The sequence below is a fragment of the Nomascus leucogenys genome, chromosome 17 (genome assembly GCF_006542625.1).
Source record: "Nomascus leucogenys isolate Asia chromosome 17, Asia_NLE_v1, whole genome shotgun sequence".
Classification (NCBI taxonomy): domain Eukaryota; kingdom Metazoa; phylum Chordata; class Mammalia; order Primates; family Hylobatidae; genus Nomascus; species Nomascus leucogenys.
Genome location: NC_044397.1, coordinates 17,889,069 through 18,177,426, shown reverse-complemented (window position 1 = coordinate 18,177,426; position 288,358 = coordinate 17,889,069). Strand labels below are relative to the sequence as shown.

The 288,358-nt window shown below is 38.9% G+C and overlaps 2 protein-coding genes and 1 long non-coding RNA gene across 8 annotated transcripts in view; 1 reads left to right on the top strand and 2 right to left on the bottom strand.

Moving 5' to 3' along the window:
* Nucleotides 1-47,835: 47,835 nt before the first annotated feature.
* Nucleotides 47,836-103,474, top strand: MARCHF7 (membrane associated ring-CH-type finger 7). 3 transcript variants are annotated; one of them, XM_003266151.4, is made up of 10 exons: nucleotides 47,836-47,984; nucleotides 64,343-64,509; nucleotides 78,447-78,639; nucleotides 80,818-80,985; nucleotides 82,856-83,951; nucleotides 87,443-87,612; nucleotides 94,219-94,328; nucleotides 97,871-97,984; nucleotides 99,552-99,600; nucleotides 102,191-103,464. In XM_003266151.4, exons 2-10 carry the CDS (start codon nucleotides 64,357-64,359, stop codon nucleotides 102,247-102,249), a joined length of 2,112 nt encoding a protein of 703 aa, XP_003266199.1. In that variant the 5' UTR covers nucleotides 47,836-47,984; nucleotides 64,343-64,356; the 3' UTR covers nucleotides 102,250-103,464. The 3 variants fall into 3 exon arrangements, with proteins under 3 accessions (XP_003266199.1, XP_012351955.1, XP_030652458.1); XM_012496501.2 differs by having other exon boundaries at nucleotides 47,869-48,039; nucleotides 102,191-103,474; XM_030796598.1 differs by having other exon boundaries at nucleotides 47,869-48,015.
* Nucleotides 103,475-106,977: 3,503 nt separating this feature from the next.
* Nucleotides 106,978-253,574, bottom strand: LOC100598121 (CD302 antigen). Of its 4 annotated transcripts, XM_012496559.2 has the most exons (39): nucleotides 253,413-253,560; nucleotides 247,602-247,973; nucleotides 242,825-242,995; nucleotides 239,114-239,278; nucleotides 235,359-235,469; nucleotides 234,087-234,227; nucleotides 231,249-231,440; nucleotides 230,211-230,368; nucleotides 228,389-228,499; nucleotides 227,761-227,849; nucleotides 227,452-227,621; nucleotides 224,613-224,812; nucleotides 222,700-222,842; nucleotides 215,109-215,190; nucleotides 211,522-211,590; nucleotides 209,063-209,177; nucleotides 205,594-205,629; nucleotides 205,035-205,210; nucleotides 204,306-204,373; nucleotides 203,949-204,028; nucleotides 202,888-203,027; nucleotides 200,991-201,096; nucleotides 200,609-200,769; nucleotides 191,321-191,450; nucleotides 189,795-190,021; nucleotides 184,524-184,689; nucleotides 183,090-183,257; nucleotides 180,740-180,856; nucleotides 168,871-169,065; nucleotides 165,942-166,168; nucleotides 164,243-164,411; nucleotides 159,394-159,543; nucleotides 156,972-157,094; nucleotides 155,487-155,654; nucleotides 125,288-125,398; nucleotides 122,574-122,690; nucleotides 115,557-115,730; nucleotides 113,525-113,551; nucleotides 106,978-107,359 (listed from the first exon to the last, which is right to left on the bottom strand). In XM_012496559.2, the coding sequence occupies exons 1-39, from the start codon at nucleotides 253,504-253,506 to the stop codon at nucleotides 107,157-107,159; spliced, it is 5,622 nt and encodes a 1,873-aa protein (XP_012352013.2). In that variant the 5' UTR covers nucleotides 253,507-253,560; the 3' UTR covers nucleotides 106,978-107,156. The 4 variants fall into 4 exon arrangements, with proteins under 4 accessions (XP_012352013.2, XP_030652454.1, XP_030652457.1 ...); XM_030796594.1 differs by lacking the exon at nucleotides 155,487-155,654; XM_030796595.1 differs by lacking the exons at nucleotides 106,978-107,359; nucleotides 113,525-113,551; nucleotides 115,557-115,730; nucleotides 122,574-122,690; nucleotides 125,288-125,398 and adding an exon at nucleotides 151,853-153,737 and having other exon boundaries at nucleotides 253,413-253,574.
* Nucleotides 253,575-286,397: 32,823 nt separating this feature from the next.
* The window catches only part of LOC115830912, a 9,342-nt gene continuing 7,381 nt past the window's right edge, over nucleotides 286,398-288,358 (bottom strand). The window contains exon 2 of the long non-coding RNA XR_004026458.1: nucleotides 286,398-288,015. This is a non-coding gene — a long non-coding RNA (uncharacterized LOC115830912). The remainder of the gene's footprint in view (nucleotides 288,016-288,358) is intronic.

Genomic DNA, 288,358 nt, shown 5'->3' with positions numbered 1-288,358 from the left:
TTTTTTATGGCTGCACAGTATTCCATGGTGCAGTTTTACATTTAGGTCTATCCATGCTTAATTAATTTTTCTGGAAGCTGTAAGGCCTATGTTTAGATTCATTTTTTTGCATGTAGATGTCCAGTTCCAGCACCATTTATTGAAAGTACTATCCTTCCTATATTAAATTGCCTTTGCTCTTTTGTCAAAGATCCATTGACTATTCTTTGTGTAGGTCTATTTCTGTGTTCTGTATCAATTTGTCCTCTCTTTTATCAGTACCACACTGTTGATTACTGTAGCTTTACAGTAAGCCATGAAATTGAGGAGTGTCAGTCCTCTAACCTTGTTCTTCAATATCGTCTTGGCTATTCTGCATCTTTTGTCTTTATGTATAAACTTCAGAATCAGCTTGTTGATGTCCCCAAAATAATTGGCAATGACTTTGATTGAGATTCTGTTAAATCTATAAATCAAGTTGGAAAGTACTGACATCTTGACATAATAGACTCTTCCTATCCATGTACGTGGAATATCTCACAATTTACTTAGATCTTTGATTTCTTTTGTCAGAGTTTTATAATTTTCCTCATATAGTTCTGGTACATACTTTGTCAGATTTATATCTAAGTACTTCTAGGGTTTGGTGGTAATGTAAAAGGTATTGTTTCTTTAATGTCAAATTCAAATTGTTTATTGCTGGAATATAAGAAGGCAACTGGATTTTATATATTCACTTCGTATCGGGAAGCTTTGATACAAGTATTTATTAGTTCCAGATTTTTTGGTTGATTCTTTAAATCTGCAAACAAAGATAGTTTCATTTCTTCTTTCCCAATCTGCAGGCATTTTGTTTCTTTTTCTTGTCTTATTGAATTAAATAGGCACTTCAGTATGACGTCGAATGGGAGCGGTGAAAGTGGACATCTCTGCCCTGTTTCTGATCTTAGTGGGAAAGCATCTATTCTCTCACTATTAAGTATTTTAGAGGTAGTTTCTCTGTTGATGTCTTTTATCAACTTGAGGGAGTTCCCTTCTATTCTCAGTTTGAAAAAGATTTTTGTCATAAATGGGTGTTGGACTTTGTCAAATTGTTTTATGCATCTATTGATAGGATCATATGATTTCTTTAGCCAGTTGATGTCATGAATTTCATTAGTTGATCTTTGCTAAACCAACCTTGCATAACTGGAATAAATACCAGTTGGTCATGGTATATAATTGTTTTTGTGCATTGTGGGATTTGATTTGCTAACACTTAGTTGAAAAAAAATATTTTTCCTACGACTGGGTCTCGCTCTGTCACCCAGACTGGAGTGCAGTGGCACAGTCATGGTTCACTGTAACCTTGATCTCCTGAGTTCAACAGATCCTCTCACCTAGGCCTCATGAGTATGTAGAACCACAAGCGTGTACCACCATGCCCAGCTAAATTTTATTTTTATTTTATTTATTTATACTTTTTTGGAGACATCAAATCTTGCTCTGTTGCCCAGGATAGAGTGGAGTGGCGTGATCTCAGCTCATTGCAACCTCTGCCTCCCAGGTTCAAGCGATTCCTGTGCCTCAGCCTCCCGAGTAGCTGAGACTACAGGCACGCACCACTGAAGTCCGGATAATTCTTTGTATTTTAGTAGAGGTGGAGTTTTACCATGTTGCCCAGGCTGGTCTTGAACTCCTGAGCTTAGGCAATGCACCCACTTTGGCCTCCCAAAGTGGTCTGATTACAGGTGTGAGCCACTGCACCCAGCTAAATGTTATTTGTATTGAACAGGTGGGGGTCTCCCTATGTCGCCTGGGCTGGTCTTGAACTCCTGGGATCAAGCAATCCTCCCGCCTCAACCTCCCAAAGTGCTGGGGTTACAGGTATTAGCCATTGTGGCTGGCCTTAGCTGTAGATTTTTGCACCTATACTTATGAGAGATTTTGATCTGTACTTTCCCTTTCTTGTAATGTCTTTGTCTAGCCTAGTTTGGGTACTGGAATAATTCCAGCTTGACATAATGTGTTAGGAAGCATTCCCTTTGTTTCTATTTTCTGGAAGAGATTGTAGAGAATTTGTATAATTTCTTCTGTGAATGTTTCTGTTCCGTTTCTTTATTCCTACTATTATTTTGTAATCTGGCTTCCTAGAAGTCGCCCGTTTCAACATTACTCAGTGGTCAGCCAACGGTTGTGGCTCAATCAGCCTCAAGGTTGTGCTCAAATATCTTGAGCCAATAAGATTTCTACCACTTGCCAATTATCTGTGTGTGGGTTGCAGAACCTACTAAAAGTTTGAGCCAAATATTTAGTGTCCTTTGTCTTTTTACTTTTTGCCAGATGCTCTTGGGTATTCTTTGAACATGTGTAGTTTGCTAGTTAGCAAGGGATGTGTGGAGAGCCCCTATACAGATCTCATTTCCAGGTCTCCCAAGTGGAACTAACTTTTGGTTAACAAAACTAGGGGTTTTCCCCACCACTTTAAAACTAATTTGACAATTTTAGTTGGCAAAGACACAAATTTTTATTCTCCACTTCTGAGTATTCCTCTGACATCAAATGTCATAGTATCCATGACCAGTCAAAAGCTGGTAAAACTACCATTCTTGTCCACTAAGTTCCCTGGAGTAGGGGTATAGGAACAGCTCCAGACAAGAAGGCCACAGACTCTCACTATTCATACCCAAAACTGCAACAGTTTTTCAAGAATTAATGTTTCTCAACGTGTTGTCTGCCTTGGGTTGATCTCCAGTGCGTGGAAGTTGTTTCTGACAAATTTATCCACTTTTATACTTATTTTTTTGTGAAGAGGAATCATCAACTATTTCCATTTACCGTAACTGGAAGTCCTCTATTCATTACAGTATCGTAATTTCATGTATTACTTTTTCATTGAGGTAAAATAAATATAACATCAATTTACTATTTTAACCATTTTGAAGTGTACAATTCAGTGGAATTAAGCACATTCATAATTTTGTGCAACCACCATAATTTTCCATTTCCAGAACTTTTTCATCATGCCAAACCAAAACTCTATACCCATTAAACAATAACTCCCCATTCCTTTCTCCCCATAGTATTTGGTAAGCTCTATTCTACTTCGTCTCTATTAATTTGCCTCTATGAGGTATCATATATATCACAAATAAGTGAAATTATACATCTGCCCTTTCATTTTTGGCTTATTTCACTTAGCATAATGTTTTGGAGAGTCAGCCGTCTTGTACCATGAATCAGTACTTCATTCCTTTTTATGGATAAATAATATTCCACTGTATAGATATATAACATTTTGTTTATCCTTTCTTCATTTAATAGAATTTGGGTTGTTTCCATCTTTTGGCCATTATGATGCTGCATGAACATTAATCTGTGACTTCTTCGTGGACGTATGTTTTCATTTCTCTTGAGCATATACCTAGTTGTAGAAGTGATGGATTTAATGGTAACTCTATGTTTAACTTTTTAAGGAACTGCCAAACTGTGAAAAGCAACTACACATTTTTCTCTCCCATAAGCAGTGTACAAGGGTTCCAGTTACTCCACATCCTCATCAATATATATATATTTTTTGAGACACAGTCTCACTCTGTTGCCCAGGCTGGCACAATTTCAGCTCACTGCAACCTCCACCTTCCATGTTCAAACAATTCTCCTGCCTCAGCCTCCTGAGTAGCTGGGATTACAGTCGTGTACCTCCATGCCCAGCTAATTTTTATATTTTTAGCAGACATGGGGTTTTATCATGTTGGTCAAGCTGGTCTTGAATTCCTGACCTCAAGTGATCCATCCGCCTTGGCCTCCCAAAGTGCTAGGATTACAGGCGTGAGCCACTGAGCCTGGCCACCAATATTTTTATTTTAAAAATAGAATTATTAAAGTATAATTGATATACAAAATACACATATGTACAGTGTACAATTTGATAAATTTTGACTTATGAATATACTTGTGAAACAGTACCATAATCAAGATAGTGAATATATCCATCACTCCAAAAAGTTTTTTCATCCCTTTTGTAATCCTTTCTCCCTCCCTACTCCCCTTCTTCCTGTCCCCAGGCAACTAACAATCTATTTCTTGCCACTAGAGATTTGTCTATTTTGTTTAGAATTTTGTATAAATGAAATCATATAGTGTGTGTTCCCTTTTTGTGTGGGTTACTTCACTCAGAAAAATTACTTTGAGCTTCAGCCATACTGTAATGTGTGAATAGTTCATCTTTCTATATGGCTGAGTAGTATTCCATTGTATGGATATACTATGGTTTCTTTATTCATTAACCTGTTGGTGGACATTTCAGATGTTTCCAATTTGGGGGCTATTACAAATAAAGCTGTTAGGTATATTCTAGTTCAAGAGTCTGTACGGCCATATCCTCTTTTTTTCTTAGGCAAATTCCCAAGAAAAGAGTGAATGAATCATGTGGTTGGTTTTTGTTTAGCTTTTTAAGCTTTTTAAAGCCAAACTGTTTTCCTAAGTAGTTTTACAATTTTATATTCCCACACATAGGGTTCTAATTCCTCTATAACCATGTCAAAACCCAGTGCAGTCAGTTTTAAAAGTTTTATTCCATCTATTTGATGTGTAGTGATATCTCAATGTGTGAGTGTATGTTTGTATGTGTGTTTTATTGTGTAAATTCCCATAATATAAAATTAACCATTTTAAAAGGAACAATTCAGTGGCATTTAGTACATTCACAATGTTGTAAAACCATCATCATTTTTTTTTTAATTGAGATAGGTCTCAGTATATTGCTAAGGTTGGTCTTGAACTCTTGGGCTCAAGCGATACTCCTGTCTCCATCTCCCAAAGTGCTAGGACTACAGGAGTAAGCCACCATGCCTGGCCAACAATCTTATCTAATTGCAAAACATTTTCATTACTCCCTGACCACCCCCTACCCAAAATAACCCATGCCTATGAAACAGGTATTCCCTTATTTCCTCTTTCCCCTGGCCACTGGCAACCACCAATCTACTGTCTGTCTCTGGATTCACCTATTCTGGATATTGCATACAAATGGAATCATACAACATGTGGCCTTGTGTATTTGGTTGCTTTCACTTGGCATGTTATCAAGGCTCATCTGCACTGTAGCATGCACCACTATTCCTTTTTGTTGGCCAAAAGTAATATTCCATTGGATAGATTATACCACAATTTGCTTATTGATCTGTTGATGGATATTTAGTTCTTTCCACCTTTTGGCAATTGTATATAGTACTACTATAAACATTCATGCACAAGTATTTGTTTGGGTATCTGTTTTTAATTATTTAAGGTATATACCTAAATGTAGAATTGTTTGGTTATATGGTATTTCTATGTTTAACTTTTTCATGTACTGCCAAACTGTTTTCCACACAGTGGCTGAACCACTTTACATACCTGCCAGCACCATATGAGAGGTTCCAATATTTCCACATTCTCACTGATTCTTGTTTCTTACTTTTGTTTGTTTTGTTTTGTTTTTGAGATGAAGTCTTGCTGTCACCCAGGCTGGAGTGCAATGGCGTGATATCTGCTCACTGCAACCTCTGCTTCCCGGGCTCAAGGGATTCTCCTGCCTCAGCCTCCCGAGTAGCTGAGATTACAGGTGCCCACCACCATGCCCGGCTAATTTTTTTTTTTTTGTATTTTTAGTAGACATGGGGTTTCACCATGTTGGCCAGGCTGGCTTCGAACTCCTGACCTCAAATGATTCACCTGCCTCAGCCTCCCAAAGTGCTGGGATTACAGGAGTGAGCCACTGCGCCCAGCCCTTACTTTTGGTTTTTAAACAGCCGTCCTAGTGGTTGTGAATTAGTATCTTATTATCATTTTGATTTTCATTTCCCTGATGGTAATGATGTTGAACATCATTTCATGTGCTTATAAACCATTTATATACCTTCTTTAGATAAATGTGTATTTTGATTCTTTGTCCATTTTTAAAAACGAGCTTTTTATTGAATTGTAAGTGGTATTTATATATTCAAGATACAAGTTTCTTATTAAATATATGATTTGCAAATATTTCTCCCATTCTCTTGGTGGTCTTTTACCTTTTTGATGGTGTCACTAGAAGCACAAAAGTTTTAACACTGGCAAAGTCTAATTTATCTAATTTTCTTTTGTTTTTTTGTTTGTTTGTTTTGTTTTGTTTTTTACTCTGTCGGCCAGGCTGGAGTGCAGTGGCATGATCTCAGCTCACTGCAACCTCTGCCTCCCAGGCTTAAGCAATTCTCCTGCCTCAGCCTCCCAAGTAGCTGGGATTACAGGCGTGTGCCACCACACCCAGCTAATTTTTTGTGTTTTTAGTAGAGATGCAGTTTCACTATGTTGGTCAGGCTGGTCTCGAACTCCTGACCTCAGGTGATCCTCCTGCCTTGGCCTCCCAAAGTGCTGTGATTACAGGCGTAAGCCACCATGCACAGCCTGTTGCTAATGTGTTTTTTTTTGTTTTTTTTTTTTTTTTGAGATGGAATCACACTCTGTCACCCAGGCTGGAATGCAATGGCATGGTCTGGTTTCGGCTCACTGCAACCTCTGCCTCCTGGGTTCAAGCAATTCTCCTGCCTCAGCCTCTCGAGCAGCTGGTATTACAGGCACATGGCACCACATCGGCTAATTTTTGTATTTTTGGTAGAGACGGGGTTTCACTATGTTGGCCGGGCTGGTCTCGAACTCCTGACCTCGTGATCTGCCTTGGCCTCCAAAAATGCTGGGATTACAGGCGTGAGCCACTGCGCCCAGCTGCCTGTTGCTAACTTTTAAGAAACTGTCAAACCATTTTCTAAGATGGATTACCATTACCTAACGTATAATTAAAAAAAAATAAAACTAAGAATAATTTTCCCATTTCTAGATTGCAAAGATTTTTCTCCTGTTTTTTTTTTTCTCAGCGATTTACAGTGTGAGACTTTAGATTTAAGTTTATAGTTAATTTTGAGGTTTTTTCTTCAATATAAGATAGGATTAATAATTTCTCCCCCATTTTGGCAGTCAATTATATCAACATTTTATTGAAAGGACTCTCCAGCCAGGCATGGTGGCTAACACCCATAATCCCAGCACTTTGGAAGGCCAAGGCAGGTGGATCACTTGAGGCCAAGAGTTTGAGACCAGCCTGGCCAACATGGTGAAACCTCGTCTCTACTAAATATGCAAAAATTAGCCAGGCATGGTAGCACGTGCCTGTAATCCAAGCTACTCAGGAGTCTGAGACACAAGAATTGCTTGAACCCAGGAGGTGGAGGTTGCAGTGAGGTAAGATTGTGCCACTGCACTGCAGCCTGGGTGACAGAGTGTGACTCTGTCTCAAAAATAAATAAATAAATAAAAGACTCTCCATTCCCTCACTAAATTATCTTGGCATCCTTGGTGAAAATCAGTTAATTATATATGTGTGTCCCAGGCCTATTTTAAGATTTGATTCTGTTCCATTGGTCCACAGGCTTTTCATTTTGCCAATAACAAATAGTTATGATTATAACTTGAAGTCTTGAAATCTGGATAGGTTCTCCAATTTTATCATTTTAAAAACTGCATTGTCTATTATTGCTTGTTTGTTTTTACGCATTTTCACATTGATTTTTACCATCAGCTTTTCATGTTCTCTCAAAATGGTCTACTGAAATTTTAATTGAAATTATATTAGTTTTTATTAATCAATTTCATTAGAAGCAACATGTCAAAGTTGAGTGTTGTAATTCATGAACATGGTATATCTATTAAATTCAGTCATTTAAAAATTCTGTCATCAGTATTTTATAGTTTAACGGGTAGAGATTGTAGATGTATTTTGTTATATTTATTCCTAAGTATTATTCTTTTGATGAAATTTTTAAAAAATACCAATTGTTTGTTACTAGTATATAAAATATTCAACTCATTTTATATTAACATTATATTCTTTAACATTGTTAATTCATTCATTTGTTCTAGTAGTTGCTTTTGCAGACGGACAGTTTACTTTGTCCTTTAGGATCTTTATACACATTATTGCTGTTATTCTTTTGCCCTAATGCAATGTCTAGAGCATTTGTTACAATGTTAAATATAAATGGTGAAAGAGGTCATTCTTTCCATGTTTCTAATCCTTGGGGGTAATATATTCCATCTTTCACTGCTATGTATGATGTTAATTGGGGGTTTTCCAGTATATACTCCTTTTCAGGTTAAGAAGTTCTCTGTCACTCCTGGTTTACTGAGTTTATATCATGAATGCATGTTTAATTTTGTCTACTGCTTTCTCTTTTATCTCAATCATTTAAGTAGGTACATGTTTATTTTGTTTTTCTTTTCAAATAATCAGATACTGGTTTTGTCAGTTTTCTCTCATCTGTTTTTTGGGTGGTGGATTTCTGTTCTTATCTTTATTCCTTCTTCCTTCTACTTAGTTTAGGTTCAATTTGCTTTTCCTAGTTTAGCTTCTTAAAATCTCAGGTCATTAATTTTAGAGCTTTGTTTTCTAATTTAAGAAACTGAAATGGGCTCACGCCTGTAATCCCAGCACTTTGGGAGGCCGAGGCAGGCTGATCACTTGAGATCAGGAATTTGAGACCAGCCTGGACACCATGGCGAAACCCCATCTCCACTAAAATACAAAAATTAGCCGGGCATGGTGGTGCATGCCTGTGATTCAGGCTACTCGGGAGGCCGAGGCAGGAGAATTGCTTGAACCTGGGAGGCAGAGGTTGCAGTGAGCTGAGATCGTGCCACTTCATTCCAATCTGGGCGACAGAGCAAGAGACTCCGTCTCAAAAAAAAAAAAAGGAAAGAAATTGAAGTTATGTCACCCTGTAAGCACTGCTTTATCTACATTCCTCAAGTTTTGATCTGTGTATTTTCATTATCATTCCCTTCAAAGTATTTTCTAATTTCCTTTTTGATTTCTTCTTTGTCCTATTTTTTATTTAGGGGGGTGTTAAGTTTCAATATATTTGGTATTTTCCTATCTTATTGTCATTGAATTTTAATTCTGTTGTGGTAAGAGAACAAACTGCATAATTTCATTCCTTTTAAATTTGTTGTTTTGTTTTATTGTCTATCACATGGTCTCTCTTTGAGAATATACCATGTGAACATAAAAAAATATGTATTTGGCAGCTATTTAGGTACAGTATTCCAAATGTATCCATTAGATCAAGTCGGTTCAAATCTTCTATGTCTTTACAGATTTTTTTTTTTGTTAGTTGTTCTATCAATTACTGAGATGGGGGGTGTTAAAATCTTCTACCATGATCTCAATTTTTGCTTCATGTATGTTTAAGTTGCTGTTACACAGGCATTTGTGATTATGTGTTCTCAGATTGTGTCTTTTATCATTATGAAATATCACTCTTTACCTCTGATAATACCCTCAGTCTTAAAAGTGATTTCATCTGATGTTAATATAGCTGTTTCTTCTTTTTATGCTGTTTACCTGGTATAGTTTTGTCTATTCATTTACTTTCAACATATTTGTATTTTTAGGCCTAAGATAAATCTCTTGCAGGAAGTATAGTTTGTTCTTTCTTTTATATCTGCTCTAACAACCTACCTTTAAATTTTAGTATTTAGACATTTAATATTTAATGTGATTATTGTTATCACTGAGTTTCATTTAATAATTTTATTACTTGGCTCTATTATCTCTATGTGTTGTTGCAGTAGTTCCTGTTGTTCTTTCTTTCCTCTTTTTTTTCTTGAGATCGAGTCTTGCTCTGTCGCCCAGGCTGGAGTGCAGTGGTGTGACCTCGGCTCACTGTAACCTCTGCTTCCTGGGTTCAAGTGATTCTCCTGCCTCAGCCTCCCAAGTAGCTGTGATTACAAGCATGCACCACCATGCCTGGCTAATTTTTGTATATTTACTAGAGATGGGGTTTTACCGTGTTGGCCAGGCTGGTCTCAAACTCCTGACCTCAAGTGATCCACCCGCCTCGGTCTTCCAAAGTGCTGGAATTACAGGCGTGAGCTACTATGCCCAGCCTCTTTTCTACTTTTTAGAAAGATAATTTAAATACTCTTTAGTACTGCATTTTAACAATTCTATTGGCTCATGAACTGTACCTCTTTGTTTTTTATTTTTAGCGATTTCTGTAAGGATCACAATATACATCTCTGATTTTTCAGAGCTCAAGCAGAACACTATATCTCTTCTCTTCATGTAAAATACATACACCTTGCAAGCATATAGGTCCCTTTAATCAACTTCCCCCTTGCCACATACCATACATTGTTATAGTTTTATCTATTTTATAGTAGTTGTATAAATTACTTATTGTACATTAACAATGTAAATATGTATTACATCTGCATACATTGAAAACTCCAAAACTCCAACGTTATAATTTTGTTTTAAATACCCAAAGGTCATTTTAAAGGACTTAAGAGGATAATAGTCTTTTATTTTTATCCAGATATTTACCATTTCTGATGTTCTTCATTTGCTCCTGAAGATCCAAGTTTTCTGCTAATATCATTTCTTGCTCAGTTGAAGAACTTCCATTATCATTTCTTGTAGAATAGGTCTGCTGGAGACAAATTTCTCTTAGTTTCCCATTTGTAAAATTGTCTTAATTTTGCCATCATTTCTGAAGGATACTTCCCCTGGACACAGAATTCTGGACTGACTGATTAATTGTTTCAGGTTTTAAGATGACGTTATACTGTCTTCTGGCCTCTATGTTTCCTGACAAAAAAATGTTGGCCTTCAAATTATTGTTCTTTGGTATGTAAAGCAAACTTTTCTCTGCTTTCATAATTTTTTTTTTATCTTAGGTTTCAGATTATAAATGTGTCTAGGCCTGCTTTTCCAAGAATAGTACTTATGGTTCTAAACTGCACCTCAATATGCCTCATCCCTTGATTTTGTCAGGTCAAATATATTGATCCTTTAAATCTGGTCCTCCCTTACTGCCTACTATCTTCATTCATAAGCTGTCAAGGTTGATGTTCAGAACTGCTGACTTACTGGTTAATGTTTTATAATTCATTTGGGTCACTGGAGCTCCTTACAATACTTTCGTTCTCCCAAAGAACCATTTCAAATAAAAAAAAATGCATGCAAGGGTGATACACATTAAGACAGAAAATAATTGGTAGCTATACAGGACATAAATAATTCTTTCTAGAAGGTACTACCTCAAATACTTTTAAAAGTGAACCCAGAGAGGCAATGTTTTTAAAATGAGTTCAAATATAAATATCTCAATTTTAAAAATAAGAGAACATATCAGGTACAACAGTTATTTATTGGGACGATTTCACCAATTAGACAAAAAATAATAATTGCCCTGTCCTGCTGAACTTTTCAGAGGCCTGGTCAGTCAATGAAAATGAACTCTTTCTGCTCAGGAATACTCAGTATATTAGTCAAACTAGCAGAAATAGTTTATGTATTCTTAGTAGATAATCTGATATATTTATATAATGAAGACCAAACACTAGAGATGCTTAAGCTAATGGCCTTTCAGATTTAGATAGCACGTTGTTTTTCCCTCTAATGGCCACTTCTCATGGATATATAATTTTTGATCGTATCAACAAAGTCCTTTATAAAACAACTAACCCTAACTGTATGTAATATTGTTCCACAATTCTTAGAATAGTTCTCTTGGGAGCCGCTCAAGAATACAATCATGTTGTCAGACTTTAGCGTGACTTGAAAATTCTTCACCTCATTTTCATCCCAAAAACATTTTGCTTCTTTTTTCCTTTGTGTACATATTGTTATGTTATATTAGGCATTATTATTTCATTTTCCATATAAACATTCTAAACTTCTGTATAAAGTTTATATGAGGCATCACTATTTCATTTTCCATATAAACATTCTAAACTTTTGTATAAGATGTAAGAATAGTTTTCTAGTTGCAACAAAATAATAATTTTGCTTTAGAATATAAGCCTGCTTATAATCAATTGAGACAATTAGGATTTATGGTACACATTTCAAAAATGTTGAAGAGGAAGCGGTGTTAACAACCGTGAATGTACTTAAGGATTTTATTTTAGCTGATTTACACCAGTCAATCACATAAACACGCAAATTGCAAAGTTTTAATTGTTAAATCCAAGGGATCTCACCCACATAAACAATGTTCAACAATGGCCAATATTGTCTTTTTCTTTCCCATAAATCTCCCAAGTTGGAAAGATAAAAAGAAGAAGATAAAACTATGCAATTTTCATTAAAATAGAAAGTAAACAAACCACATCCTGTACAGAATCCTGGGGCCTTAGAATCCTCATGGAAATACAGTTGCCAGTGATGCTAACCAGAGTGAAGGTTTTTCCAGGTATAAGCAGCATCTACTTTATTCTTTTGGAGAGAGGGAGGTGTTATGGCTTCCTGACTCCTCCCCCTGAATAGACAGAAGACCAGTGAAGAAGAATAAGATTCTAAAAACTGACAAGTATAGATTTAGAAATTTAGTATGCAATAAAGGGGTTATCTCAGAAGACTAGAGGAAAAATGCACTTTTTAATAAATAATGTTGAGATAACTAGATAGCTATCTGGAAAATGATATATCTGGATCAATTCTGCACACCAAACATATGCATACACCCCAAGTAGACCTAAGTTCTAAATGTAAAGTATGAAATGATACAAAGAGTGAAAGAAAACATACATTAATTTTTTTATAACTTAGGTATTGAGAAAGACTTTATATATATGACTCAAACTCCAGACTCATTAAAAGAAAATATTGACAAATCTGTTACATAAAAATGAAAAACTTCTGCATGGCAAAAAACATCATAAGTAAAGTCCAAAGACAAATGATAAGCAGGGAGGAAATACTTGCAACATAAACTACAGGTATTAGGCTAATATTCCTAATATATAAAGAACTCTTAGACAACCAATTAAAAACTCTAAAATCCCAATAGAAAAATAGGCAAAGAAATTTAAACAGATGATTAAGAAAAATAATATGAAATGGCTTTTAAACATATGAAAATACATTTAGCTTCACTTTCACGAGGCAAATGCAAATTAAAACTACACTAAGATATCATTTCTCACCTTTAGACCAGTAAAAACTCTGAAGTTTGACAATTACTCTATTGGTGAGGCTGTGAGGAAATAGGAACTTAACCATTGCTGGTCGGATATAAAATGCTATAATCTCTATAGGGAAGAATTTGGCAATGTCAAACAAAACTACAAAGGTGTTTATCCTTTGATTTAACAATTCCATTTCTGGAATTTACCCTGAATATACAGCTCTAAATGCATAAAAATATGTATGTACAAGGTGATGAATTGCAGCATTATTTGTAATTGCAAAACACAGGAAAAACACATAAATGTTCTTACATTAGTAGGTTAAACTATGGACACCCACAGACTGTACATCACAAATTATGTAGCTATAAAAAAAATGATATCTATGAACTGATAAAAATATATCCAGGATATATTAGCCAAAAATCAAACAAATCAAAACTATAAAAAAGTACGTAGAGTAGCTATCTTTTCTGAAAGAAATAAGAATATATAATTACATATGAAGATATATATATTTTCACACACACAGAGAATGAAAACCAAAAAGCAAAACAAACAAACAAACAAACAAACCCTCTAGAGGAATGATAACCAGAAATGAAAAAAACTAGTTATCTAAAGAAGGTGAGTGAAAGAGTAGAAGGGACAGAAGAGGGAATGACATTGCATTGATTATATATTTTTGTGTAGTTTTTATTTAAGAACATTTAAGAGTAAATGATATAATTAATTTTTTTTTAATTTAAAAGAACAGGGATGTCAGATGCAGTGGCTGATACTTGTAATCCCAAGCACTTTGCAAGGCCGAGGTGGGCAGATTGCTTGAGCCAAGGACTTCAAGACCAGCCTGGGCAACATAGTGCAACCTTGTCTCTACAAAAACTACCTGAGTGTGGTGGCATGTGCCTGTAGTCCCAGTTACTTGGGAGTCTGAGATGGGAGGATCACCTGAGCCCACTAAGTGAGGGCTGCAGTAAGCTGTGATCACACCATTGCACTCCAGCCTGGGAAACGAAGTGAGACCCCGTCTCAGACAAAAAAAAAAAAAAAAAGAAAGAAAGAAAAGAAAAGGAAAAGGAAAGGGAAGGGAAGGGAAGGGAAAGGAAGGGAAGAAAAGAAAAGAAAAGAAAAAAGAAAAGAAAAAAGAATGGAGGCTGGGCGTGGTGGCTCATGCCTGTATTCTCAGCACTTTGGGAGGTTGAGGTGGGCTGATCACTTCAGGTTATTAGTTGGAGACCAGCCTGGCCAACATGGTGAAACTGCATCTCTACTAAAAAATACAAAAATTAGCCGGGTGTGGTGGCATGCGTCTGTAATCCCAGCTACTTGGGAGGCTGAGGCAGGAGAATCACTTGAACCTGGGAGGCAGAGGTTGCAGTTAGCTGGATTGCACCATTGCAGTCTAGCCTGGGTGACAAGAGTGAAGCTCTGTCTTAAAAAAAAAAAAAAAAAAAAAAAAAAGAATGGAGAAAACCTAAAGTTGAATACCTGAAGAAACAAATAAATGTGAGGATTTTTGAATAAATAACATAGCCATATAGAACAAGGAAAATAACTAATCCAAATAATTTCTGAACACAGTATTTGAAGTATATACCTTTCACTGGAAAATAAAGAGAAATGCAAAAATTTCTTGAGCTCTACCTTAAAAGTCTATTGTTTGTAATAACATTGGAGCAGCATTTTTGTACGATTTTGTCTTTGTTGCAGCATTAACCAAATGAGTAAATATATAAAACGCTCTTGGGGAGCCAGAGTACCTCACTGGCAGAGAAGGAACACACAAATACGGAACTGGGGAGGACAAGACAGAATCCTCTCATTTTAGACTGGAATAAGACTTATTATAAGCTGGCACAGTGGCTCTTGCTCGTAATCCTAGCACTTTGGGAAGCCTAGGTGGGAGAACTACTTGAGGCCAGGAGTTTGAGACTGTCTCTATTATAATAAGTAAATTAAAGAGGCAATAAAATATTTAAAAATTTTTTAAAGTTATCAACACATCACACTTCTTCAGTTAAAAAAAAAAAGGCACAACAGAATACAATTTAACAAATGTTAAATGAGCCCATTAACTGTAAAAATCCTCTGATTCCTGAATCATAGATAGGAAAAATTTGTATACATTAGTGAAGTTATTCACTATTTCTGGTGAAGATAGGATATGAGAGAATAAGTTTAAGGTAAAAATGTGATAGCAATGTATGTAGAGCTTTATAAAGGGAACCTCTCCAGTTATAGAATTGTGAAACCAAAGAAAGACAATCTGAAGAAATACTAAAAAACAGATCAATTATTTTTTGGAGATAATTAAGGTATAATTTATCTAAAATAATGTACAGAAAATGATTCTCCAGATTTCCCCAACTGATTTCATAATTATCTACCTATTTTCATATTTCCCCATACATCATCTCTTTAGAGAATATAACGAAATCCCAGCTTTTCTATGTGAAAGGTTTCAATTACCTTTGTTTCTTTTTTTTTTTTGAGATCAGGTCTCACTGTCACCCAGGCTGGAGTGCAGTGCCGTGATACTAGCTCACTGCAACCTCCATCTCACAGGCTTCAGCTATCCTCCCATCTCAGGCTCCCAAGTGACTGGGAATACAGGTGCACCCCCTACGTTTGGCTTTTTTTTTTTTTTTTTTGGAGACGGAGTCTCACTGTCACCCAGGCTGGAGTGCAGTGGTGCGATCTTGGCTCACTGCAACCTCCGCCCCCCAGGTTCTGGTGACTCTCCTGCCTCAATCTCCCTAGTAGCTGGGATTACAGGCACCTACCACCGCACCCGGCTAATATTTGTATTTTAGTAGCGACGAGGTTTCACCATCTTGGCCAGGCTGGTCTTGAACTCCTGACCTCGTGCAGTCTCCCTAGTAGCTGGGATTACAGGCACCTACCACCGCACCCGGCTAATATTTGTATTTTAGTAGTGACGAGGTTTCACCATCTTGCCCAGGCTGGTCTTGAACTCCTGACCTCGTGATCCACCTGCCTCGGCCTCCCAAAGTGCTGGGATTACAGGCATGAGCCACCGCGCCTGGCCTAGGCTAATTTTTTTTTTTTTTTAGTACAGACGAGGTCTTGCTATGTTGCCCAGGCTGGTCTTGAACTCCTGAACTCCAGCAATCCTCCCGCCTTGGCCTCCCAAACTGCTAGGATTACAGGTATGATCCACCACGCCTGGCTTCAATTATCTTTTCTGAATAAGATAACTTGTAAACTTACTGATATTAGTGACTTGGTTCTTTGTGACACTTCACAGCTATCTGTATATATGCACACACCACTATTCATGGTATTATGTTTCTCCTAAATGACAATAGTAAACCTTTACCATATTAAATTTTCTCATTCAAGTGGAAAAATTAAAAATATGTACTCATTTTAAGCTGAGCACGTGATGGGTGCCTGTAGTCCCAGCTATTTGGGAGGCTGAGGTGAGACGACTGCTTGAGCCCAGGCATCCAAGTCCAGCCTGGGTAACACAGTGTTTTGTTTTATTGTCTATCACATGGTCTCTCTTTGAGAACATACCATGTGAACATAAAAAAATATGTATTTGGCAGCTATTTAGGTACAGTATTCTAAATGCACACACACATACACACACACACACACACGCACAGAGTTGTTTTAAAGTTGAGTAATTCAAGGCAAATTCATAAAGACAGAAAGTAGATTAGAAGTTACCAGAGACTGGGTGCAATAGAGAGTTATGGCTAAATGGTTACAGAGTTTCTATTTGTGGTGATAAAAAAGATTTGGAAACAGTGGATGGTTGCACATTAGTGTGAATATACTTAATGCCACTGAGTTGTAGGCTTTAAACGAGTAAAATGGTTAAATTTATGTTATATAAGTGTTATAATTTTTAAAAGTGGTTAAAATAGAAGTTTTGTTATATATATATATATTACAATTTTTAAAAATTGAGTTGTCAATTAAAATAAAATTGTCAGCCCTTATTGGATAGAAGTCCTGTATTGTGCCGAAAGGGAATCTGGATTTGGGAAAATTAAGCTTCTGAACTAAGAATGAAGTCCTCTATGCTCAAATAGCATATTGTGAAACCCAAATATGAATGACTTTAAATGACTGTCTTTGAATGACTCTCCATTGTTACAGTGTAACAGTTCCGAAATGATGATACAAAACCTACTGGTAGACTGGGGCAAGACTTGGGTAGAGGTAACCTCAAAATTGCTAGGGAGAGACTTCTGAGTATAGATCAAGAAGTAAAGGAGAAGGGGGGAAGAAAACTTCAAAATTTCCTTCTACTTAAAATGAAGCTGCTAATCTAAATTCTAATACTGTAAGTTTTACCATAAGAGAAATACCATATGTTTTACCATAAGAGAAAATCTTATGGTAAAACAGCTATCAAAATTAATAATTAGAACACTAGTTTACTATAAAAAATAATTTTACACAAATCTGACAGATTTTAAAAGTCAGTGTTTAAGATGTTCAAAGTAATAAAGAACTCAAATTCATCAAAAAAGGATAATAAATTATAAAACAAAATCAGGTAGAAATGACACAATACATACATATGAAAAAGAAACAAATCGACATCTTAGACAAGAAAAATATAGCCACTGAAATAAAAACCTTAACAGATCTGATAAATGCTAGATTGAAAGAGAGAATTATTATATTGAAGGATAGTTTTATCAGTTTGGGTAATATACAGTCAGGGTTCCAGCAATTAAACAGTTGTTACACCCAAATTAAGATTATTTCAGGCTGGGTGTGGTGGCTCACTCCTGTAATCCCAGCACTTTGGGAGGCCGAGGTGGGCTGATCACCTGAGGTCAGGAGACCAGCCTGACTAACATGGTAAAACCCCATCTCTACTAAAAATACAAAAATTAGCCAGGCGTAGTGGCTGGCGCCTGTAATCCCAGCTACTCGGGAGGCTGAGGCAGGAGAATCGCTTGAACCCAGGAGGCGGAGGTTGCAGTGAGCTGAGATCACACCACTGCACTCCAGCCTGGGCAACAGAGACTCCGTCTCAAAAATAAAAAATAAATTTAAAAAAAGATTATTTCAGAAGGATTTAATTAAAAAGCATGTTAAGGAAACCACAGAGAATAGTGCAGTATCTCAGGATTAGTATAAATGGGAGAGAACTGTGAAGAGAGGGCTGCCTTGAGAGGAGCTGTGACTTTCAGTAAAGGAACATAGTCAACCCATCAATGGCAATCCTATAGGACTGGGGCCAGGGGAATAAATATCCCCTCAGTCTCTTCCTTCCCTCCTGTTCTCTTTGCTTCCTGCTCAGGCTTTTTTTTTTTTTTTTTTTTTTTTTTTGAGACAGTCTCCCTCTCTCACTCAGGCTGGACTGCAGAGGCTCACTGTAGCCTCCATCTACGGGGGTCAAACAATCCTCCCACTTCAGCCTTCCCAGTGGCTGGCACTATGGGCATGCACCACCATGCCCAGCTAATTTTTGTATTTTTTGTAGACAGCATATCACTATATTGTCCAGGCTGGTCTTGAACTCCCAGGCTCAAGTGATCTTCCTGCCTGGGCTTCCCAAAGTGCTGATTACAGGTGTGAGCCACCACACCTGGCCTTCAGGCTCTTTCTATTGGCCAAAACGTTTGAAACTGGAAGGCAAGAGAGCCCACTAATATTGTTCAACGATCCAGAACAGAGTGCAGAATGGAGAGTGTTGAAGTAAATCTGGGGAGACAATAGAAGATACTGTGCACAGAAGCTCTTGGCTGTGCAAAATACCAGAGCCAACTATGTGGGGGCATTGCGTGGTGATGCAGGGGCAGAGAATGCTGATTATTTCATTTAACGAGAAGACAGAACAGTTCCAGGGTTGACTAATTCATCAACTCAATAATACAATACCAGCTCAACTTCTCTGCAATTGCCTCTGTTTTCTTCATGGCTGCAGGAGTTCCAAACACTACATTCTCTTGCAATTATTACAGAAGATGAAAAAAGCACCATTTCTTCTCAAGCATCTCTCTTTTAGAGATAACCCCTGCCCCCAACACGCACATACCTACCTTTCTAGGAGTCCTCCCAGCAGACTTTCTCTTACATCATCTTTTTTTTTTTCTTTTTAAATCTCTTTGTTATTTTTGGCTAACTGTATAAGAATTTGGAGTGCATTTCCCCCATGGAGCATTATTATTTATGCTCTATTTATTTATGCTCTATGTACTTGTATAGAGTTGCCATCTGTATTATACTTTCGACAAATGTATAGACTTTCCTTGGGCTGTCCAAGACACCAAGCAGCATGTCTAATGTCTAATTTTTTTTCTTTGGGAAACTACGTTCTGAACAAAACATTTTTTTAAAAGTCAGGTTTATTATAGTATAACTGACATAAAGTTCACACTATTTTTTTTAGAGAGGGGTTCTTGCTATGCTCTCCAGGCTGGTCTCAAACTCTCAGAATGGTCTCAAACCTCCTGGGCTCAAGCAATCCGTCCACCTCAGCCTCCTGAGAAACTGCGACTACAGGCATGCGCCACCATGCTTGGCTAAAATCACACTTTTTAGCATATTGTTCTATAAGTTATAACAAACACATAGAGTCATAACTACCACCACAACCAAAATATAGAACAGTTCCATCACTCCAACATATTCCCTTATGCCCCTTTGTAGTTAGGTTAGTTTTCTTGTTGCTGCTATAAAAAATTGCCATAAACTTGGTTCCTTAAAATAACACAAATATAGTTCCTCATGTCAGAAGCGTGAAATGAATTGTATGAGGCTAAAATCAAGGTGTTAACCGGGCTGGTTCCTTCTAGAAGCTTCAGGGAAGATATCTGATTCTTGTTCCTTTCAGCTTCCAGGGACTGCCAGTATTCCTTGGTTCCTGGCTACATTACTGCAATCTGTGCTATGTCTTCTCCCCTATTAACCCTTTTTTCTCTTTAAGTATCTTTGTGATTAAATTTAGAGCTTACTCAGATAATCCAAGACAACTGCCCCATCTCAAGATTTTCAGTCATATCTACAAAGTCTTTTTTGCTTTATAAGGTAACACTTTCAGGTTCTAGAAATTAGAATGTGGATATCTCTGGGAGGCCATTATTCAGCCTACACAGTAGGCAACTCCTCTGTCCTCCAGCTGCTGGCAACCACTGCTGTTAGTCCTGTCCTATTTTTACCTTTTCCAGAATGTCATATAAATGCAATCATTACAGTAAGGAGCCTTCTGAGTCTGGCTTCCGTCACTTAGCATAACACACACGAGATTTATCCATGTTGTATTTATCAGTAGCTTGTTCTTTTGTATTACTGAGTAATTCCACTGCATGGATGTACCACACTTTAACCATTCAAAAGCTGACGAATATTTGTGCTGTTTAGGGTTTTTGACAAGCATGAATAAAGCTGCTATGACAACTGATGAGCAGCGTTTTGTGAACATAAAATTTTCATTTCTCTTGAGTAAAACCTAAGAATGAGATTGCTGAGTTGTGTAGTAAGTGCACGTTTAGCTTTCTAAGAAACTGACAAACTAACCCTTGGTTACCCACTAAATAAAGAAAAAGTGGAAGAAGTAGTAATTAGTTGGACAATATTGTCTACACAACGATAGGATGAATTATCTCTTTTTCTCTTTGTAAAGGCTGGAGTGCAGTGGTGCAATCATGGTTCACTGCAGCCTCAAACTCCTGCGCTCAAGTGATCCTCCCACCTCAGTCTCCCGAGTAGCTGGGAAACAGGGATCAGACCATACACTGTAACTGTCTTTACTCATATTCCCCTTTACATTATTTGGTAATATACTCTTAAGTGTCATTAAAAGTTAAAGCATAGCTATACTTTTATTTGCACACACTCCTTATCCATTCTAATATTCTGGAAGAAATCATTTATTTTCTACAATGGCATTCTATGATACAGAATAAATTATTTGATTTAGTAGTAAACCTTCTTATACATGATAGATCAAAAAGGTATTTTTAAAACCTTCTGTAAGAATTGCTATATTTTCATACACAGAATTTCCTGCCAAACATGCCAAGCTGTCCTCATCATGCTTATTCACTAAAGTGGAATTTGTGGGTGGAGGTATCTTTGCATAAAAGAGTCATGGTAATGTCCAGAACTCCTTCCTTTATGCCTCTGCTATGCCTTTTTATGTATGCATATTAAACTAGACTGCTTACTGATTAGTTTTGTTATATAAAGTTTTATGGATTTAATCATAGGTCTCTATGCTTTTCATAAGAAGAACAAAACATGACAAGGTGTTTCCACCTTACGGAAAAAGTTACAAATAAAATATACAAAAATGTTGTACTGAGGTTGTAGTGTAATTTTATTAACAACTTCCAGATACCAAGTGAAGTATAAATATAATTTTTATTTAGAAAGAAGTATCTATAAATAAGGTAACATTTGGTAACTGAAGCTTAACTAAGGTAGAACACTAAAGAATTACAAATGGGATGTGCATCTTACAACATTCAGCTCTTAAAATTTGTTTTGCAATAATTTTACACTTAAAGAAAACATGGTACAAACTACCTAGTGCCAAGATCTTGGTTTCTAAATATCATTCTCTAATAAAAGGAACAAAGAACCCTTAAAGAAACAGCTGATTATAGGGCTGGAAGAGAGAAAATAGAAGAAAAGGCAAAAGCATCTTGTAGTACCAGAAAGCAAGGAAATGCTCAAAAAACAAAGGAATGGGGCCATGTTAAAGGGCCATAGAAGCCTACCACAGAGAACTCCCCATAGCCAATGCTGGAATAATTTGAGTGACAAAATAAATAATGGCATTATTACACTATACATAATGCCATATTACACTATAATGCAAAGAATAAACATAAGTCCATACTGTTATTAAGTACATGATAAATAATAAATAAGAGTGAAATCTTCCTTACAGGATATGTAAGATATATAGAAACTCTTCCCTCCAGGAGAAGCTTAACTGCACCCCCTGACCTCAACTCCTTCCTTTCAGGGTGGGCTGGAATTAGTGACTCCTTTCCAAAGAAAAGAACAAGAAAAATTGGAATTTAACAATAAAGAATAATAGAGACTGGCCCTGGTGGCCCCCACCTGTAATCCCAATGCTTTGGGAGGCTGAGGCAGGAGGATTGCTGAAGGCCAGGAGTTCAAGACCACCTTGGGCAACATAGAAGACCTTGTCTCTACAAAAAATTTAAAAATAGTTAGCTGAGTGTAGTGGCATGTGCCTGCAGTCCCAGCTACTCAGGAGGCTGAGGCAGGAGGAGCCCTTGCACCCAGGAGTTCAAGGCTACATTGAGCTATGATAGCATCACTACATTCCAGCTTGAGCTATAGAGCTACTTTAAAAAGAGAGAGAGAGAAAGAGAGAGAGAGAATGGCAGATTACTACCTTAACTAAGAAATCAAGGTTTACCTCACCAGAGAGATCAAGTTGATAGCATCTACCCTCTGATATGATGTAATGAAAGGGTACTTCACCTCTGTGGTATTATTTCCAAAAAACGAATATCCCCACTCCAATCATGAGAAATACATAAGGCAAACCAAAATGGAAAAACAGCCTACAAATGTCTCACCAATACTCCTCAAACTGTCAGAGTCATGAAAAACAACGCTAAGAAACTATCACAGACCAGAAGAGATTTGAGAGATACAGCAACTAAATGCAATGTAGTAACCTGAATTGGATCTTGAGCAGAAAAGGGATATTAAAATAATAATAAGTGAAATCTGAATGAAGTCTGGAGTTTAAAAAGACATTAATAGAAAAACAGGTGAAATCCAAATAGTCTGGGGTTTAGATAACAGTAATACGCTAATGTTGGTTTCTTAGTTTAAAAAAATGTACCACAGTAGGTCAGGCGTGGTGGCTCACACCTGTAATCCCAGCACTTTCGGAGGCCGAGGCAGGCAGATCACAAGGTCAGGAGATCGAGACCATCCTGGCTAACATGGTGGAACCCCGTCTCTACCAAAAATAGAAAAAATTACTTGGGCATGGTGGCGGGCGCCTACAGTCCCAGCTCCTCGGGAGGCTGAGGCAGGAGAATGGCGTGAATCTGGGAGGCGGAGCTTGCAGTGAGCCGAGATTGCGCCACTGCCCTCCAGCCTGGGTGACAGAGCGAGACTCCGTCTCAAAAAAAAAAAAAAAAAAAAGTACCATAGTAATTGAAAATATTAACATTAGAGGAAACTGAAACTGAGAAGGGTGTATTATATAATAACTTGCTGTACTATTTTTTTCTTTTTCAACTGTGAAAATATAGTATTTGGTTTTCGTCCCCAGTTCCTGGCACAAACTTTATAAAACTCTGGAAGCTTCTTGAGTAATAATGAGGTGGAGGAGAATGTTTTGCTATTCATAGCAAGCTCCTTTAAACCATACCTGAATTTATGCTACTAAGGTGAACAGCCTCAAGATAAAGGCTGGTTGCCAGGGCAACCAACCATGTGATCAGATGGTTCGAACGTTCAATCCTTCCCCCAGACCTCTGAGGGAGGGAAGAAAGGGTGGAGACTGTAGTCAATCACCAATGGACAATGATTTAATCAATCACATCTCTGTAATGGAATCTTCATGAAAACCTTAATCTAACAGGTTCAGAGAGCTTCCAGGTTGAATGCATTAACATGCCAGGAGGCAGAATGTGTCCAAAGCTCCATGGAGACAGAAGCTCCTGTACTCAAGACCCTTCCAGACCTCACCCTATATGCCTCTTTATCTATTTGCGCATTTGTATCCTTTATAATAAACCGGTAATAGTAAAGTGTGTCCCTGAGTTCTGTAAGCTATTATAATAAATTGCTGAACATGAGGCAGAGGTTATGGGAACTCCCAATTTGTAGTCAAGTTAGTCAGAAGTACTGGAGAACTGGGATTTTGATTGGTGTCTGAAGCTGGAATTGAGGCAGTCTTGTGGGACTAAGCCCTTACTTAGCCTGTGGGGTCTGATGCTAACTCTAGGTGGATACTATCAGAATAAAATTAAATTGCATTGGTGTCCACAATAAACTGGAGAATTGCTTGGTGTGGAAAATTGATACATTTGGTATCAGAAATGTTGTGAGTACAGGACAAATTTTTTCTTTTATCTACTTTTACATATCTTAAATTATTCTAAAGTAAATGTTTATTTTCTATTTTATTATTGTTTTTTAAGGCAGAGTCTTGACCTGTCACCCAGGCTGAAAGGCAGTGTGAGATCCTAGTTCATTGCCACCTTGATCTCCCTGACTCAAGCAATCCTCCTGCCTCAGCCTTCTGAGTAGCTGGGACTACAGGCATGTGTCACCATGCCCAGCTAGTTTTTTTAAATTTTTAGTAGAGATGAGGTCTTGTTATGTTGTCTAGGCTTGCCTTGAACTCCTAAGCTCAAGCAGCTTCCCAAAGTGCTGGGACTACAACATGAGACACCAGGTCCAGCCCAGACATTTATTTTTTAAAAAGTACAAGGAATTTCCATATACATGTTACTCAGATTCCCCAAACTTAACATTTTACCACATTTACCTTATCAGTCTCTGTCTGTTTCCTTTATAGAGATATTTTTCATCATTCCCTTTTACTCCTGAATATTTCAATGTATATTTCTGTTAAAAGTACATTTATCAAAATAAGGACATTAGCATTAATACAATACTATCCAAAACAGACCTTCACATTTCACCAATTGTTTCACTAATGTACTTTATAACAAAAATATGAAAAAAGAGTAATATAAAATAAAAATTGTTTCCATCCTAGCCCATGATCCAATCGAGGGTCATAAATTATTTTTGTCATACCTCTTTTGACTTCTTTGATCTGGAATGCATTCTTCAGTTTTTGTTTTTCATGACCTTGACATTTTTGAAAAGTACAAACCATTTATTTTGTGAAATGTCCCTCAATTTGGGCTTTACTGATGGTTCTTCATGTTTATGTTCAGGTTACGTATTTTTGCAGTAATATGGCAGAAGTGATGTGCTCTTCTTTGTGAATCCTGTCGAGATGCATGCTATTGGTCCCACTACTGTTAGTGTTAACTTTCACAACTTTGTAAAGGTAGTATATGTCATGTATGTCCATTGTATAGTTGCTATTTTTTTCCATTTTTGATTAGTATCTTGTGAGGAGATATTTTGAGTATGTAAAAACATCCTCCTTGTAATCAACTCTTCACAAAATACCATAAAATCCATTAATGATTTTTGCCTGAAACAATTCCTGACTACAATTCTATTCTACATCAACTTGTCTAGCTCCATAAAAGAGCATGTATTTTTCTCATCAACAGGAGCTTCAATCATTGTCTGCCATTTTTTGACCATAGGACACATTTTGTTACAAGTAAGATCCATGACATGGAAGTTGGGCAGTTTTTGCCCTGAACGTCTTCAGTAATCAGTTTGAATTTTTCTAAATGCAACTTCATCATTCTGCAAATCAGCAACACTCACTTCAAACACATGACCCTTGAGGCCATCAGATGCAGTTTTGGTTCCTTGGATCCTGGTGACTAGCGTCTTTCCAACATTTTTTATATTGAACATAGCAGATGCTTTCACATTATATCAATCTTTCTTAGAAAATGGATCAGCCACTTTCGTCTTGGCTCCCTTCTGCCACCTTTCATAAGGCGCTTGTTCTTGCCAACTGCCATGGTATTGCTCATAGAGCCAAAAGGCCATGTTGGTATTTTTATTGAGATTGTCTTTCACAAGTATTTTGAAGCTTTTCTCAAATAGCTTTTACATACTTCTGGTTACATTTATTCCTAAGTATTTTATCTTCTTGTTATTTAATTGGGGTTTCCCTTACCACTCTATTTTCTAACTGGTAGTTATTGATACATATATATATAAAATATTAATTTCTGAATGCTAATTTTATAGGCTACTACTGATTTTTTTTATTATTTGAGTTAGTTTTACCATTGATTTTCTAGTGCAGAAGTCCGCACAGTGTATCTTTTCAGTAAAAACACCAGACTGTAAATATTTCATTTTTGTATGCCAAAAAGCTCCTATCACAACTGTTCAACTCTGCTGGTGTAGTGCAAAAGATGACAGAGGCAATATAAAACCAAGTATATACGGCTAAATTTGGCTCTCAGTTTGCTAAACCCTGCTCTAGGGTTTTCCGGATATACTATCATATCATCTGCAAATAGAGATAGTTTTATTTCTTCTTTTCTGTTGTACTTCTACTGATTCCTCTTGTTTAACTGCATTGGCTAATATTCCCAGTAATATGATGAATAATAGCGTAATTACTAGATATCCTTGCCTTGCTCCTGATGGTACTAGTAAAAATGCCCTTGGTGTTTTCCATTATGATGATGACTTTAAGGTGTGTGTGTGTATATATACACACACCTATACATAAAAGGTGGGTATATATATTTATCATGTTAAGAAAATACCCATCAATTCCTATTTTCTTGAGTGCTTTTATCAGAAGATGTTGATTTTTGTTAAATGTCTTTGCAGCATCTACATAGATAATTATATGATTTATCCCTATATTTATTAATATGGTGTATTACTGGATTGCCTAATATTGAAACAATCTTGTGTTTTTGGAATACAGTTGACCCTTGAACAATGTGGGGGCAGGGGTGCTGACTCCTCACTCAGGTGAAAATCTGCACGTAACTTTTGACTCCCCAAAAACTTAACTACTAATTGCCTACTGTTGACCAGAAGCCTTACCTATAACATAGTCAATTAACACATATTTTTTATGTTACATACAATACTGTATTCTTACAATAAAGTAGGCTAGAGAAAAGGTTATTAAGAAAATCATAAGGGAGAGAAAATACATTTACAGTACTGTACTGTATTTACGGATACTGTAAGTTTATGTCATCTGTTTATAAGATTGTTTACAGAATTGCCTGTCTGAAATGGAAAAAAAGCATCTGCAGCTGCACACCTTAATCTATAGTACATCTCAAGCAATTCGACTTTTTATTGTAATGTCATGACTTCACTGCTTCTTGGTAGCAACTCCAGCATCACTAGTAGCACTTGGTATGGATCCTATAGTGTTACTCAAGGTTTACGGTATTACACTAAACAGGATAAAGAATACATGAGAACTGCAAAAGATCACTTTTTACTGTGATACGGTGCCATGTACTGAAGAGATGAACTGCTCATCTGGAGATGATAAGTATCATAAGGCCTTTTAAGCATATACTATGAACACTTGAGCTCACCACAATAGCAATAGGAAGCAGCTGCAAAATTACTACAGCGGTACAACGTGCTACAATTAACTTTATGCAGTTATTAATACTGCATCATTCTGCTTGCTTACATTTCTCTCCACTGTGAATGATGCCATGTATGATCTATGTTTACATGTGTAAGTTTTGATAAACTTTAACTTTTTGTATCAGATTTGTGAATATTTTATGGTAGTAAATGATAAAATAGATTAGTACCTACATATATTTCATGCATTCATGATATACCTAACTTTTTCTTAATTTTTTTTTTTCTTTTTGAGACGGAGTCTCACTCTGTTGCCCAGGCTAGAGTGCAGTGGCATAATCTCAGCTCACTGTAACCTCCGACTCCCAGGTTCAAGCGATTCTCCTGCTTCAGCCTCCTGAGTAGCTGGGAGTACAGGCATGCACAGTAACACGGCCAGCTAATTTTTTGTACTTTTAGTAGAGACAGGGTTTCACCAGGTTGGCCAGGCTGGTCTTGACTTCCTGACCTCAGGTGATCTGTCCATCTCAGCCTCCCAAAGCGCTGGGATTACATGGATGAGCCACCGTGCCTGGCTTAATTTTTTTCAATACTTCTAGGCTATGTGGTTCATCTGCAAGTTTTTTCAAATTGTCACGAATCTTCAGAAAATATTCCAATATATTTATTGAAACAAGTCTGCAGAATCTGGGCATGGTGGCACACGCCTGTAATCACAGTTACTCAGGAGGCTGAGGCTGGAGGATCACTTGAGGCCAGGAGTTCAAGATCAGTCTGGGCAACATAGTGAGGCCTGTCTCTTTAAAATAAAAAATAAAAAAATAAAAAAAACTACAAATAAATGGACCTGTGCAGTTCAAACTTGTTTTGCTCAAGGGTCAACTGTAAATCCCATATGGTCATAATATGTTATTTTATTTTAGAGACAGAGTTTCATTGTCACCAAGGCTGTAGTACAATGGTACTGCAGCTCAGTAGTACTAGAGTACAACAGCTCACAGCCTTGAACTCCTTGGCTCAAGCCATCCTCCTTTCTCAGCTTCCCAAGTAGCTAGGACTACAGGTACGTGCCACCATGCCAGTTAATTTTTAAATTTTTTTGTAGACACAGTGTCTCACCGGTCTTGAACTCCTGGCTTCAAGTGATCCTCCTGTGTCGACCTCCAAAAGCACTGGGTTTATAGGTGTAAGCCACCATGCCCAGCTTATTTTCCTAATACATGACATTGGAATTTGTTTGCTAATATTTTATTTAGTACTTGGTATCAACATATACAATTGATATTGGTTTGTAATTTTTTTGTGTGCTGTCTTTAGGAATTGGTATTATCCACGTTCAATGCTCAGCACCAGTTTATGGAGCATTGACAATTTCTTTGAGTGTTTCACAGATTATCTCTATAAAACCATCTGGGACTGGTGCTTTTTTATGAGGTGGATCCTTGATATTCTTTTCTATTTCTTCTACAGAAATTAAACTTTCTCAAATGTAGCCAATTTTGATGAAATATATTTGCCTTAAAAATAAACTTTTTTTTTTTGAGACAGGTCTCACTCTGCCTCCCAGGCTAAGTGCAATGGTGAGATCATGGCTCACTGCAGTCTCCACCTCCTAGGCTCCAGCAATCCTCCCGTCTGAGTCTCCCAAGTAGCTGGGACCATAGGCATGTGCCACCATAGCTGGCTAAGTTTTTATTTTTTGTAGTCGGGGTCTCACTATGTTGTCCAGGCTGGTCTCAAACTCCTAGATTCAAGGGATCCTCACACCTTGACCTCTCAAAGTGTGAGTCATTGCACCTGACCATCTTTTTTTTTTAAGAGATGGGGTCTCATTATGTTGCCCAGGCTGGAGTACCATGACTATTCACAGATGCAGCCTCAAACTCCTGGTCTCAAGCAATCCTCCTTCCTCAGCCTCTTGAGTAACTGGGACTTATAGGTGTGTACTACTGTCCCCGAATGAAAATTACTTTTTTCATTTAAGTTTTCAAACTTATTTGGAAAGAAAAGTAGGTTCTTATATTTTTCAAAATTGAGGTATAATTTACATATCATAAAATTCACCCCTAGGTTTTCAAGTGTTGTGTCTTCCCTCCCCAACTAAATTCATGTGTGGAAGTCCTAACACCTCTAGTACCTCAGAATGTGATTGAATTTGGAGATGGGACCTTTAAAGAGACAAGTAAGTTAAAATGTCACATATGTGGGCCCTAATTCAGTATGACTGGTGTCCTCATAAGAGGAGGTTAGGACACAGACAACACACAGACCAAGGGGTGACCATGTGAGGCCACAGGGAAGTTAGCCACCTACAAGCCAAAAAAGAGGCCTGAGAATGAAAACAACCCTTGAGATATTTTGACTTTGGACTTCTAGACTCCACACTGTGAGAAAATACATTTCTGTTGCTCCAGCCACCAGCCTGTAGTATTATTTGTTATGACAGTCCTAGCAAACAAATACATAAAATATACAATCCAGTAGCTTTTGGTAGATTCACAAGTTCATAAAACAAACACCACTATCTAGTTGCAGAACATTTTCATCATCTCAAAAAGAAACCCTATACTCGTTAGCAGTCACTCCTACCTCTTGCTTTTCCCAGTATCTGGGAACCACTTATCTGTTTTCTCTCTCTATGGATTTGCCTATTCTGGACATTTACATAAATGGAATAATACAATGTGACCTTTTATGTTTGGTTTCCATCTCTAATGATACTGTTTTCAAGGTTCATCCATGATGCAGCATACAGCAGAACTTCATTCCTTTTTAAGGATAAATAATATTCCACTGGATGGATATACCACATTTTGTTTATCCATTCATCCATTGTTGCACATTTGTGTATAGGGTTTTGTGTGATATGTGTTTTCAGTCCTCCTGAGTATATACTTAGTAATGATATTGCTGAGTCATATGGTAACTATAATTAAACTTTTGAGGACTGCTAAACTGCTTTCCCAAACAGCTGTACCATTTTATATTCCTACCAGCAATATATGAAGGTATCAACTTTCTACATCCTCATCAACATTTCTTACTGTCTAGGCTTTTTATTGTAGCCATACTAGTGTGTGTGAATAAATACTTCCCTTGTGGTTTTGACTTACATTTCCCTAATAACTGCTGAGGCTGAGCATACATTTATTGTCTATTTTTTATGCATTATTGACTATTTATATCTTCTTTAGAAAAATATCTATTTAAATCCTTTGCCAATTTTACAATAATGATTGTAACCTATTTTACAATTAGATTATTTGTGTTTTTATTGTTGAGTTTTAAGAGGTTCTTTATTCTGAATACAGATGCCTTGTCATATATAGGATTTACAACATTTTTCTCACATTCTACGTGTTGTCTTTTCACTTGCTTGATGGTATCCTTTGAAGCAAAAGGTTTTTGTTTGTTTTACTTTATGAGGTCCAGTTTATCTAGTTTTCTTTGGTTGCTTATACTTGAAGGTGTCATATCGAAAAAAAAAAACCACTAGTAAGTCAGAGGTCAAGAATACTTACGTGTAATATTCACATTACAATTTTTTCTACAAGTTGTATAGTTTTAGTACTTAAAGTTAGATCTTTAATCCATTTTTAAAATGAATTTTTGTGCATGGTGTGAGGTAGGGGTCCAACTTCATTCTCTGCATGTCAATTTCCATTTATCCCAGCATCATTTGTTAGAGAGGTTTTTCTTCCCCCATTGAATTATCTTGGCATTCTTGAAGAAAATGAATTGACCATAAATATAAGAGTCTAGTTATAAAGTCTCAGTTCTATTCCATTGATCTACATTTTTTTTTTTTTTTTGAGATGGAGTCTCACTCTGTTGCCCAGGCTGGAGTGCAATGGTGTGATCTTGGCTCACTGCAACCTCTGCCTCCTGGGTTCAAGTGATTCTCCTGCCACAGCCTCCTGAGTAGCTAGGAATACAGACACGCATGCCACCATGCCTGGCTCAGTCTTTTTGTTTGTTTTAGTAGAGACAGGGTTTCATCATGTTGGTCAGACTGGTCTTGAACTCTTGACCTCAAGTGCTCCCCCAGCCTTAGCCTCCCAAAGTGCTGGGATTACAAGTGTGAGCCACCACACCTGGTCTATATATCTATCTTTATGCCTGTGTTTCTTAGGAGGGGGTTATAGGTATTTTCATCAAATGAACCTCATTTCCTATTTTTTATTTTACCTTCATTTTCTATTTTCTTTCAAAATTGTTTATATATAGTTAAAGGTCCTGTCACTTCTTCTTTTCTGTGAACAGGACTGGCTGTTTGAAATAGTTTACAAGATTCCTAGTTCAAAAATGACTTCTGCTTTTGGTAAAGTATGGTTTCTTTATTAGTTGGATTTGGGGGCAAGGCAGTGTGAGATTTGTCCTCCAATTAAAAAAATATTTTTCTGTCTTGCAGGATCCTAAATTTTCCCTTTCTATATTTTTCTTAACTGTTTAGTTTTCAGAGGGCATTTATCCGTTCCTTTTTTACCCTCTTCTCCCCTAATGAGTGCCTTTCCAAAACTGCCTTTTTTGAGTCCCATATACACTTGTAAGTCCCTTCCCTGTAGTCTCCTCTGATCTATCAGTATTTCTTAGGAGGAAATTCTTCTGGAAATGTCTTTAGATCAATATCTTAAGCCTGTCACTAGCTTCTTTCTTCTCCTGTGCAGTTTTTCCCAGATCACCCTTGCTTTCCACCACAGCTTGCACAAAGGCATGAATAATAGCTGGCTAGGATTTAGTATGTATTTTTCTACTTACAGATAATTTGAAGTTGGAACATTCTCTGCATTCTAACATTAACATATGGTTATGTGCAGTGTTTTTTTGTTTTGTTTTGTTTTGTTTTTTTTTGAGACGGAGTCTTGCTCTGTCACCCAGGCTGGAGTGCAGTGGCACCATCTCGGCTCACTGCAACCTCCGCCTCCCGGGTTCAAGTGATTCTCCTGCCTCAGACTCCCAAGTAGCTGCGACTACAGGCGCGTGCCACCACACTCGGCTAATTGTTGTACTTTTGTAGAGACAGGATTTCACCATATTGGTCATGCTGGTCTTGAACTCCTGACTTCAGGTGATCCACTTGCCTTGGCCTCCCAAAGTGCTGGGATTACAGGTGTGAGTCACTGTGCCCAGCCTGGTTATGTGTAGTCTTATTTGTTCATCTTCATAGTTTTTTGGAGGATGTGTGAGGATTTTCAGAGTAATGCATTTGCCACTACTTTAGCTCCCCAATCTTTTAATAGTTTTGTAAATATTTTGTCTGCTTGTTTTTTCTGGATAAAGAATTGTCAGGTTTTTAATGGTCTGGGATATGTCTATTCTAGTATTGCAATGGTAATACTGTTTAAGGATAACATTGAAATTGGCTAATCTTAATTGACTCATTGGTTAATATATACCAAGATAAATTCTTCCAAAAGATACTATACTCCTACCATAACAAACATTTCATAATGTGATATCTAATCAGAAATTACAACAGAAAAAAACACTGTTCACTAAAATACAAAATAATGTAAAAGTCTTTTATGCAAAAGGAGCTACTTGCTTTTGTTTAGGGGCTCTCTCCATTAGGACAATCATTTTTATATTTAAACAGCCAAGTTCAATAAATAAGTAGTTTATCACCCTGGCTATATGAAAGAGTATTTGAATCACAGTCTATACCAATTTTGGCTTTTTCTGCACTTTGCTTACCAGAAGAGAGAATCTATGTAACTTAATGATCATGATATTAAAAACAAAATATTCAATGAAATTACTATCTTCTTAAATATAAATATCTTATATAAATATGTTTATACTTAGAGGATTTTACCTTGGAATACTCATTTTAATAAACACATTTCTTTAAACTGCCATGACAATATTTTTATTGTCAAGTTTATTCTTGGAGGTACAATAGTATTTCTTAGCATTACACTGATTTTATTTTATATGAGGGTTAGAGTTGAGTAACAGAAATTTGGAACTACTCAGGTTCCATCAGTTAAATACTATGTGGTCTTACGTAAGTAACTTTGCCTCCCTCAGCTTTTGTTTTTTCATATGAAATATGGAATTAATTTAATAATACCTATTATAAGAGAGATTTTGAAAGGTTTAGTGTTTGTAAAATACTTTGTATATCAGAATGAAAAGACTCCATTGCAAATTACTAACAATTATAAATTTGCCCAGTACATATTAGTATGCTAATCACCAATGCTGGAAGTTTCATTGCAGTACCTTAGAGTTTCAGAGTTTTCCAGAAATCTACTCTCTCTACTTAGCATAAAAATATTTTACTAGGCCAGGCATAGTGTGGCTCATGCCTGTAATCCCAACACTTCGGGATGCTGAGGTGGGAGGACTGCTTGAGTCCACTGAGTCTGAGACCAGCCGGGGCAATATAGCAAGACCCCATCTCTACAAAAAATAAAAAATTAGCTGGGCGTGGTAGCGTGCACCTATGGTCCCAGCTACTCAGATGACTTGAGCCCAGGAGCTTGAGGCTGCAGTGAGCTGTGACTGCACCATTGCACTCCAGCCTAGGCAACAGAGCAAGACCCTGTCCCCCACCTTCCCACAAAAAAAAAAAAAAAAAAAACCCAAAGAAAAAGAGAATGTTTAGCCCTTTCTAGTAAGTACTATATATTATATAGTATTGAAAACTGCCTACTTTTTCTCCTCAATATAAAAATATTCTAATATGGACTACTGCTACTTCATGGATTAAGAATGTTTAGCCCTTCTCATCACATTTTTATAAAACAGTGAGCTGACTTTAATAATCCCCTAAATCAATGCTTTCTTTCTCAATACTTCTTAGGAGTTAAAAATCTGACTATTCATTTTATAATTTTATCCAAAGCAATAATAATTTTAAAATTTCTAATAGTTATAAATATTTCTTACATAATTGAATAGTAACTTGAAGATTTTCTCTAGCAAGAAGACAATATTTATTCTGTCTAAAACATATTAGTACATATGCACTGCTACCAGATAATTACTACTCAACTTCTTTAAGCAATTTAAAACAAAAAACCACAGCAACGTGTCTGCTCATTACTTCAACATTTATTGAGTGCCTGTAGCTTGCAAGGATTGTCTTCTGGTAATCCTGGATACCAGAAGTAGCATGTGGTAACAGAGCAAGGAATATAGGGTGGTAGTAGACATACCCAGTATCCTCAGTGGGGCTGATAACATACAACCTCCCTTGTAAAACTGTGATACACTTTCATTGGAAGTTTTTGGATTGTATAGAAAATCAATATTTAGGTTGCTCCAAGCACATCAACACTATTATTAAAAAGCTCCAGGGTCAGGCACAGTGGCTCAAGCTTATAATCCCAACACTTAGCGAGGCCAAGATGAGAGGATTGCTTTAGGCTAGCAGTTTGGACAAGCCTGGGCAACACAGTGAGACCCCACCTTTTTAAAAAAAATGAGCTGAGTGTGGTGGTGCAGGCCTGTAGCCCTAGGTACTTGGGAAGCTGAGTCAGGAGGATTACTTGAGCCCAAGAGTTTGAGGTTGCAGTGAACTCTGATCACACCACTGCACTCCAGCCTAGGTGACAGAGCAAGACCCTGTCTCTTAGAGGACAAAAAAAAAAGAGCTGGGGTTAGAAACAACCTGAATTTTCAAAGTTTATTCTTCATAGAGCTTACAACAAATCAGCAGAAAAATGCTGTTTAACATTTTGCCTCAGCACTTTGATTAATCAGTCACTCCTAATGTTGCTTCTTACTTCTTTCTACCCATCTGAATCCTACCCTTTTCTGGGCCCAGTTGTAAAGCCACATCCACGAAACCTACAATATATTTTATTCACTCTTAATTACAATTAATTTTAACAACTCACAACTCCTAGAACTTTATCTATGCTGCTTATCTGCCATGTTCTGGAGTCTGGGAAGTCCAACATCAAGGTGCCATCTGGACTGGTATCTGGTGAGAGCTACTCTCTGCTTTCAAGATGGCACTTTGTTGCTGCTTCCTCTAGAGAGGAGGAATGTTGTCTCCTAACATGACAGAAAAGAAGACAGTGAACCCACTCCCCTCGAGCCCTTTTTCAAGGGCCCTAATCCCATCCATGAAGGCTCTGCCCTTACGACTTAATCACCTCACAAGTGCCCCAGCTCTTAACTATCACATTGGTACTATTATAATACTATTTATGAATTTTGGAGGACATTCAGACCATAGAACTCCACTAATAGCAGACTTAGAATTTACAAAACAATTACAGTTGTCCCTTATTATAGGGGGCAATTAGTTCCACGACCTCCAGTGGATATCAAAATCTATGAATGCTTAAGTGCCCTATATAGTGTACTATTTGCATATAATCTACATAATCCTTCTGTATACTTTAAATCATCTCGAGATTACTTATAATATCTAAAACAATGTAAATGCTATGTAAAAGTTGTTATACTGTTTCTTAATTTGTATTATATTTTATTATTGTAGTCTTTTGTTTGTTTGTTTTTGAGACAGAGTTTTGTCCCTATCGCGCAGGCAGGAGTGCAGTGGTGCGATCTCGGCTCACTGCAACCTCCGCCTCCCGAGTTCCAGTGATTCTTCTGCCTCAGCCTCTCAAGTAGCTGGGACTACAGGCGTGCACCACCATGCCTGGCTAATTTTTGTATTTTTTTGTAGGGACTGGGTTTCACCATATTGGCCAGGCTGGTCTCGAACTCCTGACCTCGTGATTTGCCTGCCTCAGCCTCCCAAAGTGTTGGGATTACAGGCGTGAGCCACCGCGTCCTGCCCTGTATTGTTGTTTCTTACTGTTTTTTTCCTTGAATATTTTTTGATATGTGGTTGGTTGAATCCAAGGATGTGGGACATGCAGATGAATTCTATGTAACTTAAGTTCCATTTAGCAGAATCTTTTTACACTAATGGGCAAGACAAATACTTTCTCAATTTCATGAAGTGATGTCTAATTTTTATTAGAGAAAGATGTTCAAGTAAAATTTATATTAAATTCCTAGTTGTTACACAGATTAAATATGTGATTTAATCATGCTTATTAACATTAGAGCAAATTTAATTGGCAAACACATTTTTCATTAACGAAAAATATTACAAAACTTCGTTTTACTGTACTAAATAGAAGAATGCTTGGTCTCTCATAAAAACTACAGAATAAAATTTATTTCTAATCAATGGAAATAAAAAAAGTTTTAATATATTCTATAAATGAAACCTCAATGTCTCTAGTGTCTGAGTCACAAACCACCAAGCTAAAAGACACATTTATTGTAAAATACAATTTATACATACAATTTCAAGTGAGAATTTTAAAACGAAGTTAATTTAGTTATAGACACAAACAGAATCTGTTCTTTTTTTATTTTTCTTCTTCTCATTAATTTCTGTAAATAATAATGAAGGCTATTCTAATGTATTTCTTGATTTTTAGTAGGAGTATATAGTCTCATTCTTAAGCATTGAGGATCTGTATCACTTCTTTTTTCTAAATAAGGTAACTTATTCATCTGTATGGATTGACGGATGCTAAATTCAAACTTTAAAAAAATTCAGGGAAAAGTTCTGTTACAACTAATTAAAAATGTACAATGCATTTTTTAATAGTTGTATTTGTAGTTTTAAAATTTGACTTCATATTTTATTCTTCTTAAATTATATATGTATATATAATACATATTTTTATAATACATATTTTATATTGTATGATATTATACTTTCATAATACAATATATTTTATAATATATATATATATTTTGAAACAGTCTCGTTCTGTCACCCAGGATGGAGTGCAGTGGCATGATCTTGGCTCACTGCAACCTCCACCTCCCAGGTTCCAGTGATTCTCCTGCCTTAGCCTCCTGAGCAGGTAGGACTACAGGCGCACACCACCACACCCAGCTAATTTTTGTATTTTTAGTAGAGAAAGGGTTTCCCCATGTTGGCTAGGCTGGTCTCGAACTCCTGACCTCAGGTGATTGCCTGTCTCAGCCTCCCAAAGTGCTGGGATTATAGACATGAGCCACTGCGCTGGGCCATTCTTAAATATATTTTATATCCACATCTACCTTAATTTTTGTAGATTTTTTTTTCACTATATATCTGTGCCAATTTTGTTCTGACAAAGTTTAAATTCTACATTTGGTTCTGCTAGCAAAAACCAAAAATCTTCTAAGCAAGATGTAAAAGCTTCTATTCAATGTCTAGGAGTTGTTTTTCTCCCATTTTGGTCGATTAAAAAGCAAAGTGTTATCATATTTTTAGTTATTTCTATACAGTTTTTCTTTTAATCAGAATTAATGCTAATCATGTCTATGTAGCTTTCTTCTAAGCACAGACAAGAGTAAACACTAGCAGTTTTTATTTCTGGATATTATCAAGAATTATTAAAATTTAACTTAAAAACTCTTTGCCCAGACTTTGTAAAGACAAATTTTCATCTGCCCAATTAATTTTTAATGCTACCATTTAATTAATGACTCATTCTTAATACATCCCATTAAAGTCTTGACATACAACTTTACAAAAAAATTTTTATTTTAGTAGTCCTCTAATTTGTATTATCAGTAATAACAAAATAGATGGATCTGGAAAGCATTTGGTTATTAACACAAGAAAGTGAAGCCTAATGCAAAACAGTCATATCATTATGTTTCTAAAACTGTTAAAGGGCTTACAAGGAAATCAAACATTCACTAAAATTGTTTTTCACATTTTCATTCCTATCTTAGGACCCCCAATATGCAAAAACATGTTTAAAACTTTCTTTTGGCCAGGTGCGGTGGCTCACACCTGTAATCACAGCACTTTGGGAGGCCAAGGCAGGCAGATCATGAGGTCAGGAGATCGAGACCATCCTGGCTAACACGGTGAAACCCGGTCTCTACTAAAAATACAAAAAATTAGCTGGGCATGGTGGCAGGCACCTGTAGTCCCAGCTACTCGGGAGAGAGGCTGAGGCAGGAGAATGGCATGAACCCGGGAGGTGGAGCTTGCAGTGAGCGGAGATTGTACCACTGCACTCCAGCCTGGGCAACAGAGCGAGACTCCGTCTCAAAACAAACAAACAAACAAACAAAAAAAAACTTTCTTTCTTTTTTTGAGATGGAGTCTCGCTCTGTTGCCCAGGCTGGAGTGCAGTGGTGCAATCTCTACTTACTACAACCTCCGCCTCCTGGATTCAAGCAATTCTCCCTGCCTCAGCTTTCCAAGTAGCTTTGATTATAGGCTCCTGCCACCACACCCAGCTAATTTTTTTTATTTTTTTTTAGTAGACAGAGGATTTCACCATGTTGCCCAGGCTGGTCTTGAACTCCTGACCTCAGGTAATCTGCCCACCTCAGCCTCCCAACGTGCTGGGATTATAGGCGTGAGCGACTGCGCCCAGCCAAAGCTTTCCATTTAAGTAACTATTTGTGATAAACATTAGCTTAAAAAATACCTTAAGAAGTGGACTTTAAAACAATGAAATAATCACTTCCACCCCTGCCCACCAAAAAAAAAGCTTTCCCACAAATGTAGGCAAAATTAATCCTATGGAAACAAACAAAAAAAGCGCTGAGTTAAATATCCTCTAAAAACTGAATTAAAATTCAATTTTGGGCCAGGTGTGGTGGGCTGCGCCTGTAATCCCAGCACTTTGGAAGGCTGAGGTGAGCAGATTGCTTGAGCCCAGGTCAAGACCAGCCTTGGCAACATAGCAAAACCCTGTCACTACAGAAAATACAAAAGTGGCCGGGCGCGGTGGCTCACGCTTGTAATCCCAGCACTTTGGGAGGCCGAGGCGGGCGGATCACCAGGTCAGGAGATCGAGACCACGGTGAAACCCCGTCTCTACTAAAAATACAAAAAAAAATTAGCCGGGCGTGGTGGCAGGTGCCTGTAGTCCCAGCTACTCGGAGAGGCTGAGGCAGGAGAATGGCGCGAACCCGGGAGGCGGAGCTTGCAGTGAGCCGAGATCGCGCCACTGCACTCCAGCCTGGGTGACAGAGCGAGACTCCGTCTCAAAAAAAAAAAAAGAAAATACAAAAGTTAGCCAGTAATCCCAGCTACTTGGAAGGCTGAGGTGATAGGATCTCTTGAGCCCAGGAGGTCAAGGCTAGAGTGGGCAGTGATTGTGCCACTGTACTCCAGCCTGGGCAACAGAACAAGACCCTGTCTCAAAAAAAAAAAAAAAAAAATTGAAAAGTACAGAGGTCTCAGCTTCAAAGATAACAATATTCAAACTAAAACAATCAACCACTTCCACCAACATGCTTATGTGCCATACTAAAGTTAAGACTTACATAAATATAAGATAAATATTTTAAGTGTGTTACCATTCCCATACCATTTTATGATGATGCAATAGAAAAATATGAAGGATTTCTTCTATACTGTCCTTGGTATAAATGGCATGCTTGCTGTCAAGAGCACTGAAGCTCCATGGTAAGAAACTTAGAATGGACTCTGGGATAAAAAATAGGGTTATCTGAGAAACTAGTTAAGCAGTACATATGTTGTATGTATATAATTTTTAAAGTACTATTATGATATACAAAAGTATGGATGAGGTGTTTTTAAATAACTGGAGTATATATATTCAATGGCTTTATCCAACTGCTAAGAAAGCGAAACAGGAATAGTGGAAAAAATAAGTTAACATCATTCCCAGGCATGTTGGTAGTATAACATGCACTGTATAATGCAAAATCAGTTAGGTGTATTGGGTGATTCTGGAGGACACAGAGTTACCATTTCCTTCCTTCCTCCCTCCCTCCCTCCCTCTCTCTCTTTTTCTTTTTCTTTTTTTTTTTTTTTTTTTTTTGAGACGGAGTTTCGCTCTTGTTGCCCAGGCTGGAGTGCAATGGTGCGATCTCAGCTCACTGCAACCTCCACCTCCCGGGTTCAAGTGATTCTCCTGCCTCAGCCTCCCGAGTAGCTGAGATTACAGGTGTGCACCACCACGCCCAGCTAATTTTTGTATTTTTGGTAGAGATGGGTTTCACTATGTTGGCCAGGCTGGTCTCAAACTCCTGAATTCAGGTGATCCACCCGCCTCAGCTTCCCAAAGTGTTAGGATTACAGGCGTGAGCCACCACATCTGGTTTTTTTTTGTTTTTTGAGTTCTCGCCATTCTCCTGCCTCAGCCTCCCAAGTAGCTGGGACTACAGGTGCCCACCACCACGCCCAGCTAATTTTTTGTATTTTTAATAGAGACGAGGTTTCACCATGTTAGCCAGGATGGTCTTGATCTCCTGACCTCGTGATCCGCCCGCCTCGGCCTCCCAAAGTGATGGGATTGCAAGCCACCACACCCAGCCTCGTCTGGCCTTTTTCGGTTTTTTTTTTTTTTTTTTTGGAGACAGGGTCTTGCTCTGTTGCCCAGGATGCCAGGCTGGAGTGCAGCGGCGCAATCTCAGCTCACAGAAACCTCTGCCTCCTCAGCTCAAGCAATTCTCCTGCCTAAGCCCCCTAAGTAGCTTTGACTACAGGTGTGCGCCATCACATCTGGCTAGTTTTTGTATTTTTTTGTAGAGATGGGGTCTCACTATGTTGCCCAGGCTGGTCTCAAACTCCGAGGTTCAAGTAGTCTGCCCACCTCAGCCTCCCAAAGTGCTGGGATTACAGGTGTGAACCACCACACCCAGCCTAGTTACCACTTCTTATAACTGAACAAGTAGGTGACAGAAAAACATAACAGTAATAATAAATGAGAAAGATTCAAAAGATAGGTAAGCAATATTTTGTTTTCTGAATAGTTTAACATTTATAGTTCTGAATAGTTTAGTTTTCAGAATAGAAAACCCAGAAATATATTCAGCATAAATTCAAAAATTCAATATATGACAAAGGTGGTCTTTCTAATTACAGAGAAAAGAATGGATTATTTAGGAATGCTACTGACACACCTGGCTATCTATTGAGAAGACAAAAAAATTAGATCCTATTATCTTATTCCATATACAAAAATGATAAATTTTTTAAGATGTAAGAGATCAATTGGGAATAATTAAGCACAATTTGGAAAATGTAGGATACTGCCTGATAATATCAAGGGATAAGTAAGATTTTTTTAAGCTAAACTGGAAACCTAGAACTTATTAAAGAAATCATTGACACATTTTACCATATAAACCTATCTATGGCAAAAAATACTACATGTAAAATCAATAGAAATGAAAAAAACACTGTGAAAGCAGCGGAGTGATAATATCTATTACAAACCAAAAGCAAAGGCTAAACAACTAAATATCAATAGGGATTTAGCGAAAAGGTACTATAGAATGAAAAAAGTTAGATGAAGATGCATGCTTAGATTTGATTTCATTTTATAAATTAAATGGTTAAAAAAACTCCATCAATACCAGTATTTCTGTAAACATACATAACACACACACACACACTCTTTTATGATCGTGTGACCACGCAGAAAATAAGGTGGGAGGATACACAGTAGTTGGTCAACATGAGCTGCAAAGGATGTTTGTGGAGTAGTAGACAGATGCAGAAGAGCCAAATTAAAAAGTAAAAGAAAAAGGCAAGGAAAAGGTGAAAAACAGAAAAGAGAAGGACTACACTAAAATAGTAGGTTTGATACAATCACATACGTAGCTTTTTATAAAATTGTACACATATGTGGACATGAAAAAAATTTAAGATAAAACAGGATGCTGCCTAACTTGGCAGAAGGAATGCTCAAGGAATTTATATCTGTATCCCCTTCTGCTTCCAATCTCAAAAAAATGTAGTCTGAAATGGTCATGGAGGCCAAGCATGGTCCTCGATTATTATAATTCTGAAGTTCATGTGTGCCTCCGTGTGTGTGTGTGTGTGCACGCACACGTGTGCATGTGCACACTTGGCTGAACTCTATTACAGGAACAATTATTATTAGTTCAATTTGGTTTTATGGTTTACTCCAGAGGTCAGCAAACTTTCTGTACTAAATATTTTAGGATTTCTAAGTCATACCATCTCTGTAACTACTAAACTGTTGTCATTGTAGGGTGAAAGCAGTTAAACTGTGATGGTTAATTTTATATGACAGCTTGGCAAGGCTGGAGTACCCAGTTACTTAAGTAGCACTAATCTGGGCTGCTGTGAAGGTATTTTGTAGAAGTGGTTAATATCTACAATCTGTTGACTTTAAAGAGATTACTCTTGATAATGTTGATGGGCCTCATCCAGTCAGCCTTAAGAGCAAAACTGAAGTTTCCTAGAAAAGAAATTCTGCCTTAAGAATGCACCATCAACTCTGGTCTTAGTTTCCAGCCCGTGAACCTGCCCTACAAATTTCAAACTTATCAGCCTCCACAATTACGCGAGCTAATTCCTTAAAATAAATATTCAGACAGATAATGTATTGTATACTATTGGTTCTGTTTCTCTGGAGAACCCTAATATATAATGCACAACAATAGACAATACACAATCTAAATTATGTATTTAAATTAAATACATAATTAAATACATAATTAAATCTAAATTATGTAAAATAACAGGTAGTGGGCTACATTTGGCCCATGTACCACAGTTTTCCAACTCCTAGTTTTATCAATTATAAAAAATAGGGCTGGGCATGGTGCATCACACCTGTAATCACAGCACTTTGGGAGGCCAAGGCAGGAGGGTCATGAGAGGCCAGGAGTTCAAGGCCACCCTGAGCAACATACTGAGAACTCATCTCTATTAAAAATAATAATAATAAAATACAGCTGTTGGCCTGGTGTGGTGGCTCACACCTGTAATCCCAGCACTTTGGGAGGCCAAGGTGGTAGGATCACCTTAGGTCAGGAGTTTGAGACCAGCCTGGCCAACATGGTGAAACCCTATCTCTACTAAAAATAGAAAAATTGGGGCTGGGCGTGGTGGCTCATGCCTGTAATCCCAGCACTTTGAGAGGCTGAGGCGGGTGGATCACGAGGTCAGGAGTTCAAGACTGGCCTGAATAACATGGTAAAACTCCGTCTCTACTAAAAATTACAAAAATTAGCCGGGCACTGTGGCACATGCCTGTAACCCCAGCTACTCAGGAGGCTGAGGAAGGAGAATCGCTTAAACCCGGGAGGCCGAGGTTGCAGTTAGCAGAGATCACACCATTGCCCTCCAGCCTGGGCGACAGAGCAAGACTCCATCTCAAAAAAAAAAAAAAAAAAATTAGCCAGGAGTGGTGGCAGGTGCCTGTAATCCGAGCTACTCGGGAGGCTGAGGCAGGAGAATAACTTGAACCTGGGAGGTGGAGGTTGCAGTGAGCCAAGATTGAGCCACTGCATTCCAGCCTGGGGGACAAGAGTGAGACTCTGTCTCCAAAATAAATAAATAAAAAAAATAAAATATAGCTGTTAACTGGATGTGATAGCTGATGCCTGTAATTCCAGCACTTGGGGAGGCCGGGGAGGGAGGATCACTTGAGGCTTGGAGTTTGGGACCAGCCTGGGCAGCAAAAAATTTAAAAACAACTAGCCCCACACTGTGGTGGCACACCTATAGTCACAGCCACTCGGGAGGCTGAGGCAGGAGGACAGCTTTAGCCTAGAAGCTTGAGGCTGCAGTGAGCTATGATGGTACCACCGTGTACTCCAGCCTGGGAGATGGAATGAGACCTCATGTACTTAAAAACATGAATAAAATGTATCTGCTTTTCTTAAGCATTCTATATATTTCAGGCAGTGTGCAAGGTTTGAATTCCAAGTGTTCCACAAATTGGGGATTATTCCTGGTGAGGCCAGATATTCTAAAGCAACTAAAAGCAGGAATGATCTTTCTAGAAGCAGTGAGATCTAGACTGTAAGCTTAGATGTAAGAGAGGTTTCTCAGAGAGGGTTTCAAGATGGTACTCTCTTTACGTGTTTTAATATCCTTTTATTTATTTATTTATTTATTTATTTTGAGACAGGGTCTGTCACCCAGGCCTGAATGCAGTGGCATGATCACCGCTCACTGCAAGCCTCAACCTCCTGGGCTCAAGCAATCCTCCTGCTTCAGCCTCCCAAGTAGCTGGGATTATAGACGTGCACCAATGCACAGGGCTAATTTTTAAAATATTTTTGTAGAGATAGGGTCTTGCTTTGTTGCCCACACTGGTCTCAAGCATCCTCCTGACTCAGCCTCTCAAAGTCCTGGGATTATAGGCTTGAGCCACTACATCTGGTTTCTATATCCTTTTAAATATTGGCTTGGGGAATTGAAAGTTTTTGATGCTAATCCAGCAGAAGTCAAACAACAGAATTTTTTGGATGTTCATTTACTAAATGTGGCAACTTTAAATAAAACTTGATGCGGGGAAAACAAAAATTTATGAAGTCACTAAATCGAGAGTTTATTATTTTTGTTATGAAAGGAATTCCTTACATCAAAGACTTAAAACAATGGACCTTTAAGTAATATATCTCTTAGAAGTAGGAGTCTCATGACATTTTAGGCTGGATAAACAAAGAAAAAAAAAAGAAGCAGGGATCCTTGGCCAGGCGCGGTGGCTAACACCTGTAATCCCAGCACACTTGGAGGCTGAGGCAGGCAGATCACCTGAAAAAGTTGTTCTCAATCAGGTAGACAGTAGAATGATAGTTACCAGAGGCTGGGAAGGGTATGTGTGTGGTGGGGGTGGGGACAAAAAGAGGATGGTTAATGGGTAGGAATATAAAGTTGGATAAAAGGAGTAAGTTCTAATGTTTGATAATAGAGTAGAGTGACTATAGTTAACATCATATTGCATTATTTCAAAATAGCTAGAAGGGAAGACTTGAAATACTACCAACACAGAAGTCATAAATGCTCTAGATGATGGTTATCCTAAATACCTTGACTTGATCATTACACGTTCTATGCATGTAACAAAATATCCCATGTACCCCATAAATATATACAAATATTATGTATCAATAATATTTGATTTGCAAAAAGCAAATGTAACCACATCTTTTCAATGTCCCACCATTTATGCAAAGTAAAGGATATCTCTACAACTGCCCTTGCCAAAGAGAAGCTTTTTAGAAGGTTAGGTTGTGGGATGAATAAAAGAGGGGAAAACAAGAACTTTGAAATTCAATATCTGAAAGAGCATTCTAAGCTATCAGGTGGAAGAAATACTCAAAACATAAGAGTAAAGCGCTGAATGACCATGGGTAAATAACAGACAAGTTTATAAAATAAAAGGGGAAAAATTAGTAATAGTCAATAAGATGCTAACTTAGAAAAGAAGCCAAGTTCAAAAATGAAAACTAAGGTGAGTGGTGAGGGCAAGTGGTGAACAAAGATATTTAGATACAGAAAGGTATGTCAGAGTCACCCATAAAGGATAAAAAGTTTAGCAAGGGAAGGTCAAGTGGGGGAACTCTGTGGATAAAAGGCAAGCACGGTGTCTACATTGTCTGGAACAGTTCTGACTTCAAACACTTGCCTGTCAAATCACTTTGTAATCATTTTTAGTTAAGAAACTATGGTCATTTTCCATGACCATGTTTTACCTATTCACATCCATAATTCCTAGCAAAATGTCTTTTTTTTTTTTTTTTTGAGATGGAGTTTCACTCTGTTGCCCAGGCTGGAGAGCAGTGGCATGATCTTGGCTCACTGCAACTTCCGCCTCCTGGGTTCAAGTGATTCTCCTGCCTCAGCCTCCCAAGTAGCGGGGACTACAGGCGCCTGCCACCAAGCCCGGCTAATTTTTTGTACTTTTAGTAGAGACAGGGTTTCACCATGTTAGCCATGATGGTCTCGATCTCCTGACCTCGTGATCCACCCACCTTGGCCTCCCAAAGTGCTGGGATTACAGGCGTGAGCCACTGTACCTGGCTGCAAAATGTCTGTAGCATAACAAAATCTCAATAATTATTTATCACTCACGATAATTACCTGAATACTAAAATCAGAGAGGGTACATTAAAAAGAAACACAATGAACCATTCTAAAATAATAAAAACATATTCATCAGTGGTCTTTATTTACTAGCACCAATAAAAAACTAGAAGCTCTGTTTAGCATAGGAAATTGGTGTCATACTCACTTCATAATATCATCACTGCTGGGTGGAGACAAAGCCATAATCTGCCAGAATCTGCACCATCCTTGCCAGGCTTGGGAGTTCTGTAGAGTAGTTACCACTGCCAGGTCTGACTGCCATAGCTCAGGAAAAGGGTGTAGTCATTTCTCTTAGCATAATCTTGAGAAGATGTCTAAGGGACCTATGTAATATTAAGTCACAGAAAGAGACAATATCATTGGTGGTTTAGACATGGAATGTAATAGCTAACAATTATGGAATGCTTATTGTGTTTCAGGAACTGATGCGTTATCTCATCTAAACGACGCTACAGGGCATGGGTACTGTTATTAACCCCGTTTTACAGGAAACCTAGGTTTAGCAAGGTTAAGGAATTACTTGAGATAACAAAGGTAGTAAGAGGCAGGGGTGGAATTTGAACCCATATAGTCTGGTTCTTCAGGGTGTATACATCCGTGTATCTATAACCACAATGCTGCAGGGGCACTCGAACAGGCTGGAAAAGAATTATTTTTCTTTAAAGGGCAAACTAATTTCCTCAAAAGTAATCTCTGTTCACTTTATCCCATACCAGATGCTTACTTTCATTTCATATCCTAAAAGTTAGATTGGCACTTACATGCCAACTTAAAATACTAAACTTTAAATCTTTAAAATTTATAGTATTTGAGAATTTATCATAGTGAAACATGTACAGTCTGTTAGTCCCTAATAAAATAAGGATGACAGTGACTGATACTCCATTCCCTTCCGATGTAATGACAAATACATAGAAACACTGTGTTTCACTTATTGGAATTATTGGGATCCAAAGGATTGCTTTTAATACCTTAACAAAATAGGTCATTAAAAAAAAAATCAAGTGCCTTTCAGTATTCTTCCAAGTTTCAATAACTGATCTTTTCCATTAAAGAACTTTTGATTCATTATTCCAAATCAACATATCATCTAAATATTTCCACACAGTTAGATGTAGCTTTTCCCTAACCTATTCCCTTTTATTAGTACTCATTTACATCTTAGTTTGCCACATTTACAGTTCTTTGAAAGTTTCATTTAATATTCACCAGACCATTCACCTCACAATTTTCCTCCCTCTTTCTAAATAGGTGAATTTGTTTACTGCAAAATCGATGGCTACGCTATTAAAGGTTACTATCACGATTTTAAAAGACATGATCACCATCATTTACCAAGATTTACTTACCACAAGAAAATTATCACAAGGTTGGACAAACAGGCTCCAACTCTTAAGGGAAAGGGCTTGCAGTTAGATCACACAGTGGGGGCAGGGAAGCAAGCGGGGAGGGGTAGGTCGGAAAAGGCAGTGCTTGATTCAATTCAACATTCACTGCGCCACTTACCAAGAGCCAGAAAAAGAAAAAAAAAAAAAAGCCAACCAGCTGGGCGTTATTTCGAGCACGGGGCCCTGCAGGTGGGCCTGTGAGCGGGGACCCGGCGCCCGGGAGGGAAGGGGCTCGCTCAGAGACTATAGCCGGGCGGGGACGGCCACCCCGGGCCGGGCCTCCAGAGCTCGGAGCCCGCACACTCGCCAGCCCAGCTGCCGGCACGCCGGCCAACCAGCCGCTGCCGCTTACCAGTGGCGCCTCGCTGACTCCCCGGGGGCAGCTCTTCAACGGTTCCCGCAGTCAGAGCACCACCCCGCGGTGGGGTACCTCCAGCCCGCCCGTAGCTCTCGGTCCCCGCCGCGCCGCCACTCTCGCGAGAAGCCAGGAAGTCCGCGAAGTGGGGGAGGAGGAGCAGGGAGGGGCACTTAACGGTGGCGGCTGGTTCTGCGCCGGATCCGGGAGAGGGGCGGGCGCCATTGTGCTTCGCTGCGGACTGCTTTTCCTCAGTCACGGGCCTAGAACTCCAAAGAGAAAGGCGGCGGTGCGTGTTGCTGCGAGTGGGACGCGCACTGGTCAGTGCCGGCTCAGGAGCTGGGGTAATGAGCTGCGGAGCTAGTTCTTCTCCGTCTCGGGATCTAGTTCGGGACCAGGCCGCGAGTGGGGGAGGGGAGGAAACGAAGAGGCCTGGGGACGCGGAGGCCGCTTCCTCTCAGGATGAGGTGGAGGAGCTTGGTCCGGGGCCACCGGTACCAAGAAGGCCACAGCGCAGGCCTCCCTTGCCAGGGGCCTTTTGTCGGGTGGTGGAGTTTGTGGCGGGTGAAGGGGACAGATTGTGTGTCTTCCTCAGGGACGTGTGGCGGGTGACGGGAAGAGGCCTGAGCCCTCCTTTGGCGCGGGGCGGCCTCCTCTTGGGCCGCGGGGCGGGGGGTCCTGGGAGCGCTGCGGGCCGCGGGTGTCGCGCGTGAGCTCGCCGGTGAGCGCGGGGCAAAGGCGGGCAGGGCTCCGGCTCGGCCAGCCCGGCCTGGATTCGAAGTGACTTCGGTAGCCCCTTGGATTCGGCCAAGATTGTCTTATTGGTAACGTCGGTTTTTGAATATCGTGAGGCCCTGAGAGTTATTTTTGTGTTGTGGTGAATTGTGCGTTCTGCAACTCGAAGTAGGTGATTGTATTAAAAATGGACCTGTTGGCCTGAGAAGTAAAAATATGGAAGGCGCCGGGAGTAGGAAACTCCCTCATTTTGGTGAAATTGCGTATTGAAGATGAATGTGTCCACCCCCTCACCCCAAAATGCTGCACTTAATACTTTTTCTCAAGTACCAAAGTAAATATACTGGGAAAGTCTCTATCTGGGTAATAAATTCGTCACGACTAATGTTGTTTGTTACTGTTAGTTAAATATGTGAAAACTGAATTTGGCGAGGTTTTTTCCCCCATTTTGTAGGATTGATTGGCTATTTTTCTGATTACATGTTATTTTAAATCTCCACGTTTCTTTCCAGAACCAAGATGTAGGATTAAAGATGAATTTTCGATTTAAAAATCCAATGGTATACAGTTATTAAGAAGGCACACATGTAGTGTAACTAGATCTTTTTCTTGAGGTAGCAAAAAGTTTGTTTGAGAAATGAGGTCAGTATAATATTTTTGTTTAACAGCTCTACAGCATTTCGGGAGACAGGACTGGTGCATGAGGCAATAGCACCAGACTCAGAAGACCTGGGTTTGAGTCTTGATTTTTGCCGTAGTTATTTAGGTTTACGAGATTGTCTCAGAAACATGGTAGTTAATTTCTAGAGAGGATTAAATTTGCTGAGGTGGTGTGTGAAGCAGTCACAGGGGACATAATACTAGTCTTGGTTTTTTTCCGGTTTCATGCTGGATCAGGTGTCTTGAATAAGAATTCCTACTTATTCAAGTACAAATGATTTTTTTTTTCTGCCACGTTGGAAGAGGGCTTATTTTCCCAGGTAAAGCACGAGGATGCCCAGGTTATGTTCTACATGAAGGTGTCAGATAACGAACTTGGACACAAAAGTCATCCATGACTCTCATGTAGCCAATTTTTAGTCCGCTCCATACCCACCTTACACAACTCTTTATCTGCTCTATGTTCAAGAATCGTCTACATTTTGACATTTAATTGTAGGAAAATAATTTTATAATGCAAAATCTGTCAAATATCTTAAAACTTTTTTGGATAATTTGTAATTTGTTTTAGTCAAATTACAAATTATGGAGAGCTTCACATTACAAGAAGGAGCTTGACATGGTATCTCCTCCACAACTCACTGTTTAGTCATCAGACTAATGTATAAACAACTATTATTATTTTAGTATGACTGTACAGTAGTTCTGTGGGAGCATAGGGGAGGGGTGCTTAATCTTGGAAATTTTACAGGATTTATTTATTTATTGCCTGAACTAAGATGTGAAGGATCACTAGGACTTTGATAAACTGCAAAGTCATAATATTATGGTTTGTTTTAGGAATTCATGATTTGTTCCTGTAGCTGAAACATACATTGAATGGTAAGTTAGAGTCTGATGTAAAAGACTTTCTGTACTGTACTAGAAAATTAGTGTCTGGGTGTGGTGGCTCACTCCTGTAATCCCGTCGCTTTAGGAGGCCAAGGTGGGAGGATCGCTTAAGGCTGAGAGTTCAAGACCAGCCAGGCCACAAAGACCCCATCTCTACGGGCATGGTGGTGCGGGTGTAGTGGTGCGCACTGCTACTACTAGCTACTTGGGCTGCTGAGGCAGGACGATCATTTGAGCTCATGAGTTGGAGAGACTGCGGTGAGGTATGATACAGCTCCACTGCACTCCAGCCTGCGCCACAGAGTGAGACCATGTCTCTAAAAAAATAAAAATAAAGTTAGTGCTCTATGCTGTGGAATGGAGAGCTATTGTGTTCCTTGACAAAATAAAAATAATTTTTAGCTTATCTTTGCTGATACATCCTTCTGTTACCACAGATAATTAAGTGCCAGTAATAAAGAACAGTGGGACATGCATGCATGAAATGCAGTGTTGCATTAGACTTTACTTTTAAACAACAAATTAACTAATGAAGCTTTTAACTGTTAAATAAGTGAATCAACTGATCACATTAGAATGATTACAATTTAAAAGGAATCGGATTTTAAGTTCCTACTAAGATTACTTGAATTCACCAAAGCAGAATTCAATTGCAGTCAAAAAATTTATCTTAATATACAGTATTTGCTAATCATAGGATGAGCCAAAAAGTGTGAGTTTGGGGAGGATGAAATTATAACTTGAGAGTTTAGGTGGGAGGGGTTAGTGTGTGTGTGTGTGTGTGTGTGTGTGTGAGAGACAGGGTCTCACTCTGTTTTCCAGGCTGCAGCCCCAGTCTCCCAGACTCAAGCAATTCTCCCACCTCAGCCTCCTGGGTAGCTGGGACTACAGGTGTGCGCCACCATGTCTGACTAATTTTTATATTTTTTTATAGAGACAGTTTCACCATGTTTCCCAGGCTGGTCTCCAACTCCTTAGCTCAAGGAATTCTCCCACCTCAGCCTCCCAAAGCGCTGTGATTACAGGCCTGAGTGTGAGTTACTGCATGCTGGGGTTTAATTTTCATTAATCTTAATTTTCAACTTTTCTGCCCTGGCGTGAACTTACATGGTCAGAGCTGGTTTTTCCTGCCCTCAAATATATTTCTCTGACTCTACCGGTTAGACTAGGTAAGTTGAACACCTGGTTTTAAAATCACCTGCTGCTCTACACCCATTTTTGTCAACAGCTTAAAAAGAAGGCAAGTTTTGAACCTTAAAAGTAGTTATCTTTCCATTATAATCATTGTTCATTAGTGTGATGTTTCACACTTTGTAGAAAGAACCCTAAAATGGTTTCCACTTAAGATTGAAACTTGATACTTAGAGATTAAATTCACTTCAAGGAGAACAGTTTGTCTTTTACAGTGGTGTAGTGTAGACTTAACATCATAGTCATATTTTCTCATGGGATGTTAAGTTTTTTCTAATTTTTTAAGATTTGGGCATATCATATTTTTGTGTTTTAAATATTTGTCAGCGAAAAGTTAGTTAAGGGAGACTTTTAAGTCCCAAAATGTTGTATACTTTCAAAGTGATTCCATCATTGACCCACCCTTAGTTTCCATGTCTCCATGTTTACTATGATTTCCCATTAAGGAAAAAAAAAATTTCCCCAGAAGCAGATTTTTTTTTTTAAGAAAAGCATATGCAAAGTATATGTAAATAATGAAATAATAGCTGTGCGTTTGTATTTCTGCAAGACTCTTGGAATATTGCATTGGGGCTGGGCATGGTGGCTCACTCCTGTAATCCCAGCACTTTGGGAGGCCGAGACAGGCAGATTGCTCGAGCTCAGGAGTTCAAGACCATCCTGGGCAACATGATGAAACTCCGTCTCTACTAAAAAAAAATACAAAAACCAGCTGGGTATGGTGGTGTGTGCCTGTAGTCCAGGCTACTCAGGAGGCTGAGGTGGGAGGATCACTTGAACCCAGGAGGTCGAGGCTGCAGTGATTGCACCACTGCACTGTGGCCTGGGCAGCAGAGTAAGACCCTGTCGCCAAAAAAAAAAAAAGATCGATTACATTGGTATCTTTTGTGATTGCTCTGGCCTTTGTGCCATGAGTTTATCATATAGTAGTAGTGTACTTTTAGTAATTCAGTACCTGTAATCTTCCCTGGATATTTAAGATAGTTCCCAGGTTAGACTCAGTTAAAATCAGAGTTTTCAGAGACTGCGGGCATAAGATAATCGTATGGTAACAGTAGAAAATAAGGATAAGTAATGAATCTTTGCTCTATGGCTGCATAACAAACCACCTCAGGACCTAGTGGATTAAAACAACTGTTTACTGTTTTTTACAATTCTAGGTGCCTGTTGAGCAGTTCTACTGATTTTGCCCGGGGCTTACTCCTCATGTACCATCATTCAGCTAGAGGATTTCCCAGGCTGGGAGATCTGAGATGGCATCACTCATGTTTGGCAGCTTGTGTTGGTGGACATATAGGCCTTACTCTTTGTGATCATTTATGACACAGGAGTCTTGGGACAGTATTCTAAGAGAAGCTTGTAAGATCTCTTACAACCTTGAAAATCTTACAGTGTCACAGTCCATTCTCTTAATCACACAAGACTGGGGTGAGGAAGTAAGGCTGCCTCATCCTAGGCGGAGCAGCAACGTTGCATTACAAAGGGGGCTAATACTAGTATGGGGGACATTTGTAGCCATATTTTGTAATTTACCATAGGTTCTTTAGACCACTATAAGAATAGATAGCCTCAAAAATGTCATGCTTGGGATTGCTTTAAAATAATAGAGTGGGTGGTAAAATAGGTTAGGGAGGTTAAATGTGGATAATAGTTGAAGACTTGATTGGTACATGGAAGCTCATTATTGGCTGTACCTTTGTGTATGTTTAAAATTTTTCATGATAAAAACTTGAAGTCATACTCAGGTAATCTGAACTTCATTTTGTGAAGTATTTTAACTTTATCTTTCACTTAGTCTTTACTAGGAGAGTATTACTTAGTATTTACTACTTTGTGGTATGTAGCTACTAAGGCTGTAAACCAGCAAGTTAGAAAGGGAATTATTCTCCTTAGGACTTCTGTAATACAAGTCATTTTAAAAATGTCTTTTCCTCTGGCAAATAATTGTTGCCCTCAGTTAACAAAGTACATTAAAGAAATTTTTTGGTAACTAAGTATAAAGAAGAAAAAACACATCAATAATGCCATCACCCGAGATAACAGTAAAATGATAAAAATGGCTCTTTCCAATTGTTTAATGCATATACTTAATATACATAATCTTGTATAGGTTTCTTTACCCTGAAGTGAATATCCTGTATGTAAATCTAAATGACTTTGAAAGATGTTTTGCTATGTGTTAAAGACAAATTTCAAATAATGAAAAAGCCAACAAAATTTCTACTGAGCTGTTTATATGAAAACCTTCACGCTGATGGTATTGGTTAATAATAGCTAGTATTTGCTGAACACATGCTGTGTGCCAGCAAACCTCACAATATACCTGTGAAGTTGATACTATCATTATCACCATTTTGTGGGTGAGAAAATTAAGCATTAGATTATACCTAGAGTCATACCCAAGCATACCAAGTGAGGGGCAGACTTTGAAGCTTGCACTCAGTTAGCGTATTTCTACAAATAGAAATTGGCTGATGTGCAAAAATTAGGCAAAGATTGACTTATTTCCTGCCTAGCCTAGCCTCAGTTTTCTATTTTGGAAAAAAATAGGAAATGAATTTTATTAATATATTAAATACATATTTATTAATACATTAACATACAGGAAAAGACTTTTAGGTGTGGGAGGTAGCATGTGTTAATAGGGCTGAGGTATTTTTGTTAGGCTGGTTATTTTATGACTACTGTGTGACTCAACAGATACCTGATCAAGGCCATTATTGTAATAATGGGACACAGTGATCTGTAGCATAATGGAAGGGGATACATAATACTTGAAAAAAACCTTCATAAGCAGAATCAGAGAAAAACTTTTGGACATTGTACTGCTTTTAGGAATTCACAGCTTTCCAAATTTGATAAACTAAAAATCCAAGCTGTACCTGGTAGGCAGCTTGTGGTTGTGGTCAGAGAAAGCTTTAATCATAAGTAGGGTAATTGGTAGAACTCCTTTCCTCCTAATGTTTTCTTAAACTGCCTGAAGTTTTTCAATTTACGTTTTCATAGTACCCCAAATTCTACTAGAGATAAGTTTGTGGGAAGAGTGCCAAATAGAAGGTACAGTACAAGTAGAAGGCAAGGAGGTAGCATATGTATCTGGAAAAAAGTAAATAAATCAATGTATGTAACTGAAAAATTTACTGTCAGCCACACTGCGCTCTTGTATTTTCAAAACTTTATTTCCAGCGTTCTCCTGGACCTTCTGGGCACTTCTGATTGCTTATTATTATTATTTTCAGAAAGTGTCTCACTCTGATGTAGTGGCGCGATCTCCACTCACCACAACCTTCACCTCCCCAGGCTCAAGCAATTCTCCTACCTCAGTTTCCGAGCAGCTGGGATTACAGGTGTGCACCACTACCGCCCGGCTAAATTTTTTTTGTATTTTTAGTAGAGATTGGGTTTCACCATGTTGGCCCGGCTGGTCTGCTTATTCTTTTTTTAAAATATTTTTTGTAGAGACGGGGTGTCAGTATGTTACCCAGGCTGGTCTTGAACTCCTAGCCTCGAACAATCCTGCCCTGGCCTCCCAAAGTGCTGGAAGCCACCACAACCGGCCAGACAGCTCATTTTTCAAAACCAACTAATCTTGGTGTGCTTCCTTGACCGCCCCCCCCCCACCCCACCCACTCCCAATCCCTGAAAGAAAAGCAATAAAATGTTTGTTCTTCATCAGTATTATAAATAATTGCCTCCCTTCATATTATAAATAATTGCCTTGCTTCCCCGTTATTAGGTAAATCCTTTCTGACTTGAAGTATGTATTGAATCTGACTTTTATCCATTTCCACGACTTTGGGTCCTCATCCTTGGAGCCATGTCTCTTCCCGTAATGATCCTAATACTAATTTAGTTTGAGGGGATTTTTTTCTAGCTTATTTCCTCCTTCCCCAGTTTTTCAATTTTACCTAGTCTACTGTTAAACCCATCCATTTGCTCGTTTGTTGACATTGGGGCCATGTCTTGGTCTGGTTCTGCCATTTTATCTCTTGGTAATGGGTTGATTTTTTTCCTTGCATTTTTATGCATCGTACAAGTTTTGACTAAATGCTTAAACTAAAAGCAGAACAGATTAGAGACTGAGATAAATAGTATTTATGCATTGATATGGGCATATTCTTCTTCTGTTGGGGCATTAGTATGGTGGGTTGACTTTGTTTTGTCTGTAGTTGAGATGGGTATGACCTTTATTATTGCTTTATTTACCTTCAGAGTATTCCAGTAGTGGACTGCTGCTGCCTAGTGCTTAGTATGAGGCCAAGAATGTTGGAGGAGTGTCCCCCTCTCCCCGCTTCAGCCCCAAGACGGAGTCTTGCTCTGTTGCCCAGGCTGGAGTGCAGTGGTGCGATTTCAGCTCACTGCAACCTCCGCCTCCTGGATTCAAGCGATTCTCCTGCCTCAGCCTCCCAGGGAGCTAGGATTACAGGCACGCAACACCATGCCCTGCTAATTTTTGTATTCTTAGTAGAGATGGAGTTTCACCATGTTGGCCAGCCTGGTCTTGAACTCATGACCTCGTGATACTCCAGCCTCGGCCTCCCAGAGTGCTGGGATTACAGGCGTGAGCCACTGCACCCAGCCATGGAGGATTTCTGAAGAGTCTAGGCCAATTATCTTACATAATGTCTTCCATTTTGGGTGTCTCATCCTCGTGGTGTTTATATTATGGCTATTGTATATTTGTTAAAAAGTGCTCTTTTTGCAGTTTCCTGTTCCTTGCCTGTATGTTTCAAGCTTCTCTTTATTTAAACATGCTAAGCATAGTTTTATAATTTGCCTAAAATGCTTGATTTGATGTTTTTGCTACTCTGTTTTTTTTCTCTCATCTTGTGTCTCAAAGACCTTGTTTGTGATATCTTATTTTGCTGTATACTTAGTTATCCCTTGTTTGTTATACTTGAAAAAATACTTGTAGAAATAATTTGAAAGTTAGCATGAAGGTATATTCCTCTAGCAAGATTTATGTTGGCTTCTGCCATGTTCCTGGTGGATTACTAAATTGGGACCACCTTAAACCAAATTCAGGATTTGAACTTCCATTTGCCAAGCAGGCAACATTAATCTGGGCTGCAAATCTGCACAAGAGCTGGTTTACTTCTATTAATAGCTTAACTCTTTCCCCAACCCCTCAAGACGGAGTCTCGCTCTGTTGCTCAGGCTGGGGTACAGTGGCATGATCTCGGCTCTCTGCAACCTCTGCTTCCCGGATTCAGGCAATTCTCTGGATTAGCAGGGGTGAACCACCACATACGGCTATTTTTTTTTTGTATTTTTAGTAGAGACGGTTTCGCCATGTTGGCCAGGCTGGTCTTGAACTCCTGACCTTGTGATCCGCCCTCCTCGGCTTTCCAGGGTGCTGGGCTTACAGGCATGAGCCACCACGCCACACCTAATAGCTTAACTCTTAATCTGAGGTTGTGATCTTTTGGAGTCCACCTTATTGTGAGGAGGTGGCCTGTTACGATTCCTTACCTTGTTTATGTCCTGGATCTCTCAGAGTTTCTTAGGATGCCCAGAGGAATGGAGTCACTCATTTAAAAAAGCAGTTCATTTTTTTCATAGCTAAAGCAAGCCCACAGGTTTGTGAGATATAGACAGACTACATAAATTGTTGAATTGGTGTGAATACAGGTTTTTTACTCTTGTTGCTGTGTCAGCCACTATTAAAATGCCTTAAGGTGAAGGCATACTTAACAGAGTAAAAGTATGTCTTATTAGGTAAACTAGCAGCTGCATTATCAGCTTCAGAGAATCTTCATCCAGAAACTTCATCTCAGAAGTCAAAAAGTTCAGTAAGTGAAAAATCTCAAATACTAATCATACGATTTTTTTGTGTGTGTGGCTTTGTAACTGATTACATTCCTTACACACTGAATACCAGTTCTGGAGAATAGAAAGTGTAGCCTCTTGTCAGTGCCTCCCCTTCCTCAGTCATAGACTTGTTGATGAGGAACATGAGGATAAAATTCTAGTGGATCTATCATGACTGGGACTCCAGTGAGGCATACTTCACTGTCCTATCTGACTCCGCTTATAAAACACAAATTCAAAGATAGAATTTCAGGATGTCAGTTGCAAAATTTTTAATGAAGCTCAGAGCTCACACCTACAAAATCAGCCCTGGTGATAAGTTTCTTATCACCAAACAGGAAGATAGCCTAACTGTCCAGCTCTGAAATGAAATCTGAATTTTAAAAAGCATGATATAGTGACAGAAGGAAAAGACCATTTCATTGACCATTGAGGAAAGATTGTACATGTGAACTTTTTTTGCACTATTTGTTTTTAAGTCTTGATTTAAAACATTAAGCTTCAAATGCCTCTTTCCAGTAGTCTGCTCTTGCTTATACCTTTTTCTTTTTTGTTGTTGTTTTTGAGAGTCTTTCTCTGTTGCCCAGGCTGGTGTGCAGTGGCCCGGTGTTAGCTCACTGCAACCTCCACCTCCCGGGCTTCAAGTGATTCTTGTGCCTCAGCCTCCTGAGTAGCTGGGATCACAGGCACGTGCTACCACACCTGGCTAATTTTTGTATTTATAGTAAAGACGGGGTTTCACTGTGTTGGCCAGGCTGGTCTCGAACTCCTGGCCTTAAGTGATCACCTCAGCCTCCCAAAGTGCAGAGATTACAGTTGTGAGCCACCATGCCCAACCTATACCTTTTCCTTTGTAGCACTTAGAACCATTGAAGTTATGTGATTATTTATGTAGTTTGTTCCATGTTAGGCTACAGTTTCTTTACAGGCACCGTCTCAGAACGTTTAGTGTTGTTCCCCTACCTCATTCGCTTGTTGAGTATTAATTACTGTGCTTAGTGCATGAGTATCCAAAAAACTTGGTTAAATGAATGAATGGACTTGAAAAGATGTCTCTTAGAACCTTCTAAGTGATTCGATAGAAGTTTCTCAAGGACTGCACATTTTTGTTTTTCACTATATTTTGTGCTTTTGACCTACAGCTTATGCAACCAAATTATATAAGTTTTCATGTAACACCTACATTGTCAAAATTCAATCAATTTATGTAGAGGAGTTGCCAAAAATAGTTTCATACAATATCAAATTATCTCTCTCAAAGGACTCTGCCTCTTTGCCTTCTCCCAAGGGGGTTTGTTTTAAGCAGATTTCCTACTAGGTTAGTTTAGTTCTGCAAGTAAGAACTGGGTATAAATGTAGTCAGAGTAAACTATAAGAGGTATTATTAGGAAGCATTATTGTTGTCATAGAACTTAATATTGATGCATGTCTTTTAAAAAGCATTTTGTTTCCCAAAAGTCCTCAGATTGCAAATATAGTCCCTTTAGTGTCTTCATAGCTGCCTTGATAAAATACCACATCTGCTACTTGTTAAATTGTTCATGGGCTTTTGCATTGTCAGTGTTTAACCATTAATATTCTTTCTTCTAATGAATGCCTTTAAAAAATTTCCAGTTCAGAATTTACCTCTTTTTAATGAAATATTTTGTATGGACTTACCAAATACGTATATAGTTTGTAAAAAGCCGATGGTAGAAAAGTTCTAAGTTAGGTGACCATATGCTTTATCATCCAAATGAGGCCACTTTTAAGAGACAGCGTAGACACTATTAATAATTATTCTGGGGTAATAAGCATAAATTAGAATTTTTCAGCACATAAACTGGGACTGTTCTGGGCAAATGGGGAAATATGGTCATCCTGCTTCTAAGGAAAAGAGCAGTCTTTTTCCTTACCCTTTACCCCATCTCTAGTGCCACTTTGCAAAGGCAGTGCCCCTCTGCTATTTAGCTATTTCTTTTAGGACTTACATACTTTCATTTTTCTAAACAGCGTGCTTATACTGTTATTTCATGGTTTTTCATTGTTTCCTACCATTCTTATTTCCACTGCCCACTTCCATCTCACAATATGTAGCAAATTGATTCAGTAGTCTATATTTACATTATTAAGACTATGTAAATATTAAAGAGCTCACCTAATGCAATCATGCTTTTCATGAACAGCTAAGTTTTTCCAAGTTAAAAAGTTAATTTTTAAAATTGCCTTTTCTTCTGTATACACACTGTTTTTTCAAGTTGTACCACCATCTCTACCACATGCCAATGAGATATAGTTTCCATGTGATGCTTTTTTTTTTTTCTTAGAACTTCTGCTACCTGAGGTCCTGCTCCAGTCTGAATTGTTTGCTTCCCATGCTTTCTGCATAGCATCCTCCTTAACTTCCCCTTTATCGCTGCTTCCTGGTTTCATATCTTGTTATTTCCTGCCTCACATTCCCATTTTTCTAGGACATGCTCTTCATTTAGCTTCCTCTGGTTGTGTTTTTGGTCATTTTGTTTTGTTGAGACCTTGCATGTCTGAAAACATGTTCTCTTCTCCACTTCAAATGTACTTGCTAGATTGGAATTCAAGGCGAAACATTTTTCTCAGTATTATAAGCATTATTTCATTGTCTTAAGACTTTATTGTTGCTGTTAAGCCATTCTGATTATGTTCTCTTTGTATGTGACCCATTTTTTCCACTCTAGTAACTTATAGTATCTTCCCATTACTTCTGGTTTTCTGCAGTTTCAAGATGATATATTGTGCTTAGTGTTGGTCTTTTTTCTTTGATGCTCTTATGTAGTCTTGAGCCCTTTGAATTTGGAGAGTTCTGTCCTTCGTTTCTAGAAAAGTTTATTTGGTAATTTTCTCTATATTTCCTTTTTCTGTAACCACAGTCAAATTATAACTCTCTGGATAATTATTTTCATGTTACATTTGCTATTTCTTTTGGTTCTGCTTTCCAGGAGGTTCCTGCAACTTACTCCCAATCCTTATGTTGAATTTATTTCAGTATATCTCATTTTAACAAGTATATGGCATTTTGAATTTCCATAAGCTCTTTATTATGCTGTCGTTGTATTCTCACACATCCTGTTCTTATTTTATGAATGAATTTTTTTTTATACTAAGTTCTAGGGTACATGTGCACAACGTGCAGGTTTGTTACATATGTATACATGTGCCATGTTGGTGTGCTGCACCCATTAACTCGTCATTTACAATAGGTATTTCTCTTAATGCTATCCTTTCCCCTCCTCCCACCCTAAAACAGGCCCCAGTGTGTGATGTTCCCTGCCCTGTGTCCAAGTGTTCTCATTGTTCACTTCCCACCCATGATTGAGAACATGCGGTGTTTGGTTTTCTGTCCTTGGCGATAGTTTGCTGAGAATGATGGTTTCCAGCTTCATCCATGTCCCTACAAAGGACATGAACTCATCCTTTTTTATGGCTGCATAGTATTCCATGGTGTATATGTGCCATGTTTGCCTTATCCAGTCTATCATTGATGGGCATTTGGGTTGATTCCAAGTCTTTGCTATTCTGAGTAGTGCCACAGTAAACATACTTGTGCATGTGTCTTTATAGTAGCATGATTTATAATCCTTTGGGTATATACCCAGTAATGGGATGGCTGGGTCAAATGGTATTTCTAGTTCTAGATCCTTGAGGAATTGCCACAGTGTCTTCCACAATGGTTAAACTAGTTTACAGTCCCACCAACAGTGTAAAAGTGTTCCTATTTCTCCACATCCTCTCCAGCCCCTGTTGTTTCCTGACTTTTTAATGATTGCCATTCTAACTGGTGTGAGATGGTATCTCATTGTGGTTTTGATTTGCATTTCTCTGATGACCAGTGATGATGAGCATTTTTTCATGTGTCTGTTGGCTGCATAAATGTCTTCTTCTGAGAAATGTCTGTTCATATCCTTTGCCCACATTTTTATGGGGTTGTTTGATTTTTTTCTTATGAATTTAAGTTCTTTGTAGGTTCTGGATATTAGCCCTTTGTCAGATGGGTAGATTGCAAAAATTTTCTCTCAGTGAATGAATGTTATTTGATCCCTGTGAGGATAGAAATAAGCCCCTTTCCCCCAAATTTTCCTCTCCCTGCAGCATCTTAAAGTTTTGTTTTTACTGTTGTTTACTTTGGTCCTTTCGTATTGGAGGCCTTCCTTGATTACACGGTACTCCTTGATGTTTGTCAGTTAGACAAACATCCTGATTTTTGTCTAACTCTAAAAATCCTGATGAGAAACTCCTGGTGACTAGCAGCCTTTGTTGTAGGATAGAATGGTTTAGTGGAAGGCTAGCCTTTAAAGTGGAAACATTTCAAATGACATTCAGAAATCTTATCACCGGTGTTTGGTGATCCAAGAGTAGAATCCCTTAGTCTCCTGACAGCATTGTAGAAACAGGACCATGAAAGAGTCTGTGAGTCTCAATTGAGTATATAAATTTTCTTTTATTCCTTATACTGACCCCATGCCTAAACTCCTGCGGAGATGATTGCATGTCGTGTGTGGGAGATGGGGGGGGTGGGGGGCACACAAGAGTGTTACCTAGGAAATCTTTGTTCTCCAGAAAATAAATATCATACCTTTAGGGGAATGGAAGCTCTACTGCTCCAGATACAGGTTTTTTTTTTTTTTTTTTTTTTTGATACGGAGTCTCGCTCTTTCACCCAGGCCGGAGTGCAGTGGCACGATCTCTGCTCACTGCAAGCTCCGCCTCCCAGGTTCATGCCATTCTCCTGCCTCAGCCCCCCAAGTAGCTGGGACTACAGGCGCCTGCCACCGCGCCTGGTTAATTTTTTGTATTTTTAGTAGAGACGGGGTTTCACTGTGTTAGCCAGGATGGTCTCAATCTCCTGACCTCCTGATCCGCCCGCCTCGGCCTCCCAAAGTGCTGGGCTTACGGGCGTGAACCACCGCGCCCGGCCAGATACAGGTTTTAATTTAACAACTTGCTTTCCAGCCACATGCACCATCCCCCCAACCTGTTGTTATTTTTTTGTGATAAAATACAGAGAACATAAAATTTTACCATCTGAACTATGTTTGTGTACAATTCAGTATTATTGGATATATTCATAATGTTGTGTAAACATCACTATCATCTATCTCCATTCTTTTCATCTTGTAAAACCAAAATTTCATACTCATTAAACAAGCCCCCATCCCCCGCCAACCACCAATCTTCTTTCTCTATGATTTGACTGTAATTATTTTTAATGTATCTTTTCTCTGTTTAGATATATAAATACTTACCATTGTATTACAATTGTCTACAGTATTCAGTACAGTAACATGCTGTACAGATTTGCTGCCTAGAAGCAATAGGTTATACCATATAATCCAGGTATTAGACTATACCATCTAGGTTTGTGTATGTACACTTTTATTTTTGCACAGTGACGAAATCACCTAAAGACGCATTTCTTAGAATATATTCCTGTTCTTGAGTGACGCATAACTATGCATACAATGCAATAATATTCAGCCATAAAAAGGAAATTCTGGCATGTGGTACAATATAGATGAACTTTGAGAACATTAGGGTAAGGGAAATAAGCCAATCACGAAAAGACAAATATTGTATGATTCCACTTATATGAGATACAGTCAGAGGCCTTGTAAATCCTTGCCTCAGAATATTTTAAAAGCTTTTTAAGGCCGGGCACGGTGGCTCATGCCTGTAATCCCAGCACTGTGGGAGGCCGAGGCGGGCAGATCACAAAGTCAGGAGATAGAGACCATCCTGGTTAACACGGTGAAACCCCGTCTCTACTAAAAATACAAAAAAATTAGCCGGGCGTGGTGGCAGGTGCCTCTAGTCCCAGCTCCTTGGGAGGCTGAGGCGGGACAGTGGCGTGAACCCAGGAGGTGGAGCTTCCAGTGAGCCCAGATTGTGCCACTTCACTCTAGCCTGGGCTACAGAGCAAGACTCCGTCTCAGAAAAAAAAAAAGCTTTTTAAATTATAGTAGTAATGTCCTTATAGTAGCACTATTACAACTCTGAAATGGAAACAATCTAGTGTACATTCATGGTAGAATGCGAAAATAAATTGTGTGCCATATGGTGGAATGCTATGTAAAGAAATTAGAGTGAACTTAAAACTGCATGCAACAACACAGATGAATCTCACAAATATAATGTTGAGCAAATGAAGCTGGACACAAAAGAGTACTTATCGTATGATTCCATTTATATGTATTTAATAGGCATAGGTAATCATTACTTTTGTCATGGGTTTAGAAATGTTTAATGAGGAAAACTTGGAAATTATTAATCTGTAAAGTGGAAAGCACTCAGTTCCACAAAATAAATTTAACATTTTGTTTCTTAGGAATTTTATTCATTTTATTTTCATAAATAGAGTCATACTGTATGTGTAGTTTTATAGATTGACCTTTTTACTTAAAATGTCACTTTCCAATAGTACCATAAACAATCTTTGAAAACATTTTGAGAAACAATTTATTAGCTGTGTGATCATGTGCAAATTACTAAACCTCTCAGTGCCTGTTTTCTTGTTTATAAAGTGGAGATAATATAGTATCTGTCTCACAGGGTTGGTCTGGAGATTCAGTGGACTAACAGATAATCAGAAGGTCCTTACTGTCAGACCTTGCATATAATACTTAATAAATATCAGCTATTGCTATTATTTTTGTTATAATTAAGAGATCCTATGAGTGGTAAATAAAAAGAAAGTTCATTCATTCTTACTTGTGTTTATTGAGTACCTATTGTATCCCAGGCAGTGATTTTAAAATACTTTAAATGATTCTGACCTAGAAAATTCATTGTTGAGATGGGGAAATAGAAAGGTAAACAAATTACAGTGCATAGTAGTATCAAAAGTATGTATGAAGTAGAAACATACAGAGAAGAAAGGTACTTGTGTTTAAACGGATAACCAAGAATTGGGTGGGGAATGTATAGACTTTCCAGGCACATACAAAGGTTTGTAAGAACATAGTGTGTTAAGGGGTACGCAAATAGTACAACAGGTATGAGCATTGAACAGTAAAAATAGAGAATACCAAAAGAGTCAAGGACAAATTCATGTAGAATATGTAATAGACAAAATTGAGTAAGGAAAAGAGCCCAGATTTTGGAAACAGCAGACCTCAGAGTTCTTCATTCCATTTTTACCATGTTTGTTTGCTTCCTTTTATGGACGATAGGAAACCTTTGATGAACCTCTGCTTTGCGGAAGAGAAGTGGTGATCATTTCACAATTTACCTTGTCAGATATGGTTAATTTGTATGGTTAATTTTTTATTTGAGCTGATGATTAAGGATGATTAAGCATTAAAGGCTTTCATATTTTCCCAAAGGCAATTAATGAAAATTTTTATTTCACAGAAAAATCTTTAAGAATGGAGTCTAAACCTTCAAGGATTCCAAGAAGAATTTCTGTTCAACCCTCCAGCTCCTTAAGTGCTAGGATGATGTCTGGAAGCAGAGGAAGTAGTTTAAATGATAACTATCACTCAAGAGACTCTTCATTTAGATTGGATTCTGAATATCAGGTAACATTTTTGTTTGGAATATATGTATACAGCCTTTTTCAAAATCCCTAGGGCCACTCTTGGGGGTATTTAAAAAATGTAGTAGCTGGATCTGAGGCATCCTGTAATCAAAACCAATATATATGTAGCAAAATGAATAACATTTTTCAAACTTTTTGGACTTCAGAATTATGGGTAACAGATTGTAACCTCATATAAAATCATACTTTTGGGCTGGGAACGGTGGCTCACGCCTGTAATCCCAGCACTTTGGCAGGCCAAGACTGGCGGATCATTTGAGGTCAGGAGTTCGAGACCAGCCTGGCCAATGTGACGAAACACCATCTTAACTAAAAATACAAAAAAATTAGCTGGATGTGGTGGCACACACCTGTAATCCCAGCTACTTGGGAGGCTGAAGTGGGAGGATTGCTTGAACCCAGGAGGTGGAGGTTGCAGTAAGCTGAGATCATGAGACTGCACTCCAGCCTGGGTGACAGAGTGAGACTCCATCTCAAAAAAAAAAAAAAAATGCTTTCCAAAGACTTGGAAAACTTTGTACATAAAAACATAGGTATCAATTTAAGTATAAATTTAACTAAATTGGTCAATCAATGTGAATGGCTTTGTCAGAGGAACAAAAACTGTACCTCCTTTCCACTCATTCATCAGACTTTTCTCTGCATATACACAAAGCAGTGGTGAAATAACAAATGTTAAGTATTTTTCTGGGAGATTATAACTTCTAAATATTTTGCTTTGAATGTTGAGTGATTTTTAAATTAACAGGATATCTTTTTATGAAAGTGCTAAAAGTCTTTCACATGAATTTTTAAATTTGATTTTTATGGTGAGTAATGAGTTTGTATTGGTATGTCCATCTAGTCTTACGTAGCTAGTTTTCGTTAGGACCACAAGCTTTTTGTTTTGTTTTGTTTGAAACAGGGTTTTGCTATGTTGCCCAGGCTGGTCTCAAACTCTGGCTCAAATGATCCTCCCACCTCAGTCTCCTGAGTAGCTGAGATTATAGGCACACACCTACCATGCCTGGCTAGTTCTTTGGCTTTTGAAATGGCTTATTGTAACAAATTTAAGCTTGTTGCATTTTTGGCTGAATGTTATAATTAATGTTTGATTTGCAAAAGTCTGATTTTGAGGTAATCTAAAAGAATCGTTTGAAAATTTGTGTTAAGTATTTATATATTTATATGTTATGTGATCTAATATATGACAAAAGTCTCATAAAAATGTTCCTACACAGTAGTAAACATTCTTTAAGATACTCAGAGCAAGACTGAAGTAAAAAACAAAAACAAAACAAAAAAAAATGAAAATGCCCGTATCTACTACCCATTTCTTAATGGACTTTATATGAACTGCTTACCTGGTCTCTCTTTTATTTTAAACTCCAGCTCAGCGGAACCTGGTCTCATTTTAAATGTCAGTTGATATTGTACATTTTCTGCTGCTAGACAAGTTTATGATTCCTAGAGGTGTAGAATCATATTTTGCCTTCTGTAGAAATGTCATGGTGACATATAAAGGGCACAGAATTGTGTTTTCCTGTATTGTCTTCATAAAATTTTGTCTACTCATTTTTGTCTAATTTTAAAAATATATATAGCTTATTCATGAGGAACACAACTTTTGAAACCAGACTGTACTGCCTAGAGAGGAGTCATGTTTCGCCACTTACTAGCTATTGACATATTTTTCTGTTGTGATTGTTTTTGTTTGTTTGTTTCTTTTTTTGAGACAGGATCTCACTCTGTTACCCAGGCTGGAGTGAGTGGTGCAATCACGGCTCACTGCAGCCTAGACCTCCCAGGCTCAAGTGATCCTCTCACCTCAGCCTCTCCTCCAGCAGCTAGGACTGCAGGGATGTGCCACCATGCCTAGCTAATTTTTTTGAAGAGATGGGGTTTCGCTATGTTGCCCAGGCAGGTCTCACACTCCTGGGCTCAACCATTCTGCCCACCTTCCCTCCCAGAGTGCTGGGATTACAGGTGTGAGCCACTGCACCTGGCCGACATCTTTTTGTATCACCTACTTTATCCAATTGTTATAGTTACATGACAATGCTTTATGTTAAATGATAATAGTGCCTGGCATATGATAAATACTATATAAATGTTAGCTACTGCTGCATTTGTTTTTTTTTATTGTTATAATAATGATTATAATAGTGTAGGTGCTAAAATCCTGAATATATTTAGTAAATTTATTGACATTCTCCTTAAGATATGACCATTTTCAAACTGTTTCTTCTAACTTGTTCTTAATGTTGTAGATTATTCAAAAAAGTCCATTTCTGGCCTGGCGTGGTGGCTCACGCCTATAATCCCAGCACTTTGGGAGGCTGAGGCAGGTGGATCACCTGAGGTCGGGAGTTTGAGACCAGCCTAACCAACATGGAGAAACCCCATCTCTACTAAAAAGACAAAATTAGCTGGGCGTGGTGGCGCATGCCTGTAGTCCTAGCTACTTGGGAGGCTGAGGCAGGAGAATCACTTGAATCCGGGAGACGGAAGTTGCTGTGAGCCAAGATCGCGCCATTGCACTCCAGCCTGGGCAATAAGAGTGAAACTCCGTCTCAAAAAAAAAGTCCATTTCTTATTATGTTAAACAAATAGCAGCATTTAAAAAAAAAAAAAAAAAAAACATTTAAATTTCAGCCAGCGTGCGGTGGCTCGCGCTTGTAATCCCAGCACTTTGGGAGGCCTAGGCAGGCGGATCACAAGGTCAGGAGATCGAGACCATCCTGGCTAACACAGTGAAACCCCGTCTCCACTAAAAATACAAAAAATTAGCCGAGCATGGTGGCAGGCGCTTGTAGTCCCAGCTACTCGGGAGGCTGATGCAGGAGAATGGCGTGAACCCTGGAGCAGAGCTTGCAGTGAGCCAAGATCACACCACTGCACTCTAGCCTGGGCGACAGAGCGAGACTCTGTCTCAAAAAAAAAAAAAAACGCACCGTTTAAATGTCATGTTAATGACTTCAAAATGACCCCACCTAAACAGTGGTTATAGTAACATATTAGTGCTGATTTCATTCTGTTCCGAAATTTTAATGTATTTAAATACCCAAGTAAAATTCAGAAATGACTTGCAAACACCCAAAAACCAAACCAAGTAGAATTTTTAAAATCTTTATTGATTCCTAAATTATTTTTATAAATTTTAGGTATTTTCTAAATGCTTTTTAGTTGCTTTAAGTTGCTTTTTTTAATCGCTTTTTTCTTTTTAATGGTATGGGAGCAGTTTCAGCCATAAGTCAACCATTTTTAGGCTGCTTTGCTTTTTTAGTTTTGGTTTAGAAATTGAAACTCCTGTGTTCTTGAAAAAAGAGTTTCACTTTTTTTTAAGAGATAGGGTCCTTCTCTGTCACCCAGCTTGTAGTGTAGTTGAGCAGTGATGACTCAGCGCAGCCACAACTTTCTGGGCACAAGCAATCCTCCTGCCTGAGCCTCCTGAGTAGCTGGGACTACAGATGTGCAGCCCCCTCCCCCACACACACACACACGTGGCTAATTTTTTAAAAAATTTTTCTTGTAGAGATGGGGTCTTGCTATGTTGCCCAGGCTGGATTCATACTCCTGGCCTCCAGCAATACTCCCACCTTAGCCTCCCAAAGTGATGGGATTACAGACACCTGCCATCATGCCTGGCCAGTATTTTGTTTATCTGTTTTTTCTTCTGTAAAATGGTGATAGTGATAGTGGTTTCTTCATACAGCTACATCTGTATGTGAAATGTAAGATGAACAGGATTGTTCTTATTGTTAAGATTAATTGAAAGAAAAAAAACATGTGAAGCACTTGGAACAGTGCCTAGAACATAGTATAGCGGTTTGATGTTACTAATTATAATTATTTATAATTGTTATTTTTATTTATAATTATTTATAATTGTTAACTTTTACTGTTACCATTATTATTTCCTGGTTTTACATTGGTTTAAGATAATATCTGTAGGGTATAGTATAATGTTATCCAAATATTAAATTACATATAGTATGTTTCGTTTTATTTAGCATTGTTAAGATTACTCAATGTCAAAGGGAGTATTTTAAAATTTTTTGGTTTTTGAGACAGGGTCTCACACTCACCCAGGTTGGAGTATAGTGGCACAATCTCAGCTCACTGAAGCCTCTGCCTCCTGGGCCCAAGCAGTCCTCCCACTTCAGCCTCCTGAGTAGCTTGAGAATACAGGTGTGCACACCACACTGCACTGATTTTTAAATTTTTTGTAGATGTGAAGTTTCACTATATTGCCCAGGCTGGTCTCGAACTTAGGAGATCAAGCAGTCTTCCTGCTTCACCCTCCCAAGGTGCTGGGATTACAGGCATGAGCTACTGCACCTGGCCGGAGGCAACATTTAAAAAAAAAAAAGATTGTTGAGACTTTTTAACTCACAACTTTTGGAGACATAAAACTTCCATTATCTCAGGCACTTGGTAAATCTGAAGCTTCAGAGAAAAGAGGGTTGGGGGTAGGACATGATAGATCAATTTCAGTTATGTTACAGACTTAATATGGGAACACCTTATATAGTGCTTGACGTTTTATAGAACATTTTTTACTTCTGTTTTTAGTTAAGATGGATATTTGTGTCAATTCATCAATAAGGTTCTGAAATCTAGAAATATAGGTGGTTTCTCTCAGTTACATGATTATTAGGTAATATACTTGAGCTTAAGAATCCAAGATTCTGGATAGCATTGTTTCTTTGGGAAAATGCAGATTCTAAGTTCCGAACGGTTGATTTCCTAAATATCTTTTAGTTCTCAGCCATTTGTAAGCTGCGCTTCACCTGCTACTAATCTTGCTGTTACTTCTGCTATCCCATCTTTAAATTTTTATCACAATTTGAATGATTGAAAACTATGATCGTCTTACGTCTGTAGTAACAATAAGCAAAATTTACATGTTTTTAAAGGAAAATTTAATTTCTATAAATATTGTTAAAAAGGAGTTATTTGTGAATATGTAATTTTGTATGTTGTTTTGGTGTATTTTTCTGTAACTTACTTTAAGGAAGCACTAATCTGTTTAGTGTTTGTTCTGACTGTTTTGCCTTGTTGAGAGGTTGATTACTTTTAATATGAAATAATTTTAAAAGGAGGCTTTTTATACGGTTGTAGGGGCTTTTTAAAGTTATTGATACCTTTTTTTTAGTTTGTAGATAACTGCTATAGAGATCAGTACCATCACATATTTTGCATAGCGTAGAACCAGTGGTCACTAATTTTTTAAAAATCTACCTTATGCAGGTGTAGTTTTCAAGGAAATAAATACATAGATGCATATACAATTAAACAAGAAAATGAAAACAGTTTAAAATAGGATAAGGAAATATACAGATAGAATACTGAGAGTAATAAATATGGAGAGTGGGTCAGAATTGTAACATTGATAGGCATTGCATAAACCCTGCAGCATTTTTAAGTTAAACTTGCTCTCATTTTGGGTATCAAGAAGATCACAGGAAAACACAACTAGCTCTATAATGAGTATTGCATATAAGAAAAAGAGACTGGGCATGGTGGCTCACTCCTTTAATCTCAGCACTTTGGGAGGGTCACTTGTGGCCAGGAATTCGAGACCAGCCTGGGTGACATAGTGGGACCGCGCTCTAAAAAAAAAAAAATTAGCCAGGCATGGTAGCACATGTCTTAGTCCCAGCTACTCAGGAGGCTGAGGCAGGAAGATTGCTTGAGCCCAGGAGGTTGAGGTTGCAATGACCCTTGATCATGCAGTTGCTCTCCAGCTTGGATGACAGAACAAGACCCTGTCTCAAAAAGAAAAAGATTTACCATTCCTCCAAGGAAACACAGCTTGTCAATTTGGTCTTAAAATGTACAGTGGAGTGACATGAGTTTCTTCTGCATTGGTGTGGAGATGGGTACTCTCCATCACATGAATATTTCAAACAAGGAAGAGCTCAGAGTCTTAAGTTGTTGCTCATGGCTAAGGTAATGTTCTGGAAGTCTTTCAAAGCAGGATTTATTCACTTCACAGTCAAGTCATTAACTCATGGAAATGAGGAGCCCAGGAAAAGAATATCATTCTGGGCTAGTTTCTGTTCCTGTGCATTACATGATTTTTAATGATTAATCATTTGCCAGTGGATAACATTGATGTAAATTTGCAAGTATCTTTAAAGTTCTTTTTAAAGAAATGACTTTATTAAGTTGTAATTTCACATACCAGTTTGCCCATTTAAAGTTCAGTAGTCTTCAGTATATTCACAGAGCTGCACAACCATTATGGTTATCACTGCACTACTCCTCTAGTCCCTCTTCCGCTACCAGTGCAAAGCAACCATTAATGTACTTTATATCTGTAGATCTCCCTATTTTGGATTTTCATATACATGAGTGGAAACAGGTACTATGTAGTCTTTTGTTAGTAGCTTCTTTGACTTAGCATATTTTCAGTGTTCATCTATGTTGTAGCATATGTCAGTACTTTATTCTTTTTTGTGGCCGAATACTATTTCATTGTATGGATATGCCATATTTTGTTTATCCATTTATTTTCTGATGGACATTTGGGTTGTTTCTACCTTCTGGCTATTATGAATAATGCTGCTATAGACATTCATATGCAAGTTTCTGTGTGGACTTGTGTTTTCACTTGTGTTTGGTATGTACTAAGAATGGAGCCGGGCATGTTGGCTCATGCCTGTAATCCCAGCACTTTGGGAGACCAAACGGCAGGAGTATTTAAGGCCAGGAGTACAAGACCAGCCTAGGCAACATAGTGATACCCCATCTCTACAAAAAAAATTTAAAACTAACCTGATATGGTGGTGCACACCTGTAGTCCTAACTTTTTGGGAGGCTGAGGTGGAACGATCCCGTAAGCTCAGAAGGTTGAGGCTTCATTGAGCTATGATGGCACCACTTCAGTACTGCTTGGGCCATAGAGTGAGACCCTGTCTCATAAAAGAAAGGAATGGAATTGCTGAGTCATGCATAACCTCTGTGTTCAATCATTTGAGGAACTGCCATACTGTTTTCAAACTGGCTAGATCATTTTACATTCCCTTTTGTGTGTATGAAGATTCCAATCTCTCCACATCCTCACCAACACTTATCTTACTTTCTGATTCTAGCCATCCCAGTGGGTATGAAGTGGTATGTATCTCATTGTGGTTTTGATTTGGATTTCCTTGATGACTAATGATGTTGTACATCTTTTCATGTGCTAATTGGCCATTTACTGTACATTTTTCAGAAATGCCTATTTATAGTAGCTCCTTTGCTCATTTTAAAGTACAGTTGTCTTGATACTGAGTTGTAAGTGTTCTTTATATATTCTAGATACAAGTTCATTTTTGGATACATGATTTGCAAATATTTTCTCCTTAAGGTTTTTTTTTTTAAATTGCATTGTTTTAAGGGCATTTGTGTTGGGAAAATATTTTAAAACCTTAGAAATAATTTTCTGAAAGCAAATACTGACTTACACAGTAGTAATAGTAAATGATTTCATTGACTATACTTCCCGTAAACCTCTTGTTGGAAAGGTGGTATGAATAACTGTTACGAAGGTAAAAAGAAATAAAATGAAAATTGGATGCCCGCTAGTTATATAAAGTCTTGGAAAGTTATTTTCTTTTCATTGTGCATAGAGTATCTATAACTATTAAGTCTCCAAGCTGTCTTATTGATGATTTCTCCGATACACTATTTAGTATTTCAGCCACTTTGGTTGGGCTAGATAGCCTTCCACCTCTTCCCTTATTTTATTGAGTTATAATTCGTATACCATACAATTCACCATATCACAGATAGCCTTTTGAATTGGAAATAACTGATGAAAACTATTTACTCTGGGAGCCAAATCTGTTACCTGTCTGGGTAGAGACTGGAAAGTTAATGAAAAAGAAAGAAACCTCTATGAAACTCCAGTGTAAATTTAGTTGCTTTCATCTAGTTTCATACAAGTGCTCATAGTCGGGAGGCAGGAAATGCAAAAAAAAAGATTGATTAGTTTTCATAAAAATTAAAATTTGTGTGCATCGATACCAAGAGAGTGAAAAGACAATCCACAGAATGAGAGAAAATATTTGCAAAGCATATATCTTACTAGATACTGAGACTTGTATCCAGAATATATGAAGAACTCTTACTTCTCAACAATAAAAAGATAACCCAATTTCAAATGGGCAAAGGACTTTAATAAACATTTTTCCAAAGATATATTAATGGCTGATAAGCACATGAAAAAATATTAGTCATTAGGGAAATGCAAGTCAGAACTACAGTGAGATACTTAACACTCACTAGCATAGCCAAAATAAAAAAGATGGATAGGCTGGGCACAGTGACTCATGCCTATAATCCCAGGCCTGAGTTGGGAGGCCAAATCTGGGAGGATTGCTTGAACTCAGGAATTTGAGACCTGTGCAACATAGTGAGACCCAGTCTCTACCAAGAAATAATTTAAAAATTAGCTGTGCATGGTGTCGCATGCCTGTAGTCTCAGCTACTCTGGAGGCTGAGGTGGAAGGATTGCTTGGGCCCAGGAAGTCAAGGCCACAGTCATCTGTGATTACATCACTGCATTCTAACCTGGGCAACAGAGCTGAGACCCTGTCTCAAAATTTAAAAAAAAGATGGACAATCACAGGTGTTGTTAAGTGGTGGAGAAATTGGAACATTCATACATTTCTGATGGGACTGTAAAATGGTACAGCTGTCAGCACTTGGAATGTTGCTTTTCCAGCTAGAAGCCTCTGTGGCTGGTGGTGCCTTTCCCAAGTTTTGCTCGGGCCTGCTGGGTGTGTTCTGCCTACTCGGACTGGCAGGCTTTGTTCAACTCGTGCTATCAGCTTGGATCCCACGCCTGCCAAGGGTGAGCCAGACGTGGATCGGCAAGGGGTGCATGGGCAAGTGAACGCAGGGTCTGGCCACTGTTTACAGCCAGGCACACTGGGTGCAGTGGGGCAGGCAGCTGTAGGTGCTGGTGCCCTGTGAGGCTGTGGATGGATCAGGCGTACCACAGGCAGCTTCTTCTGTGGGCACTGAGGAACGCGGTGGCACCCAAAAGCTTGGAAACACCAGGAACTAGAGCCCTAAAGAGGTTGTCACAGCCCTGGTTCAGGGAGCTCCTAGGTCTGGGCTCCCCGAAGGGTCAGAGCTCTTCTCTCCTTGTCGCCCGCAGCATGGTGAGTGGGGGTAGGGAGGGGTGTTTCAGCACTGTTTGTGTTACAGCTCTTCGAGTCCCACCATTTGGCGGGTCCTGAGTTCTTGTCCCACGTCCAGAAAGAATGAGGTACACAGACAATTGGAGGGTTAGCAAGGCGAAGAGGGGCTTTATTGAGCAGTAGTACAGCTCTCAGGAGACCCAAAGTGGGTGGCTCCTTTCCGCAGGCAGGTCATCCCAGCGAGTGTGTAGCTCTCAGTGGAGAGGAGACCAGACAGAAATGGGTAGCTCCTGTCTACAGGGAAGTCAGCCTGACATCTGGCTGAGTCTGAGATTTTCATGGGCTTCAGAGAGGAGGAAGTGCATGCTGATTGGTCTATGGGAGGCAATGGGTGGGCCTGGGATAAGCACCATAAGTTCTTACTCCGGTCCGTGGAACTGGCAGCCCAGTCTCCAGGCTTCAGGCCATCCCAGGCTTGAAGGTAGGGTTTCACTGGGGACCTGCCCCTTTTCACCCAGGAGCATGTCTGCTTCCTGCTACTGTTCATGGCACCCAGGTAGTTCGTGCCAAGGGATGCCTGCAGACCCATGCCAAGCTGCCCTCAGTTCCCCCTTGGCCTCCCTCTGTGCTTGTTGGTGCCCAAAGTCCAGAGGGGGCCAAGGTAGCAGTGGGCTGGTGTGTCGGCACTGCCCCAAGCATGTGCATACACACCTAGATCGTGACAGTGCCCAAGCTTGGCCAAAACTTTGCTCCAAAATCGGAGCCGGGGGTGGGAAGAGAGGCTTCTCAGGCCCCTGAGAGCACAGGGATACCCAAGTCTACAGCCACAGCTGGGTCAGGGAGCACAGGGCTCCCACCCCACCAACTTGGAAGTGGTCAGGGCTCCCACCTGTTGCTGACTCCATGGAGCACACAGACCCTGCCACGCCTTCTCTGCTGCAGCCGGCGTCTTTGTGGCAGCCACTCCAGATGAGCTGCTGCTGCCATCACAGCTATTAGCATCAACCTATAGTTGGAAAAATAGTAATTCCTCCATATATTAAACATCAAGTTACTACATGATCTATCAGTTACACCCAAGAGTATTGAAAACATACATCCATACAAAAATTTACAGTTGTTCATAACGGCATTGTTTATAAGTGAAAACAACCCCAAAACTACTTGTTTAAGGATTCGTTGTGCCCAAGGCAGTATACTTTGAAGACAGACTTATTCCCTGATTTCATTTGGCCTGTAGTTCTAGACAGCAGAAGAGATAATACATTGTTAAATGAATCTAACACTTTATTTAATTGTTCAAAGAATTCCAAGGGAAAAAAAACAATTGCTTCAGACTGAGGATATTTGAACAAATACGGACAAAATTGGATTGTAGGAACCAGGGAAAGGTTTGATTTTGAACTTTAGCCAATAGCAAAACTAGCCAAAACATTCCTCCTATATACTGGCATTATGTATACTGATATGTATATCTATATGCTGATATTAACAAACATTTTTTGTCTTGGATATAGCCGTATAATCTACATGTTGTATCGTGAGTCATGAAAATTGTTTAACGAACAGTGAGTGTCACTTTAAGCCTTTGGACACTTCAGCATTCAAGAATCAAATGAAATTCATTATCTAAATCTGCTCCCCTATAATCAGTATTTTTAATGAATGGCATAGTCATTTATCTCACCAGTAGACAGTACCAAAAAACTGTTTTTTCTCTATTTCTCACATTGTCCCTAAATCTGATGAATTTTTATCTTTTATAATTGCCCTCTATTCCCATTACTTCATAGGGACTTATTTCTTGATATTCTAGTGGCTTCCTAATTGGTTTTCTTTCTGTTCATTTCATCTATTTCATCTTCCACATGCCTCTAAAAGCCTTTCTATATAGTAATAGATCTGATTTATCCCCCCCCCTTCCTTAGTTCCCAAAATCATGTTTGCAGAAGTGCTATTCAGTAAGTTTATGCAGTCTGTGCAAAATGAGAAAAATAATGACAAGTTATGGAGTTTGTACAAATGTATTCAATTTAAAATGCTCATTCTGAATTATATCTTCCAAGTTTTGGGAGTATATTAAAATGCCTTTTTTAAAAGTTGGGGACAGGATTAGGTGTTAGTTGCTATTTTAGATGTCCTACTGGTCAAAAGTGACAGTTCTCTCTCAATTTTAAATTAAAACATTTTTTATTTTGGTCTCCGAAATGCAGAGGTTTTAGAACCACTGGCCTGCAGGATAAGGTCCCTGATACCTTGATGATAATGGCATATGAAATGGTTTGATTCTAAAATATCAGATTAATTTCATTTCTTATGCTAGCTCCAGTTCATTGATTGGGTGTCTGTAATATTAGGTACAGAAGGCTTGTGAGACTAAGTTTGTACTAAGCTGAAAAGTGCCATTATCAATTTACAAAATACTCTCTAGGCAAAGGATGGGCGAATTCCTGATGTAGCTAGTTCCTGCCTTTTCAGCCTCACACCTTCTACTTTATTTTCAAAGTTTCTTTTCCAGTGTTACCATGAACTAATAGATCCCCTGAATGCATGCAGTATGTTTCTCATAATTGAACCATATTGGCTGGGTGCAATGGCTCATGCCTGTAATCCTAGCTGTTCGGGAGGCTGAGGCAGGAGGATCACTTGAACCCAGGAGTTCAAAACAAGCTTGGGCAACATAGTGGGATCCCATCTCTATAAAAAATAAATTTAAAAATCAATAATTGAAGTATAATAGAAAATCAAGTATAAATAGTAATGTCTTAGAAGAAAGCCAGGCCAGATGTGGTGGCTCACACCTGTAATCCTAGCACTTTGAGATGCTAAGGCAGAGGATTGTTTGAGCCCAGGAATTCAAGACCAGCTAGGCAACATGGTGAGACCCTGTCTCTACAAAATAGAAATTACCCAGCCATGATGACATTTGCCTGTGGTCCCAGCTACTCTGGAGACTGAGGTGGGAGGATCAAGGCAGCAGTGAGCTGTGATTAACCCACGATCCTCTAATAAATTCCCACAAGCATCAATTGCCCAGACTGCACGCCAGCCTGGGCAACAGAGTGAGATGCTGTCTCAAAAAAACAAAAAAAAAATTTGATGGTAAAATGGTTTATACGTCTTTTTATGTTGTCTATTTGTAATGTCTTTTTTCATTCACCTACCCCGTGAACTTCAGTTACCATCTTCTTTGACTCTTCCCCTGTGTCCTTCAAACATAGTTAGGGTCTTTCTGTAAAACTTTCACTGTACCTACTATTATAGTACTTATTTATAGTGTAATTATTTATTTACTTATCTGTTACCTGTACTGTAGAGCTTTGATGGAACACATTATTTGGGTTCTCATGTTTATCATGTGAATTTTAGATGAATGTAGACTGAAATTATGGCCCATGATACATTCCATTTTAACTCTTTTGTTAAACAGAAGAACACTTGAGAGAATTTGGTTTCATTTTAATGTTCTTTAGCATAATAAACTATTTACCACATACTTAACTCATGGTAACATGCTTTAAAAAATTATTTTTCTTTTATATCCTGAAAAATTACTTTTATTTTTGACGTCCTTACTGTCTCTGAGCCATTTAGCGATTATATGCCAAATGTATGTTTCTTAGTTTATCTGTGTCCTGTCTGTGTGTATGTGTCCAGGTAATTACTTTGCCATGATGGAAACATTTTTGTAAAAAGAATAGTACAATTTCAATAATTGTGGTTGAAATATGTTGTCATTTAAACCTACATATTTAGGGAGACAAACTGTTGCCTTTTTAATGCATTGTAGTGAGTAAACTTAACAAATTAAAGAATTGGAGAGAAGTAAAATAGTTTGCGCATTATCAGTGATACATGTGTTACAAGCTTTATTTTCTGTACATATATGTTAAAAGAGAAAACCATGAGCCATGTTTTAAAATATGTACTTGTTTTAGTTGTTGATTTACTGATGAATAAATTTCTGATATTAGGATTTTTTTTTTTTTTTTTAGCATACCCTTATTAGTGTTGTATGACCGTATTCTGGAGACTAGGCATCAGAACAAGGATAAATTTGTTATTAGTTGAAAAATCTGATTTTCATAGTAGGGTAATTCACAATCTCTTTATAGCTTAGTGTTCAGTCTACCTCTAAGAGGTAGACAGGGTTCCTCAAAAGATTGAAATATTAAACCAGTACGACAAGGATTTCATTTTCAAAAAGAAAAAAATATTACATTAGGAAAAATGATTATAGTTTTTGGTCTTCAGTGTTTCATAACCAAGTGTTTATATACGGTTAAAAAAAGGACTTACTCTACATCAGATTGAGAGCCCAGCAAATACAATTATAGTGTATAGCAAATGGACAAGTGGGTAGAAGGAACAAAGACTAAAGAAGAACTACATGGTGGAGGTGCAGGCACAGAGGCTTGTGCCTGTAATCCCAGCGGCCGAGGCAGACAGATCATGAGGTCAGGAGTTTGAGACCAGCCTGACCAACGTGGTGAAACCCTGTCTCTACTAAAAATACAAAAATCAGTCAGGCGTGGTGGCACACACCTGTAATGCCAGCTACTCAGGAGGCTGAGGCAGGAGAATCGCTTGAACCCTGGAGGCGAAGGTTACAGTGAGCCAAGATTGCCCCACTGCACTCCAGCTTGGGCAACAGAGCAAGACTCTTGTCTCAAAAAAAAAAAAAAAAAAGAACTATGTGGTAGAAAAATCGATGCTTGTGGGAATTTATTAGAGGATTGTGGGTTAAATTTAGTACTGAATGCAGCCTTTTGTTGTTTAAAAAATTTTTTTGAACTTACAGTCTACGTCAGCATCAGCATCTGCGTCACCATTTCAATCTCCGTGGTATAGTGAATCTGAGATAACTCAGGGAGCACGCTCAAGATCGCAGAACCAGCAACGGGATCATGATTCAAAAAGACCTAAACTTTCCTGTACAAACTGTACTACCTCAGCTGGGAGAAATGTTGGAAATGGTTTAAACACGTTATCAGGTAAGAATGAGTTTCTGTAGGTATTTTAAGCAGTTTTTCTCCAGGTATAACACAGTTGTTCTTAGTTTTGGAGTGACGCAAGTAGATTTTATATGAAGAAAGACAGTGGGTCAGAAATGTAGCGGAATTTCCAAAATCTTACTTTAAATTAATGCTAGAACTGATAATAATTCTTCTGCATTTTTCTTGTAAAATTGATACAGATATCTTAAACAGGATATTAACAGATTTTAATTAGAATAGCTGGTATTTTATGATAATCAAATTGGTAAATGTATGTATTCTTTTCGTTATTATATTTTGTAATTGTTACAAGGAAAGCTAAATCTACTGATGTGTTTAAAATATTGCTTAAGCATGTCTTATATAAATGATACATTGTAGTATATAATATTTATTTTCAGAAAATATGGAGGCTAAGGCGGAATGATCGCTGGAGGCCAGGAGTTTGAGACCAGCCTAGACAACATAGTGAGACCCTGTTTCTACCAAAAAAAAAAAAAAAAAGAATAGCTGGGCATGGTGGTGCATGCCTGTAGTCCCTAGCCACTTGAGGGGCTGAGGCTGGAGGATCGCTTGGTCCCAGGAGTTTGAGGTTATGGGGAGCTATGATCATGCCAATGCACTGTAGCCTGGTAGACAGAGCAAGACTCTGTTTCTTAAACAAAAAACAAATACAGAAACTCTTGAGTTACAAAAAAATGGTATTTTAGTAGGAGTTCTATACAAGGGATTAGAAAGTCACAGTTTTAGTCCTCTAACTAGATGAGTGGCATTGGGCAAGATACTAACCACTCTGGGATTTGGATGGTCTATCCATAAAGCTTCAAGCCTGGTATTATGTACTGAGACACATATTTTTCACACACAATGAAAAGATCTTTTGTTGAACGGTCAGGAGGCTACTGTCTCACTCATACTCCTCTTCCAATGAAATGTTAGCCAGTGCCAGTGTTTAAGAGGAGCCAAAACTTGTGATGACACAATTGGAGGTAAAATTCTTTAAATGTTTGTGTATTACCAATTGAAGTAGTGTAAGCAGTTCCTGTCTCTTTTGATAAGCTGGAATGCCATGGGAAAGACGTGCCCATCTGAAGGATATTAAGAATGTTGTGATGGCTAAGAGCAGACTGTTAATAACTTTGTAGACAAACACCACTGTGCCAGAGATATTTTTGTTCTCTTCTGCTATGTGAAAACGTTATAAATACTCTAGGCCATTTCTCTTAATAAAGAGGAATTATTAAGGCTACTAGGATTAGGGAAGAAAGAATCAAAATTTCAAGGTAAATAGTGAAGGAAAGAGGTTTGAGACTTAATGTTTAATTTACTTTTAAATGAAATCATATCTAATAAAATTTCGATAACTGTAACAATACTTTAATTCTTAGAATTAAGAATTCTAGAATAAAAAATTAACCAACTGTGGTAGCAGTAAAAATAATTCTGATGAAATTGTATTGTTCACATCTTCCCTTTCCAGATGCCTTTGATTTTGATACTGGCAGTTCTCCAGCATCACTTTCATTGACTTTTTTTGTGAAATTCTCCATCTTTGGCAAGATTTACATTTTTGTTCTGTAATCGTTTTACATAATGTATAGGTAGATGTGGGAAGTGACTGAGACATTGACATCATGTATGGGGTAGATTTTAATGTTAGGCAAAGAAGAATATGTTTAGAGTAGGAAATAATTTTATAAGTGATTAGTTCATTTGTAAATTTATGTTTTACTGAATTGTGTTTCTGATAACAACTATATAACCGAGGATTCTCATAAACAGTAAGGCCGGGTGCAGTGGCTCGTGCTGTAATCCCAGCACTTTGGGAGGCCGGGGTGGGCGGATCACTAGAGGTCAGGAGTTTGAGACCAGTCCGGCCAACAGGGTGAAACCCCATCTCCACTAAAAATACAAAAATTAGCCGGGCATGGTGGCGTGCGCCTTGTAGTCCCAGATATTCAGGAGGCTGAGGCAGGAGAATCACGTGAACCCAGAAGGTGGAGGTTGCTGTGAGCTGAGATCGTGCCACTACACTCCAGCCTGGGTGACAGAGTGAGACTCTGTCTCTAATAATAATAATAAATAGCACTAACTTTCCTCTCTATTACTGAAGATTGTCATCATCTAAAGCCCTGAAAGCTTTCTCTGAAATAAAACTTCTTCATTTATTTTAAGATTCATCTTGGAGGCATAGTCAAGTTCCTAGATCTTCATCAGTGGTACTTGGATCATTTGGAACAGACTTAATGAGAGAGAGGAGAGATTTGGAGAGAAGAACAGATTCCTCTATTAGTAATCTTATGGATTATAGTCACCGAAGTGGTGATTTCACAACTTCGTCATGTATGTATAAATTACAAGTATAACTTCTCATAACGTTCCATTTTCCTCTTTATGTATGTTACTAAAACAACAGTACAAAGGAATAAAGTGTATCTTTTGTCTTATGAAGATTTCAGAATACCTTAATATTTTTTTCTAGTACTTTACTTGTTTTGACCTTAAAAAATAATTTAAAATACAATAGATGAATATGAGTATCTAGATTCCATCTACCTTTACATTGTTTAACTTGCATTTTTCCTCTTAAGAATGTCTGTTAGAAAGTAACACACTAAATCGTATATCCTCAAATAGAATTTGCCTGTAACAGATGTAGTTTAATAAATAACTACTTCTGATTATTCTTCTACTTCTGAAATAACTGAAAGTTGAAATCACCATTTTAAGGCATAATTTGGAATTACTTTAGTATAACATGGATGTGCCTCTAGTTTTATTAAATTGACCTCAAGACCCACACTTTGTTTTTGGTTTGTTTGTTTTGAGATGGAGTTTTGCTCTTGTTACCCAGGCTGGAGTACAATGGCATGATGTCAGCTCACTGCAACCTTCGCCTCCCGGGTTCAAGCAGTTCTCCTGTGTCAGCCTCTCAAGTAGCTGGGGTTACAGGCATGTGCCACCATGCCCAGCTAATTTTGTGTTTTTAGTAGAGACTGGGTTTCACCATGTTGGCCAGGCTGGTCTTGAACTCCTGACCTCAGGTGATCCAACTGCCTCGGCCTCCCAAAGTGTTGAGATTACAGGTATGAGCCATTGCACACAGCCACACTTTGTGTCATTGTACATAGCCTTAAACTATCATACTAAGTAACTGAAAAAAAAGGTGCTAATTGAAGTTGACAAATATAGTAGGCAGAAATGGAGTTTGATTTACATAGTAGGAAATAATGTTTTGTTTTTAAAGGTTTAGGTTATTTTAATTTCTCTTACTGAGGGAAATCTTTATTTATGACAAATGAACACATTTTATCTGCTTGGCTTTGGATGGTAGAGCTTTAGTAGACAGTATCAATAGCTTTTAGGTTTTGGAGTATAAAAGTACAGGATAGAAATAGATTTAGTTCCTAACATTTACCCTTTCATAAAGCTCCGTGTATCAGCAGAGTAGTAATTTAGCTCTTACACAAGGTTAATGGGTAGTTTCTTTGCAAAGGAATCCTATAGTATTTCTCATCCCATTTGAAGATTTAAACCACCAGTTAAGGAATCCTTTGAAAAGTGCAGATGTCATAGCCCTATTCTGATTCATAGTTCCTAGCCAGTATTTTAACAAATGTGTTACATTTGCTTCTAAATATTGGCTAGGAACTATAGGATAAGAACCACAGCTGTTAACCTGAAAGAAAAAAAAATTGGAAAAATTTTTAGCTATTAGCAAGATTTTTCATAAAATTACAAGGGTTTAAAACAGCTTTTTAATTTATTGCACAGAGTAAAAAAAAATCTCCACAACAGTCTCCCTAGGATGGTTTTGCTTTTAATCATTTTAAGAGTCATTTACATTGTATTATTTGGCCTGTTCAAAATCATCTCAATTTAAATACTAGATATTATTGTATCATATCAAATAATTTCTGATCAATAAATTGAGCTCTTTTAATTTTATCAAATAAAATTTTCATAAGCTCATAATACATTTCTTTTTTATATATTTGTAATGTTGACTTTACACAGCAGTACTGGATTTTACCAGTAGGAATAGAAAGAGAAATACATTTATGTTTTTTCTGCAGTAATAGTAAACTCTGTAGTTACAATACAACAGTATTAGGTTTGAATCCAGTGCTTCGTTTTGGCATTCAACATAATAAATGCAAATAATAATGCTCAAATTATTTCATGTAATTGGTTATGTTCCTTTCAAAAATAGATGTTCAAGACAGAGTTCCTTCATATTCACAAGGAGCAAGACCAAAAGAAAACTCAATGAGCACTTTACAGTTGCATACGTCATCCACAAACCAATTGCCTTCTGAACATCAGACCATACTAAGTTCTAGGGACTCCAGAAATTCTTTAAGATCAAATTTTTCTTCAAGAGAATCAGAATCTTCCCGAAGCAATACACAGCCTGGATTTTCTTACAGTTCAAGTAGAGATGAAGCCCCAATCATAAGCAATTCAGAAAGGGTTGTTTCATCTCAAAGACCATTTCAAGAATCTTCTGACAATGAAGGTAGGCGGACAACGAGGAGACTGCTGTCACGCATAGCTTCTAGCATGTCATCTACTTTTTTTTCACGAAGATCTAGTCAGGATTCCTTAAATACAAGATCATTGAGTTCTGAAAATTCTTACGTTTCTCCAAGAATCTTGACAGCTTCACAGTCCCGTAGTAATGTACCATCAACTTCTGAAGTTCCCGATAATAGGGCATCTGAAGCTTCTCAGGGATTTCGATTTCTTAGGCGAAGATGGGGTTTGTCATCTCTTAGCCACAATCATAGCTCTGAGTCAGATTCAGAAAATTTTAACCAAGAATCTGAAGGTAGAAATACAGGACCATGGTTATCTTCCTCACTTAGAAATAGATGCACACCTTTGTTCTCTAGAAGGAGGCGAGAGGGAAGAGATGAATCTTCAAGGATACCTACCTCTGATACATCATCTAGATCTCATATTTTTAGAAGAGAATCAAATGAAGTGGTTCACCTTGAAGCACAGAATGATCCTCTTGGAGCTGCTGCCAACAGACCACAAGCATCTGCAGCATCAAGCAGTGCCACAACAGGTGGCTCTACATCAGATTCGGCTCAAGGTGGAAGAAATACAGGAATAGCAGGGATTCTTCCTGGTTCATTATTCCGGTTTGCAGTCCCCCCAGCACTTGGGAGTAATTTGACCGACAATGTCATGATCACAGTAGATATTATTCCTTCAGGTTGGAATTCAGCTGATGGTAAAAGTGATAAAACTAAAAGTGCGCCTTCAAGAGATCCAGAAAGATTGCAGAAAATAAAAGAGAGGTAAATTCGAATACCTGTCTTAAGCCTATAAATCAAAAATAGAGAAAGAACTCGTCATTTCTTTTTTTTTTTTTTGAGACGGAGTCTCACTCTGTCACCCAGGCTGAAGTGTAATGGTACCATCTTGACTCACTGCAGCCTCGGCCTCCCGGGTTCAAGCAGTTCTCCTGTTTCAGCCTCCCAAGTAGCTGGGACTACAGGTGCACTCCACCATGCCTGGCTAATTTTAGAATTTTTAGTAGGGACGGGGTTTCACCGTATTGGTCAGGCTGGTCTCAAAACTCCTGACCTTAGGTGATCCACCTGCCTCAGCCTCCCAAAGTGCTGGAATTACAGGCGTGAGCCATTGTGCCCAGCCTAAAACTCTTCATTTCTAAATTGGCTTCTTACAGAATTGAAATCTGAAGGGTTTTTTTGTTTTTGGTGGTTGTTGTTGTTGTTTTTGAGATGGAGTCTCACTCTGTTGCCCAGGTTGGAGTGCGGTGGCACAGTCTTGGCTCACTGCAACCTCCGCCTCCCTGGTTCAAGCAATTCTCCTGCCTCAGCCTCCCAAGTAGCTGGGATTACAGGTGCCTGCCACCACGCCTGGCTCATTTTTGTATTTTTAGTAGAGGCAGGGTTTCACCACATTGGCCAGGCTGGTCTCGAACTCCTGACCTCAAGAGATCCACCTGCCTCCACCTCTCAAAGTACTGGGATTACAGGCATGAGCCACTGCTTCCAGCCTGAAATTTCTTCCCTTAACATTTACATCCAGTAAGATGTCTCACTCATAGGTAAATAGATAAGAATTAATAACTGAAGGTAGGCAGTGGTGGAGGGGGTGTGTGAATTGTGTCAGAAAGTAATCTAAAGGTTATTTTAACCAGGTTGGAATACATATATGCACAAAGACAAAAACCTTAATGTCTTACCCAATTCCTTGGTAGACTAATGCTAAATGGGGTTAGTAAGAGGAACTGGATGACCATGGATTACCAATAAATCTGACTTAGCCTTTATTAAGATGATTTATTAACCATTTATTCACATTTCTCACTGCAAATCTTTTTTTGGAATTTGATGCACAAAATTTACTTTGATTCACAAAGTAAAATTTGATGCACAAAATAATTTTTATTTTGCGTTTGAAGTCCAAGTATATACTGAATATTCTCTTTCTTTAAACTTTTTGTAGAGACAGGGTCTCGCTTTGCTTCCCATGCTGGTCTCAAACTCCTGGCTTCAAGCGATCCTCATGCTTCAGGCTCCAGAAGTGCTGAAATTACAGGCATGAGCCACCATGCCCAGCCAGTTCTTTAGATATTAGTATTATTTAACAGAGATACCAGTTTAGGCCGGGCGCAGTGGCTTATGCTGTAATCCCAGCACTTTGTGAGGCCAAGGCAGGCAGATCACGAGGTCAGGAGATCGAGACCATTCTGGCCAACATGCTGGAACCCTGTCTCCATTAAAAATACAAAATTTAGCTGGGTGTGGTGGCGTGCACCTGTAGTCCCAGCTACTCAGGAGGCTGAGGCAGGAGAATTGCTTGAACCTGGGAGGTGGAGGTTGCAGTGAGCCGAGATTGTACCACTGCACGCCAGCCAGGCGACAGAGCAAGACTGTCTCAAAAAAAAAATAAAAACAAACAGTTTAAATGCAGGCATAGAATCTTTTTATACAAAGAAATCTTTATTATAGAGTTGAAGGTTGCTTGTAAATCACTGTTAAGAGTGAAAAGACAAAAAACCAGAGATCTTAGTCCCAGCCTGACTCTTAATTTAGTCATCCTAGTCTAATTACTTAGTATTAAAAGTTATTAAAATGAGATAAAGTAGTTTATTTGAAATACACTTCAAGGAAGAAAAGACTTATATAAAGTTAATGTGGGATTTTTTTTTTTCTTTTTCACAAAGGCCTAATGTAATAGAATTGTTGGGAAGCATAATTGTTACTGTTATTTTTAGATTTTTTTGTACTTTAATAAGAATACTTTCAAATCCAACTCTAGTGATAAAGGAAACTGTACATTTTCTGAGATGTTGGGCATTGGGCTACCATACTCCTATTTTTCATTTTATAGGACAGATTTTACCATGTGGCTGTTATTTTCCTGCTTTTAAACTTGCTATTTTTCCTTTTTTGTAGAAGGAGATTTACTCCACCCTGATAGTGTTTGTTTTAATGTTTGCTTATTATAGCAGCTTCCTCCAATTGCAGGCCGTCTGCTGTCTGCTAAGGGATGTAGTAACATATTTTCAGCCCTTAAGGTTAGGTTAATTTAAGTACAGTAGTGTAGGCAGAGAGCAAAGTGTTACTTTAGTTATCTTCAGAGAGAAATGATTGAGCCAGTACCACTCTATCTGGTTAATTTAAAAAACAGCATTTGTTGGTTATTTTGCCAGAGAGAGTGTGTGTGTATGTTTGTATTTCTGTATTACATCTTTCCTCATACCTAAGGATTTTAAGACATTCTACAATTTAAAGTGGTACAGAAAAATTGAATCCACCAAGTGAATAGTTGAAACCATGAAGGGAAGAAAGTTAAATTTAAAGGTAAAATGTAAATACCATGTTTTCAATCTTTAAAAATAATTTATGCTTGAGGTTGTATCTGATTAACCCAGGGCATGAAAGTCTCCTAGCGGCTGTATATCCATCTCTTTTCACAAATCTTTTGCTAAGTTCATTTAGGAATCTATATATTCCAGGTTGTATTTCAGTAACAGTTCAGCATTCTGTATTACCAATGTACTGTATACCTGTTTTATGCCAACAGTGGACTAACGCAGTAGGAATTTTAACAACTACTTACCTTATTATATAAAACTGTTACTCTGCATTTATATATTAAGCAGTACACAATGGCCTGTTAAATAGAGGACGTAGGTTAATGGAATCTTTTATAAAGATTGCTGCAGAGAGGGGGCAGATGGAGAATTTTAAAGCATTCTTTTAAATTTTTTTCTGTAATACAAAAGTTTATCAGTTTAAACATGGTTCTGGTAACATGTAAATGAGAATCTACAAGCCAGTATGTGTTTAATTCATGGAAATAGCCTAAAATTTGAGGGGAGGCAAGGGGCAAAAGTGATAAGTTTATCTTACCTTTATACTGTTGGACTTGAAGTAGTCTGGAATACTGCAGAAATTAAAATCTCTTAGGGGTACTTATAAAGTCATTGAGAAAAATATAGATCTTAAACTGTCATTTGCCAATGACAAAATTACTTAAATCATTTGAAAATAAATGATAGGTTAGCCTATTTTACTTACCTTTAAAATACTTGTTACAATTTTTATTCTCAATGAGAGGGTTTTTCATTTTCAATCAGAGGGTTGCTGATGAATATAATTGTTACTGTTTTGTTGTTGTTACTATTTGCTTTTTTCCACCCAGAGACAGTGTGGGTAGAAACAACAAAAAAGAAAGCTTGTGATTATGTATGACTGAAGTAACCAACCAGGATGAGTTATGATAGCTTTGGGAAATGTGCCTTCTTTTCCAGCCTCCTTTTAGAGGACTCAGAAGAAGAAGAAGGTGACTTATGTAGAATTTGTCAAATGGCAGCTGCATCATCATCTAATTTGCTGATAGAGCCATGCAAGTGCACAGGAAGTTTGCAATATGTCCACCAAGACTGTATGAAAAAGTGGTTACAGGCCAAAATTAACTCTGGTAAGGTTTACCGTTTTGTGTTTTCACAATTTTTCTAAGAGATGCATGCATATATGCATTTTGGTTAACAAATTTATAATTTATAGACTGTTGAATTTAGACTATTAACAAGTGTCTTAATCATTTTTGAAGTCTCAGCAGAAGCATTAAAGAGCATTAGTCTTTCTTTGTAAATGTTTAGTAATGTGTCTTATATTTCATTTCCTACCAAACTGTTTACTACTTCATACATGTATAATACAGCTGTAATTTGTGTCCCTTATATCATGTAAGATCCTTTTGAATCAAGGACATCGACTCACCATTTACCAGCTGTGTGTCCTTGAGAAAGATTTATTTCTAATGTTGCTCTTGTGTCACTTAGCAAATTACGATAATAAGGCTACTGTGGGGATTTATTTGTTCATTGAGTGCCTGTAATGGAGCCAGGCACAATGGTTCTAGACGTTGGTTATAGGATGGTAAAAAGACAAGGCACCTGCTTCTTGTAGTGATATTGGGTGTTAAGGAAGTGCCTTTCTGAGGTGAGAACATGTAAATTGAAAGCTGAGCTATTCCATAATTAGGGGAAGAGCACTCTAGCATAGGGAACAGCACATTCAAAGACTTTAGGGTGGGAATCAACTTAGGTCTCTTTGAGGAGCTGGATTATGCGTAGTGTGGCTGCTGTATAATTAGTTGGGGAGGGGAGATAAAGTTGCGATGAGAGGGCAGGTGTGGCAGCTCATGCCTGTAATCCCAGCACTTTGGGAGGCTGAGACGGGCGGCAGATCACGAGGTCAGGAGATCGAGACCATCCTGGCTAACACGGTGTAACCCCGTCTCTTCTAAAAATACAAAAAATTAGCCGGCCTGGTGGCAGGCGCCTGTAGTCCCAGCTACTCGGAAGGCTGAAGCAGGAGAATGATGTGAACCCAGGAGGCGGAGCTTGCAGTGAGCCGAGATTGCGCCACTGCACTCCAGCCTGGGCAACAGAGCGAGATTCCGTCTCAAAAAAAAAAAAAAAAGTTGAGATGAGAAAGATTAGCAAAAGTTAGTTCGTGCAAGACTTAAAGGCCCAAATCTTAGATTTAAATATGGGAAGCTACTAAAGAGAAAGGGAATAAAATGATGTTATTTATATTTGGCTGCTTTGTGGAGAATGGATTTTTAGGGGGACAAGAGTAGTACAGGGAGACGAACCAGGAGTCTATTATCAGAGCACTTGCTAGAGTTGGTGATGATTAACATGTAGCAGTGTGATCGTGATGATAGAATGGATAGATTCTGGTATATTTTGTAGGTAGATTCTGTAAGACATCCAATTCAGTAGATTGGATGTGATGGAATGAAGGAGAAAGAACAATTAGGGAAGCTCATATTTTTGCCTTGAGCAGTTAAGTGAATGGCAGTTCCTTTTACTGAGATAGGAAGCTTAAAAGGGAACCAAGGGTTCTGTATTGGACATATATTCAAGCTACTTACTAGATAACCATATGGAAATGTCATGTAGGCAGTTAGCTAGACAAGTGTGGCATTTCAGGAGAAACACTGAAAGTTTCAGTTATGAACACAAGAGTAATGTTTGAGGTTTTGGTATTAAATAAGGTCAGCTAGAGGAAGAGCAGAGATCAAAGAAATAGGCCCAGGACAGAGCCCTGGGACACCCAGATGTTTAGTGAGAACAGAGGAGATTTGAAAAGCAGCTAGGAAGGAAGAAAACCAAGAAAATGTGTTGTGCAAGCCAAAAGAAGAATGCTTTAAGGTATATGCGATCAACCCTGCACTTCTGAGAGGTCAGGTAAAATGAGAAGAAAGAATAATTGGATTTGATAGCATAGATGTTCTTGGTGGTTTCAGTCTCTGCAATGGTGGGTTCCTAAGCCTGATTAGATTAGACTGAGTAGAGAAAAGGAGGTAAGAAAGGATAGACAGCAACATAGGTTCGATACTTTGAACAAATTTACTACCAAGGAGACTGGAGATAGGGAACAGGAATTAGAGTTACATGGGATCACAAGAAGTGTTTTTGTTTTATTTTGAGGTAGGGGATTTTAAGGCATGTTTTTATTTTGAGACTTCTAACAAAAAAAAAAATACAAAAAAAGGAGAAAGAAGATGGGGTCCAGAGCACAGGTTGAGTGGTTATCCCGTAATAGGAGAAAGGATATTTCCTCTTCAGAAGGCTAGTATTGACATGGGTGTTGATCAGTTTGTTGCTTTGATGGGAAGATTTATGACTCCCTGTGTTAATTGCATCTGTTTTCTTAGAGGTAAGGTCTTTAGCTGATAAGGAGGCAGGTTAGGTTTTGAGGTGTGAGGGAAATAACATTTTAAGGATGTGGATGTGTAGTAGGATTTCCAGATTGTATTAGTGTCTATAAAAGTGATTTTAAAATGAGGTACATGTACAATTTTTTTAAAGCGGTTTTCAGATGCTTGGGATATAGGTATGGACTAGAGTTCAATGCTTGTGGGTCTTTTGCTAGGCAAATACGATGAAGGGAGTTAAGGGTATCTATAAGGACATAATTGTGGCGATCAGAGAAATTAAAATCAGGAGGAAAGTAAGGACCTCAGGAAGTGTATAGTGAGAAAGAGGTAGAGTATCTTTGAATTTTATTGACATAAGGCTAAAATAAGAATTGGTACACAGGAGGGGACAATTAAAATGGCGATTTAGGGATAGTGCAGCAAATTGTGATGAGGTCAAGGGTATGAACTGAGTTGGTGACTGAGGTGGGGAAGGGTAGTATTGGAAGCAAACATGTTGAGAAAGTTATAATCCAGTGGGACTGGTCTTGGATGTTGAAACAACCAAGGATTTAGTTGGCAAAGAAGGGTAGAGAGCCAGGTGCTGAAGTCATTAATGAATGAAGGGGGAATTAAGATTTGAAAACAGTAATGGGTGTGTTGGGTGGGCAACTACCCTCACTTCTTGGTCCTGAGTTACAAGGGACTGTGGGGATAAAATGGCTATAGAAGCATATATATAGGTATCATTAGTCAGGAGGCACTGTGGTTCAGGCATGAAAGTAAAGAGGTAGTTCAAAAAAGAAAGGTTGGTGATTAGAGGAATTTACTGATATTAGACCACGAGTACCAGGGGACATTAGAAACAACTAGTAAGGTAGAAAATTAGATCAGATTAATAAATATACATAATTGTGAAATTAAAGATCTGATTATTATAGCATAGTAACACAGACAACTATGTTGTGAGGTATGATGGCACTGATTTTGATTTTCATAATCTGTTGGAGGAGTTGGGTTCAAGTTGGAGATTATGGGGATACTGGGAAAATTCCTGAGGCTCCCAGTAATGTGGTAGTCAAGTGGTGAGCAGTAGCCCCCTGGGGGGCACAAGAGGAGAAAGCAGTTATCTTTTCTTCTAAGCTAGCCTGAGCTCAAGGCTCTGAACAAGCTGTCTCACCTGGAACTGCCTTTTCTCTGAGCTGTATGGTGTTACAGTAACTCACAGGTTTTGTTAGTCACTGCCCTGAGGTGTTAGAAGGACTAAATGAGAGATTACACGTAAAGTGTGTATTTTGACACTTAAGGGCCCAGAAATGTTAGCTATTACCAAAATGAAGAACAACAACTTGACTCAACTTCTGATACACACAACTGGATTATTAGTGCTGGATATGGAGGAAAACAGATAATACAGTTCATTGTTTAAGAACATTGGCTTTTTGAAGTTAGACAAGCCCAGTTTGGAATACTTACTGGAACACTTAGCTAGCTATAGGGTCTTGAGCATGTTTCTTAACCCTGGCTGCTGATCAGAATCACCCACTAGAGTTTTTAAAAATACAGATGGGCCAGGCATGGTGGCTCATGCCTGTAATCCCAGCACTTTGGGAGGCTGAGGCAGGTGGAGCACCTGAGGTCAGGAGTTCAAGACCAGCCTGGCCAACATGGTGAAACCCCGTCTCTACTGAAAATACAGAAATTAGCTGGGTGTGGTGGCACACACCTGTAATCCCAGCTACTCGGGAGGCTGAGGCAAGAGAATCACTTGAACCCAGGAGGTGGAAGTTGCAGTGAGCCAAGATCACCCCATTGCACTCCAGCCTGGGTGACAAGAGTGACACTCAATCTCAAAAAAAAGAGAAAAAAATACATATGATTCAGATTCACTCTTAAAGATTCTTAAGTAGGACTAGGGTTGGGCCTCATTTCCATCTTGAGTAAAATTGAGTAATACCTCATAAAGTTGTTAATGAATGTCAAAAGAGTTATTGTTCATAGTTTCCCACTGTACCAGGCACATGGTAAGTACATGATTAAATTAAATGGGAGTTAGTTTGTTTTTGTTTTTGTTTTTTGAGACGGAGTCTTGTTCTGTCACCAGGCTGGAGTACAGTGGCACAATCTCAGCTTACTGCAACCTCTGCCTCCCGAGTTCAAGCGATTCTCCTGCCTCAGCCTCCTGAGTTAGCTGGTATTACAGGCGCACACCACCACCCCTGGCTAATTTTTTGTATTTTTAGTAGAGATGGAGTTTTGTCAAGTTGGCCAGGCTGATCTCGAACTCCTTGCCTCAAGTAATCCGCCTGCCTCGGCAGCCTCCCAAAGTGCTGGGATTACTGGCGTGAGCCACCACACCTGGCCTGGAGTTAGTTTTATAAGGTTATAATAAGTGCTTTTCAAGATATGGCCAATTGAATGTATAGGTCTCAGCAACTGAACTTTCCTGAAAGGCATTCAGAAGTATTTCTCAGAGCTGCACAAAGACCCCATCTGGTAGAAGGTTCATTCTGGTAGAGATTTAGTTAAGCATTTATTAAGAAGCTACTATATTTGGATTGCTAAAGTCTACAGGATATACAAAGATGAATAAAATAAGTCTAGTACAAGTTTAGGCAGATGCAGTTAGGGTGTAATGGGAGAGAGCCCTGATTAAGAAATATAGGAGTAGGCTGGCTGTGGTGGCTTACGCCTGTAATCCAACAGGACAAGGTGAGAGGATCCTTTGAGCCCATGAGTTAGAGGCTGCAGCGAGCCATGATCATGCCACTGCACTCCAGGCTGGGCAGCAGAGTGAGATCTTGTCTCCAGAAAAAACATGTAGAAATAAATGGGTTGCTTCCGGCTGAGTGTAGCCTTTTTGAATGACTTAATAAGTCTTTTACTCCATAGAGGAGGAAAATGAAGCCCTAAGATGTAAGAGAATCTGTATTAAATTATCTCCAAGGTCCATATTACATTTTCATGTATGCTAGACTCCAAAAAGAAGCTTGATTTCGTTCATATATTCAAAATATAGTGAAAACTCAATGTAATTTGACTACAGCCCGTTTTGAGACAGCATACTTCTTCAGATTAGCACTCACTTTCAGCTGTTTTCTAGAAAATGTACATAAGTTACTGCTGTCTTGGACCTTATGCCAAATTTTACTCTTAAAAAACTCTTACTAACCATTAGAGTTTTATGAGCTCCTTGAAGGCAGGGCTTACTATTTACTCTTTTTTGAATCTCCAAAACCTCTAATTATTGCTTGCGCATAACAATCACTCAACAAATGTTAGTTGAATTGAATTTAAACCTTTCTACCCTAATTTTAAGGCCATTTTCCCATTTGAAACCCTATCTAAATATAAACAAAGGAAAAGGCAGAAAGAACCTACAAGTTTAATTACACAAGACTACTGCCTACCAAATTGGAACCAAAAAGCTTGGGAATAATCAAATGTTGAATGAATATGGAAGTTTTCTTTTTCTTTTTAAAAAAATGGTAAAACAAGTAGATAACATAAAATATGCCATTTTGACCATTTTTAAGTATACAATTGGATCCATTCACAGTGTTGTGCAACCATCACTCCTATTTCCAAAATTGTTTATCATTCCAGACAGAAACGCTAACCATTAAGCAGTAGTAACTTCTCACTTCCTACTGCCTTCTCTGCCAAATCCCTGGTAACTTCTGATCTACTTTCTGTCTCTCTGAATTTGCATATTCCAGATATTTTATGTAAGTAGAATCATAAAATATTTGTCCTTTTGTATCTGTCTTACTTCAGTTAGCATAATGTTTTTAAAGTTCATGTTGCAGCATATATGAAGACTAATTCCTTTTAGGACTGAAAGGAGCTGTTTTTATTTGGACAAGGGTGGGGTCCCTTTTTTCCCATTCTAGCAAGTAAGGCAGACACATTCCTTAAACTCCAAAAGGTCTTAGGTATGTGAGGTATGTGTTGTCACATCAAAGATACTGGCTTGGGTGTGTAACTAGGTGTTTGAGATGTTACATCACTAAACATTGTTTTCATGGCATCATGTCAAAGTACTTAAGGAGGAAGTAGGAACTACAGATGACATTCCATTGCCTCTGTCTGCTTCCCATGATCAAGGATGTATGAGTATCTGGGAGGAAGAAAACAACCAAGGTATCTAAATAATGGTGGCAGCTTATTATCATGGGGCAGGACCTGATGTGCACATTGGATATTATAGACTGCTGTATTAGGGGACATTACTGGTTTACTGCAGAAATGTAATATTTCCTTTTCTTCTTTCCTTTAAGGTTTTATTTATTTTAAGCTTAAAACTTAATGAGGAAAAGTGTTTTATGAAGACACTGTAAAACTAAGCTTTACTTGTAATTTAATTTTTACCAGGTTCTTCATTAGAAGCTGTAACCACCTGTGAACTATGTAAAGAGAAGTTGGAGCTTAACCTGGAGGATTTTGATATTCATGAACTACATAGAGCTCATGCAAATGAACAAGTTAGTATATTTTGCCTAATTTGGTAAGTGTCTATTCTATGCTTCAAGGACAGCTCTTGAAGAAAAGATTAAATCATGGTCAGAAACCTTGCATTAAAATAATAATAATAACAATGATAATGTTCTTAATATAATTCTGTTACTGCATTAGGTGTTGGAATTTCATAATTTTTTTTTATTTTTCCCTTAAGCTTAGGAAAGTTGTTCCAAAATAGGGATGCCAACCTTATTTCCCCATAGCTGTAAGTTTTTTGAGATGCATAAATGATACAGTTAGAATGAAGAGCTCAATAATTTCCTCCTTTTTCTTTACTGAAGGAAAATTCAGGAGGTGGGGCAGGTGTGTGTTTAAGGAGATGACAAGGGTGACTTTAGAGCCAAATTGTTGAAGTGTGGTTAGCATATTTGTTTTAAAAAAACAAATATAATGCTGTAAAAGGAATGCATGAAGTGCTTGAAAAACACTTTTTGGCCAGGTACTACAATGGCTCACACGTATACCTAGCACTTTGGGAGGCTAAGATAGGATGACTGTTTGAGGCCAGGAGTTTGAGACCAGCCTTGGCAACATAGCAAGACCTGGTCTCTACAAAAGAGAAAACAAAAACACTTTTTAAATGTAGGGGTAATGGGCCTCCCCTCTTTTATTATATTGAATGAGATTTACAAAACATAAAAACCATTTTGTGCAGCCGCCATCTCTGTTTAGTTCCAAAACATTTTCATCACTCCAAAAGAAAACCCTCTACCCATTAAACAGTTGCTCCCCATTCTGTGCTCTCAGCCCCTGGCAACTACCAGTCTGTGTTGTTTTATGGATTTACTTATCCTGGATATTCATACAAATAGAATCATACATTAATATATGATATTTTCTGAACCACTTTTTTTTTAAATGTGGGAATAATAGATACCCTTTGAAGATCTGATTAAAACTATGTACCCTTCTTATAAAATATATAGACACAAATTCTGTCTCTAATTTAAGGGATTCCCAGATCCTTTGAAGCTAATTGCTTGGATCCAGATAAAGAATCACTGATCTAAAGAATGAAAACATTAAACAGTTAATGTAGCATAGGTGCTACCCTAATGCCAGTTATGTTGTTTTATTCTCCGATGCACTAGTTGTCCAAAAAGAAAATCACTTTCAGCAAGGAAATGTTTTAAATCCCCAGGGAGTTCTTTGTAGCTAGCTGAGCATTGGTATTTAAAAACCAAGGGAAACATGGAAAAATGGAATCATGGAGAGATAAATATAAATACATAACTTGTCTTCTCAAAATGAGAGTAGCTTTCAAAAGGATTGTTTCTCCTGCCATCTTCCTTCCTGAGATGCTTCTTCCTGTCTCTCAAAGGCAGTTTTTTCCTTTTGTTTTTGTTTTTGTTTTTTTGAGATGGAGTCTCGCTCTGTCATGCCTTTTCCTTTTTGATCTCAGGAATGTTTTTATTGTTTTCTAAGCATTTTAATGACCTATATTCTTCAGAAGTTTTAGGAAATATTAGGTGGAGTCATTGTAAAAACAGTGACAGCCTTGATTAAACTTCCTGGTTTTAACTTGTTTGTTCTGTATGAATAATAGATTCTAGTGGCCTGATAGCTACACTGATTTTAAGTGATTAGTTTAATAAGTCTATATCCACATTAACCAGTGGCTTGATCTTTCGCAAGGTGATAACCATTTAATTTTTTTTTTTTTTGAGACGGAGCCTTCCTTGTTGCCCAGGCTGGAGTGCAGTGGCGCGATCTCAGCTCACTACAACCTCTGCCTCCTGAGTTTAAGCGATTCTCTTGCCTCAGCCTCCCAAGTAGGTGGGATTGGCACCCGCCTCCACACCAGGCTAGTTTTTTGAATTTTTAGTAGGGATGGGGCTTCACCATGCTGGCCAGGCTGGTCTTGAACTCCTGACCTCAGGTGATCCCACCCGCCTCGGCCTCCCAAAGTGCTGGGATTACAGGCGTGAGCCACCATGCCTGGCCCCGTTTAAAATTTTTTTTTAATGTTCTGGATATATTATTTCCTTATAAGTTAAAAATAAACAACAATAATTATTAAGTGAATCATTTCTTTTTTTTTTTTCTCTTTTTTGACGGAATTTCACTCTTGTCACCCAGGCTGGAGTGCAATGGCGTGATCTTGGCCAACTGCAACCTCCACCTCCCAGGTTCAAGCGATTCTTCTGCCTCAGCCTCCCAAGTAGCTGGTGTTACAGGCTCCTGCCACCACACCCAGCTAATTTTTGTATTTTTAGTAGAGATGGGGTTTCACCGTGTTGGCCAGGCTGGTCTTGAACTCCTGACCTCAAGTGAACCACCCACCCCAGCCTCCCAAAATGCTGGGATTATAGGCGTGAGCCACTGCACCTGGCCTCAAATTTCTTGAATACTCAGTAGACTCTGATAATCAGTTACTTGCTGAAGTTGGTACTAAGAACATAGAGTTCTTAACGTCCAATGAACCAGTTGCCTAATTCAGTTTGTAAATAGTTCATTGTAAAAATTACAGGACAGATTAGATTATTAATAATTCTATATTTATGATTTGTATTCATGGCTTGAAAACAACTGTGGGGGGAAAAGAGAAACTTTTAATCTGAGGAATATGAGCCCCTTTAAATTATCAGGTTCAGAGAGGTATTTAAAATGTAACAGCATTCTCATTTCACTCTCCCTTGAGCTAAATAAGCCACTTGCTTTGGGGCCTCTAGACTAACTAGTGCCAAGTAGCCATAAAATGTCATATACCCTATAGTTCAATCATGTATAGCCAATCACTAACCAATGTTATTTCTGTAAACCAATCTTGAGAATTCAGAATGAACAACTTTTGTTATCTCTGCCTTCCTGATTTGTCCTTTTTTCTTTAAAAATTTGAGCATTTCTTTTATTCTCTGGAGCACTCTCCCCAAGGCAGCTTGGAAGTGGGAGCCTGGCAGCAGTCCTGAACCTTGACTAAAATAAACTCTGTTAAATTTTGTCTCAGCTTCTTCCTTTTAGGTTAACACAACAGAACAGTTTTGAATTGAAGAACTGTTTTTACCAACTACAGATTTCTGTGTGAATGATTAGTTAGTCTCTTACCTTTATTAATTCATTCTTTTATTTATGCCTTTATGTTCATCATATTACACAGAAAAACACTTGAGCTATCAGAATAGATTTTAATTATAGTAGTATATTGGCATAGCTATAGATGAAATGTAATTTTTAACTAAACATAATAGCTATAGCCATTTGTATAATGAAATCTATGAACTTTATAGAAAACCAAAGCATTCATTCCACCATCAAATTATTTAAAAGTTCCATTTTTATATAAAGTCATTATACTAAAGAAGACTATGAGAATAAAAAGTAAAATTTTATGAAATTATGAAGGATAGTCTTTTTTTCTTAAAAAATGGCATTGTATCCCTTATTAGGAACTGGATATGAATACATTTCCTCTAGTTTAATCAGTGCACTGTGAGTATCAGTCTCAATTCTACTAATTTTTCATTCTCTGTATTTTTCTTTTCTCCTGTTTGCTTCCCTGTTGAAGGCTGAGTATGAGTTTATCAGCTCTGGTCTCTACCTAGTGGTGTTATTGCACTTGTGCGAACAAAGCTTTTCTGATATGATGGGAAATACAAATGAACCAAGCACACGTGTCCGAGTAAGTAATAATGAAGTCGGGGAGAGGGAGGGTATGATGCAGCAAGTGTATGCCTTGGAAAGCAGATTGTTTCATATGTTGACATCTTATTTCCTTTGGGAAGCTTTTATTTTTTAAATGTTTCTTAAAAATAAAGATACCGTAGATTTAATGGAAATTGCTGTCTTCTATAACAAGCAGCCTGATTTTCTCATAAAGTTATTTTAGAGAAAAGTAATTTTCTAGCTCTCAAAGGTAATTGGAATGTATTTCATTGAAAAACAGAATTGGAAACATTGAGGGAAAATGGGCTTTTTATCATTAAAACAAAACCTCCGTATTATCACTTAGAAACCTGAAATTGAACTCCAAAAGCCAAAGAATATGGGAAATTAACTTCAATTTGTTTGTTAGATATGGAATAGTTGGTTGTTTACTGTGTACGCTATTAGCCATAATACAACATTTTGGCCAGCTGTATCTTAGGTATTTATAAGTAAACGATGCTCTTTGTGTCAGTGTACCAGAGGAAACTTTATGCTCTGCTGTCTGGGCCATTTTGTGCAGCAAGGGCTAGGGTCTCTATATATCTGCCATTATTGTAGCATTCTGAACACTTCATGTCTTGAAATGTGTTCATAAGTATATCCTTCAAACTCTTATATGTTAACTTCGGTGATAAAAATGTAGTAGAGTTCATGTAATGTTTTTATTTTGAAAATTATCAAATAACTGCAATTCAATGTATATAATACTCCTAAATTAGTAAAAAATTTTCTTTATCATGTGGACATTATTCCAGTGAGCTGGTTAACAGATAATTATCATTGAAGAGCATTCATATTATCTATCAAGAGCATTCAGAATTTGAGCAAAGATCTCTTGACTTCTAAGTACTTTAGAAATTGTGAGCCCCTAAAACCTTAATACCGTAAAATGATTTCTAAAAAGGTACCTTAAGTCTTCAGAATGGATAAACCATATAAAACATATAAGAACTTTTGAATTCATTGTGTTTTTAAAAGTTCATATTAACAAGTTTTACAATGGAAAATTACAGAATTTTGGATGATACTCCAAAGTGGAAGTCATTAGGATTTTTTTTTAATGTATAGAACTAAATACATACTTTTATCAAATTTAGGTAGGAAAATATTGGTTCTTGGGAGTTTTGTGTGTGTGTGTGTGTGTGTGTGTGTGTGTGTGTGTGCGCGCGCGCGCGCGCCCACTGAAACTGAATTTATTTGGGTCCAAATACAAGGGTGGTTTTTGGTTTTTTTTTTTTTTTTTCCTCCATTTCATAATTTTTTGAAGTGTTTATAAGAAGACAATATCATTGGATAAAATTATTGTATCTGCTCCCAATTTTAAAAAACTGGTTTCTACATGATTATAAAGATTATATAAAACATTTAAAAATTAATACCATTAAGCTTGTGATTTTTGATGTTGGGGGGAGAAAACCCCTATTTAAAGGCTTAAACTGATGTTTGACTTTTTAAGTAGAAATGAATCTCCTATAGTGATTCTCTCTTTAGATCCATTTGCAACATTTAAACTACTGTATTTCTTTCTGCATTGTTTCTAGTTTATTAACCTTGCAAGAACTCTTCAGGCACATATGGAAGATCTCGAAAGTAGGTGGAATTTCCCCTCCCCAGACTTGTTGAATTTACTTTTGCAAATTAAATCCAGAGCAAAACCTAAGTATATACTCTGTTCTGCCAAATTAGAGCTCATTTATAGGCTTAATAGTACCAAAATGATTGATTTGGGAAATATGGGTTGGGAAACTGACATTAGTTTTTTTTTTTTTAAAGCATATTTTAAGGTATGGAAGCATGTAATTTTAACTGCATTTTACTTTTTTTTTTTTTCAAAGAGAAATTTATTGTTGATCACTTTGATTTCAGGATTTATAATAAAAAAGGCATAAATCTTAACTAGTAATCAAACCACATTTCTTAATCTGTTAGGATTTTGTTTTGTTTCGTTTCGTTTTTGGTAAGCAATTTTACCTGTTACTCAGCTTTGTTAGATCATAAGAGATTATTCCTGGGCTTACATATGATTCCAGGAAAATATGGGACAAGGAGTCCTAATTCTGAATCCATATCAGAAGCCAAAAAGGGCTTTGTTTTGTGGGTTTTTTGTTGTTGGTGGTGGTGGTGTGTTTTTTTTGGCTTATTGTAAGTCCTCATGGACCTTTAATTAGGTAGCCAGCTCTGCCAACAGCTCGAATCTCTTAAGATCACATTCCAGCATCAGGATTTCTGGCTGGGATTATAAGTGAAGGCACTTAATTCTCAAATCTTTACATGCATCTGTACAGCCTACCCTCTTCTTAATGTCCTGTAACTTCCAGTGTGCTTCATACCATGTGGGCACAGGTATTGGTGGCTCTACCCACCCAACCCCTACATATTTTACTTTTTCACCCTTTGTTGCCCATTCCAAAACACTACTCGAAGTGTCTTTTTAAAATATGTATTCTTCAGTTGAATACTGAAGAATTGCTTTCTATACTCATCTTCAAACTATTTGGAGTGTTATCTATAGTGTGCATAACATTTTTACTTTTAGAGAAAGCTCAGCATCCTTTGAAGTAAGGTTTAAAAAGGACTTAGTCCTCATAGGAACTTTTTAATTCTAGGTAATGTAAAACATAGATTTTTGTCATTAAGTCTATACTACTTTCAAGTTTTTAAAGGTTTTGAGATGAAACCAGATAACATATTTTCACAATTTTAATTAGGATATGTGAAAAGAAAGGAGTCAGTGCAAATTCACTTGGTATAAAATTTTTTCCCTTTACACCTTCTTTCAGATCCCTTAGGTTGGCCTAATACAAAGGTCTCTGTTTTTTTAAATTACAATTTATACTTTGTCCAACGTCATGATAGTAATTTGTTTCAGTGTATGTTTTCCCCAGGTTTCTCCATTTTAAAAAACTAACATTCTCGTTTAAAATTTAGTTTCTTAAACATAGTATTGTCTGCTCCTAACATGTGGGAAGAAAAACATGGAGGTGAAATATGTCCATACTCAAATAAGCATGAAAGACAAGGGTGCTGCAAGTTAACCCCTAAATATCAGAGTATTAGTACATTCTGAAATGGGTTCTGACTAAATTATCCTCTCCTGTGGAGTGGAGTTAAATGGAAAAACACAAGAAGTTCCTTAATCTGTAATTTTTTAGTTTGGTATTTCTCAGTGATAGAGCATAAAACTTAACAGTAGAGTTTATATCAGTCATGACTTAGTTATATGCTTGTCATTTATTAAATGGATTTAAATCTATTAGTGTTGCATAGTTTTTCTGTGCTTTGCCCTAGGTTGATTCCATTTGTTGGATGCTCTTAATTTGTCCAATGTAAATATAAAAAGAGAGGGCATTAAACCTTTTTGCCCTTGATAATGGGGGAAAGATGCTGGTTAGATGTTTATTTTAGTGAGCTTGCATTTTCTTTCACATGCAAAGCAGTTCATAGAATTCATAGTTTTATACTTACTATGTCTTTCCTAAAGACACCCAGGATGCTTTATTTTTAACTCTTGAGCCACTAGTGACTCTTGAATAAATTGAGGTCAGAAATGTTGCAAAAGTGTTAAGTTTCTGACAGTGTGGAGACAGGGGAATAATCTCAACAGTAGGTTTTTACTGAATCCAATTATTTTAATTTAGGCTGTGTCTATATGAAGCTTTTTTGACTTACTAAATGAACTTTTATCTTGGCATTGTATAGACATAGCTTTGATGTAAATTGCAAGAACACCCATAACCTTTTATTCTATGTACATTTCTTTTCATTCTCATCGGATGCATCAAACATGCAGCGGTAATAAGCCAGATTCTACTCAGGTGTGTGAGAGCACTTGCCTTAAGTTGACTTTTTTCCTAGTGTTTATATATCATTAGCTACTATGAACACAGATTGATCTCAGAAACATTTTAGAAGATGCTCTTGAACCACATTTTTAAGCATTTTCATTTTTATAAAAATTGATATAACATTACAAAAAGATGTGGGGGCGGGGGCAATTGTGGTTGGGCATCACCCAGTCAGACCACCCTAACCCTGTCATACAACTTATCATTTTGATCAAACGATATACTAAATTGGGATTTTTGTTTTTACAAGTCATTGCTGTTCTGGCTTCATATTTACACTTCCCATTCTTATCCCCCTTAAAATCATTCTTGATCATTCTGTTTTCTTTCAACAGCTTCAGAGGATGATTCCGAAGAAGATGGAGACCATAACAGGACATTTGATATTGCCTAACTTCATATAAGACAGATGGATGATCTGTGAACACAGTGTTTATTAAAAATGGCAATTAAATATAAATTACTTCTGTGGGGGAATGCCTAATACATTGACTATATATAAAATGAATATATACATACACATGTATGCCTGTATATATATATTCATTCTCAAGTGTTGCTGAATTAAAATTCTGCTGGACTTTTTAACATAGCAAATCTGATGTTTATAAACTGGTAATCAAAAAGGTTTTTTTCTTTTAGGTGAGTGGGAAAGTATTACCCTTGTTTTAAATATCTAAGCAATGCCTATCAACCCTTTGTGTTCTGATTACTGTAGTCATATTTATGAAAAAAGGTTTGTGTTTTACTCTTGCTATTGAGAAAAGTGGGACAAAATATACTTTTGAAATAAAATGCTATATGGCACCTAATTATTTTTTCTTTTAAAATGCCTTAAGTTGCAGTCTCATTTTGATAATCATTTGCTTCCAGTGTTTAAAAATTAAAAAGAATGGGGAGAAGGTTATGAGAAGAGCATTATATTAAGTTTCCAAATTTAATTTGAATTCCAAATTCACTTAGCAATAAAATCTAATTTTTAAAAACTATATATAAAATGTATAAATGATGGATAGATTTTTGTATTGATTTGCAAAATGCAGATTATATTTGATAGGCTATAGTATGTAGATATTCCTTTTAGGAATATTACAGCTGTAAATTATATGAGACTTGCCAGTCAAATGCTATTTGGTTTAAAAAAATTATTGCAATCTCAAGTTAATGGAATATTTTTAAATCCCACATTCAGAGTTTAAAACACTGGTTTTCAATGTGTTTTTTAGTGTTGTCACTTCTTTATAGATAAATATATAAATAACCTGTTTGGATCCTGGTCCTTTTTAACTGTTCCTTGGTAATTCTGAGCATTTATTTGATGACTTAATATTTTTCACTACCTTTGGAGAACAGAACATTATTCACCACGAATGGATCTATACTGTGGTCATGAGTTGTGTATACTTCCATAACACTGTATTTTTCTTCTGTCAATACCCTTAGGATACACTTTAAAACACCTTAAGGTCTGATGTTATGGCAACAAACTACTTTTTCAAACCTAAATAGGAAACATGTAATTTCTCAAAAGTGAATGAACAATTTGCCCACACTTAGTTTGTTGGTCTTATGTAAAACATTGGCTCGAAATAAAGTGCACACTGATTTATTTTACTGTTTGAAATGTTTCCTTCTAAACTGGTGCTCAAAGACATCGAACTTCATAACCAACAATTTTATTACAATTTCAAATCTCATTTTAAGTAATACTATAAATGTTCTAAAACATTTGCTCACCTCTTGCCAGTTATCTTTGCATTGTCTGTCTTAAAGCAAAAATATAAAATTTAAGGGTGGTAGTTTTAATATATTCTGTGGGTCCTAAGGGATGCTTTGAATTTGAAGTATATATACTTTTAATAACATTCAGTATGACAGTTGTCTTCTGCTTAACCCATAAAACTTTATTTAAAAGATTTAGATGATACAAAACATTCATTGGTATGCATATAAGATAATTCTGTATAGTTTTGTTATTAAATGCTAAATGACAGTGGTAACAATGGCTTAAACTTTACAGTATTCTTGTAGTTCCCTAGTACCACTTAGTATTTAAATATTGTCACATTAGCTTCAGATTATCATGTAAATGACAGTAGAGGAATAAGAGAAAAGGCTTTCATTGGTTATCAATTTTAAATTCTGAACAAAAGAGACCATACACTGCTCACTGCAAGAATGCAATTTTCTAAGAAAATGTTTAAAATGTTATTCTAAATATCTGCCAAAGAATTATATTGTTATTACTAGCTAGAACCAAGATGTTGAAGAAAGCAGTTTTTACATTCCGAATGTAGTAAACAAGCCTGCCTGTGTAATCCAATTATCTCTTGACTAATGAGTAGACAAGGTGCCTGTTACAGATGTTCTGGTATATAAAGAAAAAATGTACGCCAAGTGTGGTGGCTCACGCATGTAATCCCAGCACTTTGGGAGACCAAGGTGGGTGGATCACTTGAGGTCAGGAGTTTGAGACCAGCCCAGTCAATATGGCGAAACCCCATCTCTACCAAAAATACAAAAAGTTAGCTGGGCATGGTGGCAGATGTCTGTGGTCCCAGCTACTAAGGAGGCTGAGGCAGGAGAATCGCTTGAAAACCTGCAAGGCGGAGATTGGAGTGAGCCAAGATCGAGCCACTGCACTCTAGGCTGGGCAACACAGCGAGACTCCGTCATATACACACACATATATATATATGTGTGTATATATATGTGTGTATATATATATATGTGTGTGTGTGTATATATATGTATATATGTGTATATATATATGTATGTATATATATATAGCACTTCATTACCACAGGCCTCTTGGCCTGTTGAAAAATGAAACCAAATATTGAAAATTAAATCAGAGTTTAAAACAGCTGTTTTGGAAGAGCTGCCATTAGGTAGAAAGTATCAAAACGTACAAAAGAAAGTTGTATGGGAGTTGAATGGAAGGTAGGATTTAAGAGCAGCACTGCCCAATAAAACTTCCTATAATGAAAATGTTCTATAATGTATGTTGCCCAGTACAGTAGCCACTAACCACCTGTGATTTGAACACTTGACAATGTGGCTAATGTAATTGGGAAACTGGATTTTAAACTATACTTAATTTACTTAAATAGCCTCATGTGGCTAGTGGCTCATTGGACATTGGACATTGTAGTTGTAGACATTTGAGACTGTTGGTTTTAAGTTGGACTTAATCACTTTCCTACCCAAATTTTCCTACCCAAATTTTACCACTCCTTTAAGAACTCCTTTAGAACTCTTTTAGTTCACATAATACGCCATATTTTTTTACTGTGCCTGTAATTCTTCAAGGAGTGGTACAATTTGGGTAGGAAAACCAGGCAGGAATTCCAGGGTAGTGTTCAATATTGATATTAGTAATAGTCTATCAATAATAAAATAGACATCTCAATCACTACACAAAATCTCAGAATTGTAAAGCTCTTACAGAGCATGCTTGTGCTTTTGTAACAGCTGGTGTAATGCCTGCATTTTTCAGTACCATGTAGCCCCACTGTTAATAGTTTTCTGTCACTTTTTAGTTACTCATGTCTCATTAATGATTGATAGTGCCATTAATTGTGATGAGTGTTTTCGATTCATGTGGTCAATAAAAAGAGATTACACAAGCTGGGACTTTGTTGCCATTAGTCAAGCTAGTGAGATAGTATATCTCCCCATAAGAACGTAAGATAATTGATGGGGTGGATTCAGAAGAGGGATTGATTACTTTTCTTTGAGCCTCAGACTTCTAGACAGTATACTTCAGTCAGTAATGGACCACATATAGAACAGTGTTTCCTTAGTAGACCATATTTTTACTGTACCTTTTCTATATTTAGATACACAAATATTGTGTTACAGTTGTCTGCAGTATTCAGCACAGTAACATGCTGTGTAGGTTTGGGACAAAATAGGCTCTACCATCTGGGTTTGTGTAAATACAAGCTGATTTTCACAAAAGATTCCCTAGCTATGCATTTCTTAGAACATATCCCCATTGGTAAGTGATACATGACTTAATTTACGTGAAATTTATACATTCTTTATCTTTCCTGTTTTTGGTTTATTGATGGTGAGGAAAATCACTCGTTTCAGCTTTTTCATTTTTTTACTCCTCAAATGATTTTCACCTTTTTCTTAAAATGTACAATAAATGCACTGAAAACCTTGATCATTGTCACTACAGTTGTACTTAGTGTTTTGCTTCGGTTTTTGCTTGCACAGTTTTCATGTCATTGAAGGAAAAATTTATAAATGCTTGAGGAGAATGAGATATATCTTGTATAAGGGAAAGTACGAAAGGTAGGGTGGCAAGAGAAATCCTTAAAGGGGCACTGTAATATATGTGTTAACCTAATTGCCAGCTTTCTCTATGCCATCCTAGACACAGCGATCATATTTTGTTTCAAAAGATTTATAAACATTCATTAAAACTTGAGTCATTTGTGATAAAATGGTGTGTGTAAAAGTAATGAAACAAACTGGTGTGGGGTGTTAAAAGTTGTAAGATTTTCTTCATCTAAATCATAAAAGGAGATACACATTCTAGAGGAATTATCTGCCAAAAAAAAAAAAATTATCAAAGATATTTAAATGTATGGGATGTACTTAAAATCACTTATTCCCCATTTCATGTTTACTAATAAACGTATAAACAAGTGGGTCAACTAAATAGAAGGGAAGATACAGCAGGCCAGACAAATAGGCTGGGCTTTTATCTGCTTCTTGGGCTTTAAGCGTTCCTTCATTCAAGTGACAGATTCTGCCTTTGACGGGATGCTTAAAATCACTATATTAGATCTAAGATCATTTCTAAAACCTGTTTTTTTGTTTTTTTGTTTTTTTTTTGAGACAGAGTCTCGCTCTGTTGCCCAGGCTGGAGTGCAGTGGCGCAATCTCGGCTCACTGCAAGCTCCGCCTCCCAGGTTCACGCCATTCTCCTGCCTCAGCCTCTCCGAGTAGCTGGGACTACAGGCGCCCGCCACTAAGGCCGGCTAATTTTTTTGTATTTTTAGTAGAGACGGGGTTTCACCGTGGTCTCGATCTCCTGACCTCGTGATCCGCCCGCCTCGGCCTCCCAAAGTGCTGGGATTACAAGCGTGAGCCACCGCGCCCGGCCTAAAACCTGTTTTTTTAATGAACCTAAAGACTCTTCACAACACATGAGTACATAAAAATGTTACCGGAATAAGGAATACCATTAAAGCTCTAATATCCGATGTCAAGTTTTACATTAAAATCCCAAGTTATCTCTGCCAGGGCATTTTGTTGATGTCTTAATACAAGATTACAAAAAACTTACTCAAATTGAACAGGATATTCATTTTCTTCTCCAACTACCAAAACACAGTCTTCGTTATAAGGTGATTGGGGTGCGGTTGAAAAAACTGTGGTGAAACGAGAATCAGAATGTTTTTTGTACAGGAACCAAATGATTGCTCCCAAAACTGTCAAAATTACCGTGCTAGCAATCACCAATGCTGATACTAAAATGTGGTTATCTGAAAAGGAAAAGACAAAAGAATATTTGGGAGATTAGGGTACACAAGTTGCAAGTATATTTTGGTGAGCACAACTGTAGTTTTGTGTAAACGTTTCTCTGTGTTGAGAATTTCCCACACTGATGAGAAAACCAAAAATTTCGCATTTGTTACTAACAAGATTTCTATTTCTTAGCCTGAAGAATAGTACTCAAATTTTCTAGGAAGTTGTGCACTTCTCCACTCTACTGAAGATCCCAAAGTGGAAATCACCCAAGTATACCATGCTCCAGTTTGTTTTCCTTCGCTTTACTTTCTGATCTAAGACTAAAAATTCAGACCTACTGTTCCCTTTAGGAATTCTAGTATTTAGATAATGTGTTACATTATTGAGGTTTAATGGTTCACCTGGCTTTGGGGATTTAAGATTTGTTTAACTGAAAAAACACCAAGATCTGCAGTAAAAGTACCTTGTTTTGTGTGTCTGCATTCATTCATTCTTTGTGTGTTTCCCTAAATTTCTGTAAGTATGCATAACTTTGCAGTTCTTGCCTATTCAAACCCTTGTAATCTTTCTATAAGAATCCAGTTTAATAAATTGAGGAAAATAACTTGGTTTAGGAGGATGAAAATACTTTGGGGCAGGTACTTGTATTATGTATAGTAATTCTAAAGAATGAAAATTTTTCAGAATTATTTTGACAGATTTTTTTATTATTAAATATATTCATAATACCCATTATTTCAACTGGTGCTTGTTAAAATGAGACCTGGAAGAATTTAAGATTAGTGAGAGAAATTTGGCCAAATTATTTGTTAAAGTGAGGAAGAGCCATTGATATTTTTCAAATATTGACAGGATTTTTTGGGAGGAGTGAGGAAATGGCCACAAGTGAATTACCTTTTTAATCCTGAAATAAAACTTGGTATTAAAGATTTGGTAAGGTGTGAGGGTGGATTTGGTGGTGGTATTATTAAAGACATTAAAATGAAAGCCAAGAATTCTGTAAACTGAGTTCAAATGGGGTTCTTCCATAGTTTTTGGCTACGGCAACCTCCACCTTCTGGGTGCCAGGGATTCTCATGTGTCAGCCCGGGTAGCTGAGATTACAGGCGCACGCCATGATGTTCAGCTAATTTTTGTATTTTTAGTAGAGACAGTTTTGCCATGTTGCCCAGGTTGGTCTGAAACCCCTGGCCTCAAGTGATCTGCCCTCCTTGGCCTCCCAAAGTGCTGGGATTACAGGTGTTGGCCACCGTGCCCAGCCCCGTAGTTTTATTAAAATTAACATAGTCCATTTTCAGTGTAGAACCTTAACTTTACCAATGTGAACACACTTTATTTCAGTCTACTAATGATTGTACAATAGCTTCATAATCAGTAGCATCTACTTTAAATAGGAATTACATGATAGTAATATAGAAAAGTCTGAAAGATCATAGTAATTGAGAAATATTTACAGACTATGACAGAGCTTTAAAAGACCTGGTATCCTAAGAACTGGACAGCATCCAAGATGGGCAAGACACAGTAAGTATATATGCTGCTTTTATTTTCACATTCTGCAAGTGACCTTTAGCCAAAGTTGCCTCCAGGGGTTTTAGTTAGCTAGCTGCATACTACTAAAATGTATGACAAAGTCAATTGTCAAGGCAACTGATGAGCAGTGTATTAAAACTGTGTAGTTTATATTTGGAGGTTAGGATAGTTTTACATTAGGAAGTCTATTATCTACCTCATTAATTAAAGGAAAAGTCCATTGCTTGCTTGACAGCGTATAATAGCTATTTACCATGAAATCCTACTTTTTTTAAAGAAACAATTTAGGAAAAATACTTTTTAGCCTAACAATGTTCCTTACTTGAGGAAACTGAGCAAACACTGAAACAAGCTTTCACATCTTTGTCATTTCTTAAGCCCATTTAATCCATTTTCTCAACATTTCTTCAGAAATTCTGTGGCAAAGGTCACCAATGATCTCTTTATGACTACATACTTAAACACGTGGATGTTTAGTTCATCCTGAGGCAACTAGATTGTTAGCCGTCCAGCCTTGAAGTTATCTCCTGCTCATTTGGCTTCCCTGACTGCTCTCTCCTATTTTTCACACGACTGCTTCCTAGTCATCTTTGTGGACTCAAAGCTTTCCATGGTTGATCTCAACCATTCAAGTCTTTTATGTAAATCCATAGATAAATATGTGTGTGTAGCCCCACTTTACTCCCAAATCTCTTCTAACCTGAATTCCTGCAAATAAATAGCCACTGTCCAGTCATCCAATCTGGAAATTTATAGACTTCCTCTCTATTAATTATGAAGACTACACATTTTTCTTGTTTCCCATTTATCTGACTGCTACCTTAATGCCCTAGTTCTAACACTGATCATCTGAGGCCCGAACTATACATAATCCACCTCAAAAACTATATGAAACATTTTGTTGAGCTGTAGCCTCAGGTTAGTTTGAGTGCCAACTGTGTGCATTTAATTCTGAGGCACAGGGTTTAAATGACTTGCCCAAGTCCATTTAGTAAGTGACAGTAAAAATTCAACCCTTCACCTTGGTCCTGATTTGTCACCTCAGATAACCTGTCCTCTGTCTCCTGCCTGATGTCTACTTATCCTTGAAGATTTAACTCCTGCATCCTCTCCAGTAACCTTTGCTGAACCCAGCTTGGACTAACTTGACCTTTCCTGTCTGCTTGCCACACTGGTGCATCCGACTATGGACACCTTAATTCTGTTGAAAGTATTCTTCCCAAGGGAGTCTTCCAGCTTACACTTGGTATGAAGGGGAACTCCCTGTTAGCCAAGATGGCACTATATCTAACTGTTGGGTGGTTTCCTTGCTGCTTCAACTCCATGTTCTCTACTGTTACTCCTTAAAGTCAGACTAAACCTAATCCCTATCTACATGACAGGCTTTCACTTTGACTTTAGGTCTTCATTTTGCAAAATCATGGCCTTATCAAATGAGGCCTTCCCTGGCCACTGTACTAAAAATAAAAATAAAGTACAACACCTCCCTTCTTGCACTGGAATTCATCCTTATCTGCCTGTTTTCCGTATAGGATATGTCACCATCTCACATATTTTTGTTTTACCCTTCCCACTAGAATGTATGCTTGACAGCAGAGGCTTTTGTTTTGTTCATTGCTTTGTCTTCAATGTCTAACTTTAGGAGAAAGCCTGACACATAGTATTTACTCACTGTACACACATATTTAATATAGATTTACATACACATATATACATGCATACATATAATGAATTCAGAGATTACTTTTCCTGTAGTCTGAAGACCATATGTTGCCAGATCTTTGAACTATTCGTGTTTTTGAAGCCACAGACCTATTTTTTTTAAATGTTCCAACTTCTGTGTATCTTTATTTTTTCCAAAGTAATACATTTACATAGCTTAAAAGTCATAGTTCTAGAAGATACGTAGTGAAAATACTGTGCTCCTGCTCCACTACTCCTCACCTGGACATCCATTCCTTAAAGTTAACTACTCCTGTTGCTTCAGCTGTTTATCTCCATGTCTAAATGACATGCTTCTGCTACTTGATTTTTTTAAAATGTAATTTAAAGAAATACATGTAACAAATACCATCTTAGGTGAGCAGTAGCATTAGTACATTCACTTAGTTGTGCTACATCACCACCATCCACAGAACAACTCATTTTGTAAAATGGAAACTGTACCTATTAAACTCCCATTTCTTCCTGACCTAACCCTTGGCAAAGAGTTTCTTGGTGAGGTTGACTACTTTAGGTACCTCATACTGTAGGTAAGAATTATACAGAACTTGGCCTTTTATGACTGGCTTATTTTTCTTTTTTCTTTTTCTTTTTTGTTTGTTTGTTTGTTTTGTTTTGTTTTAGATGGAGGCTTGCTCTGTCTCGCCCAGGCTGGAGTGCAGTGGAGCGATCTCGGCTCACTGCAGCCTCTGCCTCCGGGTTTCTGCTTTTTTTTTTTTTTTTAAGTAGAGTCGGGATTTCGCCATGTTGGCCAGGCTGGTCTCAAACTCCTGACCTCAGGTGATCCACCGGTCTCAGCCTCCCAAAGTGCTGGGATTACAGGCGTGAGCCACTGTGCCCGGCCTGTGACTGGCTTATTTTGTTTAGCCTAATGTCCTTCAGGTTTATGCATGTTGTAGCACATGTCAGAATTTTCTTCTAAGGCTAAACGATACTCAATTGTATGTGCAGATTACATTTTGTTTATCCCTTCATCAGTGGACACTTGGGTTGCTTCCACCTTTTGGCTATGGCAAATGATGCTATGAACATAGATACACAAATATCAAACAGATGGGTGTACGGATATTAAAGAGTCCTTGCTTTCAGTTATTTGCGATACATACTCAGAAGTGGAATTGCTGGATCATATGGTAATTCTTTTAATTTTTTTGAAGAACCACCACACTGTTTTTCACAGAGGCTGCACCATTTTACATTCCCACCACAAGAGTTCCAATTGCTGCATATCCACACTAATGCTTGTTATTTATTGTCTTCTTCCTATAGATGAATGAGGATGTAATTCCATCCTCATTCCACACAAACTCAACACTTCTTTTTTTTTCTTTTTTTTTTGAGACGGAGTCTCGCTCTGTCACCCAGGCTGGAGTGCAGTGGCGCAATCTCGGCTCACTGCAAGCTCCGCCTCCCGGGTTCACGCCATTCTCCTGCCTCAGCCTCTCCGAGTAGCTGGGACTACAGGCGCCCGCCACCACGCCCGGCTAATTTTTTGTATTTTTAGTGGAGACTGGGTTTCACCATGGTCTCGATCTCCTGACCTCGTGATCCGCCCGCCTCGGCCTCCCAAAGTGCTGGGATTACAAGCGTGAGCCACCGCGCCCAGCCAAACTCAACACTTCTTTTCTTGTCCTCTGTCATAGTTCCATCGTAGTAACCCCCAAACAGAAAAGGACTCATATCCAATTTTTTTTTTTTTTTTTTTTTTTTTTTTTTTTTTTTTTTTATGAGATGGAGTCACTCTGTCGCTGAGGCTGGAGGGCAGTGGTGTGATCTCGGCTCACTGCAACTTCCGCCTCCCAGGTTCATGCAACTCTCCCTGCCTCAGCCTCCCAAGTAGCTGGGATTACAGGTGCCTGGCTAAGTTTTGTATTATTTAGCCCGGCCCATATCCAAATTTAAAGAAACAAAATTTGTTTTAAAAATTCCTACCAAAAATAAAGGCAACTCAAAAAAATATATGGGTGACTGGGCATGGCGGCCCAACACCTATAATCTCAGCACTTTGGGAGGCTGGGTGGATCGTTTGAACCCAAGAGTTTGAGACTAGCCTGGGTAACATGGTGAAACTCCATCTGTACAGAAAAAGTTAGCTGGGCATGGCAGCCCACACATGTAGTCCCAGCTACTTGGGAGGCTGAGGTGGAAGAATCACTTGAGCCCAGGAGGTCGAGACTGCAGTGAGTCAAGCTCACACCACTGCACTCCACAGATGGGTAAAAGCCTTTTCACAAAAGATATACAAATGAATAATCATCTGAAAGGTGCTCAACATCATTATCAGGTAAATGAAAATTAAAGCCACAAGAAGATCACTACACACCTGATCTCAATGGCTAAAAATAAAGAAATTGAAAATACCATCATGGGATGAACATGGAGCAAATGGAACTTGGACACGCTGCCAGTAGTAACATGATTTAAGCATTTTGAAAAATTATTTGGTGGTTTCTAATAAATCTAAATATATATACTTGCCCTATGACCCAGCTTTCTACTTTCTAGAATATACTCAAAGAAAATGAGAACATAGGTCCAAAAGAAGATGTATGAGAATGTTCATAGGCAGCTCTATTCAAATTAGTTTGAAACTAGAAGTGATCCAAATATCCATAAACAAGAGAATGGACAATATATATTTATAAAGTATTATGAAGCTTAGGGAAAAAATTCAGTGAATGTGCATAACACAGATGAATCTAAAAAAAATTCCCGAGTAAAAGAAGCCAGACAAAACTACATATTGTAGAATATATTTAAAATGTCGAGTCTTATTACTAAGAGACCTTTCTACATTCTTATAAAAATTGTTCTACTTTATATTACATAATTTTAAAAAGGGATATGTAATAGTATTTTAATATGCCAGAATTTTGATATATTTTTAATTGTGGGAAAAATTTAAAAACCAAATCATTACTTACCTGATAAATATTTCCTTTTGTATGGGACTAAAATACAAAAGAAAATAAAAATTAGAATTTAATTATGCTTTATTATAGGATTGACTTTAAACACGTTCACAATCATTAAAAATAAACCCTTTTATTAGTAGCTTAATATCAATATATTCACAGCTTAAAATCCATATTTCTTTGCCTCATTATTTGTCTCTGTTGTCTGTTTTGAACTTAGTTTTTAAAGAAAGATGTATGGGGCTAACAACATGCATTAGCTTGGTTGGTGGAAAAGAATATGGGATCTTGAGGAAAAGACAATAATGAGGTAAGGAAAAAAAGAGGATTCTGGTTGGAGAGTCTAGAAAACAAATGTCATAAAATTAAACAACTGTGACCCTAACTACCTTAGTATGGATGTACTCACTATTTCTGATGTTTTGAAGTTATAGTTTAATTAAAAACTTTATGTAATGGCACCCTGAGTTGTAGTACCTGAAAAGAACCAATTTTTAAAAAAACAAATATTTGAAGTTGAATACTGCTACCATAAAACTATGACGAATATTTTGATAATCACCGTAAAACTAATAGTAGTCAAGGATCCTGCTGTAGCAAGTAAAGAAATGTACATACTTCCATATGTAAAGAAAGGAAATAATCAGAGCAGTATGTGGAGTTTTGGTTTACAGTTGAAGTAGAAGGGGAAAATACTAAGGATGCAAAATGGGGAAATGGTTGCTTATATCATGTTTTAAGCACCCTAAATTCATATTTTGAAACATTAAAAAAAAGTTTTTTTGTAGAGATGGTGATCTTGCTATGTTGACCAGGTTGCCTCAGCCTCAAAAAGTGCTGGGATTACAAGCATGAGCCACTGTACCCAGCCCACATTTTGAAAATTTAATTTTCTTTAATGAGAAAACATTTACTTTCTAAAACTTAGAATAACAAAGTGTGTAGTGTTTTAACAAATAACATCAAAATACTTGGGGCCAGGATAATTCTGTTCATTAAAAAACCTTCTGGGCCGGGCACAGTGGCTCACGCCTGTAATCCTAAAACTTTGGGGGGCCGAGGTGGGCAGATCACAAGGTCAGGAGTTCGAGACCAGCCTGGCCAATATGGTGAAACCCCGTCTCTACTAAAAATACAAAAATTAGCCAGGCGTGGTGGCGGGTGCCTGTAGTCCCAGCTACTCAGGAGGCTGAGGCAGGAGAATCGCTTGAAGCCAGGAGGCAGAGGGTGCAGTGAGCCAAGATCGCGCCACCGCACTCCAGCCTGGGTGACAGAGAGAGACTCCATTGCAAAAAAAAAAAAAAAAAAAAAAAACAAGAAAAACCTTCTGATGGGTCAGAAGAAAACCTTTTAATTCCAAATAAATTAGAAACTATGATGTAGTTTTTGTTTGCCTAAACAAAGGATGTTCTGATGGAGAATCTAATTCCTTATACATGATTACCCTTCACCACTTCTGCTCACTCAAATCACATGCAAAGAGATTATAATAATTTCTCTGAACAAGAAATTTTCGACCTCTTGCAAACACTAAGCAGATAGAATAAAAATATGCCTATTTCATGTGATCTGGCCTTACCTCCTAAATGTAAGAGAATTACAATTTGAGTTCCAAGAGACTTAAGAGCAAACCATCCTATTAATATATTCTGGAGTCTTATTCCCTCTATTTTTTTTTTTTTTTTGAGACAGAGTGTTGCTCTGTTGCCCAGGCTTACTGCAGCCTCAACCTCCCAGGCTCAACTGATCCTCCCATCTCAGGCTCCCATGTACTTGGGACCGCAGGTGCATGCCACCACGCCCAGCTGATTTTTGTATTTTTTGTAGAGACGAGTTTTCGCCATGTTGCTCAAGCTGGTCTTGAACTCCTGTGCTCAAGCAATCCAGCACCTCAGTCTACCATAGTGATGGGATTGCAGGTGAGCCACCGTGCCTAGCCTTATTCTATTTATTGAGGCACACTTATCTCAAAATTATTTTAAAACCAGTCCTACTTTCCCTGCTCCTTCTAGAATGGAAAAACACCTTTGGTCATACTTACTAGCTGTTTTGCATAGTGTTCCTTCCACAGAAGAAACTTCACAATTTCCTTTTTTCCATTCACCTGTCTTGATGTGCAGAAAAGCACAGGTGTCAACTAAATCCTCATCATCATCTTGGTCTGTCCACTTATCAAATGTCATACTTGAATTATCAAACCACTTGAAACTGGCATCTGTCAATTAAGGAATATTTTCAACATTATGACAGTTTTAAAAGGTGTTCAGAAGATGGCCGAATAGGAACAGCTCCGGTCTACAGCTCCCAGCCTGAGCGACACAGAAGACGGGTGATTTCTGCATTTCTGTTTGAGGTACCGGTTTCATCTCACTAGGGAGTGCCAAACAGTGGGTGCAGGACAGTCGGTGAAGCGCACTGTGCGCGAGCCAAAGCAGGGCGAGGCACTGCCTCACTCAGGAAGCGCAAGGGGTCAGGGAGTTCCCTTTCCTAGTCAAAGAAAGGGGGAACAGACGGCACCTGGAATATCAGGTCAGTCCCACCCTAATACTGCGCTTTTCCAATGGGCCTGGAAAACGGCACACTAGGAGATTGTGTCCCACACCTGGCTCGGAGGGTCCTATGCCCACGGAGTCTCGCTGATTGCTAGCACAGCAGACTGAGATCAAGCTGCAAGGCGGCAGCGAGGCTGGGGGAGGGGCGCCCGCCATTGCCCAGGCTTGCTTAGGTAAACAAAGCAGCCAGGAACCTCGAACTGGGTGGAGCCCACCACAGCTCAAGGAGGCCTGCCTGCCTCTGTAGGCTCCACCTCTGGGGGCAGGGCACAGACAAACATAAAGTCAGCAGAAACCTCCACAGACTTAACTGTCCCTGTCTGACTGACAGCTTTGAAGAGAGTAGTGGTTCTCCCAGCACGCAGCTGGAGATCTGAGAACGGACAGACTGCCTCCTAAAGTGGGTCCCTCACCCCTGAGCAGCCTAACTGGGAGGCACCCCCCCAGTAGGGACAGACTGACACCTCACTCGGCCGGGTACTCCTCTGAGACAAAACTTCCAGAAGAACTATCAGACAGCTGAATTTGTGGTCTCACGCTGTTCTGCAGCCACCGCTGCTGACACCCAGCCAAACAGGGTCTGGAGTGGACCTCTAATAAACTCCAACAGACCTGCAGCTGAGGGTCCTGTCTGGTAGAAGGAAAACTAACAAACAGAAAGGACATCCACACCAAAAACCCATCTGTACATCACCATCATCAAAGACCAAAAGTAGATAAAACCACAAAGATGGGGAAAAAACAGAGCAGAAAAACTGGAAACTCTAAAAAGCAGAGCACCTCTCCTCCTCCAAAGGAACGCAGTTCCTCACCAGCAACGGAACAAAGCTGGATGGAGGATGACTTTGACGAGTTGAGAGAAGAAGGCTTCAGACGATCAAACTACTCTGAGCTACGGGAGGAAATGCAAAACAATAGCAAAGAAGTTAAAAACTTTAAAAAAAAATTAGAAGAATGGATAACTAGAATAACCAATGGAGAGAAGGGCTTAAAGGAGCTGATGGAGCTGAAAGCCAAGTTTCGAGAACTACGGGAAGATTGCAGAAGCCTCGGTAGCAGATGCGATCAACTGGAAGAAAGGGTATCGCTGATGGAAGATGAAATGAATGAAATGAAGCGAGAAGGGAAGTTTAGAGAAAAAAGAAGAAAGAGAAATGAACAAAGCCTCCAAGAAATTTGGGACTATGTGAAAAGACCAAACCTACGTCTGATTGGTGTACCTGAAAATGACGGGGAGAATGGAACCAAGTTGGAAAACACTCTGCAAGATATTATCCAGGAGAACTTCCCCAATCTAGCAAGGCAGACCAACATTCAGATTCAGGAAATACAGAGAACGCCACAAAGATACTCCTCGAGAAGAGCAACTCCAAGACACATAATTGTCAGATTCATCAAAGTTGAGATGAAGGAAAAAAGTTAAGGCAGCCAGAGAGAAAGGTCAGGTTACCCACAAAGGGAAGCCCATCAAACTAACAGCTGATCTCTCAGCAGAAACTCTACAAGCCAGAAGAGAGTGGGGGCCAATATTCAACATTCTTAAAGAAAAGAATTTTCAACCCAGAATTTCATATCCAGCCAAACTAAGCTTCATAAGTGATGGAGAAATAAAATACTTTACAGACAAGCAAACGCTGAGTGATTTTGTCACCACCAGGCCTGCCCTAAAAGAGCTCCTGAACGAAGCACTAAACATAGAAAGGAACAACCGGTACCAGCCACTGCAAAAACATGCCAAATTGTAAAGACCATCAAGGCTAGGAAGAAACTGCATCAACTAACGAGCAAAATAACCAACTAACATCATAATGACAGGATCAGATTCACACATAACAATATTAACGTTAAATGTAAATGGGCTAAATGCTCCAATTAAAAGACACAGACTGGCAAACTGGATAAGGAGTCAGGACCCATCAGTGTGCTGTATTTAGGAAACCCATCTCACGTGCAGAGACACACATAGACTCAAAATAAAGGGATGGAGGAAGATCTATCAAGCAAATGGAAAACAAAAAAAGGCAGGGGTTGCAATCCTAGTCTCTGATAAAATAGACTTTAAACCAACAAAGATCAGGAGAGACAAAGAAGGCCATTACATAATGGTAACGGGATCAATTCAACAAGAAGAGCTAACTATCCTAAATATATATGCACCCAACACAGGAGCACCCAGATTCATAAAGCAAGTCCTGAGTGACCTACAAAGGGACTTAAACTCCCACACAATAATAATGGGAGATTTTAACACCCCACTGTCAACATTAGACAGATCAACGAGACAGAAAGTTAACAAGGATATCCAATAATTGAACTCAGCTCTGCACAAAGTGGACCTAATAGACATCTACAGAACTCTCCACCCCAAATCAACAGAATACACATTTTTTTTCAGCACCACACCACACCTATTCCAAAATTGACCACATAGTTGGAAGTAAAGCTCTCCTCAGCAAATGTAAAAGAACAGAAATTATAACAAACTGTCTCTCAGACCACAGTGCAATCAAACTAGAACTCAGGATTAAGAAACTCACTCAAAACTGCTCAACTACATGGAAACTGAACAACCTGCTCCTGAATGACTATTGGGTACATAATGAAATGAAGGCAGAAATAAAGATGTTCTTTGAAACCAACGAGAACAAAGACACAACATACCATAATCTCTGGGACACGTTCAAAGCAGTGTGTAGAGGGAAATTTATAGCACTAAATGCCCACAAGAGAAAGCAGGAAAGATCCAAAATTGACACCCTAACATCACAATTAAAAGAACTAGAAAAGCAAGAGCAAACACATTCAAAAGCTAGCAGAAGGCTAGAAATAACTAAAATCAGAGCAGAACTGAAGGAAATAGAGACACAAAAAACCCTTCAAAAAATTAATGAATCCAGGAGCTGGTTTTTTGAAAAGATCAACAAAATTGATAGACCGCTAGCAAGACTAATAAAGAAGAAAACAGAGAAGAATCAAATAGATGCAATAAAAAATGAAAAAGGGGATATCACCACCGATCCCACAGAAATACAATCTACCATCAGAGAATACTACAAACACCTCTATGCAAATAAACTAGAAAATCTAGAAGAAATGGATAAATTCCTTGACAAATACACCCTCCCAAGACTAAACCAGGAAGAAGTTGAATCTCTGAATAGACCAATAACAGGTTCTGAAATTGTGACAATAATCAATAGCTTACCAACCAAAAAGAGTCCAGGACCTGATGGATTCACAGCCGAATTCTACCAGAGGTACAAGGAGGAACTGGTACCATTCCTTCTGAAACTATTCCAATTGATAGAAAAAGAGGGAATCCTCCCTAACACATTTTATGAAGCCAGCATCGTCCTGATACCAAAGCCTGGCAGAGACATAACCAAAAAAGAGAATTTCAGACCAATATCCTTGGTGAACATTGATGCAAAAATCCTCAATAAAATACTGGCAAACCGAATCCAGCAGCACATCAAAAAGCTTATCCACCGTAATCAAGTGGGCTTCATCCCTGGGATGCAAGGCTGGTTCAACATATGCAAATCAATAAATCTAATCCAGCATATAAACAGAACCAAAGACAAAAACCACATGATTATCTCAATAGATGCAGAAAAGGCCTTTGACAAAATTCAACAGCCCTTCATGATAAAAACTCTCAATAAATTAGGTATTGATGGGATGTATCTCAAAATAATAAGAGCTATCTATGACAAACCCACAGCCAATATCATACTGAATGGGCAAAAACTGGAAGCATTCCCTCTGAAAACTGGCACAAGACAGGGATGCCCTGTCTCACCGCTCCTATTCAACATAGTGCTGGAAGTTCTGGCCAGAGCAATCAGGCAGGAGAAGGAAATAAAGGGTATTCAATTAGGAAAAGAGGAAGTCAAATTGTCCCTGTTTGCAGATGACATGATTGTATATCTAGAAAACCCCATTGTCTCAGCCCAAAATCTCCTTAAGCTGATTAGCAACTTCAGCAAAGTCTCAGGATACAAAATCAATGTACAAAAATCACAAGCATTCTTGTACACCAATCACAGACAAACAGAGAGCCAAATCATGAGTGAACTCCCATTCACAATTGCTTCAAAGAGAATAAAATACCTAGGAATCCAACTTACAAGGGATGTGAAGGACCTCTTCAATGAGAACTACAAACCACTGCTCAATGAAATAAAAGAGGATACAAACAAATGGAAGAACATTCCATGCTCATGGGTTGGAAGAATCAATATCGTGAAAATGGCCATACTGCCCAAGGTAATTTCTAGATTCGATGCCATCCCCATCAAGCTACCAATGAATTTCTTCACAGAATTGGAAAAAACTACTTTAAAGTTCATATGGAACCAAAAAAGAGCCGGCATCGCCAAGTCAATCCTAAGCCAAAAGAACAAAGCTGGAGGCATCACGCTACCTGACTTCAAACTATACTACAAGGCTACAGTAGCCAAAACAGCATGGTACTGGTACCACAACAGAGACATAGATCAATGGAACAGAACAGAGCCCTCAGAAATGATGCCGCATATCTACAACTATCTGATCTTTGACAAACCTGACAAAAACAAGAAATGGGGAAAGGATTCCCTATTTAATAAATGGTGCTGGGAAAACTGACTAGCCATATGTAGAAAGCTGCAACTGGATCCCTTCCTTACACCTTATACAAAAATTAATTCAAGATGGATTAAAGACTTAAATGTTAGACCTAAAACCATCAAAATCCTATAAGAAAACCTAGCAATACCATTCAGGACATAGGCGTGGGCAAGGACTTCATGTCTAAAACACCAAAAGCAATGGCAACAAAAGCCAAAATTGACAAATGGGATCTCATTAAACTAAAGAGCTTCTGCACAGCAAAAGAAACTACCATCAGAGTGAACAGGCAACCTAAGAATGGCAGAAAATTTTGCACCCTACTCATCTGACAAAGGGCTAATATCCAGAATCTACAATGAACTCAAACAAATTTACAAGAAAAAAAACAACCCCATCAAAAAGTGGGCAAAGGACATGAACAGACACTTCTCAAAAGAAGACATTTATGCAGCCAAAAAACACATGAAGAAATGCTCATCATCACTGGCCATCAGAGAAATGCAAATCAAAACCACAGTGAGATACCATCTCACACCAATTAGAATGGCCATCATTAAAAAATCAGGAAACAACAGGTGCTGGAGAGGATGTGGAGAAATAGGAACACTTTTACACTGTTGGTGGGACTGTAAACTAGTTCAACCATTGTGGAAGTCAGTGTGGCGATTCCTCAGGGATCTAGAACTAGAAATACCATTTGACCCAGCCATCCCATTACTGGGTATATACCCAAAGGACTATAAATCATGCTGCTATAAAGACACATGCACACGTATGTTTATGGCGGCACTATTCACAATAGCAAAGAGTTGGAACCAACCCAAATGTCCAACGACGATAGACTGGATTAAGAAAATGTGGCACATATACACCATGGAATACTATGCAGCCATAAAAAATGATGAGTTCATGTCCTTTGTAGGGACATGGATGAAACTGGAAAACATCATTCTCAGTAAACTATCGCAAGGACAAAAAACCAAACACTGCATGTTCTCACTCATAGGTGGGAATTGAACAATGAGAACTCATGGACACAGGAAGGGGAACATCACACTCCAGGGACTGTTGTGGGGTGGGGGGAGGGGGGAGGGACAGCATTAGGAGATGTACCTAATGCTACATGACGAGTTAATGGGTGCAGGAAATCAACATGGCACATGGATACATATGTAACAAACCTGCACATTGTGCACATGTACCCTAAAACCTAAAGTATAATTAAAAAAAAAAAAAAAAAAAAAAAAAGGTGTTCAAGCCAAAAAGGGTGTAGGATTAAAGGTGGAAAGTTACTAAGGTATGTCTGGTCTAAACTTTTGGTTGTAGGATTAAAATTAGAAGGAGGAATATATCCTGTGTACAGCCAAATCATCAAAAGCTATCGATTTAAGAGGTTTCTGAAGATGATCCAATTTTCGCAAAAATATATACATGTATAATATTCTCATGGGAAAAAAGTCAAGAAAAATAGTTAAATATTAGCACTAACCTTAGTAATTTCATTTCATTTGAAAATGTTTACATATGTACTTTATATTTTTCTACAGTGATGATAAATACGTTTATATAACAGAACCGTGATAATTTAGTCTATCCTTAGCCTATTAGTTGCAGACACTAATACTAACTTTTATGATCATGCCATATTACAAAAATACTGAGCCTTAGAGCCACATTTTAATCCAGACAAGAATCAACTGTGGCCTTCATCTGTGTAACTCATTGAGCTATGCAGATACAAGCTGTGGTATGATCATAGGTGCACACTGAAAATTTAACACCTGGAGGCCACAGGAATCATCAACTTGAAGTAGAGAATTGAAGAGCCGTCAGTTTTACTACATTAAAAAAAGAAGAACAAAGTCATGTCCCGCGAGGTAAATATCACTTACCATCTGTGTCATAAAACATGCCTAGTAGGATATCATCTGGGCCTTTCCATTGCTTTTTCAAAGTATCCAGTATAAAAGCATTTTCTTCTTCATTATGTATGCTTATCATGTCCGCTCCTGAAATTATTTTAAAGAGAAAAAAGTCAGCATATTCCAGAATCAGTGAAAATCACTAGGTATATAAAAATAATAAATAGTTGCTTAACTTTCTATATATATTAGAGCTGGACAATAAACTTTGATCTTACAGTTCATACAAGCTAATAAGGTTACAGGGACATGTCTTGGCTCTCAGCCTCTAATATGATTTATGTCATTGAAATTATGTTTATGTCTCAGTATACTTTACATAATTTTTTTTTAAGGGATAGAAAATAGTTTAGGGGCCGGGTGCAGTGGCTCATGCCTGTAATCCCAGCACTTTGGGAGGCTGAGGCAGGTAGATCACCTGAGGTCAGGAGTTTGAGACCAGCCTAGCCAACATGACGAAATCCTGTCCCTACCAAAAAAAATAAAATAAAATAAAATTAGCTGGGTCTGTTGGCACGCACCTGTAATCCCAGCTACTCAGGAGGCTGAGGCAAGAGAATTGCTTGAACCCAGGAGGTAGAGGTTGCAGTGAGCTGAGATCACACCACTGCACTCCAGCCTGGGCAACAGACTGAGACTCCATTAAAAAAAAAAAAAAAGGAAAGAAAGAACAAACAAAAAGAGAGAGAGAAAGAAAGAAAAGAGAAAGAAAAAGGAAGGAAGGAAAGAAAGGAAAGAAAATAGTTGCAGGGGAAAACTTGTTTTAAAAATATTCTAAGACCAGCAAAATTGCTATTATTTTATTCCAACTGCCTTGAAATAAAACCATATTGGCATGTTGGAAATTTCGTCTTGTTTTCACCGAGCCAATGTTCATGTAAGACTTTTTCAAAGGGAAACAACATATATGTATTAAGTACTATGTGGCACTTTAATAAGATTAATAACTTTGGTGTTTACATTTATTCCTTCTATAATAAAGGTATATGATTTTGATTAAGGTATCCCTAGTACAGTTTGATACATTCTTCCAAATGTTACTGTTGAAGAATATAACAGTAATAAAAAGCACCTTTAGGCTGGGCATGGTGGCTCACGCCTGTAATCCCAGCACTTTGGGAGGCTGAGGTGGGTGGATTGCCTGACCTCAGGAGTTCAACACCAGCCTGGTTAACATGGTGAAACCTTGTTTCTACTAAAAATACAAAAAATTAGCCAGGTGCGGTGATGTACCCCTGTAATCTCAGCTACTCGGGAAGCTGAGGCAGGAGAATCGCTTGAACCCAGGAGGCAGAGATTGCAGTGAGTCGAGATCGCACCACTGCACTCTAGCTTGGGCAACAAAAGCAAAACTCCGTCTCAGAAAAAAAAAACAAAAAAAGTGTCACCATCATTAGAGGCTCAATGGGGCCCAGTAGCTAAACATATAAATAGCCTCCAAGCACAGTTTTTAAAAAATAGCATTTTTCCACCGGGCGCGGTGGCTCATGCCTGTAATCCCAGCACTTTGGGAGGCAGAGGCGGGTGGATCACAAGGTCAGGAGATTGAGACCATCCTGGCTAACACAGTGAAACCCTGTCTCTACTAAAAATACAAAAAATTAGCCGGGCCTAGTGGTGGGCGCCTGTAGTCCCAGCTACTCGGAGAGGCTGAGGCAGGAGAATGGCGTGAACCCGGGAGGTGGAGCTTGCAGTGAGCCGAGATCACGCCACTGCACTCCAGCCTAGGCGACAGAGCGAGACTCTGTCTCAAAAAAAAAAAAAGACATTTTTTGGCTGGATGCATTGGCTCACACCTGTAATCCCAGCACCTTGGAAGGTCAAGGTGAGAGGATCACTTGAGGCCAAGAGTTTCAGACCAGCCTGGGCAACATAGTGAAACCCTGTCTCTACAAACAAACAGACAAAATAGGTAGCGCACGCCTGTAGTCCTGTCTATTCAGGGGGCAGACATGGGAGGATCACTTGAACCCAGGAGTTCAAGGCTGTAGTGAGCTATGATCATGCCACTGCACTCAAGCCTGGGGGACACAGCAAGATCCTGTCTCAAAAGAAAAAAAGGCACTTTTACTTCAAATATTTTACAATGTGAAGTTATAAATCTATTTCCTAGAGAACACTGAGTGTATGCTCTAGCAAATAGCTTTTTTATAATTTTTCCTTAACGTACTCTTCTTTACTACAGTCTTACTTCATGCTCCTATGTAATCTGACTTCAGCACTTTCCAGGCAGAATAACTAAGTGATTAAGAACTCTAAGCCTAAAATCCAACAGACCTGGGTTAAAATTCTGGCTTTGTCAATTATTTCCTATGTAAGCTTGAACAAATAACTAAGTTAATTTCATCTCTCAATAAAATGATAATAATACACCACTTGATAGGTTTGTTATGATAATTAAAGCCAGGTAAAGTATATGAGGTGCTTAAGCACAGTGCCTGGCACAGGATATGCATGTTAAATAGACCCTGCTTTGGACAGTATTGTCCAACAACTGTCTTCCAACTCCAGGATTAAATATATACCCAATTCCACTGCCTGTAGCTTGTGTGTTGTCAGATAAAAGTTGTACATTAAATCCCAGGACCCAGTTAAAAGCCAGATGTGACAAAATCAATTTTTAAAGAAATTAATGAACACTCTTTACTAATTTGTGAAAAAACAGAAAAGAATAAGCCTTTTACCATGGTCAGTACACTGATTTCTGACATCCTCTATGCTTTCTACTTTGATGGCTTCTTGGAGAAAAATGTAACAACTGTCTTGGAACTGAATCCAAGTAGATGAAGGACAGTCTATGTAGAAAAAAGAAGAACACTGTTAAATAAGTTGAGAAAAAAAAATTACATGAATTCCCAAAGATAAGGATATTAGATATTAAATTTTCACACACACACAAAGGCAGTTTCCTTTGTTAAATCTTTATTAAAATAAGAATTCAACTAGTGTAACAGGAATTTGTTTCTCTCCATTATTCATACGGGAAAAGAGAAATGTGCCAATGATTCTCTTCTGACTTTACAGAGCAAAGATACAAGTTTTTAGGTTGTTTAGGAATTCAGACATGTAAATTAGTGTTATTACCAAGGCAACAAACTATCTAGAAGACAGCCAATCAGGATTACACACTTCTCTTTGAAGGTTATCTTTGCAGAATTTAACAATTTCAAAAATCTTAAGACTTTTACAAGGCCCTTTTGTTCAAATTGTACCTCCAAGAACAGAGAAGAGAAAAACAAGTTCCTAGCTTATAAATATTCACACAAGTTTTCATATTGCACAGGAAAACAAGATTGATATTCTTATGAATGTTCTTAATTTAACACCTCATCAAAGTAGATTCTTTGAGGTATTTCAATGAAATAGAACCATAACTCTTCCTCTACTGCTCTAAAGGGACATCTCCTTCACCTCTCTCTTAGTCTCTTTTTGTTTATTATAAAGATGTGCATTTTTAAGCCTAGGCTCTAGAATTTAATTGGTTAGTATTATAAGCAAAAGTAACCCTGCAAGAGTTGATTTCACTGGCCAAAATGGAAAGAAGAGAATTTTACTTAATTCCAGTGAATAAAGAAGTACAAAGCAGTAAGCTTCCATATTCTGTTAGGTTTGTATATAGGTAAAAATCTTAGTGATTTCATCTATATAAATATATAGCAATTTTATGTTTAAGTTCTGCCTTTTTTTTTTTTTTTTTTTTTTGAGACAGGATCTTGTGCTGTCGTGCAGGCTGGAGTGCAGTGGCGTGATCTCAGTTCACTGCAGCCTCTGCCTCCTGGGCTCAAGGGATCCTCCCACCTCAGCATCCCATGTAGCTGGGACTACAGGTATGTGCCACCATGCCCGGCTAATTTTCGTATTTTTTGTAGAGACAAGGTTTCGCCACGTTGCCCAGGCTGGTCTCAAACTCCTAAGCACAAGCGATCTACCTGCCTTGGTCTCTTAAACTGCTGGAATAACAGGTGTGAGCCACCATTCCAGGCCTAAGTTCTACATTACCTTTTTAATATAAACAAGTAGAAGCAAGCCCTACCACAAAGATCAGAATTTACCAATCAGCTACATTAATCTAAGTTAATTCAACACTCTCAAGTTTACTAAGCTCAGAATATGGCAGAGAGCATTGGTTGTCCCCAGTACTGACCTCAGCTTCTTATATAGCACAGAGCACACGGCCACCAAGCTAGATTGCTTCGCAGTCTTATAACTTCTGTATAATTAGGGTTTAGCAGAAGTGGAATGTTCAACATACCGGTCTTGCCTTTAAAAGGAAGCAAGGTGCTCCCTGTATCCGTAGAGACTTTTTTTTTTTTTTTTTTTTTTTTTTTTTGAGACAGAATCTTACTCTGTCACCCAGGCTAGAGTGCAGTGGCATGATCTTGGCTCACTGCAACCTCCGCCTCCCAGGCTCAAGTGATTCTTGTGCCTCCGCCTCCTGAGTAGCTGGGATCACAGGTACACAACACTACACCCGGCTAATTTTTTAATTTTTTTGTAGAGACAAGGTCTTGCTGTGCTGCCCAGGCTGCTCTTGAAGTCCTGGGCTCAGCAATTCTCCCACCTTGGGCTTCCAAAGTACTGGGATTACAGATGAGAGCAACTGTGCCCCACCTATAATTTATTTTATATCCAAGTTTTTTTTTTTCCTTCCAGCTGTTTAATAAGCACTTGAATTACACATATGACTACCTTGGGTTTAACTCTGGCAGGAATCTAGAACTCTCCCACAATGCTGGCTTAAAGATACGGTTGTTTTGCAACAAGCACTTTGCTTTGGGTAAATGTTCATTATGAAACATTAAAACAATCTGGCTATAAAATTACATGATACCAACATTTACAAAGCAAAGAAGTCCAGAACAGAGTCAGGAATTGGAGAAGCCAGACAGCTTTGTAGGAGGAAGGTCTGAAAACAAGACACTTGGTTGAAAGTCTGTATATGGAGCAGGTAGATCCTTTCCCTGAGAAATAGCACTCAGCCATCTCAGGTTCATTATACATTTCTGCCACCTTCTTTGAAAATCTGGCCTTTATTCAGAGAAAATACTCTTCTTCCTTCAAATCCACTTCCAGGCCATCAAACATTATTCTCTGTCTGCTCATCCTTTGAGGCTCAGGCCATCTATACCACCTTCTCCAAGACATCCCCACTAGAATTGATTGTGACTTTTGCATGTAATTTCACCACACACCATCCAATGGCAGTGTAAAGTACCAGCAGGAAAACGGCTTTAATGTCAGACAGACTTAGGTTTTTATCTTGGTGGTGAGACCTTGGAAAACTTATATTATTTCCTGTGTTTCATCAGGAAAAGGGAGATAACATCTACCTCACTGGATTGTTGTAAATATCAGGTAAGATACTGCAAACCTGCACAGCAGTGTCTCGCACAAGGAAAGTATTAAAAATATGTAGCTTTTACAGACATCATCATTGGCATCTTTTGCTCCTGGACAGTGACCACTCTAAAAATAGGGACTAAGCCTTATTAATTTTTGGATTCCTAACACCTCAGATAGCTCTTGGATTATAATAGGGACTTAAAATATTCAGCTGAATGAATGAATCCTCTTATTTGACCTTAAGTAGCTTAATTTATCATCTCTTCAGCATCTTCAAACACTCCCTTTCCCTGTGGGTTCAACCTTTCCTTCTTGAAGCATGTTAAGTTTCTTTTTCTTTTTCGGTTTTTTTTTTTTTTTTTTGAGACAGTCTCACTCTGTCGCCCAGGCTGGAGGGCAGTGGCACAATCTCAGCTCAGTGCAACTTCTGCCTCCCGGGTTCAAGTGATTCTCCTGCCTCAGCCTTCCCAATTGCTGGGATTACAGGCTCCCGCCACCACATCCAGCTAATTTTTGTATTTTTAGTAGACAGGGTTTCACCATGTTGGTCAGGCTGGTCTCAAACTCCTGACCTCAGGTGATCGGGCTGCCTTGGCCTCCCAAAGTGCTGGGATTACAGGCATGAGCCACTGTGCCCGGCCAAGCTTCTTACATACTAAAATATAACTGAATTGACCTTGCTGCCAATTGTAATACCTTTCCTGATACACTTTTTAAAAACTAAACTTTTTATTCAAATAAAACATACATGCAATGCACAAGTCATAAATATACAGGTTGGTGAATTTTTTTTCTTTTTTCTTTTATTTTTTGGTGAGTTTTTTATAAAGTAAACATACCCATGTAATTATCAGAGGAATGAGGAACAGAACATTAACCTCTTTTGCTCACCATCCCTTCCAAAGGTCATCTCTAACCTAACTTCTAACACCATCGATTAGTTTTGCCTGTTTTTGAACTTTATAGTTATGGAATCATACATTGTGTACTCTTTTGTGTTTGGCTTCTTTTGATAAATGTTACTTTAAAAATCATTTTATTTAAGACTTATCTAAGAACTTATTCATTCTTCTGTTGATGAATATTTGGGTAGTTTCTAGTTTGTAGCCATTGTAATGCTGCTTTAAACATTCTATGCATACTTTTTGTGAGTACCTTTGTAGAAGTAGATTGCTGGGGCCATCGAGTATGCTATGCATGTGCCCAGCTTTCACAGATACTACCAAACACTTTTTCAAAGTACTTATAATTCTTGCATGCAGCAAGTAGTTTTTTTTTTAATCTAGCTTGATCATCTTTGTCTTTTAATTGAAGTATTTCCAGTAATATTTAATGTAGTTACGATGAATTGGGGTTTATATCTACCATCTTAATATTTGTTTTTCATTTGTCCTATTTATTTTATGTTCCTTTTTTCTCATTTATTGTCTTTTTTGTATTAAACATTTTATATTTGATCCTTTTTCTTTTAGCTTGTTAATTATATATTCTTTAACTTTTTTTCTATAGTAGCTACCCTGAAAATTATAATATGTGACCTTGATTTATTAATACCTCAAATAAATCAGTACTTTTACCACTTCCTAGGCAGTCCTAGAAACACACAGTATTTTAATTTCATTGACTTCCTTTCCTTTATCTTCTTGTTTTATTACTGTTTTGCCTGGCCGGTGTTCCTTTAGATTTAAATACATATTTACCCTCTCTGTTGCTCTTCATTCCTTCTCGCATTTCTGTGTTACTGACTGGGATAATTTTCCATTTGCCTAAAGAAATCTCTTTGGTGTTTCTTTAAGTGCAGGTCTACTGGAAACTCCCTCAGTTCTTGATACTCTATAAATGTCTCCACCAGGCACAGTGGCTCACACCTGTAATCCCAGCACCGAGGTGGGTGGATCACCTGAGGTCAGGAATTTGAGACCAGCCCGGCCCACATGGTGAAAACCTGTCTCTAATAAAAAATACAAAAAATTAGCTGGGTGTGGTGGCGGGTGCCTGTAATCCCAGCTATTGGGGAGGCTGAGGCAGGAGAATCACTTGAACCCAGGAGGCGGAGGTTGCAGTGAGCCAAGATTGTACCACTGCACGCCAGCCGGACAACAGAATGAGACTCCGTCTCAAAAAAAAAAAAAAGAAAAAGAAAAAGAAAAAGAAAAAGAAAAAAGGTCTTTATACTGTCTTCATGTTTGATGGCTATCTTTGCAAATACAGAATTGTAGAATGGCAGCTTATCTTTCATTTAAGATGTACATAGTCATGCACCATATAATGACATCTTGGTCAATGATAGACTGTATATATGGCAGTGTTCCCATAAGGTTATAATACCATTATTTTTACTGTGCTTTTGCTTTGTTTAGAAACACAAATACTTACGTTGTGCTACAATTGCCTACAGTATTCAGTATAGTAACACGCCATACAGGCTCTGCAAGTTACTGCGGAGCAATACGCTCCAGCACGTGGCCTAGGTGTGTAGTAGGCATACCATCTAGGTTTGTGTAAGTACACTCTACGATGTTTGCACAATGACAAAATTGCCTGATGAAAAATTGCATTTCTCAAAATGTATCCCTGTTGTTAACTAAGCAACGAATCACTATAGTTTTGTTGCTTGGGCTTCCATCATTTCTACTGAGAAGTTAACTGTCAGTCTCACTGTTGTTTTTTGGACAGTAATGTGCTTTTCCCCCTTCTTGCTGCTTTCAAGATTTTCTTTGTCTTTGGTTTTTAGCAGTTTTACAGTGGTATGCTGCTGTTGTAGTGTTTTAAAATCCTGCTAAGAATTCAATGCACTTTCTGAATCTGCGGCTTATTTTCATTGGTCACTTTTGAAAAGTTCTTGGCCATTATCATTTCAGATGCTACTTTTGCTCCATTCTCTCTCTCTTCCCTTTCTCGGACCAAAATTACATCTATGTTAGACTTTTTACCATGTCCTGTATATCCTTTTGCTCTTTTCAATACTGTTAATACTCTCCATACTATAATCTCATTCTTCCTGGTTTATTAATGCACTCTTAAGTTGTAACTTAACTGAGGTAAGGGTAACTTCAATTTTTATTTTTTTAAGACAAGATCTCTCTCTGTCACCCAGGCTGGGGTAATGGCATGGTCATAGCTCATTGCAGCCTTGAACTCCTGGGCTCAAGTGATCCTCCCACCTCAGCCTCCTGAGTAGACAGGATGGCTAATTTGTTTGATTTTTTTTGTAGAGACAGGGGTGTCACTATATTCCCCAGACTGGTCTTGAACTCTTGGTCTCAAGCAATCCTCCTACCTTGGCCTCCCAAAGTGCTGGGATTACAGGCGTGAGTTAGTGTGCCCAGCCTACTTCAGTTTTTCATGCTGTTAAACCCCATCTATTGAGTTTATAATGTCAGTGATTTTTCAGTTATAGAATTTCAACTTGATTATATTTTTAAAATTTCAATTTGATTATATTTTAAAATTCTCAATCTTAGTATTTATATTCTTTAACTTATCACAGTTATTTTAAAGTCCATTTCTGAAAATTCTAATTTCTAGATGAGTTATTAGTCTGTTCTCTACTCTCCTACCCTGCACCCTCACATCCCCTTAAGCCTGTTTTTTTTTGTTCTGCCTGGTAGTTTTCTATCAAATGCCAAACACGTGTATGAAAAATTGTAGTACCTCTAAATGATGTTATTTTCCTTTAGAAAGGATTCTGATCAGCAGGGACTGAGTCTATATGAAGAGGTGTTCTAATCTTTGTAGACTCTTGATCCGTAGGGATCGCCAGTTGAAAGCCTGGATATTAACAAGAGCCACCTCCTCTTTGGTGAGTTAAGACTCATATTTTGGTGGAGCCAAGATGGCCAAATAGGAACAGCTCCGGTCTACAGCTCCCAGCCTGAGCGACACAGAAGACGGGTGATTTCTGCATTTCTGTTTGAGGTACCGGTTTCATCTCACTAGGGAGTGCCAAACAGTGGGTGCAGGACAGTCGGTGAAGCGCACTGTGCGCGAGCCGAAGCAGGGTGAGGCACTGCCTCACTCGGGAAGCGCAAGGGGTCAGGGAGTTCCCTTTCCTAGTCAAAGAAAGGGGTAACAGACGGCACCTGGAATATCGGGTCAGTCCCACCCTAATACTGCGCTTTTCCAACGGGCCTGGAAAACGGCACACTAGGAGATTGTGTCCCGCACCTGGCTCGGAGGGTCCTATGCCCACGGAGTCTCCCTGACTGCTAGCACAGCAGTCTGAGATCAAGCTGCAAGGCGGCAGCGAGGCTGGGGGAGGGGCGCCCGCCATTGCCCAGGTTTGCTTAGGTAAACAAAGCAGCCAGGAACCTCGAACTGGGTGGAGCCCACCACAGCTCAAGGAGGCCTGCCTGCCTCTGTAGGCTCCACCTCTGGGGGCAGGGCACAGACAAACAAAAAGTCGGCAGGAACCTCCACAGACTTAACTGTCCCTGTCTGACTGACAGCTTTGAAGAGAGTAGTGGTTCTCCCAGCACGCAGCTGGAGATCTGAGAATGGACAGACTGCCTCCTAAAGTGGGTCCCTCACCCCCGAGCAGCCTAACTGGGAGGCACCCCCTCCAAGTAGGGACAGACTGACACCTCACTCGGCCGGGTACTCCTCTCAGACAAAACTTCCAGAGGAACTATCAGACAGCTGAATTTGTGGTCTCACGAAAATCCGCTGTTCTGCAGCCACCGCTGCTGACACCCAGCCAAACAGGGTCTGGAGTGAACCTCTAGTAAACTCCAACAGACCTGCAGCTGAGGGTCCTGTCTGGTAGAAGGAAAACTAACAAACAGAAAGGACATCCACACCAAAAACCCATCTGTACATCACCATCATCAAAGACCAAAAGTAGATAAAACCACAAAGATGGGGAAAAAACAGAGCAGAAAAACTGGAAACTCTAAAAAGCAGAGCACCTCTCCTCCTCCAAAGGAACGCAGTTCCTCACCAGCAATGGAACAAAGCTGGATGGAGGATGACTTTGACGAGTTGAGAGAAGAAGGCTTCAGACGATCAAACTACTCTGAGCTACGGGAGGAAATGCAAAACAATAGCAAAGAAGTTAAAAACTTTAAAAAAAAATTAGAAGAATGGATAACTAGAATAACCAATGGAGAGAAGGGCTTAAAGGAGCTGATGGAGCTGAAAGCCAAGTTTCGAGAACTACGGGAAGATTGCAGAAGCCTCAGTAGCAGATGCGATCAACTGGAAGAAAGGGTATCGCTGATGGAAGATGAAATGAATGAAATGAAGCGAGAAGGGAAGTTTAGAGAAAAAGGATAAAAAGAAATGAACAAAGCCTCCAAGAAATTTGGGACTATGTGAAAAGACCAAACCTACGTCTGATTGGTGTATCTGAAAATGACGGGGAGAATGGAACCAAGTTGGAAAACACTCTGCAAGATATTATCCAGGAGAACTTCCCCAATCTAGCAAGGCAGGCCAACATTCAGATTCAGGAAATACAGAGAATGCCACAAAGATACTCCTCGAGAAGAGCAACTCCAAGACACATAATTGTCAGATTCACCAAAGTTGAAATGAAGGAAAAAAGTTAAGGGCAGCCAGAGAGAAAGGTCAGGTTACCCACAAAGGGAAGCCCATCAGACTAACAGCTGATCTCTCCGCAGAAACTCTACAAGCCAGAAGAGAGTGGGGGCCAATATTCAACATTCTTAAAGAAAAGAATTTTCAACCCAGAATTTCATATCCAGCCAAACTAAGCTTCATAAGTGATGGAGAAATAAAATACTTTACAGACAAGCAAACGCTGAGTGACTTTGTCACCACCAGGCCTGCCCTAAAAGAGCTCCTGAATGAAGCACTAAACATGGAAAGGAACAACCGGTACCAGCCACTGCAAAAACATGCCAAATTGTAAAGACCATCAAGGCTAGGAAGAAACTGCATCAACTAACGAGCAAAATAACCAACTAACATCATAATGACAGGATCAGATTCACACATAACAATATTAATGTTAAATGTAAATGGGCTAAATGCTCCAATTAAAAGACACAGACTGGCAAACTGGATAAGGAGTCAGGACCCATCAGTGTGCTGTATTTAGGAAACCCATCTCACGTGCAGAGACACACACAGCCTCAAAATAAAGGGATGGAGGAAGATCTATCAAGCAAATGGAAAACAAAAAAAGGCAGGGGTTGCAATCCTAGTCTCTGATAAAATAGACTTTAAACCAACAAAGATCAGGAGAGACAAAGAAGGCCATTACATAATGGTAACGGGATCAATTCAACAAGAAGAGCTAACTATCCTAAATATATATGCACCCAACACAGGAGCACCCAGATTCATAAAGCAAGTCCTGAGTGACCTACAAAGGGACTTAAACTCCCACACAATAATAATGGGAGATTTTAACACCCCACTGTCAACATTAGACAGATCAACGAGACAGAAAGTTAACAAGGATATCCAGGAATTGAACTCAGCTCTGCACAAAGTGGACCTAATAGACATCTACAGAACTCTCCACCCCAAATCAACAGAATACACATTTTTTTTCAGCACCACACCACACCTATTCCAAAATTGACCACATGGTTGGAAGTAAAGCTCTCCTCAGCAAATGTAAAAGAACAGAAATTATAACAAACTGTCTCTCAGACCACAGTGCAATCAAACTAGAACTCAGGATTAAGAAACTCACTCAAAACCGCTCAACTACATGGAAACTGAACAACCTGCTCCTGAATGACTATTGGGTACATAATGAAATGAAGGCAGAAATAAAGATGTTCTTTGAAACCAATGAGAACAAAGACACAACATACCAGAATCTCTGGGACACGTTCAAAGCAGTGTGTAGAGGGAAATTTATAGCACTAAATGCCCACAAGAGAAAGCAGGAAAGATCCAAAATTGACACCCTAACATCACAATTAAAAGAACTAGAAAAGCAAGAGCAAACACATTCAAAAGCTAGCAGAAGGCTAGAAATAACTAAAATCAGAGCAGAACTGAAGGAAATAGAGACACAAAAAAACCCTTCAAAAAATTAATGAATCCAGGAGCTGGTTTTTTGAAAAGATCAACAAAATTGATAGACCGCTAGCAAGACTAATAAAGAAGAAAAGAGAGAAGAATCAAATAGATGCAATAAAAAATGAAAAAGGGGATATCACCACCGATCCCACAGAAATACAATCTACCATCAGAGAATACTACAAACACCTCTATGCAAATAAACTAGAAAATCTAGAAGAAATGGATAAATTCCTCGACAAATACACCCTCCCAAGACTAAACCAGGAAGAAGTGGAATCTCTGAATAGACCAATAACAGGTTCTGAAATTGTGGCAATAATCAATAGCTTACCAACCAAAAAGAATCCAGGACCTGATGGATTCACAGCCGAATTCTACCAGAGGTACAAGGAGGAACTGGTACCATTCCTTCTGAAACTATTCCAATTGATAGAAAAAGAGGGAATCCTCCCTAACACATTTTATGAAGCCAGCATTGTCCTGATACCAAAGCCTGGCAGAGACATAACCAAAAAAGAGAATTTCAGACCAATATCCTTGATGAACATTGATGCAAAAATCCTCAATAAAATACTGGCAAACCGAATCCAGCAGCACATCAAAAAGCTTATCCACCATAATCAAGTGGGCTTCATCCCTGGGATGCAAGGCTGGTTCAACATATGCAAATCAATAAATCTAATCCAGCATATAAACAGAACCAAAGACAAAAACCACACGATTATCTCAATAGATGCAGAAAAGGCCTTTGACAAAATTCAACAACCCTTCATGCTAAAAACTCTCAATGAATTAGGTATTGATGGGACGTATCTCAAAATAATAAGAGCTATCTATGACAAATCCACAGCCAATATCATACTGAATGGGCAAAAACTGGAAGCATTCCCTCTGAAAACTGGCACAAGACAGGGATGCCCTCTCTCACCACTCCTATTCAACATAGTGCTGGAAGTTCTGGCCAGAGCAATCAGGCAGGAGAAGGAAATAAAGGGTATTCAATTAGGAAAAGAGGAAGTCAAATTGTCCCTGTTTGCAGATGACATGATTGTATATCTAGAAAACCCCATTGTCTCAGCCCAAAATCTCCTTAAGCTGATTAGCAACTTCAGCAAAGTCTCAGGATACAAAATCAATGTACAAAAATCACAAGCATTCTTGTACACCAATCACAGACAAACAGAGAGCCAAATCATGAGTAAACTCCCATTCACAATTGCTTCAAAGAGAATAAAATACCTAGGAATCCAACTTAGAAGGGATGTGAAGGACCTCTTCAATGAGAACTACAAACCACTGCTCAATGAAATAAAAGAGGATACAAACAAATGGAAGAACATTCCATGCTCATGGGTTGGAAGAATCAATATCGTGAAAATGGCCATACTGCCCAAGGTAATTTCTAGATTCGATGCCATCCCCATCAAGCTACCAATGAATTTCTTCACAGAACTGGAAAATACTACTTTAAAGTTCATATGGAACCAAAAAAGAGCCGGCATCGCCAAGTCAATCCTAAGCCAAAAGAACAAAGCTGGAGGCATCACGCTACCTGACTTCAAACTATACTACAAGGCTACAGTAGCCAAAACAGCATGGTACTGGTACCACAACAGAGACATAGATCAATGGAACAGAACAGAGCCCTCAGAAATGATGCCGCATATCTACAACTATCTGATCTTTGACAAACCTGACAAAAACAAGAAATGGGGAAAGGATTCCCTATTTAATAAATGGTGCTGGGAAAACTGACTAGCCATATGTAGAAAGCTGCAACTGGATCCCTTCCTTACACCTTATACAAAAATTAATTCAAGATGGATTAAAGACTTAAATGTTAGACCTAAAACCATCAAAATCCTACAAGAAAACCTAGGCAATACCATTCAGGACATAGGCGTGGGCAAGGACTTCATGTCTAAAACACCAAAAGCAATGGCAACGAAAGCCAAAATTGACAAATGGGATCTCATTAAACTAAAGAGCTTCTGCACAGCAAAAGAAACTACCATCAGAGTGAACAGGCAACCTAAGAATGGCAGAAAATTTTTGCAACCTACTCATCTGACAAAGGGCTAATATCCAGAATCTACAATGAACTCAAACAAATTTACAAGAAAAAAACAAACAACCCCATCAAAAAGTGGGCAAAGGACATGAACAGACACTTCTCAAAAGAAGACATTTATGCAGCCAAAAAACACATGAAGAAATGCTCATCATCACTGGCCATCAGAGAAATGCAAATCAAAACCACAGTGAGATACCATCTCACACCAGTTAGAATGGCCATCATTAAAAAATCAGGAAACAACAGGTGCTGGAGAGGATGTGGAGAAATAGGAACACTTTTACACTGTTGGTGGGACTGTAAACTAGTTCAACCATTGTGGAAGTCAGTGTGGCGATTCCTCAGGGATCTAGAACTAGAAATACCATTTGACCCAGCCATCCCATTACTGGGTATATACCCAAAGGACTATAAATCATGCTGCTATAAAGACACATGCACACGTATGTTTATGGCGGCACTATTCACAATAGCAAAGACTTGGAACCAACCCAAATGTCCAACGACGATAGACTGGATTAAGAAAATGTGGCACATATACACCATGGAATACTATGCAGCCATAAAAAATGATGAGTTCATGTCCTTTGTAGGGACATGGATGAAACTGGAAAACATCATTCTTAGTAAACTATCGCAAGGACAAAAAACCAAACACCGCATGTTCTCACTCATAGGTGGGAATTGAACAATGAGAACTCATGGACACAGGAAGGGGAACATCACACTCCAGGGACTGTTGTGGGGTGGAGGGAGGGGGGAGGGACAGCATTAGGAGATGTACCTAATGCTACATGACGAGTTAATGGGTGCAGGAAATCAACATGGCACATGGATACATATGTAACAAACCTGCACATTGTGCACATGTACCCTAAAACCTAAAGTATAATTAAAAAAAAAAAAAGACTCGTATTTTTTGTTTCCTCAACGCTATGAGATTGCCAAAAACTCTGCTCTGCTTTTAGCTATTTAAGATTTTACCAGGTCTCCTAAGGAGAAAAGTAATACACAGACTGCTGGGCTCACCTCAGCAAATTGCCTTAGCAGCTCTCTGATGCCAGCAAATATGATTCTTATGGAATTTAATCTAGATTTTCTAGTTGTTCTTAATTGGAGTGTTAGTCTCCTACTCCATGATAGCCAGATGCAAAATTCCATCTTTTATATTTTTCAACAGGTTATCAACAATTGGTCACCCATCTACCCATCATCCATATCAGACATTTGCTGAGCAACTCCTATGTGTCAGGTATAATGCTTAGTGTTAAGGGGTGATGAGAAAAAGTAAAAGTCACCTACACTTAAAGTGGTCAGTCTAATGGAAGAGTCGGACAGACAGACATGACAGATATTCCGAAGGTAGGATATGTAAAATGCTATGAGATGTAGGAGAAGGAGAGTATAACTTTGTAGAATAAGTGAGCATTTCAAAAAGTAGGCAATATTTAAGCTATATCTCACTGGATAAATAGGAAGTTGCCACGGATAAAAGGAAAAAGAAAAAAAAAAATCCAGGCAGAGGGCGTATGATAAAAAGCACAGTTACAGGTACCTAGCAGGGTCTCCATAAATATTCATTGAATGAGTGAACTAGGATATAAAGGCAGGTTTCTTCCCTCCTTCCCCTCTCTGCTGCCAGAGACATGACAGAGGACACAGAAGTCATTTCCAGAATAAAACTCAAACTGAAAGTCAAAAGGGCAGAGGCTCTAAATTGCAAACTTTGATTATTCTTTCTCTTCTTTTCCCTTTTTACTTCCTTCTGGTTCCTTTTATTTCTCTTTTTCTTTTACCTTATGAAATTTTAAAAAAGTGAAATGGAAACAGACTGCATTACCACACTGAATGACACCTGAAACACTTTTATAAATCATTGGCAATTATTGAACCACAGGTTCAGAAATGCACTTTTGTATTATTTTTAGTCAAAACTACAGATAGTGTTCTCTACTTATAACAAATAATTCGACAATATATAAAAATGAATTAATTTTTGAAACACCATTTATATAAAATAAAATATGTCTAATAAGTCCACAAAAATATAATCAACACTCAAGTCAAGCACTTATAGTTCTTTTTTTTATCTTTTGCTCCTGGCATGCTGTGAAAACATGTAGTTCTTATACTTCATAAATTAAAATGATCTGAAGATATGATCTCTAAAACAGTGATTAAGGTATATTCTTATTTCAGTGGCAGCTCACGTGTCAATTCTCCATGAAGTGTCTCAGCCTTATCTTCCTCTAACCTATGACTCCTTTGAACATCTGTAGGACTTTTAAACTGCATTATGCATGAGAGGCCTTTTCTGGCAACGAGGACTAAAGACATGCTCAGGCTACCAGATGATAGATTTATTGTACAGATACGTGGCCAATAAGAAAACTGAGGATACTATCTCAACAGTCAAATAGGCTTAGCGTTCATATACTAGGCCCCATATTGGGCTGATGCCTAGCCTAGAGTAGCCAGCTTTTGACTAAGGAGATTATCCTTATTCCAATTAGTTGTGGCCAGGGTTTTAAAAATAATATGGCACAAATCATAAGAACTATGGGTAGTCGTTCTTCTTTGGAAAAGGAAATGTGTTACCCTCTGATGGCCTATACATGTTTACATAGCACTCATTCGATCCTGCTTTATATAGCGGCTATCTGATATGCATCCTGTTTTTGCAAATGATTGTTAACTCCACGACAGCAGAGACCATGTCTGAGATCTAACTGTACTCTCAATAATAACTATCCTTCTGTCTTGAACATAACACTGGAAGGGATGCGTAGAAGTGGGTCAATACAGGACTCTGGTAAGCCCATTAGGCTGTGGAGAAAAGTTTGGCTCTGACTACACAATCTTGGACATGTTATTTAACCTTACTGTGTCCCAGTTTCCTTATCTGTATAATGGGAATAACAGTACCTATCTGAGGGGGTTGCTGTTAAAAAATGGTGCTAGGTGCTTGGGATTCCACAGTGAACAAAAAGGAAAAAAATTCCTGCCCTCGTGGAAATTTATGTTCTAGTTGAGGCAGATATGCAAAAGGAAGACAAATATGTAAAATAATATGTTAGATGGTGTATTGTGGTCTATTGCTATGTAAAAAAATTAGCAGCCTAAAACAAGAAACATTTATTATATACAGTTTCTCTGGGTCAGGAATTCTGAAGCAGTTGCTTGTCTGGGTGATTCTGGCTTGGGGTCTCTATGAAGTTACAGTGAAGATGCTGGCTAGGGCTGCAGCCATCTAAACACTGAACTGGAGCTGAAAGGTCAGCTTCAAGAAGGCTCACTCATATGGGTGGTGAGCTGGTGCTGGCTGTGGGCAGGACACCACAGTTCCTCACCACGTGGATGCACAGGGGTGCTTGAGGTTCCTTATGACATGGCAGGTGGCTTCTCCCAGAGTGAGTGATTCAAAGGAGGGCAAAGGTAAGGTGGACATGCAATGCTTCATATAATCCAGCCTTGACTGTCACACTGTCTTATTTCCGTACTATCCTATTGGTTATTGTATTAGTCAGTGTTCTCCAGAGAAACAGAGAACCAACTCTGTGTGTGTGTGTGTGTGTGTGTGTGTGTGTGTGTGTGTGTGTGTGTGTGTGTCTGAAAAGATAGGAGGGAAAAAGTCACATGGATATTTCAGGCAAACAGAGGGAGTAACAAACACAATGCTACTGTGTTTGCACAGTATGGGAATGAGTATGATGATGATAATGATAACCAGCTACTCAAAGACCATTGCTGAATAACAAAGTTAGCAATACAGAAATGGTCCCGAACTTAATGATGAACAACTTAACGATTTTTTGACTTCACAAGTTTATTGGGATATAGCCCCATTCTAAGTCGAGGAGCATCTGCATGTGACAAGACAAAAAAAAATTTTTTTAACAGGATATGTATAGAAAAATAGAAAACAGACGGTTGACTCGCTCCCCCAAAACTTTCAACTGCCTTCTCCTTAGGCTCATTTCAGCATTAGCAGTAACTCCAGCTAATTCAACATGGAACCCCTTTTCTCAAGCTATAGATCCCCGATCAGAGTGTGTGCCCCAGAAACAAGTTTTAAGCACTACTCAAAAGATATGTTTTTACTTTGAGAAGAACAGTGCTCAAATAGAGGCTGGATAACTCCTGTGAGGAGAGTTGTTGACGTTCATGAACCTCATGAGCAAAAGGCTAAACTAAGTCGTCTTCAATGCTAAGTATCTTTGCTATAATCCTAATATAATTAAAAACCTGCCCACTAAGCTCTCTGCAAAGGGCCTATTACTCTTATTTCTTCACAGCAGTCCTGAACGATAGGTTGTTATTAATAATGCACTTAAATGACTCTTAGGGATTTTATAATTCTTTAATTTAATATGTACAGAAATTTAGGAGCCTCATGAATATTTTAAAAGCTGTACTTAGCATAACTCCAAAAGTTTCTATATAGATCCTGCCTAAAATTATCATGTGCTAAAAGAAGATAATGTCATATCCACAGGAATACTTTGCATTACCAGTCAAATCTAATAGAATTCTCTGTTCCTTTATAAGTTCTCTCTTTGTCTCTCTTTTTTTTTAAAAAGAAAAAAAAAAACAGGCACAGCATGAGGAAGTGATTCTCGGGACATACTTGTTCTAAATGTTAACAAAGGAAAAGGCAAAGACTTCTTTTTCGTTGTCATTGTCAATAATAAGACCTTTGCTCCTCTCTCATTAAGATATGAGTTGTAGTCACATAACTTCTGCAAAGGCAACTGTGGCAGAGACAGATGAAGAAGAGGGGCTATTTATTACATTTATAATGTATGGAGGAGGGAGTGGCTGTTCCAAGTCCCTGACTAATCCAGAGATTCTGTGGCTGTACTCTGAGCTTCAAGATCTCTCTGAATCCCAAATAAATTGAGGCACTCTGACACCCCATCCCCTCTCCACATCACTCTTCCCAATCTAGCTTTCAAGACATCCATCTCCATATTCTCCCATCACTTCCCTCTTCGGAAGGGCTGTTATAATGTATATTCATAGAAGGGGTGTGCCATTGTTAATCTGTACCTTTCTCTTTGGGCATCACTGGTCTATTTTTTAAAGATTTGGTCTCAAGATTTGCTCTCAAAATCTAAAATAGGCCAGGCGTGGCAGTTCACACCTGTAATCCCAGAGCTTTGGATGGCTGAGGTAGGAGGATCACTTGAGCTCAGGAGTTTGGGACTAGCCTGGGCAACAAAGTGAGACCCCACATCTACAAAAAAAAAAAAAAAAAATTAGCAGGGCATGGTGGCATGCACCTGTAGTCCCAGCTACTTGGGGGGCTGAGGTGGGAGGATCACTTGAGCCCAGGAGGTCAAGGCTGTAGTGAGCCATGATTGCACCACTGCACTCTAGCCTGGGTGACAGAGTGAGGCTCTGTCTCAAAAACAAAACAAAACAAACAAACCACTAAATAACCCACAAAAGGAATGAAATACTTGATATGCACAATAAAAATTATGGAAAGTAACCTTGCTGCAGAACTAGTTTTCAACACATAAGCAAATTGTTAAAAGATTCTCAACAGTAAAAGAAGTCCTGAAATAATACCTAATTGTAATTTCACTTTTTCACTGGAAGAAAAATAAACATTAACATTTCAAAATTTATTTATTTATTTTTAAATTTTTTTATTTTTTTATTTTTTTTGAGACGGAGTCTTGCTCTGTCACCCAGGCTGGAGTGCAGTGGCGCAATCTCGGCTCACTGCAAGCTCTGCCTCCTGGGTTCACGCCATTCTCCTGCCTCAGCCTCCCAAGTAGCTGGTACCACAGGCGCCCGCCACCACGCCCAGCTAATTTTTTGTATTTTTAGTAGAGACGGGGTTTCACCGTGTTAGCCAGCATGGTCTCGATCTCCTGGCCTCGTGATCCGCCCGCCTCGGCCTCCCAAAGTGCTGGGATTACAGGCGTGAGCCACCACGCTCAGTTCAAAATTTATTTTAAAATACTCTAATATTCAATCTGAGATAATTTCCCCTGAAACATAACTGTGCCATACACAAGAGTCAGAAAAGGTGGCATCAGGCCGGGCATGGTGGCTCACACCTGTAATCCCAGCACTTTGGGAGGCCGAGGTGGGCAGATCACGAGGCCAGGAGTTTGAGACCAGCCTGGCTAACATGGTGAAACCCCATCTCTACTAAAAATACAAAAGTTAGCCAGGCGTGGTGGCACATGCCTGTAATCCCAGCTACTCGGGAGGCTGAGGCAGGAGAATTGCTTGAACCCAGGAAGTAGAGGTTGCAGTGAGCCACGATTGCACCACTGCACTCCCGCCTGGGTGACAGAGTGAGACTCCATCTCAGAAAAAAAAAAAAAAAGAAAGAAAGAAAAGAAAAGAAAAGAAAGAAAGAAAGAAAGAAAGAAAAAGAAAGAAAAGGTGGCATCAATAGATTAAGATGATTTAAGGCTTTGAATTCGTTATGAAATGAGTGCATACCAGAGGTAATATAATTTGAAAAAAATTGCAATCCACTTATCCCACCTACTTTTTAAATAACTCACCTAAATTTTTTCATCCTTTTGTTATAATTTAGAATAAAGTGCAGAGACACAAATCAAAACAAAACAAAAATCCACAAGATGGTAAAATCTCTGTTGTTACGGAGCTTCCCTCTGGTAAGAGAAGCAACAAGCAAGACAGATGAATAAACACGACGCATTCAGAAAGGCTTGGAAAAGATAAAACATGGACATGTGACGGAGAATGTGGGTGTTCAGGGAGGCTTCGGAGAAGGTGACATATGAACAGAGATCTGAATGGTGGAGGTGGGGGCAGCCATGCCAAGGACTGGGGGAAGGTGGTGTGCACAGAAGGACCAGAGGTGTTGGAGTACCCAGATACTGTTTACTCTGTGGATACACAGAGTGAATGGCAGGAAGGGTGGTAAGAGATGACATCAGGGAAGAAGGCAGAGGCACCCCATCTAAGGCTTGTAGGACATGGCAATTCAAAATCCCTAGATTCTGATCCACATGATGATCACGGAATGAAGACTTACTCAGAACATGCTTGTTCACTCAGCTCATGCCAGGCATAGGAAACCACGGACCAAATAAACACATACTGATCATCTATTATGTGCTTAAGCACCCTTACGGAAAAACTTTTTAAAGGGATGCCATGGATTTTCACTCAGGAACTTAAACAATGTTTTGTCCACTGTGATTTTCAAAATAATAGCTAAGAACAACATAAGATCACTTCACTAATAACCTCCAGAATGACAGACAATAACAATGATTTCCGTTTCAACATCACATTTATATGCAAAACCCATATTTATTATGCAACATCATAAGAGCTTTTCTATTAAGATCTTGGTATTCGCCGGGCGCGGTGGCTCACGCCTGTAATCCCAGCACTTTGGGAGGCCGAGGGGGGCGGATCACGAGGTCAGGAGATTGAGACCATCCTGGCTAACAGGTGAAACCCCGTCTCTACTAAAAATACAGAAAAAATTAGCCAGGCGTAGTGGCGGGCGCCTGTAGTCCCAGCTACTTGGGAGGCTGAGGCAGGAGAATGGCGTGAACCTGGGAGGCGGAGCTTGCAGTGAGCCGAGATGGCGCCACTGCACTCCAGCCTGGGCGACAGAGCGAGACTCTGTCTCAAAAAAAAAAAAAAAAAAAGATCTTGGTATTCAGCAACGAACTCTTTCTTGACTTAGTTCTAAGCCAAATATGACCCCTGATCTTGCTTGGATGGGAGATTTGTAAAGTATTATGAAAAACACACTTAGTTTTTCAGCCCTATAACATTAGCATATATATGAATGTGCTCAGTAACCATAAATATCCAATATACATAAAGTGGTATTCATATGTTTTCTGGTTGCAACAATTACCCTTCATTTTGTATGAAGAGAATAAAGGGAAGGAAACCAAGATGAACCACGCCTGTAATAGGGACTAGACGTGGAGTTCCCACTTAATGCTCCCAATAGCCCCATGAGGTAAGTATTATCTCTGTTTTACTGAAGTGCAGATAAGTTGGTTAACTAGCTAGGTCAAAGCTCACACTCATTTCTAAATTAATCCTTAAAGCTTCCTGACTGAGAGGAGCTGATTAATTAACATTAATTTATTCATCATGCACTTTTCTAAAGCTCTTGAAAAGCCTATTGATCCACACTGGACTTATCAAAGGAAATACACAAAAATTTCCAAAGGGAAATTTGCCCTCTATTGCTGGTCAAAACAGCTTCACTGAAGAAGAGACATACCAAAATCTAGAAACTGATTTTCTTTTAAAGTCTGACAAGAAAGAAAAATCTGACAAGAAAATTCGACTAGCCTAAAGTACAAATGCACAGCCTCGCAGAGGGTGGTTTACATGACAGTTGAGATGTTACTGGCTCGCAAAATGAGGGTGTGCAGAAGGAGGGTTCAGAGACAGCCCAGCTTTGTCTTAGACAAAATTAATGTTCCCAGTCTGAACAGTGTCAACATGGGCACATCTTGTTTCTGCCCCTTTGATAGGCAGCAGATGGCATAACCAGTCATAAATGCAGGTCCACAAAAGTTTTCAAGAAAGGAACCTTGGGTTTTTACGCAAGTTCTGAGCTGCTGCTGCCTCCAACACTGAGGTCCACTGAAATATTCCTGTCAGCAGACTTCGAGCAGGCACTTATTATAAAAAGGCAGTGAAATTCGGGGCAAGGGGTAGGGGGGAATCTCTTGCATTTTATTTAAATCTCTTGCACCTTATTTAAGCCCACACAAGTACTCATTTAGTTCTTATTTTGCTCTTTAATTCCTGCAATTATTCAGTCAGTGGTGTTTTTGGAAGTCTGTGTTCTCCAGAGTCTCCCCATCCACATATTTTTGACATGCTTGTATGGAAATTTTTTTTAAATAAAAACCACAGTCAATAGAATTGTACATTTTCCTCACAAGTCATTTTGTAAATGAATGATCACGTGTGTGATTTTTCAGATGTCACTTGCACAACAGCAGACTAGAACTTTAAAACTCCTTGATTTCAGTGAAATCCAAGCTTCGCCTGTTCCCGTTCCTCTTCCATCCAGGGGTTATTTGGCTGAACCGTTTTCCTGTTTCAACAACTTGAACACCAACCAACTAGACAAACAGCGCTGCTTGCAAAAGACGGCCTACTTCCTCCGGCCCCCACCCCCATCCCAGCAACCCCACCCCGGCCGCGTACCAGCAGGCGAAATCGCCACCAACGTCCCCGCTTCTCATTTCAGCCCGAAATGGCCCTGAAACGGCGCCCGTCGTGCGACTCCAAGTCCCTCAGCTCTCCGGCCAATCGGCCCAATTTGGGGGTTTCCTCCCCGCGGAGTGGGGTCTGCGCTGAGGATGTGGACTCCGAGGGAGGCAGAGCCCTCCCGTATTCTCGGCCACCTCCCCTCCCCGAGGGCAGGCGGGTTAGAGGTGACCCGGAGCCAGGACCCACGGAGGACGGGCGTGCAGGGAACGGCGGGATGTCCGGCCGGGTGCTGCGTCTGCGGGCCGCCCTCGGGGAGAGGGGACGAAGAGCGTGCGTTGGGAAGGGGGCGAAGGCGGTCGCGCGCGGTCCCGGCGAGGGACGACGTAAGAGCTTACCCGCGACGGCAGCAGCGGCGAAGCCCAGCAGCGGCAGCAGGAGCGCGGGCAGCGCGGCCCGGAGCATGACGGCGGGTGCGGGTGGGCGGCAGCGGCGGCGCGGCCGGAGAGGAGAGGAGAGGAGCGGGGCGGGGCGGGGCGGGGGGGGAGCGGGGGCGGTGCTTCTCGCGTGCGGGTTTAATCCCCGCCGGGCGGAGCGTGAACGGCACTGGGGGCTCCCACCAGGAGGACCCGGGTGCTCCGTCCCGCAGGAGCGGCTGGCGCGCGGCCTTCTGGAACTTCTAATTTTTGTTTTTTAAACTTCATTTGAACTGAAATAATTTAGGACTTTCGAAAATGTTGCAAAAACAGCACAAGAGATTTCCGTAACCCTTCAGCCAGCTTCTCTGAATATTGACATCGTATATAACGCCAGTGCAGTGATCAAACACAGGACACTAGCACTGGGATAATGCGATTAGCTAATCTACAGCATTTACCACATCTCATTAATTGCCCCTCTAAGGGTCCTTTTCTGTTCTGAGATTCAATCCAGGATCATACATTGCATTGAGATGTCGTGTCTCCTTAGCCTCCCTTTAATCTAGGACAGTTCTCTGTCATTCTTTTTCTTTCACGATCAAACCACATTTAAATAGTACTGGCCAGTCGTTTTGTAGAATGTCCCTCAATTTCATTTTGTCTGACATTTCCTCCTAATTGGATTCAGGTTGCGCTTTTTTGGGAAAGAGTACCCCAGAAGTGATGTACGTGCTCGAGAAGGACAAGATGTCGATGTGTCATCACTGATGTTAACTTGGATCACTTGGTTAAGGTGGCGTTTGCCAGCCTTCTTCTTTGGATCTACTGGCCAGAATCCTCTTTTTCAAAGACTCCTTTCAGTAGACTATGTCTCTTAGACAACTTTTCTCTGTTACCAGCTCCTGGATGAAGAGTCTTTAAGCTATGTTTGCTACAGTGTATGCATAAACTGTGCAATTATGCTTCACCCATGAGGGCCTCTGGACAACACTAGCCAGGGTCAAGCAAGGGTGCTTGTTTAAGCCTCATGTCATTGGCAAAAGAGTTCTATAAAATCAAGTCTAAACTCAACCACATGAAAACAAATGACCCAGTTAAAAAAATGGTCAGATGATCTGAATACACACCTCATCAAAGAAGTTATATAATGGCAAATAAACAGATGAAAAGATGCTCAACATCATATGTCATTGCTGAATTGTATATTAAAACAAAAATGAAATACCACTACATACCTATTAGATACCAGAATCCAAAAACACTGACAAGACCACATGCTGGCAAAGATGCGGAGCAAAAAAAACTCTCATTCAATGCTGGTGCAAATGCAAAATGGTACAGCCACTTTGGAAGACAGTTTGGAGGCTTCTTCCAAAACTAAACGTACTCTTACCATACCATCTAGCAATCACAACTCCTTGGTATTTATCCAAATGAGTTAAAAACTTACATACACACAAAAACCTGCACATGAATGTTGATAGCAGCTTTATTCATAATTGCCAGAACCTAGAGGCAAACAAGATGTCCTTCAATAAGCGAATGGATAAACAATGGCACATCCAAACAATGAAATGTTACTCAGTACTAAAATTAAATGAGCCATCAAGCCACAAAATGACATGGAAGAACTTTAAATATGTATTGTTAAGAGAAAAAAGCCAATCTGAAAAGACTACATACTATATGATTCCAACTATATGACATTTTAGACAAGGCAAAACTATGGAGACAGTAAAAAGATAAATGGTTGCCAGAGGTTGGGGTGGGAAGGAGGGGATGAATAGATGGAATACAGAGGATTTTTAGAGCCATGAAATTATTCTGTAGGATACTGTAATGGTAGATGTGTATCACTATACATGTGTCAAAACCTGTAGAATGCACAAAACAAAGATGAACCCTAGTGTGGACAATGGACTTTAGTTAATAATGTGTCAATATTGGCTCATCCACTGTAACAAATGTACCTGCTAATGCAAGATGTTAATAATTGGGGAAACTGGGGTATGTGTAAGGAGATACATGGGAACTCTGTACCTTCTGCTACATTTTTTGTATACATCTAAAACTGCTCAAAGATTAGTCTATTTTTTAAAAAATAAAATCTAACCCTTTCCAACTCTTTCTAACCCTTTCCACACTTCTGATAATCCAGAGTGGTTACACCAAGGAAATTTGACCCAAGGGGTCTATAAGGAGAGTCATAGAGTGTTAGAAGTGGTAGGGGTCATCTTCATCTACTAGTAAGGAAATTGAGTGACCCAAAGAAGGGATGTGATTCCCCCATGGGCTCACAGAGAATGCCAACAAATGAACCAGAGCCCAGCTCCTCTGCTGGACTCTCCCACCTATTCCAGGTTCTGCCCCTTTGCCAAAGTATTAAGGTCTTGCTTAAGTTATTTACTTCCATTCTTCTTCTCAGGCTGCCAATAATGGGTTTATTATATACCAAACTCCAGACCAGAGCGAATCCTTCCAAAGGTACTCTACATTGGAATATTGATACATCTTGATTCTGGACTCTTTTGCCCTCCCAACTACAGAAGTAAAATGAACAGTTCTAAGCAATCGTGTAATTGTGAAAGTTATCTCTTCCACCCCACCTCAGGCACCGAAGTATATTTTATCAATGTGGTTTTCTTTGTGTTAAGCTACTTTTCAAATATTCGTTATACTTACAATAGAATTGACATCCTAATGAATCAGTCTAATTAAGGCAAAACCCATTTTAACACTGTCATTTTAAGTCATTTGTACTAAAGAAAATTATATTATTATTAACTCTGGTGCACACTGCCTCATTTTTGATGCTAATCTGATGAAATAGACTACTTATTGCCTGTATGTGGGTACTGTTATATTTCACTCTCCAATTTACTCTCCAGTTACACCTCATACCCTTAATTTTTCCTTCACTCTCACTCCAACTTACATCCTCTTTTGACTCATGCCAGACTTCAGTCCCTTGCCTGCATTTTTCTCAGCCTTTTATTTCTCCCCTCTCCACCCAGCTGGGATACCACATCCTCTGTCCCCTTGTTCCTCTGGTGTGCTCACCTGGCCAACTCGGAACCTGTGGTCTCCGCTTTCTTCTTCATGCTTTTTTTTCTTTTTTTTAGACGGAGTCTCACTCTGTCCCCCAGGCTGGAGTGCAGTGGCGCTATCTCAGCTCACCTGAATCTCCACTTTCTGGATTCAAGCAATTCTCCTGCCTCAGCCTCCTGAGTAGCTAGGATTACAGGCATGTGTCACCACACCTAGCTGTTTCTTCTATTTTTAGTAGAGATGGGGTTTCACCATGTTGGCCAGGCTGGTCTGAAACTCCTGACCTCAAGTGATCTGCCCGCCTCGGCCTCCCAAAGTGCTGGGATTACAGGCATGAGCCACCTTGCCTGGCCCGTGCTGTCTTTTTCTTCAACTTTACTGAAGTTAACTGAGGACAGGTGGAGGAAATCAATCAGTTCTCCCGATGGCTGTCACTATAAACAATATGGCTTTTAATTTCATCTGGGCCCTCTATGCCTCTTCTGCAATCCTTGTATTTGATTTTACCTTAGTCACTGTCCTCTCCTATCTCTGTCATTGAGTCTTTCAAATTTATTACTCTTTTCAAGCTAAGATCCCAGGCTGGGTATGGTGGCTCACACCTGTAATCCCAACACTTGGGAGGCTGAAGTGGGAGGATCACTTGAGCCCAGGAGTTTGAGAGCAGCCTAGGTAACATTGAAATCACCTGTCTCTAGGAAAAAAAAAAAAAAATTAATGTTGGAGGTCGAGACTGCAGTGAGCTAGAGTTGCACCACTGCACTCCAGCCTGGGCAACTGAGCCAGACCCTGTCTCTAAAAAATTTAAAACCTTTTTAAAAGACCCCATCTGCTACCCATCTTTCTCAGCAGACCTTGCCTTCTAGTACACAAGAAAATGGGGGCCATTACATATAGACAAACATCTTCAAATGCTTATCTGCAGTTCTTCTCTTGTGGCCTCAGAGAGGAAGGCATGCTTCCCCAGCCCACCCAAACCAGTTCCTCTTTCTGCTTAGGACTGCCCCGCTCATTTGATCTTTTCCAAGATCTTCCATTAATGATTCCCTCTCCCCACTGCATCATCAACTGCTCTCTGTCCATTATTTTTGTTTTTGTTTTTCATCTCGGCTTCTAAACTTGTGAACCTCTTTCTCTCCCCTTTAGAAAAAAACCCTTCTTCAACCCTTCTTTCCCTCTGGCTATGGCCCAGTCCCTTTCCTTTCTGTCTCCATCATACTTCTCGAAATCTCATGTTCCTCATCTCCTAATTTCCCTTTCAATTTTTTTTTTTTTTTTTTTTTGAGACAGAGTCTTGCTCTGTCACCCAGGCTGGAGTGCAATGGTACGATCTCAGCTCACTGCAGCCTCTGCCTCCTGGGTTCAAGAGATTCTCCCACCTCAGCTTCCCGAGTAGATGGGATTACAAGCATGCGCCACCACACCTGGCTAATTTTTTTTTTTTTTTTTTGTATTTTTAGTAGAGATGGGGTTTCACCTCGTTGGCCAGGCTGGTCTCAAACTCCTGACCTCAGGTGATCCACCCACCTCGGCTTCCCAAAGTGCTGAGATTACAGGCGTGAGGTGCCACACCTGGCCTTCCCTTTCACTTTTAAACTCACTTCCATCTGGATTCTGGCTTCACCACTCTGCTACATTTCCATTGGCTAAGATGGTCATTGTTTTCCTAATTCCTAGAGTCCAGTTTTATCTGACTTTGCCTCTCCAGTATTCAGCAATTGGATCAATATTGACCTGTTTTTCAAAACAGGGTCTTGCTCTGTCACCCAGACTGGAGTTCAGTGGCACGTTCATAGCTCACTGTAGCCTCAAACTCCTGGGCTCACAGGATCCTCCTGCCTTGGCTTCTTGGGTAGCTGGCACTACACATGGGTGCCACCACACCTGGCTAATTATTTTATATTTTTGTAGAAATGGGGTCTTGCTTTGTTGCCCATGCTGAACTTGAATTCCTGGGCTCAAATGATCCCCCTGCCTTGGCCTCCTAAAGTGTCAAGAGGGATTACAGGTGTGAGCCACTACCTGCCTATTTATTCTCTAAAAAATGCATACAAAATCTCCTAGCAAATGCCTCGCTTTACAATAGGTGGTCGATTTATTTCTTGTACTATGTGCCTAACATAAAAAACCCAATCTAGAGATTTTTTTTCAAGAAGGATCAACTCCAGCACTTTTACTTTTACTTAAAAGATAAAACAACTTTATTATGACACATCATCATTATATACAGCTGTGCTTTTCACATCAAGTTGGCTTAGTTCTTAGAGGAAAGTCTTAGTGACTAAAATTGTACACAGATCATAGGACAAGAGAACTAGTCTAACAAATTCAATAAGAAATCAGGACAACTGTAGACTATATAAAAACTGTCTTAGAAAATTATTTACAACTTTATCACAGTGTAAATACTCTAAATGTAAAATAAATCTATGGATTTTATATAAAAATACTCTAAAGTACAAATGTAAGTTAAATGCTGAATAAAACATTCACCTTTTCCAGTGGATGCTATTACTAACAATATAATCTAGGTGTCAAAACTTAAAGTGATAACCACCAAGCGATGTTTTCTTAATCAGTCATAATTTTAAATTTGTTAGTAGTCATCACAAGGTTTAGAGTTCCACTGAAAAAGTCTCATTTTTACAAATGCAACTCATACACTTTCCTCCATGGACCCTTTCTCTGTTTAACACATGTTAAAAAAGTAAAACAAAATTCTTAGTCAAAAGTTGACATGCTATGTGAAGCACATAAATTGTAAAATTATCGGTCTTAAATACCTAGTTGATTCTCTTTACAAAAGAAACAGTCATGTAATACATCAGAAAATACAAAGCACACTGCTACAAGGTACCTACTCAATCTAAAAATAATGTTCCCACACTCGGGAAAATGTTAAGTACTAAATCTTTAAAAGTCATTGTTTGATGAACAATTATAAACAGAAAAAAACTCTTCATATTTACATAATAATGGTATGAAATAACTTTGGAATAATATAAGAAGCATCTTGCCAAGAGGAATCATTTTGCTGTATAAAAAGTAAGCAGAGGCCGGGCGCGGTGGCTCATGCCTGTAATCCCAGCATTTTGGGAGGCCGAGGCGGGAGGATCACCTGAAGTCAGGAGTTCGAGACCAGCCTGGCCAACATGGCGAAACCCCATCTCTACTAAAAATACAAAAATTAGCTGGGCATGGTGGCGGGTGCCTGTAATCCCAGCTACTCAGGAGGCTGAGGCAGGAGAATCGCTTGAACCTAGGAGGTGGAGATTTGCAGTGAGCCAAGATCACGCCATTGTACTCCAGCCTGGGCAACAGAGAGAGACTCAGTCTCAAAAAAATTAAAATTAAAATTAAAATTAAAAAGTAAGCATGTCTTATTGTTTATTTTTCCCCAGTGCTAAAAATGACTATTTTGAAACAATGTTGATAGAGTTTACAGTTCAATTTTTACTTTGAGGTACTAATTTTGCATTTGGCTGGATGCTCTTAAAAATTAAAAAGTAGACATGTCACCTAGTAATATGCCTATTTTAATTTTCTAAGAAGTTTTGTTAAAAATTATATTAAAATATACATATCCTAGTTACCAATCACATTCATACAGAGAAAATGCACATTAAACATATTACTGTACAAACAATTTGGACTTCAGTTCCAGCTTTGGAGTCCTCTCCATTCTATTAATTAGGGTGATAAACATGGCATTTAGCAGGCAATTAACTGTGGATACCAGCACATGCCTAAGATCTAAACAACCGAAAAAGTACTTAAGAGTTCTACTTTGGAGCAGGGTAAATACTGACACTGGGCCATTTTAAGTGACTAATTTTTCATAACACATTAGTGCAAATTAGAAAACTTTTAGAAGAATTTAGTCATGGAAAGAAGGAAGCATAATCTCATCTTCATTCACTCCTTGTGCATATCGAACTGATGAGAAACCCGCCAGGTGCAAACGGTGCCTTTGGAAGAGGAACCAAATCAGTCCGCCCATGAGAACTAAGATACTTAGTGTGGCAACTGTGATAGCTATTGCTGTGTAATCAGGGCCTGGAATAGGAAAAGGTTTGATGTTGGAGGAGAGAATACAAAAGTGACCATTATTGATTTTATACATTATGGGTTGTGTCACACACGTAAACCTGTAAGCTGTATACAGACATAATAAATCTGATTGTTTCATAGCACTAACATAGAATTCAAACTCATCGTCAGATCAAAAGAAACACTTAAGTGATTTCTTTTCAAATGTAAGTGTTTTTCTTTTCATTCAAATCCTCTTCATTGCGATAGGAATTTTCTTCCAAAGACATTAATGCGCTATGATTATTCTCACATTCCCCCTTCCTAACACCAATTTGGGAACATCACTACCTGTATATTATCCTACTTTGATAGCAAATTGCTAAAAGCTATAAATTTTTGTTTTTGACTTACCTGGGGCTAAATAAAGTATTATTTGCTTCAAAATGATTTAAGCCTCTCAGATGAGTTCATTTAGTGCAGCTGCTGTTCCAAGACCCTTATCTGCATGCTGCCCAGATGGATTTGCTCTGTTCCATGACTTTAAATACCATTGCTATGCACACTACACATCTCATCCCTCTATGGATAACTCAAAATGGCCAACATAGAACTTTTGATTTACAACGCCCTAACTCTGCTCCCACCCAACCCCCCAAATCTTCCAGTTGCTTTCCATTCCACTCAGAATAAAACCAGAACTCAAGCCTTGCTTCCAAAGCTCTGTATGTGTAGCACCTGCCTACCTTTCAGTTCTTCCCTGAGCACTCAGCGAACTTGTTCTGCCTTAGGCTCTTTGCTCCAACTGCTACCTCTGTCTGTTATGCCCTTTCCCTTGATGTTTGCTTGGCTTGATTTTTTAGATCTTAGCTTCAGTGTCTCCTGCTTCTAGGCTTCTTCCCTGGTATCCTAATCTTAGAGTAGCTATCCACCTAATCTCCATCACATAGAGTTTATAACTATTTGATATTTTCCTCTTTAAAAAATTGACCTGTTTACTTATCTTTCTTCACCAGATTGTAATCTCTGTGAGAACAGGTACCTTATCTGTCTTGTTCTCAGGTGCATCCCAGTGTGCAAAACAGGGCATGGCATATGGTAGACACTCTATTTACTGACTCAATGTGTGTATACATGGATACTGATTACCTGGAATTGAGGTTTTATCTTTAATATTTATATACCAGAAGCAAAATTTTTATGCAAGATCTTTAAAAATGTTACTGTGAAAAATCTGGAGCTCTTTCTCCAGAAATGAAGTTAATATAATATTTTAATGGTAATTTTATGTATCAATTCATAGTGAAATGTAAGTTCAAATTATGATTTTTTATAGACACCCTGAATGTTTTCAATAACTAAATCCAGTTTTGCATTGTTTTAAAATTAACCATGAGTTTTATGGGATTAGGAAGAAAGGAAGCAAATTAACTGCAGAAATAGACCTTTAAGCTTTTATATAATCAAACTATGGAATAAAATACATCTCAAGAACATTTTAAAAGAAATTACTTCCCTAATACCCTGGCAACTTCTGTTTTTCTTAGGAAAGAATTATATAAAATGTAGACTGGAGTCCTGGACATCTGGTGCATTTATCGTCCCTTGTAATCTATTTTTCAGGGGGAAATCTCTATGACTTAATCAAGATATTTGGATATACTTTAAGGACTAAATACTTCAAGACCAAATACAGAATTTTGTACACAATTGGATTGTACATTTATTTCCTGACTGTTCTGCAAAAAGTTTCCTAAGGACAGGTTCCATACTTACCCAGAGGCACTTTGCAGACAACTCTTCCAAAACCATGTTCACATTCAACTTTTTTCCAAGTTTCATTTGAAGCTATCAACATGCTACATTTTCCAACACCACTCTTACTTTTATTTTCCCATTTGACAAATGTCACTTCTGATCCATCTAACCAACTCCAAGACTGGTCTGAAGAAAGAAATTAAATACAACTATGTTTACTGCCACTAAACTAGTAAACTAGTAAGTTACAAGCATGGGTTCATGTAACTCATCAGAACTGTGCTGTCCAATATGATAGCCACTTGTTAAAACAAAATGCATTAAAAATGAAAAAAATAAAATCAATTCTTCAGTTGCACTAGTCACATTTCAAGTGCTCAAGAGCCACATGTGGCCAGTGACTACTATATTGGACAGTGCAGATATAGAACATTTCTGTCTTTGTAGAAAGTTCTATTGGACAACACAGATAGAGAATGTGGTGTTTCCAATAAAGTGCAGAATGCTTGCACATTTATTTTGTGAGGGGGAGAGTTCTAAGGACCCATATCCTTCTCCTACTCTAATTGTAAAAAGTCATATCATTAAAGATATGCTGGTGGAAGAGGAAGGGTGCAGGAACCTCCATCCCCACCTTTCTCCCACACCACCACCAGGACTCCATTTTTGCTTTCCAGCTAAAGTGGCACCACCTTGTGGTCTCAGTGTAAACACGATTTAGGATTCATTTAGATGGACAACTTGGAATCCTTTTATTTTTTGACAAGTACTTAACATTTTAGAATTCACATTTTAATAATTTAAAATTCAACTTTGCATAAAATGTGAAAAAACTTTATCTTCTGTCATATTTGTACTCTTATTTCTACCAATTCCAAGTTCACCTAAACCCTGTATCTACTATTTCTTATTAAAAAATCCTTCCACAAATTTTCTTTGAATCAATTATCTGCAATTTTATAGGTTGGCGCAAAAGTAACGGCAGAAACTGCAATTACTTTCGCACCAACCTAACACTAAGACAGTTTTTAAAGATTACTATTAAGACGTAATTTTAACCAATGGTAAAAATATTCTTAGAGAGAAGGGAATAACAAGAAGATAACTTTCTGAATAACAAAGTCATAAGCTGCAAATCCATGCGGTGACAGGCACTAGAACTCTAAGAGAAGGCAGGCCTGCGTTCCTTGTGGGGACACAGACATTGCTGTGGAGAAGAAAATATCCTGATGTTGATCCAAGGATCCCAGAAATAAGCCTCTAAAAAGATTCCTCTTTATTAAACAGGATTTTCTGTGTCATTAGTGGTTTCCGTCATTGCTAAGTTAACTCATGGATTCATTCAAAATTTATAACCATCCAGAACAGCCAGCGACCTAGCTTATTTATCCATAAGAGGCCTCTGAATTAGCCACTACTTAACATTCTTTAGCAAGGATGACTTGTTATTTAGGATGAGTTAGAACTCTCTTTGCACACTACATATAAAATTATTTCACTTACCAACAGAATGTTGAGATAACCCAAGCCAAACTCTCATGGTAATGTTATTATTTTCCCTCATCAGTCTGCTCACAAATTTATTCTCATCTTCATCTTTTATGGAAATGATAGTTGCAGAGTGATCTGTTGAAGGAAAACAAATTCTCAATTAGCTTTATGGAAAGTAGAGAAGTAGTTTATTCTCAACTAGCCATTTGAAAAATATATGTATAATTAACAAGATCATTGATAGATTCAAGCCGTACACAGAGACAGTTTTTAAAAACTAGTATTTAGGTCAAAATTTTATAAGTACTTCCAAAAACATCACTTCCAAACACATATAAAGAAATTTTGTGTTTCTTTAAAATATTTATCTGGCAATTTTTTTTTTTGGCCCTGGAACTGCCTACCTCTGAGACCTCTCTCACTGTTCAGATGAGAAAAGAGAAAGAGTTGTGCAACCTCCCAATGCCGCTTAGCTAGGATATGTGGCAGCTGGGATTTGAACCCAGACCCTCATGCCTCCAAGTCTTAAGTGCTTAACCTACATATTAGTTTTACAGTAAACCATTCTGTTTTCTCCTTTAGGAGAAAAAGGTTTATGACTTTCAAAACATACATATAGCTTATAACAGTTTCCATCATGTGTATACAGGTATAACACTGAATGGTTCCCACACAAAAGTTCCCAGTAACTACAAGATTTTTCAATCAGTCAAGTGTCTCCACAATGGTTATCAGAATAAATTAGATAAATGCCATCCATCTACCTGGCTAATTTGCTACCCAAGGAAGCAGGTAAACAAGTTTTGGTCTTTGAACTTCTCTAGGTAGTTTCCCTAGAAGTCATTTTACAGTTTGACTATGGATCAAATTTGTCACGGGAAAGAGCCAATCGTTGTTACTCTTTCTAAAATAGCTAAATCTGAAGGCAAAAAGCCCTGCCCTTTATGGTGGTCAGAGGATGTGGCCAATCCCATTGCAGAATGGATGGACAACCATACTACTTTGATTTGTTACCCTGGTGAGGCTAAGCTTATGTATTAATAACTAAGCAATGGAACAACTATAATTTTTATTTACTACTTAGCTAACTTTACAAAAATTTTACCTCTTAATTCCTTTTTCTAAGCATATCTAGCTATAGGTAAAACTGTTTCAATTCATTTGTCAGTATTTTTACTTAGCAGTTCACTTAGCCACTTTTTATTATTTTAAATTTATTATTATTATTTTTATTTTTATTTATTTTTATTTTTATTTTTTATTTTTATTTTTTTTGAGACAGAGTCTCGCTGTTGCCCAGGCTGGAGTGCAATGGCGCAATCTCGGCTCACTGCAGGCTCCGCCCCCCAGGGGTTCACGCCATTCTCCTGCCTCAGCCTCCCGAGTAGCTGGGACTACAGGCACCCACCACCTCACCCAGCTAATTTTTTGTATTTTTAGTAGAGACGGGGTTTCACTGTGTTAGCCAGGATGGTCTCGATCTCCTGACCTCGTGATCCACCCACCTCGGCCTCCCAAAGTGCTGGGATTACAGGCGTGAGCCACCGCGCCCGGCCTTTAAATTTATTATTATTTTTTATTATTTATTTTATTTATTTTTATTTTTGAGATGGAGTCTTGCTCTGTTGCCCAGGCTGGAGTGCAGTGGCACAGTCTTGGCTCACTGCAACCTCCACCTCCCCGGTTCATGCGATTCTCCTGCCTCAGCCTCCCGAGTAGCTGGGATTATAGGTGCACGCCACCACACCCAGCTAATTTTTGTATTTTTAGTAGAGACGAGGGCTCGCTGTGTTGGTCACGCTAGTCTTGAATGGCTAACCTCAAGTGATCCTCCCATCTCGGCCTCCCAAAGTGCTGGGATTATAGGCGTGAGCCACTGCGCCCAGCCACCACTTTAAAATTCTACTTCTTCCCACTTATTATTTTCCATGTACTTATTATTAACATTGATAATTTTTTTTTGAGATGGAGTCTTGCTCTGTCACCCAGGCTGGAGTGCAGTGGCGCCATCTCAGCTCACTGCAACCTCCACCTCCTGGGTTCAAGTGATTCTCCTGCCTCAGCCTCCTGAGTAGCTGGGACTACAGGTGTGCGTGACCACACCCAGCTAATTTTTGTATTTTTAGTAGAGATAGGGTTTCACCATGTTGGCCAGGATGGTCTTGATCTCTTGACCTCGTGATCTGCCCACCTTGGCCCCAAAGTGCTGGGATTACAAGCGTTTTTAATGGCTATTCCAATATTTCACTGAGTTCCTATGTCATCAGATACTTAACCATTTCCCTACCACTGAGCAATTAGTTTATAGTGCTATTAGAAATGGAAAGTGCTTTAAAAATATTTTCAAAAATACAATCATTGCTTCAAATTATATCCTTAAGAAACATTTCTAAAAATTATTGAGTCATAAGAAAATCAACAAATTTTAACTCACCATGTTTTGAACACAATTTTTTGGCCTCTGAAAAACTGTGCAATGCCTGATCAGACTTGTAACAGTGACCCTTGTACTGGATCCACCGTGACCCATTCTCTTTTGCTGCTGGGCATCTTGATGAATATGTAAGACGGGACAGCTTTTTAGCTATAAAAATGTTAGACACAGTTGTAACAATGCACGGAAAAAAAAGACTGCCTTTCAAAATCTACTTCGATGTCCCTGATTGGAACTGTTGCTTTTGTGATTAGGTAGCATTTAACTCATACCAGAGAAAGCCACAGCCCACATTCTATAAATACATATTTTAATTAACTTTTTGGAATACCGTTTAAAAAACCTAGGTGATAGAAGTGGAAAGTGCCTTAGCTTTCTAAGACTGATTTGGACTAAAGTAGAAACAATGAGAAAGACAGACTAGAAAAAGACGTAAAGACAGGCCAGGCAGACCTGAAAGTACTCTGAAATAATAATTAAAGTTATTTCTTTCTTTGGATTCCTTTTTTTGTTTATTTATTTTTTTTTAGTAGAGACAAAGTTTCACCATGCTGGCCAGGCTGGTTTCAAACTCCTCACCTCAAGTGATTCGCCTGCCTCAGGCTCCCAAAGTGCTGGGATTACAGGCATGACCCACAGCGCCTAGCCCCTTGGATTCCTTTTTATTTTGATAATCTAAATAAATCTAGTTTTACTTAGTCATAAAAAGAAGTATTTTTTAAAAATAGCTAATTTGTTTTACAAAGCATAATACATCAGCACTGCAACATCACTCAAACAAAAAAAGACTAGGAGTGGCTTCTTAGCTCTTAAAAATGCCCCTGGTTTCCATTTAAACTGATTTTTAATTGTGCTGAGTAACAGAAGCAGCCTGGGGAATGCAGCTTGTGCCCTTTAACACCTGTTTTTAATTCCAACAGAAGAGCATATGAAAACTGGAAAGTAAATTGTCAATGTCGTATTAGTGAGGTACAGCTTATCTGAATCAAATGTCTGACCTGGTACCAGTCAGTAATCTCAACCCAAACTATTGCTTTGTAATGCATTCTGTATGATCTTTATGTCCTTCAGTAAGTAAAGGCTTTTTCTGTTTTTTTTTTTCCAAATGTCCATTTGGCAGAGTCCTTATTTGTGGTCTCTGTGATTAGAGAGGAATGGCGGCTACTGTTTCTTTCATCATCAAGAGACTCTTTAGTGGCCCTTAGTTCCTTCTGCTGCTTCTCTATCTTCTGTTAGAAACCAGACTTGATCTTTTTGAACTTCAGTTATTTGATTGGCTTTTGCCTCCATTCTTCTCACTAACGCTACCAATTTGAGTACTAAGTCTTCAGTTCAGCAGATGGACTCCTGGGTAAGTTTCCCAGCTGCTGCAGATCAAAATGCATTTGCCAAATTCATCTATACAAACTATAAAACTTCTCACAACTCCTCATCAATGCTGCTGTTGAAAAGAAATGTTACTAGTAAGTTCTTGTTTTTATCACCTTATGAAAATAGTTGGTTGGGCAAAGGTATATTGCTGATTACTCATTGTTGAACTGGGCTCAATTGTTAAAGCAAAACTTGTTGAACATTGATTATCACTACATCATTAGGATAGGGAACTTTTCTGAATGGTTCGATCTTTTTTTTTGTTTTACATTACTTCTTGCACTGGCAACATAAGGAACTGCCTTATCTTTGGTCTATTTGTTTCTAGTATAGTCTGCAACTGGGGTCTCTTAGGTTGCGTACATTTTTTTTTCTTCCTGTTCTTCATGAAGTTTTGCTTCCAACTCTTTTTTTTTTTCTGTAAGGGCTTGCATCGTGGTAAGTGTGTTATATTCCTGTTCAAGAAGATCCATTTTTTTTATTGTGGTAAAATACACATAACATAAAATTGACCATCTTAACCATTTTGGTTTTGTTTTGTTTTTAGAGAGAGGGTCTTATTCTGTCACCCAGGTTGGAATGCAGTAGTGCAATCATAGCTCACTGCAGTCTCAAACTCTTGGGTGCAATAGATCCTCCTGCCCCAGTTTCCCAAGTACCTGGGATTACAGGCATGCACTACTGTGTCCAGCTAATTTTTAAATGTTTTTGTAGAAATGGAGTCTCACTGTGTTGCCCATGCTGGTCTTGAACTCCTGGGCTCAAGCCACCCACCTGTCTCAGCCCCCCAAAGTGCTGAGATTACAAGCATGAACCACCACATCTGGCCTTAACCATTTTTAACTGTACAGTCCCGTGGCGCTAAATGAATTCACTCTGTTGTATAACTATCACCACCATCCATCTCTAAAACTTTTTTATCTTGCAAAACTGAAACTAACCCACTAAACAATAACTCCCCATATTCCCCTCCATCTAGTCCCTGGTAACTGCCATTCTACTTCCTGTCTCTATGAATTTGACAACTCTGGGTACTACCTCATATAAATGGAATCATAAGAGTATTTGTCTTTTTGTGACTGGCTTATTTCACTGAGCATACTGTCTTCAGGGTTCATCTGTGTTGCAGCATGCATCAGAATTTCCTTCCTTTTTAAGGCTTCTTATCCATTTGTCCATCCATGGACACTTGAGTTGCTTTCATCTTTTGGCTATTATGAATTATGCTGCTATGACATGGTTGTACAAACACCTGTTTGAATCCCTGCTTTCAGTTGTTTTGAGTATATACCTGAAGTGCTGGATCACATAGTAATCTTACACACGTTTTTGAGGAATTGCCACACCATTTTGCACAGCGGTTACACTGTTTTATATTCCTACCAGCAATGCATAAGGGCTCCATTTTCTCCACATCCTCACTAATGCTTGTTATTCTCTGTTATTTTTTTTTTGAAGATCCAGTTTTTAAAGGTAGCTCTTGTATTCGTTTCCTTGGGCTGCCATAATAAATTCCACAAAATTGGTGGCTTAAAACAACAGAAATGTATGCTCTCACAGTTCTGGAGTCTAGAAGTCTGAATTGAAGAGGGTGTTAGGATTGGTCTTCATTGGAGGCTGTAATGGAGAATCTCTCTCGTGCCTCCCTCTCATCTTCTGGTGGTTGCCGACAATCCTTGGCTTATCACTCTGTCACAGCAATCTCAGCCTTTGTCATCACGTGGCCTTTTTCCCTCTGTGTGTCTGTATCTCCCTCTTATAAGGACACTAATCATTGGATTTAGGGCCCACCATTATCCAATATGTCCTCATCTCAACTACCTAGATCTGTAAAGACTCTATTTCTCAATAAAGTGACATTCTAACGTTCTGACTGGACAGGAATCTTTGCGGAGGAGGCACTATTCAACCTGGTAGAGCACAGAACTTATGTCTGGTCATCTTATCATTCTCTATCCTGTAAAGCCTGTTTCTCTATTTCTGCATGCCTTATTTCTCATGTATTCCAATTGTTTTTCTAAAAAGTTACATTTGTTTTCTGTGCCTAACAACTGAGAAGTCAGTTCTTGATTGTACCTTGATTCCTCATTGTTTATATCATTCTCCCTTTCTTTTATTAACCTGCTTCTCTAAAGTTTTCACATTTTCTTCTGCCTGAATCTGTTCAACCAAATGTTGAATCTGCCGTTCAAGATTCTTCAGAGCAGAAAACATGGCAAGCATTGAGAACCAGAGGCTTCGGAAACCAGTGCCACCACCTCCCAGCCTGTCCTGCAGGCCTCTGCAGTCCCCGGTAGTTTGTTTTTTTGTGGTCTTCCTCAAGGTTCATGCTTTATCCACCAGGGGTGACCCTAAGTCCAGCCTCTAATGGAAGGGGCTCTTCCCTTAAATGTTAAGGATCATATAAATTTGGAAAATGCTTGGTTACACAAAGTTAAACAGACTTCATTATTACAGAAACTCTCTTAGAACCTTTGGCCAGGCGTGGTAGCTCACATCTATACTCTCAGCACTTTGGGAGGCTGAAACAGGAGGATTGCTTGAGCCTAGGAGTTCAAGACCAGCTTGAACAGCATTGTGAGACCCTAACTCTACAAAATATTTTAAATATTAGCTGGGTGTGGTGGCATGTGCATGTGGTCCCAGCTACTCAGGAGGCTGAGTTGGGAGGACTGCTTGAGCCCAGGAGGTCAAGGCTGCAGTGAGCCATGTTCATGCCACTGCACTCCAGTCTGGGCAACAGAGCTGAAACCCTGTCAAAAAAAAAAAAAAAAAAAAAAAAGAAAAGAAAAGAAAAGAAAAGAAACGAAACTCTCTTAGAAACTTTAATATGATAAATCACATGAGGTGTTTCCCAAATTTATATGTTGTGGGACCATTTTTTGAAATAAGCATCTCAGCCTTTGAAAAACACTTTGCTAAGTGAAATTAGAATTCACAAATTCTAGGGTAGAATTTACCTGGTGACAGAACAAATGAAAGTCTTTGAGAACAAATTCCCTGAGTGCTTATACTGTATTTGTTTCCATTTACAAAGTATCAAAATTATTTTCCTAAAAAGAATTTGTGAATAAATTTTTTTTTTTTTTTGAGATGGAGTCTTGCTCTGTCGCCCAGGCTGGAGTGCAGTGGCGCAATCTCGGCTCACTGCAAGCTCCGCCTCCCGGGTTCACGCCATTCTCCTGCCTCAGCCTCTCCAAATAGCTGGGACTACAGGTGCCTGCCACCACGCCCAGCTATTTGTTTTTGCATTTTTAGTAGAGACAGGGTTTCACCTTGTTAGCCAGGATGATCTCCATCTCCTGACCTTGTGATCCGCCCACCTCGGCCTCCCAAAGTGCTGGGATTATAGGCGCGAGCCACCACGCCCGGCGCTTGTGAATAAATCTTTAAATAAAAATTCCACTGAGCATTTAATTATGTGCATAAATTATGTCACATTTTAGTAAATGTACTGTTACTGAAATTGAAGTCTTACATTTTGTAGGTTTATAACAAATAGCACCATCCTTAACAGAGTTGCATTTTTCATGTTTCCAAGTTCCTTTTGGATCCAAGAGAACACAATTTCCAGGAGATGTTTGGCCTTTCCACGGGATGTAGTCAAATGTACTACCATCAGACCATTCAAAACTTGATTCACTTCCCTGTTGTAAGAATAACAGAGATAACCTGTACCCAGATGTTTGACTTCAAAAAGAATACAAAGAACAACATACATACTTCAGGAAATATTATAATGCAATATTAATTATTTGCTTACAGTATTGTAGGTCTGAACCTACTATTATTGTAGGTCTGATTTACTTCTGATGCATTGATTTGGGACATTTGCTCTGATACAGTTTATGGAGAACTTTAAACTTAGAGACAGAGTTACTATACCTGGTCTTCAGATTTTTTTGAAGGATGAGTTTACATAACACTTGAAATTAAACAATATGCAAATGGCTTTCATTTGTCGCAATTACAAATTTATAATCCCAACCTTCATATGGTTCTGAATATTGTTTTACAGTTTTGTGTTTTGTGTCTCTGGCTACATTTTTCACACTACAGAGGGCACCAAGCAGTAGGGAGCTAGAAAAGAGAAACACTTCCCAAGAGCTCAAAACGGGAAGACTATTTTTGAGTTTTCCTTGAATTTATAATCTTTTTTTTTTTTTTTTTTTTGAGGCGGAGTCTCGCTCTGTCGCCCAGGCTGGAGTGCAGTGGCGCAATCTCGGCTCACTGCAAGCTCCGCCTCCCGGGTTCACGCCATTCTCCTGCCTCAGCCTCCCGGGTAGCTGGGACTACAGGCGCCCGCCACTGCGCCCAGCTAATTTTTTGTATTTTTAGTAGAGACGGGGTTTCACCGTGGTCTTGATCTCCTGACCTCGTGATCCGCCCGCCTCAGCCTCCCAAAGTGCTGGGATTACAGGCATGAGCCACCGCGCCTGGCGAATTTATAATCTTAACTTGCCATGCTTTAAAAAAATTTTCCCCACTTTGTTCTAAAGATTATTTAAATTAGAACTACAACTCTAGTCTCAATAGATAACCATTTTTTGTACACAAGACCTTATTGTAAGTACACAAATTATTAAATAATATGATTCAAAAGTGGCACAGATGTGTTTACTAGCAGAATTAATCCTAAGTAGTATAATTTTCTAGAGGAAAAGTGGGAAGAAAGTATATGTTTATTAGTCCTAACCATGTGGAGAATTTTAGATGGTACTTTGTATAAACTTTTGTGTTAAAATCTCAATGAAATTATTATTACCCTGATTTTCTACATGAGGAAATAAGGTTGCAAAGGTTAAAAAACTTGCTCATGATCACCCAGCACATAAATGGAAGATCTGCTACTGGTACTGAAACTCAGGGTTTTCTGATTCTATGCTATTTCATTTTTACCAGCTTTCCAATTTGTCAGTCCCAAATAGGCTATAGAGGTGTTGTTGAGATAGTCATCCACTGGGCCCTTGGGATGGCCTGATCATTTGCCCTAGTGCGTGCTACAGTAAAGTTTTCTATTTGCTCTGTGTTGTAAAAGGTAAGAAAGCACCATGCTATGCAAACGGAGTCCCAGTACTTCATCTAATGTTGTACTTTGTGTTAATACTTTACGCTCAAATTTCTAACCCTCAAAATAACACATCTGAAAAGTTTCTGGAAAACGAAGCAAGACTTACATCATGACTTGAGAGCCCAACCCATAGCGGAAATCCATCACGTTTTACAATATCTTCCAGAAAGAGCTGGCCATTTTGGTTGTGAACGCTTGCCAAGTGACCTCCACTTTGAGAACACATGTTTAACGCTTCATACCATGTTACCTTTTTTTGAATAACACTGTAAATACCATCTTCATATGGCATAAACTGTGGCAGTGTAGTATTATATTCTTCTTTGTAGTCAACTATAATAATTAAAAGCACTGGTGATTAAAATTTAAATTATTTCAAATACACCTTTTGGATGAGACAACATGCAATCATTTCAACAGTTAAATAAAACTGGGTTTCTTATTAATAAGAGAGGTCAAATGTATATTTTATTTTTCTTACTGGTATGACACATATCTTAGGCTCTTAAAGTTCTCTGGTTGATATTTTAAAAAGAAATAAACATTTTCTTTCATTTAAGAAGCTCATATATTAGTTGGAGACAGAAACAACAATGGCTGAAATGATGGCAAAACTGTTAACCAGTAGGGTATGTGAAATTGGTACAGATTCATTTGAATGAGAAGAGTCCGGAAGACTACTTGATAAACCAGGTCTCAAGGGTTAGGTGAAATTAAGACTAAAAAGAAATAAGGTAACCAGAAAGCAAGGAAGTGCTTAAAACAAGCACAAACAGCAAAGCCGCAATGATGAGGTTATTTCAAGGGACATGGGAGCCAAGTGAAAGAGCTCCCAAGGGCCAAAGCTGGAAAGACTTGAGCAAAATATTACAGAATGCAGTATGTTCGATTATAATCCAAAGTATAAAATAAATAACCATGAGCCTATACTAGGTCTAGAGGATTGGGGGAAATCAAGAATAAAAAGAAGGTAAGGAGAAAGTATGGAAGTACTACAAACAAACAAATAACAAAAAAAACACAATGATGAGGGTATAAATAAATGACTGAATAAATTTAAAAATTGGGGCCAGGTGCAGTGGCTCACGCCTGTAATCCCAGCATTTGGGGAGGCCAAGGCAGGGGGGATCACCTGAGGTCAGGAGTTCAAGACCATCCTGGCCAACATGGTGAAACCCCGTCTCTACCAAAAATACAAAAAATTAGCTGGGCGTGGTGGCGGGTGCCTGTAATCCCAGGTACTTGGGAGGCTGAGGCAGGAGAATTGCTGGAACCCGGGAGGCAGAGGTTGCAGTGACCTGAGATGGCACCACTGCCCTCCAGCCTGGGTGACAGAGCAAGACTCCATCTCAAAATAAATAAATAAATAAAATAATAAAATAAAATAAAAATTGGAGAAAATAGACAAATATCCTGTGCAGAAGAATTTCAAGTAATTTATATAGACACTCCCCTCACAGGAAGGTGGAGGATAACTTTCTACCCTATTAAGTGTGGACTCAACATAGTGACTTCCTTAGAAAGAAGACAGTATGGAAAGGAGGAAAAGGGGTAACTTTGCAGCAGAGAACCTAACAAACACTACCTTGGGCCAGGTGGCCAGTGATAAGTCATATGAATAGTACATGGTGTCCATGTGAAGTGAGAATGCTCCCTCACATCTTTGGTCTTCCCTCAAAAACTTATAACCCCAGTTTAATCAGGAGAAAAACATACGCCAACCCAAACTGAGGGATGTTCTACCAAATACATGACCAGTGTTCCTCACAACTGTCAAGGCCAGCAAAAATAAGAAAAGTCTGAGAAAACACCCAGCCAAGAGGAGCCTAAGGAGGCAGGAGAACTAAAGGTAAGGTGGGATCCTAGAAAGAAAAAGTATGTTAAATAAAAACTACAGAAATTTGAATAATGTGTGGACTTTAGTTAATAATAATAATGGATCAATATTGGTTTGTTAGTTGTGACAATATTGGTTTATTAGTTGTACCATACTAAAGTAATATGTCAACAGTAGGGGAAATTGATTGTAGGATAGATGGGAAGGCTCTGTACTATCTTTGCAACTTTTCTGTAACTCTAAAGCTATCCTAAAATGAAAAGTTTATTAAAGATGTAAAAAAAATTAAGAAAGAAAGAAACTGGAAAACTTCTTGGCAGAAGGAAAACATAAAGATGCAAGTATGAGGCTGGGCATACACTGTGCCTGGGACAATGAAGAGACCAGCTTGATTGAGAAAAAGATGCTTTGCTGAGCAAGAATGGGGAAAAACAGGGAACTGGGAGAAGGCCTAGAAATTGGGGATAGAGACTAGTTTCTAAAATGTCTCAAAAGTTAAATGGACTCAAAGTAGGTTAGAATAAAGAATCCCTGGAGGTTGCTGGTGGACATGGTCTTGGGAAGTGACTGTGGCACTGTAAGTGAGCCAACTAGCCAGCACTCCACCATTACGGGCTCCCAGTGAGCAGGGAGCTTCAGGCACAGTGGGAGTAATGATAGTTTTAGGGCACGGTGGTAATAATTAACAGTTTTTAAGCTGTGAAAAAATTAAAACTAACATATATTTAAAAATAGATTTATTTAAAGATTAAGCAAGGTGGAGAGACATTCACTTTGCACGGAATGTTAAAACTCGTCCCCCAAACACTTTGTTATTTATATAAACCCTATCCATTTTTCAAACCCCAACCAAGTTTCACCTCTTCTTGAAGCCTTTCCTTTTATTTTTTGTTATTCCCCTTTCCAATGTATCAGTTTTGACTTCCCCACAATTTAAGCCTATACCAATTAATCTAAGACTAATTTACATTAAACAATGATAAGGAATTTAATGCTGTCTCCACAACTATATTTTACTCCTTAGGGTCAAAACCTTGACAGCAGGGCCCGTATCTTTTCCTTCCTTGATAACCTCTGTAACACCTCGCGCGGGACTGAATACAGAGGAAGCATTCGATTGTATGATTCCCACTAGTGGAACTAATGGCCTTATATTCTTTCCCTGGAGTGAAAGAAAACTCTATATTACTGTACTTACCCATTTCAATTTTACAAGCAAGAATGCTGTGCTGGTGAAAATAAAGTGTTTCTTCAATAATATTAAAGGTTTGAATATCCCAGAAGCCGTCAGTACTTAAACCAGCCAAAAACTTTTCATTTTTTATAGTTGGTCTTCCTGCTCTCCAATGTGTATATGACAGTGGGGTCTTATCAGACCACATAAGAGAATTATCTAGAGAAGAAACATTTTTTTCGTATGCTTAGAGATTAAATCAAGACTTGAATTACAGTTATATAGTTAAGATTTCAAACTTGACTAATTTTCTCTTTTCCCCACCTTCTAAAAGGTTGTCAGATTATGTATAACCCTTTAAGATATTTTCTGATTATAACAGTAAATCATGCTCATTTTTAATTTGAATATAAATACAAACTATAAATATTGACCTATAATTCCACCATCCTTCAGTAATAACATTTCATTTTTGTCATCAAATATTCTTTTCTTGAAGTCATTATATGAAAAAGACACTTGCACATGCATGTTTATAGCAGCACAATTCACAATAGCAAAAATATGGAACCAGCCCAAATGCCCATCAATCAACGAGTGGATAAAGAAAATGTGGTAATGTGGTATATATGTACCATGGAATACTACTCAGTCATAAAAAGGAACGAAATAATGGCATTCGCAGCAACCTGAATGGAAATGGAGATCATTATTCTAAGTGAAGTAACTCAGGAATGGAAAACCAAACATTGTGTGTTCTCACCAAGTGGGAGCTAAGCTATGAGGATGCAAAGGCATAAAAATGATACAATGGACTCTGGGGACTCGGGGGAAGGGTGGGAGGGGGTGAGGGATAAAAGATTACACACTAGGTACAGTGTACACTGCTCATGCGATGGGTGCACCAAAATCTCAGAAATCAACACTAAAGAACTTATCTATGTAACCAACCACCACCTGTTCCCCAAAAACTATTGAAATAAAAAAATATCATTTTCTCTTACATATACATTTAATTGCAATGGAAATGAACATAACTATTTTATTTAAAACATGATTGATAAGTTATAAAAGTCGCCACAGAAATTTCTTCTCTGGACATACACTGTTCACAATTGTGCATACTTATGGTCAATTAATTTTTTTTTTTCTTTGAGACGGAGTCTCACTCTGTCACCCAGGCTGGAGTGCAGTGGCACGATCTCAGCTCACTGCAACCTCCACCTCCCGGGTTCAAGCAATTCTCTGCCTCAGCCTCCCAAGTAGCAGGGATTACAAGTACCTGTCACCACGGCCAGCTAACTTTTGTATTTTTTAGTAGAGATGGGGTTTCACCATCTCGGCCAGGCTGGTCTTGAACTCCTGACCTCGTAATCCACCCGCCTTGGCCTCCCAAAGTGCTGCTATTATAGGTGTGAGCCACCGCGCCTGGCCGGTCAGTTGATTTTTAAGAAGGATGCCAAGACAATTCAGTGTGGAAAGAATAGTCTTCTAAACTGGATATCCACATGTAAAAAAAAAAAAATGAAGTTGGACCCCTTTCTTTCACCACACATAAAAATTAAAGTAGATCACAGACATAAATATAAGAGCTACAACTATAAAATCTTTAGAAGAAAACACGGAAGGCCGGGCATGGTGGCTCACCCCTGTAATCACAGCACTTTGGGAGGCTGAGGTGGGCAGATCACCTGAGGTCAGGAGTTCGAGACCAGCCTGGCCAACATGGTAAAACCCCATCTCTACTAAAAATACAAAAATTAGCTGGGCGTGGTGGTAGGTGCCTGTAATCCCAGCTACTCCAGAGGCTAAGGCTGGAGAACTGCTTGAACCTAGGAGGCGGAGGTAGCAGTGAGCCGAGATCACGCCACTGCACCACTTCAGCTTTGGTGGCAAGAGCGAAAGTCTGTCTCAAAAAAAAAAAAAAAGAAAACATAGGAGTAAGTCTTCATAACCTTGGGGTAAGCAAAGCCTTCTTACATATGCACAAATGACAAAAGAAAAACACTTTTGTGATGGATTGCTGGCAAGATGGCCAAATAGGAACAACTCCAGTCTGCAGCTCTGAGCAAGATTGATGCAGAAGGCAGGTGATTTCTGCATTTCCAACTGAGGTACCGGGTTCATCTCACTGGGACTGGTTGGACAGTGGGTGCAGCCCACAGAGGGCGAGCTGAAGCAGGGTGGGGCATTGCCTCACCTGTGAAGTGCAAGGGGTCGGGGAATTTTCTCCCCTACCCAAGGGAAGCCATGAGGGACTGAGCCTGAGGAACTCCGGCACAGATACTGCGCTTGTCCCAGGGTCTTCGCAACCTGCAAACCAGGAGATTCCCTCTCGTGCCTACCCCAGCAAGGCCCTGGGTTTCAAGCACAAAACTGGGCAGCCATTTGGGCGGACACCAAACTAGCTGCAGGAGTTCTTTTTTCCCCATACCCCAGTGGTGCCTGGAATGCCGGTGAGACAGAACTGTTCACTCCCCTGGAAAGGGGTGCTGAAGCCAGGGAGCCAAGTGGTCTGGCTAGGCGGGTCCCACCCCTATGGAGCCCAGGAAACTAAGATCAACTGGCTTGAAATTCTCGCTGCCAGCACAGCAGAAGTCTGAGATTGACCTGGGACGCTAGAGCTTGGTCGGGGGAGTGGCATCCGCCATTGCTGAGGCTTGAGTAGGCAGTTTTATGCTCCCAGTGTAAACAAACCTGCTGGGAAGTTCGAACTGGGTGGAGCCCACTGCAGCTCAGCATGGCTGCTGTGGCCAGATGGCCCTATTTCTCCTCTCTGGGCAGGGCATCTCTGAAAAAAAGGCAGCAGGGACTTATAGCAGACTTAAATATCCCTGCCTGACGGCTCTGAAGAGAGCAGCGGACCTGCCAACACAGCGTTCGACTGCCTCCTCAAGTGGGTCCCTGACCCCCATGTATTCTGACTGGGAGACACCTCCCAGTAGGGGCCGACAGACATTTCATACAGGAACGCTCTGGGTGGCATCGGGCAAGTGCCCCTCTGGGAATAAGCTTCCAGAGGAAAGAACAAGCAGCAATCTTTGCTGTTCTGCAGCCTCCGCTGGTGATACCTAGGCAAACAGAGTCGGGTGGACATCCAGCAAACTCCAGCACACCGGCAGCAGAGGGGCCTGTTAGAAGGAAAACTAACAAACAGAAATGAATAGCACGTCCACTCAAAGGCCCCATCCGAAGGAAACCAATATTAAGGACCAAAGGAAGATAAATCCATAAAGATGGGGAGAAACCAGTGCAAAAAGGCTGAAAATTCCAAAAACCAGAACGCCTCTTCTCCTCCAAACGATCACAACTCTTCACCAGCTAGCGAACAAAACTGGATGGAGAAAGAGTTTGACAAATTGACAGAAGAGGGCTTCAGAAGGTGGGTAATAACAAATTGCTCTGAGCTAAAGGAGCATGTTCTAACCCAATGCAAGGAAGCTAAGAACCTTGAAAAAAGGTTAGAGGAACTGCTAACTAGAATAACCAGTGTAGAGAAGAACATTAATGACCTGATAGAGCTGAAAAACACAGCACGAGAACTTCGTGAAGCATACACAAGTATCAATAGCTGAATTGATCAAGCGGAAGAAAGGATATCAGAGATTGAAGATCAACTTAATGAAATAAAGGGAGAAGACAAGATTAAAGAAAAAAGAATAAAAAGGAATGAACAAAGCCTCCAAGAAATATGGGACTACGTGAAAAGACCAAATCTATGTTTGACTGGTGTACCTGAAAGTGATGAGGAGAATGGAACAAAGTTGGAAAACACACTTCAGGATATTATCTGGGAGAACTTCACCAACCTAGCAAGACAGGCCAACATTCAAATTCAAGAGATACAGAGAACAACCCAAAGATACTCATCGAGAGGAGCAACCCCAAGACACATAGTCATCAGATTTACCAAGGTTGAAATGAAGGAAAAAATGTTAAGGGCAGCCAGAGAGAAAGGTTGGTTACCCACAAAGGGAAGCCCATCAGACTAACATTAGATCTCCCTGCAGAAGCCTTACAAGCCAGAAGAGAGTGGGGGCCAATATTCAACATTCCTAAAGAAAAGAATTTTCAGCCCAGAATTTCATATCCAGCCAAACTAAGCTTCATAAGCAAAGAAGAAATAAAATCCTTTACAGACAGGCAAGTGCTGAGAGATTTTGTCACCACCAAGCCTGCCTTAAAAGAGCACCTGAAGGAAGCACTAAACATGGAAAGGAAAAACCGGTATCAGCCACTGCAAAACACACCAAACTGTAAAGAACATTGACACTATGAAGAGACTTCATCAACTAACAGGCAAAAGAATCAGCTAGCATCATAACGACAGGATCAAATTCACACATAACAATATTAACCTTAAACGTAAAGGGGCTAAATGCCCCCAATTAAAAGACATGACTGGCAAATTGCATAAAGAGTCAAGACACATCAGTGTGCTGTATTCAGGAGACTCATCTCATGTGCAAAGACACAAATAGGCTCAAAATAAAGGGATGGAGGAATATTTACCAAGCAAATGGAAAACAAAACAAAACAAAAAGCAGGAGTTGCAATCCTAATCTCTGATAAAACAGACTTTAAACCAACAAAGATCAAAAGAGACAAAGAAGGCCATTACATAATGGTAAAGGGATCAATGCAGCAAGAAGAGCTAACTATTCTAAATATATATGCACCCAATACAGGAGCACCCAGATTCACAAAGCAAGTTCATAGAGACCTACAGAGAGACTTAAGCTCCCACACAATAGTGGGAGACTTTAACACCCCACTGTCAATATTAGACAGATCAATGAGACAGAAAATTAACAAGGATATTCAGGACTTGAACTCAGCTCTGGACCAAGTGGACCTAATAGCCATCTGCAGAACTCTCCAGTCCCAATCAATAGAATATACATTCTTCTCAGCACCTCATCACACTTATTCTAAAATTGACCACATAATTGGAAGTAAAACACTCCTAAGCAAAAGCAAAAGAATGGAAATCGTAACAGTCTGTCATACCACAGTGCAATCAAACTAGAACTCGGGATTAAGAAACTCACTCAAAACCGCACAACTACGTGCAAACTGAACAACTTGCACCCGAATGACTACTGGTAAATAACGAAATGAAGGCAGAAATAAAGATGTTCTTTGAAACCAATGAGAACAAAGACACAACATACCAGAATCTCTGGGACACATTTAAAGCAGTGTGTAGAGGGAAACTTATAGCACTAAATACCCACAAGAGAAAGCAGGAAGGATCTAAAATTAACACCCTAACATCAAAGTTAAAAGAAGTAGAGAAGCAACAGCAAACAAATTCAAAAGCTAGCAGAAGACAAGAAATAACTAAGATCAGAGCAGAACTGAAGGAGATAGAGACACAAAAAAACCTTCCAAACATCAATGAATCCAGGAGCTGTTTTTTTGAAAAGATCAACAAAATAGATAGACCACTAGCCAGACTAATAAAGAAGAAAAGAGAGAAGAATCAAATAGACACAATAAAAAATGATTGTGATGTGCTGCTGGATTTGGTTTGCCAGTATTTTCTTGAGGATTTTTGCATCAATGTTCATCAGAGATATTGGCCTGATCCCACAGAAATACAAACTACCATCAGAGAATACTATAAATACCTCTATGCAAATAAACTAGAAAATCTAGAAGAAATGGATAAATTCGTGGACACATACACCCTCCCAAGTCTAAACCAGGAAGAAGCTGAATCCCTGAATAAACCAATAACAAGTTCTGAAATTTAGGCAATAATTAATAGCCTACCAACCGAAAAAACTCCAGGACCAGACAGATTCACAGCCGAATTCTACCAGAGGTACAAAGAGGAGCTGGTACCATTCCTTCTGAAACTATTCCAAACAATAGAAAAAGAGGGACTCCTCCTTAACTCATTTTATGAGGCCAGCATCATCCTGATACCAAAACCTGGCAGAAACACAACAAAAAAAGAAAATTTCAGGCTAATATCTCTGATGAACATTGATGCAAAAATCCTCAAGAAAATACTGGCAAACCAAATCCAGCAGCACATCAAAAAGCTTATCCACCAGGATCAAGTCAGCTTCATACCTGGGATGCAAGGCTGGTTCAACATATGCAAATCAATAAACATAATCCATCACATAAACAGAACCAATGACAAAAATTACATGATTATCTCAATAGTGCAGAAAAGGCCTTCAACAAAATTCAACACCCCTTCATGCTAAAAACTCTCAGTAAACTAGGTATTGATGGAACGTATCTCAAAATAGTAAGAGCTATTCATGACAAACCCACAGCCAATATCATACTGAATAAGCAAAAACTGGAAGCATTCCCTTTGAAAACCGACACAAGATAAGGATGCCCTCTCTCACCTCTCCTGTTCAACGTAGTATTGGAAGTTCCGGCCAGGGCAATCAGGCAGGAGAAAGAAATGAAGGGCATTCAAATAGGAAGAGAAGAAGTCAAATTGTCTCTGTTTGCAGATGACATGATTATATATTTAGAAAACCCCATCACCTCAGCCCCAAATCTCCTTAAGCTGATAAGGAACCTCAGCAAAGTCTCAAGATACAAAATCAATGTGCAAAAATCACAAGCATTGCTGTACACCAATAACAGACAAATAGAGAGCCAAATCATGAGTGAACTCCCATTCACAATTACTACAAAGAGAATAAAATACCTAGGAATACAACTTACAAGGGATGTGAAGGACCTCTTCAAGGAGAACTACAAACCACTGCTCAATGAAATAAAAGAGGACACAAACAAATGGAAAAACATTCCATGCTCATGGATAGGTAGAATCAATATCATGAAAATGGCCATACTGCCCAAAGTAATTTATAGATTCAATGCTATCCCCATGGAGCTACCACAGACTTTCTTCACAGAATTGGAGAAAACTACTTTAAACTTCATATGGGACCAAAAAAGAGCCTGCATAGCCAAGACAATCCTGGTCAAGAAGAACAAAGGTAGAGGCATCACGCTACCTGACTTCAAACTATACTATGAGGCTACAGTAACCAAAACATCATGGTACTGGTACCAAAACAGAGACATAGACCAATGGAACAGAACAGAGGCCTCAGAAATAACACCACACATCTACAACCATCTGATCTTTGACAAATCTGACACAAACAAGCAATGGATAAAATATTCCCTATTTAATAAATGGTGTTGGGAAAACTGGCTAGCCATATGTAGAAAACTGAAACTGGACCCCCCTTCCTTACAACTTATACAAAAATCAACTCAAGATGGATCAAAGACTTAAATGTAAGACCTATGACCATAAAAATCCTAGAAGAAAACCTAGGCAATACCATTCAGGACATAGGCATGGGCAAGGACTTCATGCCTAAAACACCAAAAGCAATGGCAACAAAAGCCAAAATTGACAAATGGGATCTAATTAAACTAAAGAGCTTCTGCACAGCAAAATAAACTATCATCAGAGTGAACAGGGAACATATAAAATGAGAGAAAATTTTTGCAGTCTATCCATCTGACAGAGGGCTAATATCCAGAATCTACAAGGAACTTCAACAAATTTACAAGAAAAAACAAACAACCCCATCAAAAAGTGGGCAAAGGATATGAACAGACACTTCTCAAGAGAAGACATTTATGCAGCCAACAGACACATGAAAAAATGCTCATCATCGCTGGTCATTAGAGAAATGCAAATCAAAACCACAATGAGATACCATCTCATGCCAGTTAGAATGGAATCATTAAAAGTCAGGAACAACAGGTGCTGGAGAGGATGTGGAGAAATAGGAATGCTTTTACACTGTTGGTGGGAGTGTACATTAGTTCAACCATTGTGGAAGAAAGTATGGCGATTCCTTAAGGATCTAGAACTAGAAATACCATTTGACCCAGCAATCCCATTACTGGGTATATACCCAAAGGATTATAAATCATTCCACTATAAAGATGTATGCACATGTATGTTTACTGTGGCACTATTCCAATAGCAAAGACTTGGAACCAACCCTAATGTCCATCAATGATAAACTGGATAAAGAAAATGTGGCACATATATACCATAGAATACTATGTAGCCATAAAAAATGATGAGTTCATGTCCTTTGCAGGGACATGGATGAAGCTAGAAACCATCAATCTCAGCAAATTAACACAGGAACAGAAAACCAAACACCGCATGTTCTCATTCATAAGTGGGAGTTGAACAATGAGAACACATGGACACAGGCAGGGGAACATCACACACTGGGCCTGTCGGCGGGTAGGGGGCTAGGGGAGGGATAACATTAGGAGCAATACCTAATGTAGGTGACGGGTTGATAGGTGCAGCAAACCACCATGGCACGTGTATACCTATGTAACAAAACTGCATGCTCTACACATGTGCCCCAGAACTTAAAGTACAATAAAAAAAGAAGAAAAAAAAAGAAAAACATTTTTGTGGTATAAGTAAAGTCATGGGAGAAAATATTTGGAAATTATTTTTTGGACAAAGGATTTATATCCAGAATATATAAAGAATTCTTACACCTCAACAATAAAAAGACTCAATTTAAAACATGAGCAAAAAATCTGAATATGGATTTCTGCAAAGGCGATATACAAATATTCAATAAGCACATGAAAAGATGCTTAATATCATTAGCCATTAGGGAAATGAAATAAAAATCCTAGTGAGATATCATTTCACACTCACTTAGATGGCTATAATGAAAAACACACAAATGCTGGCATCGATATGGAGAAATCAGTACTCTCATACACTGGGAATGGAAAATGGTATAGCTGATTTGGAAAACAAACCTGGTAGTTCTTCAAAGGGTTAAACAAAAGATGCAGCAATTCCATTCCTAGGGGTTTACCCAAGAGAAATGGAAACATATGTCCATGCAAAAACTTGCAGGTGAATGATCAGAGAAGCATTATACATAATAACTAAAAATGGTTTAAAATTTAGGTTGTTTTACCTAAATGTTCAACTGATACATGGATAAATAAAATGTATTATATCCATAGAATGGAATTTTATTCAGTCATAAAAAGGAATAATGTACTGATGCTACAATATGGATAAACTTTAAAATCATTATGCTTAATGGAAAAAGCCAGTCACACGCAAAAAGCACACATGGTATGATCTCATTTATGTAAAATGTCCAGAATTTTACATTCAGGCAATCTGTAGAGACAGAAAGTAGATCAGTGGTTGCTGAGGACTAGGAAACAGGGAGGGAATGCTAGTGGGTATTGTGTTTCTTTTTAGGGTAGTGATGGTTGCAATAAAGCTTTAAAAAAAGGTGCTAGGCCTATTACAATTATAAATTGGTATAAAGATTGATGCCATCACTACCTACACATACCCAATGTTGTCCTGGTTATTTCTGGTTTTCACTGATTACCATCTCCCAAGGCAAGACCCCTAAACATCTGCCTGCAGCAATGACACATTAGAAGCACTGCACACACGATTTGGTTCTTGTTTGCTGCTTTATATCATCTCATGCCTTCCAGTTCCTCTTCCCTTCTCCCAAACTTCAAAGTTATCAATTTTCTGCCCAATATGATGTGCAATAGTAGATTTCTAAAGTTGTTTTAAGAAAAAGTCACTTTTTTCACTTGGCTTAATGTATCTCTCAGTTGACATACTGTGGCTTCTCATAGTAATTTCTATTCATGGCCCTGCTATTGAAAAATAAAAAATGTTTAAAAAAAACAAAATTCTTTGGGTAGGTGCCAAATACAATTAAATATTCTATAAGTATATCAATGTAACCAAAAACAGTGACTTACAGTGATTTCTATTCATGGCCCTGCTATTGAAAAGTCAAAACTGTTTTAAAAAACAGAATTCCTTGTATAGGGGCCAAAAAATTAAATACTTTATAAGTATATCAAAGTAACCCAAAACAGTAACTTACAGATGTAAATTAAGTCGGTAAGAATGAGATTCAAATCAAGTGTGCCATTTGCCTGAAATGTCTTTCTATATGTCCCTCATATGTCTGTATATTTTAATAAAAATTTTATTACTCAAACATTTTATAAAAGAAGATAAAACAATGAGGGAGTCTTCTGATCTAAAAATGCTTTTTCAGAATATATAATACATTTTCAGTTGTTTCTGATAATATAACTACAAAGTATATCAAAGGGTACAATTTCAATCGCTCTGTCCTGGGTGTGGTCTCTATGGCTCAATACAAGACCATTGTTTCTTCAGTCACTTTCAGGTGAAGCCTCAGTATTTTCCAGCTAGTTTCTCTCCATTTTAATTCAAGGGTAGTTAAGTGTCATTAGAGAAAAGGCTTGGGCCAACTAAGTCCTACTATGATGAACTTATCCTCACCTGGTGAACCAAGTCTTTATCTATTGCTTGATAGTTTAATTTTCATTAACCCCTCTGCCAACCATAAACATTTCAGGAAAACATTGGTAACCCCAAGAAACAGATGGGTTAGAGAGCAAAGGAGAAGCCTATTTTTAAAACAGGCAGATTTGAGTAATTTAGCTTCTTTTCCTCCCCTACCCCTGGTTATCATTGTCCTGTGCCCCTTATCAAACCCTCTTTAGAGTAAATGTATGCTTTTGATGCTCTATGGCCGTGGAAAGGTTTTCCTAATTCCAAAATGTCTATGATTTTCAGGACATTTCTGAGCATCTTTCTAAATTGGTCTCGTTTCCTCTATATTAGACTCTGTTTTAAAAAAATTTGTATCAGTCATATTTTGGATTTGTGGCATTTAGTCCAAATTCCAAATATTCGAGCCCATTGTCAGACCATGTGTCTCATTTTTCTATTTTTTATTTTATTTTTTATTTTTTTGAGACAGAGTCTTGAGTCTCGCTCTGTTGCCCTGGCTGGAGTGTGGTGGCATGATCTTGGCTCACCACAACCTCTGCCTCCCAGGTTCAAGTGATTCTCCCGCCTCAGCTTCCCAAGTAGCTAGGCACACGTCACCATGCCTGGCTAATTTTTGTATTTTTAGTAGAGACGGGGTTTCACCATGTTGGCCAGGCTGGTCTCGAACTCTGGATCTCTGGTGATCCACCCGCCTCGGCCTCCCAAAGTGCTGGGATTATAGGCGTGAGGCACTACACCTGGCCATGTGTCTCATTTTTCTAATGCTTATCATATGTGGGCCAGTATAAACTAAGCCAGGGTTATAAACCCAAAAGTGCAACACTAATAGAAGAGTGATTCTGTTCTTGCTCATCTCACATAGTTAGTGGAAACATAAAGTAAGTATTGAAGATTTATATGGGATGGTGATCATTTTTAGTTAGTCTTGAGTTGCTAGATAAAAGAGTGAAAAAAGAAAATTGACATGGTTTGGCTCTGTGTCCTCATCCAAATCTCATGTTGAATTATGATCTTCAGTCTTGGAGGAGGGGCCTGGTGGGAAGTGATTTTCCCCCTTGCTGTTCTCGTGATAGTGAGTTCTCATGAGATCTGGTTGTTCAAAAGTGTGTAGTACCTCCTCCTTCACTCTCTCTCCTGCTCCACCATAGTAAAACCTGCTTGTTTCCCATTCGCCTCTGACATGATTGTAAGTTTCCTGAGGCTGCCCAGCCATGCTTTCTGTAAAGCCTGTGGAACCGTGACTCAATTAAAGCTCTTTTCTTCGTAAATTACCCAGGTTCGGGTAGTTCTTTTTAGCAGTGTGGGAACAAACTAATTCAGAAAATTATTTTCCGCCATTTAACTTTAAACTCAATGATAAAGGCAGAGCAGAGACACAAAAACTGTCTTGGTATTTATGTAAGTTATGTTAAGTACATAATTATACTTTCATGTATTGATAGACATGTACTTTGAAGAACTATGGCTTGATAACTATGTTATAATGAAGTACAAAAACAAATGGAGAAAATTGGCAGATTTACAACTTACTTCCATAAGTTATTCCTAACATGACCCATGAAGCCATATAATTGAAGTACAGTAGTTGCTCAAGAACAAAGTTATTCTCCTTTTCATCTCGAATACTCAGAATATGTGATTTTGGATCTGTTGAATAAAAAATAATCAATAATTTTAACAATTATTTATCTAGAACACTTTGATAAGTTTAAAACATTTTAGTTCTCAGTTTAATATGCTTCAAAATGTAAACAATATTGGACAATTAGAAAGATATGTAAAATAAAATTATCCCATTGTACTAAAATTAGTAGGTTAAGGAGTTTTCAAATGTTTTGATGTTAAATTTGGTCTTATGGTATAATAGAAAACTAGTAGCTGAGTAGAGAATTTAAAACATTGATTCACTTCACTTTCCCCTATTTAAAGGTAATTTTCAGTTGGTACAAATCCACTCATAGTAATGATATACCGTCAAAGATTAAGCTATAATAATTAGCACCTCTTAGATGAACTATAACAGGGGTCCCCAACCCCTGGGCCACACACTGGTACTGTTAGGAATCAGGACTGTTAGGAACCGGGCCATACAGCAGGAGGTGAGCAGCAAGCAAGCGAGCATCACCGCTTGAGCTCTGTCTCCTGTTAGAGCACAGTGGCATTAGATTGACAGAGGAGCACAAACCCTCTTGTGAACTACAAATGCGAGGGATATAGCTTGCATACCACTTATGAGAATCTAACCAAGGCCTGATGATCTGAGGTGGAACAGTTCCATCCTGAAACCATCCACCCCTCCCTGTCGGTGCCAAAAAGGTTGGGGACTGCTGGGCTATACGACAGCTCTTCCTTTTCCTTAGTTTTCAGTATGAGGATTAAAAAGGCTTAATATTTCCCAAAGGGTGTTCCTCACAAAATTAACAAGGAAGTTCCAGAAAAGATCTACATGGATTTTAAAAAAAGTTTGCAAACATTGGTTTAAACAAAGTTAAACTAGTTTATTTATGCCAGTATTCCTTAAGGTATATGTTAATGTACATTTGTTAACATCCAACAGGAAGCTATCGTGTCTAGTGTTTCTCAACCTTTTTCTTTTTTGTTGGTTTTTTTTTCAACCTTATTCTAAGGATTTTTTGCAGAACATCTCTCAAGACTGATGTTATACAGAGCATGCTTTGGGAAATAATGGTTTGATATTTTCTGTAGTAACTTTCACTAAGTTCATTGTTCCATTGGTTCCGAGAGTTCCATCATTTGGAAGTCACAAATCCTTAGTGGATCTCACAGGAATTATCTAAAGACTCTTGAGAGCTGAAAGTGTGAACTGTGCACTTCTTTAAGCTTAGCTGCTGCTTTGCGGTGTATCTAAGCTTTTGACTGCTCCAACTAACCTATTTCCACTTCCCCATAGCCTAGCTTGATTTAATGTCCAGTTCTCTGCTCTCTTGTGTGTCATTTCTTTCCCCCTTCCTTTTTTTTTTTTGGAGATAGGGTCACCTGTCATCCAGGCTGGAGTGCAGGTGGTGCAATCACAGCTCACTGCACCTTCAGCCTCTTGGGTTCAAAGATCCTCCCTCCTTAGCCTCCCAAGTAGCTAGAATTACAGGCATGTGCCACCATGCTTTTAATTTTTTGCAGAGAGAAAGTCTCACTATGTTGCCCAGGCTGGTCTTGAATTCTTGGCATCAAACAATCCTCCCACTTCAGCCTCCTGGAGAACTAGGATTACAGGCATGAGCCAATATGCCTAGCCCATTTCTTTTCCTTTTAAAGGAGAATCCGCCTTCCTTACAAGCATAGACTAGTTCTTGAATGGATGAGTAAAGAAAGGAGTTATGCCTATACTTTCCATTTTAACTAACACAAATTTTAATACTTTGTCACTGATAATGGAGATATTAGGAGATGAATATTTTTGACATCTAGTTACTAGTGCTAATTAGAAATATTTATAACACAGGAAATATTTTTTTAATTAGCAAAATACAATAAGTAATGACAGTATAATATACTTGATATGGTTTGGCTGTTTCCCCATCCAAATCTCATGTTGAATTGTAGCTCCCATAATCCCCACGTGTCATGGGAGGGACCTGGTGGGAGGTAACTGAATCATGAGGGTGGGTTTTTCCCATGCTGTTCTCGTGATAGTAAGTCTTATGAGATCTGATGGTTTTACAAAGGGCAGTTTCCCTGCACATGCTCTCTTGCCTGCTGCCATGTAAACATGTCTTTGCTTCCCCTTTGCCTTCTGCCATGATTGTGAGGCCTCCCCAGCCATGTGGAACTGTGAGGCCATGAAACCTCTTTTTCTTTATAAATTACCTAGTCTCGGGTATGTCCTTAGAGCAACGTGAGAATGGACTAATATAATACTTACTCAGTTTCTGGCATTTAGAATGAACCTCATCCTGTATTGTTGCCATGTGCCTATTCTTTGTTATTATGAAATTGTAGCAACAGTTCTGAAATGGTATCCATGGAGTATTTAGAACAGGAGATGGACATTTAACACTGTCGACTGGTTTGACCTCTTTTTCAGTCTCATCTAGAAAAAGAGTTAATGGTAAGAATTCTAATTTGAGATATAAATGTTAAATCCTGTTTGCAGTCATTAGGCTTGATTTGTAGGAAATATTCAGGAAGCCAAGAAGTAATAACCTAGTGAAGCCTGTCTGTTTATACTCAGATATAGCACACAAAAAGCCAGCTTTCTATAGGAAGGAAATTACTTGTCACAATTTCTTACCCCTGCTGTGGCGTGGAAGAATGTAAAAAATGAGGTGCTATTAGGTTAAATGCAGTTTCTGTCTTCCTGCATTACCAAATGTCAAGTACAAGGGACCACCCCTAGAGATGCTGTACAAACTTATTCATTATTAAAAGTCACCTAACTATAACTCTGAGAATTCATTTTCAAGTTTCTGTCTACTGATACTATTAATTTTAAAGGAACATTAAAATGAAACATTGATGTTCTAAATAAGTTATTGCTTTAACCAAGTCAAACAAAAATAGTATTTAAAATCTGACATCTACCCTATCTGATTATGATCTTTTTCCATTTTATGAAACGGCCATACATTCACAAAGATACAAATATAAACATATTCCACTCAAATACATTAAACTGATTTAATATGTGGCAGAGATCACTCAGTATCTCTCCTGGATCACAGTAAGTCCCTTTGTCCATGAAGCAGTGTCTTCTTTCTACCACAAACCCACAAATGTGACCTTGACAGTTGTGAAAACACTTTCCTCTGACTGGGCTAGAGATTGCACACCTGACTCAGGCTAAGTTCATGAGATTTTCTCTAAGGATTTACAAAGTGAAATTTAGAAATTGTCAACTCATCTCCAGTTATAGGTTCAGCTCTATCCGTGTTTTGGGGATCCTAAATTTCCCCTTGTCTTAAGCTAGCTTGAGGTGGTTGCTGTGAATCTTAAGACTCATAAAAGTCCTGTTAGTTGTGATATTATGAATCACAAAAGAATTCTCACAAATGTAAGCTTTCTACAACTATAAATATATGCAGAAAGAGGTAGAGTAACAATGGGACTTTAAAGTGTTAATCCCCATTGTCAGCTGACATAAAAATAAAACATGCCTAAAATAACCCATTAATAATAATATATTTAATATATAATTCTACTTGAATACAAATTTTCACAACAAATGTTGCTATAAAAAGACATGACTATAATTTCTTCACAATTCCAAAACCAGATTTTATAAAACCACTCCTCAGAAATTCTACCACTTATGAGACTGTTAATAATTTAAGAATTAAAAGATCTGAAATTCACATACTTCCTGAATAGTAGCAAATAGCACCTGGTTGATTGTCATTGCAATCAGCTGTTTTCCAGAATCCATCAGTGTCTAATATTACACAATCTTCAAGTTGCCCATTAGTTTCAGCCCAGCGACTAAAATGAAGACGTTTCCCATCTGACCAACCAAAGTTGAGTTCATCCTGTAAGGAGCAGAAATACATTTCAAGTGGCAATACCTTTGTATTATTTTGACTCCCATGGTCAATCTAATGATTTTTAATTTTTTTATATTTAATACACATTTACATACCATTTACTACATAACAAGCATTGTTCTAAATGCTTTATAAATATTTGGCTTACTTAATCCTTGTAACAACCAGATAGGAGAGGTACTATTATTATCTCCATTTTAAAGATGAGGAAACTAAAGGTATGCAATTTGTGCAAAGTCCCACAGAATACAAACCCCAGTGCTGGGCCTCTCTGCCAGGCTGTCAATCCCCAGAGTCTATGTCCTAACCATTATGCTATGCTGCCTCACACATAATTGGATCCACTGGTTATCAGAAATCAGAAAGCTAAAATGGGGTAAGGATCACTATAGGTACTGATTAGATCAGAGACAACCTGGCGTAGTGGAAAGAATATGGGCTACGGAGCTAAACCTACATGATTTTGAATCCTGATTCAGTCACTTACTAGCTTTCGTGTGCCACCTCTCCAAATTTCCATCCCCCATCAAGTTAAGTGTGACACTTGACTTCGTGGGGCTGGAATTAATGGGATAACATGTGTAAAGCCTGCAACCCAGGGGCTAGCTGGCACACAGAGAGCTGGTGGTTCCCTTCTCAACTCCTCAGGCGCTGTGGCTCTCACAACGCTGTTTTCACACTTGTCATTGGGGAGAGAAGCTTCTTCATTCACTAGATTCTCTTGTGTGCTAGAGGTCTGTGAACGCCTGCCTTTACACCCTGCCAATGTCCTGACCACCCATCTAGGTACAGGAGATGGACTGTGGGGTACAGGCCTGTCTGAGCTTCCTCATGGTGCTGCCAGAGACCTTACATACACACTGGTGGGTCTGGTGCTGGCCTAACAGACCCACTGAGCTAAGCTTTCCTGAGTCCCAAGACAATCTACATCACTAATTTGTTTGAAATATTGAACGAAACCACACAGTCTCCTTAGTAAACCATAAACAGCAACGCAGTCAAGCCTCAACACCACTCGTTGCTTCATTCTGAAATGTTCATGACCAGAGTTCCAGCTGTAATCCTAGCCCCTACCTAACCCAGTTAGGGCCTAAGCCACTGTGGCCTCTAGTGTGGCCCTTTGGCCGTGTGACTTTACCTGCACTCATTCGGACTGCCCTGCATTTCTTCCCCTTTGCTGCACTCCCCACCTAACCCTGTCCCTGATCCTTTGGAATTTCCATTCCATCTAAATAAATCATCCCACACCTTTTATCTTTTTATTGAATACAAAATATTAAGACTACAAATATCTTTTCACTAAATTCTTGATCTTAATTGATCTTAATTTAACTCTGGCTTTTCCAGGGAATGCTCACACATTGTTGGTGGGATTATAAATTAGTTCAGCCCCTGTGGAAAGTAGTTTGGAGATTTCCCAAAGAACAAAAATAGAATTACCATTCAACTCAGCAATCCCATTACTGGGTATATACCCAGAGGAAAACAAATCGTTCTACCAAAATACACCTGCATTCATATGTTTATTGTAGAACTGTTCACAACAGCAAAGACATGGAATCAATCTAGATGCCCATCAACAGTGGATTGGATCAAGAAAACGTAACACATATACACGATGGCATACTGTGCAGCCATAAAAAAAGAACAAAATCATGTCCTTTACAGCAACATGGATGTAGCTGGAGGACATTATCCTAAGTAAATTAATGCAGGAACAGAAAACCAAATACCACATATTCTCACTTACATAAGTGGGAGCTAAATATTGGGTACACATGGACATAAAGATGGGAATGATAGTGTCTGGGGACTCCAAAAATGGGGAGGGATTGGAGCAAGGGTTGAAAAACTACCTATTGGGTACTTTTTTCACTACTGGGTGACAGGTTCAACTGAAGCCCAAGCCTCAGCATCCCACAATGTCTGTATTGTAACAAACCTGCACGTGTACCCCCTGAATCTTAAATAAATAAATACATAAATCTGGCTTTTCCAAGGGAATAATCTCCTTTCAGCACCCACAGGGGAAAGCTATTTGATATTCTATTCTCAGATACCACAGGACTATGAGAAAGGAGTAGTGGATATTTTAATCTCCTTTTATTTCCTTTGAGGATTATTCCCCTCGTATCACTGCAAACTCCCCATGACATTCACTGAGGACTTGGTCGCCTTGCTCCTCCCTGACATTCACTAAGATGTCCCAATTCTTGCTGTCCTCCCGGTCCTACCATTAACTTGAGAGGCCTGTGTTCATGTTTCCAAGCCTTCTTGACTTCCTTTAATTCTATGTATTTTTATTTCTTCAAGCTGGGTACTTGAGTGACCCACTGCATGGCCACACTCTGCACTTTACATAACCCAGAGCTGCCTCTCCTCAGACACTGTAAAGGCCAAGAGCATTTCCTGCATGAATTTATAGAAAAATAACTGCTCTCCCTCTCTCCAGCTGCTTGCGTCCTCCCCGGCCCTCCACACAGTGTCTTCTACTGAAGTAAAGTCTTATATTGTTACTACTCTGTTTAAAATCTTTCAGTATCTTCTCATTGCTTTCAATGTAAAGTATTTATTAACATCCTGTCATTTTCAAAGAATGAAGGCAGCTATTAGGATATATAGTTAAACAGCTGCACAGAGTATGTTAAAATTAAGAGTGAAAAGGAAAAGAGAACCATAGGCAAAGGTTGAAAACAGTATAAGAAGTAAGACCCAAATCATTAAGTGGGGAGGGGAGTTACAAAATAGTCTGACTCCAACTGTCTAAAAAATAAATAGGTACACATAGAAAAATAACTTGAAAGATCCATACCAAAATATTGAATCATGTTTATTTTTAGGTACTGGGATTACAGATGACTTTAATTTTGTTCTTTTAATTTACTGACAAGTCTTCTACATTGCAATATTGTTTTTGTCTCAAAAGATTTAGGGTGACTGAAACTAGGAAATGTAATCACTTATTGCTTCCTCACAACAGACACAACGACGCGTTTCACAGAATTTCCAACACTGAAGATAAAGCAAGTAAATGCAATGCTATGAAACAGTTGAGACTGTGAGGACTGGGTAAGCAGCTTCCCGATCTTCTGGCTTGATCTGGATTAATTAAATTAATTAATTAATTAATTAATTAATTTAGAGATGGAGTCTCACTCTGTTGCCCAGGCTGGAATGCAATGGTGTAATCTCAGCTCACTGCAATCTCCACCTCCCAGGTTCAAGTGATTCTCATGCCTCAGCCTTCTGAGTAGCTGGGATTACAGACGCCCACCACGATACCCAGCTAACTTTTGTATTTTTAGTACAGACAGGGTTTCACCATGTTGGCCAGGCTGGTCTCAAACTCCTGACCTCAAGTGATCCACCTGCTTTGGCCTCCCAAAGTGCTGGGATTACAGGTGTGAGCCACCATGCCCGGCTGATCTGGGTTAACTTTAGAATACCCTGTGGCTCAGAGAGACTATTCTTTAAGCTATTCCTAAATGCTACTTTTAATTGAGCTTCCGATAACAATTCTTGTTTTTCCATCCATTCTTCAGTTCAATTCTGAGTCTTCAGTCACATTTTTTCCATGAAGCCCTAGACCCATCCTGGTATACTTTGGGATATACCATGGCTGAGAAAAGAGGTGGCCTATAATGCCAATAGGAATACCACACCTTTATTTAAAAATCCCTTATTTAATTATAGCCAAAACTTCAGCTGTGTAACAATTCCAGTTTGTGCTACATGTGCAGAGGTTAGTGATGGGAATTAGTAGGAGACTAGCATTCTTTGTTGGGCTCTGAAATGAATGAGAATGAGACATCTATCTAGGATCAGCACTCAAGATGGAGGAAAACACTATTCAACTTCCTTTTCAGAGTTGCTTAATTTTACTTTGCTGAATTTTTTCTTCTTAAACTAGAGACTGGGGTCTTGCTATGTCGTCCAGGCTGGATTTGAACTCCTGGGCTCAAGTGATCCTCTTGCCTCCAGAGTAACTGGGACTATAGGTGTGCACCACGGTGCCCAGCAGTGCTGCTGATGTTGAAAGGGATGGAAGCCGGGTGTGGTGGCTCACGCCTCTAATCCCAACACTTTGGGAAGCTGGGGTGGGCGGATCACTTGAGGTAAAGAGTTCAAGACCACCAGCCTTGCCAACATGGTGAAACCCCATCTCTATTAAAAATACAAAAATTAGCTGGGCGTGTTGGCGCATGCCTGTAATACCAGCTACTGAGGAGGCTGAAGCATGAGAATCACTTGAACCTGGGAGGCGGAGGTTGCAGTAAGCCGAGATTGCACCACTGCACTCCAGCCTGGGTGACAGAACAAGAACCTGTCTCAAAAAAAAAAAAAAAAAAAAAAAGAAAAAGAAAAAGAAAGAAAAAAAGAGAAAGGGATGGAAAGGACTCTTTAACACTGTCCATAGTGCTTCCACACACCCAACCACATCTGATTTTTAAATTCTTCCCTTATCTTTTCATTGGCTGAAGAGATATGGCAGCTCCAGATTCTAGCTCAGTCTTTGATTAGAAGAAATAAAAAGAAGTGCTCAAATATATATATATATATCCACTAGAACCTTTTCCTCATTTAAACAACCAAGTACTAGATCTTTCAATAGTGGAAAGATAATTGCCTCTAAAAACCCCATATTGCTGCTAGGTACCATGGCTCATACTGGTAATCCCTGCACTTTGGGAGGCCGAGGTGGGCAGACTGCTTGAGTCTAGGCATTTGAGACCAGCTTGGGCAATATGGCAAAACCCCATCTTTATAAAAAATACAAAAATTAGCCAGGTATGGTGGTGTGTATCTGCAGTCCCAGCTACTCAGGAGGCCGAGGTGGGAGGATCGCTTGAGCCCAGGAGGTCAAGGCTGCAGTGAAGTGTGATCACACCACTGTACTCCAGCCTGGGCGACAGTGTGAGCCCTTGTCTCAAAACAAAATAAAAAAAAAAACCCTGACATATTCCATGAAATTTACTGGAGTAAGATTTTCAGGTCTCCTGTTTGTTTTAGTCTGCTATGAGAGATGCTATGCACAATAAAAAATGTCACTTTCCATCAACCAGTCCTGGCAGTGGGGACTGAACACTTACATCTTGACTGAAGAGTCCGATCCATAAGGAAGAGTTGTGAAGGAGCGCCTGCACGCTGAGGAATGCCTGCTGGTAAGGGTCCGTGATGCTCACCAGCTGCATGTTACTTTTCAGACACTCCCTTTGAGCACTGTGCCAAGTCAGAGTCTTTGGGATTATTTTGTACAGATTATTTAGATACTTTACAGTTTCTGAAGCATTCTGCAATGTCTGTCTGCCTTTAACTTCTGCATGTAAAAGAAAACAACAACAACAACAAACCCTTCCCCATACTCTGCAAGTTATGGGACATTTTTTTTCACATTTCTCCCCATACTAATCTACTTTAGATATTATTTGCCTATTTATTTTAGATTTTGGGTGAGAGAATTAGGTATGTCTTGCTGTATACCTTAAGTAAAATGTGTGAGCTGCAACGTTTGTTTTCTAAAATCGGAACAACATTCTGTTTCGTTTGTCTGATTTACGAAAGAGAATATCTGCAAATAAATGTAACCTGCATTATCATGTCGTGTTGGTGCTAAATATCTCTTTTGTTTAAACTGCTTCAACAAGGAAATAAATGTATTAAGTATCCCCTTACAAAGTTTTCACCTGGGAGAGCTAGCATGAAGAAATGTAAGAAACCATCCACAAGAGGAGGTGTTTGAATTATTGCTTTATAGTACTTCGCTAATAAAGGAGTTAGTTAAAAACATGGAAAAAAATGGGTAAAGATTAATTTAGCAAAAAAAATTCTGCCAAAGCACATGAGATATCTACTTACAGTTCTCATTAAATGACAAAATTTTTTCTTGATCATTTGTTAAAAATACATTGTGATCAATGAAAAATAATGTAATACTTTTTTAAAAATATATTTTTCAAAATATGGATGATTCCTACTTTTAAGTATGCATTCTACTTTTATTTGGATTATGGAAAGGCATAGACAGTGATCTGTTTATAATGTTTCAAATCCCCACTTGTTTATTTTTTAATGCTAAATTTAACAGTGAATACTATTAGTGGACTTAATACTCAATACTGCACTCAATTAAAAACATGAAGTTTTTTCTTCTCCTTTTCCCATAATAAAATGTAAAATCTGAAAAATGCCAGAGTAGAGAAAAGAACAAAATTCAATTACTATAATGGGATAACTACTATTAACAAATTCCATCAGATACAATTAATTAATTTAATTAATTATGGCAATGATCCTTTAAAAAAATCACATTCCATTTGATAAACTTTGACCCACTAAGCCAATATGGATTTAGCCATGCTGAAATTTTAAGCCGTATGATTATAAATTAATATACATTTATTTACAGTATTAAAATTTTGTTTCAGCTTTTATTTTAGATACAGGGAGTACATGTGTAGGATTGTTACATGATGTATTGGACCCAGGTGGTAAGCATAGTACCCAACAGGTAATTTTTCAACCCATGTTCCCCTCCCTCCCTATAGAAAGTGACTATATATATACATATATATGTAATAGCATAAACTACCACAGTTACCTAGATAATAATTGTTACCTGAATATTTCTGACAGAGAGACACAAAGTGGCGTTCACTGCAGGATGTAAAATTCCATGTCCCAGTAAACGGTGATTTTTGGAGGTTGAGTATTAGGGCACAGTGGTAGCGAGACTCTTCCTCAAAAAACTAAACAAAAAGGCAAATATATACATGCAATCATGTAACAATGGTCTGAAGATCCTAGCAAGAAAAGTTTAGATTCTAGACTGAATTTGTTCCCCTATAAAAGAATACCATGAAGGACCTGACCATGACATTTCTTAGAAAATCTTTAAAAACTTTCAAAGCATGGATAAAGGGCAATTAACTTTATAAAAAACAGTGGCAATCTTGATAAACATATTTTTAAAACAGATAAACTGTTAGAAATAAGACAAAACACCTCCAGCAATTTTTAACACTCGACTACAGTATAAGTAAGCAAAACATAATGATTATTAATTCAACTTATTGGACTTTTATAGACTTTTTGTAACAACAAGCTGTGTACCACATAACAGAATACACCTTAAAGCTTTGATCCTATACTCATCACTATAAAAATCTCCATATATTAAAACAAAAGTATCTAGATTTCATCTTCTGATCACAATCAATTATATTAGATATGAAAATTTATTCCAAGTATATTATCCCTATACTTTTCTGTATGTTTGAAACACATCACACTTAGAAAAATAAGAAAAGTAAGTTTATACCAGGAGATACTGACAAAAAAAAACATGCTACTCAATAAACAGTAAAACAAAAATGAATTAAAATAATTATAGGAAAGAATAAAATGAGAAATAAAATAAGAAAAACTTTATGTGGAGCCAAATGTATATTATTAAATGTATTCTTTTTTTTTTAAAGGAAATATGAACTGAATTCGATATAGGATATTGAAAAGTGAACAAAAACAGAACCCCAAGAAAAATGGGGTAGAAAAAGATAGAAATAGTATTTAAAACACAGGTCAAGCAATAGGAGTAGAGGGTGGAGAAGAGAGTGGACAAAACTGATAACATGCATCTGTTTTTGTAAAAATGTAAATAATGCAAACTAAAAATGCAAGCAAAGATAATGGAGATTTTTAAAATACCATAAGCAACTTTACTTCAATACATTTGAAAATCTAAATTAAATAGACAACTTTCTTGAAAAATGCCAATTAGCATAATTGTCATAAGGAAAAGTAGAAACACCAAAATGTACCAATAACTTTGAAGGAAATGGAAAATTAATAATGGCCATTTTTTTTTTTTTACTGTCAGGTACTATTGTTAAAGCTTTAAATAAATTATCTTATATAATCCTTATGTTGACCTATGAGGTAATGCAACAGTATTAGAGCTTGCAGATAAGAAATTGAGGCTTAAGAAAAGTTAAGTAAACTTCCAAAGGCATAGTAAATGGCTGAATTGGAATTCAAACCCAGGCAATCTGACTCCAGAGCTTGGGCCCTTCACTGCTGCACCGAATTCCTTTATCATTAGAGTATGACCTCTGCAAAGAACAATGTAGTGTATATGTCAAGATAGATAGAAGGTTTTGAATGTTATCTTTACAAAGAAAAGATAAATGTTTAAAGTGAGGAATATGGTAATTACCCTGATCAGATCATTTATACAACACATGCATGCATTGAAACATCACACTGCACCTGATAAATTGGTAAAATGATTGAGTCAATTATAAATAAGGAATAATTAAAATTTTTTAAAAAGCAAAAATGCTCCTGTATAAGGGTTCTAACATTTTGTAGGTAGTTCCTCCAAACTTTCAGGGAAAGAGAATTCCCCAAGCTGAGTCAGAATTTCAGAACACAGAAAAGATGGAAAGCTACCCAGTCATTTTATGAGGCTAACATGATCAGAAAAAAAATATGACAATATAGCATAAAAAATTAACTCTATGAAGAGAGAGGAACACATTCCCAAGTAAAATTCTAACAAATATAATGCAGAATAGTAAAATATTAATCCACTCTGAGCATCCAGATTTTACAATAAGAATGTAAAATGGTTTAATACAATATCTACTAATATATATCACATACAAATAGGCCTAATGGGAAAAAAAAACTATATGGCAATCTTAACAGATGCTGGAAACAAGTTTTAGAAAACCCAGTACTTATTCCTGATTAAAAGTTCTAAATAAGCTAGTTATAGAATGCTGTATCTTAAACCAAGAGTCAACATAATGTTTAATAATGCAGGACTGCTGACTGCCCTGTTGAGGTCCAGATCAAGTCTACAATGGTGGCTACTACTGCTCCTGGTATTTACCATGGAAATTCTGGAAATTCTAGCATATGTGGTGAGGCATGAAATGAAAACGAGAGAGGTAACTATAGGAATGAGGGTCACTGTTGCTTGAATATTATTATTAGCTACTTAAGAAACCCAAGAAAATCTAATGAAAAACTCAGAGAGAAAGAGCTTTTAGTGCCTATGGGGAAAAAAAAACATAACAAATTCAAACAATAGCTTCCCTACAGATCAGTAAGAAAATTTTTTTAAAGCTGTCATTCTTTTTTTTTTTTTTTAATTTCAGCTTTTATTTTAGATATGGGGGCACATGTGTAGGATTGTTAAATGGGTGTGTTGGACCCAGGTAGTGAGCATAGTACCCAATAGGTGGTTTTTCAACCCACGTCCCCCTCCCTCCCTGTCCCCTGTGCTCAATGTTTAACTTCCACTTGTACGTTAGAACATACAGTATTTGGTTTTGTGTTCCTGTGTTAATTTGTTTAGGATTATGGCCTCCAGCTCCATCCATGTTGCTCCAAAGGACATGATTCCATTCTTTTTAAAGCTAAAGCTGCCATTCTTAATGACAATGAGAAAGAGATGGAACTATAAAACTTCACGGAATTGGAAAAAACTACTTTAAAGTTCATATGGAATCAAAAAAGAGCCTGCATCACCAAGTCAATCCTAAGCCAAAAGAACAAAGCTAGAAGCATCACGCAACCTGACTTCAAAGTATACTACAAGGCTACGGTAACCAAAACAGCATGGTACTGGTACCAAAACAGAGATATAGACCAATGGAACAGAACAGAGCCCTCAGAAATAATGCCGCATATCTACAACTATCTGATCTTTGACAAACCTGACAAAAACAAGCAATGGGGAAAGGATTCCCTATTTAATAAATGGTGCTGGGAAAACTGGCTAGCCATATGTAGAAAGCTGAAACTGAATCCCTTCCTTACACCTTACACAAAAATTAATTCAAGATGGATTAAAGACTTAAATGTTAGACCTAAAACCATAAAAACCCTAGAAGAAAACCTAGGCAATACCATTCAGGACATAGGCATGGGCAAGGACTTCATGTCTAAAACACCAAAAGCAATGGCAACAAAAGCCCAAATTGACAAATGGGATCTAATTAAACTAAAGAGCTTCTGCACAGCAAAAGAAACCACCATCAGAGTGAACAGGCAACCTACAGAATGGGAGAAAATTTTTGCAACCTACTCATCTGACAAAGGGCTAATATCCAGAATCTACAATGAACTTAAACAAATTTACAGGAAAAAAACAAACAACCCCATCAAAAAGTGGGCAAAGGATATGAACAGACACTTCTCAAAAGAAGACATTTATGCAGCCAAAAAACACATGAAGAAATGCTCATCATCACTGGCCATCAGAGAAATGCAAATCAAAACCACAGTGAGATACCATCTCACACCAGTTAGAATGGCCATCATTAAAAAATCAGGAAACAACAGGTGCTGGAGAGGATGTGGAGAAATAGGAACACTTTTACACTGTTGGTGGGACTGTAAACTAGTTCAACCATTGTGGAAGTCAGTGTGGCGATTCCTCAGGGATCTAGAACTAGAAATACCATTTGACCCAGCCATCCCATTACTGGGTATATACCCAAAGGATTATAAATCATGCTGCTATAAAGACACATGCACACGTATGTTTATTGCGGCACTATTCACAATAGCAAAGACTTGGAACCAACCCAAACGTCCAATAACGATAGACTGGATTAAGAAAATGTGGCACATATACACCATGGAATACTATGCAGCCATAAAAAATGATGAGTTCGTGTCCTTTGTAGGGACATGGATGAAACTGGAAAACATCATTCTGTGCAAACTATCACAAGGACAAAAAACCAAACACCGCATGTTCTCACTCATAGGTGGGAATTGAACAATGAGAACACATGGACACAGGAAGGGGAACATCACACTCCGGGGACTGTTGTGGGGTCGGGGGAGGGGGGAGGGATAGCATTAGGAGATATACCTAATGTTAAATGACGAGTTAATGGGTGCAGCACACCAACATGGCACATGTATACATACATAACAAACCTGCACATTGTGCACATGTACCCTAAAACTTAAAGTATAATAATAATAAAATTTAAAAAAAAAACTTCATAGAGTGATCTAAAGGAAGAGTTCAATAAATAGATATATCAAATAAATGAACTGGAAGATTAATAGAAAGCTGTCAGTTCTCCCTAGCATGTAGTCAAATTCTCATCAAGAGTTTTAAAATTTTAACTATTTGGTTGAAAAATGAGTAATAATTCTAAAGTTTTCCTGGAGAAATGGACAAGAATATCTAAAAGTATGTTTTAAGGGCATGTAATAAAGTATAATTAATCCTATTATAGTTTTTGAAAATATGGTAAAATTATAATATTTAGATCAGTATGGTAGCTATTTAAAAATATTTCTCATATATATGTGTATGTGTGTATGTAACATATCAATACAGTCAGCCCTTCATATCAATGGGTTCTGAATCTGGATTCAACCAACTGCAGATGGAAAATATTTGAGAAAAAAATTTTTTTGTCTGTACTGAACATGTAGACTTTTTTGTCATTATTCCCTAAAAAATACAGTATAACAACTATTTACATAGCATTTACATTATATTAGCTATTATAAGTAATCTAGAGATGATTTAAGTATGCAGGAGGATGTAGGTCAAAAATTTTTTTTCTCCAATATGTGCCACCTGCAGTTGGTTGAATCCATATTCAGAACCCATGGATATGAAGGGCTGACTGTATTTGTATGTTATATATACACATACACACATTATGTATATGAGAAATATTTTTAAATAGCTACCATACTGATGTAAATATTATAAAATACAGTATATATATATATACACATTCACATATCTATGCATACACACACAGTCTTAATATATGATAAAAGAGGCATCCTATATTGCTATATTGTTTTTTCTCTTTTTTTTTTTTTTAAACAGTGACAGGGTTTTGCTGTGTTGCCCAGGCTGGTCTCAAATTCCTGGGCTCAAGTGATCCTCCTGCCTCAGCCTCCCAAAGTGCTAGCCCAGGCCTATATTGTTTTTAACAAATGAAAGTATATGTAATAAATGATGCTAGAACAAGTGGCTAGGATTAGAGAAAATAATTAAGTATTCACTGACAACATGTATCATATACCACGGACGTAACATGCTATCAGAAAGGGAAAAAAAAAAAAAAAAAAAAACCAAAAAACAGAGGCTGGGTGTGGTGACTCCTGCCTGTAATCCCAGCACTTTGGAAGGACCACGTGGGAGGATCACTTGAAGCCAGGGGTTCCAGATCAGCCTGGGCAACATAATGAGACCCTGTCTCTACAAAAAAATTAAAAAATGTAGCTGCGCATGGTGGTGCCGCTCCTGCAGTCCTAGCTACTTGGAAGGCTCAGGCAGGCGGATTGCTTGAGGCCAGGTTATAGTAAGTTATGAATGCACCACTGCACTCCAGCCTGGGTGACAGAGTAAGACCCTGTGTCAGAAAAAAAAAAAAGGCAACCTATAAAACAAAACTAGAAGAAAATATGGGCATATATTTAACTAATATTTACTATTTACATGATGGACTTTCTAACCTAAAAGCAACAGAGGAAAAATAAAAAGGAAATATACAGATTTGAACATATTAAAAAATAGTTAAAATTTATTTCTGTAATGTTTTTGGCATTCAGACTTAAAGAAAATTTAGGAAAGCATTTGCAATAAACACAAGAAATACAGGGTCAGCATATTTGATATTTCCGAAGTCATAAAATCAATAAGAAATACATGAAGGGTTTGATAGATAAATTTGCAAAGAAAAAGAACACTCACACTTGATGAACTATGAATTATTTAACTTATTGAAGTTTGTTTTCATTAGAAATCAGAGAAAGATCAATGAAAATATGATATCAAACTACCAAATTAAGAAGAATTTTAAAAACCAAGTGCTCATTAAAGGCAATTTTTTTTTTTCTCTCTCTCTCTTTTATTTTATTTTTTGGAGATGGAGTCTTGCTCTGTCGCCCAGGCTGGAGTGCAATGACACGATCTCAGCTCACTGCAACCTCCGCCTCCCAGGTTCAAGCCATTCTCCTGCCTCAGCCTCCTGAATAGCTTGGACTACAGGCACACACTGCCATGCCCGGTTAATTTTTTGTACTTCTTAGTAGAGATGGGGTTTCACTGTGTTGCCTAGGCTGGTCTCGAACTCCTGAGCTCAGGCAATCCGCCCGCCTTGGCCTCCTAAAGTGCTAGGATTACAGACATGAGCCACTGCACCCAGCCTTTTTTCTCATTTTTTAATTAAAAAAAGTTTTTTAGAGACAGGGTCTTGCTCTGTTGCCCACATGGGAGGGCAGTGGTGCAATAGTGGCTCACTACAGCCTTGAACCCCAGGGCTTAAGCAGGCCTCCCCCTCTCAGCCTCCAGAGTCTCTGGGATTACAGGTGTGAGCCACCATGCCCACCCAGAACCAGATGTCAACCGTGACTCTGCATGCATAGGCTGCATGATCTCTGGCAAGTTACTGACTCCATCTTCACATTTCTAAGGTGGGGCAGGCGTAACATCGCTAATTCATAGCCATTGGGCAAATTAAATGAAATCATGCATGTGATACATTAGCAGAGTGCCTGGCACATCTTAACTGCTTGATATATGTTGGAAATTAATAATATGCTGGTGAGGATAGAAGGACAATCACAATATGCTGTGAATAGGAATGTAAATTCATAAAGCTTTCTGAAAGCAAGTTGGTAATCAGAGCTTTATACTATCTATATCCTTTGATCTGGCTACATGACTTCCAAAATCTCTCTGGAGGTAATGTGAAATACAGGCTAAGATTATACACAAAGGTGTTCGCTGCAGCACTATTTATGATTGTGTAAAACTGGAAACAACCTAACACCCAGCACTGGTTACGTAAATGATGGCATATCAATCAAGAAATATTGTGTAATCCAATTTGCAATTATAAAAATGTGGAACCAACCCAAATGCCCATCAATGAATGAATGGACAAAGAAATTGTGGTGTATATATATATATATATGGTATATATATGGTGTGTATTTATATATGGTGTGTGTGTGTATATATAGATGTATATATGTGTGTGTGTATATATATGTATATATATGTGTGTGTGTGTGTATATATATATATATATATATATATATATATATATATATATATATACATGATGGAGGAATACTACTCACCCATAAAAAGGAATGAATTAATGGCATTCACAGCAACCTGGATGAGATTGGAGACTATTATTCTAAGTGAAGTAACTCAGTAATGGAAAACCAAACATCATATGTTCTCACTAATAAGTGGGAGATAAGCTATGAGGATGCAAAGGCATAAGAATGACACAATGAACTTTGGGGGACTTAGGAGGAAAGGACGGGAAGGGGGTGAGGGATAAAAGACTACAAATTGAGTGCAATGTATACTGCTCGGGTGATGGGTGCAACAAAATCTCACAAGTCACCATTAAAGACCTTACTCATGTAACCAAACAACACCTGTTCCCCAGCAACCATTAAAATGCTTATCAAGTAGATATTTTAATGGCTGAAGAAACTACTTATGATATAATACAAACTGAGAAAAGCAGAGTAATAATATATATATACTATGATCTCACTTATATCAAGAAAACAATGTATGGAAAAGCCCTAGAAGAAAAGATGCTCAAGTACTCATTGTAATTCCCTAGTCTAGGGCTCAAATATGGTTGAGACTCATTTAGTATATCATGAAATCACTTAAGTGGATTTTGGCAAATATTTGTGATAATGAAATAGAACAGAATAGGAGAGAGTAGGATTGGACAGTAAAGGATAGGATAAGACAGGAGAATGGAACAAAATAGAAGAGAACGAACATATCAGAGTGCATAAATTCTAAGGGTAAGTATTGTTTCTTGAAACTTTTGTTTCAATTAATATTATATCTATATCTATGTACTAGATGGTGATTTAAATGTAGTTCTTACTATAGATTATGCTTAAAAGTTTAAACTGTCAAGTTTAAGATTAGGGTTGACATTTTTCATTGCTGCGTTTACTGTAACTTCCACATCTTCTATAATAACCAAGTAATAATTTGATATTTATGTTGTACATAGTTACTCATGATTGAGAACTTCCCTTGCTACCAACATCAACTTTGAGCAAAGTAACATTATGTCAGGAATATCAGTTGATTACTGTCTAAGACATACTTTTGGAATTAGACTTTTATGTTAATTTCTCAATCTTTGCCCTTTGTGCAAAAGGTAATCTGCATCCAGAACGTATAGAGAACAGAAGCAGTGGGCGGTAATACTGTGTTGTCAGCATAACTACTGTCAATATAATGCCTTCTTCCCTTCTCTGACTTCTTTATATTTAGCTCTTGGGGAAAAATGATCACCAGTTACCAATTTTGTACTTTTTGCCTCAGGAGACTGAGGCTGAGAGCCCAAAGTCCCAAAATGTAAAGCAAAACATCTGTATTTGCTTCTATTTACAACTCACTACGTGATGGTTTTATATGGTTATGAACTAAGTGCTATGGAATCTGATGCTACTGTGAAAAACCAGTACATCCACCAGAAGGCTGGGGAAGCACCTGTCGTTCTTGTAACAGCTTTACTGAGCTATAATTAATATATGAGACAATTCGCTCATTTAAAGTACATATTCAATAGTTTTTAGTATATTCACAGAGTTACACAACCATCACCCCATAAATCTTAGAACATTTTCTCCATCCCCAAAAGAAACTCCATACTCTTTAGGCACTATTCTCAATCCTTCCATCCCCCGTAGCCTCTAGCAACCACTAACCTACTTACTATCTTAGATGTGCCTATTCTGGAAATTTCATATAAATGGAATAATACAGTGGGGCTTTGCTGTTAGTCCAAAAATGTATGAAAGACTCAACTATTTCACAGAGGTATGAAGAGTATTGATTTAAAAAAAAACTTACATTTTCTGGTATTCTCAGCCTCCTACTAACCAATAATGGGTGAAAGTTACTGTACGTCAGCTCTCTGTTATCCGTCCATTTGTTCATCCTTTCATAGGCAGTCCAGCGCAAACCAATCCATAAAGTAGCTTCCATATCCGGAAGCAAGGATGTAATAAAGTCTGTTAGAAAGAGATTTTTAAAAAGCATTTGATTTATTCAAATTAAAGATATACTAAAAATGTGAATGAATATCTTTTGTTTATCTATCAAGATAGTCTTTTATCTGTTCCATAAAAAAAGAATTTTAATAAGAATTTTTGTATGTTAATTCCCCATAGCCTCCTAAAACTAACCTGGCCCCAGATCAGAATAAAACATGTTTCCCAAATAATTCCAGTACCTTGTTCAATCTGGCTCAACACTGAAGGAAGCGTGCCACCATAGGAGTGACAGGTATCGCTTGCTTGAGAAAATGTGAGAGACACTGGTTTGATCTTTAGAAAACACTGCAAACAAAGACATATGTGAAGCATGAGATTCCAGACACAGGAACACTCACATAGGAAGTAAAATGCTTCATCTTTTAGAGGGCTGCTAATTTTCGGTCTGTGAGATATGGTAATTTGCAATGTAGTACCATAAGAATTCAAGTTTATGCTCTCATTAATTATTTAATTTTTTAAGAGACAGAGTCTCTCTCTGTTGCACAGGCCAGAGTGCAGTGGTGCAATCATAGCTCACTGTAACCTTGAGCTTCCTAGGCTCAAGCTACCTTCTCAATTGAAACAACTGAAGAGCAATCTTCAAACTTTCATATATATATTTATATATATAATATATAAATATATATTATATCTTATATATAATATATATAAATATATATTATATCTTATATATAAGATATATATTTTATATCTTTAAATATATATTTTATATCTTTAAATATATATATTTTATATTATATCTTTAAATATATATATTTAAAGATCTCTCATTTATTGAGTGCTTCCTATGTGTTAAGCAGTTTGCATAGTATTATCTCATTTAATTCTCACAATGGAGAAACTGAGGCACAGGGACATTAAATAACTTGATCCATAAGTGAAATAGCCACACAATAGTAAGGTCAGTATTTATACTCTGTTCCACCTAATTTCAAAATCTGTGTCCTTAATCATCATCTCCTTATGTCAAGAAACACTGTTGAAAAATTCATCTCTTTCTTGGCAGGATATTTTAATTCAAATTTATATCAGCTATGCAAATTAACACAGTACTATTACCTTGAGGAATTAAAAAGATTGTTTTAATTTTAAAAAGTTAAAATGTACCCCTAACTTTACTACAGATGCTTTCAGCTGTCATACACATCTCTTTTTTTCCTTTTTCACATTATGATCACTTTAGTGTAGAGTGGTATGTCCCAAATTGTGTTCCTTGAAATATCTTACAAAAAAATTTTTTTTTCAGCTTTCTTATAGACTGGAGTGGCCAATGAGCCAAGCTACCCAATGTGGACAAACTCATCGGGTAACTTCTAGAAAAGACCCTAGAGAGAACACCCTGAATTTAAGCTCGGAAGCCTTATATTAAGGATGGCAGAGCAAAACCAAAAGAAGCCTGATTTTGAAGACTTCATGGTGTTTCCACACAAACCTGCTTATCTTCAAATGTCTTTAACGTGACAGAATAAATCTTTTCACATACTGTAGCAACCTCTTTTCAGAAGCCAAATGCATTTCCTAATACATACATATACCAACATGGATTATGCATCTCAAAGAGGCAGATACAGAATGCAGTATTTCTCAAACCTATTTAATCATAAAACCCCCATTTGGAGGCAAGATCAATGATTAACATTTTGTAGCATATGTGTAGTCCCCAAAAAGTAGTTTGTAAATCCTGGTCTAATTTGATTGGCAGATGCTGCTTGGATACTCTCCTTGAGGAGAAAAAGAAAACACAAGCCAGAAATTAAGTCAGTTTCCTATAAGGCCATAGAGACAGTCCTGACTATTCAATGCATCCCAATCCATCAACAGGTCAACTTAAGCAATTTAAGTGTTAGTAGCAACAAAATAGAAATGCTGCACTTTAAAAGACCTGTGACCAACTTGAGAGTTAATTCTTGATATCACCCATGGTTTCTGGCAACACAGGGGGCCAGGTGGGATCCTGAAACATGCAGAGTCTATTTCAGTGATGTTGTCACTAATGGGTTGCCATTCTGCCATAGGCTATATAACCAGCATGGAAGCAATCATTGTTGCGTAATGTAGCAATTCTCTTTTTACCTTATTCTGAAAAGGAATCCATTGCTCAGAACATTGCACTTTAGCTGCAGAATCTGGGCTGTATTTCTCTAACGAAGAAACATTATATTTTTCACAAATGAAGGGCAACTTGGTACTACAGTCTGTTGGTTTACCTAAGTCTGAGAAATGAAAAGCCAGGATTACTATGGTGAGAATTTTTCAGTCAGCACATTTTTGTTTTGTTTTGTGTTTTTTTTTTTTTTTGAAATAGAGTCTCACTCTGTTGCCCAGGGCTGGAGTGCAGTGGTGCAATGTTGGCTCACTGCATCCTCCACCTCCCAGGTTCAAGTGATTCTCGTACTTCAGCCTCCCAAGAAGCTGGGATTACAGGTGCATGCTGCCACACCCGGCTAATTTTTGTATTTTTAGTAGAGATGGGGATTCACCATGTTGGCCAGGCTAGTCTCGAACTCCTTGCCTCAAGTGATTTGCCTGCCTCATCCTCCCAAAGTGCTGGGATTACAGGCGTGAGCCACCGCACCCAGCCAAGTCAGCACGTTTTAAAAGCAACCCAGTAGTAAAGAAAGGCTCTTGAAATCAATCTTTCCTAAATGCTTAAACTATATTCCCTTTCTTCTCTAGCCATTTCTGTCTTCTATGATTATTTTTATCAGTAGGTTACAGCATACCAATACTCTCTATGAAACGGCACACATTTTGTGTGACTATCATACCATCCCAGGGTGAAGGCAGAAGGTAGGAAGAGAGTTGAAGGGGCAGTGTAATCAGTGGGAGGGGACTTAAACTATATTTTAGAACTGCTGCCTGCTTATCTTTGAAAATTTGCTTAGACATTTATCAATTAGGAAAGTGGCAAGTTTATTACTAAGTAACTGCTTTAGGATAAAGAAGTTAAAATATTCACAGTGAAAAGTACCTTTATTTGCATCGGGAATTTGAGCTATTGTTGTTAACAATAAATCAGAATAAGATGAAATTACCAAACATATAATCAAAAGAAAAACAACATTAAGCTAGAAACTGAACCTGAACTTCACATATTACATAATCAGCATTAAAGGATTTAGAATTAACTTTACCGATAAACCAAGTCTTGGCAGACATGTACAAGCATTCCTCTCCAAATGTCATAGGAAAGCGGTGCCATGGATATCGTGAGCTAAAAGAAAATGACAGATTTGACAACTCGTAATGTAATTAGGTGTTCCATTTTTTTCTTTTTACTGTAAGTTATTTTATTTCTAAATTTAATGTTAATACCATTACTCTATACCCCTTTTTTCTTGATGCTAACATTCAAAAAAGCTTGGTTTCTCTAATTTAGGCAGTTTATGGATTAATATTCAAACTACTTATAAATAGAAATCCATTTAGTAAAAGGAACTGCTTCTTCTAAGTGATAACTTTACAAAGGTAGAATCAATTATGTCACCTACTATGTAAAATGATCATCTATTGGCTGCTCACTAATTCTTATCCACCACTTCTGTCCATCACCAGATATCTGAAAAACAAGCCAAACATCCATCCTTATATGTGCTGAGCTTCCTTGAGGGTTTTGATTGAAATACCTTGTCTTACTGTAATCACTAACCACTATAATTTCTAGACATTCCTTACTTAGATTTCAAAATTATACAAACTAGGACCTTTTGCCAAAGAGTAGTTGAAAACTCTCAGTATACTTACAGATCCTATTGTGGGTACAGGAAATATGGTAGCTGTAATTACGGGCATATATTAATTAGACTAATACTTTAAGTGGGCATACAGTATCCTATTGCAATTAATTATAAATTTTAAAATACAGAAATTATTTTTCTTCCCAAAAACTATTTTGCAAAGTTACTTATTAGTAGAAACAGAAACTCAAATTAACTATAAGGTTGACTTTTAGTAAAAAATGTGACAGGGAATTAGAATGATCTATATTATCTACTGATGTTTACCTTATAAAGTGACATTTATTATTAATCTTGTATATTTTAAAACATAAGCAATTCTATTTAATTTTTCTAACATGAAACAAATTTGGATGTTGTGAGGCAGATTTTGCATTAAAGAAAAATTTAACTTTTGCAGATTTTGGCAAAATTTTTGTAATTTTTTAAATGGAATAAATACGAAAATAAGAAATATATTTAAAATATATTCTTTTAAATTACATTTGCTATTTTGTTTTTGATGGCTTTTAGTCCCACAAAAGATGTTATAGTCGCAAGAAAGCTGTGATTGCTGGCACAGTACAGGACGGCTTCTTCATAGTTTAGGTGAAGATCAGCAACAAACCAATATTCACTTCCTTCAATTATAAGTGGAGGTCCATGAATTCCAGCACGCTCTAAAGAAGAAGAAGAAGAAGAAGAAGAAGAAAAAGATTAGAATTATGACTATGCAAAGCAAACTGTGTCCTCTAAGCATGAGTTAGTGTTCAAAACTATAAACAGTAATTCAGATTACTGGCCCTCTCTGGCTGGGGCAGTAGTGACTACAAGGAACAAGAGATTCCTGAGCCAGTGACTCTGCCACTCCCCTGCACTCACAGGGAAGGAAAAAGCCTCCCTCATCACCTCATCCCATACCAGTCACTCACCTTCCTTGCCTGGAGAAATTTTGTCTCACTTGAAGATGTATAGAGAAGAAGCTGGCACTTAAATAATTAACTGAATGCATTAGTGACAAGGTAAAAGCAGCTTTGGTTAAATTTCAGTTTTCTTAACTCACCTGGATTGTACCAGTCTGGTGTTTTTGGAGTACGGCCTGTATGAGGAAGAAAGCAAGTGGCATTAGTATTCCATGACAGATCAGGGTATACTATAAGTAGGGCCTTTAATGTAGCTCAAAAGGACTTGCAGTATTGTTGAGGCTTGTCCATTTCTGGCCAAGCCACTTCACGTTTTGATCACTTTAGTTGTATTTTGTGGGGCCAATGCTAAACCTGCTTTAGGAGCAATCCAAAACACAGATCTGTTAAATATTAATGAAGTATTTCTAGCAGTCTTTTTACCTTGTGTCACAGAGGTCACAAAAGAAGTACAGATGGAGAAAATACAGCTAAGAATTAGAAAGTAAATAATGATATTGTATGTGTTACACAGAAGCATAAGAAATAGGAACCAAAATAATGATCACTGTAAAGGGAAGTTATTCAGGAACCACTTCTCCATCTAATGAAACAAGTTAACTATTCTGTAAACTTAGGTTGATAGAGTTCATTGTCTTCCAAGATATCCTTGGAAACAACGTACAATGCTCCAATGTTGAACCTTTTGAGAAGATGAGACAAAACTGAGAGGAAAATAATTAAAAGTCACTCAGGATTCCCAGATGGAAACGGAGGAAATAATGGCATGCTACACAGAATTCTGGGTTGGAAGCTGGGCGGGTCAGTGTGCAAATGCCCTTATGCATTTGGCTGCCGTGGTATTTCAGATGAGTTGCTTAACCCTATCTGAGCCTTGATTTTCTCCTCTAAGAAAACTAGATGGCTACTTGACTCACAGAGAGTGAAGGTCACGTGTGATGCCCTGGAGGAAGCGGCCAGCACAGGGCCAGGCACAGGGCAGTTCCCCATGGGAGCCTATTGCATTCCTTCCCCTTTTCATTCTGGCCACAGATCACACTGGCTTCAAGTCAAAGACATCATTTGCTTAATCTTAGAAATTACAGAGTCAAATAGCTGGTCTTAATTTTGGTGTGGCATGTGAGCCTCAGGCAGGCATCAGAAGACCTGAGTCAGAGGACTGCCTGAATAGCTAGCATCTTTAGTCTCTCTCTGAGCCAATTCTATTTGTATTGGATAATTTCCAACAATAATGTTGCAAGTCAGTTCAAAATGTACATAGTTTCTTGTCTGTAATCTTGTCAAAGACTTCTGATTATTTGTGTGTGGGGGAGGGAAAGCTATGGCTAACCTTTAAATATCTTTAAATTAGTGAGAAAAGTAGGATGCAAGGTGTTTTTTATACAAGACTGCAAACATGCATGTGTGTACAAGGTATCAAGAAATACAATAAAAATTGCTATGTCTGGGTAATGGCATCATAGGTAATTTTCCTAAAAACACTTTTATGAGCCTTATTTTTGACACAGTTTTCTCAATTAAAAAAAGAATATTTAAAAAGTACAAATATCCACTGTGGTTGAGGTAACTTCAAATTTACAGGTTGTCAAAATATCTCTTTTAGGGAAGAGAGGATTAATTAGAACCAAGTAATAAAAAGGCAAGAGCCAGAGAAGAGGCATGGTGATTTATTATACATAAGACGAAAACTTCTTTAAGAAAACCAGAAAATACAGATGAATACAAGTTGAGTAAACTTAGGCTGCTCTAATAACCAAGAAAATATCCAACCAGCTGAATGCATCACATCGTAACTTAGAAGGTTAGGTACAGTACAGTCAAAAAAGGGTGAACATAACATTTAAACCCTGGAGCAAGCAATCATTGATTGCTTCAAGTGATTGGGACAGTCTGAGAACAGGAGTTTAGTTTTTTATTTTCTTTCTGCATGGGGATAATGGAGGTGGAATTATTTAGATTTGTTTGATTAATTGATTTCTATTTTTAAGTGGGTTAATTCCTTTCTCTCTTGTTAAAACATATGTATTAAAATATATATATATATATATACACCTCCACATGCCCTTCATACTATTTCCTGTGGTGACTAATTTGCCATTTCTAAGGTTGCCCTTGTTTAAACTCTGGGGTCTGTTCCGCTGCTCAAACAGGAGGTGGGGGCAGCAGCTCCCATTGAGGGCACCTTGGCTGGAACGATGACACTGTCTGTGGAATGCTAACAAATGCCAGAGAGTAATGGGAGGCTCATATTAACGCTTCAAAACAGAGACATTGTCCGAATTAATTATGTACAAGTTACTTTTCCACTTGTTTAAAGGATATCCAAACTGGTTTTCCTTTGTCCCTTTTTTGGGTTTAATAAAATAATCAAGAATAACTCAGGCGTAATTTATCCTTTAGAAAAACCCATCAACACAACTGTCTCTCCCTCACAACTGGTTTGACAGTTTGCCTTTGTGAAAGAGATTCACTACTACCTGATGTCACATCTGAAGCTCTTTTGAACTATTTTAGGAAAAACAGTCTTCTAATAGGCAGTTCCATGATGTGAACTTTGGGTTCTTTGAGAACTTGTAGGAGGAAATACCTTTAGTTTCAATGATCTGTTTACATTCAGTTCAAAGATTTATTTAAAAACCTTCTATGGGTTTTCTGCTGATTAATTTAACACAGCCAATCTCTGCTTAAAAATAATTTGAAGCTGGGTGCGGTGGCTCGTGCCTGTAATTCTAGCAGTTTGGGAGGCTGAGGCGGGCCAATCACCTGAGGTCAGGAGTTCGAGACCAGCCTGGCCAACATGGTGAAACCCTGACTCTACTAAAAATACAAAAACTGGCTAGGTGTGGTAGTGGGTGCCTGTAGTCCCAGCTACGCCAGAGGCTGAGGCAGGAGAATCACTTGAACCTGGGAGGCAGAGGCTGCAGTGAGCCAAGATTGTGCCACTGCACTCCAGCCCGGGAGACCGAGCAAGACTTAAAAAAAAGTCTTAAAAAAAAATAATAATTCGAGAATTAAAATCTTCTTAACATTTTTCATAATATTTCATGTTTTCCTGGAAAAAGTAAAGTAAAATGGTATCTACATTTCTCCCCACTCTCCTTCCTGTTATCAAAGGCTGTGCTATCAATCTAACTGGGTTCTCAAATTTGAATTTATATAAAGTATTAGCAGTTTTACAGTTCATTGAAAATTGCTTCTAAATTTTACAGGGACCTGCCAAATTTTAATTTCTTGACTTCTGCCTTATTCTTCCCAAGATCATCTTTTTTTTTTTTCATTTTGCATCAAAATAAAAACTAAAATGATTCTACATTTCTCCTTTTGCTTAAAATAATATTTCATCCAAAATCTAATCTCCCTAAATCAGCCTTACATTTTATCTTCTATGCAAATTCTTCCATGATCAAAGAGTAAGATATCACCAAATTTCAATAAGCTAGCCTTCTACTAGAAGCCAGAGTCAGGCAGGGGGTGCTCCACATATTAATTGCATCATCATAGGCTTTTAGGCTTTAGAATTATAGCTCAAAATGCTCCCCTAGGTACTTTGAGCTGAGCATTCACAATGTTAACATGAGAAGGTTGTGAAAAGGAATAACTACCACTTACCTTTTGGAATTTGGCAAACCCATTCAAGTTTTGTATCACAAGCAAAAGGCCTCAAATAAACAAATTCTCTGTCATCATAGAAATGCCAGCCTCTTCGCCATGGCCTATGAAATACCTAAAAGAGGAAAAATACTGCAGAATATTTTGAAGTTGATACATCCCTTATGGAACACTAAACTGTAAGCCCTATGACTTTGATCTCTATTTTAGCTCTAGCACCTAAGATATTTGTTTGATAAATGAACACATGAATTAATGGAATATTTAAACAGTAATACCCTGAGCAAGAGCCTTCAAAGGGGCTAACAAAGGAAATATGTTGTAAGGTCATGTTTATGTCCAAAATGCAAATTTTCTCCCCCACACCTGACAATTTTTGTTAGAATATTTATTTCAGAGGTATCTAAGCACCAAGCTGCGATGAAATTAGATCAGAAAGTGACGTAAAAGTCCAGCCTTAGTGGCTCAGGCTCCTTCTCTGGTGTTACCATGCCATTTCTAGGATTTTGCCCTTCTCCACATGGTCCAGGATGGCTCATTACAAATTCCAGTCAGCAAGTAGGATAAAAAGGATAGGGGAAGGCATTACCTGGGAGAGACATCCATCACTTCTTGGACTATTTTCTCTTAAGACCAAGTTTCTGGGGGTTCTGTGGCAGGTGAGGTAAGATTTTCCTTACAGAACACTGCCCTGGCTGGGCTTGCTCCTGATGCAGGTTGCATTAGTATCTCTTTATTTATTTGGTAGATTTTCAAATCTCTCCATACTTGGCAACTCTATTTCCCTAGAACACAGTTTATTGTACCAGTGTTCTCAACACTACTAAAAATTCCATAAGCTTCTCTGAAGTTTTCACCTTTTCTTGTGTTAAGTTGGGAATTCTATAAAAATGACATGTACTACACAGTTTATTACTAGAAGAGTTACTTTGAAAACAGTGCTTTCCTGTGGCTTTGTCAGTTATTTGCCTCAGCCTTCCTGTAACATTTCTGGTCAGCCACCTTGTTGAATCTCTTTCTTGGACTATAAATCAAAGATATTACCTGATGTCTCCTCCATCTTCATCTTTTTTCACTCTCTATATTGGCAGTTCCTCCAAATCCACTTCTTGGCCCTTTTTTTTAAATATACATTTTCCTTTCAACTCAAGACTCTTGATCTCAACTTACCATAGCATACATCTTACAGCTAGCATGGATTCAAAATATCTAAACTAAAACATACAATTTTCTCATAAATCAGTACCCTTTCTATTTCTATAAATGCCTAGTCATATAGCATAGTGGTTAAGAGTACCAGACCCAGACACACATGGGTGTAAATTTAAGTTCTTTCAGTTTAAATTTACTCCATGTAAGCTGGAGTAAATTACTCACAGCTCAAATTTCCATGTTGGATGAATACAGTAACAGTGCCTACCTCACAAGATTGCTTATGTGCTATGTGACATATGTGACATGCCTAGTACAGTGGCTGGCTCATAAAGGAGTTAATTAGTGTTAGCTGCTCCATCATCATCATCACCACCACCATAGACCATCACCGTCACCATCATTATTATTCTTTCATAATATTCTTCTTCTTGCATAAAACTTGTATTTCGCATGTCATAGTCCTTACCCAGTGGTGTCGTAATTGCTCGTTTACTTGTCTTTATTTCCTACTAGACTTTAGTTTTGTGAAGATGACGGCTATGCTTTGTACCTTGTCATTGTTCTATGCCCCAGTGCCTCACTGACTCCTTGGACTGTTTATGAAATGGACACATGAATGCATTCTGTAAAGGAAGATGCCTAACTGGTCTTCTATGCCTTCCAATCTTACCTGTTGCATTTTGACGTCTGTCTCAAGATGAATCTTCCTCATACCCTCCTTAGTTCATGTGACCCTCCCTACTCAGAAACTTTAAAAAATGCCCTGTTGCCTATCAAGAAGTGTAGAAATTCCTGAACGTGGCATCAATCTGATTTCCTAATACTGTTATCAAGGACATCACCAATGAAAACTTCTTGATCTGTATTCTGTTCTCCTCACTGCCCTCTTCCACTTCCACCTTATTTTATGCCACTTTCTCATACCATCCCCTCATGAGAAAGCCTTACCCTATCCCATCTGTAGAAACTCTATCCATCCTTAAAGTCGCAGTTCAAGTCCCACCTCTTCCTGGAAAATGGCCATGGGACTCACTTTCTCCTCTGAATTTCATTAGCCTTCCTCAGCCCCCTCGTTTGGCGCTTATTACTGCATGGTAATGAGAGAGGTTTTCTTGAATATGAATTTTATCCTCTCAAATGAAGTGTAAGTTAGGCTGCTGAGGGCCAGGCCATGGGCGTGCTTATCTCTCACCGCATCTAACATCATGCTTCACATACAAAGACACTCCATGGATCTGTTACTTGACTGCATATGATGATGGATTTATGTTTTAAATATGCAGATTTTCCAGCATTGTACTGACCTTGACAGCAGCACAGTCTCTGATGTCATAATCCTGCTGAAACTCATTTGGCATGATAATAGTAGACACCTGAAAATACAAGAGAGGCTTGAGAATTTAAGACTGATGTATAAATATTTGCAATTTAGATGTAATTTAGGCAGCCTTAATCACTCAAGTGTGTTCATATGCCACAGAAAGAAAACTTTTGCATCTCTTTTTTATATCATGATGCTAAATCATGAGAGGACTTAGCAAATGTCATAAGTTTCCAAACAAAGGAAGCCACAGTTTCAGAAGTGGAGGTTAATGGTGTATTAAGTTCGCCGCTGGAGTCACAGAGAATCAAGCTTGCAAAATACTTTTTTCTTTTTTTGCATGTGTTGAAATGCTCATTATTTGATTAACTAATCTCAGATATGCTCCAATTTGAAAATAAACTCAAGGAGTTTTACATTTAGAAAGAATAAAAAAGGAGGTGACACAATGGTAATTTGGAGTAAATATTGAATATCTGAGAATAATTTTGCTCCTATAACTATTACATTAATATATCCTTATAATATAAACATGTGGAATAATAGCAAGGATTTTTTAGAGGTTTCTTCAAACAAATAATTTCCTCCAATAAGGATACTTTTGGCCAGGCACAGTGGCTCATGCGGGTAATCCCAGCACTTTGGGAGGCCAAGGTTGGCAGATGGCTTGAGCCCAGGAGTTTGAGACCAGCCTGGGCAACATGGTGAAACCCCATCTTTACAAAAAAATATAAGAATTAGCTGGGCGTGGCCGGGCACGGTAGCTCACGCCTGTAATCCCAGCACTTTGGGAGGCTGAGGCGGGTGGATCACAGGGTCAGGAGTTAGAGACCAGCCTGGCCAATATGGTGAAACCCCGTCTCTACTAAAAAATTAGCTGGGCGTGGTGGCACACGCCTGTAGTCCCAGCCACTCAGGAGGCTGAGGCAGGAGAATGGTGTGAACCCGGTAGGCGGAGCTTGCAGTGAGCAGAGATTGCACGACTGCACTCTAGCCTGGGCGACAGAGTGAGACTCCGTCTCAAAAAAAAAAAAAAAAAAAATTAGCCGGGCGTGATGGCATGCACCTGTGGTCTCAGCTACTGGGAAGGCTAGGTGGGAAGATCGCTTGAGCCTGGGAGGTGAAGGTTGTAGTGAGTCGAGATCACAGCACTGCACTTCACCCTGGGTGGCAGAGTGAGACCCCATTTCAAAAAGAAAAAAATCACTCATACTACCCAAAGATGACTACTATATTTACAGCTTTACTATTTTTGGACTATATATAGAGAGACTATACATATGGGTTTTTAAAAATAAAAAGAAGGCTTGTAACTTGTCTTTTCCTTACTGCCTATATGAGACTCTATTTTCATTTCAATAAAGACACATAATTTTAATGGTTGTATGATACGTGAATGTATTTATTTTATTTTTTAAATTGGCAGATAAAAGTATATGCATTTATCATATACAACATGATGTTCTGAAGTATATATACATTGTGGACTGATTAAATTTAGCTAATTAACAAATGCATTATCTCACACAGTTATCATTTTTGTGGTGAGAACACTTAACATCTACTTTTAGCATTTTTCAAGAATATAAAATATTATTGACTATAACCAACTTGTTGTACAACAGATCTCTTGAACTTATTCTTCCTATCTAAATGAAATTTTGTATGCTTTGACCAGCATCTCCCCAGTCCCCCACCTCATCTGCCCCAGCTCTTGGAAACCACCATTCTACTCTTTAGTTCCACGAGATCCATTTTTTTTTTAAATTCCACATCTCAGTGATATCACGTGGCATTTGTCTTTCTGTGCCTGGCTTCTTTCACTTAACATAATGTCCTCCAGGGTCACCCATGTTGTCACAAATGGCAGGATTTCCTTTCCTTTTATGGCTGAGTAGTACTCAATTGTGTACATGTACCACACTTGCTTCATCCATTCATCTGTTGATGGACACTTAGCTTGATTTCCTATCTTGGCTACTGTGAATAGTGCTGCAGTCACCCTCCGAGTCTCTTAAACATTCTCATTTCACTTCCTTTGAATATACACCCAGTAGTGGGATTGCTGTTCATGTGGTTAGTTCTATTTTTAATTTTTTGAGGGAACTTCATACTGTTTTCAATAATGGTTGTACTAATTTACATTCCCACCAACAGTGTGCAAAAGTTCCCTCTTCTCCACATCCTCACCAACATGTATCTTTTGTCTTTTTTATAATAATCATTCTGACAGGTGGGAGGTGATAACTTACTATGGTTTGAATTTGCATTTCCCTGATGATTAGTGATGTTGAGCATTTTTTCCCATGACTGTTGGCCATCTGTATGTCTTCTTTCGAGAAATGTCTATTCAGTCATTTGGCCATTTTTAAATCAGGTTGTTTTCTTGCTATTGAGTTGTTTGAGTTCCTTATCTACAGTCATGCATTGCATAATGGCCTTTCAGTCAACCACAGATGGCCTACATGTATGTTCCTGCCTCCATATGCTTGTGTATATAGTCTTCCTTGGAAGGCCTATCCTTCCTCCTCTTGGCCAATGTGAATACTGGCATTCAGATCATGGCTAGAAAGAAATGATAGCCATCCCTTGAAGATGTGTTCCCACAAGATCATATCTTTACTGTACCTTTTCTATGTTATCATTGTGTTACAAATCCCTACAGTATTCAGCACAGTAACATGTTCTACAGGTTTGTAGCCTAGGAGCAATATAAAGCCTAGATGTGTAGCCTATGTGTGAAGTAGGCTGTACCATCTAGGTTTGTTTAAGTATGTTCTATGATGTTTGCACAAAAACACTGCCTAACAATGCATTTCTCAGAATGTATCCCATTGTTAAGTGATGTATGACTACATTCTGGATATTAACCTTTTATCAGATGTATAATTTGCAAATATTTTCTCTTACTCTGTAGGTTGTCTCTTCACTCTGTTGATTGTTTCCTTTATTGTGCAGAAACTTTTTAGTCTGATGTAATCCCATTTGTCTATTTTGGTTTTTGTTGTCTGTGTTTTTGAGTTTGTATCCAAAAAAATCATTGTCCAGACCAATGTCATGGAGCTTTCCCCCTATGTTTTCTGCTAGTAGTTTCATAGTTTGCGGCCTACCATTTAGGGCTTTAATTCATTTGGAGTTGATTTTTCTATATGGTATGAGATAAGGGTTTAATCTCATTTTTCTGCATGTGGAAATCCAGTTTTCCCACTATCATTTATAGAAGAGACTGTCCTTTTCTCATTGTGTGCTCTTGGTATCTTTGTTGAAAACCAGTTGGCTATAAATATATGGATGTATTTTTGGCCTCTCTATTCTGTTCTGTTGGTCTATGTGTCTGTTTTTATGCCAGTACCATGCTGTTTTGGTTACTATAGCTTTGAGGTGTATTTTCGAGCTCAGGTAGTGTGATGGCCTCCAGCTTTATTCTTTTTGCTCAAGATTTCTTTGGCTATTCAGGGTCTTTTGTGGTTCCATATAAATTTTAGGTGTCAATGTATTTTTTAACAATCAACTTGTTATTGAAAGAAACAGTGCTTCTATACTACCTAAAACAATAATGTTTTAACTTACTGGTGTACGATCACTCCATTGCCAGGATCCTTGTAAATCTGGGCTCCTTTTATTCAAACCAATCCACAGCCAACGCTGGTCACTATGTAAAAAGCAAGTGTTAAAAATACGAGGACAATGCTTGGCAAAAATATTTAGCACTCACATGTCTAAAGTGCGTCACTAATTGAAAAGCACAGTTTCAAGCAACATAAAGAAGTCTTTTGAAACGAAACTAAGCCCTTAATGTGGGGTAGCCACAGAAAAATACCATACTTTTAAAACTACATTTTAAGCTGTTTTCTTCATATGAAAGGCAAAAACCATTCTACTTTGAATTTTAAGAGGAAAAAAAATGGAAATTATTCCAAGACTTTTACTGTAGTGCTTGAATATTAAACAGTATTTTCAGATACAGTCAAAGGCAACAATGGCATTTCTTTAAAGTGTTTGTCTGTAACACTATCAAATATTCTTCTTTAAAATGCAGAACGATTTGGCTAAATTTTTGTTAAACAATATTTGAAACATAGTTGAGTTCCTACTATCCACTAAGTTTTAAGTAAACAAGCATTTGAGTATTGCCTATGTGCCAAAGAAATATATCAGAAAAATATATTAAGCAATAATTTAGGTGATTATACTTATCACCTATAAGTATTATACTTTTATGTAAAAGGCATTGAGCTAGGCACAATGATGACACAGAGAAGTATAAGACCTATATCTACCCTCAAATGTAATATGAAATAGAGAGATAAGATATATATGAACAAAAAAGTAAAGACCATTTATGAATGCTATCAAATGAGTTATATACATTTTAGGTGATACAAAAGTTCAGAGAAAGGAGAGGTCACTGTGGACTGCAGAAAATGAAGAAAGACTTTGTGAGGTTGGTAGGACAAAAGATATTCTTCAAGGGATGGCTAACATTTCTTTCTAGTCATGATCTGAATGCCAGTATTCAGATTGGCCAAGAGGAAGAAGGGTAGGCCTTCCAAGGAAGACTATCTACACAAGTAATATGGAGGCAGGAACATATGTCTAAGTAATCCTTTCCCCTCAAATACGTTTATGCTCTGGCCAGGGATAAATATCCAGCATGAGTAGATGTGATATAAGCATAGAAAATTTTCCCTGCCTCTAACTCCATTTGAAAATATTTTCTAAAATTTATTACATTTTTAGGCGACCAATAATATTCCATATAATTTAACCTTTTGTTAGTACATGGTATGTATGATCAGTACATATGTGTGTATACACATATATATAAATGTAATATGCCTATAAGTATAATACAGATACATTTTAGAGAAGGGGTAGATTCCAGATCTAAAAACAATGCATACTCTCAAGTTCAGCAGAATATATGGAACATACAGTACAAGTCTACAGAGAAATATAAGTGCATTTTAATAAAATGTACTAGTGAATCAAAGGCTGAAACAAAGAATTTTAAACTAATTTCTTATTTTTTAATAAATAATTGCTTTTCTTCATTTCTTACCTTTGTTCAACATTCCCTCATATTTTAACAACAATAAGTACTTTTTCATCTTTTCAACCTCAAGGTTTTTGACTTAATGTAATGGAATATGAATGAGGACTGTCCTGTTTTGGTTTTTATTGTTATATTGTTTTCTTTCATAGAGAAAGATCCACCAATTTGTGGACCTAAGATATATCCAGTGGAGACAATTAAATCCAGTTTAAATTTAGTAGCTACAAGAGGAATTTTCAGTTTACGCCTTCTGCTCATTGGAGCTCTCTTACAGGCTTCCGAGTGTATCATACTGCCCGAGTGCTGGATTTCCAAACCAAAGGGTCTAGATAATTGGCATACACAGCACAATTAAAGCCAGACGGCTAAAATAGAGAGGCAGTTAAGTTTTCTTCCTCATATTTACTTGGGGGAAATAACTGCATTTCTCCCAAATCTTTGCACATTATATATTTGGGCCTGGGGAATTTGTGTAGAATTTTGTGTTTCCCTAAAGTAAGCATTAGCTATTTTATCTTCTTTACACAATCCACAACACAACCAGGAAGACGATCAAAGATCATTTGTCACCTGCATTGCAGAGGCTCCCACTGGCAGCATTTTTAGAGGTTCATCCTCAACTTTCTAGGCTCCTCAAGCCCTTACCCAGTATCCTCTCAGCTAATAGCTCCCCTTCCTTCCACTTAGAAACATCTCTGCTTTCAAGCCCATTTCTGGCTCCTTTGCTGCACCTCAGAGAACAGTTTCCTAGAGAAAAGAGTTTGCTCAATTGTCCAAAATTTCTAATCTCCACTAGTTTCTGAAACTGTATTTCAGAAATAAGTTTCATTTGAACACAGAAATTTATAGATTTCAGCTTCATTTTAAAGAACTCACTAGCATGTCATAAATACAGAAAATAATAGTGACATGTATGTATTTTTTTTGTGCGGGATCAGAAGTGGAAAATATTTCCTCAATTGTAACTCATTCCTGGTTTGGCCTAGTTTAGCTGTAGGCAGATAAAGGGAAGAAGAAATTGGATATCACATTAATCATTGCACACTTCCAACGTTGATTTTAGAAAATGTGAAGGAAAAAATTGCACCTGATCACAACTGGGGAATCAAGTCAAACTGAGATTCCCTCTTTCTCTTTATAAGTTCCTGGTACTCCAAGCACTAAGTATATGGTTTTAAAACTATTGGGTTAAGAAGACATTGCATAAAAGGTTAATATGTGTAATTGTGTTAAAATTCCTATTCTCAATCAAATTTCCTGCTGCATTTGGTTGCTAAGGAAAACAGTATCTCAGCCATAAGCCCCAATAAATACTATTTGATGAGGGTGCTTATTCTACAAAGCCTTAGATTTATGTCTAAATCCATTCATGCCACATCACAGGGGGTAGTGTACACAGCAGCAATGGCATTGCAAACAAGGCTTTCTTCTCTAATCCTATGGCTATTTTTGCCCTACAATGGCTTTCCCTGTTGGGCTGCCATTAAGAGTTGCAAAGATCTTAGAGCCTTAATGATTTGGTGCACCATGACTCCTTTTCACTGAAATACAAATAGAGATGTGGAACTTAGATTGTGAGAGGTACAGCAGTAATCTGACTTAACTCCTTGGCATGCAATACACAATTTAGGCAATGGATATCTTGCTGAGAAAGGTCAATTCCTGCAATAAAAAGCCAAGGCATTCAAGGAGTATGCTTTAGAATCATTTTTAATATAAATGGGTTTGCTTACTTCTTTCCTTTAAGCCATGGTTACAATTTTGGTTTTAGAATATGTTCTGTAAGCACAGCACAGGGAAACAATTTCTTTATTATGGAGAAGTTATTAAGCAAACAAAGCAGTCGCTTACCACGGCATTGTGTTAGCTGCTAGGATCTGAGTACAAATAAAATACAGTTCCTATGAGTGAAAGAATTAAGGAGATTTGTTTTTTCTCTGTGCTGTTCTGTTTTCTAAATTCAATGTGCATTATTTTTATGATTAGAAAAAACTAAACATAGTACATTCTATGGAAAATAGGTTTTGTAAGAGCTATATGTGTAGAGATGTAAGTAAATGGAAAGGGTTTACACTAAGGGTTTACTATGTTTATAATCAGGAGCTAGGATTTGAGGTGACTGTTTGCTTCATTACCCATTTTTATATTTTCCGAATTTTATATAATGAACTTGTATTAATTTTTTAAAGAAGGGAGGGCTCAACAAGTGTGATTCAAAACAAAGAAACAAATCATAAAAATTTCCTTTCATGTTTTGTTTCCTAGTGTAATTCGTTCTGTATATGGATGCTCTTAATGGTAATTTCTATCACATATGATATTCCAATGTTTTCTATTTATTGTTTCTCACAAATATCTACAACCTCATTGATTAGTACTTATCTATGGCTCCTCGTTCCAGTTAGAGGTACTAACCACTTGCTTGGAATCTAGAGCTTCTGTCAGCATTTTACTTAAAAATACTTTATCTGGATAGTATGATATTGTGTGTGTCAAGCTTGAAATCTAAGGGCCATTAAGTTGCCCTGCTTGAAACTTACATGTCAGGAAGTATCGGTGGTGTATTTGAAAGGCCATGCCCCACACATATACACCATGGAATACTATGCAGCCATAAAAAAGGATGAGTTCATGTCCTTTGTAGGGACATGGATGAAGCTGGAAACTATCATTCTGAGCAAACTATCGCAAGGACAGAAAACCAAACACCACATGTTCTCACTCATAGGTGGGAATTGAACAATGAGAACACTTGGACACAGGGCGGGGAACATCACACACCGGGACCTGTCATGGGGTGGAGGGATAGGGGAGGGATAGCATTAGGAGAAATACCTAATGTAAATGACGAGCTAATGGGTGCAGCAAACCAACATGGCACCTGTATACATATGTAACAAACCTGCATGTTGTGCACATGTACCCTAGAACTTAAAGTATAATAATAATAATAAAAAAAAGAAAGACCATGCTCCAGCGGGGGCCACCATGAGGACTTCCATGATCACCAAAGTTACACTGGAGGCTTTGGTCATGAGCAGAATGAATGTGAGAACTGGGTTAATGTCAGTGAAATCGGAAGCTTGTTCATCAGCATGATGGTAGGATTGGGCTCTCACTGGTGAAATATAAGTTATTTGAGATGCAGGGATTAGCTAAAATATTTAGAGAAACTCTCACACTTCTCAAGAGTGTATTAGAATCTTGCGAGGCCACAGCCTGTATCTTAGTAGTGCTTGATTCTAAACAGCCCCACATCCAGTAATTGGGTCAGGTGATTGTGATGGCCTGATACTACAATGGGAACAGAATGCTGCCACAGAACGCTGCCACATCTGCTTCAAGTAAACCTGTGCAAGGTGATAGTTAAAACACCAAAAAGGACAGATTGCTGGGATGTTGTCAAGCTTACAAAACAGGTTGTATAAAATGTTTTGTGTCTGCTTCAATGAATGTTTGCATAGCAAATGCCTGTATGTGTGGAAAATTTTGGTCTGAATTTTGTATTTGTTATAATCTATTCTCAAGGTTGAGGGAATAGCTAACACTCACCTCACAAAGAACCCAAGAGTTAGTATTTAGTATATACAAATTGCCTTGGGTCAGTCTGCAGTGAAATTTTGTATATTAATTTCTAACACTGGACAATGATGTCTAGAATACCTGAATTCTACAATAGATGCTTAATAAATAAATATTTATGGAACACAGGTATTGTATTTTACATTAGATTCCCAGTACACTGTAGTGAAACTACATTCTCTAATGAGAAAAACACAGCAGAAGCTATATTAGAGCAAATCTGGGCCAGGCACTGTGGCTTACATCTGTGATCCCAGCACCTTGGGAGGCCAAGGAAGGTGAACCACTTGAGCCCAGGAATCTGAGATTAGCCTGGGCAACATGGAAAAACCTGTTTCTACAAAAAAATACAAACATTAGCTGGGTGTGGTGGCATGTGATTATAGTCCCAGCTACTTGGGAGGCTGAAGTGGGGGGATTACCTGAGTCTGGGAGGTTGAGGCTGCAGTGAGCTGTAATCACGCCACTGTACCTCAGCTTGAGTGACAAAACAAGACCCTGTCTCAAAAAACAAAACAAAACAAAAAGCAAATCTGGAAAATATGGAAATTTTCAAAGAAAACATTTTATTCATTTATTTTTTAGAGACAGCATCTCACTCTGTTGCCCAAGCTGGAGTGCAGTGGCACTATCTTGTCTCACTGTATCCTTGAACTCCTGGGCTCAAGTGATCCTCCTGACTCAGCCTCCTGAGTAACCAGGACTACAGGTGTGTGCCACCATGCCCAGCTAATTCTTTTTTTTTTTTTTAAATAGAGACAGGGTCTCCCTATGCTGCCCAGGCTGATCTCGAACTCCTGGTTTCAAGCAATCCTCTCACCTCAGGCCCCCAGAGTGCTGGGATTACAGGCATAAACCACCACACCCAGTCCAAAGAAAAGACTTTAAAAATCACTCAAAATCTTACTTCCTAGAGATATAATAGCCATTACCCTTTTTGATGTATTTTTGTAGTCTAGTTTTAAATGTAAATAGTATATTTTTTACTCTTTGATAATTTATCTTTTCCTCTGCTTAATATATATAAACATTTACACATTATAATATTGTTTTTATCTTAATGTGCAGGAGATGAATTTCAAACCAAGATTAACAATAGTGATGATATAGGGATCCTTATCTTTTTCTGACTTTCAGGGAAATGCACTTAACAATGCTTCATCATTAAGTGTGATATGGCTATTAATTTGAGCTATTCTTCTATTCCAATAAGAATTTACATATTAGTTATATTTACTGTATATAAGTGTATATTTATGTATTAAACCAGGAATGAATAGTGGATTTTACCCAATGCATTTGTACCTATTAAGATGATCACATGACTTGTGATTATTAACTCAATTGCTATTTGAGTAAATATAAGACAAGCACATAACATAAGCAAGTGAAGTGGGGTCAAGAAGTAATAAATTAGAGACCACGGCAAATTGGAGAGTCAGGCCCCATTTCAGGAGGCTACCAGCTACTCAGCACTAACTTATTTGTTGCACAATGAAAATGTTGCTAGTTGCTTTAATTTTTAAAATTAAAAAATTAAAAAAATTTTTAAATTTTTAAAGGATTTTTATTAGAATTTCACAGTTTTGTAGTATTTTGTGGCCCCTTCCTCCCAGGAAAAGAACATTATAGTCTTAGAGCTGGATAAGTACTAATTAGCAAGCTTTGTTTTAAGTCTCTTTCAAAAGTGCAGAATTGGACTTTATTATTATTGAACAAATTTGCAGACTCGCACTTAATCAAAACTGATAAAGGGCTGGGTGTGGTGGCTAATGCCTATAATCCCAGTACTTTGGGAGGCTGAGGTGGGCAGATCACCTAAGGTCAGAAGTTCAAGACCAGCCTGGCCAACATGGTGAAACCCCTTCCTCTCTGTGTATATATGTATATATGCATGTGTATGTGAGTGTGTATAGATATAAATACACACACATGCACCTTGTTTTTGTTTTTTGTTTGGTTGCGTTTAATTACTTTAGATCAAACTCCTTCCTTGGCAAAAAGGACATTGCAATTTCATATCCAAATCCCATTTTCTAGCTAATTTGTATGACTCATTTCTCCTTGACCATATCTGTATATTCTGGTCTCAGTTCCTTTGCTTATGTTCTGTTTTTTTTCTGGCTCCTTCTCCTTCTCCTATCTTGCCTTTTGAAATAATACCTACCTTCCAGGAATCAGCCTTCTTTATGACATTTTTCCTGATTATACTCCCAGAAACACGCCCTCCCTCCTCTGAATTCCCAAGGCCCTTCCTTGCCTATGTTCTAGATTTTCTGCCATACATTGCTGTTGGACTTTATTAAACAAAGGGTAGGGAATACATCTCATTCATTTTTAGATTCCTCATAGTGTCTGCACATTAAGAGTGCTTGATGTTGCATGACTGCTAAGCACCAAATGACCTTTTAGATAATAAAACATGTCTTTTTTCCAACAGTGAGAGAGGGTAAGAACATGTCAATTTTGAATATCTAGAGGACATCAAATTCAGCATAGAAATTCTCATTCTAAAAGTATTACCTGAACTGGCCCGTTAAAAAGTGAAGAAATTCCTTTATTTCATCCAGGTGGCTGAAGCTAGAAAGGTGTGCTCCAAGAGCTTGGCAGAATCGTTCAGCTTCTTCCCAGTTCCTCTTTCTTACAATTCTTTCTGCGTGGAATACCTTAGCAAAATATAACATTAATTTGTTTTCTGGTATTATCATAAAGTATTTCGTAGTGCTAAAGTCAATTACTGTCACATGTGTGAGCCCCTGAAATGAATTCTTAAAGGTGTAGTGAAGGCATAGGTAAATGCACATATACTGAGACACAGACAGGTCCTGCTGAAAGTGTCAATTCAACTAAAGGCCAGCACAGATGCCAGTCCTTGTGGTCAGATGGATGGCCTTCCTCAGCCAGGCTGGGGAACTATTCCAACAAGATCCACGTTCTCCTGTATTCCTAGGACCTTGAAAGATAAAATGAACCAGGAGGCAAGGCTGTAAAGGGTACATATAAATGCTTTGGGAGTAGCCTTTGGCAAAGAAATGTGCTAACAATAGAAATTTTGAATATAAGACACTGTGACCCACACAAAAATAGCACTATTTTCGGACAAGGAACAACCAAAGAGCAGTCTGCACTTTGTTTCACACTTCGTGTGTGAATATTGACAGAAAGTCACACACTTGGTGTGTGAATATTGACAGAAAGTGGCAAAAGTAAACCTGGAACTTGGGCTGTTTCAAAAGAAGAAGAAAGGAGAAAAAGAAGAAGAAAGAAGAAGAAGAGGAGGAGGAGGAGGAAGAGGAGGAAGAAGAGATGATGGCACAATGACAGGACGAATTATATTTGTCCCAATTCTTCAGTTCCTTGTAATATAATTAGATGGTCTTGCCACAGCCCCCTGGTGGGTGGAGTATACTTCTTTGTACCTTGGCATGGGGCTTGGCCATATGACTTACTGTGTTGATTGGGATATTAGTGGAGGTAAAGTGAGCAGAGGCCTGAAATGTGCTATTATATGGTTGGCTTGCCTTCTTGGGCTCCAGTGATGTACCATGAGAACAACAAACCCATGTGAGCTGTTGCCCTTTCAGCCTGAGCCCTAGAAGGAAGGGCTGGAGCCCAGCACAGCTGACCTGAAGTTGGGAGCAGAGGTCACCATTCAAGCCCAAACTAGATCAGTCAAACTCTAGCTGGCCTGGAGATCTGTGAGAATGTGAGGCTAAATGTTTGTTGTCATAGCCACTGAATTTTGAGGTGGCATCTAGTGGTTTGCTTATGGAACTAGCTGACTGATGCAGACCCAAATATATATAAATATATATATATATATATATATATATATATATATATATACATATAGTGTGTGTATATATATATACATATAGTGTGTGTATATATATATACATATAGTGTATATATATACATATAGTGTATATATATATACACATATAGTGTATATATAGTGTGTATATATATTTTTTGTATATATAAAAATATATATATTTGTGTATATATAAATATATATATTTTTTGTATATATATGCACAAATATATATATTTGTAAAAGTGTAAATATATATACACTTTTTTCACATTATAAGAAGTGCTGTAGCTGTTAATTTGACAACAAGAATTAGAGGAATATGAGGATCATAGGCATGGTGGCAGTATGGCATATAGTACACCGACTTACTGGGAAAAAAAGACCTTGGGAAGGAGCCAGTTCTGGCTTTGGGCCTGCCCTTTCAGGTAGGACACGTGCAGGGTGTGGGGCTGAGGCACCTCATGCCAGAGGTTCAGCGATGCCCTGCCAAGGACTCTGCTCCAGAGCACTTTAGTTAGGTTACATAGGACTATGGAGAAGAGCATAATTTGTACAAGGACATGAACTAGGATAGTGGAAAAATAACTTCATTGAAGGATAGAATGAGATGTCACTTTGCCTTATAACAAGAAAGACTTGCGGGGAAACTCTGCCAGCCTTCAGGACAGGGGTCATCAGGCTTAGGGGCTGCTTCTTCAGGCTCAAGGGGTCCACTCATTTTCTTGCAAATTGAAAGTGCTTTGAAGCTTCTGCAGTCCTTCACCTCCCACTTTCCAATAGACTTTCCAGTAGACATAGCCACGCAGCCGCCCGGGGAAGCTGGGATTGAAGTAGAAAGCTCAATTAAAAATTAAAATGTTAAAGTTCAAACATTTTCTAGTGTTTCTACTCTTTACTTCAGCCAAGTTGGGGAGAGAGAATAAAAAAAAATGGAACAAAGAGAGGAAAGAAATATGTTGTTCAGAATAATAATGATAGGTGTTTATTATTTGTAAAGTATTTTTGAAAAAGATTAATCCTCACAACAAACCTATAGGGTGGATTCTATTGTCATAATTTGAGGTACAGTGAGAATTAAGTGACTTGCTCAAGGTCATAGAATTAGTAAGTGGTTGCCCCAGGATTTGTGCCCAGGTGGTCTGTTTCTAGAGCTGTACCTTAAATACTATAGCTGCTTAGGATAGTGGTTCAAATTAGCTTAAAAACTTTGAGCAGTTTTTGAGCAACTTAGTTAACCTCAAAACACAACTCTCCCAGATTCTGATCCAAAGGAAAAGCTGGTACAATAAAGGTAGAAGGAGGTATGTGGTAACATACATTTGTTTACTGTTTATTTTATGCCAGTCATAATTTTATGTATTCATAACAGTATTAAAAGGTAGTTTGAATTACCAGTTCCATTTTGTAAATGAAGACTAAGTAACTTGCCCACAGTCAGAGTTAGTGAATGGTAGAGTTGGGGTTGAAACCAGATTTGTCTGACAAAAGGTCATGTTCCATTTTCCATTATACCACACTGCCTGAAGCAGGTAGAAGACAAGAAGAGTTACATATATTGAAAAGTAATAGGACAACTTCTATCCCACCAAACAGAGAAGCCACATAGTCTCATATACACAAACAGCAAGAGGAACAAGAAACTGGGAAAAATAATTGCCTTGCTACCCTGAATGGGTGTGCTACTTTTCCCTGTTCTGTCCTCCTAACCATAGTGTGCCCATGATAGACCAAGTTGGCTGAGGATGGGAGCAATAATGGTAAAGAGAGCTTCACATAGCCTTTCTGGCCATAGAATGGAGCAAGTAGTCGTGGTAGCCACTTCCCAAGCACCTCTCCAACCACCAATACTTAGTTATCAAGAACGTCACCTTTACTCTAAGATGTCTGAGTGTCTATAAAACAAATCTGGCCAGGCACGGTGGCTCATGCCTGTAATCCCAGCACTTTGGGAGGCTGAGGTGGGTAGATCACCTGAGGTCAGGAGTTCGAGACCAGCCTGGCCAACATGGTGAAACTCTGTCTCTACTAAAATACAAAAAAAAAAACTAGCTGGGCATGGTGGCAGGTGCCTGTAATCCCAGCTACTTGGGAGGCTGAGGCAGGAGGATTGTTTGTACATGGGAGGCAGAGGTTACAGTGAGCCGAGATCACACCATTGCACTCCAGCCTGGGCAAGAATAGCGAAACTCCATCTCAAAAAAAAAAAAAAAAAAAAAAAAAGAAAAAAAAAAGAGATCTATGTGCTTTATCCATTAGAGTGTTCCTAATCTGAGATGAGATTTAACCAGGATGACTTTGTTACTAGCAACATCACTCATGTTGATGGTGATGACTATGTGTCCTAACTTTTGTGGGCATTTTCTACTTCAAATATCATGTTAAATTGTAAGCTCATATTTTCCAATCTCTGTGTTATAAAAAATAGTCTTCATGATCACATTAGACCAACACAATAAAATATAAATAATTCACAGGGTGAAAAGTAGAATGCTTTATACTGCTGTCTTATTCAAAGCCACTGGCTTAAAAATCAGGAACTCTGGATTTTATTAATTCAATAACCAGATGATCTTTGTCAAGTAAATCACCTTTTAAAGTCTCTGTTTTCTTAACTCTAAAAGTATTTCTGAGGTCCTTTCCAGCTTAAGTGTTCTGATTCTATGGCAAATTATGGTCAATGCTTTAGGCTGGTTGGAGAAAGAGGAACTAACTTTCAAAATAAATAAGAGGCCAGGCACAGTGGCTCACACCTATAATCCCAGCACTTTGGGAGGCCGAGGCGGGTGGATTACTTGGGGTCAGGAGATCGAGACCAGCCTGGCCAACATGTTAAAACCCCATCTCTACAGAAATACAAAAATTAGCTGGGCATGTTGGCATGCACCTGTAATCCCAGCTACTTGGGAGGCTGAGGCAGAAGAATCACTTGAACCTGGGAGGCAGAGGTTGCAGTGAGCCGAGATCACACCACTGCACTCTAGCCTGGGCAACAGAGCGAGACTCCATCTCAAAACAAAAACAAAAACAAAATAAATAATACAAGATAGCCTCCGTAATTCTTACCCATTGAGAATAATGGAAGAAAACACATTCAGTTTTGAAAAAAGGTTAAGAAGCAGAGAGATGAAAATGTAAAGAGCCTCACATGGGAGCTTCTAGATTCTATTTGAGATTTACATAGAAAAGATTTAAAAAACCCACACTGGTGCTTCTAGCTCTGAGCCATTAGATGGTGGTTTGGGAGAACTAAGTTTTTGAACTTCTTTCATTGGATTATCCCCAAGGACATAATAGGGAAGACATAGCCACTGCTTCTATTTATGGTTCCATAGATAAACTCCAATCCTGAAGATCATCATGTCCCTCACATTTCAAAAGTAAGTGAGGAACATCTTTGGGAGGAGTGCTGCCTTTCACTAGTCACAGTATACTACTACTTTAAAGATTAAGACACTCACCTGGCTCAAGAAAATTCCAGTTGGAAAAGGTTACAGCCCGCCTTCTTCCACCAACAGTTGCCCAATTATACTCTCCACGAGAATCTACATCTCTCAGGCCAGTCCAGAAGTATTTTCTTAGAGATTTATCATACTTTTTCATCAAATCATTTAGGTATTCTTGCTCAAATCTACAAAAGGAGAATCAAATTGGCAAGTGTTTCACAATGATTGACTCTGTTTGAAAATGCACCTTTTACTTAGGAAGACTGTTTAGCAAAAGAACTCAGAGTTGAAAGTTTATGAGTACAAGTTTACTGATGGTCACACCTGCTAGTGATAGTCAGATTGCAGTTTGTTCCAAAAGGGACCTCATCCTTGTAAATCTTGTAACAGGTTTCTCCATGTCTCTTCCAGCCCTAAATCAGAGGAAAAATATTGTCAAACTGTTTTCCAGACTTGATGGTGTCCCGTCTGGCAAGCATGTTTCTGCTACATTGATAACATCTTAGAACTTGTGGAAATTGAGGACATGGCTATTGAATTCATACATGTGATGAGGGCAGGATGCCATTTCACAGATAACCTCCACAAGACTGTGGGCCTGTGTCAGACAAAAGGTATGGGTTAATTCTCTTTATCCTTGGTGGCTGGCTCATCGTAAGAGTATAATATTCACTGGATGAATTTTTTTGAATATTGATAATATTAGTGGGGGAAGTAAAGACATCAGCCTTGAGGATAGTAATTCTACAAATATTTATAGAAATTTTCAAATTTCTGTTTCTGTAAGAAGGCCAATATGCTATGACTCACAGCTGGCTTGTTCTAACTTAAATGAACAGAAGCTAGTAGTTTCCTCTATTTTATAAATCTGAATTATTTAAGTCTCAGCTACCATTTCTAACCAAGAAGTTGTAATACTGCTTGAGAAAATTTACATAGGGATTTCACCTACCTCATCTGGAGGACACATCTTATCAGAACTTGCGTCATTCAGTTTTTCTCCCTTTCTCTTGCATACATATTTTAGTTTCTCCTCACATGATTGGACTTTCCACTGACCTAGCTTTGAAAGGAGACAAAAACACTTGCTTGGAAAGGAAATTATTTACCGCATATTCAGAACTGAACTCACAAAAACTATGAGAGACAGAGAGAGAGAGAAATGAATATAAATGAATTATCAAATGTGAGAACACACTCCTAGAAAATGCTACTCAACAGTCCTGCAAAGTGATGGCTCACAGCCAGTTACCTCAGCATCACCTCCAGGTCACATTGTGGATAAATTTCATTTTCTTATAAGAGTAGCAATAAGACCATCAAAGGACACTTAGTATAAAGTTGAAGAGAGAAGAACTCGGCGCACAGCTCCAGCATTCTAGTCTTCTAGACTAGAATGGCACAGCCAAAGTTTGAAACTTTCAGGTACATCATCAACCTCCCTTTCTCAGTTTCCTCACGTGTAAAATGATGATGGTGGCTAAAATAGCTATTCTCCACAAATTCTAGGTCAAAAGTTTCTTTCAATTCTACTTCAATCTGGACTTCAAAATTCTCTCTTTCAAATATGCTACTTAACATTAATTTGCTTAATTGACTAAGCCACTTTGCCTTGTTTGAATTAAATTTTAATAAGTCGATTGTGATAAGGGTCAGTTTTGAACATCGGAATGCTGTCTAGGTATGCCATCAATTCACTCTTGCCCATGGGAACCCTTTTCCATTTCTGATGTTCTTCTAAAGACATGTTGGATATCCTTTTAAATGGAGCATCAAATGTGACACCTTTCTAAACTTCTTTTAAATACACATAATATTTATTGCTTCCACTTAAGTCTCTTTAGATGTCTGAGTGACACAGTCACTTTCATAACCAATTAGGGGTCCACAGGAAAGTGATACAAACAAAACATAGAGGTACATATATCTTTTCTGCTCAAGACACAGCCTATTTTGGATTATTAAGTAAAAGATGTTCAAAAAATGTGTAAGCATTCTATAGGAGTAAGGTGGTTTCTGAAAAATGTTAGGCCTAGTTTTTAAATAAAATCATTTTTTCACTTCTCAAAGTAGTATTGATATAAAACAATCTTAACATGAATTTGGAAGATGGGACTTTTCAGGTTAAATTGTGGCTATCTGCCAAATATCACATTGATGGCAGAAAGGTGGGTGCAGGCCCTGGTCCTGAGAGAAAGCAGGTTGCTAGAATCAGTCAGCACAAGAATATGAGTTCTAAAGGGATTCTCTGTATCTGTTTGAGACCAGAAAAGATGCTCTCAGATAGGATGTAGGTTGCTTATTTAGTAATTGCTTTTCTTTACCTTTTTAAAGTAGCTACCAGAAAGACAATCCAGACTTTAGATTATTTTTTGCCAACCTTTGGCACCAGGGACTAGTTTTGTGGAAGACATTTTTTTCCACAGAGGGTGGGGAAGACGATAATTTTGGGATGAAACTGTTCCACAAGGAAGTGCAACTAGATCCCTTGCATGTGCAGTTCATAATAGGGTTCACCCTCCTATGAGAATCTAATGCTGCTGTCGATCTGACAGGAGGCGGAGTTCAGGCAGCAATGCTTGCTTACCCGCCGCTCACCTCCTGCTGTGCGGCCCAATTCTTAACTGGTAATGGTCTGTGGCCCTGTACCCTGATCCAGAGGGCTCTTACCTTTTCTTTTCCAGCTTATACACAAACTTCCCAACCAAAGAAGTCTTAATATTATCACTAGGTAGAACAGTAAGAATATAAAGAAACCATAGGAGGTTTCCTACCTCTCCTAAGTAGGAAACACAGTTGGGCGTCTTATTGTAGGGAACATTTGGCTCATTCTCATCCCAATATGTTAGAGTAACTTCAGTACCATCTGACCACTGAAATAAAGTTGGTATGTTTATGTTCTTAAGGCCTATCCACACTTCTTCTTTGATATCTAAAAGAAAAATGTTTTATTTGTTTGCTTTTGCTCAATTATATACTTTAATATGTGCATTGTTATGCGAATTTTTACACTCTGATACGGAGTTTTAAGAGCCTTTGTAGTATTCTTAATTCGGTTATTAATATGTTGATAAGACAGGCAGGTTGGGTAATGAAGGCTTTTCAAGTCACTTATGCAAGTAAAGTACACAGGTAGAACATCTGCAGGCTGGGTGTTCCTGATATCTGGTGTAGACAAACTTTGCTTTGTGGGATGAATGAAATTCTATAAATACAATCATACATATCCCAATTTGAATAGAAATACTGTCCACTGCTGCCCTGGTATGACTCTGCTGCCTTCACAAGTGAAACAAGGAGCACCAGGCTGGCACTGAGTAGGTACCTACTCTTAGCTATTATAGCGAATTCTAGGAAGATAGCATAATACTGTCCGTCTAGTATATTTTCCTTTACCAGTCTTTAGCTTTCAAATAATTACAAAAGTGCAGTAATTATCCACTTAAGTTTTTTGAGCAACTTAAATAGAATTTAGCTCATGAGAAGAGGGAAATCATTCAATCAATGGCAGTACTGTCAAATTGGTTGCCACTAGGCACATGCGGCCACTCAAATTAATTAAAATGAAATAAAAGTAATAATTCAGTTCCTCGGTTGCCCTGACTACATGCCAACTGCTCAGAAGCTGCATGTTGCTAGTGACCACCACACTAGACCATTTGTAGAACAGTTCCATCACCAGAGACAATCCTATCTGACAGGGCTGACCTGTGAGATCAAACCGTAAGCTTTTCATTCCCACCAAGAGTCTAAAACCAGGGACACTTTAAAATGGCTTAAGCCTCTCATATAGGGTATTTTTAAAAACTTACCCTCATTATGGAGTTTTGTGACAACCACCTCCACATCTGCTAGAGAATGAATGCTGATTAGGTCACTACTGAAGGCTTTGCATTTCGCATGTGCCTTATCCCAGGAATTACTTTCATTTACCAGCAGATAGCAAAATCCATTATTTGGCAGCCAGCCTGCATCACAGCGGGTATCTGAGTATGTCCAGACATCTGGGAGAAAAGCAGCTATTTATATTCCAGTAAAGACACATCTATTTTGAATCAATAACATTGCAAATTCTTTTTTCTTGAATAATGAGGGTCCTGGAAAACTGGGGAACGTGATGTCAGCTGCTACCGGGACATGAATTCATGTGGTGCCTACCACATAAATGAGGTATATATGGCATCATAGGAATTCCTGCTGGGATTCAGAAAATGATGTGACTTTAACATGCTTCAATGTGCTATATGGCTGAGCACAGACTATTAAAGGGTTTGGACACAATCAAGGGAGAGATTGCCCTTAGTCCAAGTAGACAGTAGAAAGATGTGCCTTAAGTCAGCTTCTGACAAATCTTTTCCTGGGTATGGAATTTGTTAGGTTTCCCTCTAGTCTCTGTCCTTGAGAAGATTATAAGAGGGCAAGCCTCCTTTTCTTGTATGGCCAGCTTAGCAAGGGGATGTAGATTAATGCTCACTGTTGAACAAAGGACAGGCAGAGATTTAAGGGACAGAATAAGACATTTATACACTTCACATCAAAGAGACGAGAGGGCAAAGGTTACCCCTGGACTTCTTTCCTCCCCTCTGCTAGACAGATGGTCCTCATGGAATTAGTGATTCTGTTTTGACCATGATAAAGCTCACAATCGAAGGTCTAATCTTTCCAGATTAGAAAAAAAGAATGAAGTATGAAACCCAACAGAATACTTCTACCCCTGTTAACAAAACCAGAAAGTGAGTTGGTTACTGAGACTTCACTGATTTAGAACCATTTGGAATATCTGTTGTAAGAAAACACAGCATCTTAAAAATGTGGACAGTTTGTTTTTTTACTGAAGGATAAAGTGATTCAGATTCAGCTAGCCTCTTACACTTGCAAGATAACTCAATTAACTTTAATATTCTGAAATAGCATGTATTATTGTTATATTTTATAATTATGATAAAGGAACAGAGGAAAAATGTCACCCGTAATGGAACTTAATGCAATCATTTTCATATTCTAGTCTTTGTCTCAATGAATACATATTTTTACAAGATTAAAATGATAAGTAGGCATATCATTTGGTTTTGTTCTTTGTATTTTCCTGCTGGCACAGTTATTTTAGTAAATGCATATTATTCAATCATGTGGAAACATCATGATTTATTTAATAATTACTACTGCAAGATATTTACTTAATCTATCATCAATTGCTCTAGTTTATTTTCATTTGTGCTGGCTTTTCTATTATGCCTTTTGTTGTATGGACTAAATTTGGTTTGAATCAACTTGGAAGACAAATGTTCATTTCCCCTATTATCTTAAAATATCCCCTCACATTCTTTATTTTATATCTAGTTTTTCCTTAAAAATTGCTCTATGCTCCTTTTTAGATGACAAGACATTTGGATGCTTTATTCCCTTCACTCATAGTTCCTTAAAGCAGGACATTTAAAAATCATCCTTTCCCCTTGATATGGTTTGGCTGTGTCCTCACCCAAATATCACCTTAAATTCCCATGTGTTATGGGAGGGACCTGGTGAAAGGTAATTGAATCATGGGGGCAGGTCTCTCCTGTGCTGTTCTCGTGATAGTGAATAAGTCTCACGAGATCTGGCGGTTTTATAAGGGGGAGTTTTCCTGCACAAGCTCTCTTTCTTTGCCTGCCACCATTCGTGTAAGATGTGACTTGCTCCTCCTTGCCTTCCGCCATGATTGTGAGACCTCCCCAGTCACATGAGACTGTAAGTCCATTAAACCTCTTTTTCTTCCCAGTCTTGGGTATGTCTTTATCAGTAGCATGAAAACAGATGAATACATCCCTCCAGTTTTGAGTATTAGTTTCTCTCATTTGGCGAGGATGTAATTAAATACCAGGTATACATCAGGCCCTGTGCTTGACAGTCAATACACTCCTGTTCTCCATTCTTTCAAAAACTCCTCACACCCTTCCACTCCTCAAAAACTTCAGCTGTTCTTGTGTCTCTTTCATCCCCAAACTCCCTGGAAAAACTCCCTCATTGTACACACTTTGTCCCTCTGCACCTCTCCTTTTTTACTTGATTTTTCAATGCAAAGACTTGCCTGACAGAGAAGGATGGAAGAGGGCCGGGTGCTGTGGGGCACAGGGTAGAGAAGCCTGGGCTTACTCCTGTGTCCATAGGTTTTGCCTCATTACGGAGGCATGCACTGCAGTGGTTCTCAGACTTGAATATGCATCAGAACCACCTGGAGAGCTTCTCAAAATACAGATTGCTGGACCCCATCCTGTAGTTTCTGATGTAGGAAATCCGGGGTGGGTCCTGAGAGCTTGCGTTTCTAACAGGAAGAGGTGATGCTGATGCTGTTGGGCTGGGGACCACCCCTGGAGAACCCCTGCTCTGGAGAAAAAAGAGCCACACACGAACAGAAGTATATTTCCTGTCTCGAATATCTCTGCCTTCTTCTGGGTGCATACATATTTTTATTTAATATTCTTCATTACCTCAACTAAAGCTTTATTCATATATGGTTGATAATATCTAACCACAGGGTTAAAAATCAAGCACTTTTCTGTACTGTCAGTATCAGGAGAAGGAAAGGTAGAAATGGATGTTGGAAAAGATTTACTTGTTTTCACAAAACTATGATTTTAAGACCTATTTGTATGAGTATGTGAGAAAGATACCTGTTAACTCCACTGTATTATTTAATGGTTTCCTGCAGACATAGGGCAGTTGAGCTTCACAGGAAAAGCTCTGCCACAGACCAGACTCAGCATCCATTCTTGCACAGCTGGAGCCACCTATAGTAGGTGCACTGGGCCTGTCTTAAAAGGGAACATTTTTCAAAGCATTAGAATGAGAAAGTTAGGGCCAGGATGGTGTCAGAAAGAATAATTTGTAGTCCTAATTTTATGCTTTTATGGGAACTCATATTATAGTTAAAACTTAACTAAATTGAAATGTATAAGCCTCAATGAATAATTATGTGCTTAAATATGTCTTTCTTCTAAAATATAGGATCTAAGGGGAAAACATTATGATATGTTGTAGTTAATTTTAAAAACAAAAACCAAACTTTTTCCTCAAATGACTTCCAGGTCATATTATATGGTTAGTAACTCTTAATCTGCTACTCCATAAAATAAAAATATTAATTTATCATTGTCATGCCATTAAGGCCTTGAGTTAAAGATTAAATTATCTTTAAATATTCTATTTACTGAAATAATAAAAGTATTACTTCATTTGCTGATAAGGAAATTTAGCAAACTAAATTAACTAAAGTGACTAATTGGAATTTTATTGCTCTTAACTCAGTTTTCCTATTATGTGTGCAGGCAGTTTTATACTGAAATTAGTGCTAACTTTAGGTTCTACATTTGTCATAAGCCTAAGATTTTATTTTATTTTTCAAAGTTGTCTAATCCTTCCTTTGGGAAGAAAGTCTTTTGGCTAAGTGGCATTTTGCTTGTTTTATTCCCTAAAAGACTTTCTTTGAGGTACTTATTTGTATTATAAAATACAACCATTATATTGTCAGTACTTGGGTGCTATAGTGGGGAGAGACCCCAAGAGTTTGAAAACGAGCGGGTAATTCCATATTAGAGTTAAGCTGCAGATGAAACACAGCATGGGTGAGTTATAGACATGCCAAGTCCTTTAGGGACATAGAATGGCTCCTGGGCCATGTGGTGGAGCTCATTTTGCTCTTACATAAAAATGGAGGGTTGTTCTAAAGGTCTAGAGGTTCAAATGCTCAGTTGTCCATGGTGTGGTTCAGCTTGGCAATAACAGTACCGCAATTAAGAATGGTTTAGGAAGAAAAAATTCTTCTGAGAAGTAACCATAATAAGAGTTGCCAAGATGTGAAACTTTTCTAAGCTATTGGTGAGTGAGAAGCTTTTGCTTTTTTGAAGATTTGTTCTGTGCTTAGGGGGTAGGGATGGAGCAGTTACCTGGATCCCAGTTGAGAAAGTTTAATGGTTTGTGGTCGGACCATTCCCAGCCTCTAGCAGAGTATAGCTGATTTAAACCAATCCAGAAAATCTTAGCAATGCCTTCTTTTTCTGTAAGAATTAAAAAATTTTTAAAAAGTGACAAAGTTGCCTAAGTTATTATCTAAATTAGACTTATTCTACTAATAACAAACAAATCTGCAGACCTTGATTGTAAGGCAGCAATCCCTGTAGAAGGCTGTCTATGCATCAAAGGCAGGCAATGCTAATAGACAAAAATCTTCAGACTATTGAGAAACCCAAAGGCTGATAAGTTAATTCAGTTCTGCTCTCCTATTAGCTTGTCAGATTCCCTTTCATCTAAGATAAGAACAGAAGCTTCTTAGAGTAGCTGTCTCACTATTTTTACTCCTCTTTTATTAATATAGAAGACTTATCAAAAGCAGTTTCCATTGTACTTCTAGATTCGGAAGATCTGACTGTATTCTAGACTGACAATTTAAATTCATTAGGCACACATATTATTTGCCAGGTTCTAGGGATATAAAAACCGAAATGACAAAGTCCTTGCCCTCATGAGAATTTCAATCTAGTAGAAGGAGACAGCCATGGATCCCTCAAATGATCAAGTTTTTCTGGGACTGTGTCAGAAATATGTATAGAAGCTGTTTCATAGACAATGGAATGTATATATATATATATAAAATATATTATATAAAATATATATATATGGCTTATGGCTCTAGGGCCCAAAGGGTCCTGTTCAGACTAGAGATACAGAATGAGAGTCACACACACACACACACACACACACACGTGGTACAGTGGAGATAGGTCATTCAAATTTATTATTTGATGACCAGATGCTATCAGCAATTAAGAAAGATAGAAGGTGGGTGGATCACCTGAAGTCAAGAGTTTGAGACCAGCCTGGCCAACATGGTGAATCCCCGTCTCTACTAAAAATACAAAAATTAGCCAGGTGTAGTGGTGCGTGCCTGTAATCCCAGCTACTCAGGAGGCTGAGGCAGGAGAATTGCTTGAACCCAGGAGGCAGAGGTTGCCCTGAGCCAAGATTGCGCCACTGCACTCCATCCTAGGTGGCAGAGCAGGACTCTGTCTCAACAACAACAACAACAACAACAAAAGCAAGCAGAGTTTTAGAGGTTAAAACACAGTTTTCTTGGGTCTTGGGAAACCAATAGTCATAATTAGGCGTATTGATATGCCTAAGAAGCTTTCATACTGGAAGAGGAACTTGAAACATTAGAAACAGATATACTTCTAAAATTAATGATATGTATTAAATATGGGGCATGTCTGGCCAGGAGTAGGGTACAATAAGGTCCTTTACCATATTACATTACTTTCATGAGTTATTAAAGAAAACTGAGGCATAAAGAATCATGCAACATTTGATTGTCACACTTTGGCACTTTTCTCCCTCACTGAAGTCATCGGTTTCCAAATGTCAATATTCTAGGAAACTTGAATTTATTGGCACTTTTCATTCGCAACAATATTTTTTCTAAGGCTTCAGTGAGGTCTGGAATAGAACTCCAATGCCAAACACTAGCCCATTTAGCTTAGTTGGCAGATTTTCATTCTAAAGATCTGAATATTCAAGTGCCAAACAATATAGGAAAAGGGTAAGGCTACGAGTAAGAAAGGAGGTCTGAATAAAGCTGTAAACAAAAAGAACGACAAAAGACCTGTGGCCTTTTAATGATAAAAAGAGATAAAGATATCTAAGAGGGGTATGTAGTATAACAAAAAAGTAAGCTGGGCATGATCCTGTGCTCCTGTAGTCCTAGCTACTTGGAAGACTGAGGTGGGAAGATCGTTTGAGCCCAGGAGTTTGAGGCTATAGTGTGCTCTGATCACACCTGTGAATATCCACTGCACGGCAGCCTGGGCAACATATTGAGACCCTCTTTCAAATAAATAAATAGAGTTCTGCAATTCTATATGTTGATATTCAAATCCCAATCTGATACTTCTTAGCTATATGCTGTTGGGTATATTATTTCTAAGGATCAGTTTCCTTATCTAGTGATAAAACATTTGTTTGATGAGGTTGTAGTAATGATTAACGGATTTATCTGGAGAAAGTAGGGCTTGCTTACAGTAAGCATTTATCAAATATTTCCAGTTATTATAAAATAGTGTGACAGAATGTATCTGAATTACTTAGACAATACATGTTTGTTTAATATATAGCAATAAAGCTTATAGCTTTGTGCAAAAGTGAAAAACAACCCATGAGACCCATTTCTGCCTGCAAAGAACTTACAGTCTTATAAAAGGTGAATCCATTTATATGTGTGATACAATTTGTTTTCAAGTCAAACTGACTCTTCAAATTTAGGCTCTGCTAAATACTTGTGGGTGACTTTGGACAAGTTATGTTTCCTCTCTGAGCCTCACATTCCTCATCTGCAAAATGAGGATAACAATAACGTCCACCTCATAAGGTAGTTAGATGGAATGAAATGAGATAATGTATAAAAAGCATTTAGTAGTCTGTCTGGCACATCATCATTATCATATATTACAATTGTTTGTCTTTCATTCAAAGAATAACTTATCAGGGACTCAGTAACTTAGGTTCATTGATTTTTAAATATAATATTAAAATTTCTGTTTATATAGTTTCTTTTGAAAGATATACAAGACTATGGAAAGAATTATAGAATTTTACTGAGTACATAAAAGAAGTCCTAAATAAATAGAAAAGCATATAATTTTCATGGTTGAGAAGACAATACTGAAACTGCAATACCTTTTATTTATTTATTTTTTAAGACAAGGTCTCCCTCTGTCACTCAGGCTGGAGTGCAGTGATGCCATCATAGCTCTCTGCAGCTTCAATCTCCTAGGCTCAAGCAATCCTTCTACCTCAGTCTCCAGAGCAGCTGGGACTACAGGCACATGCCAACAGCCAATTAAAAAAAATTTCTTTTTTGTAGAGATGTGGTCTCACTTTGCTGCCCAGGCTGGTTTCAAACCCCTGGCTTCAAGTAATCCTCCTGCCTTTACCTTTCAAAGTGCTGGCATTGCAGGTGTGAGCCACCGCACCTGGCCAATTCCTTTTTAATGAATCTGTGATTCAATACAATTCCAATCAAAGTTCCAATATGGTTTGTTACTGAACTTAACAAGGTGATCCTTAAATTCTTAGGATAAATGGTCTTTTAAAGTTTTTATTTATTCTTAAGTTTTCACAATTAAAAATTAAAAAATTACCACTACCATCCCCCAAACAAAACAAAACAAAGTCTTATCCATTCTGTGTCCATGTTATTAAATCCACTTTAAGATTTAGTAAAACACTCCTTGCCCCTGAGGACTGTACCCTTTCACTCAATGTAAGGACGTTTGCTGAGGCCATCTAGTATAACTTCACCATCTTCCTTCCCTTCCTTTAATTCTCTATTTTTCAATGTTCAAAGAGTTTAATTGTTCACTTTTTGAAAAATCCTTTCATTTAGGATTAGGGTAGCCGTTTAATCTTGCTACCCAACCTTGTTTTCTGAACATTAATCTCTCTTTAGTTTCCGTCACAACATACATTTCTCAATGGTGAAATATGATTACATTCAGTACTTTTTTGCTTATGGGTTTCAGTGTAGAAGTTTAAATCCCAAGAGAGGTCAGAAAAGATACATACAAAGAAACATATCTGCATATGAAAACAGAAGAAGTACCTTTACCATTTTAGCCAATTTGCTCTATCACATGCAAATAAAATCTACCTTTAAGGTAAGTTAATTCAGCAGCACTGTTGATGCTCAGTAAATCAGCTCCTTGATTCTGACATGAAACATAAGCTTCTTTCCAAGAAAGAGCCGTCTGAGTATTAAATTGGTAGCAACTTCCAAACTGCTCGTTCTTTTCCCAATTATTTTCACAACCATTTTCTGTTGATAAAGACATGTTAGTGATCATAAAGTAAGGACATAATGTTTTCTATTACTTAGAATGCTTACAAATACTGCAAGTCAATTTGCATACTCTTAGGATATGCCCAAATGGAGACTGCCATCACTCATTTAGACCATATTTTGATCACAATAAAATTGGAATCATAACACACCAAATGACTCAGGCTGGTTGAAGCTTCCACTCTTTCTTATTTTCCACTCTCTTTTTATCTCTATCAATTACAATGCTGTGTTTTCGCCCATGTCCCTGACTGCTCTCTGCCTGAGATATGAGTCTCAGTGTGCACATGTTGTGAGTGCTGAGCTAATGGAAAACAAGCTTATTTGAACATAGTGGCAGACTACAGACGGTTTGCCCACAGCCTGCATAGAAACCACTGTATGTGTACGTGTGTGTACAGACATGCTGCTTAAATGGCCAAGATATTGAGCCCAAGTGACTACCTTATTTGGGAAACTATGTCCAAATTTCTCCTTAATACTTTAATAAAGAATTGAATATATGATATGTAATTCGCATTACATATGCATTATATATGCATATGTATGTATATATGTGCATATAAACATATATACATGTGTTTGTAGAGTATACATAATTTCAGACAAAGAAACTGCAAGCTGTTTCCTGAATGAGATATAAAATTTTCAAGACAACTGGTTCAAAATATATTCAGAGCCTCCTGTGTACTCCCCACAAGAGGGGAAGTCCAATGCAGGCTGTGTCAAGTGCATCCCGGGCTCCAACTGGAGGACTTTCCAAAAGGCCTCCTATAGCCAGTTACATATCAGATGTTATACTCATGATCCTATAAGCTGGAAGGGCCTTTAGAGATCATCTTGCCTAATGTCCTTATTTCACAGACAGGAACAAAGACCTAGAGGTGACTGTGACAGAGCTATAATGAGGGCACTGGTCTTGTTGATCCTCTGAATGGCACATCCTGCTGCTTCAGCCATTTTTCTATGGCATAAATAGCAACAGAGATTCTGACATTTGGTAAAAACAAAATAGGGTGGATCTGAAAGCACATTGTCTAAAGGTTCATTATTACCACTGAGGCCCTACACTTGTAAATCCAGAAGCTTCCAGGAGTGGGATGGCAGTGTGTTTGCTATACAACATGACCTCCATGATTTAGCAGCCCTCAGGTTTGAGAAACTTACAATCTTGCTTCTTCCATAAAAAGTAACTCTAGGAAGCATATGCATGCATTAACACCACTGTATGTGTCACATCCCCAAAGCCCCAGCACACACACAACACCCACAGGAGGCTAAAGGCACCAAGACACATCCCTGTCAAGGCAGCAAGGTATAGTGGGGGTAAATATGTACAGTGGGGAAGGAGGATAAAGAATCCTTCACCAGTTTCCACAAAAATGTGGTCTGACCCTGACAGGTCATTTCATTGATCTGGGCCTGCTGCCTCTCACCTGAGAAACAGGGGTTTACATTGGATTACCTCTAAGCAATCTTTCACATCTAAATTTCTGATCCAAATGATAAAGAGAGTTAAATGAAGTTGATACCTGGCTGACCAAACTCTGCTTATTATCAACCACAGCTGAAGAAAATACTGGCTTTTTCTATTTTAGTAGGTAGGTTACAGGTGTTGAGAAGCCTGGGCTTCTAATTAGATACATGATCCTCAAAGTGTGGTCCCCAGACCAGGATTATCAGCACTACCTGAAACTTGCCAAATTTGGGGGTGCCACCAAAAATCTACTGAATCAGAATCTCTGGGCCCTAGATATCTGTGTTCTAACAAACTCTCCATGTGATTCTGTTGCACCCTGAAATCTTAAGTCTTAACCCAGTATAATCTCTTCAAGTTGCTTAGAACTCTGCATTCTGAAGCTCAGATTCCCGAAGGAGGGATCAGCATTACTAATACCACCTGGCTAGCTACTCAATGAGTCAGGCTAGTGTAGCTGTTTGGGACAAGGACTTCATAGCCAGACTTCCTGGGTTTGAATTCTAGTTCTGATATTTATTAGCTGTGTGATCTTAGGCAAGTTACATATCTCCCTTGTGCCTCACTGTGATCATCTGTAAAATGGGGATAAAGTATGGTACCTTTCAGGGTTGCTGTGAGGATTGAATGAGTTAATATATATTGAGAGCCTGAAACAGTATCTGACACCTGGCAGAGCCCTGTTAAGTATTAACTATTATTACTTAGGTCTGGAGCTCTTTCCTTTCTCTTTGCTATAGATCATTTCAACCTATTGTCCATTAAGTAATATTTTGTGAGTACCTATCACATGTCAGGTACCGTGATCCCCTGTAACTCTCACCTAATTGGTGAGAAACTGTCTCAGTTATGTGCCAGATAATGATGTAATTGCTACTTTGGTCTCTCTCTGTCTTTCTAAAGAACAGCAAATTCTTTAGCAAATCCTGAACAGTTTGTTTCTGGTAAAAAGTAACGAGAAAAAGCACTCTGACAAACACACAGGAATGGTGGAAGGATCAGTGTCACCAATTTTGAGAGCCCCAGGAAGATCTAGCTCTTCTCTTTCCCGCTCTTTGCTTCAGGCCATAAACATACTTAAGACTTCACCATCCTAAAAGTGTTTTTCAACTGATCTCTTTCTTAAACTACCCTTTGCTTTTTTAAATAAAAATTATAGGAGGCCACTGTTTTGGACTAAGCTCCTGACCTAGGACTCAAAAATCAAAATGGAGTCACCCATGCCAAAGTTCCATGTCACCAAACTGAAACAGAGTTGTCATCTGGTCTTTTGAGAAATCAGGAGAGAGAGACAACTGCCTAATTTCCCCAACAGGCCAGTTTCAATCTTTAATTGGCCTGATAATGAAGTTCCCTCTGTTTTAATGCTTAACCTGAAGTCACCTGATGTTAACCAATCAATTATTTCTCTATTGCTCTTACAAGTTACTTTGAAATGACCAATCCACTCTTTGGTTTTTGTTTTTGCTTTCTTCAGCCCTTTTTCTGTCTACAAAGCCAATCCCCTCTGTTCAACGAACTGGAACACTTACAGTAGTCTATTTTATGAAATGAGGTGTTGCCTGATTCTAGAATTGCAATAAAGCCAAATGAGATTGTAACTACATAAATTTGTTGCAATTTTGTCCTTTGCCAACTGTCTCTTCTGCTCTGTGAAACTTACGAGGCTTACTTCCTTCTGTTCATGCTTCATTCCACTACAACCCAGCTTCTACCCCCTCTAGTCTTCTGAAACTACTAAAGGTCAGCAGCAATTTCCTAATTGTGCATGCCTTTTCCACACTTCCTCTCCCTGGGGTGTCCGTGCTGTGGAACACTTCCTCCTCCTCCTCCATGGCACCATCCACCTTGCTTCACTCCCGGGCCTGCTTCTGAAGGCAAATTCATGGCTACACATTACCTCTCTCTTCTTCTCCAAACATACACTTCTTATCCGGGATAATATTTTTGCAGTCACTTTTGAGTCACTTTGAACTCTTCCTTCTCCCTATTGCCTCATATAAATGTACTGCCTTTCCACGTAAAGTTTACCAGCCCATACATACCAGGCTTTAAGCAGATGCCCCACTTTCGGTCATATTCATAATTTAAGGTGGTGGCACACCATGGCCCACTATGATCTTCATCAAGGATGCAATCATGATGCCAGGTCCCATCAATTAAGAATGGAAATTCACAAGGTCTCCCGTAGGAGTTCCCATCTCTGGTATAGATCTCTGGGTTGGAGAGGAAGTTGGGGAAAAGGGAGTTAAAAACTGGGTAGTCAGCTTCAGTTGGCTAATTTCTAAAACTGTTTTTAAAAGAAACGTTGTTTAGAATACAATGTCCGAGTGTAGGAATTCAGAGCAAGGGTGCTGTCAGGTCTGGACATGAATGCTGGCTCCCTGTTAACCCACTGTTTGCCTGTGGGCTAGCTATCCAACCTCTGGTAGCCTCTGTTTCCGCTTTTGCAAATTGGGGATAGCGTTCAGTGATCAACCGTGTGAAGCTTCACTTACTGTGGTGTGATGAGGAGCTGAAAGAGCCTGGCTTGATCAGGTGAGGGTCTACTAACTCTGCTGTGGGCCGCAGAGCACTTCACCAGAAAGGGTACCCTGGCTGAGGTTACATTTACCTCTACTTTCTTTTCTTTAGAAAGTGTTGGAGCCAGAAAAATACCTTGGAACCACTGAGGGTGGGTGTGGACTTTGGAACCACCTGCAGAATTAGAAAGATGGACAAATAGTCCCATTGTTCAGAGACTGGAGGTAGAATTGAGACTGTGGTTTTTGAGGAAGTAAAAGGAAGAGCTGCTGAATTTCTGAATAGATTCTTAGGAAGGTACAGGGCATGGTAATTTGGGGGGTGAAAGAAGCAGCAGCGTCAATGGGGCAGTCATGTGACCGGCTGGGGGCCAGTGAGGTAGTAGACATAGCTTTTATTTTAATCATTTTCCCTGGTACATGGTGGGGAACTGAAAAGTCATTCCAACCTCAAATATGCCTGGAAATGCTGGAAGGAGTGTTTGATACTTATATCAATACTAATTCTCTTAGAAAGGTGTTTTTATAGAACAGCTATCCCTGTATCTCTTTCTGTCACAATTTGCCAAAACCTCAGTCCTCAATTTGCTAAAAACCTCGGTCATTAACAGATCAAATAATGGCCATTAGGTAAATCATAGTAATCAGATCTTATCACTGTTTACTGTTTACTGGCAATTAGGGTTCCTCAAAATGTCTCACAGATTTGCTTAAAAGTGTGCTTAAGACAGTATTTGATCCTACTTTCTTCTCCTCAAGTGTCCGTCTAACTAAAGTGTGAGGCCATTTAACAACTCAGAATGTATTAAGCAGAACTATAGCAAAAGGTAATAATACTCTGGATGCTTTTCTTGGCAAATAGTCTTTTAAAGATCACTGGTTTTGTCTTCCCATGTCATATAAACAGTTTTCAAAAGGGTACTTCTGTTAAAGAGTATGTTGACCTTATATTTTATAAGGATTCTGCTTATTACCTATGTTTCAGTTTAACCGCATCAAAAACCCCCCAATAGCTCATGACCAATTTCTCTTCCCATATTACAAACCTAAGAGGACAGTCCCTGAACACAAAGACTGTTCCTTGTAGAACCATCAGTTTTCTTTTCTAAAACCTTTGATTTTTGGAATACAAAGTGCCTTGGTATACATTTCTGTCATTTGTTCTTTATACTTTATACTTCCATAGTGGAAGTATTATACTTGTCTGGGAAATCCCCATTTTTGCAGAGTAGTCAAGTGAGACATTCAGGCACTCAGCTGCAAGTGACAGGGATGAGAATGGGCTCTCTCTGATTAGGGTCTTGACCTATAAGGATAACTTGTGACATCAGTGGGTGCCTTCTCAAGTTTCAAGTTAAATTTCATAGCTCAAAACTGGGCTTCAATTAATAAGCTCTCTAAGTCACAATATATGCTTTGAAGAATGATAAGCAAACAACCACCACACCAGAAGCAGCTAAATTATGCTGACTATTCACTAAGCGTTTTGTTCCCACACATTCTTTTCTGATGCTGGCCTCTTACACACCATGGGCTTCCTTAGCAAGACAGGCTTTCCTGGGAAGAATCTTCTCTGAATGTGCAAATTTATGGTGATAGCATCCTTAAAACAACAGCTTTATTACGCAATAGTTACAAATTTGTGAGATGAGGTGATTATGCAGAAAACTAGCAAATTAATGTCATCAGTAACATGAGACAAAATAGTTTCAGTGGATAAAGAGGTTGTTGGCAGACTTCTAAGAGTTGCCCAGAATTCTGATAGTTCTGCAGCCACCCTGCCACAAAAAGTCCATTTCCTCTGCATAGTTCACCAAACATTCAAAATTTGAAAAGTGCTAGTGAAATCAAGGTACCTTAATGATATTAATGTACACCTGGGTGCTAGTCAAAAGAAGTTCACTCATAAAATTTATGCAACTTCAGTTTTCTCTGAGATGAACATGACTCACACAGGATAGGAGTTGGGGTGAGAGGCAACCCAAGGCACAGTGATAAATTAATGTTCTTGTGTCACAAGTGAAAACTTTGTTTATACTGCTAAAGCCAAGGGGGAGAGAAAGAAGCTATGTTTGGGGAATGGAATACTGGTTTTGAGCCCTAGCTTTGCTGTAACAAGCTAGGTAACCTTGGATTTCACTTTGTTGGGACTCAGGTGTCTTCTATGTTTTGTTTATATACTGCTAGATAAGAAGGTGGGGACAACAATCAGTATCAAGAGTCTGAGAGAGGAGTCCTAGAGAAAGTCCCTAACTTAAGACAGCAGTCCCTAACCTAAGAACAAGAAGGGATATACATAAATTGAAAAGGGTAGAATTGCCAGGACTTCATATTTGATTATATTGGAGTGGTGGAAGAGGCAAGCCTGAAACCTCTAGGGTGACTTGCTGATTTCTGATTTCTGACATGTAGAACTTAGATGGTACCAGTCACCCAGACAGAAACAGAGAAGAGGTGGCAGGTTTGGCCCTGGCTTCTGTGCAGATTAAAACTTGAGGTATGCCTTGACTAGTGACAATTATATATGCTTAAAAAAAAAGCTTTAGTGTTTCAAATATTATATTTGAAAAGGTCAAGAAACATTTCATGCCTTTGCGCTATGCTGGTGGCATTGCTTAGCTCTCTCTGGGTGGTCCCCTGGGTAGGTCCCTAACCTTTTTTGTGCTACTGATGTCTTTGGCAGCTGGGTGAAATCCACAGTCCCTGTCTCAGAAGAACATTAGAAATGCATAAATAAAACACAGGATAAAAAGGAAAAACAGTTATATTGAAATGAAGACACTCTGGGGACTGAGGGAGTTTAAGATTACAACTATGCCCCTCAAAAGAATTAGATTAGGAGACTAAAAGAACCCTGCCAAGAAAATTATCCTTTCTGATCCCTGGACAAATACAATGAAACAAGTTAAATCCAATTAAAAGGTATTTCATTTGGCTCTCTGTTTCCTCTTAGTTGGCAAGTTGGAGAAGGGCTTTTGTGGCACAGAATTTAAATTTGCCATTAAGTTGTATCCAGAAAGCAACTGCTTTACTTTTAGGAGGAAACTGGCTTGCAGAAACAGACTGTCAACTATTCAAAGGTCAGGGATTGATGAAAAGGAAAACCCCATCTCTAATTCTGTAATATTTCTCCACAACAGAACTTGACATTCTCAGAATAATCCTCACTAGGAAATAGAAAGACTAGAAAGAAAAACTTGTGCAGATGGATAATGGAAGGTATGGGAGCGAAGTTGCTATCCTGACTTTGAGGCCAAATTTAGCTTAAATGATCTTTAAGAGAAGAAGAAAGCCACTGTAAAGCTAGGGAAATTTGTAAAGAAAGGCAAGGGGAAATAATAGGACTTAGAGGACATAATTGTATGCATATCGACATTTGGTGTAATTTAGAGCAACATAATGAAAAATATTTGCTTGGGAGAGAGCTAATTACATTTAATGGTTAAAAAAATAAACCTACTCATTCTTTAACTTAGAAATTAGTTGCAATCCAGTCCCTAGACTCAGAGCTAAGTCCATGATCAGCTCCCCCCAAGGCAATATTAATATACTTATTTTTGGAAGTAACTGAAAAACTCCACTCTTAAAATGCTGAATCATAAATATAAACATCAAAATTTGGTTGCCATGCAAAAATGAAAATAAATAAGAAAATCCACTCAAAATTTTCCCATTTTATTCGAAATCCGTAGGCAAGAAAAAATGCATTTTTCCTCCTTCTCCTTCTTTTCTTTTTTAAGGATGGGGGGCTCACTATGTTGCCCAGGCTGAAGTGCAGCGGCTATTCACAGGCGTGATCATTACACACTACAGCCTTGAACTCCTGTGTGCTCAAGTGACCCTGCTGCCTCAGTCTCTCGAGAAGCTGGGACTGCAACCATGCACCACTACACCTGGCCTTTCTTCTTCTTTTAAAACTTAGAATAAGATCAACATTATTAGATCATTTGACTTTCAGACTGTAAAAAGATTTCCTGTTAATCTAATGTTTCCTTTCCTCTAGGGTTTAGAAGACCATCATAAGAAGTACATATCTATCTGATGAAATCCCAGGTTTATCACAACATGGCTGTGTGACCTCAGACAAGGCACTTAAACTCCCTTAGCCTTACCTGCAAAGTAGCGGCAAATACCATGGACTCGTAAGAATGTCGCTCAGTTCTGCACAGTGCCTGGAACTGAAGAGCTTACTCACTGCCCTGACTAATGTACGACTCTATTTTTACTAAATTGTGCATGTTCAATGCCACATGTGACAAGCACAACAGTAAATTGGTCAAAGTCCCTCTCTAGTACTCACCATGATAAGGCTGGTCACAAAGGCTTTCCTCTGAGCCTCCTTTCTTCCAGACATCAGATGCATTTGAGATTGCTGTGCCATGTCCATTCTTCAGAGCCAGCCGGTACCGGGCAGCTCCGTACAGAGAGTGGTGCTCACATTTCCACCACAGCATGGCACTGGAGTCACAGCTGAACATTCTCACCTCATTTACCGATTTGGTAATATCTAGGCCAAGGCACTTTTGGGAGTGCAAATGAAAGAGCCGATGCTGGGACACCCACTTCCATAACTTGTCCTCAGTTTCATCACAGTCGTCTGCTACTATCCAGCCATACACTGGCTTGATGCACTTGCCCGTATTTCCATGGACGATGGTGAAGGGGTCATTAGCTGAGTCAAATGGACAGACAGATTGTAGATTATGTGGTTGAAGTGCCTTGCTCCCTGCCTGCTGAGGAGAGTCTGAGCACTACTGGACTGTTCCCATCCTCAGACTGTTCCCACTCTTTTTAAGCTGCAGGGGACTACACAAGGTGGGACAGTGGTGAGCAGAGAGGCAGTGCAGTGTGTAGGGTCAGAGCACGGGCTCTGGAGCCAGTCCGCCTGGGTCCATATTTTGCTCCTGCTACTTATTAACCATAGGATCAGGGCAAATCATTTAACCTCTGTGCTCCAGTTTTCATATGATGGGTGTGAGCATGAAAGGAGCTAATCCATGTAAAGCATGTAGAGTAGCATGTATATTTGTTGTTGCTATTTCATTTTTCCCTTCTCATTTAATAAGATAAAAGAAGCTCTTTAGTTTTCATCTCAATGAAAAGTCTAGTTGGGACCATAATTCTGCCTTGCTTACATGTTAGCTACTATGGCAGGGTAAATTATTACATGAAAAGTCGATCCTTAACACAGCATGTTCACTATATATATGTTCCTTTCTTCAGATCCAAGTACTAGTGAGGCCTCTGTGCTCCTCTGCCTTAGGGCAAGTTAGTGTGGCCACTAAAAAGGAAAATTTAAGGACAATTGTCTTAAAGACCACTTCCCCCTAGATATTTTTTGGAGGCCTAAATTCTTTGAGGTATCTCAGAGGAAATGGGGAAATTTCTGAGGGAGCAGCAGAACAGTGGGGTACAGAAACAAGAAGAAATAGAGGTCTGGGTTCTGAGGGTAGGGGAACCTGTGGCCAGCTCCATTGTGGCACCCTCAGGAAGGCGACAGGATCTGGGGAAAGCCTGGGGGGACTGACTGTGTGGATCACCTAAGAAGGCTGAACCCCAAACTCCAGGAACTACCAGAGTGATGGCTGATGAGTCTTGAGCCACCAGATTCAAGATCCTGTGGGTTTGGACAATGGGAAACCCAGAGGTAACCAGCGGGATCCCATGACTAAAGAAGAATCCTCCCTGAATGTTCCCCTGGCACTTTGCATGAGCTGGGAAAGACCCCAGTAAGGACAATGATTGAAGTTCTGGCAACCTGGTGGAATGGGAGCTCAGCATCAAATTTCGTTTGGTTTTCTGAAAATAAAGTAATGCATTGTTTCTTGCACACCTGAGTTTGTGGAATAAGATTCACATCTGTTACAACAAACTATAATTGGATAATTTGGTTAGTTCTTTTACAAATGAAAATTTTAAACAATTATAGCACAAATCATCATGTCGATAAGAGTAAAGCTGAAATATTTTAGACAAGTTTAAGCAATCACTGTCAATGAACCAGAGTTCAGCAGAAAGACCTGTAAAATTTTGGTTCCCAAAAGGCACTTTCAGTTTGATATCAGCTTCACAGTCACTGGTTTCACTAACACCAGATGCTTTTCCTAGTAATAATTCAAAGGCTTTCAGAGTTAAAAATTCCCATCATGAAGCGGACTGGTGACTTGAGGGGAATTTTACCATGTAAATAATAACTACAAAATTAAGTCTGACTGCAGCTTGAACTTTGGAAGGACTTTTTTTTGTTTCGTTTTAAATAACAGAAGCAACAACAAGAGAAACAAGAACAGCAACAACAATCCTTTAAAGTTATTTTAAATCTGAAATTTAAAAGTATTCCACATGATTGCAGCTAAGGATGTTTGCCATAGCAGCTTTCATCCTTCACACTTTTTTTTTTTTTTTTTTGAGATGGAGTCTTGCTCTGTTGCCCAGGCTGGAGTGCAGTGGCACAATCTCAGCTCACTGCAACCTCCGCCCCCCAGGTTCAAGTGATTCTCGTGCCCCAGCCTCCCAAGTAGCTGAGATTACAGGTGCCTGCCAACACACCTGGGTAATTTTTGTATTTTTAGTAGAGATGGGGTTTCACCATGTTGGCCAAGCTGGTCTCGAACTCCTGACCTCAGGTGATCCACCCACTTCGGCCTCCCAAAGTGCTGGGATTATAGGCATGAGCTACCGTGCCCAGCCACATGCCTCACACTTTCTTCTCTGACATTCCTCTGACATTTTCTACTTGATGGACACATGCTGGGAGGACAGTCAACCAAAAAGGAAAATGTACTATAAGATTACTACTTACACTTTCTCTCATGGCCTTCTCCCACAATTCAATAGTTACTCAGATCTCTGATCTACATCTTTTCCAAACTATTCTCTCTTGCCTCTCCAAAATAAATCTTGCATTCCAAAGTCTCAAAAATTACAGAAGAAAAAAGAAGTCTGCTCCTGTAGGAGACGTGCCCATCACCCTTGTTGGAAACATCCCCTCTCCTGCCCTGTAGTCTTGCTGCTGTCTTTCCCGGGCATTCTGCTTTGTGTGCTCGATCCCAAACAGGTGAACTGGGGAAGCAGCAGCTTTGCCTTCCTTTGCAGTTTGCAGTTCTGGATTTTTCAAAGTTTTTGTAGAATCCAATGGATTAGCTACATTTCTTTATACAGTGGAAAAAGCAGCAGTTAGGAGTCCTAGATTGAAACACAAACACTACAGGAGAGGTGTGGAGTAGCCATGTTAAAGTGGAGCTGCCAAACTTCCTAACAAACTGCTACATCTCTGAATATAGATGTTTTTTCTCAGACTAATCCCTTGTTTGAACCAAGTATGCAATTTCAATGTGACACTTACAGTGGTCACTTAGTACAGATCTTAATTATTGATATACTTGAAGGAAACTTACTAGCCTCCATATATAAGGTATGTATAAGCATACATTAGATAGGGAGAGTCCTATCCTTTCATGATGCTTCCCTGTATCTTTCTTTACCCTTAGCAGGATCTGTTGAAACTGCCTCAGTCTTACGACCCTTATCGGGATAGCAGGTTGAAGAGCTGGAAGAAGGACTGAGAAAGAGTGAACATAATCCCTTATTTAGAAAATTTGGTATAGAAAGGCATATAAGCTATTTTAGAAATATACTTTGAAAAGGTAATTACAGAGTAGATTTTATTTTCTAAAACTTATTTTATAAAATAGATTCTTTATCGATAGCTTTCTATTGGGTTTTGTTCACTTTACAACTTTATACCAGTCCTCAATGGAGTTTTAATATTTACCTCCAAATACAATATTGGGGCAAATCTAAAAGGCAGAAGTTGTTGAAAAGAAGCCTCATTACCCCCTAGATGCATTTTGTATATGCTTCATTTTATATAAATTCTCCAGTGGTGTTTGAGAGAAAATGGCTAAGTAGTATTACCATAAATTGAAAATAAATTTTTAGTATTTTTACATCCATCAAAGGCAAATCATCTCTCTCAGTGTTTTCTTATTGTCTGATCACTAAATAATTCCTGCCTTTGGTCCCTAGACCAAAGAGCTTCACACATTCCAAAGAGAAGCTGGATATTGACATTTATAACCACAGACAAATGGGTAGGGAAATAGCTTGGGAAAACAAGAAGGATGAAGATGGCAGCATTTATAATTTCAGGGGAACCATCCATAGATCACATATTAAGCATTTTGTAGAGTCTCTACCATGTGTTCAGAATGTACAGGTAGGTGCAACAATAGAGAATCAGAAGTCTAGGTTTGTTAGTTCAAAAACAGGTCCTGAAGTGACAGTTGAGTCCATGGCAATGTCCAGGGAGTCAGAAAGTCTTCACGCACGACTGGGTGGTGTTGGCTGGTGGAAACCTCAGGAGTCCCTGATGGATTGGTTTACTTCAAGCTGTTAGCTCTCCAAGCAGGCAAAAATGTCAGCTAAGCACCTGGCATCTCCCCAAGGACACAGAGGTGCTCCTTCAGTGTTTGGGTAATAGAGGCCACCTGCACAAGCCTAGCTGTGCACATGTGACGAGGTGCATGCCATCACCAGCATCATGAAGCGGACGCTCTTGCCAAAAAATTGACCCAAATGGCTGGGGGTTCAAAATTCCAGTGCTTCCCCAAACAAGGCCACAAGACTGCTCTGAGGGTGAGAAAAAATCGATCAGAGTAGCTGCTAGGAGTAAGGAAGGATACAGGATAACAAAACCTGTGGGACATAGCACAGGGGGAACAGAGTTAAACATGGTGCTTTTCGCTTTGGGTCAGTGATAAAGGGCAGTGATTGCAGAGACTGCAAGAATTAAGGAAATCTTGAAATTTGTGAAGGAGATAAAAACAGGACTGAAGCATATGTCAATGGAAACCAAGAGGTTAGTGATTGAAAGTGAGTGCATTTTCACTGTAGTTAGTTGCTGCAGTGAACTTTTCCACCTTGGATTGTGGGGCAGGCAGAATAAATTATCAAGGCAATAAAGGATCTTATTTTAAAGGATTCTTTTGGTAGTTCCTAGCACACAGGGTCAAAGGAGAATAGAGAAGTGTGACTCAGAGCAGGGTTCATTTCCAAGTTCCTTGCTGTAGATAGGATGATGCCATTCACACTCTGAGAAATCTCTTCCCATCGCTCTCCGAAGGAAGTCTAAACCAGATGGTAACTTAGCTTAGCTGCAAAGAAAATAAGAGCCGCCCACAATTTAACGTTTTTCAAACTGCCTGGACAGTCTTTTCCTTCCTCATATAGGCACAATAACAGAAGTGGCCGATGGAGGGTGGCCCAATTGAGTGCCCATGATGCAGTCCGACCAAGAAACAAAGTCCTCTGCACACCTCTCGCCCAGGCAAAAAGAGAAAGTAAAAGCAACCGGTTGCCGCCAAGGGGTGTGTGGTGGGGTGGGGCTGGCACTACCCCGAACATCAGTGAAGGCTGTCTGTTTCTGGTCCTGCTTCCGCAGTGAGAGGCAGCAGGTCCCCAAGCAGGCGACCTGCCCTTCAGCGTGAGGCTGTCAGTCTTGGGGGAGCGGGGTCATTTGGAGCTGATAAACCAAAGAGAAGAAAGGTTTGCTGCTCTAGGCTGTGGGTGAGGGCATCATAGCTGACTCTTGGTCTTGGTCACTTTCGGAGGAGATGGTTTATTTAACCTGACTTCCTTCCTGATGCTCACCGTAGGCGCAGTGAAATCCGGGAATCGTTGGGAATCCTTGGCGCTGTGGGTGAGGTGACCAAGGGGCGAAGGAAAAGCGAGAACGAGAGGGACAGGACGCAGAGGGCAGATGGGGAAGCCCATACTCCAGCAACATTTTATAAGAGAGGCGACGGGGCAGGGCATCCGGCCAAAAAAGCCTCCGTGCGCTTACTCTACGGTGCACCGCGTCCCCTCTGCGCCAGAAGGGCCCTGTCCTCCCACATCCACCGCGCCCTCCTCCGGGCCCCCGAGGGCACTGGGGCGCCTCCTCTGTCAGACCACCCCTGCGACTCAATCGTTCGGCTCCAGAGCCCCCCCCGCCAACAGCAAAGCAGCCGTGACGTGCCCCAGGGGCGCAGCTCTGCCCCAGGCTGGAAGGCAGCAGAGCTGCGGCGTCGAGGCACCCAGCGGACTGCGGGGCGGACGCGCCCGCGGTTACCTGCGCGGCCAGAGGGCTCTGCGAGATCCAAGAAACAGAAGAGCAGCATGAGGAGCCCCGCCGGGCGGCGAGGGGTCGCCCAGCCTGTCCTCATCCTGAGCTGGCGCAAGCCTTCCGGCCGGGTCCTCGGGCGCACGCGGCTCCCGCCCCTCCTGCTTAGCGCGGCCTGCCCCGCCCGCACCTGTGTCTAGGCCTCTGGGGGCGCCCCGGCCCCGCCCCCGCCGCCCTCGGCCAATCAGACGTGCGTCTCCTCGGCCCCGGGGCGGAGCGGGCCGGGTGTGGGAAATGAACAGGGCGGGGCGCTAGATACCTGCGTGGGGTAGGACCCGCGAGGAAGAGATACGTGCGGGTCGGTGGGAGAGCCAGGCACCGCACAGGCTCCTGCACTGGAGGGTTCGGTCCCCGCCTCTTCATCAGCCAAGCTGGGGAGATGCGGCCTTTACTGGGACTTGGCACCGCCCTGGTGGGTGGGTTCTGTCAGTTTAGAACCTTGGCCTCTGCCTAGCGCACTGTGGTCAGGGACGACTTCTCCATACCAGCCTGGACTGGAAAGGGACCCACGATCTCTTCTACCCCAGAGGAGGAAGTGAGCACCTGCCCTGTGGGTGGCTGCGGCCAAGCTTAAGAATTCAGTCGTCCTTGGCAACGTCTTGGGTATTTTGATAGTGCAAACAAAGGTGGAATAATGGTACACTGCAGTTCTACCCATAGTTGTTAAAGAATTAAAAGCAAGAATTACTAGAATGACCAAACGACACTTCCAAGGATGACTTATGCTTTATAACAAGTTGATCTTTGCGAATAAGCTCTTTGCTTAATAATTTAATGATAATAATAATTAGCTGGTAGAAATGTAGAAGTCCGCATGCAGAACCAGAAATTTCATGTCCCACTCACTGTCTTCCTGTGGACACTGCTATCATTATAAAGAGGCCAAATTCTTAATGACCTAAGTTGCTCAAATGTGCATGTTTTATACTTTTAAATCCCATCTTTGCTGAGCACATAATCTGTACTTGAGGTGGCCTCCATCCTTGTTGTATGAGGATGCAAAGACCTAGGTTGCTCTTCCTGACTCCCACTGCCAACGCTTCACAGTTGGCTCCCAAACCTGCCTTGGCTCTGTCCTCTCCCCAGGGTCTGGCCTTTCAGTTCCATAGATATAGTGAGCACCTGCCATCACAGGATCTGGGCACACCATGGAACAGGAGGACAAAAAGACAACATCTCCGCCCTCCCCTGAATACTGGGGAGACTGAGGCACTGTGATGGATAATATTGTCAGCTTGATTGATATGAAGGAATGCAAAGTATTGTTCCTGGGTGTGTCTGTGAGGGTGTTGCCAAGGAGATTAACAGTGGACTGGGAGAGGCGGACCAGCCCTCAATCTGGGTGGGCACCATCTAATCGGCTGCCAGCATGGCTAGAATAAAAGCAGGCAGAAGTTGGAAGGACTTGACTGGCTGAGTCTCCTGGCCTTCACCTTTCTCCCGTGCTAGATGCTTCCTACCCTCGAATATCGGACTCCAGGTTCTTCAGCTTTTGGACTCTTAGACCTATAAAAGTGGTTTGTCAGGGGATCTCTGGCCCTCAGCCACAGACTGAAGGCTGCACTGTTGGCTTCCCTAATTCTGAGGTTTTGGGACTCGGACTGGCTTCTTTGTTCCTCAGCTTGCAGACAGCCTATTGTGGGACTTCACCTTGTGATCGTATGAGTCAATACTCCTTAATAAACTCCCTTTCATATGTACACGTATCCTATTAGTCCTGTCCCTCTAGAGAACCCTAATACAGGCACACTCAATGACACAGGGCAGAATGAATGGGGAAACTGATAAACGTTGAAGGAAGGCAACATCTTAGCTGGGTCTTAAAGAATGGGTAGGAATTTGAGCAGGCACAGCTGGTGGGAGAAAACTAGTGACAGGGCAGAGGCCAGAAAATGCAAGCAGAGTCAGAAGACAGTCCAGAGTCCAGGGTAGCTGCCTTGCAGGGGGTGTGTCTGCGAGAGAGATCAAAGTGGTTGTGGTGGGGGCCCCAGTGGAAATGACAGCAGAAAGGTGAGTTGTGTCTGTTTTGTGAAGGGCCTTGAATTTATTCTAAGGAACAGATGGTGGGAAGTTTTGAGTAGGAGAACCTGCCACTGACCTGATCCCCTCTGCCTCTGTGGCTGCCTGCCTTTCTTTCTGATCCTGCCCAGCTTGGAGCTCCTTGAGGGCAGTGGTCTTGCCGTATTCATTATCACATCCTCAACACTGGGCACACGGCCTGTCCCAAAGTAAGCTCTCAATAAATGTTAGTTTAATCAGTGGATGGATTCCTAGGGCCACCACCTTAGCCTAGGGCCGTATGAGCTCCTACTTGCATTATATTGCAATAATTTCTCAATTGACTTCACTGCCAACAGTTATTATCCTCTCCGGCAAGTGAATCCTTCTAAATACTGTTTGGAACATGCCACTTTTCTACTCAAATCCTTTCAGTGCTATTTGCATATAGCAGGAGCTCCTAAATGCTACTTAAGGGGAATTATGAAACCCTGAAATTTTATGCAGCTTTATAAATGCACTATTTTTTGAGGAGGAGGAGGAAAGGTACAAGGCTTTCATGAGAATCCCAGAGAAGCCCATGATACAAAAAGAAAACTCCAAGACAAAAAGCAAGTACCTCTACAATCTGACCCTTTCTCTTTCTTTGAGATGGAGTTTCACTCTTGTTGCCCAGGCTGGAGTGCAATGGCGCGATCTCAGCTCACCGCAACCTCCGCCTCCTGGGTTCAAACGATTCTCCTGCGTCATCCTCCTGAGTAGCTGGGATTACGGGCATGCACCACCACGGCCAGGCTAATTTTGTATTTTTAGTAGAGACAGGGTTTCTCCATGTTGGTCAGGCTGGTCTCGAACTCCTGACCTCAGGTGATCTGCCCGCCTCAGCCTCCAAAAGTGGTGGAATTACAGTTGTGAACCACGGTGCCTGGCTTAATCTGACCCTTTCTCTTTACTCCCTTCATATGTCACTCTTTGGTTCAATCTACCTGTCTGAACCTGTCTTGCCTTTTCTTATCTCTGCCCATATATGCATATCCAGAATGTCATTTTCCCTTTACTTGTCTTAGTTCCAACCTTTCTTGAAGTTTCTGTTTAGATCTGACATTTTATGCAAAACACTTTTATCAAGGGGTTAACCTTCTTCCAAATATCTACCTAATAGTGTGCATTCCTTTCACTCGGCATTTAACATGTATTACCTCTCGCCACGATTTTTTCTTCAGGGACATGTGCACTGATTATTTCACCTAGATTATAGATTTTCGGTAAATATTGTCAATGGTGACAATAAAAAGCAATGTGTCCTTCAGGTCTCATCTTGGACGTTACTTTCTCAAAGAACTTTTTTTTTTGACTCTACAGTCTAGGTGAGCTTCCTCTGTAACAGGTTCTCCAGGCTTCCCACACTTCTTCCTGATTGCACTTAGCACAGCTGGAGTAGATCATTCTGTGCTTGCTCATTTGTTTAATGTGTATTTCTCTCACCAGGCTGCAGGCTCCATGAAGACAGTGACTATGCCTGCTTCATTCACTTCTGTGTCCTAATACCTGGCACATGATTTGCTGCATGAATGAATAAGTAAATATATAGTAATGCCTCATAAATGATGCAGGCAATGGAAGGTCGAGACATTTAGAAGAGGGGAAAATTGGCTTGGGTGGCAGCAGCAGTTTTCAGGCATTGAACTGGATGTCCTTGGATGAGAAGCATTCAGTAGATAGAGGCAGTGAGGATGCTACAAGCTGAGACAATAGTGTAAACAAATTACAAACATCTGCCACCCACTGGAAGCCAGACCATGTGCTAAGCATTTCCCATGTACTCTCTTGTTTAGGAATCATCCTACAAAGTAAGTACTCCTATAATCCTCATTTTAAATATGTGGAAACTAAGACAACACAGAGAAGACTGATACCTAGACCAGGTTAATAGCCACAAGTGAAGACACTATGATGGAAATCTAACTATAGAACTTGAATGAGTGTGTGAGAGTGTTAGTGATATTTTATTCCCAATCACAGTTAGGGAGGAGGGGAAAAGGAGCTTTTAGAACCTCTGAAGTCATGTTTTTTAATTATAAAAAGAATCATACCCCAAAAAGGAATAGCTATGCTTGTTGGCCTCTTGTGATCATATTCACCTTACTCCCACATAGCGGTAACCTCTCCTCTGAATTATTCATCACTCTTTCTTTACAGTTTTCCCATATATGATTCATTCCTTAAAGAGTACCTATAATTTTACATATTTTTGAATTTTATGTAAATGAATCATTTCAAGGGTGGATTTTCTTTTGTCACTTGTCTTTTTGCTCTAAATTCTGTCTGTGACATTCATCTGTGTTGGTGTGTGTAGTTGTAGTTCATTCATTTTTATGTAACATTTCATTATAAGAATAAAGGACACTTGATGCATTCTCTTGTCGGGGGATGTTTGAGTAGTTTCCCGCTGGGTAGTTTCCATTTGGGTAGCTTGCTGCTCTTAATGCTTCTGTGAAGTTTTTGTACCTGTCTCTTGGTGCGCATTGCTAGAGTTTCCTGAGGATATGGTCCTAGAAATGGAATTCCTGGAGCACAGGGTATGTGTAGCATTACAATTATTGGACAATGCCAATGAGCTTTCTGATTCACACTCCCATTGGTGTGCATAAGCATTCCCACTGCTGAACATCTTCATCAACATTGGCATTGTAAAATTTTTGTTGGGGTGTAAAATGGTATCTCTTAGTGGTTTAAAATTGTATTACCCTGATTGCTAATGAGGTTGGACGTATTTTTCTCTGTGTGTTGGTTATTTATATTTCCTTTTCACATTCTTGTACAGGTTATTTGCCTGTTTTCTCGATCTGTTCCCTGCCCTTTTCTGCTTTGAATCCCAAGTGGCTTGCACTTCCCAGACCCCCCTTGCGTGTTTCCTTCTGGTTAGGGTCAGCCAATGGCCTGAGATGGGAATTTGGAAGGAGTGGAATGCAGGGTGTTTCTTTCCTCTCTGCTTTGGGAGAAGACCAAGCAGTGGCTGTGCCTCTTCGTGGTTCTAGCTCCTGCTTGGAAGCCCCAGCCTTTGTGTTCCAACTCCCACCAGGCAACCCCTGCCATGCTTCCAGCTCCTTTTGGGTTCTCCAACGTTCTAGCTCCTAAGTGTATCCCTGGTTCCAGCACTGATAACATCCCTTCCCTGTCCTCAGGCCTCATGGATGTCAGTAGCTTGTTGTAGTCGTTGCTTTCAGAGTAGCCTCATAAGCACTTATTTTTAGCTCTTCCAACACTTCTGTAACTCATTATTTCCCTATATTAGATTTCTTCAATTGAACTACCTAGCATGGGTTTTGTTCTCCTTATAGGACATTGAAGATATTGACTTTACATACAACAGAATTGTACCTTGAGACAGCATCCAAAATTGAGTTAGATGTGGACTAGAGAAACAACATATGTAACATATTCAACCGCATGGGGAGTTGTGGCATGAAGAGAACCAGTGTGGGATTCATATAAACTGGAATTATGATGACGCCCACACATTGTCCCAGGTGTAGTAAGAAGGACCCAGGAGGCCCAGATAAGGACTTTGTCAAAGAATAAATTTTAAACAATTCTCACTACACCACAACAATTAAGATCTGCATTTATTCCTGGTCATAAGTAAACTCTTGAGGACTGTAGTCATGGATGTAGACCTCAAAGGGCAAATATAAGGTTATAATTCAACCACTTAAAAAACAAAAGCAAAACAAAAAAATTGAGCAACTCATCTTATTAGAATAAATTGAATTTTCTCCACTGACTTTAGGAAGAATTTCAGACAAGCAAATGCCCAACTAGCGTATCTACCGAACAATGACAGCAGAGACTGGACAAGGAGTAGATGTGGTTGACTCATTCACTTAGTCCACTTCCTGTCCTCTCCCTTTATAGACAAAGAAACTGAGGTGCAGAAATTTTGGTGACCACTGTGGACACGAGAAGCATTAGAGAGATTAGACGTAGACCCCTGAGATTGATGGAAAGATTGCAAAAGTACCAGTGAGAGCATCTTAGGGCTAGTTACCTGCTTCTGATGAGGGTAGAAGTGAAATTTGAGCACCCAAGGGTGGATCACAGGTCAAAAAAATGCTAGTGTTGGTAAGAGTGTGTTACAAGGATCAGTAATGTGTTTTGGGTAGGAGTGTAATAGCGCTAGAACGGTAGAATTCTCTAGGAGACATTTTCATCCCATGTGCGTGTTTTGGAGAATAAGGAAACAATTTCAGTGGTAAAGAGGATTTTCTGGATGTGAGAAATGTGTTGAAGAGACAAGTTTTTGACTTTGGCAGAGACACTTTTTCATCATGTTTTGGCAAAGAGGCAAGAACTGGGGTCATGTGTTTGCCTTTTACTTATGTAATTGGAGACTCTTTCCTCAGGATGAACTAAATTCATTGCTGAAATCTGTTCAAGAAAACAACAGTTGGAATATAAATAATCAAAGCCCAGGAGTCTCTGCTCCTTGGGAATACTGATCAGGTTTGCGTTTTAGGACAATTATTTTCCCAACTTTCGCAGAAGACAGAAAAGGTCAGATTTTCTAGTTCTGGAAATCAGACTGTGATGTGACCCTCTACCAAGTGGACTCACAACCCAGTGTCAAGTCTCAGGACCACCTAACCTGTTAGCTGAATGCTGAATTCCTGATTTTTAGAAACATTTTTGAAGGGTAATAGTGACAGCCTACTGCAAAATTTTAGCACTGATAAGTATGACATCACGACATTACTGTATTTATCAATGTTGCCATTTGTGGGCTTTTTCTTGACCTGCCCAATATCTCTCTGAAGCAGATGGTCCAATCCTTTTCCTGTTCAAGACAAGACCCAGCTCCAGCTCCCTATGGGCTTCTTTCAAGTCTTACTTTGCTGATAGGCTCAAGGCCACCTGATGTGAGTTCACCACCTCTCTGTTAGTCTCGTCTGCTTCTCAATCTTGGAGGAAGAGCCAGCAATCTTTTTCATTTTCCTTTCTTTTCATTACTTTTAATTGACACATAATAATTGTACATGTTTATGGGGTACAGTGTGATATTTCAATACTTGTATACAATGTGTAATGATCAAATCAGGGTAATTAGCATATCTAGCACCTCAAGCATTTATCATTTCTTTGTGTTGAGAACATCTGGAATCTTCTTTTCTAGCTATTTGAAAATATGGAATAAATAATTGTTAACTATAGTCACCCTACAGTACAATAAAACACTAGCACATATTCCTCCTGTGTAGCTATAATTTTGTATACATTCACCAACCTCTCTGTATTCCCCTTACCAATGTCCCCCTCCTCTCTGCCCTTCCCAGCCTCTAGTTACCATTATCCTACTCTCTCTCTCTTTTTTTTTTTTTTGAGACAGAGTTTCACTCTGTCACCTAGGCTGGAGTGTAATGGCACCATCTCAGCTCATCACAACCTCTGCCTCCTGGGTTCAAGTGATTCTCCTGCCTCAGCCTCCCAAGTAGCTGGGATTACAGGCACCCACCACCAAGTTCAACTAATTTTTGTATTTTTAGTAGAGACAGGGGTTTCACCATGTTGGTGAGGCTGCTCTCAAAATCCTGACCTGAAGTGATCTGCCCACCTCGGCCTCCCAAAGTGTGAGGAGCCACCGTGCCCAGCATCATTATCTTATTCTTGACTTTTAAATCAACTTATTTAGCTTTTACTTATGAGTGACAACATGCAGTTTTTATCTTTCTGTGCCTGACTTATTACACTTAATATGATGTCCTCCAGGTTCATCTGTGTTGCCACAAATAACTTCATTTTATTCTTTTTTTATGGCTGAATAATATTCCATTGTGTATGTATGCCACATTTTCTTTATCTATTCATCTATTGATGGACACTTAAGTTGGTTTCACGTCTTGGCTATTTTGACTAGTACTGCCATAAACATGTGAGTGCAGATATCTCTCGACATACCTATTTCATCCCTTTGGAATCCCAGTAGTGGAATTGCTGGATCATATGGTAGTTCTATTTTTAGTTTTTCGAGGAACCCCCATACTGTTTTCTATAATGGTCATACCAGTTTACATTCCTACCAATAGTTTATGAGTGTTCCCCTTTCTCTGCTTCCTTGCCAGCATTTGTTATTGTTTGTCTTGGATAGAAGCCATTTTAACAGGGGTGAGAAGACATCTCATGGTGGTTTTGATTTGCATTTCTCTGATGATTAGTGATGTTGAGCATTCTTCATATGTTTGTTGGATGCTTGTATGTCTTCTTTTGAGGAAAATATCTATTTGGGTCCCTTGCCCATTTCTAAATCAGGTAACTGTGTTTTTCCTGTTGAGCTCCTTATATATTCTGGATATGAATCCCTTGACAAATGAATAGTTTGCAAGCATTTTCTCCCATTTTCTAGGTTGTCTCTTCACCCTGTTGCTTGTGAAGGTTTTTTTGGTTTGGTATAATCCCATTTGCCTATTTTCGCTTTTGTTGTCTGTGCTTTTCAGGCCTTATCCATAAAATCTTTGCCCAAACCAAGGTCCTGAAGCATTTCTCCTATGTTTTCTTTTTGTAGTTTCATAGTTTTGGGGCTTACATTTATGTATTTAATTCATTTTGATTTGATTTTTGTGTATGGCAGGGGATAGAGGTCTAATTTCATTCTTCTGCCTATGGATATCCAGTTTTTGCAGCACCATTTATTGAAGAGATGTCCTTTTCCCAGTGAATGTTCTTAGAGCTTTTGTCAAGAATCAGTTGACTATAAATTCGTGAATTCATTTCTGGGCTCTTTATTTTGTTCCATTGGTCTATGTATCTATTTTTATGCCAGTATCATGCTATTTTGCTTATTATGGCTTTGTAGAATATTTTGAGGTCAGGTAGTGTGATGCCTCCAACTTTGTACTCTTTGTTCAGGATTGCTTTGGCTATTTGGAGTCTATTGTGGTTCCATACAAATTTTAGGACTTTTTTTTCTATTTCTGTGAAGAATGTCATTGGTATTTTGGTAGGAATTCCATTGAATCTGTAGACTGCTTTGGGCAGTATGGTCATTTTAACACTATTAATTCTTACAATCCATGAATAGGGGACATTTTTCCATTTTTTGTGTGTCCTCTTCAACTTTTTGAGTCAGAGTTTTCAAATTTTTCATTGTAAATATTTTAGACTCCTTGGTTAAATTTATTTCTAAGTGTGTGTGTGTGTGTGTGTGTGTGTGTGTGTCTCTATTGGGATTGCATCCTTGATTTCTTTTTTAGCTAATTCACTATTGGTGTATAGAAATGCTATTGATTTTTATATGTTGATTTTGTATTCTGCGAGTTTACTGAATTGGTTTTTTCAGTGCTAAGAGTTTTTTGATGGAGCCTTTAGGCTTTTCTATATATAAGATCATGTCATCTGCAAACAGGGACAATTTGACTTTTTTCTGTTCAGTGTGGATGCCCTTTATTTCTTTCCCTTGCCTGATTGCTCTGGCTAGGACTCCTAGTACTATGTTGAATAAGAGTGGTGAGAGTGGGCGTCCTTGTCTTGTTCCAGTTCTTCGAGGAAAAGCTTTCAACTTTCCCTCATTCAGTATGATGTTATCTGGGTTTGTCATATATGGCCTTTATTATATTGAGATATGTTCCTTCTATACCTAATTTGTTGATAGCTTTTATCATGAAGTGATGTTTAATTTTATCAAATGCTTTTTCTGCATTTCCTGAAATCATCATATGGTTTTTGTCCTTTATTCTGTTGATGTGATGTATCATGTTTATTGATGTGCATATGTTGAACCATCCTCACCTCCCTGGAATAAATCTTAACCCCTTTTTCTTTTTCTTTTCTTTTTTTTCTTTTCTTTTTTTCTTCTTTCTTTCTTTCCTTCTTTCTTTTTTTCCTCTTCTTTTTTTTTTTTGAGAGAGTTTCTCTCTGTTGCCAAGGCTGGAGTGCGGTGGCATGATCTCTGTTTACTACAGCCTAGACCTCCCAGGCTCAAGCGATCCTGCCACCCTACCCTCCTGAGTAGCTGGGACTACAGGCAAGTGCCACCCCACCTGGCTAAATTTTGTATTTATTTGTGTGTGTGGAGACGGGGTTTCGCCACATCTCCACTGGAACTCCTGGGCTCAAGTGATCCACCTGCCTTGTTCTCCCAAAGTGCTAGGATTATAGGCATGCACATGCCCCGCATCCCTCCTTTCTTAACAAAGCAACTTCTGCACTCCCAACCATGTTCCTCCTCTCTCTAGTATTTTTTAGTCTCTCCCTCTCCATGACTCAGAGAAACAGAGACTCTATACATGTTTTAAATGTTTTATTTTTAAATTTTTACTTTAACTTTTTCATAAATTTAGTGTAGCCTAAGTGTACAATGTTTATAAAGTCTACAGTAGTGTATGGTAATATTCTAGGCCTTTACATTCGCTCACCACTCACTCATTGACTCACCCTGAACAACTTCTAGTCCGGCAAGCTCCATTAATACTAAGTGCTCTGCACAGATGTGCCATTTTTTAAAATCTTTTTTTTGAGACAGGGTCTCACTCCAAAGCCTAGGCTGGAGTGCAGTGGTGTGATCTTGGCTCACTGTAGCCTTGACCTCTGGGGCTTAGGTAATCCTCCCACCTCAGCCTACTGTGTAGCCAGGACTACAAGTGCATACCATCATGCCCAGCTAATTTTTTTTTTTTTTTTTTTTTTTAGAGATGAGGTTTTGCCGTGTTGCCTAGGCTGGTCTCTAACTCTTGGGCTCAAGCAATCCGAATTTGAGGCCTGCCTTTTTTCTTTGTGGTATCTTTTATTGTATAGACATTTTAAGCTTTAATTTATTCAACTGTATAAATCTATTCTTTATGATGATGCATTTTATCCTTGTTTAAGAATTCCTTTCCTATTTGAAGATCATAAAATTATTCTCCTATACTTTATTGTAAACATTAAAACATTTTCCTTTACACCTTTAGATTTTTAATCCACCTGGGGTACATTTGGCTTTATGATGAAAAATAGGAATTGTTAAATGTTTAATTATCCCAAATTATCCTTTCTACATTGATTCATAGTGCTTCTTCTGCCATACACACACATCCATAAATTAATGGGACAGTATCTGGGCTCTGTATATAGCCTCCTTAAAATGTTTTCCCCCCATCTTTGCACCAATAGTAGCATAATATTTTTATACATTATACCTTTAGAATAAGGCTCAATTCCTGGTAGAGCAAAACAGTTCACTTGTTTTTCCTCTTCAAAATTACCTTGGCTATTCCTGCCCTTTTGCTCCTCTATCTGAACTTCAGAATCAGTGTGTCCAACTTTCATGAAAAACCTGTTTGGCTTTTCATTGGAACTGCATTTAATTTAAGAACTAATTTGAGAAAGATAACATCTTAATGATGCTGGTCTTTCATTCTTTGTGATCTTGGCCTTGCTCTTTCTTCAGTCTGGTCTTATTTGGCACCTGTCTGAATGCCAAACAGGGGATAGGAACCAGATTTGACAGTTGTTTGGGTCTCACTAAAGGTTTCTGAGTGGAAAGAGTGACATAACGAGAGCCTTGTTTTGATAATATTGGTCTGAAAGTGGTAGCAATTTGATGGGAGACAAGAGATCGAGAAATCGATCAGGACTCTTGCAAAGGTCTAGGGGAACAATAATGGAAGTCTGAATTTTAGTGGTTGCAGTGGAAATGGAGATAAGATAGCTGTGAGAGACTTTCCAAAAATAACATAATTGCTCTCTTTTGTAAGAAAAAGAGCCAATCAGGCTTCCTGCTTCTCTTCTTAAAGAGAGATGAATGAAAAGCTCTGAAAGAAAAAGATGCTAAGACTTGCAGGGGTTACTTTCACCCGAGATAGTGAAAAATGATAATCATTGGAATAAGCCCTTAGAGCTTCCTATTCCCTACTGCTGCTGCTTCCTCTTCTTGTTTTTTGTTTGTTTGTTCATTTGAGGTGGAGTTTCGCTCTTGTTGCCCAGGCTGGAGTGCAGTGGCGTGATCTCGGCTCACCGCAACCTCCGCCTTCCGGGTTCAAGTGATTCTCCTGCCTCAGCCTCCCGAGTAGCTGGGATTACAGGCGCCTGCCACCACACCCGGCTAATTTTTGTGTTTTTATTAGATACAGGGTTTCACCATGTTGGTCAGGCTGGTCTTGAACTCCTGACCTCAGGTAATCCACCTGCCTCGGCTTCCCAAAGTGCTGGGATCACAGGCGTGAGCCACTGTGCCCGGCCTCCCTACTGTTTCTTTTCAGAAATTATATTGTTCCCTGAAGTCTAGTTCAAATAGACCTCGTCCATGAAGCCAACCCTGATTCTATCAGTTAGAATGAGGATGTCTGACAAGTTTTCCTTTGTTTGACAATTATGTGGATGCTTGTCATTCACGTGGGAGCTGGCACCAAGTCTTATGTTTTCCTTCTCTACTCTCTGGCACAATTCCTTTTAATGCAAATAAAAGAATATCGTTCAGTAACAATGGATGATCATTCAAGAATAAAAATGGAAACCTTTGTTTATTCCATAAATGACAATGGGTTCTTCTTCTCCCTTTTGGGGAGTAGGGTTTGGACCACTGTGCTATATGAGGCCACTACAAGTGAATTTGGGTAGAATCTTTATGAGTCCTTCTATCCTCAATTCCTTCAAAGACACCTTGTATATTTTGTGACTTCATCGATTGTTCCCCTGTTTTATAATATTGTTAGTATATGATGACATTTATGTGTGAGTTCAATAGTTATTTGGTTTAAAGGAATTTTTAGTGTTTTATTATTCTTACAGTGAAATAATGTAATGTATAAATCACCTACCAGATTACTCTATGCAATTTGTAGAATGAAAGATACCTAACAATTCAAAAATTAAAAACAGAATACCGTCATACATAAAAGTGTACGCTGTCTACCACATAAATAGTTGTAATAGGCTTCTGTCCCATGGATGCTCAGACTTCCCCTGTGAGTTAATGAAAAACTAAGAATATATTATTAAGGTTCTTAAGTGTGGTTTAACTCACATTGTTCTCAGTGAGAAAGGCTGACTTATGGAGCCTTTCTCTGTGTGTGCGTGTGTGCATGTGTGTGTGTGTTATGTGTGTGTTTCCTATTGAAGTTATACTCTCAGGTTTGTTTCTTATATTCTTGTCTCATATTTTGAGACAAAATATGTGTCATATTTAATTCATCTCATATTTAAATGACAATGACACATTGTCATTTCCACATTGGATACAGAGAGCACTTTAGTTTCTTTAATTTGACATGCTCAGTTCACAATTGTTGCCCGCACTTGTTATCACTTTGCCATTCTAAAGCCCAGCAGACACTATCCAAATGCATATGAACGCATTATCTGGAGAGATCTCTGGTTCTTGCCTTGTGCTTCTTATACTCTGAGAGGTTGCCATGACCCATGTTCAAAGCCCCTGATGAGGCACATACTATAATTCTCTGTTCCACATGGCCCTCAACCCTCGTCATAGCTGATTGGATGAGGGATAGGTGCTTGCTTCAAAGACAAGCCAATCTCTAAGTGGCTTAGCAGAATATGAAATGGCCTTTTCTGAGATGGATGGGTTCCCTAGAAACAGGTACTGGGATGAAGATTTGTATAAACAGGCCCTGGTGAAAATAAATCTGCAAATAAAATCCAGGGAGTTTGTCTTGTTGCCACAGGACTCTTGAGGTAGGACATATTCCCAGGAAACAACTAGTAGGGTAGTGGGGAACATGCTACAGGAAAGAAAAGTAAGGCAAACAAGGGTGGAATCAAGCAAAGCCCTGTGGAAGGGAACTGAATTCTGCAGGGAGTGGATCTGGAGATGCATGGGTCACATCATAGACAATTCCACCAGGGCTGAGGGATCTGGGGTATTTATACTTCTATACTTGTCAATCATTGGCTAATGCTGAACCTGGGGGGATATGCATTCCCAGGCACTGTCTGCTGTCTCTGCCTGCAGAAAAAGCTGCCTCACGCAGTCTGAGGGCAGCCCTCTGACAAAGAGATGCAGGTGCTGACTGTTGGGAGTAGAAGCACGCCGGAAGGGAAGTACACAAAGAGCCATCAGAGGGAATCTGCATGGAGCCTTGTCATTGGGTTCTATAGGCCCAGTATGAGAGGTTGCTCAGCAGGGACTACTGTGATTATTAGAACTAACAAAATCCTCTCTCTTAGGGATTCTGGGTATGAGATACACAGTTAGCAAGAATTGATAAAGCAGCAGCATCTAGGAGCACGAAGAAGCTGAAGGGGTTAAAAAGAATAGAAGCAAAAGTGTACTGTTGTGTGTGTGTGGGTGTGCCCTGGTTTCACTTAGCTGCACTCTTTCATTCCCCTTGGGCAGTGGTCTTTCATTACTCTATCACTGCCTTTTGTAATGACAGAATGCCTTAAATATAAAGTAAGGACAGCAGGCATGACTCCCCCAAAGAACCAGATGGTCAAATCCTTGGGTTCAAATACTTTATTATTCTGCTTCCTTCTGTTTCTTCCTTACTTGTCTAGGTCAGGTGAGGTATAGATCATCATTGAACTCAACCTTCTGTGATTTTTCAACATGAGTTATGGATATCTCGGTAGAATTAGTCTAGAAACTGAAGGTGTTTGTAACACTTCTCTACCTCACTGGAAGGGCCAGCTTCATGGTCGGTAGTAGGCAGTTGCCTACAAACTATGTGAATTGCTGCCAAGGCTTGTACTATAAGTACTTCGACTTCTGGCCTTTTACCCAGCCCCCAACTCCTCATTTATTATGTTCATGCAAATGTTTTCTGGAAATGACCCATATCAGTTAACAATCTAAGTTCATGTGCTCATGTATGATGATACAGCTAAAAATTGCAAAACTATGGTTCCACAGAACAATTAGTTTTTATAATCTAGAGTAACCCTCAAATCTGTCTTAGTAGTGACTTGCCAGAGAGAGGATTTAAAGTAGATAAACATCAAATTAGTGCAAGGACTGCCCACTTTGTGATATTGAGGTGAGCATTTTTTCTCCCCAGGCCTAGTAACTTTATTTATGTGTCTGACATTTTAAGAAAATGTATAAGTAGGACTTCATGTAACCATTCATGTAGGTAATGGTCATGTCCAGATGAGATTGGGGAAGGGAAAAGTGATTTACAATGCCAGTACAGCATGTGAAAACAAAAATAAAAACAAAACAACACAATTAACCTTGAGGCCCAGTATACATAGACCTTCAGCATGGCAGATAATCTAGCTCCTTCTAAAACCAAGTAGCTGTATCCATATCATTGCGTACACCTTACCTGCACCAAGATTTCAACTTCCAGTTGTAATAGTATCTGGGAGCTCCCAGGAGTAATGATGATATGACTACATTACATTTTTTTAAAAAGCAACAACATTCATTAACATTTTTTGAGCACCTACTCTATGCCTTGCTTTTCTTATATATAAAATGGGGCTAATAGTAATATTCACTTCATAAAGTTATTATGAGAATTAAATGAAGGAAGCATTTAGATCAGCACCTGAAACATAGTTCTAGTGTGTAGTAACTGATATTTATTATTATTGTTAGCTATTAAGTTTAGTATTGGAGCTATAAGAAATAGACAAGATATCTCCCTCTCTTCAAGTAGCTCTGAGGCTAACGGAAAATGAGATATATGAAGGAACATTTATGATGTGGTAGGATTTAGTGCAATGAAAGAGACGTATTGAAGTCAGGGTCACAGCTTAAGGGAGGGAGTGGCTAATTTTTCTTGAGTATGCCATGGCAGATTTTCCAGAGTGGAAGGCCATGGGGCAGCACATTGACACTGGGAACTTGGGAAGGTTGCCATATGGGGTAGTTGCAAGCACTGAATATGTAGTGTCATGGACATATGACACCGTGTAGAGCTCTTGGGATCTGTGAGTGGATGGATACCTAGCAGGGGAGCAAGGTCTGCCTGTACAGTAGCATCCAAAGGTGATGCTGGATGGTAAGGTGGAGCCATGTCAAGAAAGGTCCTACGTGCAACATTAGGGGGCTTGGTCCTTATCCTCTGTACACGGCAGATCACTGAAAGGTTTTGACCTCCTCCACCCAAAAAGATATAATCAGATGTAAAACTTAAAAAGATTACACAAAGACTGTGGCAGTTGTGGCCTTTAAAGTTGATAAGACTGGAAGAGCTATTAGGAAAGTCCAGGCAAGAGGTGATATTGGGAAAGGTAACTAGGATAGTATCAATGGGATATAGCGGAGATAAGAGATAAGAGAAATCTTACTAGGATATAGACTATAATAAGCTGCTATTGAAAAGATTAGAGATATGACTAATATTTAAGGTACAATAAGACCCTCCCGATTATTCTAAAGAAACTTCTCATTTTAATGATGATCAATCCATGTACAATTGAGACTCCTTGCATTTCTCTTCAAATTGTATACTGTGCTCTTGGGTTTTGTTGTACTTTCCAACTACATTTATCTCCATTTACATTGTAAAAATTGGAAGAGAAGAATAAAGTCAGCAATCCCTTGATGATCATTGTAGCTTAGCTTGTATTTGCCATAGTTTATTGTCCATGAAAGGTGTCAGAATGAAGAATTTAGAAATACTTTCAAGTTAAAAATGGAGAATTCTAGAAGTATAAAAGAAAAAATGGGATAGTAATGAGAATATGTAAGGATTATACTGATATGTGTTAGTGAATTGCTCTATTAGAGTATCAGCACTATTTGGAAAGCTGTCAATGTCATCTCATATTTAAACTATTAAGTGCATGTTTAAACTGTGCAAATTTCTTGCATTCATTTCATGGCTAATCAATCCAGTCTGAAATAGTTTGCCAAACAGTAATGGGATTTTCTCTAACAGCCAGATTCTTAAGTCACTAGACACCAAATTATGGGATAAAAACAATCAATTCAGCATCCCAGGTAATTAGGGGCTTAAAACAATATTGTGTTGAGCCCTGGCACATACCCGCTCATAGCAGATGTCTTTGTTTTGGACCATTTTGATTATCTTGGTAACTCTAGCATGATGAATTAACAATGCAAATTATTTTTTCATTTTAATTTTTCATTGTAGATGGAGCTATTGGCTTTTATTATAACTTATTTTCTGTTTCAGCCAAGGCCTAAATTAGAGCAGTACCAGAGGAGAAGGAGAACAGGTGACATTCTAGAGCTATTGGAAGGTATAATATCCAGAAGTATAAATGGTTGTTGGGAGGATAAATTCAATGCTTCTGAAGTGGGCAACTGGTAAATGATGGTGCCATTTGCTATGATGAGGGACTCAGGAGGAGGGGAAGATTTAAGGGAGGATAAATTTATTTTTCAGATTTGAGGAATTTTAGATATACACTGTATGAATATGGAAAAAATTCACTAATCCCTTCAGTCTGGAACTCAGGAGAGAGCTGTGTTGGAGACAGAGATTTGAGCATTATCACTGCACAAAAAGTAGATAAAGTTCTAGGAATGTCTAAACAATGAAGAATCTGGGGAATACTAACATGTCAGGAAAAGACGAAGAGGAAGAGGAGGCATGAAGGCAGCCAAGAAGAAAACGTCAGAGTGGAGAAAGAAACCATGAGGAGTATTACAATTTCAAAGGTTTGGAGACCATTGATTTAACGGCTGACTTAATTGATTTAATGGTCTCCAAACCTTTTAAATTGTATACCCAATCAATAAAGTTTTTTTCTGAGAAAATCCCATATATGTATACTTATAAATTATATATATTTTTAACCCATATAATAACTATTAGTAAAATTTAATTTCTTACAAAGTTAGACACAAACTAAATATATTTTTTCTACTGTAAAATGCTTATTTTCCCACTTTTATTGTCTGTCCATAAGGGAATTGTGATGATGTTGTATCTCCGCATAAATGAATTAGTCACAATGAATCATAGTGTCATTATTTGTAAGTTTAAATAAATTTGTAAGTTTAAATACATCTAAAAGAATTCTTGTAATAAATATTAACTAAACTTGTAAATGACAAAAGGAAGCTGTGTCATTTAATTAGAAGTGTTTTCCTTCTTGGTGATAGGTAAAATAATGGCACATCTTACAATCAATAGAAATTGTAATGTTTTCTTCCCACACCCCAGTGGATCATCTATTGTGCCCCACTTTAAGGACTGGATTTAGGCCAGGCGTGGTGGCTCACACCTGTAATCCCAGCACTTTGGGAGGCCAAGGCAAGCAGATCACCTGAGGTCAGGAGTTCGAGATCAGCCTGGCCGACACGGTGAAACCCCATCTCTACTGAAAAAAATACAAAAATTAGCTGGGCGCTTTGTGGGCACCTGTAATCCCAGGTACTCAGGAGGCTGAGGCAGTAGAATTGCTTGAACCCGAGAGGCAGAGGCTGCAGTGAGCCGAGATCGCACCACTGCACTCCAGCCTGGGTGACAGAGCGAGACTACATCTCAAAAAAAAAAAAAAAAGACTGGATTTTAAGAGGGAGGAGTCAAAAGTATGTAACACCTTGAAGAAATTAAATAAAATATTGTCTTAAAAAATGGAAAAACATTAATAAGCTTTAGCAACTAGAAGATCACTGGAGGCCTTCAGGGGGGCAGTGTCAACAGTAGAAGAGGAGCAACGAGGTTGCAGAGGAGCAAGGAATAAATAGTAGTCGGTTACATTGAATGTACACTTACTACATTCCAGACACTGTGCTTAGGACTTTGCATACAACACTGAGGAGTTATGATAGCCCTAATTTAAGATAATAATCAGAGACTTGCAAAGTCTAAGTGACTTGTACTAGGTCATAAAGCTAAGTAAGTGGTCCTAGCAGAATTTGAACCCAGGTTGACCATCTCAAAAACTGAGCTCTTAAATAATATGCTCTAAGGTCTCCCAGTGTGAGGTTGGTGGAAACAGTGACCGAGTGTAGACAATGACTCTTCCGGGTTGCCAGGAAGCCAGGTAGCTTGCCTATGGATAAGAGCAGAAAGAAAGGGAAATGGGAAAGTGTAGAGTTAAAGGAACTTCCCCCTCACTCCCTCTTCCCATCTTTTTTTAAAGATGTGTGTGATTTGAGCACTGTTACATAGTGAAGGGTCTGAGGCAGGAAAGAGAGAGCATTTGAGGCAATTCTGCAAGAGAGGTGATAACTGACAGGAAGATTGCCAATGATCTATAGCACAGACGGGAAATTCAGCCTTAAGCAGGAGAAGCCTGCCTCCTCCACCACAGGGAGGAAAGTGGTAAGACTGGAGACTGTACAGAGAAGTTTGTAGGTTTTATGTGCAGGGGAGGAAGGGAACACATGGAAAAGTTCAAGTGTAGGTTACTTATTTTCCCTGTGGAGTAGGAGACAAGGCCATTGCTTAGAGAGTGTGCAGGCTGGGGAGGAGACAGGATAGCCAGACTTGATAGGTGTATTATTAAGCTTGAAACAGTAGTTGTGGGGAATGAGAACTGTAGTTTACTTGGGACTGGTTAGAAGCTATAAACTACTAATGACACCAATCTGCATGGTGTAGGATTTTTTCCCCCAATGATGCCTGCCAGCTTGTACCTAAGAACCAAACAGGTGGATTGAAACGATGTTAGGATTTTTCGCAGTATAGAGAAGCAACTGTTGGAAGAAAAGGAGGCAAGGGAGTTGAAGATTGCAAGAAAGGTGGAAGCTGATGGACTAGAGAAAATCAGGGTATCGATGTTCTGGAAGTCTCAATGAAATTACTGGTTTGGCAGATGTAGTGGGAGTAGGAGAGTGAGGAAGCTTAAAGAAGAGAAGAGAGTTGAATCTAGGCATTTTTGCATGTCCCCCACCCCACACCTTGGAAGGGAAACAGTTATCTCCCATTCTCCCAGTGACCATCCTTCTAAACTCTTCCTTTTATGGCAGGACTGGAAATTGGAAAGTTACGTTTCCCAGACTCCCTTTGTCAGTGGAGTTTCTGTTTAGAATCTACTGATGAGGGACACTTGTATGAGATTTGCAAGGTAATAAAGGAGAAGCCATTTTTCTCCAGCTGCAGCTAGAGGCAAGCTCATGAGCACTGGCAGATGGCAGACATCTGGGAGGACCTCCCTCAGATTTCCAGGCATGTGCCTGAGAATCACTTTGGTGCTGCAGAGCTGAGATCCTCAGTAGTGGTTTCTGCAACCCATGCAACCCTAAATTTCTTGAATTGCAAAAGTGGCTTCTCAGATCTTTGCTCCCTTGGACCTTCCAGACTGTATAATCTTCTAATTTTCCATATTAAATATGTTTTACTTGACATATTTAGAGAGCTGTTTCCCTAATACAACCTTGGCTAATATATCCTCCCAATTTTTCAATTAAGCTGGATCATGAGCTTTTCCATGGTCACATTCATCAGTCAGGATGGTCACATTTCTATCAGTCAGTATTTTTAGTTGCCAGCAACAGAAAATAAATATAGCTAATTTAAAAAGAAAAGAAATTTAATGAAAGGATTTCAGATAGCTTGCAGAATTGCTGGAAAGGGTGGAAAACCAGGCTGTGAGAATGAATCTAGGGAAAGTGGGACACAGGCAAAATCATGCCATAGAACCAGGGCAGCAAATGCCACTGTTGAACGCAGAGGCTGAGTGTCCCTTTTTTTTTTTTTTCAAGACAGAGTCTCACTCTGTTGCCCAGGCTGGAGTGCAGTGGTGTGATCTCAGCTCACTGCAACCTCCGCCTCCTGGGTTCAAGCGATTCTCCTGCCTCAGCCTCCCAAATAGCTGGGATTACGAGTACATGCCACCACGCCCAGCTGATTTTTGTATTTTTTAGTAGAGATGAGGTTTCACCATGTTGGCCAGGCTGGTCTCGAACTCCTGACCTCTTGATCTGCCCCCCTCGGCCTCCCAAAATGCTGGGATTACAGGCGTGAGCCACCGCGCCCGGCCCCTGAGTGTCCCTAATTGAGAAAGCCAAGCTGTGCCCCCGTGCCCTGGACTTAAAGATGACAGGGAAAGTGAGCATCTGATCTTTCAGCTCTTAGAGTCATAGCTGTGACTCATAAGATGGGGAACCTCAAGAGATTCAGATGCTGGGAAGCCTCACAACTGATAAATGTCTACTCTGACATCTGGTTTGTATACGTGTGTGTGTCTGTGTGTGTGCCACAGTTTTGTACCTTTTGTTTTCTTTGGCAAACCCTCCAAATGCTCATTGTCCCCACTAAGTCTCCTTATCCTTTAAGATTCCACTTCCTCCCTGAAACCTTCCCAGCTGGAAGTGTCTGCCTCCTGCTCTGAACTCCCAATGCAATTTTTATTATTTGACCTTATTAAATCCTCACTTGATTTTTATTGATATTTGCATTAAAAATATTAAGTTCTAGCATATTTAAGGTTGAACGAACATTAAAGGTCATCTACTCCGATGCCTGGTAGCTCATCAGCTCACTGAAGTCATGACCTGTCTTCCCCGTGTTTGAATACCCCACGGTTTTGGGCGTAACACTTGCTTATGATAAACACCTTTAAATCAAACTTGTATTAAAGGACCCCCCTCCAGGATTTGCTTGTCCTCATTTCCCTGTCTGTTCCCAACACTTCCCTCCACCACCACCTCCTTCTCCTTGCTCCCACAACCACTTATTGTAACCCAGACAGTTCTTTCTACCAATAATAACTCTTTCAACCAATTGCCAAATGAGAAAATTTTAAATCTACCTGCTTTGAGTTGTCCCTCCCTCCAGATAGAACCAATGGGAATCTTACATGTATTAATTGATGTATTATCTCTCCCTACAATGTACAAAAGCAAGTTGTGCACCGACCACCTTGCGCATGTCATCAGGCTCTCCTGGAGGCTGTGTCACAGATGCGTCCTTAACCTTGGCGAAAAAAACTTTCTAAATTGATTGAGACCTGTCTCAGATATTTTGGGGCTCCCACCTTCCTCACTGTTTTATTGAACAGTGGTCAGTTTCTGCTGCTCGGCCTCCACATCCTAGCCTGTTTGGGAAAATCATTGGGGTTAGGGCTGGGGAGGCAGGCAGGACCCGGGGGACGGTAGTAGGGGCTGTTTCCCTCCCACTCCCCTCTGCTCCTTCCCTGCTGGAAAGCCGGCATGTGACCTGCGCCCTGTCAGTCAGAGGCTTCAGCCTGGGACAGTCAGAAATCATTTCTGGAGGTGGAAGCCGCACTGTCTCAGGGCCGAGGGTGCAGCATCAGCCCTGGCGAGCTCACCCTGCAGGCAGCATCGTGGTGGCATTCGCACCAAAGGCTCCTGTGGCCGGTGTGGGCTTGTAGCAGTTCTAGGCTGCCTGCCTCACTTGGTTGCCTCTTGTTTTCTGAGCCTGGTTCTCCAGCTCTGGCTCTGTGTGAGCAAGACCATATCCCATCAGTAAATCCTGTCTTCGCTTAGGTGAGCCAGAGTTGGGTGTTCTGTGATTTGCTCCTAAGATCCCTGGCTGGCACATTTTCTTCCTCCATCTCCTAAATGAGAGTATTCCCAGTGGTTCTTTTCCTGGCTCTTTTTTTCCGCCATCCACACTCTTTTAGCCAGAAAGTTAATCTATTTCCTGGGTATCAGTTATCACCTTTGCACCAATTTCCCCCAAATCTTTTCCCAGGTTCCACCTCTCTCCTGAGTGCTGGTTTAATCTCACATTTCCAATGCACTTCCCATGCTTGTCCTCTGATGCATGAAAATCAACAAGACTAAAACTCATACTCACCAGTTTTCATCTTGCTGACACACCTACTTCTCCTCCAAATTTCTGTCTTCCTTGCTGGACACCCAGACTTTAAATTTTAAAATCTACTCTGCCTTTTACATCCCCAAACAAACAGTACCAAGTTCTGTTTATGTTTTCCTGCCCAGTAACCCTTACATTCTTCTTTTCTCATGTACTGTCACTACTTTGTTCTTGCCTGAACAATTGCAATATGCTCTCTTCTGAGCGCCTCCTTCTAGCTGTCCCTCTGAGTCAACTTGACAACATGTGGTCAGTGTAATTTTCCTAAAACACAGTTCTAGTCATGTCACCCTCCCACCTGCCCCTCCACACACCTTCAATGCCTCAGGCTAAAGTGAAACTCCACCTTGACCTTCCACAACCAAATCCTAAACTATTTCCCCTTTATTTATCTTATATGTAGAATTTCATAAAACACCTTATGATCCCTGATCAAGTCCCATAGTTTCCCACCTTCATGCCTATGTTCAGGGTATTTTATTTACCTGGAGTGTCTTTCTCTCAGTTCAACCCAAGTCCCAATTCAGGTGCCATCTCCTCCAAAACGTCCTCTTCCTTGTCACCTTGTAAAGAGCTTCCAACCTTTAAAATGCGTATGAATCACTTGAGCATCTGTTAAAATGCAGATTCTGATTTATAAGTCTCAGTTACGGTCTGAGAGTCTATTAATACATTTCTAACAAGTTCCTGAGTGATGCCACAGGTCCCTGGACATACTTAGGGTCGTGAGGCCCTAAGGTGAGGGATGCTCTATTATTAAATCACAGGGCAAGACAGCAGGGCAGAAACAAAGTGGTATTCACTTACAATATTCTACAATGTTTACAGTACCCATTTAGCCTCCTCAAACACAGGGATTGGGCTTCATTCATCGTTATTTTTGTTGAATACAGTGACTTGATCAGTTTATCTTAATTGAATATGCTTCTGACATCACCTCCTTTTCTTTTCCACCAAATGGTTTTGCTTACTTTTTAGTTTAACTGGATTTCACATGGATAACTATCTGGGAGAAGGAGATGCCCTACACATGATCTGCTATAGGTGAGGATGGCCCAACATGTTGAAGATAATGCTAATTTAATTATTGTTATAGCCAGCGTTCTCAGTTGTAAAAAATGGAATGCACTATAGTTCAGGCAGAAAAGTAATTTATGAAAATGTACTTAGTAGCTCACAGGATTGTAGAGAGGGTCAGAGACAACACAGCAAAAGCAAAGCACAGATTATACTGGAGCACTCCACGGCCAGACCTTGTGAACATAGACTCTGCAGCTCACTGAACTAGAAAGTAGTCCTGGAAACTCTGCTACTGCTGCTTCTGAAAGCTGTATGTGGCTGCCACCAACCTCGTTAGAATGCATTCTGTATGGGGCCTACTTCTTTATGTTTGTGTTAGTTTTCAGTATGTAACAAATTACCACAAACTTGGTTGCCTAAAACCACAGAAATTTATTCTCTCACAATTCTGGAGGTCAGAAGTCCAAAATCAGGTATCATTGGGTTGAAATCAAGGTGTTGGCAGGGCTGTGCTCTCTCTCTGGAGGTTCTAGAGGAGAACCCGTTTCTTCCTTTCCAGCTTCTGGGGTCTACCAGCATTCTTTGGCTTGTGGCTGCATAACCAGAATCTTCAGGTCCAACATCTTCAAATCCCTCTCTGACCCATCTTTATATGACCTCCTCCTCTGCATGCATGTTGTATCTCCCTCTGACTCCCTCTTTTAAGGATACATGTGATTGCATGTGAGGCCCACCTGGATAATGCAGGATAATTTCCTCATCTCGACATCCTTAACTGAATCCCATCTGCAAAGACTTTGCCACATAAGGTAACACTCAGATTCCAGGGATTAGGATCTGATATCTGTAGGGACTACTCTTCACCCTAGGACAATGTCATTTGCTTCTGAATCGAAGTCTCACTTATACAGATCTCGTTGGTGGAGCCTATGTCCCATGCCTGCTCCTGAGCTGCAAGGAGGCTGGGAAGTAGCTTCATGTCAGAAAAGGTGTTCAAAGATGAAAGCAGCCAAAACGAATGTCAAATATCCAGTACAACAGTCTTCAAAGATTCATAAAAATGAAATTCTATGTAATGGACCAGCCAGAATCTTTAAACTGAAAGAAGTTACCTATTGCTGAATGCTTTGGGCACCAAATGCCAAGCCGTGCAAGTACTGCTAAGGAAAGACCATTCACCTAGAAAACAATTTTCTTTTACTCTGGGGTCTGGGGGTGGGGGGGCAAAAAAATAAAAAAATAAAAAATAAAAACATGAGAAGTAGATTTGGGGTCATGTTCTTTTTTTGCTCCCAGGAAAAATCTGTTCCAGACCCCAGTATGGACAATTTGGTTAGATCCTATATTTTGTTAAGAATAACAGTTGGTTGTATGTCATGGTATGTTCCATTTCCATTCTGGTCTGAGGCATATTACTCCTGTGGTGCCCCACGTTGTCCAATACATTTATGGCAATAAGGACTTGGGCAACACAAGGTGGACAACTTCTGTCTCCTCAACACTCTGATATGTGATTTTCAAACAAACCAAAATGATCTTTCTTGTATCTGCCCCCTTTTCCCGATACACAAGTATTTCTCCATGTCAGCAATGAATTTTCCAGCTCCTCTCACCTGTATACCTGTTAAAAACAATGGTGCTAACTCTTATTTTCCAAGTCAGTCTGTTATAAAAAAAAATCAAATAATCAATTAGGATCTTGCATGTCTTAATTGTGTTACAGCAATGGTAGGCATCTTACAGGTCGCACAGTGTCCGCATTACTTCTCCATTGTAGGTGTGAGTATGTGTGTATTGACAAGGGGGAGAGAGCCATGTAAAAGATAACTGAGATTAGCATTTAGAGCAACTATGTAGATGTCAATATAAATACATTTTGGGCTCTTATGTATAAATAATCTTCTGAGAACATTGTTTTTATTGTTGACACTTTCCTGCAGGTTTCTGAGACACACTTAAAATTCAATCTGTTCCCTTGAGCATTTTTGTGAATTTGGCAGCATAATAAATACTTTCTTTTAGAAGGCCTGGAATCAAAGCAAAAAAAAAAAGTTGTGGAAAAAAATGATTTTTTCTTTAATCTTGGAGGCTTCCTATTTCTTTGTTGAGAGATTTTGTTTGGGAAGGGACTGTAGTAATATGACCTGATTGACAAGGATCCCAGCTCCCCAAACACTAGCTGAAAATTTGGGGCAAATTCCTGACCCTTTCTGGTGCTCCATTTCTCATTATAAGATGAGAATAATAAGCAGGTCACCTTCTTATTTTTCAGCACCAGTTACTTTCCCCTTTCTTAGACGTGATTGGCATTTTCAGAAAAGTATATTTTAGTGCTTGTCTCTCCCTTGGGTTCTAGAGTGGTTTTGTGTACATGAAACACTGACAAAATGCCCATCTCTCTTTTGTCCCTGAACCCCTGATTTGATGTGACCTTTTTGGTGGGGGGAGGAAGGATGAAGGAGAGCTAGAGAGGTTCTGGAAGATTTACTCTATGAATTAATACTTCTGCTTCAGCATAATGTTGGTATTTGATCAAACGTAAAAAGCTTCAAGCTTTTAATGTCCTGCTGACACCAGTATCAACAAAGCACTGAAGCAGAAGCTTTCTGGCAGCTGATTAGAGGGAAATTTTATTTCACTAGCTTTAAGACTAAGTATACCTTTTAGTAGATCTTTCTCAAGGATAAGCTACCTCGTGTATTATAAATCAAATTCAAGAGATTTAATAAAGAATCCTTGATAATTTGGTAATATATTATCACTGTGTTTTGGAAAGGCTTTTTATAGTGTAATTTAAAATAATAATATGGATTACAGTTGTGTTCAGTCATGAAAGTATAATTTAGCAGTTTGGGCTTATAATAACCTTTTTTTTTAGTGTCCACTCTTATTTTAGATCAAGAATGGCTTACTTGGGAATGATTTACTATGCTTGCTCTCAGAGTCTAGTAGGGCTGAACATGTGTTTAATTGGAATTTTATGTTGTTGTGTTGGAAAAGCTTCCCACAAAAATGAAATGGAAAGCTGGGGAAAAAAAGATGGCTAAATAGTGAGCCATTCCAATATCAAAAGCATGTCACATGTTTGCAAGCTTGCTGTATAAGTAAGGGCTCTCCAGGAAGTGGGTGGCTCACTCAAAGTGGTCACTGGAGAGAATTTAATAAAGGGACTACTGTATTTATAAAGGTGTGAGAAGGTTAAGGGAAGTAACAAGGGATGATGAACTACCCCTTCCCCCCCACCAGCTCCATGCAGCAGGGAGCCTTCACCACCCCAGGCCTGAAGAGGCAGTGTGTTTGCTGTTCCTGGATCTGGAAAACACTGTAGCTATGGAGGGGAGCAGGTGACCGGCACTGTGTCCCCGGTGGAGGAATGTGGCCAGTGCTAGGTTCCAGCAAGGCAAGGAAGGAGCCAAGGGGTCCCAAACCTCCAAACTTGCTTACTTTCCATCTTCAAATCTCCTTTCCCAGCCCCACACTGGGCTGGACCCAACCGAAACTAGAGGGCAAGGACACAAAGGGACATCATCTGAGGCACAGAGCAGGGTGAAGAAGGGTGGAGTGTGACTTTGGAGGAATAGCCAGCATCCATACAGGACTGGGAGGGAGGAAGCGTGAATAAAACTGATGCTAAAAGACTTGGCATTTATATTTGATATCCATGTGACCAATTGGAATCTAAACTCAGTGATTTTCTAGTTCCCTTTTTCTACTTTCCAGTTATTACTACTGAAAAAAGACTCTTTTAAAGTTCTCCTTTTACCTGTGATTAGGTGACTTGCAGGGCTGTTTGTTTATATCTTTGATCAGGTTGGATGCAAATCACTAGCTTTTCATAAGAATGCATCAGTCGCTAGAAACATGGAGCAAAACAGAAGCAACCCACTTCTTGCTACTATCTAGGGCCATAGGGGGAAATTTTGCCATTCCTAAGATCTATCAGTAAAATCAAATGGGGAACTTTGAATTTAATTGTTTGTCAGGCATTTTGTATATCTCCTCTGGGGTTCCTGATTCTCCCTTCTGTACTCCCTTCCTTTAACTCCCCACTTTCAGAACTCTCCTTGGGGTTTCTTTCCTATTCCACAGACCTATTTGGGTTCTAGTGCATAAATGCAACTATATCTCACCTTCCCAGGTATCTGAGTCAGGTGAGAAGCCTCTTTCCCTTTCTCTGATTTTATGGTCTGATAGCATAGACTCTTTCATTATCCCTGGTCTACCATGAGCCACATTCCTCTTAACCTCCTCCTTTCTTGCAGTGCTCTGGGGTCAGTCACACTGCAAGACACCCAGATCAGAACTGGGAATCATGAGATTAGTTCTCATGTATTGCCACAAATTAGCCATGTATTACTGATGAAATCAAAGAACATTTCTAAGTCTTGCTTTTGTCATCTGTAAAACTGTGCTTGAAACAGATTTGTGATCTCTCAAATACTATCATGTAATAAGAGAGATGAGAGCTCGTAGAAGTGGCCTAGTTGTCTTCAAAGAAAAGGAAGGCTGTGTGGAGATGGACTGGAACTTAAAGATGACCATTATGTCCCAGGCCTGGTTCCCGGTTTCAAGCCACAGAAACATACTCTTTTCTGGACCAGGGGATGCTATGCTTTGGCTTACTCAACTAAACAACTGCAAAAGCTGAGGTAGATATCGTAATGCCAATATATGACTGTTCTGCCATCTAAGAAAGCCTGGTGTCCCTGTTGTAGAATCACTGCACCATGACAAGTTCCTCAGGTCTAGATCCCCTTTCTGATGAGACTGCCCACACCTATGCACCTCCTACAGCAATGTTCCAGAGCTGCCACTGCCCAAACAAAATCATACATGAGACTGAGGAGGACATCACAATGTCAGTTTATTAATTTACAAGGAGAAATAAAATGTTTAGGAATATACCTAACCAAGGAGGTGAAAGACCTCTACAAGGAAAGCTATAAAACACTGCTGAAAGAAAACATACATGACACAAACGAATGGGAACACATACCATGTTCATGGATAGGTAGAATCAATATTGTGAAAATGACCATACTGCCAAGAGCAATCTACAAATTCAATGCATTTCCCATCAAAATACTACCATCATTCTTCACAGAACTAGAAAAAAATCCTAAAATTCATATGGAACCAAAAAAGAACCCACATAGCCAAAGCAAGACTAAGCAAAAAGAACAAATCTGGAAGCACCCCATTATCTGACTTCAAACTATTAGACCATAGTCACCAAAACAGCATGGTACTGGTATAAAAATAGTCACATAGACCAATGGAACAGAACAGAGATCTCAGAAATAAAGCCAAATACTTACAGCCAACTGATCTTCAACAAAGCAAACAAAAACATAAAGTGGGGAAAGGACACTCTACTCAACAAATGGTTCAGGGACAATTGGCAAGCCACATGTAGAAGAATGAAACTGGATCCTCATCTCTCACCTTATACAAAAAATCAACTCAAGATTAATCAAGGACTTACATCTAAGACTTGAAACCATAAACATTCTAGAAGATAACATTGGAAAAACCCTTCCAGACGTTGGCTTAGGCAAAGACTTCATAACCAAGAACCCAAAAGCAAATGCAACAAAAACAAAGATAAATAGATAAGACTTAATTAAACTAAAGAGCTTCTGCACAGCAAAAGAAACAATCAGCAGAGTAAACAGACAACCTACGGAGTGGGAGAAAATCTTCACAATATATACATCTGACAAAGGACTAACATCCAGAATCGACAGGGAACTCAAATTAGCAAGGAAAAAACAATCCCACCAAAAAGTGGACTAAGGACATGAATACACAATTCTCAAAAGAAGGTACACAAATGGCCAACAAACATATGAAAAAATGCTCGACATCACTGATGATCAGGGAAACGCAAATTGAAACCATAATGTGATACCACTTTACTCCTGCAAGAATGGCCACAACAAAAAAAATATAAAAAAACAGATGTTAGTGTGGATGTGGTGAAAAGGGAACACTTTTACACTGCTGCTGGGAATGTAAACTAGTACAACCACTATGGAAAACAGTGTGGAGATTCCTTTAAGAACTAAAGGTAGAACTACCATTCGATCCAGCAATCCCACTACTGGCTGTCTACCCAGAGGAAAAGATGACCTTATACAAAAAAGGTAACTTGTACACGCATGTTCATAGCAGCACAATTCGCAATTGCAAAAATGTGGGACCAGACCAATGCCCGTCAATCAATGAGTGGATAAAGAAATTGTATATGTATATGTATATATGTATATATATGTGTGTGTATATGTATATGTATATATATTTGTGTGTGTGTGTGTATATATATGTATACATATGAATACTAATCAGCCATAAAAAGGAATGAAATAATGGCATTCGCAGTGACCTGGATGGAATTGGAGACAATTATTCTAAGTGAAGTCACTCAGGAATGGAAAACCAAACGTCGTATGTTCTCACTCATAAGTGGGAGCTAAGCTATGAGGACCCAAAGGCATAAGAATGATATGATGGGCTTTGGGGACTCAGGGGGAAGGGTGGGAGAGAAGTGAGGGATAAAAGACTACACATTGGTGGCCAGGCGCGGTGGCTCATGCCTGTAATCCCAGCACTTTGGGAGGCTAAGGTGGGTGGATCACGAGGTCAGGAGATCGAAGCCATCCTGGCTAACACGGTGAAACCCCGTCTCTACTAAAAATTCAAAAAATTAGCCAGGCATGGTGGCACACGCCTGTAGTCCCAGCTACTTGGGAGGCTGAGGTAGGAGAATGGCGTGAACCCAGGAGGCAGAGCATGCAGTGAGCAGAGATTGCGCCACTACACTCCAGCCTGGGAGACAGAGCGAGAGCCTGTCTCAAAAAAAAAAAAAGACTACACGTTGGTTACAGTGTACACTGCTTGCATGATGGGTGCACAAAAAATCTCAGAAATCACCACTAAAAAACTTACTCATGTAACCAAACACCACCTGTTCCCCCCGAAAGCCTTGGAAATTATTAGATCCTCCTAGGGGTCTAATATACTCAAAGTCGGAGTCAGACTGTCTCTCAATGCCAGACATGCCTACACGGAGGACTTAAATCCTAGCTAGAGATTTTTGGTGAACATGGAAATGAAATGAAGGAAGTTGTGCTTACAGCAGATCCTAATAATGTATCCACCTCACCACTGGGATGTCCTTGGAACCCTGAAATCATTTAGCCATATCCCTAGGAGCCTTGGCTTCAGAAGTGCAAGTCCCTTCTCCCAAAACTGCTGAGGACACCTGTCTCTGAGCCTGCTTCCACAGGGGACTGTTTTTCTTCCCACCCCTTCCTCAGCACCTCTGTGATTTCCTTTTTCAGGCAAGTTAAATCAAGTTCCAATCTGACAGGTGGCCTGGGGGAGCTATTCTCTTTCTTGCTTGCTTATTTATGCTCAGATCTATTCTGTGTGGATTCCAGAGTCCAGTTCTGAGGGAAAGTCTGACTTTCTGTACGTGGAATAAGTCTCAAACACGAATAGCTGAAGCCGCACCTTACCACTTACCTGTGCTGTGGCACCAGCCAAGCTACCTGTGAAATAAGGCAGTCCAGGCTGCTCCACCCATGGGTTCCCTCATATGCTTAGCACCAGTTGGTTGTGTTTGTTCCCAAATCTGTTAATGCCAATTGTACTAGACATTGTAATTATACAGTTTGTAAAACATAAAATAGGGCTAAGTGCAATGGTTCATGCCTACTATCCTAGCACTTTGGCAGGGTGAGGAGGGAGGACAACTTGAGGCCAGGAGTTTGAGAACAGCCTAGGCAACAGAGCAAGACCCCGTCTCTACAAAAGTTTTTTAAAATAATAAGCTGGGCGTGGTGGTATGTGCCTGCGGGCCCAGCTACTCAGGAGGCTGAGGGAGAAAGCTTGCTAGAGTCCAGGAGTTTGACATTGCAGTGAGCTATTATTGAGCAAGACAGCTACAGATATTGAGGAAAATAACACACATTTAGGGCTTGCACTCAAATTGTTCTACCACTATCTTTATTTTTGAGACAGGGTCTCACTCTGTTGCCCAGGCTGGAGTGCAGTGGTGCAATCACAGCTCACCGCAATCTCAATCTCCCCAGGCTCAGCCTCCCAAGTAGCTGTACTACAGGCATGCACCACCACACTCTACTAACTTTTTTGTATTTTTTGCAGAGACAGGGTTTCATTTTCATTTACTAAAAACTGGAGATTGTGAACAACACCTTATAGATATGCTTTATGCATAAAACCAACAGGAAGGAATATTAAAAGGAATGACATTGTCCCTACACCAAAAGATTAGCGGATAAATATATGTTTATGTGTTCTAATAGAAAATAAAATGTTTAAACTAATATTAAAACAATTCTTACAATTCCTTCCTTTAACTGACTTTTTTGATTTCCTGACCAACTAAGTCAGATAAGAGTGATTCAAATGCAGTAACAAATATAGGTTATTATTTAAGTGTAAAGTTAACTTTACTTATTAATATGCAATTACAGATTATCTTCTAAAGCAATGCATAAACAAGTAGGCCTTCTTGCTTAATATCTCTCTTTTCTCCCTTCACTTCGCTTGGGATGTTTAGTATAAGTTACAGCAGCAATCGCAGGGAATTTCTACCTTGAGCACCAGTTTCACCAAGCTCTCCAGTCCTTGCCTGTGGTCAGGAGGTTCTGCTTCATTCACGCACCCTCTGTTTGGTAGTGTGCAGAGATGGTTTTCTTTTGCACCTTTAGGTGTCATCTGGAGTAAAAGGGAAGGAAACAATTCCTTGTCTGATCAGAAGAGCCCTTGCTTAAGGGCTGCCCGAGCCAGTGGAGTGGCTTAGCACATTGATTAAGGCATGCTCTGTCTTGAAGTTTGTCCTCAGCCTGCACAGAACCACATTTTGGGCCAGGAACTCCAAAGCCCTTGGTGACTCGCTGAGGCAACATTTCCTGTTATGTTTCCATTCCTCCCCATTCCTTTCTTTGAGTTTTTCCTTGTTCTGCCTTCGGGTTCTCTATCTCTCCCTCCCCCCAGCTCTGATGTCCACAGGGACAAGAACCCACTGTTTCCTAAATCTGTGAGTTGGGTTTCCAGCTCTTACCAAGCTCTGTATACTAAGAAGGTAAAGAGTAAAGTTGAAATAATCTCTTAGAAGTAGGAACTCAAGGAGCTCAAGTTAATTCACAAACAACTGTGTGAAGACAATAATAAAGCCACAGTTTCAGGGCTAGGGAGGGCCAAGAGAAAACATTACAAATGATCCTTTAACAATTTGCAATTTGCTGTATTATATTAAAAATATATTTATTTGAAAAATATCCAGGAACATATACATTGAATCTAATATAAATAAGAGACTTAATGGGAGAAACAGAAACACATTTTACATTAATCTTGAAAAATCAATTTCCATTAATAAATAGAAGCACAGGAAACAAGTTGAAAATAGCATAGAACAGGATGTCTTTTTTTTTTTTTTGAAGAAAAAAGATGGTATTGCTATTCATAATTACAAGAAATGGATGATAATATTTTAAATGAGTTAACTTTGGTCCATCACGCCTACTTCATGGTGTGAAGAAAACAGCACTTGAATGATTTTTTCCCTTAATTTGTTCTAAATTACAGCAAAGTGCTCTGCAAGAAACAAGTGCTTGTGTTAATTAATTCTGAGTAAAGAAGGTCACCAGTATACATAGGGTTCATTTTGTGGTTTTAGTTATTGGCATTCTTCTGCAATTAGAATTCGTCATTAGGTGTAAGAGGCACATGCAGATTTTCACTTTTTTAAATCCAGAATTTCAGATTTAGGCATATTTTAAAATTTTTCTCTAAAAATATTCTGACCCCAAGCTAAAAACTTGCTTTCTAACTCAAAAAATACTAAAGAAAGCTGTTTCTCTAACATTTCCTACAACTTAATACATATCATTTATCTTGTTAAGCCTTTCTCTACTTCTGACAGAATTAATCAGTTCCCTTTCCTTTTTTTTCTGATTCTCTTCCTCTTGATTTTATTTGTGTCACATTGCATTGCACTTATCATTTACATATTCCTCTCCCCCGAGACTGAGTTCCATGAGGGGAGAGATGGGGTGTTATTGGTATTTATGCCTCTGAGCACAGGACACTCTCTGGGCCACAATAGGCTCTAAATAAATGTTTACTGATCAGAATTGTTTATTGATATATTTTAAGTGCTGTCCATATACATTAACAAAGCAGTGCTTGCTAAGATACGTTAAAGTATGTAAGACTTCCCCATTTAGGTTTTCACTTCCTAAATCAGGGGTTGGCAAACTTCCTGTAAAGGTCCAGAAAGTAAATATTTTAGGCGTTGCAGGCCATTCGGTCTCTGTTGCAACCACTCGGCTCTGTCATGGAAGCATGAAAGCAGTCATGCATAGTACGTGAGTGAATGGGGATGGCAGCGTCCCAACAACTTTATTTCCAAAATAGGCTGCAGGCTGGATTTGGCCCTGCCAACTCCTGCTCTAAATCCTTATTTTGAAAGGTGGGGAAAGACGGAATAAATATTCGAAGCATGTATCTTGATAATCACTACAGTCAAAGTTTCTTATAAATGTTGTCAATAAGAATTATGATGTACATGCCATTTTGGAAATGTCTCCAAATTTTTCTTCTCCAAGAACAAAATGGAAACTAAGTGAGTTTTTCCCTGCCATACCCTATTAATACTAAGGCATGAGGTTGTAGGGGAGAGCAGGAGTATGAGAATTACAAGTACTGACAAGACAGGGAAGTGACACAAAAGAAGAATGCAGAGAAAAGAGAGCAGATGGAAGTCAGCATGGCCTGCAGCTACACGTGTCTGGGTCCTAATCCTACAGCGGATGGTGTGTTAGGTAAGTTGGAGACACACAGGGTTTTGCCCTGCTTCTTATCTGAGACAGGAGAGAAAAAATGTCATATAGCAGTGGTCCTCAAACTTTTTGGCTAGCATACAAAATTGTTAAAAGAATTGTGAAAGAAGGCATATTGCTTCACGAATTTCTAAGTTGACAGCCAAAATTTTTTATAATTAGGATGCAATTTTCAGAATATTATAAATAATGACATGTAAAAATAAAAGTGCCTTATCACCCTTTTAATATATCCGGTGGTGTCTAATATCATAGCAAAATGTTAACTTTTTATATTGAAATAATTTTAGGTTTACAGAAAAATTGCCAACTTAGTCCAGAGAGTTCCTGTACAGCCTCCTTCAGCTTCTTCTAATGGTACATC

Excerpts from the sequence above, each read along its gene's own strand:
- LOC100598121 (XM_012496559.2), bottom strand. The coding sequence starts at position 253,506 with ATGAGGACAGGCTGGGCGACCCCTCGCCGCCCGGCGGGGCTCCTCATG. Across the intron at positions 231,441-234,086 it reads TAATACAGTGGAGTTAACAG|ATGTCTGGACATACTCAGAT; the intron begins GTATCTTTCTCA and ends CTTTTCTCCCAG. Across the intron at positions 230,369-231,248 it reads CACAAAACTCCATAATGAGG|ATATCAAAGAAGAAGTGTGG; the intron begins GTAAGTTTTTAA and ends TTTTTCTTTTAG.
- MARCHF7 (XM_012496501.2), top strand. The coding sequence starts at position 64,357 with ATGGAGTCTAAACCTTCAAGGATTCCAAGAAGAATTTCTGTTCAACCC. Across the intron at positions 64,510-78,446 it reads GATTGGATTCTGAATATCAG|TCTACGTCAGCATCAGCATC; the intron begins GTAACATTTTTG and ends TTGAACTTACAG. Across the intron at positions 99,601-102,190 it reads ACATATGGAAGATCTCGAAA|CTTCAGAGGATGATTCCGAA; the intron begins GTAGGTGGAATT and ends TTCTTTCAACAG.